At 39.5% G+C, this 207,853-nt stretch overlaps 2 protein-coding genes across 8 annotated transcripts; both read right to left on the minus strand.

The window, feature by feature from the left end:
• Window positions 1-58,510: 58,510 nt before the first annotated feature.
• Window positions 58,511-100,321, minus strand: CLCN4 (chloride voltage-gated channel 4). 4 transcript variants are annotated; one of them, XM_030476141.1, is made up of 12 exons: window positions 100,216-100,321; window positions 87,779-87,930; window positions 87,359-87,458; window positions 82,071-82,258; window positions 76,845-76,967; window positions 75,071-75,277; window positions 74,898-74,978; window positions 73,837-74,382; window positions 71,528-71,714; window positions 68,630-69,028; window positions 64,787-65,003; window positions 58,511-62,812 (listed from the first exon to the last, which is right to left on the minus strand). In XM_030476141.1, the coding sequence occupies exons 2-12, from the start codon at window positions 87,920-87,922 to the stop codon at window positions 62,722-62,724; spliced, it is 2,283 nt and encodes a 760-aa protein (XP_030332001.1). In that variant the 5' UTR covers window positions 87,923-87,930; window positions 100,216-100,321; the 3' UTR covers window positions 58,511-62,721. The 4 variants fall into 4 exon arrangements, with proteins under 4 accessions (XP_030332001.1, XP_030332003.1, XP_030332004.1 ...); XM_030476143.1 differs by lacking the exon at window positions 76,845-76,967; XM_030476144.1 differs by lacking the exons at window positions 87,359-87,458; window positions 87,779-87,930; window positions 100,216-100,321 and adding an exon at window positions 82,985-87,349.
• A 3,315-nt stretch (window positions 100,322-103,636) lies between these two features.
• WWC3 (WWC family member 3) lies at window positions 103,637-207,271 on the minus strand. Of its 4 annotated transcripts, none has more exons than XM_030476140.1 (23): window positions 206,492-207,271; window positions 168,018-168,127; window positions 163,023-163,226; window positions 159,894-159,970; window positions 157,520-157,599; window positions 151,323-151,452; window positions 145,377-145,526; window positions 143,223-143,296; window positions 134,043-134,285; window positions 130,600-130,689; window positions 128,905-129,479; window positions 123,030-123,078; window positions 122,116-122,190; window positions 121,026-121,112; window positions 118,590-118,782; window positions 114,594-114,761; window positions 113,762-113,913; window positions 112,861-113,020; window positions 111,196-111,360; window positions 109,787-109,879; window positions 108,519-108,749; window positions 107,644-107,771; window positions 103,637-106,189 (listed from the first exon to the last, which is right to left on the minus strand). In XM_030476140.1, exons 1-23 carry the CDS (start codon window positions 206,701-206,703, stop codon window positions 106,123-106,125), a joined length of 3,513 nt encoding a protein of 1,170 aa, XP_030332000.1. In that variant the 5' UTR covers window positions 206,704-207,271; the 3' UTR covers window positions 103,637-106,122. The 4 variants fall into 4 exon arrangements, with proteins under 4 accessions (XP_030332000.1, XP_030331999.1, XP_030331998.1 ...); XM_030476139.1 differs by having other exon boundaries at window positions 114,612-114,761; window positions 122,958-123,078; XM_030476138.1 differs by having other exon boundaries at window positions 108,519-108,746; window positions 122,958-123,078.
• Between the last annotated feature and the right edge of the window lie 582 nt (window positions 207,272-207,853).

Here is a 207,853-nt window from a genome sequence, read left to right on the forward strand (position 1 = left end):
GAGAAGTAAGACTCCAATGGTCAGCCAGCAATTGCAAGATGTGCTAAAACTGACACCTTGATAAAGTTTATTAATCACAAGAAGCACCAGCTGAGACGAGTTCCTTGGTAAGAGATCACTCTGCATGGAACCAAATATATGAGAGGACTTCTGCCTTTGTGCATTATCCTGTTTAGAAAAAAAGCATCCCCACTGGAAGCCAACATCATTTTAGTTGACATAGCAGTAGGAAACCTTTACAGATCTGACCAAAACCCGGAGTCAACAGGCATGGTTTTACCTGTCTCTGTGCAACTCTTTCAATGTATTAATTACTTTAATCCTTCCAATTATTATAAAATTATTTATGTTACACTTTTTTCATGTGAAGTATGACTTTAGGATGGCTGCCTAAACCTGAGAAAATTTCCCCTCAAAAAAGCATTTCTAAACAGATTATTGATCCATTCTTGTCATGCCCAGAACCCCCCACAAGACCGGGCAGCAACAAGATCTGAGATGCAGGGGGTGAGTTTGGTTATGCAGGGTAGCAGCCTAGAGAAAGCATTTCCAATGAGTGTCATATGTCTGGTATGCTAGGAGGATGTCTATATAATGGAAATCTTCCTGCAATTTTAAAGTTAGCTTTAGAATTTCCCACACAAATCTTTGGACTTATAATGAATGTAAAACTTTCCTTTTAAAATTAACTTAGCTGGTTAAACTCAGAACTACAATCAGTAAAGAATGAGCAAGTACTGACTGAAATTGCATATGTAAGGACGTGAGGCGGTTGACTGGGGCTAAGAGACAAAGATGGCATTCAAACCTTTAGAATGTTCCCAGGTAATTATCTTTTACCAATTTTAATGCATTTACTTCATGCAATGCCTTTGTTCTCATCAGCAAGACATCAGCTTTGCTACATTAAGCTTTTGCATACAAGCTAATAGATTTTGTAATACAAAGTGCGAATTGGTAGCAGTGGCTGAAGGAAATCCTGCCTCAGGCTCCAGCACAAGTCTTTGTGCAGCTGTTCTGAACCAAAAAAAACCAACACCCAAGCAAACCCTAAAGACCTGCCAGAAATTATACTAAACTGATTGGCTCCCTGATGGATTTCACAGTCTATCCATTCAAGAAAATGTGTAGGTGAATGTAGGAAAAGATCCTAATGGGAATACTTGTAGTCAGTATTGGTGCCAGCAACTTCATGTTGTGGAACCACAGGTCCTGCATGTTCCTGAGGGCAGAACTTCTAATTGACGTACCCTGGGTCGTTATGTTCCTTTCTGAAAGCTTTATGTCTTGTCCTCATACTTTGTTTGACATTCTCAGTGCTTTAGGAAATAATATTCAAGAATTAACCTCTTAGATTTTGTTTGTTACCAGTTATTCAGTTCATCAAATCAGACCCATTTCTTCATTGGCCTGGTATTTCCATAAGTGTTAATGCTCAAATACTGGTATTTTAAAGTATCTCTGAACTGCAGGGTATCAGAATGATGTAAGGAATTTTACATTTGTATTTTTCAAAACTTCAGGTTTGAAAAAAACAGGTTTTAAAAAAACCTGAAGTTTCATCTCCCCATAGAATATTAATCTCATGTCCAAAAGGTCATCTAGAAGTTTATCTCTCTTCTGTGCAGTCTATTGGTACTAAATATAGTCTTCCTTATTCAAGGGATTTCTCAAATGCATTGTTTTGCACACTGCTAATGCGGTAAAGACCAAACATTTGGATTGTATATATAAATGTGTTTCTATGGCCTATGTTAATAACTTGGATTTACTAGCATATTACTGGTATGGTCATCCAGAATCCATTTTGTGTTACTTATCCAGAAACATTGAGTGTAAATCCCCAAATATTCACATAAGTTTTGAGAAGCTTGCTTACATATTCAGCTTCGTCATTATGTCTTGTGTTCTCTCACCCGAATAAGGCATAAAGCCTCCTTTATTACTTCTTACCCTTTGCTGTGGAGAGATTTCATCAGAGGAAACCCAATATAGCCATTCCTGTCAATTTACAACAGAAATCCTTTTCTTCCTTCTTTCCTTCCCTCTGTTTGTTGCTTTTTTATGTAAACTGTTTAGAAAGGCTACTGAGATTAGGCTGCTCCTTGTATCAGCAGGCATTGCTTTCCCAGAGTGACAGGCTAATTTCCTCCTTGTCTCCTCCCAGCCTTGCACCCTATTAACACTGTCGTGGGAACTGAAGAGTTTGCTATTAGCATCCTGTAAAGGTTTACCTATGTCTTCATTTGTATGCGTTTGCAAGTGAAAAACAGAGGGATAAAACAAATGCATGGGGTATGGAGTGGGGCTTTACTGCTTCAAATGTTGGAAATCAAACCTTCAGGGACAAGAATGTAGCATTTGGGGCTTTAACACAGGTACAGGTATTTTGCAAAATGTAAAGAGTTACATAATGGCAATATTTCCAAAAGTATGAGTTTAAAACCAATTTAGAGGGTATTTTTATAATAGGACTGAAATCACCCTTTCTGGGAGAAAATCTGAGGTAGTACACAGCAGTCTGACAAACTGGCACACTGTGGCTCTTCCTCCCAACATCACACAATTTAGTTCGGTTTCTATATGTACATCAGAAGGTAAAACTGTGAGTTTTCAAAACTGACCTAATACAGAAACATCTAAGAAAGAGGAGGGGATATGAGTGCACTGCTACTGGTTTTGTCAACATTGGGTCATTAGATGCCCGTTATCAAGTCCTTGATCAGCTGTGAAATGTGCTGCAGGGAGGAATGGTATAACTGAGCTAAAAGGCGTCTCACCAGCCTCTTCTCAGGGTATGTTCTGCTCCTGTGAATCCTTCCATAGAGGATGGTCGCAGAGGGGTCTTGCCCTGTCCTGGTACGTGGTACAGCCTACAAGAACACTTTCTCTTGTTACTGGGTGATCACTGTAGGAAAGTAAGCAATAATGACGTTTTGATTTCAGCTGTTGCCTCACTCCAATGAAGTCAACTCACTGGAGTTGGTCATACTCAAAAGGGTCAAAAGGAGATTTATGGTCTCAAGTTTTAGCTGAATCATGAATCTGCTCTGAATCAAAATTAGGTATTTTCCTTTTCCTAAAAGCTAAAGCTGAGAAGTTTCAGCCAGATCCTATTGCTAACTCCTTTACATTTTATTCCCTCAAGCTCACTTTTAGCAAATCACAATTTTATTCTCATATTGATTATGCCCTCGGCATAAAACTCTGTTTCACTTTCACAGTAAGTTGTAGCGCTGATCTTACTAAACACCACTGAAAACCCTTTACCTTATGCATTGATGTCATACCCTTTTCTGATACACAGCATTAAAAAAGCATGTATGTGATATCAACCATGTGTGCTTCTTACATTGTATGGCCATAACAGGGTTAGAAATCTCTTGAAGAACTGCTGTTTTGATAACAGTTTTAGTCAAACGTTGTGAGATTTTTCTGACAGCAAAATACTTCACAATTGAGTCAGGATGAGTCTGGACTAGTACTAAAATATAGGTGACATTCAGTATTTTTACAGTAAAATTCATAGAAATCTTATCTGGAGCACAGAGGAAAATTAATTAGCACAGCAATTTGAATTAATTTAGTACAGCAGTACATGCTGATTTCTTTTATTTGCTTTCTGGCACTGAGACACTGTATATTTTAGGTAAGTAAAGACACACTACTCAGTCTAAACTGTCCAGCTACCCAAATACCAGACAGTTGGAATAATATTTTTTAAATCTATGTCTTAGGGAGAGAGGTGGGGATGGTATTTTCTGCAGCAAGCAGCTTTTTCCTTCTCTTTTTGTGTAAAACAACTTGAAACAAAGATGACCTTTTCGTTTTTCGGCTATGGTCCCTGCTTTTAAGGATTCAAAGTATGGTCCAGAAGCAGTCACAAAATTAGCTTGCATGTCTGTGTTTAAAAAGCCGAAAAACAAATAGCAACACCCTTCCCTCTTCCCAGTTTTCAGAAGGTGGAAAAACAATTCCTCTTCTGAAATTGCTTTAAAAGGTAGAACTATTGTTGCTTTAAAAAGAGATTATCATAGCTTGGCAACAGCGATAACCAGAGGTAGGATTCTGTCTCTAGACCTCTGGGCAGCTTTTGGAATGAGACGTGCCCATGCAGGAGAATTTGCATCTCCCTGCAGAGATTTTCTTAAAATGACAGTAAAAGACTGCAGAGGAACACAACTGGCTGATTCAATCTCTAGGTAGCCTGTATAAGAATATAAAAGCAAAAGGATTTGGTATCGAAATGGGGTTCTGTTACAATTGCCCAGAAATTTAATGTATTGCCAGTTCAAGCCCACCAAGTATTTAACTTGTAACAGGTGGACAATACAAGCAGAACAGCCTGGCATATTATTATAAGAAGTCCTTTTAAGTTCAGTGAGTTGAATCCTCTTTGGACCCACATTTGTTCTCATTAAAAGTTAAAGTTTTTCCTTTGAACTCAGAGGATCTTATCCAAACCAATACAAAGGGGAGAGGCTGATGTGCTAAAATAACAATATACAATACAGATGGCATTTTTCTCATCTCCCCTTTGTTGTTTTCCTCTAAGATTTTCATATAGGTTCCCCCTCTAATCAATGAAGAGTGGGTGAGGTTTGTCTGCAGGAAGGTTCATTCCACACTGAATAAACAGCTAAGGCAAAGGTTTCTGGAAGCATCTCTCTCTGCTCACTGTGGAGGGAGTCCAGGCAACCAGCTTAAACACATGGCTTAGCAAGAAATTCAGTTCCAGATTCGGACTCTTGTGTTCCTATTCAATTAATGAAAATTGTCAGATCCATTCAGTTGCCCCAACTTAACACCTAGATTCTTTTAAGATGCTGTAGATAAGATATTTTGGCTGCCTGCTGGCTGCCTGTCCATCATAACCTGGGTGTCCCATAAGGCCTGACCCATATTTGCCGTGCCTGAGTAGATCTTCCTGACATCTTGAGTCCTCTGAAACGGCCTTTTTTTAGGCCACCCTTATTTAGGCAACTGAATTGAGCCTCTAGTAACCACAGTAAACAAAATATTGAGTTACCTAAACTTTGATAGGTAGTGCCAAACGAGATGCCCAAGGTCATCCAAGGCTTTCGCTGCTTGGGATTGGCAGATCTAACCTACGACTTTCTGCAGCAGCAGCTGCAGCCATGCAGAATAAATGAAAATGTCTAAACAGAGAAAACATTTACCATCTCGAAAGGCCTGTTCAGACAACTGAACTTTACCCCTCCCGGGGTCTAAAGAGCTGTTCAGTTGGTGACAATTCTAGATACTGGCTTCAATTTGTTGTAACACTTAACATCCAGAAGGTAGGGTAGACACTTAAATACAGGTGCTTGAATATTTGGTTTGATCTGTAAATTCATTAATTTTATATGAAGCCCACTGCAGTTGCTTTATGTAGATGAAGTTATATATAAACCTTTGCTGATCTGGCAGTGATTGCTACGATTAGAATTTGCAAAGTATACATGTTTCTACTGCCAATTATAAAAAGAATGCCTCACAAAATGTGCACATTATTTAACACTATTTTACTTGCTAGCACTCTGATAGTTACGGTTTGTCAGCATTTCCCTTTACCTTTTATGAATCTGACTCTTCTCAGTGAGTTTTACAGCACTGGAATAATTTCTTTTCAAATTAAATTACACCCTGCTTTGCCTGTCATTGGCCTAAATACATTTTTAACCAAACATTATAAATCAGGGAAAACATTTTAACCTCAGGCAGGTTAGTTCTTCTAGACATATTGTTGGCATGCTATATATAACAGTTTGGGCTAGAAACAGAAATTTGGCATCACAGTTTTAGTTCTTCTTGAAGTCTGGATTAGGCTGAACAATCCTTTTAGAAGTTGTAATCAAGACTAAGCCAAAACTTTCTTTTCCCACTTAGGTATAAACTATTTGGGGGATAGATTGTTTTTTTTTTTTTCCAAAAGCCAGAGTTATTAGTTTGAAACTCTAAACATTCAAAGTATTATCTCTTATTAGAAACAGTTCTGTCAACTTGAGACCATTTTTTCATTTCATTTCATTAGCTAATTTCTGGTTCCACTTTTACTTCCTTACTTGATAATGCCTTGCATGTATATAGACATGCTTGTGTGGTACTAATCAATTGTTGGTTACCATGTTAGCAGTTCTGTGCGAAAGATTATTATTGATGTTGGAATGGGAAAACAAGAAAATTAAATTATGTGAAGTGCTTGTAGGTACAGAGAAAAGGTCTAGAATATAAGTACCAGTCACATACCACAGCCATAATAATGACTTTGCTTCCAGGGTTATAGAAACAAGCATCTCAGATCTCTTGTTCTTGGGTGAATTGAGTTAGGGTCCTGACTATCTTCCCTCATCAGGATGTATAGGAAATGTGACATGCTAACTTAATTGTTGCAGTGGACGCACAGAAGATGACATGGGGAAACCTGTTGTCTTTTTTCATTTTCGTATGTAATGTTCTGGCTGGACCAAAATAATTACCTCTAGAAATTGTACTCTGTCACTTTTTTAATTTCCTTTTCTAATTCTTACTGTGTGGCTCAGGGCAAGTGACCAACATGATACAACTTTACGTCTGATTAATAAAATAAAACTAATCCAGAAAGGACGTAATATCCACAGCTACATAATATTGTGTCTTTGCTTAGACAGACAAAACCATTCCCATGGAATCCTAAGACATTTCTGTTTCTGCAGTTGATTCAACAGTGGATGAGGAGAAAAGTCTCAGTGCTTACTGAAGTCCTAAAGGAAGTCCATAATGAGAATTGCTGATCTCCTTGGAAAGGATGTGACTGCAAGTTCTGGGAAGTGACTCTCTGCTTGTGGTTTCCAGTGGCTGTGGTCGCAGTTCCCCACGGCCAGATGCTCTCTCTCCGCATCGCCTCTTCGGAGCCCATCACCTCCCAGCATTCCCCTTGGCTGCCTTCTGCATCCAGCTCACTGCAGGAAGCTGCCAGCAACTTGCATTTTAGAGACACCGGGCTGCTACAGAACAGATAACTCTTTGTGAACTGAACTTTTTTTGTCCGGAAAGGATGATACTCTCAGCAGTAAAAATACACTTCGTATCTGCACAGGTAGTCATGTTCCCTAAATGGGATAAATGGTGTCTGGCCCATTTACTTAAGCATTGCTCTGATTCTTCACTGGTTGGAAGGGACAGAAACTTCGCAGAACCATCTTGTCTGATGAGTAGATTAGTAATTTTGCAGCTGAACCTATCCTTCTCCCCAGTATATGTATTTATTGTCTGTGATATGCAACTGTATCACCTCTTGCTGAAGATATTGAATAGTTCGCAAGAGTCTAGTTATTTCAGCTTAATGCATGTAAGACTGAGACACATAATTTTTCAATTACTACCTGCCATATTCTTGTTTGTATCATTTTTGTCTTCTAGAAAGGTGTTTTCATAATATGGAGGGAAAGGTATCCAACCAAAATCACTACAGTATTGCAGAAATTGCATTCTGCATCTAGTGAATCTAATGAGAATTACACCTTCTCTATCAAATTTGAAATTCCCATGAAAAGTTCATAGCAAGTATTAACCCTTATATTCTAGGCTACCTTAAAACAGCTATTACTTTCCTTCTGACTCCTGGGGAACTTTCATAAGCACTAGAAAACTCTCGGCTGGATCCTATTTCCTTATTCTGAGATTTAGTCTGGGTCTTACTGAAATTACCAGGAATGTTTCAACGAGTAAGGCAGGAAACATTTTATGCTATTCCCACAAACTATGCGATAGGGAAATTTGTCAGCCAGGCTTTCCAGGAATGATTGCATTGATTTAGCTTCAGCATGGTATGTCTCAACAAGATTTCTTCAAACACTTCATTCTTAAAGCTATTTCCCTTTAAGATACTCCTGACATCTGCAGCTTTTATAGCTTGAAGCGCTAGAAGGCTGCTCCTCAGATGGTCGTTACTTCACAAACAGTCGTGGTTTTGACAGTCATGGGCTACGTACTGCAAAATCCAAAATCTCTGCATCACAGACTGGAATTCTTCTTTTAGAGAATAATTCTCCTGACTTTCTCCAATGCTTTCTTGTTTTATTTTGCTTAGTTTCTTGTTATACTTTCTGGAGCCAAGAAGGGGCTCTTTATCCCTTCCCATGAACTCCCTTCATGTCAAGCTCGTGAGTGTGTTCTCTCTTCTGCCTGTCCTCCCAAAATCTTCTCTACCATGGCAGCTGGCTACGTTACAACTGGAGAAAAAAGAATAACAATATCCCCTGGGGCCCTTGACTCCAGGGTAAATCTGGTATGGCAGCGATAGTCACTGCTTGTCCAGGAGAGCTGCAGTGGGGCAGATAAGAAAGGTATGTGGACTATGGATAGAGCCTCTATGGGAGGCAGGAGGCTCCACAAAAGCAGAGCTGTAAGCACCAGGAGAGAAGCGCCTGGGGTATGTTCCATGCAGACCAACCAGAAAACAAGGAGGTATTCTCATTCCACTGCAAGTACAGCCTTTTTTTCCCATTAAAGACCTAATAGCTTGAAATTATTCCCGCTTTAATTATTCCATTTTAATTATTTAATTTAATTATTCCTGGAGCCTCCTCCGTTAAGACCACAGTGGCATTCATCCTGAGCTGTGAAGGGAGAAATTTTGAAAGCTCAGGCTTGGCAGCTTTGCATGGAAAAGCTTTGCTGCTGTCGCCATAATGCCCTGAGAGAATGACAGAGAAAATTTAGGCTGCTAAAAATTAAAAGGATGAATAATGTAAACAACCTGATTAAATCCTGTAACTTCTTCAACTTCATGGCTTTAGGGTGGCTTATGTCCTGTTAAAATGAATGGATTTTGCAAGTGGGAGAAGGAAATTAAAGTTGGCTAACAGAAAAAAAACCAAGCAGTGTGCAGTAATAGAAGACACAGATAGCTAATGAGAAATTGCTATTTTATTTTATGCATCTGGTTTACCCTTGTGGTGATCTGCCTCATTATTTCATGGGGAAGAATATGATAAATGCCTACAGACAAGGTTTTACAGAATGCCGCTTATTTTTTCTACCTAGTTATATGATCCTGTTTAAAGCAGGTTTGAAAGATACCATGCCCAGAGCACCTTCCAGGACAATTGTGTCCATCCTGATCTAGAATACATTAAGTTATAATACAACAAATTTCCTATTCTGTCCTATTTCAAAATTCCTGAGATACAAAGTGTCCTTAAATTAAAAGAGTATGAAAGATAAAACTTCTTGCCAGCCATTTCTTTATAGCACAGACTTATTTTCACAAAGATTAATGGGTATGACTGTATATAATAAGGTAGGACAGACAGATTAAATATAAACTATTGAACATGTCGCAGATTGTCATTTCTATGTGTGTGAACTTTGAAGAGGCATGGGACATTTTGTGTCTCTGTCATTTGCCAAAAGTTTTGTCAGGTTGAGAAGCTTAATCTTTCCTGGGATGTCCCAAAGTACCTACAATCCCATGAAGTTTCTTCCTACTTTGTCTGCAGCTGGACACACATATGCAGCTGAGCTGTCTTTGGCATTACCATGATCATTAACATACTTGATAAGCCCTGTGGAGGGCAATATAAGGAAAACACATGGTCACAGGTTCCCCTGGGATGCCTGAGGTTCAGAGGTGCTCTCCATTGCAAGAGAACGTGTGAGCCAGTAAGGGTGCATATGGGCAGCTGGCACTGCTGTTTCAAGTAAGAGGTGCACGTGATAGGGTGTCATAATCTGAGCATGCCAAAATGAAGTATATGTACCCATGGTAATGGAATAAGACCCAGAAAAATTCCCTTTTCCTCAGGAAGATGTGGGGAAAACCATCATGGAAAGAAATCTGTGGAAGTCTTGAGCTGGTAATGTCATTATCAGAGGAAGAGGTCAGGTAGAGTAGAAACGTACTGACAGATCTACACCTACCCAGTGAATACACTTGTAGAGGGACACACCAGTGCTGGAGAAGTGCACACTTAGCTGTGAAAAATAGTGATGAAGTTACCACTCTAGAGGTCTTGGGTCAGAGAAGAACAGAATGTAATGAACTGAAATGTGGTATGAAATTATCAGTCTTGTTTCTTCTCTCTCATACCATTAATACAGCTAGTGTCCCATACAAGGAATTCCAGCCAGGCAGAGAACAACTGAGACGGGTTGAAATACTCCAGTAAGAATCAAAGCAATAGAGGGACTTCAGTGACTTCAGTCCCCTGCCATTTCTGGCAGTCACATCATGTAACCCCATAGGTTTATAATTGATCAAGCTCTATTTTACAGCTAATTAGATTTTTTTCCTTAATGCCTCCAAGTAGAAAGCTATTCCAGATCTTCACTGTAATAATGTGTAGAAGTCTTCTAATTATCAGCATAAGCTTCTTTACAGCCAGGTTATATTACTTCCTTAACCTAAATAACACTTTCTCCACCATGGGATTTCCTTTGTTAATATATAGAGACTAACCATAGTCCCTTTCAGACATTAATGCGAACCTAAACAAACCAAGTTGGTTGCTTTCTTATTTTTTACACATGCTATCCTTGACAAGTGGAAGTGGGGTAGGGAGAGATGGGAATCTGGAGACACAATCTGCATTAAACTTGATATGAGTAAGACACATAAAACCTCTGCTCATCACACATAAGGGAAGCATCTCTGGGATTCTTCCATTTCTAAACTTCTAAGAGAGTTAAATAGCACAGACAAAACTCCAGTTGACCGAATTACACTAGATGCCTAAATATTGCTGTTCATATAAATTAAAAATGAGCCAGCTAATGTTACTATCATTATAAACTCATGGGAATGAGTTTTCATACATGTACTGTACTTTCTCTCATTGATTTCTTATTCTGGTTTGTTTGATCTTCATTTACCTGTAATAATAGAGGGAAGAGAAACCTGAACTGTTTTTCCTATTCAATGTTTAAAGTGTTTGTATAATTTCAAGCACATAAGAGATGATATCATATTGTTAATATGTGCTTTTATAAATTCTTTGAAAACCAACAGAAGTGGCACTTAGGCATTATTTACATAGAGACAACTTTTGACAAAACAAAATACAGTGAATGGAAGCTGAAATGAAATAAAATCAAATTAGAAGTACAATATAAAATTGAAATAGCCAAAATAAGTGAACTTTGGGACAGATTATTTAAAATAATAGGAGTTTCTACAGCAGCAGCTATTTTAAAATCAAGACTGCATGTTTTTCTACATGCATTGTTTTACAGAAGAGATTAGTGAAGTATTTAGGTTATGCTAGGTGTTCATAGTAATCCTGTCTGTCAATAAAAACAATTTGTTCAAAATTATTGGATGCACTGTAGGATTATTCAAACTGCTCTAAGCTAGAGATGTAAAAGATGAGGTAACTCCACTGCAGAAAAGTGAAGATGTTAGCTACCTACTCTAATAAGAAGTTGGAATGGCAGCAAACAAAAAAGCGTATGCACAAATAGAATATAATTATGCTTCATTTTAATGACCGATTCCTGTTATGATTAGCAATTTCTCCAGAATAATGAATACAACAGGTAAGGTATTCACTGTTATGGGTAGCTGGGGAAACCAATAAGACTTGCAAGGCCAGCTCCAATTTATGCTTAAAGGAGCAATTCCTGGAATTTAAAATCCTGGTGAAACCTCTCTGTAGGTGTCAAGGACACTGGGAGAAGCTGACTGTAAGCTTTACACTGCACAAATTTTGAACAAAATGCCAATGAAGTGACAGGTTTATATTGAGTACAAACATGCCCCAGTACACCAGACCTGCCCTTTGATGTTCAGCATGAACAAAGTATTGCCATATTGTAAGCAAGATTCATTCCAAGAAAATATATGGTGATATTGAGCAGATGCTGCCCTTCTGTCACCAAAACATACAGTTGTAGAAATGCTGTTTGGAGGAAGCCTCTGGAGTCATCTAGCTCAAAAAGCTGGGCTACTGCCAGTCCTCAGCCCTGACATTGTCTTGCCACATCTTGAAATCCTCTGGAGAGGGAGATCCCAAAATACCTTTGGGCACCTGCTCCAGCAGTGCACTGCCCTTCTACATTTTTTGTATGTCCTGGCTTCCAGAGTTTCCTAACATCCAGACTGAACTTCCACTCTGTGGGCATTGCCCTCTGCTTTACTTTAAATTGAGAGGGCTTAAGGCCACCATCTTTGTAGCAATCTATACTTTGCAAGATTACCCCTTTGGTGAGTTTTCACTTGGTTTACTCTTCACTTACGCTCATATAACTTTCTCTACCTCTTTACTGCCTCCCATTCACTAGTTGTATTTCTTGACACCCCTATATTTCAAATTCTATGGCCATTTTAGTATTCTTTAACGGGGAAAAGCATAGCATTTCCCCTTATGTTGTGATGTTTCTAATATGTAATTCTCAGTTCTACCTGACTTGTGAAGCATTTGAGGGACCCTCTCAAAGTTCACTGAAATCGTATGGGAAAGGTCTCTAAAACATTGATTTGATTTCAGCTTCAGGTGAGTAATTCTGGCCTTCTTGAATGTATTGACCATTCCAGAAGTAAAAGTGGAATAAGACTGAACAGCAATAAGGTTCCCCTCATATAGCATGAGGCTTAGCAACATAAACTAGTGCAAGGGTAATGATTTCACCCGTCTGTCCAAGTAGAAGTGAATTCCTTATTTCTCAAAAAAACAGGTTAAAGGGGGCAAAATATAAGGAATAAGGCAATGGAGTTTTTGACAATAAGTATTAACTAGTTTCATGTTTCTTTTCTGCAAGATGAGGCGAGAGGAGCATAAGACAAAATTTTTACAGAGTGCTACCCCATATACAAGGTACATTCTTTTGAAGTATCAATGCTCTTTTAGAGCATCTGCTCTTCAAAGATAAAAATGACAACTGGTTTGAATAGGAAGCCTTAAGCCCTAAGCGTAATAGATGAAGAATGTGAATGTCTTTTGATGCAACCAGAAGTCTTTGATGTATTTATAAAATCTTGCAACTCATCTTGTATTTTCAGCCAGTTGATATATGGATTAAAACAAGTAGTTATAACTAACACGTTTTACAATGTTTTAAAGCTGTTCTTCTAAATCTTCCCTTTTCTTCCTTCACTGCTGACATGCCTGTTACTTTTGAAAGCCATATCACTGGTTTCTATAGTCAAAGGCAGATGTGTTAATTCAGAAATGCTTAATGACCAAAATAAACCTTCTTTAATACAAATGGAAATTAAAAGCAGAGTGTGTGTTGGATGAGAGAAACCAGGCTATTGCTATGCGGCTGGTTTCACTTGTTTGTAAAGTTGACAGTTCCCTTGCTTAGCAGAGCAAGAGCCAAACTGTACTTTCATTTCATGACACAGTATTATAATCCACACTAGCTCCACTGAGGTCAGTGAATATATTCTAAATTTATCTCCTGGGGAGCAGTGTTTTGCCTTCTCTAGAACGGGATTTGATTTGCTGCCTTATAAGATAAACATGTTGGAGATATTTAAGAAAAATCTAAACTGAAGTTCTGTAGAGGTAGCAGTGTTATCAAAATAATCTTATTCCTTTTCAATGGCTGTCTTCTATGAAATAAAAAACCCCTTTCTCTGAGTCCGGGGAATTTTTTCTGACCAGCACTCTCTACTGCTGCTGTCCTGCAATCTGAGAATAACTGCATCCCTGAAGCCCTACTTTAATTCAGACCTGTCTGGTTCTTCCAGTTCATAGAAAAGATGTTGCCCTCAGAAAAAATCAAGAGCTCTTTTGGCTTTGTGGCCACTCATGACTGTATTTTTCACAACAAAAGCAGTTGGTTTTAAATCAGCAAAGTGTAATTGCAGGGAGCGTCCACATCTCCTCTGCTATAACGAATGCGTCCCAGGGCTATGGTATCTATCTACCCTTTCAAACTGGCTGCTTAATTTCCCCTGCAGCAGCCCAGCACCTGCTGCTCATTTCACCATGAGGACTTATCATGAATTTTCCTAATAATATTCATGCATCTGTCCTGCACATTTTCTTATGTGAACATCTCTATTACTTTCCTTCAATCAACCTACCTTTGTTTCTATGACCTTTCTTTTATGACGAACTAGGGACTTTGTGCTATGTGGCTTTATCACACAAGTGCCACCTGGTCTTCAAAGCTGTCCACATGCCTGAATGACAGATGTGATATACCAAACACAATAAATAGGTCAGAAAGCCTTTTGGTCTTCGGTTCATGTATTTTATACTTTCCAAGAAGGTTTTCCTTGTAAAACCACGTGGTTTAGGGATAATGTCAACAAAACGCTCTTTCTGCTTCATATATCTTCTGCTTTACTGTCCTCCCATCACTTCTTTTTTTGCAGGTCAGTGCAATTTCTCCAGTTGAATTATTGTCAATCATTACTGCAGTTACTAAGTAATGCTTCTGCACATTGCTTGATTTATTGCTTTGTTAGAACTCCACAGGTAATGTCACCATGTTTTTTTCCCAGCAATGTACTGGACAGTATGGGGGCAGGATTCAGCCTGGGATTAAGACATGTGAATTGAGGTGCCTATGTTGGAGCTACAGGAGAAAATCAGTTTCTAAACTCAGCCTGAAGGTAGGTGCCTAATGTCAACTGAGACATGCCAGGACATCCAGCATACCCATAAAGAACTGGCAGGCATGGCACAGAAGTTCTGTGTCAGGAGATGCATGTCCAAGCAGAAGGCCCTATAGCATCTAAAATGATGCCTAAACTTCTACCACCAGGCAACTGCAAGCCTGTTGCTAATGCCACCTTTTTTTCAGATGTCCAAATCTTGAACTGAATCCTGTTGTATGTTATACAAGAGGGGTTAATCCAGCATGCTTTATTCAGGCAAGAACTGCTCAGCTGGTGAATGGGCTTTTTCCTGAACAAGGCCAGTTGGTTTGGGTTTCTAAGCATGTGTGTGATAACTTTTAATTACACACTTGAAATATTCCATTTTGTCTTGAATATCCTCTGTTATAACTATGTTGGGTTTGGGGTTTTGTTTTGGTGAAATCTGTCAAATTTGAAAGTTTTTCTTTTCCATTCTTGTACAGTAACTTTCAAATTTTGCTTCCTAAGTCCAGCATATAGGTTTCTCATTATTTCCCTTTTAATTGCTCCCAGATACATAATAGGCCCCATCTGCGCTCTTGTTGAACAGTTGTCATGAGCAACAGATTTTGCTCAGCACTTTGTTTCGTCAGGCCTTATCTTCACACATTTTCTGTGGAAATTTTGCAACCTTATGGAGCAGATCTGGCTGTGATCATAGAACCAGCACAACTCATAACCAGTGTGAGAAGGGCAGTTTCCAAGATTTGAGTAGTGCATGATGATCCAGCTGATGCTTTTCAGACCTGACCTGGACCATATTCTTATTGCAGCTGGCCTGTTGCCTTTAGGCCACATTAGAAAAGGGGTTATTCTGGAACAGCCTCATTCAAACTGTTCAGATCCCTCGTCCTCTACCTCCTCAGCAAGAGCAGGAGTGTTGTGGATTGTCATAGGAGCTCCTGCTCTGGAGTTTCTGCTTGACTTCAAGGCACTCAGGGATAAGGTCCCTTCAGATTGTCTCTGGGAAAGTTTTGTTCACTTTTGACCCTACAAAGATGAATTAATCTTAGCCTTTGACTTCTGATTTTTACCAGAAATCCTCTCTCCTGGATTAAGAAAAAAAAAATCCCAGATGCTTGGTTTTAATAAAGGTGACTTATCTTCTCTTGGATTTTCTTTATGAATGTGACTCTCCTGGTTTTGAAAATTCCTCCTCAAATCTTCTGCTGGTGCCCTATGTACATACATCATGTGGATGTGTAGAAGACAGGAAGAAAAACTACAGTGCTTCACCAAAGCTGCATTATATTTCATCTCCTCCAGATACATACTGCCTTGAAAGAATGAGTAATCGGCGAACTAAAAGGAAAAGCTACTCAGTGGAATTGAGTGGATTAGTGAGAAATAGGCAAATACCAACACAAAGGAGAGGACTCTAAAGAGAATAAGGCATGGAAGCAAGAGAAGACAGTTCAGTGAAGCCCATCTGCACATTTAAACATAATCTTTTCCCTCTTTAAACAAAAATAAAAAGCTAGAATTGAAAATTCTGGAGGCCTCCTAAAAGAAGCTTCAAAAAGAAATTAATCAGATTACGGGAAATATGAAAGTTCAAATGAGGAGTAAAGGCTTGGAAAAGACTTCCTGGATTACTGAGTCTGATCTGCCATTTCAGACAATCCTTCTGGTGAACTGAACAATCACCCTTAAACTAGCTGAGCTTTCAGTCCATTCACTCCTAAAGGGAGGCCACTGCAGCGTTGCTGATTTCCTGTCTATATTTGTTCAGATTAGAGCAAACCAATGAATTCTTTTGTCAGCACTATTAATTGACTTCAATATCCTCTTATATTCACCCCGTATGAATTACTAATACATGCAAACTTTTTCTAAAAACAAGTAGTTTTAAATTGCTCCTTTATGAATATTTTATGATCATAAAATTTAAGTAGTAAGCATTTTCTTGCATGTAGTACATGCACCAAAGATTAAGATTATTATGATGTTCTAATAAGATTTTAGAGGAATGTTTAATAAGACTCCTGATACAGAAATCATGCCATAACCCACAAAGGGAAGAGATACAAACAAACAATGCATATTTCTGGAAACTGAAGAGCATGGATGATGCAGGCTAAGATGGGTGATACCGTTTCCAGTGCCCATATTAGCTTAAATTTCTCCTGTGGCCTTGGGATGTCATTTTGCCAGCCTGTCCTGTGCTGTCCCCGTATTCCCTAAAATGGGGATAGCAGCATGTCATAGAGTCACCATAAAAACAAAGTGTTTCAGATTCTGTGTTAGTCATATTTTAAATAGACTGGCAACAGGTGTTCATAGTGAAAGCGTTGGAGCCTTAATTCTTATATGACAGACATATGTTTCATATACATTACATAAAGTGTATGTTATATTTCATATAACAACATTGAAGACTACAGTATATTAAAGCTTCTTTCATATAACAAGTTACTCTATGATCTCATATAAATTCAATCTATGAAACATTTTCAATGAGTATAGTGTTTGTAGAAGTACTTGTACCATATGAACTGTAGTTCATACTATCCAGCAAAGAGCATGTAGCATCCCATTCACATCATGGCATGTAAACATGGTAATAAACAAAAAATTCTAGTAGTGGGAACCTAGAATTAATTTAATACTGGTTGTGAGAGCCTGAGCTGTTAAATAACGCAGAATATTTATATCATTGGCAAATTAGAATGGGCTGCTTGCTCACTCCTGCAAAATGCATTTAGCCAAATAAACATGTGAGTGGAAAAGGGGAAAACCTTTCATTTCCCTTAATTAAGGGAAAGTAAAAGAATTTAATTACCACAATTAATCATAGAAAATTTAAAATAAAAGTAAGGTGATCCAGGGCAAAATTTTCCTGTGTTCACGCAAAGGAACATCTGACTTGGCCAGGAGTTTCACGGATTGCAACAGTTGCTTTTGGTGTTTACACCTTTCACAGTCAAGGGAGAGAAACAGATCTTCTGGGCGTGACTCACAGCATTTTAGATGCCAGCTTTAGAGTGGAAAGAGTCCTGCCTAGTTCTGACCACTGGCTCTGAGGTGAGGTTAGACACCCAGATCGGAGGTAGATGTACGCTGCAGTATGTTGCCAGCATTTACAGCAGGATTCAGCTGCCTGGAGGTAGGCATGCAGCGTTGTTTCAGGCACTGTTGTGTGTCTCACCTATGTCCTGCTACTCCAGCCAGACGCAGGTTTCCTAGCTGGCCTGTGTCACACCTGCGGTTTCCATGCACATACCTTGGATAAACTATGTCATCCAACACAGAACTGTGTACTTGTATTTAGGCAATTAAATGGCCTTCAAAGGTCCATGGCATTACCATCCAAGGGGCATATAAAATGTGAATAAAAAGCATAGGAGAAAGTTTGGGGGGAAGGGAAGGAGAAGGGAGAAAATTAACAACTTCAAAAGTACCATATGCCCTAAGCGTTTGCAAAAGGATTTCCTGGATACCTAAACGCTGCAATGATTTAACATGTCCTACATCTGGAAGTCCAAATCTGTATGCTGATTAACCTAGACTACAGTTTTAGCTCTTTAAATGAAAAAGCAGGTGTTTATCCAAAAAGTGGGAAAATTCTTAAAGCCTAATTGTAAACTTTGCCCACTCACAGAAAGAATAAACTATTTTTAATGATGTTTTACAGAAAAAGGAAGGTAAATCTAGAATATTTTAAACTGAAACACATGGCAATATTATGCTTTGCCTAAAGTAGAGATTATTACAGAAAACAAATTGTTATGACTGCATTTTCCTACACTGGACATGAAAGTTCTTCTCTTCATGAACGGGTGTGATACGGTTATGTTTGAAATTGTCTTTGTATGGGAAAAAAGTCTGTGTATGTGTTTAGATTTGTATACCATGCACATGAATTTCTGGGGAGGTTGATTTTTGCAGGGGGAGGGAGGTTGCTTATTAAGCTGCATAATGAAAATACTAGCACATGCACTTAGTGAAACAAGATAAAGGCTATCTTCATATAACTTTACTATTAGAGAATTAGGCACTTGGTGAGTGAAGCAAAGAATTTAAAGGATTTTTTTTATCAAGGTCTTTTGATTGTTGCTTCTCCATTGTCCTGGTTTAACCCCAGCCAGCAACTATACCACACAGCCACTCGCTCACCCCCACCTTCCCCCGTGGGATAGGCAGAAGACTTGGACAAAAAGTAAAACCCATGGGTTGAGATAAGAACAGTTTAATAAGCAAAAAAAGGTTTAATATAACACTACTATTAATAATAATAATAATAATGAAAAAGAAAATAAAAAAACTCTCTCCAGTTTATATACTGCGCATGATGTGCTGTGGTATGGAATACCCCTTTGGCTAGTTTGGGTCAGGTGTCCTGTCTCTGCTTCTTCCCGGCTTCTTGTGCCCCTCCTCACTAGCAGAGCATGAAAGACTGAAAAGTCCTTGACCAGGATAAGCTCTGCTCAGCAACAACTAAAACAGTTATCATCATTGTTCGCAGACTAAAGCCAAAACACGGCACTGCACCAGCTACTAGGAAGAAAATTAACTCTATCCTAGCTGAAACCAGGATATCCATTCAGCCACGTGGGCATAGAGCATTAAAAGCACTGATCTTCTGTGGTAATGAAACTTGTCCCAGTGGCTTTGCACAGTTTACCTTCAGGCAGCTGAATAACCTTCAGAAGTTACCTGACTCCCTCCAGTGATTAAACAAGGATGTATGTTTCAATGTGAAGTACTCTGAATCATGTGTAAGGTAGACATCTAAAACCATCTTCTCACAAGTGTCCTGAAGCTTTATATACTTTCTTTCCATTTTGTCCTACCCTAGGTTCATGGTCACCAATGTCTTTTCCTTCATTAATTTATTCAGTTTGTTTGTAGTCATATTTGATTTTGGTTTCTACAACATCCTGTGGCGATAAGTCTCACTTTTCTTGTTAAGTATTGTGCTAAGTAAATAACTCTTTTGACCTGGGCAAAATCGAGGTGTATTAAAACTTGACTACAGCCCTCCTCATGTAATGGTAGCTCTATGCACTACAGTGTGCTTTTACCCTTACAGATAGGAATCCACGTCTTGCTTTCAAGACTTAAAAAAATAAATAGCATAATTTTTATGTTGCTTCTTGAGAACTCTTAAAGTGAGTAGTTAAAAACATGGTGATTTTTTTCTAAAATCTCTAAAAATTGTACAATATTGGAACCTCACAAGGCTGAAGTAACCTATTTTTCACTGTCTACAGCCAAACTGCATGAATAAGCCCGCTGAGTTGCAGACAGTCTTCTTATTACAAGGGTATACAGTGCCTACCACAAGGGAGACATAACTCCTGGCTCTTCCTCTGTAGCTTTTTTATTCTCCCTGAGCAAATATGTTCTTGTCAGCGCTGCAGCTATGGTTTGGCTGGGTGTGATAGCATGGCTTCTGTATTCTTTCACTGGTTGGCCATTTGTGTTGGAATTAGCATTTGTCTAGTCATCTGAGGCACGGTGTCAACATCTGGAAAATGCTAGTACATTAAGGACAATGGGTTTGTATTTTTCCTTATAACATTGCCTGTATCCCTTAACATGAACTATTTTAGTGCATTTTTGATATTAATTTGCAGAATGTGGAGTAGATTGATAATGATTCTATTTTAGATATCCATATGTACAGGAATATTTTAAAGAACATGTTTTCCAAGAGTTTATTTTATCTACTGTTTCAATTATGGCTATGAAATAATTCTCAAAATAGATAGTTATAAACATTGTGGGTTGTTGGCAGGAAGCTTTTTGTGGCTGACTGCAAGAATCAGGAAAGCTGCAATACTTTACTTGAAAAACATGCTCAGACCTAAGACACCTACTTGACAGAGAAGGTTTTCTGGATTGGATCTCTCTGATGCATCTCATGAGCATTTTCTACCAAGGTCCTAGGTGGAATTTTACATCATTAAGTATTTCAGGTTTTTACAGGTTGACTTAATAATTTATGTACAAATACTGTTTAATTTATTTTAATGGGTACTGGCCCCAGTTTCTTAGCCTTTTTTTAGGAGAATTTAAATATTAATTATTAAGATACCTTTAGCATAGATATGATCTTTCATGCTTAGAGCATTAGAAAGCTATTGGCAAATTTTATGTTTGTATAGCACATCATCTCAAATGAGTCAGTTACCATCTCTGTGCTGTAGTTGTCTCATCTATCGAACTAGGGACAACAATCCCTACTGATCTCACAGGGATAAGATCACTTACGTGATATAGTGTACAGGTCTTTAAATATATAAAATATAATGTGTCAGTCATTAGTATTAAAAATGCACTGTTTTAAAGTAGATCACTTTTCAGATCATATCTTTTCAAAATGTGAGTTTATAGATATTAAATACATACTTTTCTGTCTTTGAACTTTACTTCATTTAGCACTGAATTGTTATTAAAGAGAACTAAATTGTCTTAAACTATGAGGAAGTCTGGTTTTGCAAGTGAACAAGTGAATTTAATTAATGACCTGACATAGAAAAATAAAGGAGGCTGCAAACACTATGGTGCATTAGCCCTCTTTAAAATGCTTGAAAACCTCTTGTTTTCTCCAATCTTCAGAGAAATGTACCTAAGCCTTTCATAAAAAGCTCTGTATGCTCAGAGTAAACACCATCATCACATGCTAAAAATCCTTTTTCTTAAGAAAACAATACTTTTTTTTAAATCAAGCAGCTGAACAATAAAAGAAACAGTGCAAGAGTCCATAAACCCTTTTTTTTTTTTTTTTCCAGGGTTTTTTTTTTCCCCAGTTCATTCTAGCTCCAGGCCTTAAACAACAGAGTTTCAGTTGTTTGTAAGTGCCTATGATTCATAACACTTGTTTTTAATCAAGAGAATTTCTGCTTTCTCAAGAGAGAAGGTGATACTGAGTGTGTCTCTCTTGTCTGCTGAAAGCATTTGTGCAGGTAACAAATAAGCAAATGTGGACACAGAATACTGGAGAAAAACCTTGTGTGATATATGAGAACCCATCTGTCTAAGTAGGCATGGTGGGTTTGCGTTGGGCAGGGTGCCCATGACTCATTGGGTTGGCCTGTCTGCATACTATTTGTTAGGTAGTCCCATGAGAGGAAGTGGAGCAAATTCTTAGCAAAGCTGCTTTGGAGAGGTCTTTTTCCGAGCCCTTACAGCTTGTTGGAAGCTGCTTGAAATACGAAGTCTGCAATTTAATAGTGTGTCACTTTGTCAGAAAGTGGAGAAAAGAATTAAATCCAGATAGATATAAATGCATATATTTTTAAGGAAACAGATCAAATAACTACTATATTCCCACAGCAATCAGATAAAGGGAAGTACAGGGGGGAAGTACAAAGGGGAAGAAATAGGTGAGAAGAAAAGGAACTAATCTGGAAGGAAAACAAGGGTGAGAGAGAAAAATGGAAGACAATGACAATCATGTATGCATTGATTAACACTGCTTAAAGTCAGACTAGCAGTTTTTTGTTAGGCATGCGGGTAAGTTACTTTGGTATTCTGTTAGGTTTTTATCCAAAATGCTGATCATTTACATGTTGCCTGAAGTTGAAGAGAGCCACAGAGTGTAATGGGCTAAATAGACAGCCAGGCTTTTGGGACTTAAATAAATTCCTTGTCTTTCCTTGTAAACAGGTTAGTATCACTTTTATGATTTTTTTCTAAAGAAAGAAAAGGAAAATATTTCACTCCTTGAGTTTACGCTCCTAAGGCAGAAGGCATGACTTCATCAGGCATTCAACAAGTAAATATTAACTATTTGAAGAAATCATTACTAAGAGCTCTCTGTCTTAGCTGAATGAGCAGCTACCTTTAATGGCTAAAACCTGCCTGGAAAGTCTGCAGAGTGTATATGTGTTTAAGAGGGATATGAAGAGGTAAGGAGAAGTAGTCAGGAAAAAACATTCTGAATAAATACTCAACACCCATGGTCAGGCCAAAATGTTGACATACAAACAAATATTGCAAATATTTTCTAATGTAGAATGTTCAGTTTGAGTTCTGATCTAAAAAGTTTGAATTCTGTTTATAGCTGAGACTGCAATCCAGATAACTGCATCACCCTCAAAATCACCAACACCATAACGCAGAACTAAAATTCAGTGAGACACACAGTACAATTTAACTTGGTGCACTTTAAAATACAAAAATGAAAACAAAAAAAACCTAACCAACCAAACAACCCTCACCCAAACCTGGGCAAATTACTTCTAATATTATACACTGATTTTTTCCTAAGATATTGAAAGGCAGTAAGACTACATGATATTATAAATCAACACACACTGGTTTTATGCATTTTTTCCACTCCTAATCTTATTCTAAAATATCAGAGTGAATTATCCCAGGCTTCAGGAACATTAAATCCCCAGGACACTGGTGATTCCAAGAAGAGAGTAACAGTTGATCTTAAAAATCAATGCCAATAGTCTGGTTTTCATCTATTAACTACTAGCAGCAAAGTGTTGATTAGCATCCTCTCCTTTCCTCGTTTCTGCACCCACCCACATATTAGTTCAAAAAGAAGTAGCCAAACTGATGTTAAGATTTTAAACTGTTTTGTGCTTTATTTCTCCTTTTCCTGTATCCTAAGAAATCTCAGTCTCACATTGGAGCCTGTCAAAAACGAAACTAATTTTATTTTAGACAAATCCCTATTAACTTTAATTCTTGTTACCACTGCAGTCTCCCGTAGTGTCAGTGCAACTGATGCTAACAGCATCTCAGCTGTCTTGCCCTGGCCCTGAAAGGCACTGATGGGATGACTGTGGGACCCTGCTTCTCTCATTTTGTCAAAGCAAGTGTCTAGGAGCTGCAGTGCTGAAATTCTGGTGCTACCAGAAGGGAGCTTGTCACAAGCACCTCATGGCTCCTGCAGCTCTTTGAGCACACCCTGTCAAATCCAGATGTATTTTCTCCCACTGTCAGTTGTCCCAAGAGTCCTGTTGGTTACAAGACATATTTTTGCGGGGTTTTGCAGAATAAACATAGTAACTAGGCACAAGTTGTCTCACTGATTTTTTTCTGGCTCACGACCAGCTGAAGTGTATACTAGACATGTATATTTTGCATGCTCTTTGCTCTTATCATCCTGCTTTCTTTTTTGACTCTTCATGCCAGTGTCTCTTATTTACACCTGAGTAATGGCTTTACTGAATGAAGCAGCAAAAGGGACATAGGACATAGGTGCTGCTGCCATATGACTTGGTAGCCACTCAGAGTCCGTTGTCCCACCCACAGTGCAACAATACTCTCCACTTGCATACTCAATGACACCAGTCACCAGCGCTCTGCAGGCTTTCCTTCCCAAAGCAGCTAGGCTCAGACTCCAACAGCAGAGAACTCATGAGATGGCTGGAAAAAGACCCATTATGGAGAAAAAGACGACCTTCACTCCTCTTTCCCACCCCCAATGATGAGAGTATTTATTCCTGTCTTTTTGTTTCCTTGCTTAACTTTGAGAGGGAGAATGTGTGGGTGATGGGGAGATTATCTCACAATGTCTGAAGGAAGCAAAGTAAAGTACCTCAGATTTGGAGGAAAGAGAAGAGGAAATTTTACAAAACATAAAGCAAATTGCCTTTAGTCAGCACTTGCCCTCTATCTCTTCCATGCTTTGTCTCCCCAGAACACAGTCCTGTTTTCTCCAGGTGTAGGAGGCAAACTATCATTAGATGCTGAAAAGCATTGCCTGGGTTCTCCATGTTTATCTTTAGTTGTCCTGTTATCTTTCCTGATTGCAGAAACACGACTCTGCTTCTTTCTCGGCTGCTTGTAAAGAATTTCCCAGGCTGTTACGTCCTTCTTTCTGTAATTAAGGTTGAGCTTGGTTGCTCCAATTCGTTCCATGGATCATTAACAAATAGAGCTGCGAAATTTCTGATGTGACACTGTTGAGCCTTCATAAGTATTCAGTCTGAAGTACTGAAAGATATTTCGCTGGCAGTGGAGCTGCCTGTGTTATAGTTGTATGTGAAATTGCATGGTCACTGCATCCATCAGAATTGGGTAGTTTTCTTTATAGTTTGAAAAAATAATATCAAGCCTGATACAATATCTAAGGAAGTTTCTTTTTAAGACAATTTCAAAAAATACTGGTGTCTAAATATGCTCCAGTGTATTTTAAAATTGAAAGTAATCCCATAGTTGCTGCTTTTTTGTTCCCCCTTCTTTTTGTATGGCCTACGTACAAAACATAAAGGTAACCCAATCCACAGAGGATTTAAATATTGATGTCAGACCCTGAAAATAAGATACTGAGTCTGAAAAACCTGAACCAAACACTTTTGGTCATTGGATTAAAATAAATAAAAAAAAGAACTCTGCAATTATAGGTCATGTGCAATTACCTAGAAGGTCAAACAAAAAGGTATTGAGAGAAACTTGCAAGCAGAGTGGGTTGTTGCAGAAGGAATCTCCCTTAATGGAGTCCTGAGGCACAAATGTGTGAGGCTATTTGAGATAACCATGGAGTGTTTGATAAGAAATGTAAGATGCTTTTGCTCTGAGGTACTTCTCTAGCTCTTCACCAGTTTACCATGGAGTCAGTCTCCCTGCATGAAAGCTTTGACAGTTTTGCTATAAATTGCACCCTTTCAGATGTCCCCTGCAACCTACATGTCTGTTCCCTCAGGATTTGAAAGCCACATAGCGCAGAGGCCTGTGTCCCCTTTAAATGTATTCTTCCCATTAATCCTCTCTGAAATAGCCTTCCTGACCAGCTAAAGGATTAAAGCTGAAGAAAACCAGAGACTACCAGCTTTGTCACTGATGCTAACCAGAGGATTTCTCCAATCAGCAGCACTTACCATCAGCCAAGAAACATGAATTTCCAACATCCAATATGTTATGGGGTCTTACATACTAAGGGCTCAGAATTAGACCCCAGTAACATGTGAGGCATTTTCTACTAGTTACAGTGGAGTTAACCCAGCCTTCTTCCAAGAGTGAATGGGCTAGAGTCTTTAGCATAGTCCTGTGAAAATTACCTCTTTTGTCTCATGTGATACCTAGTGAGATGGAATACTGAGCCATGGAAGACATCTGAGAGGATAGTAAATCAGGGCTGTATGTGCATGGGATCTGTAGGCCATTCTGTAATGTTTCCAAATGGTTGCCAGAGATATGTGAGGACAGAGCTTCCCTTTTTTTGGGGGGAAGAGGAAGGGAGGGGAGAGAAAGACCTTTCAATTAAATACCTTTTGTAAAGCTTTAATTTAGAACACCACCTATGAGAATCTGAACCATTTTCATTCTAATTTTTGTTCTTTATCAGACTTCATTTCCATGATCCTTTATTTTCTTACTCCTCAGTAAAAAATGAATTTCTTGCTGGGGTGTTCTTAGAAGAAAAATGACCTTGACCAGTTGAGCAGAGGAGCATGAAGTGCTCAAATGTAATTTTGCAGAGACACCACTGCTATCTCAGATTTTTTACATTCTTCAGTACCAGATATACTATTTTTAATAAGAACTTTCAACACAAATAAAGAATTCTGCTTTTAAAAATATACAAATTAAAAATTATGTTAATCTTTATTTCTTCTGGAATAATATTTTTTTAAGGAAATTTCCACCTCCTATTGTAACATTTTCTTTTCATCTCACTATCCTACAAGTTGTTCCTTCAAATTGCCAGAATTATCTGGCCACAGCATTGCTGCATAATTCCTATATCATCCTTTGAGAGTAATAGGACTGGATTGCTCTGGGCAGTTGTGTACCCTGAGGAAGTGAGTGCGAGGTGGAATGAAGCAGAAGTGTCTATTTCTGTTGGTTCACGTGGGAAAATAAAATGAGTGCAAAGTTGACAAGACACCTGAGTGCATCTGATTTGTCAAGAGACTCTGCTTGCCATCAGGTAGCTTCCCCATCAGTTAGTCTTTCCTGCTCTTACAGGGTTGCCATCTCATTAATTTTAACAGGGTTGCTTGCTTGGCTGTAGGGGTCAACAATGATTAAAATTGTTTCAGACTGTTGCTGATAAACTGGAGCACAGCTGTAATCCTAATGAGAGGTCAAGAAAGGTCATGAATCAGATCCTACTAGTTTTGGGCAATTGGGCCAATAACAGACAGAAGAGGAGGGAGTGCACCCAATAAGCTCTTACAAGTGACCTAATAAAGAAGTCACAAGGAGGCAGCGGAAATACCGAGTTCTATATATAAAGATCATAATCAGAAGTATTAGTCATGAGGCCTGAAGTACCAGTACTGGCCTTTGTATCATGAAGCTTTATTCCAAGATGACACCTCTGTCCTTCTTTCTCTCTTTTTATGATACAAGCATAGCACTGGATTACACCTCAGGTAAACATCCCAGGCTCACTTTGCAGCCAACAGAGAGAAAGATATTGTTCTAAGTGCAATTCATCATTTTGTAAAATCTCAAATAAGCTCAATGAATCACACCCCAGAGATTTTCTCTGTTGACTGCAAACGAAGCTTAAGATGATTCAGTAATCTCACATGCAGATATCTTCATTGTTACTATCCAGAGGCAGGAGAGATGAATCTCACTGAAATGTACTGTACTTGTGAAAATGCCCTGCTTTTATTAATGGAAAGTACTAGACTCAAGAATGTACTCTTGTATTAAAGACATTAATTTCTAGCCAAACATGATGGTCTACATAAACACCACGTGAGGAAATATGTAAATGCAGGTCCTAATGTGGTTCCCCAGTCACAGGCCTCTGCTGGAAATAGGCCAAGACATTGGAAAAAAAACAGTTCTTCTGAACACCAACTCCTTGCACAAGCTCCACAGAAAAGAGCTTGTTGAATCAGGAAAGTCTTCCAGATACAAGCCTACAAGGTTTTGTTTCTGCCAACACACTTGCCTGCCCAAAAGCTAAGAAGCCATAGAAAAAGTAGAGGACAAAAATATCTTTCATTGTTCTTACTACCCAAATGGCTCTTTTTCAGAGCCCAACGTCTACACTGGGCTAAGATCTACACGGGTAACTAACAAATTTTTCTCTAAATTGGAGAGACATCAATTTGATAGATGGACCACTCGGTGGATAAAGAACTGGCTTGATGGCCTCACGCAGAGTTGTGGTAAACGGCTCGATGTCCAGTTGGAAAACAGTAATGAGTGGTGTCCCTCAGGGATCCCTGTTGGGACCGGTCCTGTTCAACATCTTTGTCGGCGACACGGACAGTGGGATTGAGTGCATCCTCAGCAAGTTTGCCAATGACACCAAGCTGTGTGGTTCAGTTGATACGCTGGAGGGAAGGGATGCCATCCAGAGGGACCTTGACACGCTTGTGAGGTGGGCCGATGCCAACCTTAGGAAGTTTAACCAAGCCAAGTGTAAGGTCCTACACCTGGGTTGGGGTAATCCCAGGCACAGCTATAGGTTGGGTGGAGAAGAGATTCAGAGCAGCCCTGCAGAGAAGGACTTGGGGTGTTGGTCAATGAGAAGCTTAACATGAGCCGGCTTCAGTGTGTGCTTGCAGCCCAGAAAGCCAACTGTATCCTGGGCTGCATCAAAAGAAGTGTGACCAGCAAGTCAAAGGAGGTGATCTTGCACCTCTACTCTGTTCTCGTGAGACCCCACTTGTAGTGCTCTGTACAGTTCTGGCGTCCTCAACACAAAAGGACATGGAGCTGTTGCAGCAAGTCCAGAGGAGGGCCACGAGGTTGATAAGGGGGGTGGAGCACCTCCCATATGAAGACAGGCTGAGAGAGTTGGGGCTGTTCAGCCTTGAGAAGAGAAGGCTGCATGGAGACCTCATAGCAGCCTTCCAGTATCTGAAGGAGGCCTACAAGGATGCTGGGGAGGGACTCTTCATTAGGGACTGTAGTGGTAGGACAAGGGGTAATGGCTTCAAACTTAAACAGGGGAAGTTTAGATTGGATATAAGGAAGAAGTTCTTTGCAGTGAGAGTGGTGAGGCACTGGAATGGGTTGCCCAAGGAAGTTGTGAATGCTCCACCCCTGTCGCTGTTCAAGGCCAGACTGGACAGAGCCTTGAGTGACATGGTTTAGTGCGAAGTGTCCCTGCCCATGGCAGGGGGGTTGGAACTAGATGATCTTAAGGTCCTTTCCAACCCTAACTATTCTATGATTCTATGATTCTATAAATCAAAATGCAAATATGACTATTTTAATGAGAAATTGTTAATTATTAGCAGAATCACAAAACAAGTACAAAAAACTTGTATTATTTCCTTTTTCTTAAGGCTAGGAGATGCAGAAGTGATGGATGGGTGGATGGATGGATGGATGGATGGATGATGGATGGATGGATGGATGGATGGATGAACTTCCAAGGGGCACAAGGTACAGTTTTGCTTGGATGTTTTTCATGATACTAATTTTGTCTTTTTTTGGCTGGAGAGTCCTTTTATGTATTTTCATGGGACAAACCTTCCTGTAAGATATCCTGACATTAGTTGTATCTGAATTTCATGTGAGAATGTTTTTTTCTTGTGAAATTTTGGTATTACTGTCTCTGATCTCAGCCCTCTCCTACCTATTGTAATCGACACAGCTGAGTGAAATCATTTTGCGATTTAAAAAAAACCAAACAACAAAACAACAACATTTTGAGACTTCTTACTGAATATGAATATTTCATTACTGAAATAGGGGCTTGGCTTCTTCAGGTGGCCAAACAGGTTGCCAAACCTCTGTGGTCTTTGCTGAAATATTTGATTCATGACTGTACTCAGCTCCCACTTGCTCAGGCTGGTGCAGATAGTACTGTATGTGAACAGACTTGCAAAGATAAATGCAAAGGCGACTAGTGACAGCTCAAAACAATTTAGATATGTGCATGCTCCTTATAACTGAAGTAAAGCTATATGCAAATTGATATAAGACAAGGGTGATACCAAACATCTGACTACTGGCCTACCTTTGCAGAAAATAGAGACAAGGTCAAATATTGAAATGAGCCAGGAGACTACTAGGCAGAAAAGCTTTATGATAACTGGTGATATAGCCCATACCGCTAGTACTGGCCAGAAACTGAAGAGCTCTTTCATGGAAAATTTTGTTTTTCCTAAACTTCCTGTAAAATAAACAATCCCAGCCTAATTAGTCATAGCAATACCATATGTGCAAAGAGGGTGCCTGGTCTGAACAATACACCTTTTGATGGTCAACCAGCTGGAAGTCCAGACCAAACTACTTCAGAAACCATATCTTGTATTTGTTTTCAAATACTCATCAAATCCGAAGACTTTCATACAAAGACTTTCAGACCTCAACATACCACATTTTTGAATGATTTTTTAATGGGAATTTTTCCAAATAGTTCAGCATAAAGAATATTTCTCAGCTCCAGAGAGCAGCTGGAAGCAACTGTTGAAAACTGTCCATGAGTGATGTAGCTGAGCATTTAAGGATGTCACATTTCACCCTATGTCAATTGAATAAGAAAATCCATGTTTGACTTTGTTTACTATGCTTATTCTATATTCCATTGCTGAGCTGTCAAAGTCTGTCTTCCTATCCCAAAGTTGTGCTACCTGTATTAAATATCCATTTTTGGAAGTGCTGAACTGTCCCTGGAAGTCTCTCTGTATATCAGTTTAGGTGAGATGAGTTAAAATGTAAAATGCCACATAGTAATAGTTTGAAAACTCGGAATGGTACATTCAATCAAATTAAATCTAGCAGTGTGCAATAATTTACCTAGCTTTGACTTCACCCTCCTTGTTTCAGTCACATTATTCTCTGTCTTCCAGTAGACACCAAGTTCCACAGAGAGGTTTGGAACAAGGAGGAATTTGGGCACCATAAATAGATAAAGTTCACAAGCAAAGATATTTTGACTCTGATATCAAGAACAGGAGCAAGTGATCAAAGACAGGAGAGTAGGGGAAATGGGAAAGTCATCCTGCAAAAACATAGTAAAATCATAGTAGCTATGCTTATATTCCTTCAGGTTGCCAATGTCTGATGTTCATCTGGGAAAGTGATATTTAACACGATGACTTGCAAGACAGCTGCAAAAATTAGTTTCTATCGCACTGATCTAAGCTGTGGCAATGCTGGAGGTACCAGGGAGCAGGATGAGGTATAGTGAATGGAGACAATTTCCTATATATGCAGATTCTCATGCTTTGCTGTGGTGGATCATGTCGGTTTTGTACATCTGGGTTGTTTGTCCATGTTTTTGTCCATTGCCAAAGAAGAAATATTTCAGAAATAAATCCTCATTCCCTAACATTTAACTCCAGTAGCCCACAATGACATTGGCAGCCTAGTAGAAACCCAGCACCAGACTTCCTCAGTTCATCTTTCACATCATTTCTTTTGACAGGCTTATAATTTCTAGCAATCACATATGCACACAGACCAAAGTCAACACAGCTGATAGGGCCTTATTCATGCCCTGTTCTAGACACCTTTTCAGCATGCCCACATTCTTGCTTTGGACTCCTTTCTCCTCTCAGCCAAAGAGAACTCCAGGTCACAATAAACACACACAAGATCTTGCTTCAAAGTTTTTCCCTAGAGCTGCTGTGCACCCACGTGAGATTGCTCATGGTTCTGATATCGAGTCTCCTGCTGCAGCATTTGGCTGCTGTTCAGCAGACAGCATTTATTCCAACTTTTTTTTTTCTTTTATTTCACATCAGAATTTGTATTTGAGAGAACTGCCTCCTAGCATATTGTAGTACAGTGGAAATCCTGATCAGAGCTTTAACAACTTCTGGTCAGGGTTGTTTCTTCTTGTTTTTTTTCCTTTCCTCTCTCAACATGATACTGAAAAAGAACATCCTAGACTTCCCTGTATGGTTTTGTGAAACATTTGCTGGCACTGAAAACATGTTATGGATTCCAGCCACTATTGCAATATCTTTGATCTGGAATTGGGACTACTCCAATAAACACATTCTCTGTGCATGATGAACTGTATTTCTTTTTTACCTGGTCTGTTTCATTTGAATGCTATTCTCTCTGTACATTGCTTTTAACTCTTTAATATTACCATTTTAAATGTTATGGTCTAACCAGTCCATATTGATTTTTCCTTGCTTCTTAACAGAGTCATATAAAGCAAGAAATAGTATGAAAAAAATTATTTGCAACACATGGACAAAACTCATTTGAGATGAGAAAAAAAAAAAAAAAGTAGCCTAAATCTCTTGGGACTTCATTTAGAAATATGAAAGGTACATGTACTTTTTAGTAATGAATGTTATATTCTAAAGCAGTGCATTGCTGTAGCAAGAAGTCTCAGTGCAAGACAGAAATGGTTCAGTAACAAGCGTGATGAAACAAAGTAAGGACATCGGGATTTGCTTCCAGTAGTTTCAGGGTAGGCACAGCAGCAAAACTGCATTCTAAATGTCAGAATAAATATTCCATGCTCAGAGACCATATCCAATGTATGCAACACCAACCTATCAGTTACACCAGCCATTTGTCTACAGCATTTGGATTATGGGTTTTAAAATGAGATGGTAATCACATATTACCATCAAGTTATCAAGGAACAAGTCAGGGACAAAACAAATCTGTAGGAGAATAGGTAGATTTTTTGAAAGAAAAATTGCATAAACAATTCAGGAGCACAAAATGCAATGATTTATTTCTTCTTGTCATGATCCATTTTCACTTCAACAACAGATTTCTTTCTAAAGGCTTCCAACAAAGGGTGACATGTTTACACATGTAATCAATATCAAGGATAAAATAAGACATTTGGGGAAATGTTGAAGTGCCTTGTGCCAGGAAAGAAGACTTGTTTCTAGCAACTGACAATCATAGAACCATAGAATCATAGAATCATAGAATAGTTAGGGTTGGAAAGGACCTCAAGATCATCTAGTTCCAACCCCCCTGCCATGGGCAGGGACACCTCGCACTAAACCATGTCGTCCAAGGCTCTGTCCAGTCTGGCCTTGAACAGTGCCAGGGGTGGAGCATTCACAACTTCCTTGGGCAACCCATTCCAGTGCCTCACCACCCTCCCTTGATTTTGTACTCCTAAATGAGGTAGGCATATTTTAAAATTCCAGTTACTTTCTAAACCCTTTGATCTTTTTGTAGACATCCATGCATTTTTTTTCCACATTACACTAGGAATTCAGGCAACAGGACTCTCAGATGTGATTTATCTGACCAGATGTAGATGTTTACATCTGAGTGGGTCATCTGGCTGTATTACCTAGCAAGGACTTAACTGGTGAAATTTGTCTGGAAATAGGTACCTCCCATTTCCTTCATAACATATATTTCCATGCCTGCTTCAAGAGCCAAATCCTGGGAGCACCTCTTTGTTTTCTCTGACTGTGAAAAGAGGTATGGGTGAGCAACCCAGTTGTGAGCGATTTTATGGTAGACATCTCAGGCAGGATGAATCCCAATTTGATATCTGTTCCAGAAAACACATTACCCATATCATACCTCTGAAGCACCACCAGTCTTCATTTCCTGCTAAGACTTTCATCCGTATGTCTTATCATCCTAAAGCAGTGGTGATGAGCCCATAACAGAGTGTACCCCAGCCAACAAATCTCATTCAAACAAAGCACACTGTTTCAGGGTGGAGAGTAAAAGCAGTGCTAATTTCAAAGGGCCAAAGGCAGGATAAACCAATACATTATAGTTACCTGCTATCAAACCTGCATTGAAAACTATGATCCTTATTTTCTCCCTTTCTGGAAAGAACTGCACACTTGACTGAAAAACTCAAACATAACAGGCCACCATTTTGTTCAGTTTTTGTTTGCCTTTTATATTAAAGACACAGTAATATCAAATAAATCCCAGTAGATAACGGATTTTTTTGCCTTCTGGGACATTGCTAATATTCCCAGCTTCCCCTTGGTTAAAAGGTGTTCAGCTGCACTCATTGGCATGTCTTCATCCTCTCTGTTAGTATTCTCAAAGGTGCTGCCTTTTAAGCTTTTTTCCCTATTTTACCACATTTGACAGCACTGTCTCCATTTCAGCCTCAGTACATTAGCAAGGTTGTCTTGTGCAACACAGTGAACTTCTCTCTGGTTTGAGGATATTTCCTGGTTAAAACATAAGATGATTTGTCATTCAGGCTGTGCTGCAAATTGGAAGCCTTATTATACCTGACAGCAGTTGAAGAGACCAGCTATGAGGAGGGAATTACTGCCTGGTGTCCCAGGCTGGCTGGGGCTGGAGGAAGTAATCAAGAGGCCGGCTATGTTGCTCCAGGGTTGTGGTGGTCCCATCACACAGGGCTCCTGTGCCTACTGCCCCTGTGCTCTTTAACTTCACATAGTGTAACACATTAAATTAGGATTCCCGTTTGAACAAGGCAGTGAGAAGCAGGAAGTACTCCAGGCTGTTTTCTTGTCAAAAAAGCACAGTTCTTTCAAAGTCGCTCAGTCCCAGATTTCCGTGGGTATGATTCACTTGCTAGATCCTTGTTTGAGGGTAATCATTTGTCCTTTTTCAAAGCAGGCATGAACAATGCAAGTACAAATTCTTAATTTTCCAGTATAGCAAAGTGGTTATAAATATAATGCCATTCCAAAAAGCAGCTCCAATTCTTTTCACTCAATGCTTTTTCTTCCCTCTCTGTACTAACTTATAGGAATGAAGTTCATAGTCTGAAAAATATGTTTACTGATATATATATTTGTGGGAAAATACAAGTATCTGTAGGTCCCTGAGTAATGTCTTTAGAATACACAGCGAAGCAACTGGGAAATTCCTATTACTCTTGCATGTCTCTTCTGGAATACATTTACTTCTTCATGCATGATTGCTTTTATACGTACTGCTTGTGATCTTGATTTTGTTCTAATTAATTTATTCACTGTTCAGAAAACATTTAGAGGTTATCACCTGGCTAAGTCTTAATTTAAATATGTAGAATAGAATAAAGCCAAACAGAACAAAATATGTGTAGAATAGAATGAACATGTCACTGTAATTAATACAGGATATTCTAGCATTTATTACATTTTAAAGTGCATAGTGCATTTCACTTGTGCTTATTTTAACTTTTTTCTGCAATCATAATGGCTATTTTCTCTTCTTTAAAAAAAGTCTTGCATATTGGCTGATTTCAAGACATTTATAAGTAGTGTGAATTATCATGAGATCTGTCAGAAATTGTAATAGTTGGTGTTGCTATTTAGAGAGCCAAGATTTGACTAATTTTTTGCTAATTTAATTGACTAATTTAAGAAATAAGTCTTCCTCAGCCGTCTTTGTCTATTTGGAGCAAGAAGAATAATTTATTTTCAATGATTTATACCAAACTTGCTGAAATATGTTTAGATAAAGATATTTCTTTGGGAGCAGTAGTCTTGATTCCCAAATCCTTTACCTGGAAGGCTGAGTGTGACGATGCTGGGTAATAGAGAGCTTTTGCAAACACTGAAGAAATAAAATTTTGGCCTTCTTGAGATGGGTGTCTATAAACTGGAATCTATGCTTGGCTGATTTTGTCTGATCAGGCTTTGTCTGTATGGTCTCTCTGCATTCAGTAGAGAGAAATAATCACCTCCAGGCATATCCTATCGTGTCAGCTGAAGTGCCCTCTCGGGGTGCCTACGTGTCTCCACAGAGGGTGCCTTGATGAATACTGAGAATAGATAGACAGCTTTTACAGAGGAAAAAGAATTAGATGAGATGAATATCTCCTAATTGATCATGAGGGGAAAGAGCCCTGCCCCCATCCTGAGCCAGTGAAACCTGCTACAATAACTCATCCAGGCTTTAAACAGTCAAAGTGCTGGCAATCCTGCATTCCTTGGTACATGATGTGGAGAGCTTCAAAGGGAGCTGTTCTTCACTCAGACTTCAGCAAAAATACCAGGTCAAAGGTTGAGGGTTTGTAAACTAATAACCCCCAGATGACAGGACAGGAGCCCTTACCAAAATTCTTTCCCTCTTTTTTTTTACCCTCATTTCTTTCCTTTATGGGAACTACATCTAAAAATGGTCAAAGGAACAGAATTTTTAATGCAAGCAGCAACGCTGTAAGGGTAAGGAGAGAAAGAATACACACACATTTTCACACATGCATTTTAAAAAGGAATATGCATGAGCATAGAAGAGGCTTATGGTACTACTCACTGAAGACCGTATTAGCATTTGCAGCAATGTCAATTTTTATTGTTTTCTATCTATCCTCTTTTAGTTGTCTTGGAGCCACTTGAATTGTGCAGTAAAGAGGAAAAACAGGAATTCAGTCGATATCCCCACCTTTTTTGGTTAATGAGCTACTAAAATATACACAAGACAAAATGTCAAGGGATACAAATTTCAGTACCCAGTCTGTACACAGGTCTGCTTTTCTAACACAAGACATAGAAGTTTCTTATGGGAGACTTTGTAGGCAGGGAATATGAGTGGAAAGTTTGCAACAACCTGAAGTGCTGAAATATTCTTTAGGAGAGCAATTTCCAGTCAAAGGCATCTGTTGTTTCTCAGCCAGCAATTCCAACCTGTGCAAAATCAGAAGTTTATCACCAGAAAGCTTTGTCCAGCTAAAGCTCCCACAGCACAAGTATGCCCATCTCTGAAAAAACATGGAACAAAGCATCTCACTTTTTGACCCATCTCTCCCTCATACTTGGTCTGTGAAATAATTTATTTACTGGGATTTCTATATGTGTATATAGCTACACTAACAGAAAGAAAGTGGAGCAAACTCTGTGAACAGCAATGGTTTACCAATGTACAACCTCTTCAACACATGCAAGGTGCTGCAGAGAAGAGCAGGAGAGGATGACAGCCACTCCAGCAACTACTGATATTGGGGAGGTATGAAATTTCCTAACTGCCCAGGGACAGAGGTTAAAGAGATTGGATTACACTAAGGCCTGAGAAAAAACATTGAATTTTCGACACAGTTGGTCTGTGACTCCCACCACGGTTTTTCTGGACCGTTATGGGCTTTGATGTGAGAGATATGGTAGATCTGATGACAGTCACTTTGCATATGCGACTCACCAAATCTGCTGCCAGGCTGTCTTGCAGCTAGAAATGTGGATGAAAAAATGGACATAACTATATCAGTTTAAAGGTTAGATGCCTTGTCTGAGCTGGTTATCCATGCTCTACTTATAACTACAGAGGTGAAGAAAAAGAAAGAGAATTTTGTTAGCAGCTCCTCTCATGCCATCTGGGAATTATTAATTTGCAAACCTTCATACTTTGACTGAATTTGTGCTAAAGTCTAAGTGGGAAATCGCTGCTTTGAAGCTCTTCTCAACCCCATGTGCTATGACAACTAGATCTCTATAACTCAGTCTGTCTGAAGCCCACATGAATTACTATAGCAGACTTTTCCAGTTCAGGACAGGTTATTTATACCCATACTGCTTGCACCAAGTGGGAACCATCTTCACTTGCCAAAAAGAAGGGCTGATTTAACCTTTCAGGCTTCACTCAAAGAAACGCTAGAAACATCAAAGGGCAACTCAGCTACCTCTCTTGGACACCTGCTTTAGGACCTGCTGAACCTTCTTGAGCTGCAGCTCTCCCTCTCTCCCTGTTGCACTGACTACCAGCGGCTCCCAGGAAGCCAGCCCAGAAGAGGCACCTTCTCCAAGGACTTCGATGAACTACTCAAAGAAAATGACAAAGAGGTGTGGAGGAGGAAGACAAGAAAGACAAGAACAGTGGGCATAAAGCTAAGCAGTAAAGGGGTTATGACATGTAGTGCTTCACAGATGGAAAAATATACTGTGCATCCATTCATTTAGTCACATACAACTGTTTCCTACACAGTGCTGCTGTTTTTTCTGCTGGGGACTTTGTTCTATCCTCCATCAAAAGAAAACCGCTTACGTTTCTCAGAGAAATAGCCTTGTCTGCATATTTTTTTTTTTTTTGTCTTTGTGAGTGATGATCAGCAAAATTTAAAGGTAAAGCCACAGAATGGTGGCCCATGTCCACATATTCTACCTCCAACGTAGCCAGCGTGCTTTTCCTTAGGAATACCAAATTTTTCATACAGCAAATACAATTCATGCTCTGTATGGCTTATCTTAGCCAAAAATACATGACAGAGACATGGCATGACAGAGAAAAGAAAGAAAATGCTTAATGTTACAAAATCAACAGAAGTCATGGGCAGAAAAATGTAAGCAATTTATTACTAGTCTAACTGGTACCATTCTACCAGTTAGAAAACCAACCATTCAACCAGTTAGTTTTAAGAAAGCAGGGGAGTTTAATTGTTGGGAAAAAAACAATCAATCTTTTACTGGAACCTAAAGGATCAAGGCAAAACATGGCATTGAGCCTGGCTTTAATAACCTTCAGTGACATATGAACCTCAATTTTCTTCAGTAGAAAGGTATTTATTCTTCAAGAACAATTTTTTTCTCTTGGAAAGATATTTGACTACTGTAGAACACGTAAGACACACAAGCTGCCTTCAATTCATTTTTCTATAGAGTATGTGGTGTCTGGATTAAGAATAAAATTTTTAGAACAGCTAGAAGACCCTGAATATACCTTTTTAAAATGTTTTTAAGGATTTTCCAACCCTTCTGTGGTAAAATTGATGAATTAATTAAAAAGCAATTTAAGTTGGTATAACTGGCTTCTATGGAAATAATGAAATTTGCAGCTCTCATGCTATAAAACTACATTGCCCTTTAATATAAGCATACCCAATGTTTGATAGATGTGACCTTTAACTCTTTTTTCCAGTGTATCCGTCCCAAATTTTCCTTGTCTATTTTTTTTTTTCTCACTGGCTTATCTGTGAGGAAAATCCCAGCTGCTGCTCAATCCAAGTATAGTTTTAAAAAACAGACCTTTGAATTTTCCCACAGCATTTGTGCTCCTGCATTTCCTAGATGATGGATGAGGATTGGTTTGAGTCCAGGAGTTTTCCTGTGCACTATGCCATGAAAAGGTGGGGGTGAAACAAAACAAGAGAAATCTGTTAGGTTTTGTTGGTTTTGACCTACACTTCCTTCTTGTACTCCCATTGTATTCACAGAAGTTTCGCTATTAAATTCTATTCTCACATGCAACTAGTGAGCCATACTGAAGTCAGCTGAAACTGAAATATCTCTATGAATACATGCAAACTTAAAATCAGTCTTTTAAGCATCTATAGGCAGAACCAATTCTTCCAAAAGAAGCTAATACACCCTTTATCACATGTATGATGCTGGGGAAGGTTAGAAAGAGCCCAGGAAATAAATGTTAGCCTTGCCATTAGCTCTCCCTTCTGTTGTTCCTAGAATCATCCTATATAGGGGCACTCTCATACAGTTAACTAATAACAAGATTTTTTATTTTTTTTTTGTGTCAGAAAACAGAGCTTCATCCAGCCTTGGGGCCCCTAGCACAAGAAAGACATGGGGTTGTTAGAGTGGGTCCAGAGATGGGCTGCAAAATTAGTCAGAGGGCTGGAGCACCTCTGCTATGAAGACAGGCTGAAAGAGTTTGGGTTATTCAGCCTGGAGAAGAGAAGGCTCCAAGGAGACCTTATTGTAGCCTTTCAATACTTAAAGAGGGCTTAAAGAAAGATGGAGACAAACTTTCAAGTAGGGCCAGTTATAATAGGACAAGGGTTAATGGTTTTAAACTAAAAGAGTGTAAATTTCGGTTGCACATTCTTTATTGTGAGGATTGATAAGGCACTGGAACAGGTCACCTAGAGAAGTTGTGGACGCCCCATTATTGGAACTGTTCAAGGTCAATTTGAATGGGGCTTTGAGCAACCTGATCTGGTGAAAGGTATCCCTGCCCATGTCAGAAGGGTTGGACTAGATCATCTTTAAAGGTCCCTTTCAACCCAAACCATTCTGTGATTCTGTGAAAACATCCCTTTCCTTTTTCCGTTTGTGCCAGTTTTGTGCCAGTCCTCTGATTTAATTTTATTTCCATTTTACTAATCTTCTTTCTTCCCCTTTTTTTAATTCTCCCTACCCAAACAAAAATTCTTTGAGCTACTGAACAATGGAACTATTAGAAAATATGATTCTCCAATTCCTTTTTGGATGGAAAACAAACCAAAACCTCACAAATGGTTAGAAGAGTGGGAAAGACTTTCCTTCTCAATTCTGTTGCTAAAGTTACATTTGACATAATGATGAAATCTTGATCCAGTGATGCCTGTACAAAAAAATTCAACTGATTTTAGCTGGAGCTGCTCTTACATCATGTCTTACATTTGCTGAATATCCAAAAATAGGATTCTCTACTGCCAAAAGATAAGAGAGACTACTCATCAGTATTAATCTAGATATCACTATTTCAACTTTTATCTGGAAGTCCTACCACAGGAAAAGAATCTCTTCTCTGTTCGGTATGTAATAGCTAGCTTAGCTAGCCTACTATAGCCAGGGATATTTCTTCCGAACTGCAGAACAAACCCAGTGTCCTTGATACTGCAAAACTGCAGAGCAACATGGGTTTGTATGCAGCTGAATGAATTTTATTGTACATTTAATAGATCTTGTTACATCTCTAATGCCAAAGAAGATACAAATACCAGTGTCTGCTTAAAGGCAGCAATCCTGGTACTCTACCTAACAGTGCCAGGCATACAATTAAATATATAGGTGCCTCAAGTGACTTGCAGTATTCTTAAGTGATCAGAGTGAAAACTTGTTGATTTTCAACCAGTTGGAAATGGCTGGTGGCTGGCCTGCTGCTTTAGTTGGATTCTAGTATAAAATCAGAAGGTATTTGAGTAAGTGTTTGAAGATTCCCAATGGCTAAAAATTGTAATATGTCAAAGGGAGTGTGAATGACTCACAGCTATTTTAGGAAGAACTTGATGCAATAAACTTAAAACCCTTATGGTGGATTTATAGCTGCATCTATTTTCAGTACTACCTTCTGCTATAAAAAGGTGCAGAAATTCTTTCATCTCTTTCTTGCTAGATGAAAGACCCACACAAACAGGGTAATTTTAAACTCCAGGAAAATAAAAGGCTGCACAAAGAAAGGGAAAAATATTTTCCAATCATAGTCTTTTCATGAATGACTTACAACAACTTATTTAAGCTGATAGTACCCTCATACAGTCCAAAGACATTAGCTGATTATATTGATCTCTATTCTGTTGTAGTAAACCACTACCAACTCCACAGAAAATGACCACATTTTGACCATCTCTGTGATGATACATTTTGAAACCAAATCTTTGGAAGCTACGTTTTAGTGCTGCTCATTACTGCCTTTAAAGTCAACTGAAAAAATGACATCATGCTCTCACATAGGCAATTATCAATGTTTGCTCTGGGGACCTTTGACTTTGCAGAGAACTAAATGATATGGTTGTTTGCATGCATAATATCCTAATATTTGCACAGGCTATATATATTTGCACAGGGCTGTGTTTATACAGGTTCCTGTCTGAAGTGGCTAGCTAAAAACAAACTCCCTTACAAAAGCTACACAATAATGTCAGCGTGGAAAGATGCTAAGTGAAGTACGTCAGGCAAAGGCTTTTTGGATCCAAGCTGGTTTCAGGTGGCCAGCTGCCTCAAAACAGGGGTGTCGGGCTTGCCGTGCTTCTCTGTGCAGATGCAGCCCAGGGCTGCAAAGAAACCTCTTTGGAGGCATCTCTGGACACAATCTTGAGCAATATGTTCTAGGTGACCCTGCTTGGGCAGGGAGGTTGGACTAGATGACCTTGACCATTTTGTAATTCTGTGTATCTCAGCTGTGTGTCAGGTTTTGTGTCTGCAGGCAGACAGACAGGCAGCAGTAGGAAGGGGCATAGGCTGGTGTGCGCTCCTGCGCCCCATTCCCATCTGGAACTGGGGTGCTGCCAGTTTAGAGGCAGCCTTTACATTTTTGCTGGAGGCTGAAATCCAGGCTTACATGTAAACACATTTGGGACTGTTCGGGGCCTTAGCAGCAGTGGTTCCAGAGTGGCTCTGGTGCATGCTGGTGGAGAGGGGCATGCAGGCATGAGGGATGCCCAAGCCCCCCACTCCATTTGCCCAGCCCAGCAGGTGCTCAGCTGGTGCTGAGCGAAGAAATGAGCACAGAGGACTTATCAGGAGGTGACTCCAGGGAGGTATATTGGGGCAGCATGATGGCATGCTGTGGTGGGGAGCTTTCTTCCTTTCCCCACACCATGCACACCAGCTGCCTGGCTGTGCTCCTCAGGAACAGAGATGCATCATCTTGAACTCATTAAAATTGTCCTTGTCTCTTACAGTTTTTTTTCTTTGCACAAACAAACTGTGTTTACCCTCCCTTCATCTACAAAATAAGGGTGGTATCCAGCAATCTGGTAACCCCTCAAGATATTTATTTTAATATACTGGCCTTTCATTTCTGAACATTAGAGAGTCCTCTGGGGGACAAGAAAACCTTAAGAGAGAAATTCAAAGGGACATGGAAATGTTTTGGTTTGGATTCATTAAATACTTTACATGTGTGAAAGACTTCTTCACTAGTTTTTCTAGTAAGGCCAACACAGCATGTCGTATTCTGGAACTTAGTTTGATCCAAGACATTTCTCCTGTTAAAAATGTCCGGCTGAGTCGTAGGCAGATGGATGACCTCTCTGCCCCAAGACTCGATACCTGGCAGGGAGCGCTCTTTGTTGTGTGAGGGAAGAAGGGAAAATGCTGTGAGACAGTAGACACATCAGGCTGTTCCTAATCTGTTCCATGGGCAATTCTGCAAATACCCCTCCTGGCTCCCCAGATGCAGGGAGCAGTGCTGGCTCCAGGGCAGGTGAGGGTCCAAGTGGCAAGTATTTCTGCACGGAGACCCTTGCAGCCATTGAGTAAATGTGCAAGCTCTGGAGGGTCTCCCTCAAAATGCTGGGATTGCTTCAGTGTTAAAAATTGCAGCCCTCAGAAATTAAAGCTGTAACTGTTCCTTCCCAGCCATGAAAGCTTCAGCTAATGGCTTTGGCAGGAGCAGTTGCCCAATTAGTCAAATGAAAGAGTGGCCACTCACCGCTGCATACAGCACAGCTACCTGGAGCAAGGATGAAGAAATCAGAGGGACTTGACACAGTTTGAAGAAGCAGTTTTGAAGAAATGTAAATACATCCATAAAATCTCCAGCAGATTCTCTTCTTCAGTGAAGAAATTAAGATGCCGCTTGCCCCCTGTTAAAGCTTTATACTGCTTCTCACTCAGAAAGGGTGCTGAGACGTTTCTTTTTAAAATGTGGCATTAAGAAATCAGAGTCAAAAGCACATTGGTGGCTTTTCTGTCTGGCTGCTAAATGGCTTATAAAGTATGCAGCTCTATTTTTAGGGAGGAAATGGTTTTATGGATTAAAACTCAAAAGATAAGGTAAACAATTTCACATAATTCTTTACTGCAAAAGATGATTTTTCCCTTCAGTGCAGGTTACTGCTTTCACAACAGGCGGATGAAAGAGCCCCTCACTGCCTTTTTTCCCCTGTATAGGCTTCACAGGGCCTCAGCTGAAGTAATAAAATACAGAAGAGCAGCGTGAGTGTATATAAAGGAGAGGGAAGAGCGAGGTAAAGCCAGCAAAGTTAGCTTCTGATAGTCAACTGTCCCAGCTGGAATTAGATTATGCCACTTGTGAATATGTAATAGTTACCAGTTGAAAGACATCTAATCAAGCAATTAAAGCCAATCAGTGGAAGACCTGAGTGTTTGGCTTCTCAGCTAGCTAAAAATGAGTTGTATTCACATTTTAGGGGGTAAAAAAAGAAAAACAAGATACTACTTCGTACCGGCAACAGGAAGGAAATGCAGGTACAATTTTGTCAGCAATCATGTGTTGGTGAGTGGTAATTCCCATCCCTGGTTAGGGGAATGACTCAGGGACTCCTGTCAAAGGTGATATGCTAGGGGAGGGTGGGTATGCATCTGTGGTGCTCTGGTCTGTGTGGGGGCATCAGGGAAAACCCCCTCTTCCCATCTGACTAAAGCATGTTGGAGAATGCTTGGCTAGATTAGAAGTCCTTCCCCTGAAACCCATCTCTAAGCTAAACTCTTACTGATATTAAAGGCAATAGTCTGAAGGAGGCAGCAGAAATGGAGCTTCATGCTGCAACCCAGCCTGTTTTTTCCCCCCTGCTTTTCTTTTGATGTGATGCTGGGGCAATGGAGCAGATTGCTTGCATTAAAGAGCAGAAGCAAAGTTGTTGTTGTTGTTGTTGTTGTTGTGCACAAGCACATCAGGAAAAACTAAACCCAATGCTCATTTTCTAGAACAGCATTAAGTTCTATGAAGAAATGAATTGTTCAGCTGGCCTCTTAATCTAGATGACAGTTTTATTACAATTAAAATATCACCTCTAGGAGGCCCTTTGTTTGCATTTGACAGATTTTATTGTGTTTATATAGGCTAATGAAGCAGAATGAAATTATGCAGCTTATATTAAATTTAAATGACTGATTTATTGTATTTAAAACCCAAAATTTATCATGCATGTTCTTTAATGCCACACAAACTGCATTAGTTCACTGCTGGTTTCTATTCTATTTTGGTGATTTGCCCAATTGAATAAGGTTTTGTGAGTGTACTAAAATAAGGTGAATTAATGTTTGAATAGTTAAAACAGAAAAGATTGTCTTTAAGCATTTTAGAAAGGGAAAAATGTTGTGATGTTAGGTCTAGCCTGTGCTTCAGATCAGTGGCTCTAATTTCATGGATTACTATTGTGATTTCACTGAAGGGTTTTAACTTGAGCCTTTGCCAAATGCACTCAATTTTCCACCAGCTCATTATTGTTGTTGAGCTTTCTTTCTATTTTTATTGATCTAGAAAACTCTGTTTATCCCAATTGAATATTCATCTCAAATAGTCCCTACTGCATACAGTATTCAATAGAAAGGAGCAACGACACAGGTTTCTATGTAAGGATTGAGCAGATCACTATAAATCTGAATGCAACCTGACTCATGTTCATCTTAATTTTTCCTGATGATGGAACTCTTTACTTTAGATTTCTGTCCCATAGAGGCTTGCAGCCCATCTGGCTACTCCATGTTTTCTTCCTTCATTAACAGAGAGAATTAGATATGTGGTGAGATTCACTGGATATGTATTTTAGATGTTGACTTTACGATGAGGCGAGTTGTGCTGTAATGCCTCTATTCTTTTCCGTATAGAGGAAGCCAAAGGTCATTAGTTCAGATGCAGAAAACCTCTGTTTTAGTCTGTTTAGTCAGATTAATCGCATGGCTAATATCTGAAATATTGCTAAGATATATTCCAAGCACAGTGAATACTGGTTCTTTTTATTGTCAATACAAGCATAAATGAAGGGCTTGGGAAAAAACATTTTGTAAATCAATCTCCAAAACAAATTACTGGAATCACTGCTATTAGTGAATTCCATTAATAGCATCAGACAATTCTAGGAAGGTTTAAGTAGACCAAGAAGTGCTATTTAAGAACAGCAATTTTACTGAAAACTTGACTTCCATGGAATAAATTAAGTTCATATAACCAGTTTGAATCTGATAACAAATTTTGGCTAAAGGAACTACATAAGAAGAATTTCAGATAATTTTTCTTTTTTAACTACAGTGTTTGGTGAGCTCATGACATCACTGATTTATTTTCCTTTGTTGTATCGCTGTATCTTCAGCTTGGCTTTCCACTTTGGCTATTAGCTCATTGGCATATATTGTTTCATACGTAATACTCTAGGGAAAGAAAGATATTGGGGCTGATTTTTTGCTAAGTTATTAAAAAGGTATGAACAAGTGAACAACTTAAATAATTTCTGTGATTAAATGTATTGTGTAACAATAGAGATATTTGTGGGTATGAGTAAGTTGGACCTAGAAGTCAGTTTTAGTTTCTGTGACTTTATGCAGGATGATGAATCTCACTGCCCTTGCCCTTCAGCTCCCAGCTGTCTGTACATAGCTTTGTGTAATTTCCAGGACTCAACTGTGCCGATACCAGTTGCTGTTCAGTTTAAGCAAAGATTCAGTAACTTGCATTCCTTTGTGGTGCCTATTTGAACTGTAGAAAAGTATGCCTAAGCAAGAAACAAGGTGAAAATAGGCTCCTGGCAGATCGTTCTGACTTCTTGCTAATTCCTTGTTCAGCCATGGAAAACATGTGGGCTCACAGACTTTTTAAGTACCTGTAGTGCACAGGGATTTGGCAACTGCCATGCATCCGAGGTAGGGAATCACAGTGAACAGGATCTTCTTGAAAATATTAAGACTCTGATTCTGAAATAGTTAGGTTTTATATCTGATATGAGGAACAGCTGTGTCTGGTCATACAAGTTCAGTATGAATTTTCCTCTTCGTGACTCACTTGAGGAAATAACACTTCTCCCCCATTGAATTTCCAGTGAGAAAAGTTAATGCACCATGTTAGCACACACAGAAACCAATATTGAAAAATCTGCTTTAATATACCATAGTTGTCCTCCCTAAAATCAAGGCGTCAGGTTATGGCCCATCCTGCAACAAAGAGCCTAGACCAAAGTCCTGTATGTTGCCCCTTTCATAGAATCATAGGGTGATTTGGGTTGGAAGGGACCCTAAAGACCATCTAGTTCTAACACCCCTGCTATGGGCAGGGACACCTTAGACTTTGCTTTCAAAGTTTCTAGACTGAGGATGGATTTGTGTCTCTAAGACAGATCCAGGGACCTGCCCATGATTGCATGAAGAGCCAGAATGCTTGGCAGTCCTGGAAAGCTCATTAGTGAAGAATATGAGTTGCCATGGGAGCCTCTCTCTCTCCTTTTTTTTTTTTTTTTTTTTAAGAAAAGGAATCAAAAAAGACTAATACGTTTTTTGAGTGGGGGAACAATATACTTCCTCACCAGAGCAGCATCACGTATTCCTTGCTGTCTGATTTGACTGGCTTCTGACCTTTTTGCTCTGCATAAATCATAGTGATGCAATGAGCCTTATAAGCAAAGCTGCTCCTGTGTGCTAATGATGTGCTTCCCCACTTCACACTGTTAAATAATGTCTGGGTAAACTGCTGTATTTTCCAGCAGATATTTTGTTGTAAAATAGGTATCAGTTCACAATGTAGAAATAGAAGAATTTGTGACAAAAAATGAAAAGGTTCTTTCTGTGAGCTTGTGTAAATATATACCAATGAAGGGTCTTGTTTCTGAGTATGGATCAGCTATAAGCTGGACACGATATCCTTAGAACCATTGAAGCTGGTCAGAGTTAGAGATATGAAGAAGTCTGTAGAGATGTTCGATGCTGTAAAAATTGCATTGCCACACTGAACTGGGATAGGATTTTGATGCTTTCTCTAATAATTTCCTAGTTTCTTAGGAAAAATTAAATTCTTATGCAAAATTAAAAAGGTAAATATGTGATCATCTGATACTTTCCCCCTCATTTTTGTGACATGATGAGTGATTCATTGCTTTTTCATCTGAAAAGTTTTGGGTGCAAGTTGGACAAGATAGCTTCAAGGAGGGCCTGAGGACCTAGAGGACTGTCTTTACTGCAAACGAACTGGACAAAGCCCTAAAGGTTTTAAATCTTTATTGACAGCTCATGCTGTTATTTTCATTCTTCAGTAAGTCATTTGAATTAGGAAAAGAAGATATTCTTTTCTGTGGTTTACAGGCAGAAATCTGTATATTGGCATATTTAATCAGCCTGTTACAACTGTTGAGGCTGTGCAGTCCAGGCTGTATATGGTAAGTCTATAATGGAGCAGAAATGAATATGCCAAAAACATAGTCAGCCCCGACAGTTGCCAGAAAAGGTGTTAATATTTTCCTGTGTTCTAGTAGAAGCTCATTGGGATATGCAAAACTTGTTCGTTAAGCAGCACTGCAGAGTGACAGATGCTGACATATATAATTTGACAGCTGCAAATACCGGGTACTAGAAAGTGTCATTTCCCATAAGTATAAAATAATGGGTCATTATTCCCTGACATATTAAAAACCAAGTACTATGAATAAATGAATCGGTAATCCTGCGTACTTTAAAAGAAAAGCAGAACATTCTTTTTCTTCTTCCAGAAATAAGGGTACTTTCCTTTGTTCTCCTCTCACCTGTGTGCATTGCCACCAACTGCCAACCCACTGAGGAGGTGGAGCAGAGGAGGGAGCTGCTCACACAATCTACTTGAGGCATTTAAGACCTTTATGTTTCCAGATGAGGAATGCTGGTTCCTAGATAGCCAGTGCAGAAATTGCACATACATCCAGCAGACAGTTCAGAGGAGAGGCTTACAGTCTCTTGGACTGCAAGAGGGTTCCAGGAGCGCAGGTGCCCAGGTTAGGTGCCTGACATGAAGGATGTGAATACTTGCCTCTCGAGGGTTATCTTTCTTGCTTTGTGCTGATGGATAGGACACATGATGTTACATGGCCCCATAGGAGGGCCTCGGCTGTGACTGCTTCTTGCCTTAATTCCGAGCCCATGTTCTACTGCTGGAGCACTGACCGCAGCAAGCCTCTTCAGGCAGAAAGCTAATGGCAGGGGACCCCTGAGATTTCAGAGGAACTGTTAGAGATATTTGTTTTCCTTGGAACAGTGGGGAAATCTGCTCACTGGCTGAAAGTGAAGTGCGGGAGGGGAGCAGGGACGGATCACACTCAACAGATCTGCTGTTAGAGTTGCTGCGCTTGCTGGGCTTGCATCTCTCTGGGGGCTGGAGTGATGCTCTGCCTAATGCAGCCTGAGTCCTAAAACAAGCCACAAGTTCCCAATATGAATACACGTATTGCATTTAACAGGAATCTAGTTGATAGCAAATTGGTTTCCAATGCTTGTCTGTGCTTACCAGCCTTGCACCTACAAGTATGGGTACCGTGCAATTAGCAGTTAAAACATGACTATGATCTATCTTCTTTCCTCCATTCTACCTGATTATCAAACCCTTCATCACTATAACATTATATTGCACTAGATGTTGCTGAGACCAAAGGCTGCTCTCCAGCTGAGACTGGGGATATTGTCCAATCACAGTAACTCCGTTGTTATCATGCAAAGGAGCATGACAAAAGCTATGGCAGTGCCTTTGAGTCATTGAAGAAGTCACTTAAAAAGAGGACATCCCCTGACATCCAGTTAAGCAGGCTCTGACCACCTTTCCCAGCAGCTCTGCAAGAGACAAGCAGTTGTTTGCTGCTTGAGAAAAGGGCTCTTTGGTGTCTTTTGGGACAATGTTTTGTTTTGTGCATCAGGTGCTTTCAAAAAGAAGCCTTATTTATTAATCTAGTTCATCTTCTTTAAATCTACATGCTTCAGATGTAACACAGGATAGGGCCATTACATCTGACAAGTTTGAGCTTTTGTATAATGGAGACCCCACAAAATTTCACTCTAATTCCTGCATTAGGGACTTGCTCTTTTCTTCATATAAGCACAATCACTCACATAAAAGACAAATTAAATAATACCTTCACCTATTACTTACTGAATCTGTGTTGGTAAGGTTTTTAATGGAATACTTACAGCTTTTTAATGAATTCTAAAATGTAACATTCATTATACTGCCAGAGCAGTATAGAGATTTAAATGTTTTGGCAAATCATGCCATGTTTAAGATCTGTTCTTTGTGTTGATTTTTAGTAAATTAGGCTTTCTACTGTCTTTTTGTGTAGCAGATTAAATTAGAAGCATGATAAAACCAACTGGGAAAACAACATTGATTTTAATGGGGGGATTTCCATAATTTTGGGGGTTCAAGACTTTTTTTTCACGCTTTCTACACTTAGCACAGTAGCCTTCTGGCCTGTGACTTGGCTCTTAGGAACTATAGTCATATAAGGAATAATTAGATGGAAGTTAAAAGCAGCACGACTGGACTGAACAAATATGCGTGATTACAAATGTGTTTGTATCAGTGGGAGTGAAAGAAAGTGAATATAAATCAAACGTTCTGATTTTAATACCTCATTACTCGGAGATCATAAATATTTATGTAAGGGATGGATTAAATGAAACTCTTCCCCTTCCCCCAATTCAGTTTTTTTCTTCTCCCACGTTTAACAATTGACAGCAGTTCAGAGAATTGCAGGATTTGTTGAGATTTCCCCATGTTTCATTTCTAGAAAATTTTATCTTCAGGCTGAACTGGCTAAAGCGAACATTTCTGGGTGCCTCACACCAGTATTTGTGCACACAGCCTCATGCTATCCATGGCGTAAGATGCTGTCTTCCAACACCAGTTTTGTTCAAAGACAGACACTTGGACTGTTGGCTGATGGTGGGGTATACTCTCTGCTTCAAGAACATACTTCTGAAGTCTTTGAAGACAAGAAGCATTTAAACAAGTTTGCAGATACGAGATTACAGACAAAGCTGTGTAGCCAGCATTGCAGAGATGAAATCCAGTCTCTTAAGCTTCACATTAATCAAGTCAAATATTAAAGAGCTGTTAATATTGTTATTGATGATTACTTAGGGAAGGCCCAAACTTCTATTCATTTATAGCATATGTGGGATACATGTAGTTATGGTAACAATGGTTAACTTTCAGAGAATACAGGTAACTTTTTTTTCTTTAATTCCTATATCATAAACAGTAGAGTTTAATGCATTTCACACCTTCAAGGGCCAAGATTTAAAAGGGGAAGAAGACAAAAAAGCATACCAAAAAGTAAATTTAAAAGCTTTTATTGAAGGACCTGGGATGCATGCCTACATATTGTCATTTTCTGCATTTAGTTCTAGGTGTTGATAACTGAAATTTCCCCTTGGTACAGCAGATGGCTGTAGTAACAAATGTCTGTCTCCTTAGTATTTATTGGCAGTCTAGTTTGCTTTTTTGTGTATAGAGTAGAAAGGAGCTTTAAGGCCAGTAGCTCAGGATGTGTGGAACATGGAGCGCTAGTAAAGTGGTTGAGACGCTGCTGGCAGCAGGAGTCTGCAAAGAAACCATCATATCAGAATGAAAACAGCTGTCTGCCAGCACCATAAACTTTAGGAAATGTTGTGGATGATTAGTTGCTGCTCCTAATGTGTGAAAGTTGGCCTGTCCGCATACAGGCAAAATAAACTCCCTTTTACTTCTTGCCACTCATACATAGAAATCACAGGACAGGATGGGATTGATTATACACCATAAAAGCCAGGAAGTTCAGGTTTAGAGTGAAAACTGTGGCAATGACAGTCTCTTTCTATTTGGATGTCATTGCTTGAAAAGCTAAGCTGAAATGAAAAGAAACAGGAAAGAAACCTCAGATGGGAATGGGACAAAAAAAAAGTAATGGGAAAAGCAACCCGATCAGGAAGGAACATTCAAGCTTATAATATAAGGCACCTGGTCTCTCTGAAACTTTTGGAGTTTTAAGCAAACTTAGTGGTCCGGCAACAATAGCATGAGAATGGTCCAGAAAACGCACATTCTGCTGAGTGCCACATAGTCTTTTTCCCCAGAGACAGACATCCTTCCCATTTCCATCATCCCTGCTAGCCAGAATATTCTGAATAAACACCACTTCAGCAATAGCAAAAAAGAATCTGGATTGATTGTAAAGAAGAAACTATAAAAGGCGGTTTTATTATGAAACCCTTCAGTTACATTTATTTGGGATAAATGGTTTTAAAGGTCATTTCAAAATTGAATCAACTGTGACTGTAAATCTGGGAATTTAACATGGATTAAAATTATCCTTGTTTTGTGCTGCAAGGCAGTTTGTTTTCTTTCTATGAGGTGTTTCTCTCACTGAATTGATTATGCAATAGATGTGAAAACCAAGGGCAAAGGTGGGACTACTTAAATTTTTTCTTTTATATACCTCTGAGCCTTCTGCTTTAAGCAATCATAACAAAGATAAACATTTATATAGCACCTGCCAGTCTATGGCTTAAAAGCACTTAACACACTCTAATATATACTATTGCACAGAAATATTAAGAAGTTCTAGGACTAAAGGTAATTCTAGCTGATAGTGATGCTGGAAAACAGAAAGTAAGCAGGGTTTACTTTCAACTAGTAACAATTCAAACTAGGAATTGACTAGAAGAGCAGAGCTCAGACTTCCACTGCTGCAAAATTTGTCAGCAGGGATTTCAAAGCCTGATTTTGCTTATCTTTCATAAGCAGGCTGTAAATCTTAGGGCCCGCAAAGTAAACAGATGGTTTAGTACTTACTCTAACAAAGGGCAAGATTTTATTCCCCCAATTTAGTAAGATACGGCCTTAGAAGAAATGGTAAAATCTGACTCTAAAGTGCCTGCAAGGGGTTAAGAGGGGCTGTAGAAATGACTGATGTTTTTGCCTAAGCAATAAAACTGAATTCTTGAGTAGCGGGAGACCGCAATATTTTTGAGTGCTTTTTCCTCACAAAAATGTCACAAAAAGATTTTTCTTTCATTCAGCATGATTCACTTCATTGTATTTGGAAGAAAAGTAAAGGAAATGAAGACTTTTACTCTCTGAAATGCCGTTTTTGCTTTTTAATGCTAGTCAGCAACCCAGTGATTTAGGAGTCATCGTCAGGAGAATACCAGGACTAGCAGATGATATCAGAGAGAACTTTATTTTTTTCTATCCTTACTGGTTAACATTGAATAAGTAATTACCAATTTACTAGAGAAAGCTAGGGAGCAGTAGAACCACAGCCCTTAGGTAAAAGTCCTAGAGGTTATTCCAGAAAGTCACTCTAATCCTGTGAAATGCATGTTTGGTATTTGTGGAAAGTAGCACATTTCCAAGAGGAAGGCATGAAAGAGCCCTGCCTCCAGATGCCCTGTCTCACAGGACAGATTTATTTCATAAACATAAGCAAACTGCTAACTTTTGCATGTGTTAATTATGACCTTAATTATAACGGAATTTAAGATTTTTTTTTTTTTCTTTTAAGCATATTAGAAGATTTTTCTGCTTACTGGGGAACCAATTTTAAGAATCAAATTAAATATCCTAAATGACTGTGCATATATAGTACAAATATGCTAAATTTAACCTTTGAAATAGCTCTTAGCTCTTTCAGTTCCAAAATGAAATCAACTGAAATCAAAATGAAATAAAATTGCTCTGGATTAAAGATGCATACTCTGTATTTCCCTCTTAGCAGAGTATCAGCCCATGGCTTTAAGAGTACCTGTTTTGTAATAAGCAGTTTTGGTCCCTACAACTTCAAATGAGGTTTTGCAAAATCTCAGGCTGGAAAACCCTGAGCCCTCATTTTCTGCTTCCTGCTCAATGCTTTAAGCACATGTAAGATGTGGGACACAGCATCAGGAGGATTTCCACAAGTTCTCAGACATTTTTCCTAAGAAAAATTAAGCAAGTTCTCTGAGTCTTTGCTCAGGTATATGGTCCTGAGGGACAGGAGGCTCCTGTGATCTCCAGTACAGGGAAGAAATGAGATTTCAAGGTCTTCTCTTGTCTTTTTCAGTAGCTAATGTCAGTTTTTGCCTGCTGTGTGTGGTAGCTACAGTGAAACCTGTTCCTTAGCACTTAATTCTTATTATACTTTTTAAAGGGTATTTTAGCACCTAACTTGGGGTTGTAAATTGCACAGAAGCCTAAAGGTTACATATGGTAATTCTGCCTACCAAGGAGTATATACTGCTTTCTAGATCTGACCAAATGCTTTACAGGGCAGGCCTTTTGCTCAATTCTGTAATGGTGTTTACATATGCATTAGAAATGCCATTACAAAGTAAGAGATTTCCATGCTCTAAGGGCTTCTGTGCATTCCCTACACAGATTTTGCTATGCTGGGGTAAATGCTTATGCAACAAGGAATGATGATAAAGAAAGTGGAGAAGAAAAAAATCAGAACAGAAGAACAAAACTGCATTTCTTCTAGCTCCATCATCTTGGCTATATTTTCTTCCTGACAGCCACTTTGAAATGGCAAAAGAATTCCTTCTTCCAACTCTTCTCGTGACCTAAATGCATAATTGATGAAAATGTATTGGTTACATGAAAGCCTCACAGAAACCACCAGGAAAGCATTGCAGATTATTTTTTCCTCTTTTTGCCACTATGTTTTCACAGATGTGATATGTGGTTTAGGAAGCTGAAGCAGACAGTCATGCTTTAGCCTGGCCAAATAGTCCAAACAAAGAAAAAGGTTTCTTTCTCTCCTCTCACTTTCCCTCCCAAGTATCAGTATATCAAACTGGAAAAAAAAAAAAAAAAAAAATTAAAAAAAGATTTAAATTTAAAAAATACCTTTTAATTGGCATATCTAAGAAAATTCATGAGGAAAAACTACGCATTTAGAGCAAACAATTAAACAGCTGTGATTCCTGCATGAATCAGAAGCCAGTGGACAGCATGGACACCACGATGGCTTCTGTCAGTCTCTGTGCATGGCTTGTGGCACCGATCCTGCTGCAGGCTGCCTAGCGGGCTTCCCAGCCTGAGCCCACAGGAGCCATTAAATTAAATCACTGCTCATTATCCTGATGCTGATTAACAAATATTGCTGAACACAGACCCTGGAGCAGTGGATCGCAAAATACGCCGAGCAGCCAATGCAGCGGCAGCGGCAGATGACGGAATGTTTGCTCCAGCGTGTTGCAGGGGTTCCTGAAACTTCATCTGCTGGTCCAAGGGCAGCACAGAGCACCCGTGCCCCACTGCTGTTTAGTTCTCCTCATGCACACAAGGACCTGGGCCTCTTTCACGTGTCCTCTGGTGCTTGAATACCCTTCCATTTGATAAGATCTTCTCTTCGAAGCTTATAGAAAATTCTACATGCAATGGCAATTGTGGGACGCTTTTGTTGCTGCAGACACCTCTGCCCCAGTGCAGATGGAGCTGTGGTAGATGTAATGATAGATTTGGTTTTCCATTGATCTGAGAAAGGCAGACTGTGTGCATCTGTAAGAAAATAAGCTAACTGCAATTCCTGGTATGGTTGTGTAATGTGATGCAGTTAGTTAGTCACTAAATATTCCTTCCCTGACAAGCGTGAGCTTAGTGGGAAGAAAATGACCAGCCAGACCTTCTGAGGGCCAGGTGAAAATTCAGTCCCAGTAGAGAGGATCCTCAGCCAAGTATCACAGTTCTTCACTTTTTTCCTCTTTTTTCATGCATTCCTATTCCCAGAGCCCTACAGCGCCAGGACAATGGAGATGGCAGGAGGTAGTGGCAGTGGCAGTCTCCAGCTGTACTGGGGCAGAGGTGTCTGTCCTGCAGTTCTAACTGCTCTTTGCACGTCACTCTAGGTACAGAAGAGTACCTGGTGTTTCTGAGCGTGGGATTTGGTGTGCTGGTGGTCTGAGGGAAAGGAGTGGTGCAGATTGGGCTTTGCTGGAGGGTCTTTGTGCTGGGAACCACAGTAATGAACACATTAATGTATTGCTGAGGAGTATACAGCATGAAGGCACTACCCTGACAGGGGCAGGAGTGGAAAGGGGCAACTGATTGATTACTTCTTGTCCCTTGCCTTGTGTCAATAGTGAGTTGCAATTCTCTGTTTAAGAAAGAGTGACCTTCTTTAAGGAGCTGGAAGAAAGGGCTCGCTCTTTTGCAGAGCCATATTATGTGATCCACAGAAAACTAGGTCCTGTACTAGTCTGTAAGGGGCTGGCCACCTTTGTTCTACCTCTAATTTAATTACCACTTGAGTTAGTTACTTGAGTAAATAAATAATATGATGAAACAGGTGCTTAAATGTAGGACAGATTAAAAATCCTTAATTACTAACATAATCCAAATGATGATTGATCTCAAGCAGTGACTGCATAGAAGAATAAATATTCTGGTCAATGACAAATGGATGTTAGATGTTCTGTCCTTCGGCTTATTTTGTTGGGTTTTTCAGCCATTTGAGCATTTGAATATTCTGTGCTAGTGAAATACCTTAAGGTATCAGAAACTGTGAACTAACTGTTTAGCAGTCTGGAAACCAGGATTTGCAAAAGAGAGGAATTTTACAGAGGCAAACTCAGACTTTGTCTATTCTGTTCTTGTAACTGTACTTACATGAAGCCAAGTCCTGTGTCCAGGCTAGAGTGAGGCCTAAAAATGTGATGAACACACACACGCCCCCAGTATGGTAATTATGAGAGTATAAGTAGGAGCCTAAATTCCCTATAAAAATCAAGATACAGAGTCTGCATCCCAACACTCAGAATAGCCAGCTGAGACATTTCTAAAGAGAAGTCTACAAATGCTTGTAGGACAACGCTCCTGGCTTGCCTGGAAGCCAAACACAGCAGCACTTAGTAAAGAAGGAGCTGCACTGGGGTAAGTGAGCTGCACTTAAATCAGGAGGTCAGGTGCCCACTCAACACCTCGAAGACCTGTATTAGGGGGATTAGGGCATTTACATAATGCTGTAACTGGATCCCACCCCTACCAGATCCCGACAACCTCTAACCATGAGGCTTCTGTTAAAAAGGGAAGGACTGGTGATGGTCTCTCTTCTGCTTTGGTTTTTTTTTCTTGGAATTCAGTGCAGACCAGAGCCATTTTGGAGCCTTTCGTAGAGTTTGTGTGCTCCCTTTCATCCCTGAATCGCAACAAAGTTTATGTGTCTCTCTTCCTAGGCCTGGGGACTTCAAGAGTCTGGTTTCCCCCTTTAGTTCATGTAGAAATTTCGGTGCTAATGGTAATCTAATCTGAGAGGTGAGTAAAATTTCTCTCCAGGCAAAACGTAACTTTGGTAATGATCTAAATATACTTTATAAATCATAAGGCTTCATAATAGGGAAATACCTTTTCACGTTACCTGGTGGAAGTAGACAGCTACATTTCATCTCACTTTTTAATTATTTTGAATGGTCCTTTCCCATGGCACAATTTTTGCAGCCACTGACTTCTGCATTTACCAAAGCTAGCATTTGATGCACTTGCCCTGCAGCACTCAAATTGTGTGCAGCACAGTCACAGACCAGTTCTCAGTAGAAACTGTTCAAAGAGCTTACTTTCAGAGGGGGAAAAGGTTGCCTTTTAGAATATATTAGGAAAAAAAACCCCAATAACATTGGTTGTACTTGATAGAAACAGATACGATTTTAGATTTGCTTTAGGCATTACTCTCTCCTAGTGATGAAACTAGTTAGCGAACACCTCATAGGGGATAGTTCTCTGGAGAGTTAGATGCCTCCGTGGATGTAACTTTGAGGAAACAAAGCAACTCTCCCTAGCTGATACAGTCAACTGTCTAGTTTCCTAAGCAATCTGCACATTTTTTCCGTGCCCTTCACTGAATCTTTGTGGATTAAAAAGAGCTGGTTAATCTGTAGGGTATGTGCTCTATAATCACAGCTGGCCCACACAGACATTGCTCTGAATGCTGTGCAAGCCAGGAATGGACCGCAGGGGCTTTGCAAATCCCCACAAAGAACCCTGCGCTGATTGTTCAAGCTGCAACATCATTTTGCAAATGAAACACAGCTGAAGTGCCAAATACCGACTCTCCCCAATCTGGCTGTTATATATGGTAGTGTCTTCCTAACCACTTAACTGCTGTGACTGGGGAAAGCACTGTATCTGTAGGAACACTCGGATTGTTTTGACCCTGAGTATACGAGATAATTCTGGGGATAGCAAGGGTTGAAATCATTAACTGTGTTCAAACTGTGCTTATAATGTGTTCAAACTGAGCATATTAATTATGCTCAGAATGCAAGAAAGCTTAAAGGGGGGATGCAGACATGACCAAAATGCTGCAGCTACAGATCAGCAATTCCTGTTTCATTCTGCTTAAGAGCTCATAACTGGTTCAGAGTACATTTCTCAGTCATGTCCCTGTTCCTGGTTGCCTTCCCTGTGAAGTCACTAGTTACTAGTTGAGATGGTGAACATATATAGATTGATCCGTGCAAACGTAGCAGCTATTTTTCTGAAAAGTCCATCTTTTTAGTATTACATTAAGATAGCAAGTCAAAAAACAATCCAAAAACAGTGTAGCATACAAGTGCTAGTAACACTGTGTTTGCTGTGTCCTCCAACAGCCAGCAATACAAAATCCCATATGCCACAAGAGGAGCCCATCTACCGCCTTTCTTGTGTGGGATACAGTGTCTGTAAGACTGTTTGTTGGGCATCCAGGCCACCACGGTAGGGAGGAGCTGGAAGCAAGATCGTGTTTGGAGTAAGAGGAGCAGGATAGCACAGGGGAGTAATGTTACTTGTAGGAATTATATGGGGAGGAAGGCCTTCCTAAAGGAGCAAAAAGGTACATGGATGGCAGTTGGCTGTTTGGTTTAGACGAAATGAGTACCTAGGCCAGGATACATGGTGCACAGCTGAATTCTCTGAACATTTTTGTTTCCATTTCCCAGCTGTGCTATCACAAGCAATAACAGGCAGGTCTAAGGCTCAGTCTCTCGTAACCAAAAACAAACTGCAGGAACTATTACTACTTACTTAAGTTTCTGCATGCCTGATGCCTCCTGGCTTTTCGGTGGGTGCATTGGGCAATGTTAGGGCCACAGCAATCCATGGAAGAAGCTGGAGGCCTGAGGATTCCAGTACCAGCTTTGAAATGAGTAATTTAACTTAAATTAGGGTATTGCTGATATACCAATTCTATCAAACTTGTTCTCTGTAGCATGTATTGAAACCTGTAATGCTTCTTTAGGATAAACCATTGATTAATGTCTCATTTGCACAAAGCTATAGTGTCTTTCTACTTGCTTGGTTAGTACATTAATCAGGATTAAGCCCATATTCTTTGCTAGTATCTAAAAGTTAGCCTCTGACAGAGATTTAAGAGATGTTTTATCCAATTAAAGGGACATAATTGAACTTGCCATTTTCAGTTTTTGAGCTTAGCTCTGAAGTGCAACTGAAAAATATATTCAAAAACTGAAATCGTCAGGGTGTTGCAACATCTAGCTTTAAAGAAGTTTCATTATTATTTTAAACAGAACAACCCAATAGGAGAAATCTTTTTTTTTTTTTTCCTTTTTCTTTAATGAAGGATTTATGATGCTGAAGAAAAAAAAAGGAGGGGGGGCAAAAAACCCCCAACATTTCTCTCTGAAAATAAAACAGCCAACTCTCCAGGCTGATTCTTTGAAGTCCACTGCATAAATTTTACTAACTCCCTACTTAGTATTGGCTAACCTATAACTGAATTAGATATCCTAAAACATTCATCAAGTTTGAGTTATCCCTATAGCTGGGAAAAGGAAGCATCAAATTCATACAGAGACATTAAGTAAATACTTCTCCAATTAATAAGATGTTCAAGAAACATTTCCAGTCCTGTAAGTCAGTTTTATTTAAAAAATAGAGTCCAAACATTGTTTTTTCAATAAGGTGCAACATATATACTGTTTCCTACAATAAAAAACAAAGAAGCCAACTGAAAACAGAGCAAAACTGTATTCATAATTATAGTGTCATTCCAACACTGAATCAGTGGGTCTCCTGTAATTCTTAAACTCTTTTTTTTTTTTCCTGCTTCATCAAAGCATAAGAGTTAATAACTAGTATTACTGTGACAGCCAAAGGGTCTGGCTCTGGCTAATAAATATTGTCCATATTCTGTACTTTTACAATAAAGTTTCTGGTACAGATTGCTTCAAGTACACATTAGAAGCTGAACGTAACAGAACACAGTTCATTCAAAACAAAGGTACAATACTGAACTTGCACCATTCAAAGATTTTTATTCTCATTTAGCCTGACATCTTTGAAGTCCAACTGCTTGAACATGAGGATTGAACTGAAGTTTCATAAAGTGAGCACTATATACTGAAGTACTTATGTAACTCTAAGATTGATCAGGCTACGTGACTATCTTGAGCTCTACAAATTCAAATAAATGCTTAAGGCTGAGATCTATGCCTCTTGGAGTCTAGTCAGTAACTTCTGAGATATATTTGGGAATACAGATGGAAAACAGTGACTGATAATGGGCTTGTTATGTGGAAATACGTTGAATCATTACATCATAACTGTATTTTTTGAGAAAAGCATGTTATTAATTTGTATTAGGAGTGTTCCCTATTCAGATACTCATAATATAAGCAGTGAAGACTGAAGCATAGAGGAAGCTTTCTAATTAGCAAAATGTGCCCAGTTTCCAAGCCCTCCAAAGTCATTCTAGCATCACCTCAGCCTTGATAATGCTGAGCAGCTGAAGTTAGCTATGACTATGCCATTTCTGGAAAGCTAAATATCAGTCCCTGCTCTAAGGGGGCCTAATATATTTCGAACAGACACTGGAACAAGGAGCAGCAGTACACAGGTACACATCCAAAGCTTTCTTCCTTGATCCCTTAGATAGTTAAACCATCCCATCTAAAGAGCAACACGATTGATAGAAAAGAGCTGTACATCCATTTACCTGCCTTCTGCTTGGGTGGTAGTCCCAGGGTCAAACTGCACCCACAGTAAACACATAAATCTCAGTTCCTTCTGTTATTTCTTACAAACCACTATGCTGGGTTTATGGATCCTGTTCTTATGCCCTGAGGGCTCCTCATATACAATCTAATGAGACAAGGCAACAGGTTATCACAGGGCTGACGGTTTTAGTGGATTGTGTGTCTGGGTGTTAATGGGAATTAGCCACACAAGTTTATGCCTACCCATAGCCACAGGCTGAGCTTAAGCTGATAACACAAGTCAATGCCCAAGTGAGTTTGTATTCAGGGCCCGTTTAACCTCCGTTAAGTGACTCCAGGTCTTTTTCTCTGGAAATGACAATGTTTTTCAGTGTTGATATAGCATCCTAGTTCCTGTTAGCAAACATTGCCCTCAGTACTGTGAATGCTCTTCAGAAGTAGCTCTGCTATGGACTACGTTATAATGCCACATGGGCTGAATTTTTCTTCGCTAACAAAGAAGGCTTTAGACCTCTCCTTTCTCCTGATATATATGAAGCCTTGAGTTTGACTTCAAATAGCAGATGAATTCACTTCCCAACTTACTTCTCTTGGCTTATGAGCAAAAGAGGTATTAGAAGTGTTCAAGTGGGGAGAGTACGCCCTCTTGTTTCCTATGTAAACATAAAGGAAGATGGAGAAGTGTTCATCAAACATGTATGTCTTGACATCAAAAGCTAGAAAAGCAAACAGTAGAACACAGTTTCCGTTTTAATTTCAGAACAAGATTGCTCTCAAAGACTGCTATTTATAGCAATCTAAAGATTGCTATTTATCTCAGCCCAAATCCCTTAGATTATAGTGGTTTTGGGTAGAAACTGACATTTGCACTAAGCCCTGCTTGGGTTTAGATGCGGAAATGAACTGATTTTATTTTATGATGGCATCTCTGTTCAAATGAGGAAATCCAATGTCTATGAGCTTGGTCGTTGACTTGGTTGGCTTCTTTACGAGTTTGGCTGATGACAGCTTCACAGAAAAATATAAGAAACAACAATATTTTGTTGTATTTCCTATTTTCAGAAGGAAAGGGTTGTTTAGCTCTATAGCTTACATAGTTTTAACAATATCCCTTTAATAATACATTGTACTGCAGATGTTCGGTTAACAAAAAGTATACACTGAAATATTTATGGGCTTTGGCCAGAGCTATATATATTTATGTCAGTCTGTTGCAAACACTATTGTTAAATGGAGTACTTACCAGATTAAAATTATCCCTTTACTTCTGTTTCTTTTACTTAAACAATTTGGGCTGTACTTTGTGTGAATGCAGTGGGACATGCCAGAAGGAAGCAGGGTTACTGGAGATAAGAGGCGGAATTTGTGACATGTATCTTCAGGCATCTAACTTAGTGTACACCTGGCTAGTTGTCTCAGTTCAGGCACACAATTATCATGTACATTGCCTACAAGGTAAATCAACAGTCTGGCTTTTGTCTGGAGTAAGAAACAGGCTCTTCTGGCATGAGAGGTCTTCACTCAACTCTTTCCATGAAGAATATCTGGATGCAATGGATGTGAGCTACCAGTATCTGTATGGATTTGAATAAAAATAACAGAAGTCTTAGATGCCTAAATGAAGGGACCAGACTCTCAGAGGGTCTGAAGGTGATTCAAGGCACCTAAGTTAAGATGCAAACTCTCTTCAAGCTTTAAGCTTATAGTTATAAAGCAAACACTGGGCAGTGTGGATTATGTGTTACTGAGAGTATTGGTATTCTGTTACTGATAGCAGTATTAACCAAAGTGCTAGTGTATTAACACAGACAATGCTGGTTCTGTGCATCTCACACAGAACCAGAACAAGAGTTTAGGAAAATTTCTCATTTTTACCTGAGTGACTTGGAGGTCCCTACCGGGGGCTGTTAAATCTTGTTCTTGATGCAAACAGATAAGTAGTTAAAGCTTTGCTATTGCCATTTGCATTTTCAGGCCCTTTGATCTTACCCAGCCTTAGTGTTGTGGGGAGGGCTTCCATAGTCCTGTGACTGGCAGATGCATAAAAAGTAGATCTGCTACAGAATAAATGTCTATGACTCTTAAATTAACTTCAGCAATCTCTTGATGGGTGCAGACAAATGCCAAGAAATAGTGGTGACAAAAAGAGAATAAATGGAGAATGAGGAATCAATGCAGAACTTCATTAGTTTGTGAGAAATGATAATGTACACAAGGGGAGACAGGTAGGAGATCTCATGTCTTGTCATTAACATTGATGAGAGATGGACACCAGTCTCCCTTTAGTGCCTTTGAAAGTTCCTCCATGGGTGTCGATGGTTTTTCCTGTTGCCACAGCAAACCACATAATACTAAATATTACAGTACCTGTATGCAAAATTGCATAGAGAAATAATAAATCCTTACAAATAAGTCACATTTCAACATAAATAAAGGGAAGTTGATTGACAGAAATGCTAAACTGTATAAAATTCAACAGACTAAAGCAGGGAGCAGGGGACACTACATTTTAAAGTGAATTGAAGTGTGCTCTTGCTCCTTTACCTCCAGTCTTAATTCACTTCTACAAAAATAAATGAAGATGACAAAATTTTTCATTTTAAAATATGACCATTTTTCCCTCATGAAAATGGTATAATTCAGTAGCATATAAATAGCCATGACTTCAGTAACAAAAACAACTGAGATTACTCATACACACTCTTTAGTTTGGAACACAGATCTTTATATCTCTTAATAGCTTATACATAGACAATGTCTTGCAAGTCTTCACACCTGCCTCAAGAGTTACTGTGAACACTGATGCATCCCACTGGTGCTCCTGGCTCTTTGTCTCTAAGCACCGCATCACTTACACCCACCAACGCTCCAATTGAGCTGTTGGGAATCTCATTAAGGAAACACAGCTTGATGTCTGCAGCTGTTCAGAGTTTCTAAACCGCCTTCCTCATTAAATAAGTGCCATCCTGCATCCACTCCCTCTGTCAGAGGCATATTGGACCATTCTTCATACACATTACATTTTCTTTTCAAACAATATAAAACACCAAATATAGCCTTTGTGTTAATCTAGAAGGGATTCCTTTGGGGTTACTTTCTTCTTCCTTTATCAGTCTAGTTAAACATGATAGATTCAGGGTCCTGGTTTGCCATTTGAGCCATATGTCTTAATACATCCTTTTTAGTTATGATACCCAGCAGCCTCCTAGAGGAGAAAAGGAAAGGAAAGGTCAACAATCATATCATATATCATCCTTTTTTTTTTTTTCATGTTCAACTGCAGGGACATTTTCTAAGTGCTTCCATATAGCACTGTCCATCTCATCCATTCCCCAGTGATTATCTTTTATGAAAAGCATTCTCACCTCATATATTTTTACACCAGTCATGATCATTACGTGAAATACTTCGGGTTGTTACCTTTTTCTTAGTGGGAACATGACTGAGTGAGGAGCTACAACTACTGACACTTTGTACAACAAAATAATGAGTTTCCTTAGGCACAGGCTGCAGAGGACTAACAGCACAAAACCAAGGCATCAGTGCCCTGAGCTAGGGCGTGGGGTTTAGTAACACATGAGCTAAGCTAAAGCACAGACTTACATTCCTAAACTCTCTCTGTCCAACAGCATAATTCCTTCAGAGTGATAATTTCTCATGTATGTGAACCTAAATGAATTTTATATATATACACATATCTGTCAAGAAAGATAGGGCCTGTGGGATGTCTAGCCCCAAGAGTCAAAAATTTCCTAAGGCTCAGCATTCAAGAGCTTTCATTTCCAGCCCTGGAAGGCCACAAGGCACTGAATTTTGAAGCTATGTAACATTTATAGTTTTTCCACCTTTCATTTAATGGAAGTGCTAGAACTCAAGATCAAAAATTCCAAATCCAGGCACCTGAAATCAGCACCAACCTGTGCCCCAATAATGGCATCTATCTTCTTTATACTGAGGACACTGCATCAACAGTAACAGCTGATATGCAGTATTCTTGAGTAAAAAAAAAAAAAAAAGGCTTTTTGCAGGAGACTGGATTTTAGTGTTCTGCATTTAAAAATTATGGCTCTGTTTTTGCTATCCTGTTGTAAAGTTTCTTCTTACTACTAGATCCTGGGTAATCCTAGCAATGATCCCAAAATAGCTCAAATCCTGTTGGAATTATAGGGTGTTACTTCTGGTGCTCATAGTGCAACTTTTTACTCTCCTAATTTCATGTTTGCCCTCACTTCCCCAGCTGGTTTTCGTGGACTTTTGGTTTATATGCCTTTCCGGTTTCCATTAACGAAAGCTGAACAGATTAATTTTCTTTCACTGACATCTGTATCACAGTCTTCACAGGCATCTAATCTAGAAATGAATGTTTAGAAACAGGCATATTCTTTGCAAACGATACTACTTCCCAGATCTGCCTCTGTTGAAAACTGAACGATAGTGGAAGCCAGAACAGTTTATTTTGTATTTATCTTTACCTTATCTAAATGACAAGACACTAAGGATTTCAGAGAAATAATCATAATGAAACATAAGACCCAGCAAGCGCCATTTTGCTTCTGAGTCTGATTTCTTTTGCTGCCCCGGAGAGACACCGGGTGGGCTTCCCTTATTCTTCTAGTCACAAAACAGACAAAATCAAAATAGTCACTTAACTCTCTCAAAAGTGCCGATTAATTAGCTACTGTCTATACTTGGCTTTAAACAGGAAAAACAGTGGATTTAGAATCATAGAATCAACTAGGTTGGAAAAGACCTTTAAGATCATCAAGTCCAACCTTTACCCCAGTATTGCCAAGTTCACCACTAAACCATGTCACGAAGGGCCTCATCTGCGCGTTTTTTGAACACTTCCAGGAACAGTGATTCCACCACTTCCCTGGGCAGCCTGTTCCAATACCTGATGACCTTTCGGTGAAGAAATTTTTCCTAATGTCCAATCTAAACCTCCCCTGGCACAGCTTGAGGCTGTTTCCTCTTGTCCTACCACTTGTAACTTGGGAGAAGAGATCAGCCCACTCCTCGCTCCATCCTTCTTTCAGGTAGTTGTAGAGAGCAATAAGGTCCCCCCGAGCCTTCTCTTCTCCAGACTAAAAAACCTCAATTGCCTCAGCTGTTTCTCATAAGACTTGTGCTGAAGAAAATCTCAGATTCTCTAAGCATGTTTGACTCAGCATCTACTCACCCACTGCGAGTGACAAGACACTGCCGGAGCCCGAGTTTCCGGAAAATGTCTACCACAGTCTCCATTGGTGTGTGGTCAGTGACAGTGAAAGGGCTCAGGTTGAGAATACGCCGCAGTTTCAGTGGATGAGGACTGTTGGGTGGCAGTTCAGGGGGTTCTTCAGTGAAGTACACAATGGAGTTGCTCACCACCCCATCCTGACGCTGTCTTGCATTCTCTGTCCAACAGAAAGTTCAAGGTAGAGAGTGAGTTAGGTTTGATAAAACAAAAAAATACCCTCCTTTGGAAAGCAAAGGTGATAGATGCTTTTTGTCTTTAATGTATCGAGACCCCAGAAGTTCAGGTTACTCAGCAAATTTGAATTTCCTTGAGACATTGTTCCGTTAAAGCAATTGTTAGTGATATTTTTACAAGCACATACTTTTGCTTGGTTAGGATAATATTTTTCTGAATAAATATGCAGCTCATTGCATTCACAAACATCACTAATTTAGTTTCTGTCAAACTCAGATGATTATATGTCATTTCCTCCATTGTGAGAATCACAACGGAAGCTTCTATTATATGCCTGAAGGAATGAAGTCAACAGCTGTGTATGGTCCCAGCTGGCTTGGAGCAGTATGTTTGCTCCCACGCATTCTCAGTGGAGTTGGGAAAATCTGGGCATGGTGAATGGATTTATGAACACAAAGCTAGGGAAAGACCAATTCAAGTCCCAGAGATGCAGGTTGGTGTGAATGTTGTTTTAGACCAGCAAATCTCTCTGGCATGCGGGGGGAATTTTATGGGTTTGCACTTAATTCCTGACATAGAGTTTGCATATCTAGATTTTAATAGGGCAGAAAAAAATAGCATCTTACTTGAAGGAAAATAGTAAAGGGAGGAACAATATATAGCAGTAAATAAGTCATACATTTTTTCCTCAGTGGTACACATTTGACCACTTTCAAAAGTTCGAAAGCTATCATTCATACTCTGATCAAGCTATGAAGTGAAATTCACACTACATCTGGATTTTACATGAACAATATAAGCCTATTACTTTAAAGTATGGTCAAAGAAGAATTCTTAGCATTGAAGGAGTTTATTTTAGTGTTTACCTGATCTCTACTCAACACTATAGGACACGAAAAATATATGAGATGGGTTTCCAAATGATAGACAACTTCTCTGTCCCCAGAATAAGCATATCTGGGGAATAAGCAAGTGTTTGGCTCTGAAGGTTTAACTCTGCCTTCTTCTTCCCTTTTTTTTTTTTTTCTTTTGTATAAATTCTTGGAAATGGTTAGAAGAATTATCTTTGATTAATATAGGTTGCTCCTGTTCTTGAGAGGTACAGCAAATCAGACATACTCAAACCCTGTGTATATATTCTCGGAGCTCATTGCCATCTATCAAAGTGCAGAAACCTGCTCCTGTGACTTGTAATGTGTAGACAGTAATGGTTTCCAACATGTTCCAGCTGCATTTTTTTCCCTTTAATGATCATTGTCCTGTAATATTTCTGGAACTGGAGCAGGTCTGGCTCAAACCTAATATCAGTACAGTAAATGATTTTCAACCTTCTCACCCCAGATATTACAAGGCCTCTTGCAATTTATAGGAATGATGCTAACTTTGTCTCATCTTGTTTTGATTCATACATCTAATTTCAAGTGTGAATATGCCTGCATAGCTCTTTGATATATGATCTGTGCTAAGAGGTAACATTAATCAAACTGAAGGTAACTCCCACTCTTTGATACAAAACCTTGACAGGCAGGTATTTCCTTTCCAAAGCTGCACCCAAAGCAATCGGCCCAAGCATTTCAGTTACCACATTGCTGTTCCCAAGGCAGCAATGACCCTGGACAACAGTGATTAGCCAAAGCCATGACTTCACTCTTCAAAGTCAAACATCTCTCTGGAGAAATTTGAATGATGTAGTACTATTGAGCAAATTCTGTGGCATCAGAAAAATGGCGGACTTACTTTGTATGCAGTGTCATAGGATGGGAGAGTTAGAGTAAAGGTAAAAGGGAAGAACAGATCATTTTTGCAGTCAGCAGGCAAGAAAAACAGACATAGCTTAACAGAAAAAGATAATGGATGATGATGTCTGTTTTTACAAAGTAATCTACGCAGAAGGCTTTTGTCATAGCTAGACAGTGAATTAGTTCTCTCAAATGCAAAATGGCCTCTCATATGCAGGAGTTCACAGTTCACAGCCTATATTAACTACATTGCTCTCTCAACTCCACATTGGGAAATGTACATTATACAGGCCACCTGGCTTGTGTCCAAGACTCTGCCTTTTGTACAATGTCTCTGAAGCTGGCCAAATTTAAGAGTTGCTTTACAGGGCCAAATACGCACCTCCGCAAAACTGTAAAGTAGGTGCCATCTAAAATGTAGATACCTATTCTCAGAGGGTGACTCTGCCCACCTGACCTGCATACCTGCTCAATAAGGACCGGTGGAAGGACACAGTCCTCCTGAAGGTGCTTCTGAGCAATTGGAAGTGGCATTGCCATTCACTTTACAGGGACCAGATGCATTTCTAGAGCATGCTCAGCTCTCCACCCAGTAAGAAAGAAATTACATAGGGGTAAATCATGAGGCAGAGCGGTATTTGATGTGGGACTCTATAGCTGTTGCCTTCATCCAAGAAGTCAGTTGTGTGAAGGAAGCAGAGTACTTCCGCAGAATATTCCCTGGGCCACCACACTGCCGATGCACAATGTACTGGGCCAGAGAAAGAAGCTGAGGCTTCTTGGTTGAAAGCACGTCTCCATGTAGTGCTATGTGTTGTCATACTAGTTCGAACTGAGGAGGCATTTTGCAGGGCATAATGCACTGAAAGAAGAGATACTGGTGTGGGCTTTTCAGACAATCTCATTCCCTGGCTACAGTGCTGCACAAGTGGGTCTTCTACTGTTCACAGACATCCCTCCAATATCTCTGGATGCTGTCAGGCTGACCAGGAGATAAGAACCTGAACAGGAGAATAAAAGATGCTTCACCACATGTGATGTTTACCTCTCAGTAAGTAATTTTATAGTTTATGAAGAGCTAGTGTATGGCTCCATGAACATAACTATGAAGCAAGTTGAGGGGAAGCTTTGCAACACAATAGCTACTCTGTGGTAATGAGCAGTGACGACTTCTGCAACAAATGCAAAGCAACTTTGGCCTTCAGTGAGAGAGGATTAGCAATCAGAAAGCTGCTAACATGGTACAAAACCAGTGTTTTGCCCTGCCCTGTACTGAAGCCATGTACTATGTCTTTTGGAAAAGTGAAACCAAATCCAGATTTTAAATCACAAAGACACAAACCATACTGGAAAGATTAACTGTTTATCACAGAGTCAGCACAGTATGACATCAGGAGCTGTCATAATCAACCAAAGAGAAAAAGGGTCACCAAAGGCCCCTGGCAGCTGGGGATTTTAGGAAAACTAATGTATGCAGAGAAGGTTTTGATTTTTAAATCTCAGTTCTGCCTTAGATCTTATGATTGTTCTTCATTAGAGCTGATCAGGAAACTACCTTTTCCTCTGGAAAATGTGGATGTCAAAGAAACAGTTTTCAAACACGAAAGCATTTTGATCTAAAATATTTGCTGAGTTTATTTTAAACTGATTTCTTTGTTATCAGTACATAGCTGGACATTTTCACACATCTCCTAGCAAGCCCATTCAGCCATGTTGCCATTTATGACCTGAATCAAAAGATTCAGTTGCTCAAACTTCTCTGACTTGTTTCAGACGGCACCTGATCTTTCTGCTTTTAAAGTGAGGGGCTCTGCATCTTCAGTCCATGCATTTTTCCCACCAACATACAGTACACTGATACTCTACTCACTTATTGCAAGAATCAGCTCTCGTCTCTGTGCAAATCCAATAAGTCTCTCTGAGTCTTTCGAAACCACTACTGGAAAGCCATTGTAGTCAGTCTCCTTGATTAGTGTCTCAACATCCTCTACTGTCATGCTGTCCTGTGTCAGAACAGAGAGAGGAGCTTCACCACGCCTTGGTCTCATGACATCAGTTGCCAGGGTTCGGTGGGTGAATTCATCCTTCACATCCAGAAATGGGTAGCCATTCAGATGAATGTGAGCTTCATAGATCCCTTCTTTCCCAAAGGCATCCGCCACCCACTTGCTTGTGACAGCTGCAGCCATAAGAGGTACGATGTACTCCAGGCCTCCAGTTAACTCAAACATAATCACCACCAGAGAGACTGTCATTCGAGTAACACCACCTGCCAACAAGGAAAGCAGTCAAGTTTCCCTCAGTGCTCTTGAAGTATACATACTAAGCAACTCATTTACATTTTTGAGTCTTACACTCACAAAGGCATGAGATTATTCATGCTGAGTACTTTGCCCTTACACTTAGTGAAGTATTTTTGGGCTTATCTCACTGAAGAAAGAGATTTTTAATCTACTGCAATTTTCATCAAAAAGATTGAGTGAACTTGCTCAAGCCAAAGATGATAACACTGAAAAGCAAATGATGAATGCTAAAAGACTGAGCTATCTAACTAGAAAGTGTGCTAAAAAAATCAGCTATATTGGATACTTGAGAAACTAAAACTGAATCCTGCCATTAGCCCTCTGAAATAACTCCAAGAATCAGCTGAGGACCATGAATGGGTCAGGTAGGAGCCTTGGGAGCTGGCCTTCATGTTGGTTAACCTATCACATTCATACTGGAAACAAAGCTAATCATTATCTTTGGGCATGACAGGGTTACAAAATCCTATGTAAGGATAGTTTAGGGCCACTGCAAGAGCTATGTTACAGCTTAAACCCTAGTTTTTGATACCAGTGTAACATACAGTTTGAACTGCATACAACTTGGTTTGAGGCCACCTAGGCATGCAGCTGTAGACAGACTTGTAGATGTATTTTTCAACCTAGTCTTTATGTATTAAGTTCATAAGCAAGCTCTTTACTCCTTCAGTTTACATTAAAGGATAAAAATAATCACAGAACTGCAGACAAGTATGTATATATCACTGAATTATTAGGTAACATTTCTTTGCCTCTGTTCAAAAGGTAAATGTAATAAATCTACTATTTTTAGGCCTCAAAATACAGCACCATTTTAGATGAGAGAAATCAGAAACAGGTCATTAAAAGATGCTTTTAATCTAGCAGCATACAGGAAAATTAAATTGTTGATTATTTAACGTGATGATCCGGATACGACTTTTGTCTGCGGAACGCCTTAAACTTCTGACTCTGAAAAGCTGAGAGCAGATACTAGAGAAAGGAGCATTTAACACTTACTCTGTATCTCTTACTTTAAGCGAGACGGGTCTTGAGCTTAAGAATGAGCAGTGATCATTCTGCTGCATGTCTCACCATACTATTAAAGTCACTGCACCTCGATTTGGAACTTTCAAAAGAGAAAGTGATTGCTAACTAGAAGATCAAATGTAATATCAGACCAAAATTTTTGTGCATCATTTGTTTTATGAACATTCAGGTCATTTATGGACAAGAGGAAGTGTTTTACTGGTTTTGACAGTAAGATTCATCCTAGCTATTTAATGTGCCTACACTGCTGTAGGTGTTCACATGGAAAGGGGTGATCCAGGTTGCCTTTATAATCTCTGGAGGAAAACAGGCATTTTTGAGGCCAAATTCATCTGCTGATTTTTTAGATGGTTTTAGATGTCTGTTGCCAGATAAGACTGATCTTTCCAGTATCTTATTTTTTTGTTTTGTCTGTAAAGGGTACCAACACATCTAGCTCAGATGCTGATGTCTACATTACAGACTTTAAATTTAGACAAGCAAATTCCACCTTTCCTTCCTTCCTCTATAACTGACCGCACAAGTGATCCTGCTTTTCCCATATGAGACTCCAAGACTGAAATTTTTCTAGCTTTTCCCTGAACATATCTTTCATTTCAAATCTACCCAATAACATTAATCACGTCTTATGCTTCCCCACTATTATTTCATCATCTAATGATGGTAAGAACAGCAACAACAGAGGAGGTAGAAGTACAGAAGGAGAAACGTATGATCAGGCAAAAACACGTTCAGATGATACGTTTGTAACATTCCTGTTGCATCTATGACTAGAAATTTGATATGTCAGGTATTATTCAATGATCTTGCTTTCATAGTTAACAGATTATTCCTGTTAAATTCAATAAATCCTATTGATTGGATGTAATCAGATATTGGCCTATGGTCAAAACTAAACCAGGATACAGCCCAGTTGGCCATATGTGACACACAGCCAAAATAAGACCCATAATTTTTACCTCTGTGTAGCTTATAATTTGGCCAGAACTGGGAAGTTTGTTCCTTGCACTGAGAGACAGCACAGCCTAAACAGGGAAGTAGCTTTAGTCCAGATACAGTGGATTTCATTACATCAAAAGGGGAAGAACACAAAAAAACCAAACCAAACCAAACAAAAAAGCAAAAACACTCCTTCTTGAAAACCTGTAGCCTAACTTCAATTTTTTTCTTTCTTTCTATGTGGTTTTTGGCAGGTTACAAGGAGTAGGCATTGGTGACTACAAGCCTCTCTGTTGTTAACTACCTGGCGGTCACTGGAGAGGCCATTAGAGGAAGTTGCCCATGCTTTAGCCAATCACATCTTGATTTCAACCCCTATTATGTGCAGAAATGCCAACTTAGCACCTAACGCAGACACAAAGCCCTCATAAACAATTTGTAGGTCCCCAAACATCAGTGCTATTCATGCACAAACCAATGATCAGCAGGTACTGTACCCAAGCAAGCTGCTGCTCCCACCATAGCATAAAGTCCTGGTGTGACGCAGTCTGCCCCAGGTCTGCACCAGTTCCTGAAGATGATCCAGTCATGATGGTGATATGCCAGCTGCTCTACTCCAATCCCAACCATCCTGCCAGCCATGGCTCCAACAGCCATGCTGGGAATGAAAAGGCCTGAAGGGATCTTGAACAAAATACAGACACATAAGCACCTTGATAAAAATGACTAATAATTAACTTCTTGATCAAATAATGAATTACTAGTGGTAAGAAAACCCCGTTTCCTCATTAAACATTAGCCTTATAGCAGCCTACAGTGATGTTCTCTGTGGTCCGAGACAGGTTTCTGCAGTGACTAAGTTTGTGTGGCTACATATGTATTAACAGCTTTATAAAATGCTAATGCTTTTTTTTTTTTTATGTAATTTTGAATCCTACCTGCTGCATCACACTGAATTTGATAGCTAAATGGTGTTTCTGAATAATAGTCTGCTTTTAAAGTCAAGATGCTCTTGGTTTTGCCTTTATTGCTTTCTCAGCAGGAAGTTGGGAGCTGCTGATGGTTCTGTCATAGGCTTGAGAATTAGCTTAACTGAAAATAACATCTTGATTTCACCCCCTCTACCACATGAAGTACTTTATAGTTTTATTACTACTCTTTCAGGCTAAATCAGACCAGATTTTAAATTAAATGTCAAATACAGAATAAAAATTCAGAGAAAGGATGCTGACTGCCCACAGACAGCTATTTCTTCATCTCAGCTTTTTATATATTTTCCAGGAAGCTCTATGAATCATTACCTTGCTGTGGCGAGGGCTTGCATGGAGTTTTTATTGTTTTTAGAGTTGAAAGGTGGTTATATCTTTTTAATTCTGAAAATACACCTTGAGGTTCCTGGAGAATTGAACTAATAACCTCAGCAAGGCCCAGAGGCCTTAGGGCTGATAACAGCAAGTGCTATCTCCCCCAACGTATAGTGTTAATTTTGCTGATACAGTTGGATTGAGTCTTCTAGATTTGGTAGGTAAAGATATTTAGTCTGTTCTTTTGCAGAATAATTGAAACTGTCAATGGCTTCTAATAAATTTTAAATATGTAGAGTAAATAAAGAACCACATATCAAATAAAGAACCAAACTCAGAAGTTTTTAAACAAATGAACAAGCAAAACAACTGACTGTCAGCCATAAATCAGTTTCTGCACTGAAGGGCATCTCATTCCAAGACCTCCTCCAGAAATATTACACCTGCAATATCCAAGTGCTCTTAAACTCCCACTTGTTCTCCCTGCTCAGGAAATCAGCAGGACTTAGTCACTGGTCCTGAGTGACCTTCTACCATCCAGTAGTTCTTGTCCTCAGATGGAACAAAACACAAAACAAAAGCAGAACTCCAACAACTTGCCACTATATTTCAAGTAAAACACCTTCTAAAAGATGGATGTTCAAGCACAATGTTTAAAAGAAAGATGAGATGCTTTAGCTTTGAGTGTGATATAAAAGATAGTGTACAACTTAGAAAAACTTCCCATTGTCTGCTGCAGTCAGATCAAGAACTAAATGCTCAGGTAATGGAAACCGTACAGAGACAGATATGTGTTTTATACAGGCTCTAGCAATCAGACGTATAAAACTCACCACTAACAGTTTTGTATATATCGAAAGCTTGGATAAATTGTTCTTGGATCTTTCATCACCCATTTATGGGGAGGAGGAGGAGAAGGAAAAGGTTGCAAACCCAGAATAATCAAATCACGCATCCATCAGTCCTCCCACTCATTCCCTCCTTTTTCCAAGCTACAGTGTTTAAAAAGATTAAAAAATAGAACTTTTCAGCTACTTCTGTATTTTCTGAGATTTTAAATGTGTAAATCAGTGAATTTAAAGCTTTCACTCCCCTGACCATAGCTACCTTAAGGCACATTAACACATTAATTCAACAAGACAAACAGCAATGTAAATAGTCCATACCCCCAAGAGAACTGAAAGACTACTGCAGTGGGAATCATCTTGAATTTGCTTATTGGCAACAACGGATTTAAATTCCCACCCAGGTTCTTTTTTTTTTCACTTAATAAAACTGCAGATGACTAGAAAGTGAAAAAGCATGGCTCATCCCTCTGCTGGGACATGGGCCCACAGAGCAAGGTACTGGCAGGCAGACGAACCAGCAGGCATCTCATTGACACCTGCATGGCTATGTGTAGGTCAGAGGCACACAAGCCCTGCCAGACAGACCACAACTGCTGAAGGCAACAAATCTGTGCCTTGTGCTCATGACAGCTTCTGCGCCTGTCCCCAGTTTACCTTCATGCCGAAAGTGAATATTGTGATGACGATTTTAAACACCAAAGCCAAGGCAAGCTGCCACATGGCAGTGTAAACTCCAGGGCCAGCAGGTCTGTCGGGAATGTCATCCACTGGCCGGGTCATGTTTGGGTCATTGATGTAGTCGCAGAGCTGAGAGGACTCCAGTGCACCGCAGTCATTGAAGAGCTCCGAGATCAGCTCGCTGGTGCTCCTCCGGGTGTAGGGGTTGGGATAGGCGATGATGGCGGTGATAGCTGTTATCACTATGACTTCCAGGACTGGGTATTTCCCAAGTCTGGTGGTCTTTCGCCTCCTGCACCAGGCAATGTTGCATCGGATAAAGAGGGTCCCCCAGAGGCCGCCAAAGACACCGAGCAAGATGAAGGGGAAGAGCTCAGCCATATACCAAGGGGTGTGGTACTCCACGTAGAACAAGACCAGCCGGCTGTTTCCAAAAGGATTGATGGATCTCAGTGTGAAGGCAGCCACAAGAGCAGCAAAAAACGATCTCCAAAGAGTTTTCAGAGGAAAGTAGTAACTGACCTAAAACCAAGCAGAGACCGTAAACACTTCATGAGTGTGACAGAGGATGTTTGCTTTAATTACCATCACCATGTGTTTCATCTGTGACTCTACATCTGACTTTACTGGGAGCACTAATCCTTACCACAGCCAGAACGTTTTCACAGAGGTATGAGAAAAGGCATTTTCAAATAGGGAGCAGCAACCAGTTAAAAACCGGTAAGTCCAAATCCAAAGTTGCTAGCTAGAGATGATAAGAAGGATGCTCGACAGCTCAGCCCATGTGGCAGCTGAAGAAACCTCAGCACAGGGATACATTTCCAAATTGATTCATTTCGTTTGTTTCCAGAAAGCCAGTGCTGCTGCTCTACTCACGTTAGGCTAAAATACCTGGTTATTTCTTATTACTACAAATCAAAGATTTTTGCTTCAGAAGAAAAATAAGCATGTAAGTACTTGAAAAATAAAGAGGAATCTTAGAAAAAGGTATCAAATGAAAATATATTTATTGAAGCAATCAAACTGCAAGGTCTCACCTCTTCCAGACTAAAAAGCACACCTCCAATTGGAGCACCAAAGGCAACAGAAACTCCTGCGGCAGCTGCAGCTGAAAGCACCTACAAGGCAAATATTTACATACAAAGCATGAGTCCTTTGAAACACCAAGTATCTGGAGAGGGAAACTAGAGATGATGGGAGCCAACCTCACCTCTCTTCTCTTTCCTTCATTCTTGCTGTACTTTGAGAAAAGGCTGCTGAAGAAGTTTCCACAACAACAGGCCACATGGACTAACGGCCCCTCTTTGCCAAGGCTGAGGCCTGAAGATACCACCAGAACCAAGGTGACTGTTTTGATTAAAAGTGTCCACTTTCCCAGGTAGCCCCTAATAATGAACCCACTCAAGATGGTTTTTATCTGGAAAGCAGGAAGAACATGTTGAAAGCTTAACAAACCTTTTCTACTCTGAACTTGCAAATGGAGTTAAAATTCCAGTGGAGTTTAAATAAAGAAATTGCAGACTGCTTGAAAAGAGACAGTGAGGGAGAGAAAGTAACCGTAGGTAGGGCAACTTTCCCACAGCGATATCTGAGCAGGGGTTAAGCAGACCACACTTTTACTCTTGTTACGGGTGGTCCCCCGCTTTGGTAAGGAGTCTCACAGAGATCAATAGAAATATGAAACTCTTACATATCTCCTTGGCTTACGGATCAGAGTTAAACTAGACTCAACTTTAACAAAGCAGAAAAAAAAGCAAATAAACAATCACAGACTTTTCGCAGTTAAAACAAGAGAGAAAAAAAAGTTCTCAGTATTTGGAATGGCCATTCCATAAAAGCATGCAAGTGTTATGAAATAAGAAAGTCCAAGAGATCTTATTTTTACACATTTCCTCTTAATTTTGCATGTGAGTGGATAGAATAGAGCACAGTGCACATGCATGACACACATGCTCCAGGTCAGGATTTGGGTTTGAACTGTAGCCCTGGGAACAGGCTGGAACTGAGCATCACCTCACATGAGATATTTATCACTCAGAAACTAGATTTACAGTAAACTATGAAAAGTTTTTAAAAACACAATATATCTAATGTGTAACAAACACACACATGCCTAATTTAAAACATGGATATTATTTAAATATTTCAAATTATTGGGGAGGGGGTGTCCTAATTGACTATGAAATATTTGGATGCTTCTCCTAGAGATGAAAAAAAAGTATGCCAAGATTTCTAAAATTTGGGCTGTTGATTCTGTCTGCCAGATTCCTAATAATCCCAGCAATCCTACTGCACTTTTAATAGAAGACTGCTCTGATTTAAAAAATCTTGAGTAGTTATGCTGCTTGAATTACAGCATTCCTCATTTTAACAGCTTAAACATGGGCTGACACTCAATATGTAAAATATTGAAAAGCAAGTAAGATTTTTGGCTGCCATAATGCTGGCATGACAGCATAACATTGTCTACAAGGACACAATTTGCAGAAGATGAAAGCCAGACACTTTTCAGGCATTCCAAATGATTGGCATCTTGCATCTTCAGCAGCTTAGGAAACTTTACCTTTGTAGCCTCCCTCTTCATTTTATTTTGGTTTTGTTTAAAGCCTAGCCTAGAAAATGACTGGGTTTGTAACTGGCCCAAGTAATTTAATCCAAGGAAAATTCTGTAGAATCTTACAGTGAGTATGTGTCTCAGCCACAAAAATTTGGAGTCCACAAACCGATTTTTAATTCAAGCTCTGGCAAGAAAGTATGATGTGCATTAACCTGCCACAGTGGCATCTGAACATTTTCTACTATGAAGAATTTTGATAAGCACCATAAAGGCATGTTAGAGGAATGAAGGCAGATGAGATATAGAAAGATAATCTTCTTGTTCCTATTCTATCTCACAGGACAGTTCGGGAATGGGAAAAGGTGGGAAATTATTATTTCTTTGTTTTGTTTGGTATTTGGATATCCACCCACAAAGAGAAACTCACCTCTGGGATTCCAGAGCCACAGGCATAGGGAGCAAACACTCTTACCAGGGAGACTGCCAGGAAAGCAAAACATAGAGCCCACATAATGTATAGAAAATAGTTTAGAATGTAAGCACTTGCACCCTAGAAAAATAACAGTAACAAACACTGTTAGACAAATGCAGGTTGGTAAAACTCACACTTGTACTAGGGATTATGATGGCATGGAACCTGGTCTCTTCATTTACATGATAGCTGCTGCTTTTCCTCAGGAAGGACAAACGACTTCATACAGTCCAACAATTTTATCGCTCATGGAAAGAGCAGCATTCTAACATATACCTTGCCCAGTCCATACAGTCTGTTTGTAAGGGACCCAAACACCTTAAACAGAATCTCTTTCAATGACTTAAAAACTAAGCCAACCACAAAAAGTTGCAAAATGTCAAACAAATCTGTCATGAGGGCAAAAATAATTGGTGATAAAAAAGCACCTAATGATGGAATCTGCTGTGTTCATCCCACGGTGGGTGGCAGGGATGAGACCCTGATACATCTTTTTGTGAGGGCTGATACTCAATGGTCAGCTCTCCATGAAGATGCTGATCTTTTAAAATGACACCCCTGTGTGTATCAGTAGCCAGTTTGGTTTACAAATGGGAAGGGTAAAACCATAAACAACTCCTTTCCTTCTACATGATGCTATCTATGATAAGGTTGAAAAACATTTAAAAACACAATAGGTTGGCAGATCCCATTCAGACACATCTCAGTCATTTTTGCCATGATATTTTAAAAGCATTCGCATCAATAATAAAACCTATCTTCAAACTGAATAGCTTTACTTCACTGACAGAATAGAAATGCCAATGATCATTAGCAACGGTTGGCCGTGCAGTGCCATAGTGAAGGCATAGTCAATTGTGACCTTCAAGCTTTCTACCTGTCTCCAGTGGTCAAGTCAAAACTGTTGTTAAAATCTGCCTTAGAACCCCTCCTTCTTCACAAGCGTAATTTTTTAGATTCGTTTCAAACACTCTACCTACAGAGACAAAATAGAATCTAGTCAGAGGCATCAAACTGATACACATTAAGCCTTTTTAAGGAGATTAGGTCTTCAAACAATCTCTTCTAGCAACATGACGCTACAGAATAAAAACCAAGATGAACTTCAGTGCATGAATTGGTATGAATCCTTCACCTTTAAGTGAACTCTTCCTACCGGATGCAATCCCAGCTGCTCAAGAACATGGGGGCCCCTGTCTTTGCTCTGCAGGACAGCAGCCTGGATATCAACATTATGATAAATCAAGCAGGAAAACAGGCATTAATCAGATGTATTGTGTCTCCAGTTAACAGAGCTGGCCAAACCCAGTTCCCAGTCATAAAAAATCTAGAGCTAAGAAGACTCCCTGTTTGCAAACCTGCAAGAAATCAACTTTTAACAGCACGGATGCTTGCTAGCCTCATTTTCCAGGTCTCTATCCAAGTGAAAAAACAGTAAGGGAACCACTTATCCTGATGGATTTATTTGGAAGAAGGGCAATTTGTTAAGGTCCTCTTGTGCTTGCTGAAGTTAGCAGCAGGCTTTGCTGATAACAGCAGAATAACAGCAGCAATACAATGCCACCCCCCAATGCCCTGAGAATGAGCAGTCATGGATCCCACACTTACAGTGATTGACGTCTGTCTGTAGCAACCATGGATCTTTGTTGCTACAGCTGAAGACAGTCTTGTCTTCATGAATGTCTTCTCCTTTCAATTACAAACAGCTATGACAATATTTACTCTTCTTCTAGAGAAAACTCTGGACATGTTGCCCCAGGGCAAAATTCTCTTGTCAGTGTGAACCTGGAGTAACTCCAAAGACGACCAACGCCATTACAACAATTTGGTCCTACAACGTTGAGTGAAAGCTGTAGTTTTGCTTCTAAATTCACTGGAGTCAAATTAATTTTGTTTCTTTTTACTACTTCTTCTTCTTTCACATCTGATGAAAACTGCATCAACGTATTACTGCAATCACACATACACCTAAAGCACTGTGGCAGGACCCCACAAGAGTCTATATGGTGAGTTCAGTCTTATCCATTGGGACAAATCTCATTGTTACATTTTCCAGATATCTGGCATTCTGCAGGTCCAACTGCAGCAGTTTATAATGATTAATAATAATTAAAAAAAAAAAAAAACACCTTTGGGAAGTGAAGTAGTAGTAGCAACTCAGTGCAGCAAACAGCTCATTTCTCATTCACTACATGCCATTCATTACTAAGGCCCTGAATCAGTAAAAGTCTTAGGCATGTACACTGGAATTGGAGACCAAAAAATCTCATCAGTAAAGATGATCCTGCCAAGACCTTTTCCACTACACTAGTGGCTGGAAGGACTCACCCTGGCAAAAACAGTAATAGAGCAAGTACAGGAACTGAGAAGAATGTTGTATTTTAGTTTGCAAGACCAAGCAGTATTTCAGATTTGGTGTCAGTCCAGTTTAGGTACAAACGGAACACAACTGAAAACTACCCTCACAAACTCAGAGTGCTGAAATAAACCACATCCCTCAGGATGCCACCTAACGTTTGTTTTCTCCAGAGGCCCAAAGCTCTACTGTAACTCGGCCGGGGAATCTCACAGTTTGCAGACTCCCTCCTGTGGACGTTACAGCAATGTGTCTCCTCAAGGCCAGTAAGACTGAGAGATTAAAGGCTGCAAAACTGGGAAGTGGGTCCCAGGTATAAAGGGGTTTCCTTGTCTTGCAAGTCTCAGCTTCATGACAGAAGATCCAGAAGCCCTGGGATGGGAATCCAGTCCATTGCTGGATCCAGCATCACGAAACATGGAGTCTTTTCCTTGGAGACTTGGAGTCTTTTCCTTTACCCTGGGTAGCTGTAAGGCACCAGAAATGTGGTTCTCAATTCTAGTGAAGCTGAGGCTGGGACCTAGCTGAATCTGCAGAACAGGGGAAGGTTCACTTTACCAGATACTTGCTAGAGATCTAGCTGAAGTGGGTGGCATTTCATGTACTTTAACACATTCACTCTTCCAGTGAATACGAAGGTTTGAAACTCTCTTGCATCAAAAAACCCCACTTACTTGCTGAAACTGAACTGAAAGCAGTTCAGGGCCAGACGGATGAAGTATATAATTCACCAATAAACAGTGACTGGGGGAGAAAACTTAGCCAGGTATGTGTCTGATGTGCTATTATGTTTTCCACAATAATTTACATCAAGACTGCTTTGGGCTCATTTTATAGGACTAGAATGAAAATGTTTTCCAAGAGGTGCCATAGCAAATGTCGCAATTCTCAGTCAGAACATATGTACATGGTTTATCACAGCCATAAGTCAGCAAAACCACAAGGAAGAACTGATCTAAATCTTACTCCTCAGAATGTCCATTTAGTTGGCTATGATAAGCCAAAGCCAGAGTCATGCATAAAAAAAGAAGACATTTCTGACCAAAGTACCTTTAGGGAAACTGTTCTAAAGAGCTTTTGTCTAAAATGTGCTCCAAATTAGTCCTTCTGTCCACTGCTGTTTTATAAGGGCTGTTATGCAAATGTCGGGCACAAAGTGAAGCAATATACACCAAAAAAAAACCAAACCACAAAAACCCACAAAACAAAAACAAAAAAGGGAAAATTACCCTGAAACTCAGTCAAATTCAGTGTATTTTGGTCCCTCCTTGAGTCCTCTACAGCTACAGGAATCGTGCGAAACTTTTCCAAATCGTAAGACTTTTGCTACTGAACAGTATTTTTACTTTCCATATTTACATTTTTTGGGCTTTGCCTGTGATTTCAATGTAACAGCAATAGCTGTCTTATTAATATTTATATCATTCATTGGGCCATGGCAGCCAGAAACACACAGATCTTAGAAGCCCATTTGTTTTGAGAAAGAGCCTAAAACTAAGCCAAGCTGAACAGATGAACCTTTTTTTTTCACTATGACTAGGGCATGAGAAGCGCAGTGTGAACATAGTAAAGTTTCACAGTGCCCTCCTAGGTGATACCTTCCCTATAGGCCACAGCATACAACAGTCATGACTGTTGATTTCGGGTAGCAGCCAAAAGCAATAAATTTTCTGAAAGATATGCTCCGTTTTTGTATTCCAGCCTTTCAGAGTAACAGTGTGTCAAACATATGCACAGGATTTCCAAATCCCATAACAATTTTAACAGTCTTTTCTTTTTCCCCTTCCCACATATTTTTGTCCTCTTAAATTACAACATCGTCCCCAGCCCTGCAACTTCAGACCAGGGTAATATTTCTTCACTGTTACAGACACAACCACCCAAACCATCTGTTGATGAAGACTAGCGTGAACCTAGCAAGCCTCTGGCAAAGGGAAGCTTGGTGGTGTGGACTGGCAGCTATGCAGAGAGATTTTTGCCTGTGATTAAATGGTGGGAATATTCAGGAAAAGTCGGCACCCCACTACTTTCACTATGGCTTTTCAGAACTATGGAAATTGGGCTATACATATTCACAGACACTGCTTGTACTGTAAACCTAAAGCAGCACTGAAGGAAATATGAATGACAAACTTGTATGGTGATGAAGGTGCCTCATTCTGCAGGACCAGACTACATCCACACTAGGGGAAGATCCGAGACAACCTCTGCAAGTCACCCATTTTTTAATTGCCTGGCTGGAGATTATTTATACCACAGAAGTACATATTTTCTTCTCCTATTATTGACCAAACTGCATTACCAGATATTTTTTTAAAAGCCACATTACATACCTAAGCCAGTTCTCTTCAAAGCCACATTCATCCCCCCTCCATGTCATATTCAATTTTTGTCATGCAGACCTTATGCAGCTCCCACTACTACTCACAGTATTTGAATATGTAAAAACCATCTGCAATCCCAAACATTTCCTCTTAAATATATTTGTCAGGGATCATCATTTTTGTCCCATAAAATAGTGTTTAAAAGACAAAAATTGGATAGCAGTTCGAGTCCCCTGGTGATTATGAGTGTTATGAAACACTTTTGGTTCAATCCTGATAAAAAAAGAGAGCGATCTTGCAGTTTTCCATCATACACGACACTGGAACAATACAACCTCTTCCAAGTTAAGCAGATAATGGTTGTGGAAATGTCTTTTTTTGCAGCATGCTCAGTTCATTACTTTCTCTTTCAGAGCAATTCTCTGGAGAGAACATGAGCAAGTAGGACAAAAAGGCATTGCCTGGTCTGCTGTGACCACAACCTAATCAGGTCTCCCATACCTCAGACTGGCTTACAAGAAGTTCAGACCACTTCTGCCACTGGGGACATTTGTCCCTGTCATCGAATGTAGTTTCATTAGACGTCCAGCAGCACTGCTCGTGGCTGTACCAGAAGGCAGACAGGCAGACACCCTCTTTCAGGTCTGTCATCCAATCCACAGCTAAATCTATCACTCCGGCTAATGTGCCTGGGAAAAGAAATGCAGAAACTGTGGCATTAAAAAATATCAAGTTGCAAGGAAAATAAATCTAATATTATAACAACAGCAAAAAACCCCATGATTTGGGGAAGCAGCTGCAAAGAAAGCATGAAGATACCAAAGAACGGAGGGCAATAACATGCATGCAAAAAACGAGCCAGTTTGTTGCCTGACCTTCAATACTCTCTCGTCAGCTTTTATTTTAAATGTTATCATTTTCATATTGACTGATTGCCAAGTAGAGAAGGCGTAAGTGGTGCAGGGCCTGATCATGCAGTCTATCCCAGGCAGGGGTACTGACTGAGATAAGGAGGACTTCATGCAGCATCTCTATATACATCCTGAGCTGCAGGTCTCAAACCACGTTCTATATTTCAGGGATAGGAGAGGAGGAGAATACATATCTTTTCCTATAGCCTTACTGCAACATTTTAGAAGGATGATTTCAGTACAGAAACAATATGGATGCCAAATTCTGACTTATGAACTTAATGGAATCGGGCTCCTGATGTGTACATTCATTAGCAATCCAAGAATGCAGAATAAAATTACCCTTTAAATCCTTTCGGTAGCTAACTAACCCTCCTTTCAGATTTTTCCCCGTATATACAGAGCTACAGTGACACCCGGTGGCCACTGGACACAGACACGGGAAAACTTGCTGGAGCCAGACAGACGAAAAGAAAATTCTATTTTTCTAGGGCATTTGCTCACCAGCGGCAATTCCCAGCCCCCGGGATCTGATGTGTCCTCCCGAACCCAGCACCAGCAGGAAGGGGGACGCTGGGAGCAGCCAGAACACAGAACGGCAGACCTGTGTTTAGTCCCCATGACCAGGGGTTCTGCAAAGCATTAAGCCACCGATTGAAGGTTTTCCAGACTCCTCTCATAAGACAGTGGAAAGTAGAAGTCATCATTATTTTTGCAAGCCATCTTTAATAAAATTTCAGGAAACCAGTAATGGATTTGAAAATAATTTTCTGGGGCGAAACCACTGAAAAACAATGCTTTGGCAAAAGCAAAATGGTTTAATGTTTCCAAAACTTTTAGCTTTGTGGCTCCTGCTAAGAATGCAATTACATGAAGCAGTGGTAGGGGTTGCTCCTCTTTTTCCTAGCAGCTGGGACACACAGGTGGGTTCAAGAGCCAGTTTATCTGACCTGGAACTAAAGTTTTCTGAGTTTCATTTCTGTGAAAGAGGAAAAGAAAACCATTTCAAATAATTCAGGCACAGGTAACCTGTCTTTTATTCCATAGAACAGAAAAAAGCCACCAGTGTTCACAGAGGCTTACATATAAGTAAATATTCTTACTCCCTTAAGAAAGATCCTTATCCCCACACTGACCAGCAATGTGACCAGGGTAACAGTGAAGTCTTTTTGTTGTATGGGAATAATCTGAAGAATTAAGATATACACTAGACGAGATCACCAAAAAAGCCTGCAGAAGGGAGTAATGATGTCTATGCTGATTTGCTTTCATGAAGACCTTGCTTTTCTCTTGCTTACTGTCTTTCATTTTCCCAGGTCTCTATGGAAACAAAGAACCACATTCTAAGATGATGATAAATCACTGTGTTGCCGGTAATGTCAGCATGCACAGCTTACTGAGCTTTGCAGTAAGCTCTACATTTTCCTCCAGTTTTCTGAAGGTTTCAGGAAACTGTACAATGAATCCTCATCCCTTGGATACGAGCACCAAATGCTGTGCCACTTGCATCTCTCAATGGACCTTTATCATCCTCTGTAGTTGACCCAATCTTCAAAGCTCACATCACACTTAGCCAAGCAACTGAGTATTAATGCTACATAGAGTGCAAATAAGGTGCAAAGGCAGGCAGGTTTTTGAATGTTTTTCTCCAATAAACTTAATATTTTCCCCAATAAAGTTAATAAAGAGAGTGGCGAACAAGAATTCAGTTCTCTAATATAACAAGTTCACATGCACTGCAGTACCTCTAGGAAAATGTGCTTAATTTTACAGCTGATCTAATCCCTTTTGCCAAATGCTTTGGGATCCACATAAGGAGGAAAACGCAACATGCAATTTACTACACATGCTTTACAGAGAAAAAAATATTGAGAGGGGAGGGCCAGCATTTACAAGATAATAGTGCAATAGTGAACCCTTCACAAGACACATGACCAGCACTAGAAGTTTTCAAAGTTCTGAATCATCGCAACTTTAAGCAAAATTAATGGGACTTGCAGACTGTTCAGCACCTCAAAAAGTCAAGCTTTCCTTGTGCTTACCGTGACTGTCTACACTGTAATAAAGCATAAGTTTGTCTCCCTACTTCTCCCATCAAAGAAACTGAACTGTTCTCCCTTCTATGTAACCTTCCTGGAATGAAAAACAACAAAGCACTCCAAAGCCAGGAAATGCTGAACTTCATTTTAGGTATAAGCCTTTTGCATCTCTCCTTTTCCTTTAGTTGATGATGGCCAATACTTATCCTTTACAATGCCCTGATAATGCTAAATCTTTGCTTTGAAAACATAGTTTTCCTGATGCACCTGTGCGAGAAAACAGCATCACCCAAACGGCACAGCACCGAATTGCAAAGGGGATTTTGGCACCCCCAGCTCCAGAGCATTTCAGCATTAGCATGATAGTACTTTATGTCACGTAATTTAGAAAACACAGACTATTTTGGTGATCCATAAATAGCAAATACCTTCAGTTGGCTAGTAATAATTGTTAGGTTGAGGGATGCCCACTAGTCTGCTGACAGGATGGCCACAGTAGAAACTCAGAATTCCTTACAGATGAGTGCTTAAAAATTTGGCACCCACACCTAAAATTTTTAGGTTCATTTCCCCATATGTTGCTCTGTATTTCTCCAGAAAGCGTGTAAACTTTCTGATAGACACAGGCCGAGGTAATGCCCAGCATCTTTTTCTGGCACATAGCAGGAGCAGCTTTCGTATGGTCTCCACACCAAACAGCATTTGTGAGCATTACTGCTCTTTCCCCCTTCCCGAAATGAGCAAGGTCTGGCTCCCAAAACCTCATTTCCAGAAGCTTCTTAGTGCCTTTCCAGCCACTTGACAGTGTCATACACCATCTTCTCCCTCCATGTAGCACCTGAGGGTTCGAGGCCCGGGGGGTACATGGCTCTGAAAGAGCCTGGGGGCTAGCTGTGTCAGACTGCAGCTGCAGCCAGGGGCTCCACTCAGGCTAATTTATGTGTGCACAATCATTCATGAAACTTTGGTCTGAGCCCACATGGCTGCTGCTACTTTTTTAATATACTTTGGTGTCACTAAAAACATACAGCTTCCCTTGGAGCAGCAGTAGCTTCTGCCTGTGCAGCAGGACAAGAGGGACCATGGAGGAGCCAGTCTGGTCCATGCAACCCCATGGAATCACATGTGGCAGGCCAGCTTCTCTGAGCAGGCAATATTTTAAGTAGACAAGGAAACAATATGAAGTGCCTCTTGACTGTGCCACCAACCTCATCTTGTCGCTCCTCAAACCTGGTTAAGAAACCTCATCCACACACCAGTAACCCCCCCCGCTCATCAAAGGTGTGTTGACCCCTTGCTGAGGCTGGGATGGGGACTCTCCATCTTTGCCCTGCCCCAGAAATGCTGAAAGCATAGAGCACATGTCATTTCAATGGTAAACAGAGAAAGTCTACAGGGCTCAGCCCAGATCTTGAGCATGCAGGTAATCTTTATTGTCTAGCTGACACACAAGTCCTTGTCCTAATCTAAAAACAGACTAAATAGGCCTGACCCTTTGAGGCAAACCACGTTGCTCTGCATCCTTGTCATTGAAAAGGTTGCAAAAGCTAACATATCTTAGCTGCAGTTTACCCTTGACCTCCATTCTCAAGCTGGACATATTTTAGGGCAGCATTAGGGCTTATCAGAGGTCAGCAACTCTGGCTTTCAACAACCTTGAGGATTTCAGCATGAGGTTTGGTTGCAAACTGGAACTGAAACAAACCTTCTGGGATATTTTTACTAAAATGAGAGTGTGTGAGTGTATACCAACTTCCCCGTACGAGTGAGGGGATTACTGACAAGCTTGCAAGAGGTGACTAGAGCCCTCAAGGGCTTGCTCTAACTTTATTTCAAGCATAATTCTCCATCCCAGCCAAGGCTAATCCTGGCCTTCAGGCAGGATTCAGCAGTCCTGGTAGTACACAGTCTATTAGATTCTCTTCCGATCTCAGCCTCCTATCAAAGCTTTTGTGGAAACAAATATATCTATCTCTACAAAATCACATGATTTGCCAAAAATGTCACTTCAGCAACGTTTTCTCAAGGACTTGCCCAGTACTTCTGAGGCTGCTGATCAACTGTAATAAACATATTAACTTGACAGTTGGTAAGCAGGAGATTCACACCACATGGAGATTCTGAAACTTCACATCATACTTTTACCAAGCAGCATGATACTGGAGCACTCTGACATCACTGAAAAAGCATAAGAAATGGCAGCTGTTTCAGCTTGGTAGGAGAAGTGCAGCTTTCCAAGTTGGAAGATGTGCTAAACTGAGCAGAAGACAGGAGAAATTTGGGAAATTAATGAATTTGCCATCTGAGTTTGAGCAGGCTGTTAAATATGTAATGTCTGTCTGGCCTGGAAGCAGATCTGAAACTGAGTCTGAAACTGTATTTTCCCTTCATTCATATATAAAGAAGATAACCCAGTGGATATCGCAATTTACAAAGCTCCCCTTAGAGTGTCTACAACCAACATTTTCCCCACATTATAATATCTACTTGCAGAATTAAAGTAAGTGAAGACAAGAAAAAAATCCTAACAATAAAATTGACTTTGGTGAATCTAAGATTCAGGAAGTCAAAATAGCCCATCGAGTGTAAAGCAATTAGATGCATGTTTCCAAAAGCAATAGAAAAATCCCTCTACTGGTGCATAACATTTTTTCTAGGTCAGCACTCCTCAGAAGACTTGGCAAGTGGGTACTTTTACTAAGGATTACAACTGCAAGGGTGCATAGCTGTCTTTTCAGCTTGAAACATCAGTGGAGAGACACTGAAGCAAAAAGAGAAGCAGATGGCAAACTTGGGTGAGATGGTTCTGGGCATAACTGCAATGGTAACACACACATACCTGCCAGAAGTCCTATGAGAAGCATTACAACCCATCCTGACCAAGCATCCAGCAAACTCTTGATGAACTCCCATATGGATTCCTTACTTTTGCTTGTAATCTGAAATTAAAATATAGACATAGATACAGGCTAACACAGCTTTAGTGTATAATGTTTAAAACAAAAAATATTCAACCTCCTTGAAGGTGCACACAATTACTCTCTACTCCATCATTTTTCAGAGATGTTCTGCTGATGAAGTTGCTAGAAGCCCTTTCCTATTTACAAACCAAAGACATGCCACATCCATACTTTTAGAAGTGCTCCTCGAGTCATACAACAAGGTAGGAAGCAGTAACTTTGGAGAACTGCTTGTTTTTCTTGCCACCAGGATGGCTGTAACCCAGGGGCTGTGATGTGTCAAGACCTGACACCTTTACCTTTCTGTGGCGGTCAGTGTCGCGTGATTTCTCCCGCAGCCAGTCAATGGTGTGGAAATCTTCGTAAGTTCCAACGTCGGGGAAAGGCTCATCCAGAAAATCCATCAGGTTGCCAGAACCATTCATGTCTCCTGCATTGATCATATTAGGGTCTGTACGTAGAGACAAAAACAAGTATGTCAATAAATTCATGCAGCTTTGCCAGACTTTCGGAACCAAGTTTTCCAAAATACCTCCACAAACCACAGAGTCAAGAGAGCCTGAGTCAGCAGTCCTGGTGGGCACTTACTGAAATCTATGCATTGCCACTAGAAAAAGTGTTTTGCTGAAGACCACTTCAATAGCTGAGCAAACCCTCAAAAGCACACACAAAAATCACAGGATCCAAGTGCAGGAATACCAGCTTTCCTGAAAACAGAGCCCCAAACCCCAGGGTAGTTCTGAGCTGTTTCTGCAATGATACATCCTCATCCCATGCTGAAGGAAGTGCCCTGCCTGCAGGGAGATCACCAAGTAGGCAAGCTCACTAGCTCAGAAAACAAATACAGTAGAATTTACCATTCGTCATGAACTGCAGATTTTACACAGCGGCATTAGTCATAACACTGTAGTGCTGTGTAGTTTTGCATGCTCAAAGCTCCCTGCGCTGATCCACTTTTCTTCGACTGCTCAGAAGGCAAAGCTCAATATATTAATAACACATACAATAAGATATTAAAACAGAGAAACATAGATGCCCATTGCTCTGCAGCCCTGGAAACTATACCTTGTTTATGCGGTCCACACAAGCAAAGCATGAAGAAGTTAACTCATAACTACCGTACCTTTCTTTCCCACTGTAAGCTCAGCAACATCTGGCTAGGTGCAAAAATTACTATCTCCTTTAAATGTCAGGTCCCAAAGTAGTCACTAGGATGACAAGCTCCAGAAATAGCTGACATCATTCCCAATGAGAAGACCCCTTAGTAGCATGACAAACTATTAAATGAAGTAGTTAAGGCAGACAGGGTTGGATTCATCTAACTTAACTTTGGCCATCGGAACATTTGGTATTTGGACTGTAAGAACTACCTAGGCTGTCTCTAGAGACAAAGACGTGTGTAAGGATGTGTGGCAGGAGAGCGCCTGCTCCTTCAAAGGTAAGGTCAAGGACTTTTTCAGTGTAGCAAGGGATAATAAGCAAATGAGGAAGCCTGAATAAGAACATACAGGGGGACAAATCTGACACAAATAATAAGGGAGGTGGAGATGTGAACCAAACCTGGTCAGTCACACTCACTGATGAGGGCACGTGGGAGTGTGAGAATGTCTGTTCCAGCAAAGTTGTCTGATTGTGAACCTTGTCAGTTGGGAAATTATGGGAAATATGGGAAAATATGGAAAAACAGGGGAAACTGGAAACAAAATACACAGAGATGCAGACCTGACAAAGCAAGCGTGGAGACCATGACAAGAAACAAACCTCACCGCTCACACCAATTGAAGAGCTATTAATAGTGCATCTGCCTCTGAGATACATGCTCAGGTTTGCTACTGGTTGAACCCGCACATAAGAAAGTGGCAGCTGTGCCCCCAGTGTGGGCAGAGACCCCAGGTCCATGGTGTGGATAGGCTCTGGACAGGGACAGTAGCTGGGCAGGAGGGTCCTGCGCTGGGGCAGCTGGAGGAGGCAGCTGTGTGCTTCTACATCACTTAACAAAGTGTTGCTCTAGAGAGCGATTAATACCATCCATTGTAAAATAGGTGGCTGGGAAACAGTCTTCCATAGAGTACCTAGGTTTGTAACCCGAAATGGCAAGCCAACAAAACCCCAGCTAACAGAGGATTACAAGGCAGGGGGGTGGGGTGGGGAGAACCAAAAAACAAAACACATAAAACATGTAAGAAAAAATGGGGACAGGTACAGATTTCAGGGGGTTTATCGAACTGACCCTGCAGAGTCAGTAGGGTCCTTTACAGACACAAGATAACTTTTGCAGGTCATTGATGAGGCTAGCATGGTACTAACGACTACTACAGGTATGGAAACAGCAATTTCATGAGTAAAGAATTTGGATCTTTGAATCCGGGAGGAAATTTCCCGATTCTGTAATTGGAACTGGCAAAACTGTGGCAGATAAGCTTTTAATCAACTGCCCATACACCCTGCTGTTCTGCTTGTCCCCCTTTATTTACTGCCATTTCCCCACCCCCCACCCCCCCGCTTCTATCCATTTTCAACTGCTTTACTTGAATCCTTTCCATTTAATTTTTTTCCCTGGTGGGGATTTTAGGGATATAACAAGCGTGAATACTCAGCTTTGTCAGTGCCTGCACTTTGCACTCCACTAGCTAGGACTTTTTGGAAAACACAGACAATGTGCTTGCATAAGCAGCTGAGAAAAGCATTATCTTACAGGCAACCAGCAGGTCACCATTATAATGCTGTAGAAGCCCTTTTAAGTGAGGAAATCAAGTAATCTCCAAGCTCCGTGCCGTGTTTGTCTCAAAGAAAGTCAAGCAAAGGAGTTGCAGCCTGGGGAAGGAAACCAAATGTAGAGCAGGTGTCCCACGCAGCACTGCTGAGCACAAATAAGCTGCCACAGGATTGAAGCGGTTTAAAAAGCAGCAGTTTAGAGGAATGACAATTGAGAATAGCAGCACTTGAGCAAACAGAGGAGAGCAGGCTCCTACATGTCGTAAGGGAAATGAAAGTCTGAAAGTGGGATGCTGTGGCTGACAGTAGGGAGCTGAAGTTGCAAGTGGACCTGGATTTCTGTGTCTTGTAAACCATGACTGGGGACTGGAATGGGAAGCTGAAATGAGGTGAAAGGATTAGACCATGCTATTATTTTGTAACGCTGTGACATTTTGCAGATCATTTCCTTCATCCCACTCTTCCCATGCAGCAAAGAAGGACCTGTAAAGAACACACAGTTCAGACTGCTTGCCTGCATGATGCAGTTCCCTTCACTACAGAAACAAACCTCTGGGAACTCTTGCGCTGAAAGCATTGGCAAATTTTCCTTAATAGTACAAGAAAATTACCGAACATGCAAGTTATATCACATAAAAAATAGCTTTTTAAGTATGTTGTCGATGCCCAGCACATGACTGTATTGTAATGGATAATACCAGGCCAGACCACAAGTATGTAGGGTAATTATAATCTCAGCCTGAATCTACCAAAAAAATACGTGCTACACAACATGTCCAGGGAGAGAAAAACGTGCTAGAGACCACAGGGCCATGGAAGATTAAGAAAACAAACACACTTTGAACTCTAGGTAGCACACCAATACATGGAAACTGCAGCTAGCTGGATGGTTATCAGCCTTAAAGTTCACTTCAGGTACTACACTTCTGAAAGCAGAGATGTGATATCAGATTATGCAAAAAACAATTTTAGTAAATAAAACCTAGCTACAGCACTTTTGAACTGAGTACTGCAGAGTTCCTACCTACATCCTAGCACTAAGCACCTCAAGTATCACTTTCTTTCTATTTTGCATTTATTTATCTCCCCTTACTTCGGCATCTGAAATATCTCCAGAGTTCACTTCAGGATAAACTGACTTGACCTCTTAGAGATGCTTGCAGAGATGTTTCCAGTTCTGTCAGCAGAACGGAAGCCTTTACACAAAAAACTCTGTTACAGATATTTTAATTTAACACACATAGGTTAAGGGCAAATTAATCTCATCCAAACAGGTGTACTTCAGCAATCCAGTCCAATGATGCCAAAAGTATGAGCATTTGTGGCACAAATTGTCTCATCTACTCTCAGAAATCTGACTCTGGACACTAAAATCTAGATTCCTTTCATAGCAGATGAGGGGAAATAAGCTTTCTTCAGATGGAATTTATCTGATGTATTTTAGATATTTACATTAGAATGAGAGGGTGTTTCCCCGCAAGTGCTAATTTCTGCTTACCGATTACAAAGAGATATCAGAGGTAGACATCCACATCTCATCAAATGAGTTCACTACCAGTTCGAAAGAAAACATTGCAATACCATTACATGCAGAACTGGTAACAAATGCAACTCATAGCCACTCCTAACACCTGAATATCTAAGAGATTTGGATACTGACAGACCTTATATACACAGAAAGGTGTTGAATCTTTCTGAGTAAGCATTTAACATACATATTTTGTCCCTTTGTTGCTCTGTGTCTTAGATGTCCTTGCTGCCCTTTCCGCTACTTTTCCAGATGCTGATGCAACACAATTTGTGCAAGGGCAAACGTTTCCTGCTTAGTCCCCTATTCTTTTTCTAATAATTCCTGGCATTCCATCAGCTTTTCCTTGGGCAGACATCCAACATTTCCACTGAGCAGTCTCCTGTGACTCCAGGCTATGCTCCGTAACAGGAAACAGCCAGTTTGGAGCCCATCACTCTGTGGTCTCTTAGGGACATTTCCCCCATTGCTTTAATGACTTTGAATTACATCTGCCGTTTTATTCCCTGCAATACAGTTGAGAGCCTTCCTCAGCTCTTAACAGTGAGATCTCATTTTTACTGACTAGCTTAGTATATCTACAACTGAACACTTTTGTCAACACTGTGCTTTAACAATTGTAAACAGGTTCTTGCTGGAAACTGAACGAGGAAACAGAGAAATCTGACTGAACTATTGTTATCTCCTCAATTCAGAGGGTTCTGGTTAGCAGATTTCCCTGGATTTAGACCTACACCAGACTACTCCAGACCTGTAGACGGAGCAAGGTCTTGGCCGAGATCAATTTACAAACTGAGAGAGGTCACAGCACCAGACTGGCAATTGTGCCTTTTGATAGAGACTCTCCTGGATGACACATAACTCTAGATATCATCCAGAAACCTTAGGTCAGGTCAACCCAATGTTCAGCCTCTGATCTCCCAGCTAGCCATGCTTGGTGCTCGGTGGAGGTGAGGGTCAAAAGAGTCGGTCTATAGTCCATGAAGCTTGATGAGTGTATAAAGCCAGATAATTTTAATTAAGTAATCACTGAAGCCTCCTATTTACAGAAAGTGAAGAAGAGGTTAGTGCAAACAACCTACAGAAACTAGGGTGTGAACACAGTGAGCTGCCCGGCAGGCTGGGACATGCCAGCAAGCACAGCAGGCACTGCATGGACTGCAAGTCTCTTCTGTTACATTTACTCACTTTGTGTTATTTTTTAAAGAACCAAGAGGTAGTAGTATTATCGTATTTAAAGTCATGTTTTTTCCTGAAAGTCTCACAGTGAGTAAACTCATCATGTGACTAGGACCAGCTGTATGATACACTGCAGCTTGGAGCGAGGTTTTATAGAAGAGCAATAAATTACATTTACAATGGAAACACTGAGAACCTCTCAGCTTTACAGCACTGTTACAGCATGTGCAAATGCAAAAGCCACAGCTCGAAGAGCTCTGCTGGTGAACTGACATTCTAGGTATTATGTTGACTGACTGATCGGATCTGAAATGTGTTTGACATGGCAAGCACAGACCAAAACATCCCCTGGTTCAAAGAAGCTGAAAAGTATACCGATGGGAAACAACTAGCTGAAAAGTCATCAAAGGAAAAGTTTTGGCCCTGGTCTATTGCTACTAGACATGCTAGTTCCATGCTACGCTGTCCTCATCCTGTTTTCTGTTTTAATTGGACACATTGCACCAAGGCAGGCAGTAGAGTTTTTAATGCAATTCCAGCAAGTTTCAAGTTTCTTTCAACAGATCACAGTTACTGAATTACCTCAACACTTCCAATGCTTCTAGCAGATGAACATTCACCTACATGCTTTCATGTGTATGCTGCTTTCCTTGAATACGGGGAGGGGGGGGAGGAGGGTTGCTCTGTGAAACATACGGTTGAAGGCAGCAAAGCATACCTCTCTGCACTGACCCTTCTGCTGTAGCATAAGAAGTAGTGAACCTGGCAAGAGGTTGGAGGACAAAAGCAGAAGCATAAAAGTCAGTTGCAATTCACATTTGTTTGGACTGACTTTTCCATGGCAGCCAAAGTATCATTTGTTCCATCTCTTCCACATGTGGTGTGAGGTAGCCAACACACAAAAGCAGAATACAGTGCATCTCAGGGCTTTTCTATGCTCTGGTACCAATATGCATACAATGATAAAACAGGGGAGATCCTAGTACAGACCAATGCTTTTGAAGTGATTCATGGTCATTTCAATCCTGACTGCATCAGAGTTGAGCATGGCACTGATCTGAACAGTTGGTCGGGTTAGCTGTGCTCATATGGCATGACATGACAGCAGGTACTGCATAAACTCAGGAGCATGGGGGCCGTACAAATCCCTGGGATTTATTTTCCATATAGCACCCATTAATGAACAATGCAATCTTACTGGTTTACGTTATAACTGATGATTATCACAAAACCCTGTCGTGCTGACAGATTGCCACTCTCTATGCCCTTATACTTGTATTGACCATTCCTAGTACTGTATTTTTAAAACAGCCAAGCATGGTGCCCCAGCCTCATGGCCATTAACTGCATAACGTGATCTGTTGAGCAAAGGCACCTTCTCTTGAAAGCTGGGTGCTCGGCCAGCATCCATCCACCCCCTATCCAAAGGGATTTAGACCTACCCAAGCCTCAAATCCAGCCAATTAGGAGGTCAGTGAGCTGAAGAAGTTGGTGTTCAGAAAAAGCCATAAGAGGGTAAGGCTGAGGGAGAAAGTTCTTAGAGCTGAGCATGGTCACGCCATGGGTCTTCAGTACCACCCAGCTGGAGAAAATGGGCCTCACAGATCAGGACGTCAGCAAGCAAGATTATTAATGGGGTGACCTTGAAAGACATGTTTGAAAATTACAGGGAGATGATTAGGGGTCTATGTCTTTTGATGAGAGGTTGGAGAACAAGGTCTGTTTAGCCCAAAGCCAGGAAGGCTAAGTTGGGTGGATGCAATTCCCCTTCCACCACCTGCCATGTAGGAGAAGATGATGTAGAAACAGTGATGTGACATTGTGCCCTACAGGATAGAGGAGGCAGTTAAATGGCTATGAAGCATTCTTCTAAACAAGAAGTAAGATGCTGTTGGGTGATACAAGGAAGATATCTTCAGCAAAAGCAAGCAGGTGGAATCACCAGCAAGTTAAATGCACAGTTTTCTGCAGGTTGAAAATCGTCTGTGGGCAATTTAAGACTATTCACCTTAGAAGCCTCAGTCTGAACAAGCAGATTGATTTATCGGCCTTCTGTCTTAATGATTGTGTTAAAAAAAAAAAAAAAAAGGAGTCAAAATGGTCTCGGTTCAGAACAAGGTTTAGAGCCCATAAAAATAAGAAAATGCTGAACCCAGTTACAGGCCTTTTTTGGAAACATATTAAGGCACATAAAAAAAAAACCTGAAAAATAATTAAATTGAGAAAACACAGGGGGAAGGCGGGATATTAAAATTGGCAACTGCCTTTCCTACAGTTCGGGGATGAATTGCACAACCTCCGTACACAAGGACATAGCACTGCAAACCCTCAGCCTCCCGCCACACAAGTGCAGGTATCGGAAACATTACTGTAAAATATTGCAGCATTTTACTGTATGGCCCCACACACACACATTGAGGAGTCCTCTGCTCTGATAGTGCAGGCAAGCTAAATACAGTCACATCTTTTATGTGCAGCCTTACCCTGAGTAACCTCTATGGAAAAAATTATGAAGCCGCAACAGAGCTCAAAAAACACAGGGCACCAGATCACAGGGCAGAGGGCCTGCGAGAGAGGGGGAAGGCGGGAGGAAACATTTAGGATAAATGGTGGAAAATGAGGCACAGAAGGCTCCTCCAGACCAAACCACAGCCTTCAACTGCCCCTCCTCAACCACCAGATATGCTCCTGGGGTGAGCACAGAGGAGATAACAGGGCTGCTCAGGAGCACAAGCAGGCATGGGCGATATGGGGTGCACCAGTGCACCTTGGGAGCTGATAACTTGCCATCAGGTCTTCCCACCCCTTTGGCTACAGCCTGACTCCCTCTTCTCCTTCTCTCCTGGGAAGCCCCTGCATCACCACACTTTTCCTCCAAGGCGATGAACCTCACGCTGGTATTCTGCTCCGTGCTCCTTCCCAGGGTGACTCTCTTTAGAAACCAATTTCTTTTGGTATGAAATATCATGTGTCTGATCTCTGCTCGAGTTTTCTTGGAAAGTCTGAGCAAAATTAGTTCAGCTGCTGACTTATGTCAGAAAGGGAAGGGAGAGAAAAATATCCCAGCTCCTTCCCCACAAGCTTCAAGTGGAATTTTTGCACTCACATAACTCGAAATTGGCTCCTTATAAAAAAATGTTAAACTCACATCTCTGTTTCCAGTGAGTCTTGAAGGTCCCTCCAATAAATTTAGTTGTTAGCATAGATGTTGGGGCTATGGAAAAAGCAGGAGGGAAGCATTGCTGGCTCTGGCACATTCATCTGTGTTTTTCCAACTGAACTGAAACATGTCTATTAAAGGATGCCCCTCCGCTAACAGCCCATCAGCTTGGGCAGATGAGCCCCCTGGGCCTGTGTCAACCCCACACACCCTTGCTTCTTGAAGGAAAAAAGATTTGATTAGATAAAATTCAGAAAGCCTTCAGCATCTGGAGTAAGAAACTAAACTTCAGAAGACAGGATAGACTGGAGATCATGGTACCGTGTAGCAGCATATAGAGTTTCTATTCTTGATTTCCCTCTAGTCCCCTTCCTCACAAAAAACTGAGGGAATATTTCTCCAGGAGCAGCTGGATTTACTGCCACAGAGGTTCAAGCCAGGGAGGAAGGGTCAGGGGTGCTGTACAGTTTTCCTCCTCATGCCACACACAGCTGAGCTTTGCAGAACCAGGTTTGGGTTTCCAGTGCTGCTCTTTGTCTCCTCACTCAGAAAATGATAGGGTTACGGAGCAGGAAAAACAGTTCTTGGACTGAAAAAAAGGGCGAATACCTCTAGAGAGAGCAGACTTGCACTGTCAGAAGAGAAATAGGCTGGTATACAGTTACCCCTAAAAAGTTCTCCCCTTAAATGAGGTGCTCAATGGCATTAAACACACCTCTTGCTGAAAACCTTTTTAAGCCTTCAGCTTGAAATCATGGTGACAAACCTGAAGCAGAAAAGCCATTAATCTGTCCTACCATCCATGTCACTTCTCATGATCTGAGTGGAGACAGTAAGCCATTTTCATACATGGAAATGTGTGAAATGATGGAGGGTGATGTTTTCCAGTTTGCAGGGCACTAGTTTTCACTGCTGCATTTGATGCCGGTGGGCTGTGCCGCTACAGATGAGTTACTTCATACCACTGAGAGGAAGCTCTCCCACCTGCAAGATGGGGAACCCTTTTCCTTGGGGTGATGTTTGCGAGCAACATGTTAAAAGTGGTTTAGGAATAGCAGCTCACCATAACCCTGACAGAGCTGCTCTTTCAGCATTAATGATTGTGTGTGGGGTTTTTTTGGTTCTGCTGGACTACAGATGAAGAAATCTGAGAAACCCCAATACCTGGTGTATATGTATGCACACACAAATTAGACTCCTGCTGCACAACCTGATCCCATTTGACCACATGGAAAAATAAACACACTCACACCCCTCTCTTGGGCACTCTGCAAGCTGCAGCCTGATGCCAAAACCAAACTGGAAAAGGACAGGTACCGATAGGCACTATGTGCTGTTTGAGGGTTGTGCTCCATGCTGAGCTCAAAGCAGACCTGAGGGAGACTCCTGCAAAGCAGCACTGACCACCAACACACATGAGATGGCCCTGATGGCCCCCTGCACAAGCACTGGGCTGTAGTCATGATCTCCCTCACCTTCCCTTCCAGCCCAGCCAACAATGGCTTCACAATGAAGCATCTCCCAGACCCAGGAGGTTACAGCACTCCAGAGAGCCCTATTTGCTCCAGGAAGACAGGAAGGACCCAACCCCAGGGCAAATGCTCTCCCTCAGCGCCATCCCCTTCTCTCTCCCAGCCCTCATTTAAAAGCCACCAGCTACTACCTTTGAAATGGTTCTACCATTACAAGGCAGACCCCAGACCCCACCCCAGTGTGGCCTGTGTGGCCACATGCTGGACCCAGGGCATGGCACCCCAGTGCTGCTGGGCAAAGAGGCCGCCAGCTAGGGATGTTTCCAGGTTCTAAATAATACTAAACATATAATTTATAAATAGTACTAAATATACTAAATAATGGTTAAAGGACATTAGTGCTTAATTTCTGATTGCCCTAGCATACATTTTGGGCTTGCACCGTGTCTTTTGTTGCATAAAGATGCCTGACTCCAATCAAGAGACCAGGAGAACCACCACCCAGCACTTATTTCCATAAGGCATTCAAATATGATCCGGGATTGGTGGAGGGGGGAGAAAGGGGGGAGCACACTGCAACTGTAGAACTCACGCGTGGCATGCCTGCTGTGTGCTTTGCATGGGCACAGAGCCAAGCCTCATGTGCCTGGTGAGCCAGAGGACGTCTCTACTCACACCCAGTGCTGGAGAGAATTGACCCAGCCTCGACTTCAGCGGGAGTCAGGAGAACACACCCTGGCATGGGCACCATCAGGATGCAACTCCCCTGACACCTCATACGTTTGTATTTCTACCACTTTTGAGGCCCAGTCTTGGCGGGGGGGGGGGGGGACAACGACAACCACCCAGAGGTTCTGTTGGAGAAAAATAAAATTGAAATTTATTTTTCTTTTCAGTTTTGAAGAACTGATGTCCTTTCTCACGTCATTTCGATAATTCATTATACTTTTTTTTTCTTCCACTCTTATGTTCTGACCCTACTGCATACCTGATCCCTAGAAATCAGAATTCATATCACAGAATCATAGAGTGGTTTGGGTTAAGAGAGGGACTTACAGATCATCCAGTTCCAACCCCCTGCCATGGGCAGGGACACCTTCCTCTAGACCAGGTTGCTCAAAGCCCTGTCCAATCTGGCCTTGAACACTGCCAGGGATGGGGCAGCCACAGCTTCTCTGTGCCAGTGCCTCAACACCCTCACAGTAAAGAGTTTCTTCCTAATATCTAATCTAAATCTCCCCACTGTCAGTTTAAAGCCATTCCCCTTTGTCCTATCACTACATGCCCTTGTAAAAAGTCCCTCTCCAGATTTCTTGTAGGCCTCTTTAGGTACTGGAAGGCTGCTATAAGGCCTCCCTGGAGCCTTCTCCTCTCCAGGCTGAACAAGCCCAACTCTCTCAGCCTGTCAATTCATCTCTCACTAGGATGTACAACCTACTTCAGCACAAGGAGATCCAAAATCTGCCCCCACAAGTGAATGGGTGAGCTCAATATGACCCTATAGACCTGCTGAATTTACAGATTTTTCCAAGAGTGGGAACAATTTATTTGAACAAAGAATGGGATTTTCAAGAATAAAAACAACTTCCTGTAAGCTAGGTGTGAAAAGTCGCCTGACGAAGCTGCGGCTGAGTCATCCTCTGTTCCATAGCAAAGGCACAGAATTATTTACCAGAATTCTTAAAAAGGAAGGGAAAAAAGGTACTGTTTTATTTTTCTGGCTAGTATAAGCTCAAAAATTGATTTGGCTTCTTGTATTCTGTCGTGGGTTAAACCACAACATATTCTAACATTTGGAATTAGAATAATTTAAAAGTAATAAAATACATTTAAAAAGCAATACAGAAAAAAAAAAACCGCAAAACAAAAACCCACCACAGAAGACTCACCATTTTTTTCTCCACAAATATATACATCTTCATATATGTGTACAGAGTACATAATTAAACACCCACACCAGGAAAAGAGACGAGACTCCAGCCTTTGCTTATATAAATACCAACATCTCAAAAAAAGCAGTTCAGCATGTCATTTTCAGCCTTTTGGCGACTGGCATTTTGTGTAAGAAGTAAAAATGTGCTTCTCATCTCGCATGTTCCTTTTGCAAAAGAATTTTTCATGCTTATATTGGACAACAAGCAAAACCTACCTTGCACTACAGCAAATTATGCAGGAAACCTGCCAGACTAGGTACTTTCAAATCGCGTCAGCAAAAATTAACAATGGAGGAAAAGCCTCTTTCCCCAAATACAAGTTAATCCTCATTCCTTTAAGAGCTTAGACACATCTATCTGCATAACAACTTCCTTCAGGCATCCAGGAAAAAGAAAAGGCAGGGAACGCAAGCAGAACAGTATTGCTGCGCTCTCTCTGCATGACTGGCAAATGATGGCTGCTCACATAGAGAATTCAGCAGACACCCGAAGGGGCCATAGCAAAGTAACAGGGACAAAGGGCCTTCTTCATCTTTAAAGCTCCATCTGGCAGCATTTCTGCTGGAGATGTCAGCTGGGAGCTCAGCACAGACCCAGCAGCAGCCTCTGCACCTGCAAGCCCTCTGCTTGCAGGGGAGCTGCTGTTTTCTTCTAGCACAAACCCTGCCAGACGGAGCTGGGGCTCAAGGATGGCAGCACGAGAAAAGCAACCGGCAAATCAGGCTTTCCGCAGCATTGTGTCGCTTACCTGCGATGCAACATCATTTACTCCAGTCCCCCAGATTCTAATAGCATCCTTTCTTGGGTGGTATGGCTGCAGAAGCGGTGATGTCATGGGGAGGAAGCAGTAACAATCATGTGACTGCATCCTCCCTCTATAGGGTATCTGATAGGAGACGCGGCCAGAGGCAGCCGGGGCAGTCTGTAATCCTGCAGGATTAAACTGCAAGCCTCTTTACCCTGCCCTCCCTATTCGGTCACCCTCTGAACACAGGCTGCTTTCCCCCGCCGCCCCTAACCTGATATTATTTTTAAAAGGGTTTGTGGGTTGTTCTGCTACAGCAACAACGATCACATTTTTCACAAGGAAGAAGCACAGTAAGTATGCTGTGTGCAATCCACGAATGATCCTGTTGACTCTGCAGCAACACCCAGGCGTCAGATTTTCTTTCATCTCTCTGAAATATGTAATCACAGCAGCTTGGAAACAAGACAAACCATGACTTCACCATCCCTTGCATTTTTCCTTCTCCCAGTGCTTCATTTCAAGTTTATCCAAACTGACTTCTCTCTTGTATGTCATAGTCAAGCTTACCTCAAAGGTTTCATCCCTGTTACCTTCACTTCTTTCACTCCACCATCGATCCCTCACTCCACTTGCAGCCTTCTGCCTTTTCTTCAACACAGCTGTCACTGCTTAAAAGATCCTCTCCTGTATGCCAGCCTACTTTTCCTTTTCAAAACTTCTGCTTAAGTTTTCCCATCGAATATCTAAAAACTACAACATCCAAAAATGTTTTAAAATAAAAATAATTTAAAAAGGGAATTAGCTTGACTTTCCCATTTTGGTTAACTGAATATTACATCTCAGAACCATATTTTTTGAGGATTTTGTGGGTTTTTAGTTTTGTTAAGAATTTTTTTATACTCTACAACATATTTGAGTTCTACAAGAAACTAACAATTTCTAAACTTTTGATGTACAAATTTTGTACAAGCCACTAGGATAGTGTTCCACAAGGATAGTGTTCTGCAAGGCAGATGGTGTAACTATTCTTTGTGAAGATCATGTACATGTTCGTACCTGTGCAATGTGTTTTATTTCAGGACATTCACCTTCCCACTCATTTTCCCATATTTGAATATTGTGCGGTCTGGTTTTACCCTTAAGGGCATCCAGGGATGTGCTTTGTATTACCAAGGAGATGCAATAGCTAGGCAGCGGGAGACCTTGCACAAGCACCCATGAAGATATCCCCGGGTGACTGAAGGTGCATACATGACTTCCACTCACTTCAGAGGCTGATGAATGCAGTTCTGAAGACCTTTTTGCCCCAGTGTGTCTGAGCAGGTATTTATGGATGCGCTAAGGCGGCAGCCTGGCCCAGCAAAGCAAACCAGTTGGTTCAGGGTGTCCAGAACCCTTTTTCAGAAGGGCTACACAGCTCGCCCAAATCTTGTCTATAAGCTGAAGACTCCCTGTACAGAAGCAACACATTGGATTTTACAGTGACATTTGAACACTTAGCTTGCTTCACCTGAGTTCCCACACCTTTCTAGAGTGAGGAACATGCCTTCAGAGAAAAAGTTTGATCTGGAGATGACAGTTCCTCACCACTCATAGACCTCCAACAGCCCCAAGCCTATCATAATAACCATGAAGTGTGGAAAAGTGATAGAAGTCCTAACTTCCTGCCAGTGACTGTTCTTCATACCCATTAAAATCAGTATTAATAGGCGAACTGAATTCTGGGACAGAAGCTAAACAACCACTGAGCACTTAGTTTTTATTTTCTTGATAATGTATCTGCAATTTTCCTTAATCAGTTTATGAGAGGGAAATACAGAAAACAGCAAGCAGCACTTAGTTGGTCAGACATGAACATCCGAACCTGGAACTTCTGTGCCACAAGACACACAATCTAACACAGACACCATGCCCTAGGCACAGAATAGCTATTTTGTGTGCTAAACAAATGAGTGCAAGGGCCTCAATCCTCCATTTTTCTCCTGGACAGAATTTCCTATAATTCATTTCCTAATTTTTTCTCGTCTATTACCTGGGCTGACCTCATTGAGTCTCCTGCTGAATGTGTATTTTTACTTGAACTGTCTAACTGCAAACAAGCTGAAGGGACAGAATACCTAATTCTCTATAGAAAATGTGATTCTATAACCTAGATATGTATGTTAAAGTCTAAGACATTCTTACAAATCATAAGAAACCAGAAACAGCTCCTAAGAAGTTTTTAACTCCAAGAATACTGAGATTTTCCAAAGTGCAAGCAAATCACTTAACTGACATTGAGAAGTTCCAAAACCAAATCAACTTTACTGTTTGGTATTTTCTTCCGATGATGCTCAGTCAGCTGCACAGTCTCAGGACAAAGAGAATACTCTCCACATGATCTTTTGGAAAAGATTGTTCTTGCTTTTGCTAGCCTGTAGTTTCTCAAGTCTCTTTGTAAATACATTTTTCCTCCTTTCAAAGATGTATGACTATAATTAAAAAGGAGACTGGAGTCAAAATGAGCTGTGAAGAGCCCTCTTCCCTAAAAACTCCAACTTCAGTTTTGCATCCAGTGAAAACAAAACACATAGTTCATCTAATTAAAAAAGAAAAAAAAAATACTTTTATGCAGCACTTACCTTTAAGTCTTGCAAAGTGCTTACAAGAACTGCAGGAAGAAATATATGTAAGGCTTCATTCTTATAACAGAAACCCCCCACCGACATACCCATTATAGCTTTTGTTGTTGATCCCGATGGTAGCGAGACAGGGACGGTTGGTATTCCAAACGACTATTTCTAGCTGACCGTTTAAAAATAACCTTAACTCTCATACCCTTAACACCATGCAAACACTGGGCAGAGGCAGGAGTCACATGTCAGTACCGCAATTTTGCCTGTGCTCCTGCAGCTTACGATCACACAGAGAAACCGAGAAATGGCCTTTCTGTAATTACACAAGTTTAACGTTTCCAGCTGCAGTAAAGTTCAGCCTAAAAAAGTTAACCAGTATTCTTTTGAGTGGATTCCGCTTTGCAATTAGTCATAGGTAAGATACTACAGAACAACATCATCCACTTACTTCCAATACAAACCTACAAACTTCAGGTAGGTAAAAAAGGCAGTTCAACGTGTTGTAAGTGGAGCTACCCATGAATTCCAGGAATATTCAACTCTGAGCCTCTGATACAGCTGTCAGCTTATCGCGAGCGGTAAGCACGCGGGAGAACATACCTGCCATTTCTTACTCTCTGCGTTCCTTTCAGGTCTTCAGTGTAACCTCTCTAGGTTCTCTGATTTCACATATTTCCTCTCTTTTATTTGAAAATTCATTACATTAACCTAAATGACAGCATTATTCAAAATACAAAATTTCTTTACAAAAGCAAGTATCAACCATTCAAAAAATGTCTTATACTTGGACATATAACAAAAATCTATTTCCGTTTATGGCAAATTGTTTTATTTTGTAGAAGAAATACTTTCAAATAATACAAAAATGACACAATCATACAGAACTGTGACAAAAACAAGAGAGATGAATACTGAATATGATAACTCATTACCACATCAAGACAGAACTCATTACAGCAGTCAGAATCACAGACCCACAAGATACACCAATGACATCTCACAGTGGCCACTATTTAAACACACCTGCTGAAATCCCTGCCAGAGAGGCCACCAGATGTTGCCCCTCAGTTATACAGGTACAGACTAATTTAGGGAGGAAGAGAGAACCCTACCCTAACCCCTGCTCAAAGTGGGCCTAATGTGACCAGGATACTCCAGGATATGTGTTCAGTGAAGTCCTCAACCCCTCCGTGGACAGAGAGCTCCACCTCCCTTAGCAACCTCTTCCAGTATCTGACCACCCCCAAGGGACACATGGTGTCTGTTCTCAGTATACAGCAAGTACTTCTGCAAGTGTCCCGGCATGGTAACTTTTGATAAAAACTACTATGTAAGGGCCTCCACCGAAAATGAGATGTGAAATTCTGACAAACTATTCTTTTCAAGTAATGAGCACTGAAAAGGTTGCTGTCCCTAGACTTTTACCCAAACACTATAAATTTCTTACATGATTTGGTTTTTATCTGCATAGTTTCTGAATATGCCTAGTTGTGCCCAAGGAACCCAATATACACCCACTGAAGCTTACTGGCAAAAAACCAGACTTCAGGATGGTTAGCCTGAAAAATGCTAAATATACTCTAATTTTACGTATATTGCTATACGATCTAATCACTTGATGCCTGTAGTGACTATAGGCCATATTAGGAAACAGGGAATACTACCTTAAAGGTCTGTGTTAATCATCCTTGATTAATGATTTAGGTTTACAATCTTTTTTCCCCATTACTTTTTGCCTCACCTTAAACAAGTAAAAGCAGTTCAGTTTCACTTTCAGGTTTTCCTGATCTTTGACAAGGTACAGGGTATAAGTTCTTGAATCTCACAAAGAACACTTACTTACAAAATACTTGAAAATATTCTGGTTGGTTCTGATAAGTCCATTTAAGTTTTGGCTGCTGCTGCTTTGATTTCCTGACATACAAAAATCTGGCACCAGTTCGACCTTTACTTTAATGAAGAGACAGTGGGATCTTCCTTCTAGGGGATTCCAGCAAGTTGCAGAATCAGTCTTGTGTTGGGCACCTCTCTTTGTAGGTAACGTATAATTAGAAAAATATGAGAAACTCTATTATAGTAGCTTAGTAAGGAAGTATTTTTACATACTTGCAGGATGCAAGGACACAAAACTGGCATTCTCGGGAATTTAGGGTGACAGTCTTTCAGTAAAATGATCATAAGTAAAAATATTTCTTACTGGATCTTAGCTGGTCCAACTAGCAATCAAGTGAGCTGTACCTTCTAGAATTACACACCTTCCTCTCGGAAAGTGTCACTGTTCAACAGAACTTGCATGCAGTAAGCCCAAAATACATCCTTCAGGATGAACACGTGTTTAAGCACCCTTCCTTAAAGCAGCTGCTTTCTGGAATCAACACATATGTATTTCCTGAATCAGCTCATATCTTTAAAATTGAGAAATTACAATCATATGCCTTTGGTGGCCTTTCCACACAGCTAGCTCACATTGCTCTTTTAACTCGCTTTACATTAAACAGCAAAACAAAGACCTGTCACCCTTTTCCTTCCTCCGTTTAAATTGAGAATCTAGTTAAGAATATAAAGATACTTTAGACACAACTGAAATGAAAACAATCTATTAGTGCACAGTAAGAACATGCAAATGAATTCTGCAACGTTTAACATCACTTCTAATCAATGTTAAAGACATTGCAGGTGATAATATTTTGCTATAACACAGACAGTGCTAAAGGATACAATGTACATAATAAGCTATAGATAATAAAGCTGAAAAAAGTGACAATTTTAGAACATAGTATTTTCATTTCAGGTATCAGAAACAAAACCAGCTCAATGGTTCCATTCTACTGTATGACAAATACTGAAGAACAAAATTTCAGTCTTAAAATACATCTTAAAGTAGGTATTTTCCTTCAAGGAAAAAAGGCACTATAAATAAATTACACTACAGTGAATTTGCCTGAACTCACTTTGTTTCTGTCTTCCAGCCTTTAAGTCAAATAAAACAGCATAAAAACTGTACACGCTCTTAACAGGATAGTCGATCTTTTATAAAATAAGTTGTCTTCAGAGATGTCAGTTTCACAACAAGGAAAAACCAAGCCTTGTTGCAGTCGCTATTATAAAATATATATGTATATATATTTATATATATGGTTTTGTTTACTTTTACTTTTTTTACCTTTTTTATTTTTTACAAAATGTGTATATTAGCTTTTGCACAAATTTTTTTTTTTTTAAGAAAGTTGGCTAATCTAGTAACTTCATTAAAATAAAAGCGATAAATACTTCATGTTTACAATGCAACATGTCATACATCATCAGCTGGCAGAGGAGGTATGTTAATCCTTGGTCTTGTAAAAAAAGCTATCTTCTCTCTGTGATCAAAATGAGATAAAAAGGTAGTAAGTCAAATATATGCCTACATTTTTCTCCCCCCAAGAACACGGTTTCTTTACTCTAGTTAATGGTTAGTATTTGTTCCTTACATAATGAACTGATGGGTTATTTGAGCACAAGAAACATACAAGAACTACTGAACCTCACTATACGTCTGGCAACATTCTGTTGAACACAATTACTACTTTTGAAAATTAGGTGGAAGCTTTATACAACTCATAAAACATCAGTCCTAGCTGACTGTAAAAAGGTTTCACAGGACCAGCCCTGAATACGCCCCTTCTGCAATGCAAAGTTCACCCTTGTACATTTTGCAATAATGCCTACAAAAAAGGCAGGGGGGAAAAAAAAAAAAAGATGCAGTCATCTTTTTGCTTCTTTATTGAGCAAACAGTACATGCTGTAAAGTAAGTGTCCTAAGAAATGGATGTGTGAATAAAAAGGGCAATAATTTAAGCAAGAAATACAGCTCTTGCTTCATTATCTACATTTCATTTTATTCAATTCCACATAGCTTTTTATATCTCAGTAGACAAAGCATCAAACATACCAGAAACATAGAGATGTAAAAGCAACCCTAAAATTTCTACTCCTCTTTACTTCCTTCCCCACATTTATGAGATAGACGATCAAATAATTCAAGAAAAAAAAAAAAAATTACATTAAAGAACAGATAGCATTTTCTTTTCACTTAAGCATTCCCTGGAGAAAAAAATAAACCAAACAACCCTAAAAATCTAAACAGTGGATGAACTCATATAACGTAACATAGTAGCTGAACTGTCTTCCACATCTCTGCTGCACTAAGATTTTCTTACTCTTACTCTCCCAATAAATATTACAAAAATATTAATGCTTAAGTAAGAAAGTCGTCCTATGAAATGGACATTGTTCATCGATGCCACTTCTACACACAATAAACTGTCATGAAAAAAAAAAGGTAAGATAAAGCTAAGAGAAAACACACACCATGTGAACACACATGAAATAGGAAAATAGTCCAAAGAAAAGGCTTCTTGAAAGAAAGCTGGAATATTACTCATTTTTAGGGAGAAAGTGTTACTAGTTATATATATATATGCATCATATTAGAAAAACTATGCCCACACGTTTGCACTGAAGAACTGGCACATCATGTGAACTTTATAGTGACTAGGCTAAGATGAAAGAATCACCTAAGCTACGGTTGCACTTGAAGACTTTATTGTATTTTTTTTAATTTCATGTGTTTTAGAATCATAACATTGCAATTTTACCTTAGCTTTGGCTCTTCACACTACAAATAATCCAAAGGAAACTCATGTGTCCAAATCAATATACAGGTAAAAATTACTGGCTATATAGAAGACACTCAGAATTTAAGCTTAATGCTTCAGAGATCTTTAACCTCTTCTAACAAACTGTTGCTTTGTCAGTACACATTACCACTTACCTAAAAGTCTGCACCTGAATAGGCTCCTTCTGATTTTGCCCACGCAACTGGTATATTTCCTTTGATGCCTTCTTCAGCATCTTTTCAGCTGCTTGCTCTTGGTGATGTTCAAATTTGGTCTGTCTGGTCTGAAAATAGGAATATATGCTTAAAATGATCATGTGAATAAATAAAATGCAAGAATTAATATCCAGGTTAAAAGAATGGATTTTTTGCCCACTCACCATAGTAAAGCCACACAAACACATTGTCTGAAATAGCTGATGTATAAATTCAGAAGGTTGACAGTGTTGTTTCATTTCCTAATGCTCTTCACACATATATGTATTAAATTTCTGAAATTTACTGCACATAGATCTGTCAAACAAGACCTCAAAATAAATTTAGGCTCACTCTTCATCTCTGATAATCCTATGACAAATTTTGTTTGTTGTGCAGTTTTTGTCACTTTTTGCCTATAACGTCTTTCTCCAAGAACAGGAAAAAAAAAATCACATACGTAGGGAACATTTCAAATACTTATAAAAAATGAAATATCTAATCAGCATATCTAATTTCTTTCAAAGATCAGAAGGAAATTATTGAAGTTCCAATAAATACCTAAAACAAAAAACCCCAAACCAAAGCAAAAAAACCCATACTGAAACAAAAAGTGCCATTGGCAAATAGTGTCATTCTCCAGTAATCATCCTCAAATAAATACACAGTTTGGTAATAATTGATGCAGTTGTTACTAGCATTGTGCTAACTTCAAGAATATATAAGCAACACTCATTGTGTGAAGTTCTGTAAAAACAGCTCTTTAGACATGTTGTCACCATTAAGCGATTTTGAAGTTTCTGAATACGTTGAGTGCTCATCTCATGTTACCATACCTGCCTTTCTGCTTCCTTCAACAAGTTCCGGAATCGCTCATCCCGAAGGACCCAGTGGGGTAGATCTGTCTGCCCTCTGAGTTGGGCATCTTCCAGACGCTGTCTCAACTCTCTTAAAACACATATCTCCTCGTTCAGCTGTCTCTGTCTAGTTCTGGATGCCTGGAGATCCAGCTCCAGGTCTAAGGATGTCCTTGCCATAAGCTCAGCCAAAGATGATCTGCAGGACTGCTGAGTTATTAGGATCCAAATAAAATGCACAATATATTATTCTCAACATGGTGTACTGGTCTATCTTTAGCTATATAGAGCATACATTTTCTGTATTCTTCACATACGAAGACTTTCTTGACACAAAGTTTTGAAGAGATTATTTATATCCCACAGTGAAATTCAGCTAACCAGCTGTAGGGGTTTTCTGTACCATATATAAATTTTTTCAACTAATGTTTCCTACTACCTCCTTTTACAGTCTCCTTTTGGCTTCTAACTATTTAACTGATTTAAGATTACGAACTAACTTTTCATGTTATGGTAACACTAAAAGGGATACAATATGAAAAACTTAGAGTCATGACATCAGAAAATACTGTACTGAGCAAGATTCCCCTTATAAAAGGCTTTATTCAATACTGTTTTTAAGGTACATTCTGAATCAAAACTGGAGGCATGGCTGTCTACTTGCCTACACCAGCAAGAAATTAACTTCTGGTGACCAGGCTAAACTGTATATGGTTTATATACATGGCATTAATGCCTTACCTGCCCTTCTCTGCCCTCTTGTTCTGCAGCATGCAGGGTGGCATGGAGGCAAGAGGAGAGCTTAACCTATTCATTCCTGAATACTTGGTCCTCAAATACTATAGCTTGCTAGGCTGCGTGGAAGGGGAGCTGGATGTTTTGCATCACATTCACACACAGTTCTCTCAGCCTGCACGCTGCATCATAAAACTAGATTTTAAGGTAACAAACTTTACACCTAAATCAATACAAATTCCATCCCCATTAAACTGATTTTTGTCTGCCACACCGCTTTTTCCTCTCCTCAGTAATTGTTCACAACTATATTTCACTTCTCTATCTCTGTGTTTTAGCTTAAAAAACCCAAACCAAACCCAAAAAGGTACCCCTCCCCCTATTACACTACGGAAGCCTTATACATTTCCGAAAAACTTCAGAATGTACCTGCAGACATCTAAAGCTCAGGTATAGAAGTACCACTGCTCTAGCAACTTTGTGAAAAGTAAAAACCAGTTTCCAAAGTATACCTGCTTATACCGTAGAGTACGCCTCTCCAATGTATTCCGGACAAAAGGGGACTTCCTTGGTAGAGTTGAACTGTCACTGTCACTGCGATACAGCTGATTAGAAAAGATATTGAAAACACAGGTTGCTTACAAGGTTGTCTACATTAAGAAATCTGGATTTTTTTTCTTTTGCTTTTGAGATTCATTTTTTTAAATTCACTGAAACTGTCTTGTTTTAAGAAACTGATTTTTTTCTGCTTTCTGCTTTATTTATTAAAGATTTATATATAATAGTGCTCATGCTGTATAGGTACAATAATTTAAGAAAGCTTAAAAACCATTAATGTTTTACAGCTAAGTTTCATCAAACATTCTATTAAATATTCAGGACAATGTGACCTAAAAAAAAGAGGGGAGGGGGGAGTTAATGGCATTTCCTAAAGCATTTACTGTCATGGGCACAAACAACATAGTCTTCCACTCTTCCCCTCCCCCATCTCAGATTTTAAGTAAATTCAGATTAAGTGAGGGTGTTTAACAATCTTTCCCTTCTTGCATTGCCTTTATCGTGGTGTGTGAGGGTGTTTTACTCAGATTCCCTATATTAAACAGATATAGAATCCAGCAATCAAACTGAAGAATTTGAAGAGTGCATGCAATGCAATTTGCATGCAATGCAAATAGGAGAGCAAAAACCAGAAGATCCTTGGTTTAGGAAAATTAAAAAAAGTTAAAAATCATTATTGCATCTTCAAACTCAAGCTCTCAAAAGCTTATGAAGGAGTACAATTAAAGCTATATTTATTCCACCAATATTGCAAATTTGTATTGATCTGCAGTACTGTGAGCCAACTGCTTATAAGCCTTTTGTCACTGAACATAGCAATCAACTAACATAAGCTTAAAAACTCTTGTGCTGGTCCTCAATTACTTGCACCAGTGCACCTGGGAATCCAAGGTCCCACTGTAACAGGCACCCTATGACTGACATTCATGTCAGCAACTAGAGTCATAACAATATTTATGCAATAATCCTAAGATTATGCATTCAGTCCCCTTTCCCAAAATTTTAGGTACCTGAAAGTTAAACACAGCTTCTAAGCCAACTGTTTATACATTAGACAGCATTGTACAGCATTGTACCTCTGTAAAATCAATCGCTCTAGCCTAACACCTAAGGTTGTCAGGGAAAAGAGCTTAGTATCTGATTTGCCACAGATTCTTAAAGTTTAAATGAATTCAGGTTTAAACTCTAAAACAGAACCAGGGGACCTCTTCCCCACTGCAATATTTAAATGCAATGAAAGATTATTCATTAGCATTAAAAAGTAGCATATGTTTCTTATAAGTGTAAGATAAGACATTATCAAAAATGTACAAAATACTTGTGTGGAGGCCCTTCCCTCCCCTTCTTTTTAAGTCTTACTCACCCTGCAAACATATTGACTTCGTGCTCCAGGCGAGAAGGTCTGGGAACGAACAATAGTGCTGCTGCGAACAAAAGCAGAACCCCGTGGCCTGCGGCTAGTTCTCTCTTTTGGAAGAATAGCAGCTTCTTCAGGAAACAGATCCTCAGTGTTAGTTTCCTTATCCACCTAAAATTTCAATGAAGATTTTTATTTTTTCCTTATTTTCTCTCTCTCACCAAAAACAATCGGGCATTTCAACAATACCAAAAGTAAACAATTTGCCCTGCTAGGTTCAAGCTTTAATGAGCACTGAGAACTGAGGATGAATCACCTCATTTTTTTTTAAAAAGTTTTAAAACTAGGTTATTCAAAAGTGTAAGAATACCTTTCAGAAGCCTGTGCTGGAACAGTAACAATTATGAGATGCAGTTATAACATGAATCATAGCTGCACAGTATAAGGACTGCATTCAGAATTAGCAACTGGGCATTAACCAAGCCACCACCGGCTCTCCAGCCTCAATAGAAGAAAACTGAGCCACCTTTCAATAAGCAAGGTGACTCTGAAGGAAACAATCACCTTAAAACTGGAGGAAGTCAAACCACAGAATCATAGAATGGTTTGGGTCAGAAGGGACTTAAAGATCATCTAGTTCCAACCCCCCGTGACACAGGCAGGGACACCTCCCATGAGACCAGGTTGCTCAAAGCCATGTCCAGCCTGGCCTTGAACTCTTCCAGGGATGGGGCAGCCACAGCTCCTCTGGGCAACCTGTGCCAGTGCCTCACCACCCTCACAGTGAAGAATTTCTACCTAGCATCCAGTCTAAACCTACCCTCTTTCAGTTTAAAGCCATTCCCCCTTGTACTATCACTACGTGCCCTCATAAAAAGTCCTTCTCCAGCTTTCTTGTAGGCCTCTTTAGGTACTGGAAGGATAAGGAAAAGAAACTCAACAAAAGGGAACCGAAAGACTGTTGAAACAAAGATAAAAGAACTCTAAAATATTCAGAAATACAGACAACATATGCTACTCTAGCAAAGCTTCCAAACTTTAAGATAACTAATTCCTTGACACGAGGTGTAATCTTCCCTAAAGGCAATACAAACTGCTTATGTTCCTCTACTTCAATGGAAATATGCTGATTTCAGCTTGTTCAGGATTATTTTCAATGTCTCATATCTTGAATACAAAAGATTTTAAATACATCACTTTCAGCACAATTCTTCTGAAAATTTCAGCTGTATTTGCTGTAACACTGAAATAGCAACACAAGTCATAAAACAGTAAGCTTCTTTCTTCACAATTCCTTCAAATATTCTTATTTTTAAGAGCACTGGAACTCAATCATGATCATTTCTGTTACAATTTCATATCAACAGAGACATTGACACAAGTGTGTATTTACAGATTAGATAAAGGCCACAGTAAAACTAGCTTGCTTTTGATATAAAAAACTAATTCTGCCAGAAATAATTAGAAAGCAAATAAAAAAACCCCAGCCCTAAAGAGGGTATTTTTAACAACTTTAAAGGCACACCACTGTGATGAAGGCAGTGCTCATACAATGTTGTTAATGTCATTTCTGATCTTTTTCTCTCCTGATCAATTCAGACTCAAACTCAAGGAGCAGCAGTAACACACTCTGTGTGCGCCAGGCAGCAAAGCAGTATCTTCTCTCATTACCTTTAGTGGTGGAGGCTGCATTTTTCCAGAACTGTACTGGCCTGCTTGAGCTGCAAACATGTGTCCAGCTAACGAATCCCCGCAAAATGGCTCTGGATAAGGAGGACTAGTCTGGGTGCAATTACTGCATCCACTGTCAACGGATTCTGCTTGCCAACTCCTAAAGTCAGAACATAACAAGAGTTTTGTAGGTATTAAAAAAACCCATGCAGTTATGCATCATGTTTATATATTTCATTATCCAGGACAGTTTATCATTTTAGAGTATTATTTCTCCAATGAAAATACAGAATTTTCAAAGGGAGAACGTATCCCACTTGCATTTCTGTAGATGTAGACAAGCAAACACATTTCATGCCAAAAAAACCCCCAAAAAACCAAAAATCACCTTCCCTAATTTTCTTAGGGAATATGTTCTGATCTTCATAAAAATACGAAGAAAACAATAACAAAAAGAACAACACAACTCATGTAACAAACTAGCAGCATTATTAAATGATGAAACGGCATTGTAACAAACCCTGAAATAGCAGAGCTGTGCTGCATGTTCACTCCATAGGCACTGCAATGCATATATTTGACATTTTCCCATGTCCACACAAAATTTTATTTTTTTTTAGTACAGTGCTCTTAGAAAACCACTACAGTTGCCTCCGTAGCAAAGTTTGATATCATGTCTTCCCACTCCGCAAATTCCAAGTCCTCTAAACTCAGCCAGATACTCAAAGATGGTTTTCTCCTGTTTGCACATGACCATGTAGTAACAGAATTTTATACTCTTAACACCAGCCAAGAGCAGATCTCAGAACAAGGACCTGCGGTTTCTCCTGCTGTATTTCAGACTATACCCACAGCCTAAATATAATTCGGATGTTTGATGAGGTATTTAAGCTATTTTTACCTTTCTGATATGGCTTCTGCTTGATCTTCCTTTCTTTCCATCTCCAGGATTTCCTCCTCTGTGTATTCCAGTTTCACTCTCTCTTCTGCCAACTCTCTCTCAACTGCTTCCAGCTGGGCAGTGGTCCTGGCTAACAGGGCTGTCACTGCATCCTGAAAAGTAAACCAGACTTCAAATAAAACTGTTTGAACAAAGTAATGTATTTAATGTAAATCATTGAGAGAAACCAAAATAAAACCATAGCTACTGTATGTTTCTTAAATAAAAAATAAATAAAAAAAATAATTAAAAAAAAAAAAAAAAAAAAGGGTAAACAAAATCTGTCCTGAATATTGATGATCAAAATGTATGTGGTGTTCCATGAATGCAACTTCTCAGAGAAACCAGGCAGACTTTATCTCTCTCTGCATCATCCAGCAAGCTAGGTCAGAAGACACCTCTGGAGATCACCTAGTCTGATGTCCTGCCCAAAGCAGGGACAGCTTCATAGCTACATCAGGTTGCCCAGGGCCCAGGCAAGGGCTGAAAAATCTCCAAGGATGGAAACTGTACAGCCTTTCTTGACAACCTCTTGACATGCAGTGGCAGAAATTTTTAATACATTTTAGTTAGTTGGACTGGAAGTGTGCACACAAACATACACAGAATACAATTTTCAGTCACCTGTCCAGACATGATCTAGCTTTTAATTATTAAAATCCAGCTCTTGCCACAAGAGCTAAATTAAGGTATCACCTTCTGTGTACCTCAAAAACAAACTGCACCTGAGATCAGATCACAACCACCCACCAAGCAGGTCAAAGTAAACAAAACTCTTTTTTCAGATCCATACTGTTTTAACTGTAGTTACATTTCCAGAAGACCGGGGAATACTTTCTTCGCACTGGTTTTTGTTCTTTGCTCTCTGGGGGTCTGAACCAGTGAAGATCTGAACAGTATACCAGTGAAGCTGCATCTCACCAGAACTCTCTGCATCAGTCAGGTTTATCTGAGCAATGCCCTGTAAACAACAAGAATCATTGACCACAATAAGATAAACATACACTGCAAGATAGACACCTTCTCATTTAAAGAGTATTTTAATATAGTGTAAAACCTCCACTTTATCAGATATTACTAGCATTTCTTAAAAAGAGACAGTTTTTTCTGTTGTGTTATGGTATCTAAGACACTGAAGTTCTTGCCTCTTGCCTACTGCCAGGAAGGATCAGAGCAGATACTCAATTTTTTTAAGTTGAAAAATAACATTTCCATGACTGATGTAGATATGATTGTTAATATTTTATTAAATAACTTTCTTAATTACATATCTGATTTCTAAATCTGCTTAAATTAATATTACTTTAACAGCATTACTTCAATCTGTTTTCTTTTGAGAGAACTATATCCCCAGATACCCTTCCATTCTCTGGTCCTCGGAGTCATCTTCCAGAGGGGAAAAAAGAAAACATGTTTTTCTGCCTATTTGTACAATAAAGTAGTCAAATAGGCCATAGAGACATTTTTCTACCTTCCAAGCTATGCTTACATCTCCCTTACATCCTTACATTCAGGTGAAAACAGGTTCAATGGAGGCTTCCAACTAAAAGTATTCCCAACTTTAAAGTAGCCCTACTCCATCCAACAACACTCATGTAAGAAATTTCTGTGTGGTGACCTAAATGAAACACAACTGTGAGCAAATCCATGCTTTTTTTTTTTTTTTTTTTTTTTAATCCATTTACTAGCTGGACCAAAACAAATAGCTGGATGCAGTGATTCTAATTGTAAAGGCAGTAGGAAATGTAAGCAGAAAACTGTGTTCAACTTTAAGCAGGTAAAGAAACAGTTACTTAGAAAATAATAATAATAAAAATCCTTGTATTGTTTTTCCAAGATTAATGTTCCCTGGGGCTCTGTTTAAACAGGTGTATAAAGGACAACAGAGAAAAATTTCTGAAAGTAACAAAATAATGTCATATCAGGATACAACATGTTACTAAGATACTGGAGGTTACAGAGATGCCTTTTCTTTTATATATACAACAGAGGTGTCTTCTAATTATCTACTCGCTCTGACACATGTGCCAAATAAGTTACACTTTTGCATCAGAGCTGGAAAAGACATGCTGGGTTTGGTTTCAGAGGAAGAAGGTAAAGCTGTTTTCCTGTTATCAATACTGGAAAAACCATATATTGACTCTTAGGATATCTGACACTGCCCTACAGATTGCATTTATTAAGCAGTTAAGAAGGCATGCCAAAGAAGCTGCTACTACAAAGTAAATGACTAAATGGGGAGAAAATCATCACCAAACCCTATTAATAATTATCAGTACTGAGCAGACGAATGTATATTTCACCTCCACCTCAAGATTTGGAGCTTGCTCAGAAGGATGAAGACATCAAAGCACCAAAGTGGGTCTGCTAGGTGTCTGTCACGTGCCTGCTCTAATGTATTTGTTAACAACTTGGATGGCGGAATAGTAAAAGCATTTTTGAATCTCTCAGTGATGTCAAACAGAAGGATTGTGAAATTTATGAGAAAAGGATCAGAATTTAAAATTATGTTAAAAAATGGAATGGATGCTCTGAAATAAAAAACAAAATGAAAAAAGGTATGTTACACTCAAGAAGAATTCAAATAAATTAAGACATGGGGAGTAATTGGTTGGTCAGGGCTGTAAAAGATCAGAAACTGGGAGTGAAACAACAATGCCATGTGATTGCAAGAAAGGCAATCACGTTTCTTTGATGTTTTCACATGAGCCATATATGCTAATCACGGAAAATAACAACTCCCTTATCTCAACATTGATGAGGCCACCAGGAAAGAAATAAGCCAACTTAATGAAGCACAGTTTCAGAAAGCTGTAGGAAAACAGAAAAAGATCTTTCAGCAAGGCAGGGCATATGAAGAAAAGTTTGAGGGAATGGAAAGACCATCCCACAAGTTGAGTAGATTTAGTTCTCTACATAAGTGAAGTTTAGAACTATTTTTTTTTTCCATTCCCTGTTATGTACAAATATTTCTATAACTTGGGATAAAGTCCAACCTGGCTTCTGCATTTAGGAAATCATTAAACTGGCACAATCTAATTGAAAAGAAAGCAGTCATCGAAAACTTCAGAGATGTATGGATGATTAAATAGATGGAAAAAAATGTCATCTCAGTGGAAGAGACTTTGAAAGACAGAGGCCATTACAGCAGTTCCAGAGAGAGGTAGCAAATGATTTTGCAACTTGAGAAAGTGCTTATTTACATCATTTACGTAATAAATTTATAGCAAGAGGGCAACAACCTATTGTTTAAATATGTACTTCAATGCACCTACCTTAAGAACCATGGCATTGTTTCTCTAAGTAGCACTGTTAGCTTACTCCTAAAGTATGTTACCACCTACTGTGGACAAAGACATTTCTGACAAAAGTACACTAAGACTAAGAAAGAGAAAAAAATCCTAACACCACAACCTGAAGACGTATACTTTTTTTGCTAATTCAGTAGAAGCAGTTAAAATAAAAGCACCCTCGACTTAGATGCACCTGTGTCAATATAAGGATGCTTTACAGTGAAATAGCTATTTTGCTTCCCAGAGGAAGAGGATATACCAGTGTAAAGCATTTTACACCAATATATCCAGCTTGTTCTTGAGCTGCTTTCTCTATCATTATGTCATAGTGCAAAAATGACAAAACTTCTTACTGCAGACAAGACCTTAAGTCCACTTCTGTCAATGTTAAGACCACTGTTTATATAAGACACTCCCTAGTTTTAAACGTGGACTAACAAACATGCATTCTTGACCAGATTTGCTCAAATAAACACCTATTCTCCACAGTCCAGCATGACAGTGGTATGTCAGATACCTGTACCTCTTAACTACTTTGATAGGCTTAAGAAAAAAACAAAACAAAAAAGCATTTCACTAACCCGTTCAAACACCTCACTGAAATGGCAGCCACAAGACAGATTTATTTAAGCATATTTATATTTGCAATAGCTAAATGAAGCTAACACCACATCTAAAGTTAACACAGTTAATACGTGTAACCTATTTAAACAAATGCCACATTTATTCGAATGTATCTACATTAGATATCTCAATCAGTTTAAAGTGAAAGGTTGGTCTAACAGAAACCTGCTTGGATCGCTATTATCCAGCAACAAAGTTACCATTGATATAATAGCAGTCTTCTTTGCCTACTCTTACAGTTATATATAGCAACAAGGGGTTTGTATTTGTTACCTTTTTATTAGGAAAATTTTTAATAATACTGATTCATCATGTGTTACAGTGCCATGCAGATATGGAAGTCTTGAGCACAATGTAGTCTAAAAGCCGCCAGATGAAGTCTTTCTGGAAAAGTTTCATTTTTTACATAATGCTTTCCTTCTTGCACCAAATTTAGCAATGGCAGACTTTTCAACTTTCCCCAAAGCCGACATTTGTAAAAAACCGCATTAAATAAAAAGTTTACTCCTTATTTACTATATGCCATAGCAATGAATGTAAACCTTATATCCATTTTCAACATGCCTCTGCAATGTATGACATTTAAGCAGTGTTAAAAATGCTACAATACTCAACCTCTTCTAATTCTGCCAATCATTTCCAAGACTTTATGTAACCTAAATGCACATATATCAACTTTCTAAAAATCCCACCTTTTTTATTAACAGAACTGTACTTACATATATGAACAAACGGACACATTAACATGTATGTGTACCAGCAATCCTTACAAAAAAATAAAGTCTTCACTTTCTCTTTTTAGTATTAAAATTATTCTTCAAGTAACTTTAATTTTCCATACCAAACGGTTTTTAAGAAAAAGGACCACTTACCAATAGTTCTTCTTGCTGCTGATGGTCAACTGAACAGATATACAGCTGCAGTGATTTTAATTTCAAAACACTTGAATGCACAGGGATTTGGAAAACTTCATTAAATATTAACGGAGTTTGGAATTCCAGAGCTCTGGAGCAGTAAGTGGTTGGTGTGCCTGACTCAAGTGGTGGCAAATAAACTCTCACATGACTGGGAACAGCAAAATAGACAAATAGCACAATTCAGACAAAGAAAGCTATTTTGCATTTCTCAAAATCAAGATAAACAAAAACATCAATGAAACTTCTACTTTAAGAACCAGCTCTGGGATCTCCTCATTACGGGCATTTACTTTGTATTCTTAATACGGAAGATCTGCAAAGCTGATTTGGAAATGCTATCTTTTCCTTTTTTTTTTTTTTTTAATTTATTTGGTGCTTAAGAAGAGGCACCAAGTGGCAGCACTTGAGATGCCTTGAGGTATCCAAGACATCTACATTGGGCTAGCAAATACGACACAGGATCTATGGGAGAGCTACAGCCTTCCCCTGAGCAGCAGCAGCTGGAGGCCAGGTGCCATGCTTATGATATTTCAAATGGAAACGCATGCCTTCACTTAGGCTATTGAATTGCTCCATAAGTGTCACTGATCCATTTCTTCCTTCCACCCACTAAGCATACCTTCCTCTCCCTCCCCTTAAGAAACTCAGCACAAAAGGATGGCAAAAGAAATCTGCAATCACTGCATCCATCTGCCATCCTAAAAAAACCCCAAATTTAAATACCTGGTCCCATCTCATTTGAGACTCCAAAACAAAAAAAATCAAACCAAACCAAACAAACAAAATCCACAACCATTTTAATCTGACAGAAGGCAGCAGAGCTACTTAAGAGAAGTGTTCTTATGTTCTCCCTCTCCTGATTGCTTGTCCAGCACCTACAATAACCTGTTTTTTACCATAGCTTCCCTTGTGCCAGCAAACAGCTTCCTGCAACTGTGTTGTGAACTAGATTAGAAAACTTGTCTGGGCTACCAAAAAAAACCCCAAAACCTCAACATTAAAAAAATCAAACCCAATCCATCTCAGAGGCTCACTCAAGTTGTCTACATGGCTGCATGAACTCTTACGGCAGCAGAGAGAGCTTGACGCCGACATCCAAATAAATGGTTAGAGGACAACTGGAAGAGCTCACTATGATGGAGCTGCAGCACTGGAGTGTGGAGCTAAAGTCAGCTAAAGAAGCTTCACATGCTGTAAAAAGGGAATGATCCAACTCCTCTGCTGCATGTAACCTCCCCCCCTGCTGCCTCCAGCAACTGATTCAATGAACATACAGTTGCGTGGAGGAGTTCATTAAACTGGCTAAAAGCTTTTTCTTGTTTTGTAAGATAAACTTTTTGACCGCTCAAAGCAACTGATCTACTCTACAGCCATACAGTTTTTTTGATTCCAGCCCAGGTAGTCAACTAAGAAGGATGGGCAACTGAACTGCCTTTTTGAGAGTCATTTAGATGCCCAATTGCTTGACGACAAGTTCCAACAAACCCTCTAGAGCGATTGTTTTTCTTTGGTGACTCTGCTTTTTTCAGATGATGCTTATTTCTTTTCCTAATCACAACGCAACATGGCTGAGTATAACTCAATGCTTTTTTCCCCTATCACATGCCCTTGCTCTCACACTGAAAACAAGGCAAAAGACCAACACTAATGCACTGACCTATAGGAAGAATTTCCACTGGAGGTTTTCAGGGTTAGAAAGATCAAGCGTTCTCAAAGATCAGCTCATTCAGTGAGATGTATGTCAATCTAACAACTCCCACAGAATGACTTACTTTACAATACAACGTTATCATATTTCCATTTTCCACAGTTTATAAACAACCTCTCACAGAGATAAAGATCAACAATTTTCACGTGTTGAATTTCTTTAAAATATGTTAAGGTACATATCACTAGATAAAATGGTTTTATGGCAACATTGCCACTGTTTAGAAACATTTATTAAAGTAAGCAATGTTCTACGTAATGTGATATGGAATTAGAAAAAAAAAATAGCACAGGCTGCTACAGGCTAAAAAAAAGAAAAAAACAATTGTTTGTCCTGATTCTCAGCTAGTATTTGTGTTAAAATTATCTTCAGAGGGTGTTTCACCCTCTGATAATTCAAGGAGAGCTGTAATGGCCACAGATGTCTGCAAACTTTAAGGTGCACAATAAACATGTAAGAACATAGGTCATTAGAGACTAAGCTTGTCACCTGACCATTATGAAAGAGGTTCTATAAAAGGGACACTTTGTGTCCATAAAATTCACCTTTCCCTCATGTAAACTATGACATACCATCTTCTCCAGAAATGGCTTAATTTTGCATGAAAGCAAACAAACCTATAGTATTTACGATCGTAGCACAAAACGAGCAATGATCAGACTTTAGGTGAAATTTAAACTTACATTTTGCAGTTTTCTTTAACAACTAGACTAGTAAAGTTCTTCAGCTGTAATACATGGACTAACAGACATTCACTTCCACTGTCATGCCTGGAAAATAAATTTCCTGTGTTAGTCACCAAGCATCAATATTTTGCTTAAAAGCTAGAGATGATAAAGATTTTAAGAATGTAAAAGCACCTTTTGCTGTTAAGTCTCTTACACAAATCAGTTTAAATCAAAAGCAATTACACGTATCACACTCTGATAACAGAACATTATTTTTAGCTACACTAAGAAGCTTATCAGAACTCAGAGAATTCAACATTATTCAATTTGAAAAGAATAACATTCCTTACTGTGACTCTTGATAGTGAACATGTTTTATAAAATACATTCCTTGGTTTAAACAGTAAAACCATACGTATATACTTGTGTGTACACAAAATGTGTAACAGCATATCAATTACATTAGACAAATCAGTCTGCATTATTTTTATTTAGTTTCAGTAACCCATGAAACACTCGTTCACATGAATTTTGAAACGGAACTAACAAACCCGGCTGAGATCTGAAAACTGCCAAGCTTGGGAATTAATTTTCCAACAGTTAGAGATTCTGGAGGGATGTCGAAGATACAACATCCTGCCTTGCACTGCTATGGTCTGTCCTTCCCCGCGTTACTCCTACTACCAACAACAGTACACCTTAAGCACAGGATTTCAAAGCTGTATTTGGGAACTGTATTTGTATCTGTGTGTCTTCACCTGTGACTTTTGTAAGGTAATCCTCCTTTACCTGGCACAAAGAGATCTTGCTCAGAGAGACATATCCCTATATCCATGCTCACATTAATGGCCCAGAGAATGAAAAGAAATGCTACCGAAAGAAGTAATGAAGGCCTTTTTATCAGCATTGAAAGGAAACTGAATGAACTGTAGTTAAGTCACCAGCATTGAAGGGGTATGTGACTGACTAATCTGTACATCCACTAAACTTGGCTGTCAGTTCAGAAACTTTTTAAAACTATCAATAGCAGTTTAGTTTATTAAAAAGTTAAAAACGAAACCCAAGAATCCTGAGTTGTCAGGGAGATAGAGGAGTAACTACTCACAGAAATCCAACATGTATTTGTGGTTCTTCATTACTGGCAGCATCACCATAAACAGGCTCTTCCAGATCTTCATTCCTGCAGGAACAGAAAGTACTGTAAACTACATACTGACCTAAGCCATTAAAACGTAATGAAACAAACAATTATTTTGTGATTTGTGGATATAAGCAATTGTTTAGCAATATAGGAGGGACTGGTAATAGAGAAAGAATTGAAATATCTATTTACAAAAAACACACATAAGTAATAATTCACAATGTAAAAAAATTAGGGTTTAGAATACCTCTTTCAAGATATTTAGGTTACTTTAATATTTATCCTGTGTTCCATTTCTCTTTAGCATCCTCAAAACCTTTTCTTCTCCGTTATTGTTTATTATGTTTGAACAATTTTATAAAGTAACATGTCTTTATCCATCCTTCAATCATTTTGTCAACCTGCACATTTTCAGATTTTTAGCAGTTCATGTGTTTCTTTCTTGCAGTTACACTTTTATCACATACTACCACAAATTGTAAGTCACACTCTGTATAATCTATTTTGTTATAAATGGTTGAAAGAAAATTACCGATTCATGACTAAGAAGCTGAGAAAACTATCTTTCAAGGGAGACGAGCATGGTGTTAAAATGTTAGAGGCAACAAAGCAAAAGGCACTTGGCACTTGTGAAGATGACAGTGGAACTGCATGTAAAAAGCTTCTTTAAAATATGCAATCTAATATTTTTAAGTTACTAAGAACAAGCAATTTTGAAAACTTATTCAGAAATTCACAACAAATTCTTTTGGACCATGTGGAAGAATAGGAATATTTCCAGATTACTACACATTTATACACCTGACCTTTTGCTTAAAGCTTCAAACACGCCACTGTCACTAGCCAGTGAATGATCTGAGAGACATGCTGAAACTCGCCTGGCTCTCCTCTCCGATCTTCTACCACTGTCTCCTCGCAGAGTTACAGCTGTCATGGAGAAAAGACAACATCAACTCAAGGAAACCTCTTAAAAATTAAACAAGAAACATTTATTATATCAAAACTAGTGGCAAAATGGCACAAATGCAGTTCATTGTTTTTTTCATCCAACTTTAAGTTAAAAACCTAGAATACAATTGACCGGAGATGTTATGTGGGAGAATGAAGGAAGGAAGTTTGTGGCTAATTCCTCTCTGACAAGACTAAGTATAAACCAATTGCATTGTTACTAAATGCTTTTCTGGTAGAATAATCCCTCCTGAAGGAAGACTTACATTAATTCAACATATGTACACATGATATCCTAAACTCTTAACATTTACCTACTGAATGTACAATAGGCTGAAAACAAACACAGAGACTAATTCTTTTAAGAAGTTATCAGATAACACAATGTGAGGTTTTGTTCTCATTTGTTTCCTAATACAAAGTCTCAAAGCATACTGTTTATACCATCGCATAATAGCAGCTTTTATTTACAGTCTGAGAAGCATTATCAAAAAGAACCAGTGCTTTCCAACTCACTCAGACCACTGTTCTTTCAAATTCTTGGTGAATGACTTTGAAAACTGACTGAGGGAGGAGGAAGCAATATTCAACCCCCTCTTCCACCCTTCCCTGAATCACCACCACTACCATAAATAGCTAACTCAGCAATCATTTTCATGTTTTAAGTGTAGCAACAAAATGTTGCTACACATTTATACATCAGGTTTTGCACAGGCAAGTAGGTATAGCAGCTACCAATCCTTTAAAGTACATGTACAAATGGTAATGATCAAGAATTGCATAGATAGGGTTTTGACCCTTCAATGATAGCTCCTAACTTGAGACTGTTTTCCTTCAAATCCTAGAGAGAACCATTAAACGGACTTGTGGAATTGCAGTTTCTTCACTGTGCAGTGAAGAGCTTTTACCAACTTTCCCTTATTTTGCTTAAGGCTCAATGATTATCCTCAAAGCAGAAAAGCAGTGGCAGAGATGCCAATTTAAAAGAGGAGAAAGCATCTTACTTGCTTCTACTCATGCTCAGAAACTTACACAGCACAGAAGCATTCACAGTTTCAGCAGACAGCATTTGGAGTGACAGTAGCACAGTGCGCATCACACAGGAGACAAGCACCAGCTGACATTTACAGCTTACTGCTCCCAACTAAGAATGAGACACGTCTTACTCAAAGTAAAAACTTGTTAAGCACCTCTGTTACACATTAGCTTAAGGCACCAAAAATCAGATGCTGGTACCTAACCAGTAAGTTTCCTTCAGCAGAAGGCCAGTCCGTGACCTGAGGTCCACCGCAGAGCCTAGCTGAGGTATGGACAGTGAGCAACCCCCCTGAACTGGACCCATCTCACCTCCCACCTAAGCACCACCAGGACAGGACATCAGGGCTTGAAGCCTGATATAAATCCCGCAAATTAACACAACCATGCCACTGCTGTCAACAGAAGTGTCTGGATAGGTTAGATTTAACCCACCACGGGACTGGCAGACAGGATGCACTGAGCCCGGCAGTCCTATGCCAGCCTGAGGTACATTTCCTGTTATCAGGCCACAAACAGCTCAGAATCCCAAAAATCACAGGGTCCTGTTTGGAGCTAAAACTCCTGCGTATCAATGGAGCCAGTTCTCTGTACTTGTGGATCCTTGAGTAGCCCTATGGACCTCCCCTCCAAATTCAATGAAGGATTTAGTCAGCTTCAGCTATGCAAGAAATTAATCTGCTGACCAGGAACAGCCCAATCTGCATTTGTTTCTGTGCCTGGAGAAAGAACCACCCTCCCCACTCCTCCAATTACAGCATCCCATCCTTACTGCACACCACACATCACGCAGTGCTGCTTGTGTCATCCTCACCACAGAGGAGAGCCAAGTTCAAGCTAGCTCACAGAAAGCAAAGAAACTGTATTTGGTGAGCCCACTTCTGAGTTCTGTCACTGGTATTTGTGCAGAATAAAAAGTAGGACTCTTAGAGACATCTCTTAATATGGAAGTTTCCCAATAACTTTACATCACTGGAAAGTGGCTGAACTTCACGAAAGTAAGTATTGTATGAAAGTGCTTCTATAATTTCTGTACTAATTTCAACAAGTTACACTAGGATGATTTCTTTTTTGTAAATAGACCTTTGACTCACCCCTCTCTTTGAACACTTTGTATAAATATAGGGGATGAAAGACCTCCAGGGCTCTCTCCTTTGGAGGTTCATGTTCTCAATTTTTCTGGAAGTAAAAATTGGTCTGAAGCACCAATATAATCTCATGAAAAACTGACATGTTACAACAATTTTGTAACTTGACAATGATTTGCTCACTGCCTGGAGGCCACGGAAGCATTTGATAACATCTGGACAATCCCAGTGAATTTGGGAGAGATGCAAACACCAAAACATGCCTTTGACATAAAAACAAAAAAAAAAGTAAGCAGGAAAAATTGGTCAAGAAGAAAGAAATATGAGATCTTATTTTAAACAGAACAAGGTACAGCACAGGTTACAGACCTTCCAATGCCAGAAGCTGAAAAATCATCTAAAAATAAAGTTTCTACTATAGACAACTACCTGTCATTTTCTTATTTAAGTAACAAAATCAGTGAACAATATATATGAATTTCCAGAACTACTGGGCGCCAAATGTCGATAAATATCAGACAGCTCCAATTAAAAGACTGTTCTCAGGTATCATTAGTTGAAAAAGTGAACTTGAAAGGAAATGCTGATGTCCAAGATTTCATTAGCTAAATAATACAGAAGCATGTTTCACAAGCTTAGAAGATTACAAATACCACACATCAGGTCCAAATCCACTTCTAAAAGAGTCAAACGCTCATAAAAACTGAATCAGAGACACAAGCAGACCTTACCTACTGTGATGCTGTCAGACATTACTATAACATAACAAAGTTGAAGGTTGTAGAACACTTTTTCCAGAAATTTAACTACAGCCATGAATATATTGTTTAGTTGTCATAGCAAAAAATTAAGTATGCCATAATGATTAAACAGATACAGCTGTTTAGATACACAATATCAAACAAAACCAAATGTAGCAAAATCTCCTGCTTCTTCACATGCAACTCAAAAAAACCCCACCAAAACCCCCAAAATCAACCAACACTTCACACAGAAAAACACACTAGAATTACAGGCAAAAACAGCACAATAAGTAATTCAGGTTCACTTACAGTGAATTTTTCTCTTGTGCCGCATGAGAAACAAGACAAAATGAAAAGCACACAATGATAAATCAACTTTTAGATTTATGACAATATTTTGCAAACAAGAGATTATTTAGGCATTAAAGGAAACTTAGCACTTGAAAGATTATTTTAGGATAGAAAGCAAGAGACAGTGAAGATATTAAGCCCAGTATTTTAGTAACGTTTCCTCCCACTCCCAGTTTAATAAATATGATGGATTTAATCTCTCAGGCATATTCTTTCCATTCACACGTTAAAATCTTTCACAGTACGTCCCAGATACATGGAGAATAATAAATCAGAAGATCAGCAACAGAACATCAAAACTGTGATTCCTGAAGAACTCCTTGAACTTGCTGAAGTGCTGCTTCAGTGCAAAGTATGTGCAGTTTATTCAGTGTTAACCCTCTGGGCACCCAGAATTTGCAACTATTACCTCATTTTTTTTCTAGTGAAGGAACTGGCAAAAGATTTGTCAGAGTTGAGACTTACTGTTTTCCAGCATCGCATTATGCTAGCAGGCCATTGGGTGGCAGCAGCAAAGCACACTGCATTGTACCTTAGTGAAAACCAGAACCCCTCAACACCTGGGGGTTCCCAAACTGGGATATACAAGCTTGATGCTCTATCAAATTCGTCAAGAAAAGAGATCAAACCCAAAATTATTTCGAAATTTCCAACTGCTACTTGCACACAACTACATTACAATTGCAAACCCACCAGTTAATGTGTGGAGCTCGAAGTAGTCATGACTTCAGCCAAAAATCCGAAAGGTTAAACAAATTTTTCTTCAGAAATTGTTTTCAAATTCAAATTAAAAAAAAAAAAAAAAAGCAAAAAAAACCAAAAAAACCACCAACAACAACAAAACAAAACAAAGAAAAAACCCAACAGAACACAAAAACACACACACCCCCCAAAAAAAACAATCAAAAAACCAAAAAAACCCAAAACCCCCAAAACAAAAAAAAAAAAAAAAAAAACACCACAAAAAACAACCAAACCCCAAACCTGACAGCCTGGCTACTTTTAACCATACATTCTTCCTCAAAAAGGAACACAAAGCTCTCTGTTGTACACAGAGAAAAGTCTAACCTGGACTAGGAGCTGGACACCACAGCAGTGACAGCAGGTAGCACAGGCATGTTCTGCCAGAGGCCTTCAGAGAAATGTGAAATGTGTAGAAATGTGACAGAGAAGGGAGAAAAGGAAAAACCAAAGCAGGAACTTGACCCTCATCTTTTTGCTGCCTAGGCCCTCAAGACCAGGCCTTCACTTCTAGGAAGCACGTATGAGCTATAAATGCTACTACATATTTTCACTTACCACAACGGGTGAAGACATGCTGTGGTCTGATCTGAGGTTTAAAGAAAGCCTCAGGAAGCCTCTCCGTGGCACTAATTTAAGCACAGGCTTACACGCTGGTCTCTGGAATTCTGTTTATTTTGGTCTGAAAGCTGCAATATGGGCACTAGAAATGTTTACATCTAGCAAATGTAAATTCTGCAGCAGTATCTTCTGGCAACGCCAGCTGCGTTAAGGAAAGCAGGTGAGTATAGACTCTAATGCTGTTTGAGCAATACAGGCTTTTTAGCACATTGGTGATGTTTTCTTTTTAAAAATACAAAGCTGAAAGCTGTCACTGTTCCTTCTCATTATCACCTGACAAATAAGATTTTGGTAGGATAATATGATACATTTTCTGGTTATATTTCACATTACTCCTGATGTCGTAAGTCCTGAATGCAACATTCTATGCAACTGTGAACACAGAATTCTGGATACAGAAATGGGATGGGAATTATAATCAATATTAAAAATATACACGTAAAAGCCCTTCTCTACTAGTATGGTTTTAGTAGAAATATGAGTAAGCTAACACAAAAAACACGGTCATTAAGGAATACTCTTTTTCGTTTTAACAGCAATTCTTCATTTGATCAATTAAAATAGGAAAAGAAATGTCATGTGCCTGTATGCTCACATTTTTTAATTTGTTTCTTAAAAAGGTCTGTTTCCTGTTTTGATCCCTCAAATTTACATTTCTCAACTGTAGTGCCTCAGAAGCTTACACCAATACAAACCAAAGCAAGTCTATCAACTTCACAGCCAAACAGGAGAAGAAAACTCAGCAGTGTATGTGCTGTGGTAACTGCACACATTGCTCCTCTGCGATCATACAGGTTCACTAAGGCAACCACTCAAGCAGATGTTGAGTTTCTCACCCCTATAAAGGATGTTCCTTGGCTGACAAAGAACTCTATTCAGAAGCACAGCGCACCATGCACTCATGACCACCATGCCACCACCTTCTGCTCCATCGCAGAACTTCGACATGTGAACCTGGTCTGCGGTGTGTACAAATTCAGCATGGAGTCAGCCAGCCTTCAAGCACTGTCAGCAGCATCACCTCATGCCTGGTCTTGTGTTTGGTTTTTTGGGGGGAAGGAAGGGGTTGGTAGTTGTTGGTAAACAACAAGTTGTTGGTTTTGAGTGATTAGTGGCTGGTAGTAAAGTAAGCCAAACTGAGAAACAATCTCTACTATGCTAACATGCTTAGGTCTGTGTGACATTTCCTACGATGATGTGACAAAATAGTATGTCCAGAAACTCACCTCCACCAGTTTGGACAGCAGTCAGCTGTGGTCCCATTTCTCGCAACACTTCATTGTCCACAGGGTAAGTGGACGTCTGAGATGAGCTTGTTCCTTGTGTTTCATCATCGCCCAATGCTGTGGTCTGAGCCCTGAGCATTTCCAGGGCTCCTATGCTTGCCATCTCCTCAAAACCTTCTGACATCTGAGCCAAGGGAGAATCTCGAGATGCCGAGAGAAACGGGGTATCCAGAGGCGAGCTTGGAGGGGACAACGATGACAAGGAGGACCGCGATGACAGGGATGCCAAGGACTGCGGGGTATCCAGAGACCTCCGCTGCTTATTGAAATTTGAGTGTCCAATGGGATCAGCATATGGCACATCCTTTGTGAGAGACTCGAAGGGAATTATGTCAAAGCGCAAATGCTGCCCGTAGTCTGTAACGCTGTCTGATTTGTCATACTGCGGAAGGCCATAGATGTCCGTGAAGCTGACTGAGCTGAGAGAGCCTCTGCTGGAGGCCAAGGATCCTCGACTGGAGGCCAGGGATCCCCTGCTGCTACCAGAGGACATTGTGAGGGTGCTAGCTGACAGACTACGGCAGGCAAAGAAAGAGAAAACAAAAAAGACCCTTTCAAATATAATCACATACACCAGCTCAGACATGAAAATGCCAATCCAGATTACACAAGCAATTTTACATGTATTCAGTACAGCGACACAAAAAGATGATTTGGTATTTTAAAGTCTAGCTCGCGTCTCTTGCCCTGGTCTCAAGCACAATCATAACTGGAACACTGCAAGTGACAAGCACATTAGGACCAAGTGCCTGAAGACGAATGTTTCAACAGGACAAGCGTACTCTTTCTTCCAGCACGTAAGAAGCCATAATTTGGCAGAAGAGAGGCCAGAGCAGGATCTAGATTGGTAGACTCAATGTAAAGAGAGAAAGAGTAGATTACCATGATCCAGCTTGAATTTATATTAATGATGGTTCATAAACATATCAGGGAGAAGTGTGAAGGGATTTGGAAAGTCCTAACAAACTGCTGCGTAAGCCTCACCCTCACAGGTTTTTCCAGTGCAAAATAAAAAAGATTTTATGATAAATCCTATTTCAGTTCCTCTTACCACTCTCCGACAGTTACGGAGAGAGGAATACAAGTGACAGTGAGAGATGAAGTGAGACACAGCAGGAACTGAGCTTTTGATGTTGGCATGGTGTTGAGCTGAGGAATCCCCCAGAGCTGCATCTAAAAAGGCAGCTGCGAGCGTGAATATGCAAAGTATTCTGGGCTTCTGTGTGGGTCTTAGCACATTCTTGTATTTAAATGGCAAAATTTTGTCAACTCACCAGGGATCAAAAACCCCTCCTTTGGACAATATTAAAACCTCACAGAACTTAAAAGAACGTTATCTTCATATTAGGAAAATTGCGACAATAATATGATGGGATTTAAGTATGTATGTTTTCAGAAAAATAAGGTAACATAAAATTCCCACATAATAATGTAGCACAAATAGCCATCCCTATTACTAGTTATAAAACTCCATCCAAGTCATCACATTCCATAGACTAAACTGTATAAATTTAGTAAAAAGTTAATTTACTTGGCATACATACATAAAAGTATTAAAAGGTAAACTTTACAGATTATTAATATTCTTCTCTGATGCAGTTAAACTTCAAAACCTGCTGGTTTTACATAACTCACCTTTTTAACTGGGAGTGTAAATATGAGGTTAAACGTGTAGCTTCTTCTAGCTGCATAAGCAAACAATTTCTCTTTTCCTGTAGCAGTATCCTGTAATTCAACAGATACATATTACTATTTTTCTTCAATACAGCAGGGCTCAAGAAGTGCTAGGAGCTTTCCAAGTACAGAAAAATATCACTGCATTGCAGTTTGGAATATAAAAGTAAGTCTCACTGTTTAACGAAAAGTTTTCATTTATGCAGCTAGATGCAGCGATGGTAATTCCAGCAAGAACGCAAGAACTAAGACTCCAGCAAAATTCTCAGACAAGAAAAGTAATTGAGGCACAGTGTAAGAGTCATGATGTTAAAAAGACATTACAGCAATTAGCAAAATCATAAAAAGCCCTAGGTTAAAAAAACCCATCATTCTCCAACAGATTTTTTCCGTTGCATCAACCTGATTGTGCCAGTAAAATACAGAGAACTACTATGCCTTTCATTGCCTTGGCAGGAAAGAAATATTCCAAATAGCCCTAATATCCAAGCTAATTAAGTGTCAAATTTCAAAGATAAAATGGAAAATTTTTAGAGGACTTCTGCTAAGCAGTAGCCATAAAACTCAACTTGAAGCTCTAATTCTAGGTGTTTCAAGTACATTTTTATATAATTATGTTTAAGTTGGTGATACAGCATTTTGAATACTAAGCTATGGCAAAAATCTCTCTCTGTGACTTATTTTTTGCCCATCTAATAACAAGCATCTGAATTACTCAGTACCACTGCCACAACACAAATGGAATGTACCTTTAATGCTGTCAGTCTCAGACACCTATAAGATACCTTAAATTCTGTATTTTGAGAATCTTTAAACTTCACAGATTTTATCTATTGCTATCACATTTATTAATTTCTTGAATCCAGAATTACAGGTATTCATGGCGCTTTGTTTTTCCAAGCCAAATCACTGAACTTCAAAATAAAATCAGGGTGGTAACCTGTTCTGTGATATACATCATTTGTATGTCCAGGAAAGTTACTCCTCCAGCCCTGCTTTCATAAAATGGCTGGAAATTGGGATTCTGATAGATAGTTTGGAGAAAGCAGATAAAACTTATTTGAATGCTTCAGACCTTCCCCAACTGCAAAGACACCTGTTAGAATTCAACATCTTATTGGGCAGGATTTAAAAAATAAAAATAAATCAACAAAAAAGGAGTCTTTCTGGATAAAACCAGCAGCATTCTTTTCAATAAACTTTGGATGGTTAAGCTGTGAAAAAAATACGTTTCTGCTAGCAGTAAAAACATAAATCTCTCAACTTCTTTGGCCTCCAACTTCAACAATTCATATGCTGGCAAGGGGCTGTAGTGCTACACTCCAGCAATCCCACCACTCTCTGGGGAGCTCCCTTCATTGCAACCACACAGCAGAAGCTGCATACCTGACAGCGTGCAACACTGAAACTTTTCTCCTGCTTCTGTGGGCCCCAGACCAGGTTCACCAAGTGGTGCAAGGAAGGCTGTAGCTCAACTATGTAAACTTACATGATAAAGGCACTGCATGCAGGAACCAAAACAAAATGACAAATGGATGCAAGAAATTTAACTGATTCAAAATCTCACAGGGGAAAGAATGGGTATCCACACCATCTACTTTAAAAAACAAACTTAGGAACCTACACTCCACAGTCATCAGTGCTGTAAGGTAGGTACCAGTGCTAAAAGGGCAAGAGATGCCTCCAACTAAGGCTGCCAAAATCTTAAACAAAAAAAACCAAAAAAATGAAGAAAGAAAAAAAAAAAACCACCAACACAAAAACACACAACCAACCAAAAACCAAAACACAAACAAACACACACCCACACCCAACAAAAAAACCACAACAAACAAACCAAAAAAACCCAAAACCAAAACAAAATAAAAAACCAAAAAAACAAAACCAAAACACCCCTAACCTCTGTCATACAGGTTTTAAGTTAGTTCTGATCTGCACGTAACTCAGTGCCTGTAAAACTCAGAAACACAACAGACCCAGTAATTATTTAAAGAGGAAGCTTCTTTTTATTCCACGATTTGGAGAAAGTGGAAACAGAAAAGCAGAACTAGGAATGGTTTTGGTTATTCCTGAACCTAAGACAAACAAATAAATAAATTAGGGCTACTAATAGTCAAGCTTTCCTCCAATTTGTTACACAAAAACAGAATGCCCTTCAATATTATTCTAACTTCTGTTCAACTTATTGCTAGCATTTGAAATATCAAGTATCACACTGGAACGCTGGTTTCCACAGCATGAACTACATGGAAAAATAGCTTGGTCTTCTTGCCAACATAGCATGCACTTCCTAACATGAGAGCCCAAAACCAACAAATGAAACTTACTACACTGCAGTGTAAAGTGAACTCCCTTTTCTGTCAGTTTAAGCTGGAAAGCCAGTGTAACGATATTGCAAAAACTGCAAAATATAGAACACTGAACTGTAGGTTGGCTGTGAATTTTCTATTTATTGCCTGAATTTACTACCTGAAGTAAGCCTTTTCAAAGGAACTGAAGTTCTCAAAATTTGTATACGCAAGGCACTTCCAAACACTGTAAAAGCGTCTTAATTATGTAAATATTAACCTTTACAAAAATCACATTAAAGCTGGTTCATGTAGTTTTCCTCAACTGTCAAACTGGGGTTTTACCACTGTTCAAGAGAAGCAAGCCTAGGAAACAAGAACAAGCTTTCACTGGAAGTGGTTTATAGTAACAAGAAGAGGTTAAGAGGTTTTGTCCATTTCTCTGGCTACAGGAAAAACTGGGCAACTTTGAAATAAAGAGTGTTTCCATTAATAAGTTTGGGGGGTTGTTTTTACACGTAACTTGACATTTAATTTAAGTTTTCAAGAATGACTCTGTTCACTGTGCTCTCTAAATGTCAGAGTTGGGATGTGCTCCCACTGCTGAGATTGCAAATTAAAAGGAAAAATTGTATACAAAAGGTAGTAAAATTGTAATTGAACTTTCCTGTTATAAGGCACAAATAAAATATAGGAAAAGGATCTTTGTTCTGATGCTTTTGGAGATGAATATTACTCCACTGCAAAACAAGAGAAAAAGTGTTCCACTCTACAGTTACTGTTATTCATGTCTCTATTATCAGACAACATCACTCAGACTTTCTCCAAGCATCTTTTGTGACTCTATTCTCATCTCTTCTTTCTATTCAGAAGAAAAATGAAAGGAATGAAAGGAAAACTAACTAGTCAATACCAGTCTAACTCTCCTTCAGAAACCTTCAAGACAGAATTAAATAATACCAGTCAGAAGCAGCCTCTTCCTTTCTTGAAAGCAAGTTACTCCAGAAACATTTTGTTGTTGTTGTTTCTTAAACACAGTGAAATTCCCCACTCTTCCTTTTGAAACTACTTATATGGATCTTAAAATAGGTAAGAAAACAATTCAAGTTCCCAAACCTTTCTGTGGCCCCATGAGCAGACGTTGCTCGAGCCCGCTGAATTTCATCCTCCAAGCGTCTTTTTTCTTCCTCCAAACGTGCAATGTCTTCTGGGGATCGCCTCTGCTGGCTGATGAGCTGCAACTCCTGAAGAAGAGCCTCCTTCTCTTTGATGAGCTGAAGACGGTCCCTGTCCGCTTCAGCCATTCCTGGCCAAGATTCATTATCTAGCAAGGCCAGCTGCTGTTGTATATTCGAAACTCTAAAAGAGGATAAATGTATTTCAAAAACCAGAAGAAACAAAGATGAAGACAATTAACAGGAAAAATACCAGAAGGTGAAGCCTGCTGACTTCTGTGACTTTTCTTCTTCTAAATTTCAAATGAAGAAAATTTAGAGGGGTTTGGAAGGATTCTTTCTTTCTGCATTTTGGGGTGAGTTTTGTTTTGGGCATTTTTTAAACACTGAGGAACTGCAAGTTTGCTGCCTGTACAGCTGATGAAGTTGACCATCCTTTCCTTTCTCATTCTTCCACTATCAGATCTTAACTTGGGATTTCAACAATGCAGGGGATGAAGGGGAGATGCTTATCTAGTGACAATAGGTCTGTATATTCATGTCCCGCCTAACAGAGGAATGGTTCAAGGGGCTGAAAATATTAGGCAGTCCTGACCAACAGCAGAATGTTAAGAATAAATAAGCTGCTAGTAAACAAAAATGTAAGTGCGGAAGAAAGGATCTACTGGTTGCAAAATATAAGTGGCTTTAGATAGATCCGTCATCAAATCAAGCAATTAAATAAGCTAACTTTATTTTGTAGTAGGCTTTATAGTAGAAAGTAGTCTCCTAAGTCCTGTATCTCAGTAAGATGAACCCCCACACAAAACAACGGTTGCAAGAATAAGACATTTTAAGAAAACGTTCTGCTACAGGCAAATTTTGAACTCTTATAAATATTACAAAGAAGACTAAAGCTAGAAATTTCACAGATGTTTCTTTTGGCAAATTCAAAACGTATATAAGCATTAAGAGGGAGAACACTTTTACTGCTAGGTATTTATGCTTGTCTTGCAATGGGAATTCAGACACTTTAGAATGTTACAGTTGAAATTAACAGTAAATAAGAGAAAATCTAGCTGTCTGATTTTTGAATATTTGAAACTAAAGAACTGTATGGTTATGCAGTTGTACACCTCAGTTTCATTTTCACTTTAAAATGGTAGCATTCAAAGTTCAGTGCACCATAATAGATTATCACCCGATAGATAGATAGATACATAGATAGATAGATAGATAGACAGAAGCACATTCAAAGCCAAAAAAGTGGAATATGCATTCATTCCTTTGGTAAATTAATCTTTTTGGTTTTCCAAAATATCTGGTAAGAAAGAAAATAACAAAGTAAGGCAAAAGCACATAACAAGCAGAACAGATCTGCAGAAGACCCACAGTGTGATAACGTGTTTAAGAATAAAAGAAGTAACATAATCATGACAAAGGCAAGGTTTTCGCCATCTAAAAACAAAACCTCATGCAATGTTTATTTCATACTGACATCTGGAAAGTATTTGGCCATCTTATTATCAGGGGAAGGGAAATAAAGTATCAATATAAATCATTTCGCAATGAGTGCATTCATATATGAATAGGAATTTCACTGCAAATTTTGTCCAAGGGGTTCCCCCCCCCCCCCCCGGCTTAGATTCATTTACAGCAACTAAAGAACTTGGGTATTACATTACATTTTTGTCTAAAGCAGAATACTTTGTCAAGCCCTTCAATACCATTTCCTCCTCCTTGCATTAATAACCAACTTCCTGCCAATAGCTGCTGAAAGCACCATTGTGAATCGATACATATAGTCTACATATTTCATGCCTCAGCTATTGTGCATGAATTCCAGATGCAGCTTCCTGAAAAACACCTCGCTTCATCGACCAGACGTCAGGGCCAGGAAAAGTGAGCAGTCAGGACCCATCCTCTCCCTTACCAGCCTGCTACGCTGTTAAAAATTCACTAAACACTCCTAAAGGCACATACAACTTGATTTTCAAGTGTTCAGTGCCAAATGAAAGAAATGGGGACTCAAAGTTCTTTCAACAGAATTACAGAATTCAGGTACAACTGAGTTATTATAGCTTGGCAGGCAAGTGTGAATCAGATGACCCCGGCAATATAATTTGAGTGACCATGTTCGTAAGCTCTTTACACAGCTTGCGGATGAAAGAAGATGAGATGTATCTGGTGAAGTCACTGGGTTGTTTTATAAGACAGCTGAAGGAGTGACCCTCTCCATTTTAACACTCACGATTGTTTTGCTGGCTATTTTTCTAACACAGGGTGAGCTGGTTAAGAAGCTGACCATAGAAGCAAATAAATGCTACTGCAGGCAACAAGGAAGAGAAAAGTACCAGCAGGCAAGAGGGGAAGGTGGGATTCCCTCTGTCAGTGCTATTTAACCACTGAATCCTCTCAGTGTGGAGTAAAACATCACCCTTAATACAAGAGGTTTTAATTTAGACTCCTGAGCTTGCTGGGAACAAGTTACTCCCCTTTTGTATTACATTCCAGTTTAAAGTTTGTTTTTTTCCCTCTCAATTTCTGTTATGATGATGCTTTGAAAGTAGGAAGTTGTCGTACAGTAACTTAGTTATACTTCATTAAAGGGAGAAGTACTGCTGTGGATTCCCCTGACACTCAGCATTTCAGTTAGCTCTTCTTCTCTATGTTTTCCCTTTAAGCAAAGAAAAAGCAATTGCAAACCACCACATAATACAGGAATCTGCTGGGAAGGGAACTTCAGCACCAATAAGCCAAGTTTTCTGCAACCTGTATTTCCTGCAAATGAAACTAAGTTTTTGGGGAATTTTGTTGCTTGCTTTCCACTGAGGACTCCCTCTATATGGTAAACTGTTCCCAAAAGCTACCAGTGATAAACATTTTAAATTTTATCTCCATGGCTAGAAAACATTCCTAACACTTTTATGGTCTCACTCACTCAAACCTAAGAAATATAACTGAGGAGTTATATTCAGTTCTGCTAAAAACATAATAAACCCTCTTAAGCATATTCCATAATTGCATTTGTCTTCTCCGAACACAAGCTTTTCTTCCCAATTACAATAAATGCATTTAAAAAAAAAAACAATTTCACTGTGCTTACCCATGCCAGATTTTATACCTAAACCACACCAGACATTCTCACCGCTAGTATATTATAAAAAAGTATTTGTTTTGTGTTTTCAGACTCAGTGCATATATTCACCTACCTTAAACACTCAAATAAATCAATGATTTGGCACTGATTGCCACTTAAAGGAAAAAAAAATATTTAAGATGCTTTATCAAGCCCCTGATTTTAAAGCACACTTTTTCTTCCTTTCAGGTATTTTTTAAGATAGTACTTTTTAAGTGTAGTCAATGTAAAAGAGTAATTTTATCTGGCCTAATGCCAGATCCTGAGGTCCCTAGTGATACAGCAATTTAACATATTCTTGGGGAAAAAACAGTTAATTTTGAACCATCAACATTCCAGGCATTTTGCCCATTCCCATCCTTGCATAATAAGTGCTGAGGAGCTTGCATTCCATGCTCGAGTAGGTGGTATCAAATGACTGGTTTCCTAGGTAGGCAGACCAACTTGCTGCTTATTTCAGTTTTTAAAAATTTCAAATGGAGATGAATATAACAGGCCCTGTTAAGCAGAAAAGCAGGAGGGGCACAAATGGGATAACAAAGGTTTAACCTGGTGATCTTAAGTAAACATGGATTCGAAACGGCAAATGTGCTCTTAAATGCCCATACTAATGTAGCTAGAATGATGCCTAGACCGGGATAATGTAGACATAGCATGATGGTAGAGATCAGTACAGCCAGTAGTTTACTATGGGAACTACACCATGGGGGTAAAAAAGGCATGTATTTGCAGAATTTACAGCATATCTAAATTGTTACGTATCTACACGGACGCCACTCCCCCCCAACCTCCTCCTCCCCCACCCTCCCCACCCCCCCCGACAAAGTAGGGCAACCCTTCTGTCATTGGAAATATCTGGGGAACCTAAAAGATTTTATTAGTGTCTAGAACCTCATTTTCCAGACTGCTATCTGAACCTAATGCTAACAAAATTACACTGCCGAGCTCAAAAACACTTCAGTTTTGAAGAGGTTATTTATTAAAATACAGCATGAGAAGCAAGATTAAAGCAAAAATCACTTTTGTGAGATGGAAAAGTTTGATTTACAATTAACCCTATGTTTAGACCATTACTCAGACTATGAACAAGACAGGTGTCTTGAGGAGGAAAATACTCTGAAGCAATACTAAGGTCCTAACTCATGCTCATAAAAGGGACAAATTACGAGTATCCTACAGCAGGCACTTCCTCACCTACAAACTCTGGTCTTTCTAGCTTTAACAAGTTCTTCCAACTTACCTAGTTTGAATTTTCCAAGGAAAAAAACCCAACACAATACCTCCCTGCATGTAAATGCCTAGATTTTTGGGTGGCATATAAGACCACTCTACAGCTGAGACCTTTGTTACGTGAAACAAATGGGAAGACTGGTGAGGATAAGAACAGTGGCCAAGATCACACAAATATGCAGAGATGGTCAACATAAATCAGCCCAGCTTACTCTTTTCCTAAGACTTATAATGGGCTTATAACTGGAGCAAGTTCTCTGCCACTTCAGGTACCAGGGAACTTATCCCATGTGCAATACCCAGAGAAGGTGGCTGTGGGACTAAAGACACATAATGAAGGGTGCAAGAACTCAGTAGTTTCTGGTATTTGTGGACCCTCTTGAAAGTGGATTATGATTTATACCCAAAGAGGGGAAGACTACAGAAAGGGGAAGAAATGGAAAGAACAAGAAGCTGGGGAACTCGGCCAAATGCTCACAAAATCTCTCCACTGTGTCTACTTTGGCTGTGCCTGCATGTATGTGCCACTGCGGCTTTGGCAGACAACACGGGTATGCTCTGTAGAATATCCAGCCTTCCTGGCAGCCCCGTTCAGTAACAAGGAGGTCTCAAATTGGCTTAAGACACTCACAAAACCCTTACAGTCCACTGGCATTTTGCAGATAAAATTCAGTATTCACATTCGGTATTCACCTTTAGGAAAATCGCAAAGCCTGCTAAAACCAATGGAGCAGAGGAATTAGTATTTTCCCCAATTCCCAGGTAAACTGGTATAACGAAAACTTTGAAGACAGTTCAAGAGCATGGCTCAGCTCCCTTTATAGCCCAAAGAAAAAGGTTTTTATGCTTAAACTGACACTGGGAGATTTAGGTTTAGCTGACATCCCTGAGCCAGATATTTATGTGATATCAAATTACCTCATCCCTAAATCAGATTTTCAAATTAGTTGAGTAGAATAAAGGACTAGAAATTAGGCAATTACACCTTGAAACCTGCCTACACAAAATAAACTCTAACAGGAAAATACTTGACTATGTTATTGTATCAGTACCAAATGTTGCTATCAATACCCAACCAAGGTGTATTCACTACAAGCACAAATTGCATTCACACACTTCTGCTTGCCCTACTGCTTTTAAAAGCCCAACTGAAAATTAATTTTGGCAATGAGACAGCAAGTTTGCAACAAAGAAATTATTCAGCAACTATACCAAAAAGAAAGAAGTAACATTCTTAAACGGGATGTAGAAGCATTAAGCACAGCTGGGGAGGAGGCTTTTCCAAGGCTAAAATAAATCTGTTGACAGCCACTATATGATTTCAATAATTGAACTGAAAAAAAAATAATCTTTGAATTGAGATTTACAGAAGGCATATACAAATTACTGCTTTTGCACCCAAATTAGATAAGCTGGTTGAAGATGTATGGATATATTAGTTCACTGAAGTTTCAGTGAACTACCATCAGACTGGCAAATAAAATAATAATAAAAAAAATCAGTTAAAAAATTTGGTGCTTCTTATTGGAGGGATCATTTTTCATCTACTGATTAATACACTTCATAGGATATGAGGCACCACAGCAATGACATTTCATGATCATTTGCTAATATACTTCATGTAGTCATTATGTTGCACTGTACAACTTAAGCATTATCAAGGAAAAACAATTTGCTTTTGACTTTTCTTTCTATGAAACAGTCTATTCAGAAAAGTGCTTGAGGGGTACAGTTTCCAGCGTGCAAATGCTTTCATGAGAGGTGGTCTCACTGAAATAGCAACTGAAACTAAAAACGGTATTTATCCAGGCAGCTTGGGGCTGTCTGTTCAAAAAGACCGTCCTCCCTCCCTCCTGCTTCTCTGGAGGGCCACACTGACAGATCTGAGAGGAGAAATTTCATGGAAATAAGGTACAGTTTATTTAAAAATAATGGGGCAGGAGGAGGGGAGGGGAAGAGAAGAGTAAAGAACAGAAGAAAAGTGATTGAGCCTCTTTGCAGCATGATTGGTAAGTTCAATAGTAGAATTGACATGCCTCGTCCCACAGCCTGGATCAGACACAGAAGAAAGGACATCATCTTCCCCAGCATGCTGAAGATGTCAGAACCCACAGTTCACAACATCTGAAATACCCACGGGAAAAATTAAATTGCAAATTATCCAACTTCCTTCCAGTGGGAAACTGAAGGGAAAAAAAAAAGCCATGTGAACATCTCAATTTATGCAAAGGCCAAACCACTCAGCAGTTAGAGATTTTTGAAGAAGGATTAAAATCAAATTATCTTTTATGAGGGAGGAGAGAGATTTTGGGATCGTAAGACAACTTCTCTACTATCACTGGGTCTCATCTCCTGCATTCCTCAAGATCATTCAAAAATCCCAACACTGCATTTTCTTGCTCACACGCCATATACAGAGAACATATTTTTGTTTCTAAGAACTTCTTTATGACATACGGCAAATATTCTGCTCATATCTAGAGCTGTATGATAGTTTGGCTAGATGCACAAGAGTGACTAAAATACAACATACTGCCCTTTAGTTTGTGGGGCTTTTTTCCTGCTTCCCTCTAAGGGAAAAGACATACTTATCTCCTACAATGTATTTTAAAAGTCTCCTATTAAAACTTAGAAATAAGACAGTTTGTCTGTTGTAGTTATTTGCTATATGCTTTCATACCCCATTTGACAAGCAAGCAGTCCTAATATACAGCTTTACAGTTGTGACTTAGTGTAGCATTTTAATTTTCTACTGTGTAGATTTTAATCCATCACAGCACATTCTGTCACCCACACTGTGCAGTAACAGTAGATATTTCACCAGCCAAGGGAGAATGAACACAAAGATATTTAGTAGAGACAAAAGCCCTACAGAAATGCCAGCAAGCTAAGGGGAAGGAATGCATGATAAATGAAGAATGCAACCACAGAGATAACTGGTAGGGGCAATGAGCTTTGTGCAGTTCCACTCAAAAGCTGAAAGCTGATTACTTCCGTACAATATACTGGGCAGAATAAGGCTACTATTTTAAAGCAACTAACATGCTTTTGCTAAATGACAGACTATTGTCAGAGCTGTTACCCTGGGACAGCAGAACTACCCTTACCGCAATTACTATTCTCTACCTGGAAGGTTAGTTACCCAAATTTTCTATACTTACTTAACATCAAACCCCAGCTCACTTCTGATGTTCAGAAATACTGCATACCATGCAGAAACAAATGTTCAGTATTTCCAGTTGAGAAATGCTGCTATTAGAAACCCACCCCCCAAAAAATAATCCACACCCCCCCCAAAATCCCTACTACTCCATCTTTTCCCTGCAGTAACACACGAGGAGAATTGCTTTGAACAACACATAGAAACGGTATGTCAGAAAACCAAATTAAAAACATTTAATACAATCTACACAGCACCAGTGGCTCTGTTAAACCAAACAGTACAAAACTAAATTCTATCCTTCTTCCTTCAGCAACTGTCATGAACCCCTGAATTATCACTGGACTGTGAAAGTGCTAAGTGTTACGCCTGTGACCAAACAGGACAATGACGGATTTTTGTTTTTCCCTTTTTTTGCCCAATTATTTAACCTTTACTTAACCTTTAGTAAAGGTTAAATTTATTACTTGTGAATAAATAAAGGTATTCACATGCAGTATTTTATAACACACACTTTCATTCCAGTTACAAATCCTGAAGATTTAGCTGGGTATCTCTAACATGCTTGCACCAATTTAAATTTTTATTTTTTATTTTAAGCCTGTATTGCATCCAAATGTGGGTACATTTCCCAGGAACAACAAAATAGAGAATTGCCTATAAAGCTTCTAATCCCTGCCAACACATATGACAACATCATTATTTCCCCCAAACAAAAAAGTCACCATAACATGAAAAAAAAGAGGCAAAATTTTGAACTTTTTTTTAACCCTTCTTATGTGATGTAAAAAGTCAGCAAAATAGATAAAGTTGAAAAGGAAAAAAAAAACCAAAAACCAAAAAAAGGTTTTCAAAGTTGAGTATACATAAAGTTTTACATGTCAGTCAATTTTAGTAAGAGAATGTTCTACCAGCACAAATTAAAATAATCCTAAATGCACAGAATTACTGTGTTCAAGTCATCAGCTATACCTACACTACTAAATAAGAACAGATTACTTCTACAAAGCCATTAAAAAGTACTGCAAGACTGACATCAACAAAAGAAATACTTCGCATAAGCAATTAGATTCAAGTGAGGAATTAATCTAATTCAAGTAATTTTTTTTCATCAAATTCTTTTCATTCTCATAATTTATTTTTTTGTGTATCCTTCTGATCAGCTCTGCACATCTTTATTTATCTCACAAGAAGTTCTGCATTCTTTCTTCACACTGAGTTCACAGTTTCAGTACACTGAACCTAGAACACAGGTATGCAAAGCTTCAAACGTACTGACAGACTGGGCTGACACGTGTAAATTTAAAAACTGTTTACATTGAGGTTTGAGAAGAAGGGGAGGAAAATGTAAAACAGTGCAATTAAACTACTGCAATTTTGTTTATACAAGTGTAGAATGGGGCTGACATTTAGCTTTATCTTTGCAAACAAATTTAATAATCTTATGATAAAGTCTTATGTTTACCTAAGCTTTTATTATCTGTGAACCACTCAATAGGAAGCAAATTACTCTTCTTAAAGACATTTCAGCTAGGAGGCTGGCTCCAGTTCTACTTTGAAACTTTTAAATCACAAGAGTAAAAATAAAAACCAACAAATTTATCTTTAATTACCTTTTCTTGGCCTCTTCATACTGCCAGTTCAGTCTTACTCTGTCTACAAGTCTTGTTTTGTCATCAAACCCAAACTTTTGCAATTTGAAGAGCAAGGAGAGAGGGGAAAAAGAGGAAGAAATAAGAATTTAAAAACACTTTCACAATAAAGAAAGGTATAAATTAGTATCACTTACTGGACTCACTAAAAAAACCTCAATGTTTTAAGTAATAACATAATAAAAATCAATTTTATGCTTTAGAAATACAAAACTATTTTATTTCTAAACATACATAAGATAAATGAGCCCTTTCAATAAATTATGATCCTAGAAATCAAGGGTTAGCAAATTGAATCATTGATGAATGGTCCAAGCTTTTCAACTTTATCTGAGCCTAAAAGAAAGAGTATTTGAAATATTTTCTACTTGATACAACTATTTTATGGACTTTAATTAGAAGTAATTCAGATTACTCTTCCTGTACTGTGATGTGCCACCCAGCACTTAGATCATTAGTGCGTTTTAAACACTATTACAAAAACATCACCTGGTCCTTGAACCGGTCATAGAATGTGCATTTATGCTAAAACTCCCACTGTATTCAGTCCAGTTTCTACAGCAATTTCTCTCCTTCTTAGAGCATCAGCAGTTCCCCTCTTCAGAAGTCTGTGTATGGTCCAATAGGTAAATCCCAAGTCCCTACTTAAGTGCATTGCTGAACCTCTGGCTTTCTCATCGAACTGCTGCTTTTGTTGTCTTCATCATTACATTTGAAAAAAATCCACCTCTTTTTTTACTCACATTCCACTACTGATAATTCAGGGAAACCATTAACATAATTACTTCATGTTATTTTGCTAACAAAAAAACTATGATAAACACAATTTTCAGACTATACTTGACTTGTCTTGGATGGCATTCGTGTGTACTGTGAATGGGAAAACGCTGCTATGCTCCTTTTGGTTTCTGAATTCAATAATCACATCCACCATCAGTCGAAAAATGACATCCCAAAGGTACCATCTACCTAACACACTGAAAGATGGCCTAGTGTTAGCTAAATTTTCTTAGATGCTTTAGGAGTACATATTCTTAAAAACAGATTTCCTTTTTGCAGAGGCCCTCTGGAGATATCCAACTTGGCAACTAGTCAGCAAGTGAAAGAAGAGGAGAAATGGGAAGATAAAAAGCCTACAATTAAAAAGTTACATAGTTCAATAAAAATTTCGAACCAAATGTGGAGTAACATCCAAGCTATAGTATCAACAAACTACAAACAGGTTGTCTGTCTTCTTGCTTTGTTTTTAATCTCATCTACAAAAGCAAAAAATTTATTGATGAAGAACAGCTAGGCTGCCATAGTACTAGCGCAAGCCAAATTTTTATTATCTGAAATACATAATTTTGTTCACACAGAACTATTTCCAGGGAATGCTAATATGCTCTTCTCAAATACTATATTTAATGACATATTTGAGCATATAGGTATGACAGATGAGAATTTCTGTTAGTTTTTAAGAAAAATACTTTGAGACACTAACCAATACTTCTTTTGTCTCAGAGAAAATGAGCAGAGGTCTACCCTACATCTCTGATGTATATGAACAATGATAACAAGCATGATAAAAACAAGATTTTAAAAAGCAAATGAAGAGCACCAAAAAACATCCATCACAACTACCAGAATACTAACATCTCATACTGTTGCACAACCAGGTCTCAACTTCAAGCTGGCTAAAGTGCTTTCTTCCTCCCTGCATCATTACAAGTATCAGTAAGTCAGAGTTGGTGACATGAAGGGAAGAGGTCTGTGGACACCTCAGCAAGAGCTGCTACTTCAAGATGAACCTGCGGCCACCAAAGTGATGACATGAGAAGTGCTCTGTCGGGCTGGTTAGGTCTGGAAGCTGATTCTACCTGTCACTGACCTGCGAGCACATCACTGTCCCCCGGTGCCATGCTCAAGTAGCAGAACCACAAAGCCCACCACCACTCGGGGTGTCACTCATATGCTCCGGAAACAATAAGCAAACACAACTCCCTCACCACTAATACTGCTCTAGATTTTTTGTTCTGGTACAGCCAACACCTCTTAGATTAAAACATGAAGTATCACTATACTACAAAAGCAGCTTCTTTTCTACAGCAAATGTCTCGCCATAGGAACGCATACCTCTCCAGTGATGTCAGTCTGAGAACAAGCATCGCAGTGTTGTTGAGGTAAACAGGAGTCACTGAGAGAACTAGAATTGTGCTGGAGATCCTGCAGGGAATCTGTAATACAACAGCTATTCCTGAATCCATCTGTTAACTTGGCCAGGCTCTACGGGAGAAGAGATTTTAAAAAAAAAAAAAAAAAAAAAATTAGACAAACTGATTTTTATAATTCTTTTATTAACAGGGAAAAAGCCCCCAAACCAAACAACCTATTTTAGAAATATGACAGGTAGCTTGCCTATCAGAGCTATTTACAGGAAGTAAAACTTACTGTACTGTTACTAACATGCAGAAGCTTTGCTTTGAAATAAGCCTCTCATTTTAAAAGATGCATCTAACAGTAACCAGATTTTAAGTTATTTGTTTTAGGTTTATGAACATTTCAGCTTTTGTATGTTTTTTTTATGTTCTTTAAATCTGGCAGCTGTCAACTTTCAGGTTAGCTGATTAGGAAGATAAATGTGATCCACCTGCCCTTTTGCCATCTTGTGCACAGGTTACATTCCTTAGCCACTACTGCTATCATACCCAACTTGATGAATATCTTGTATTGATTGTATTTTTATGACAGCTGATTTCACCCTTGTGCTCTCTCACCCAAGGTTCACGTAGTTAAGAGATACTCTACACTTTGGGTTATGCAAGGGACATCTCCGAGACGTCTAGACAATGACGCAAACTGTGAGGATAGAAACCTCAAGCAGTCTTTAAGGGGGAAGGGGAGTAAGACAGTGTCACACGAAATAACAACTTGTTTGACGATACAAGCTTGGTTGACAGGCTGTTAATATTCCTTTAAAAAAGCATAAAATTGTTAATATCACTTTTATTTTCTGATTGTGTATTCTTCTCTTTTTCAAAACTTACAGATAGTAACAATAACAAAACCACTGTACAGGCTGCTGTTTATGATGGAGATCCTAAGCGTTCTGCTTCAAAATAACTTCTTTTGGTTTGTTTTGGTTTTTTTTAATTTAAAAAATTTAATTCTAGCCTCTCACCAGCATATAAAGGACAATAAATTATGTGAACTTGTGTTTCAATTTATAAATCATAACATAAACTACTTGGTTCTAAAAATACATGTAAAAACTCTCAAAACTGCTTACTCCAGTGTCTAAACAATAGAATCTGAGACAAATCTGAAGCACTGCACTGGAAAAAGGCTGGCCCTCAGGAATCTCAGTGGCTCTGACAACTGGTGATTTGCAACAAGCCCCAGTTATTGCCCATTTCCAATTACCAGGAGATATCTCAGTCTTCGAAGTAGAGTTCAAAAAAGATGACATCACTGCTGTCTTTTCTTACAATAAATCAAACTAATGGAGTCAAAAAGACAACTTTGTGTAATAACAACTGTTTGTGGCTCACAGGAACAGCATGGCCATCTTGAAGACAGAGGCATCTGGTTTTGGAGCCTAAGCAGCATCCCTAGGAATTGCAGCAGGCCTGAAACTAGTCAGAAAATGCAGCTTTTTCTGGTGGCCTCCATTTCTGTCCTACACAGTCCATCCCTTTCTTATCATCATATACCAGTCACTCCTTCAGGCCTGCCTCCACTAATGATGCAAAAGAGGGAGAACACCCAGCCTAGTGCAGGATGAACAAAGGAGAAAGGCAGAGAGAGATGTAGGTACAATGCCACATGCCAGACAGCACGTGCTGCTCCCTCCTCATACTCTGTATGATAGCACTACAAGGTCTGTGCGGGGCTGGGATGTTGTGCTCAGCACTAGCAGTGACAGAGGACATGCCAGACATGCCAGCAGTGGGAAGAGGCTACCACTACTTGCCTCCAGAACCAAAACTTGTCTTGGGTCCCCCAAAAAAGCCAATTATTCTGCCACCTCCCAACTGAACTGTAACATCTTAGTATGAAGGACAAACAAAACAGTTTCTTCTCAGCCCTGAGACAGCAAAATTCTATTTCAAATTACAGTGCCAAGAACTCTCTAGCTAGTGCCCCTTTATCCTCCAAGACTTGCTGGAAAAAAAACTGCTCCATGACATGGCAAGAAGAAAACCAGAGTGTCTAATCCACATTATGAAAATTAAAAACTGCAGACTCCTGCTCAACTCCCTTCTTCAAAACTCACTGAAGAAATTTTTTATGATGGTGGTGAGACACTGGCACAGGTTGCCCAGAGAAGCTGTGGCTGCCCCATCCCTGGAAGTGTTCAAGGCCAGGTTGGATGGGCCTTTGAGCAACCTGGTGTAGTGGAATGTGTCCCTGCCCATGGCAGGGGTGTGGGAACTAAATGATCTTTAAGGTCCCCTCCAAGCCAAGCTATTCTATGATTCTATGAAGATGAATTGCTAACAGGTTTATAACATGGAAATAATAGTTTCAAATCATAGCTACAAAAATATCAAACATCTAACATGTCCTCTTCCCAGTAAAGCAGAGCCAGTCACATGAACAAAAACTGAGAATTCAGAAAGAAAAGTTTCTCCCAAATAGGTTATGTCCTATCTGTCACCTTTGGCTAACACATATTATGTTACAGGCATATGAAACACCAAAGGTCCTGATGCCAGAACTTCAACCTAAACTTTTGCCTGTATTTCAGTTACTTCACGCACTCCTGGTGTGCTCCTGACACTCTTCAGAATCTCCCTGGCAGGTAATGAAGGGCTGCTTGGCTGCTGGCCAGGCTTCCTATCTGGACACAGTTGCTGAACCCTGGATTTAATACTTTAAAATTACATAGCATTTAACAGGTGGCAATCACCAAGTAGCATCACCTTTACTTACAACTATGTGCATAGGTGACTATGCTCTCGGGTAAGTACATAACGCTTTGAGTCCTTCTACTTGGATGAGTGGAAGCACAGCCTCCAGCAATCTTAACATGGAAAATTACAACCTGAGTTCGCATACTTTTAGACAGAAACAATATACCATTACTGCTAGGAGTAATATCTTCCCCAGTTATATGTTATAAAGAGGGATCCATCTTTCATCTGGGATTTATGGATTGTTTATGGCAATCTCACAGAAACTGCCAAACCAGCCTATTGTACGGATGTGAAGTTCTAGGCACGCCAGCCCAGACCTACTCAGAAAGAGAGAAATGATGTCATTTCATCATTGTCTGTTACTATTTGATTTGGGAGCTCTCTGCCACATACAATTTCAGTGCAGTTCCTGCATTATCTATTTAGCCTGTTAAACTAGTAAAGAAGAAGTTTTTTTAAAAAACAAACAAACAAAACCACAAAAAACCTCCAGCGCTTCCTAAGGATAAAGGACACCATTTTAAAAGCATATGCACACATTGGAACAGAAACAAAAGTATGAAAGGGATTTGGGGGGGCGGGGAGCACAGGAGGGAAGGAGGAGAAGACACACACATACACACTGCTTTCAGGAACCTGACCATGCACCTTGATTATTCAACCTTATATAAAAAGTTTGCCCACTTTTTTTGAGCAGTGATACTGCCACTTGGCTTTATTTGTAACGACAGCACTCAGTTTGAATCTGACCACCCTCTCCTTCAATCGTCAGTCCTGTCTCCCACACAACTTCATCCAATTATCATATTTCTCTGACAGCTACAATTTTCCAAGCACCTATACAAGACTGAGTCACTTTTACGATGTTTAGATCTGTTGCTTACACTGGCCAGATTTAAATTAAGAAATAGTGAGAAATTGTCTATTTCCTTTCTCTGAAATAAATCCCCATCTGTTTACACAATACTTCTAACTCCTCTATAAACAGCTTTCAAAAGGTTTTCATAAGAAAGCTTGTCTTACCAACAATAAAGTGTAGCATTTTTGAGGACAAAACAATTTCAAAATTGATAGGAAATTAAAAATCAAATTCTGATCTTACTAGGAAGATACTTAAAATAGACTTGCACTTATTGACAAAGCTAAATAAATCAGTAACAATAATCTTCAATTAATTATAAAAAGGGAAAGCCCAGAAAAGTTTGGTGACAACAAAAATAACTTTTTTTTTGTCAAAAATTTAAAAAAATATCAGGCAGAAAACTGGCTATTTTTCCATAGTACAGTAAGTTGGCAGAAATACACAATTTTTACAACTGTGAAGCTTGTGAACTATGGCATTTAATCCCTTATTACAATTGCAACAAAACATGCAGAACTGTTTTGCATGCTAGGCCCGTGTGGAACAACTATTTTCTAGATTCTCCTGGACTGCATGTTTATTACTGGATGCTGCCACAACTGAGCGTCACCAATTACAAAAACGATACCTCCTAGACTGATATTTCCTCTATGTCACATAGACCCATGAGGAACAATGGCAACACCTTTCATTTTCGCTTCTGTCTCTTGCAACCTCTACATTCTGGTGCTGCCAGCATTGCCCAATCCTCGATGCTAAGTTTGGTCCTACACTTCTAAGTCCTTCAATACTGTAGTTAAAGAAACTGCAGGTGCACTTAGTGTTGGTTTAACAGATACACCTTCAAGGCATCTCAAAGTTTACAGTTTACAGCCACCGAGGAATTTAAATGTAAGGAAAAGGGGGGAAATCTACTAGGAGAGTCAAAACAAGGCCAGTAGTTAAGCTACTCCAAGATCACACACTCGTTTTCAAATTACCAGTTAGTTTGCTAGAATGTGTGTTACTGCATCCATGAAGAATTGCCTTGCTAAATCAGTTCTTGTTAGCCAGGCATGTGGAAGACTGAGAATCACTTTAAAACTTGGCCAACACAAAATAACAAATACCTTAAAAGATGCCACTGCAGAAACTTTTCATAGTGACTTTAGTATTCTGTCTACTTGAACAAGGATTTGTTGTCCATCAGCTGACCTTTGGGTAATGCTCTGGAGACTGAATAATTGTGTAACTATGGAAAATCATTACATGTAAATTACATATTGCCCATATCATTTAACAATAATAATAAAGAACCCAACACCAAAACACTACTGTGGAGAAAAATTAAGGAAAATATTTGAATGGCAATATTAATTTCGTACGGTACCTAAAATTTAGGTAACAAAGATGCCTTTTACCATATAGCACTTTGAAGAGTGGGTGAAGAGAATTGTTCTTGTCACACCTCTATCTGCAACATATTTGGGTAAGTCTATACTGAAGCCCCTGAAGTGGCAGAGGATCATGGCTCTTTGATCAAGCTCCCATCACATTAATAACACAGACAAAGCAACTGAAAGCTTGAAGCAGGATGCAGAACCCATTCAAAAGTTAGATCACTTCTCAGGCATGTATCTCCCCTTGATCCTCGTGCTCCAATTCATGAAATAATTCAAAGCTTGCATTTATGGTTTCTGTATATGTTGTGTTTAATCATACCCTTTGAGGGTTTTGTAAGAACATTTGAAATCAACGTATGTCTTGATATGGGTACTTAAGAGGAATGTTCAGGGCAAAAGCAGGAGAACTGCCAAACTGTGGCATGGTGACAGAGATTTAATTTTGTGAAATGCTTATAGAAGTTAAAATGTGGTAGACAAACTGGTAAACATTTTAGCACATGAATTCTTAGGCTTACTTTATTATAGGTAATACAAACAGACATTGAACAAAATGAAAAATAAATACTGTAAAACTAAAAGATGTTTTTTTTTTTAATGCAGCATAATTACTCCATAGCGGTCTTTGATGCAGAAATGGAAAGCTGTATTTAATAAAGACAGTGATCTAAATATAAGGATAGTACATTACCTGACACAAGAAAACGAAACTGCATATGAAGTCTTGTGTTCACAGTATAGACAATGACTACTGACCTCTTTCGAGCTGCCTGCTATTGGTAATTATCAAGCAGAAAAATCAGCTTAGGCCACTCCACTTCCTTATTTAAACTTGGTAACCCCAATGCAATCACAAACAAGAAAACAGAGGTAGATTATTATTTTTCAGCGGCTATTTGTTCAGTAACATAGTTCGTACCTGCATAAGGTCCTGCCTTTCTTTTTCACCTGTGCATATAGCTTTCTTTATGGTTCGAAGCTCACTCATTATAGCTTGTGCTTCATCCAGTCTATAATTTGTATGAGCACTTGACATCTTACGATCAATCCTGTTGAACAGATTAAGACAAAATCAGGAATTTTCATGTATTTAGGAAGCATGCAGATATTTTACAACCTCTTGTTTATTCATGTACCACTTTATTTCCAGGAATAGAATGATACCCTGCTTGGAATTAACACAGCACTTTGTGCCAAGTACACTCTAAAGACAAAGCAATGCAATTATCTACCCAGGTTCTGCAGAACCAACAAATTTTCTGGTTTTAATGTCCTAATACACAGTTTACAGGCAATGTCTGTAGACCATTTCATGCAACAAAAGTAAAATCAACCTAAAACTAACCTACATGGTAATAACTTGAAAGAGAAAGATATTAGCAGTCTAGCTGTTGTATTTTCCATGCACCAGTACACACTGCAACCTCTCTTCCAGGACTTCTATCTGATCTTACCTTAGAAGTTTCTAAAAAAGGCATTTCATTTTCTTGGGAAGAAATTTTTAAATTCCTAAACTTTTATTGCACATGCTTTCCTGCCATTATGGGCATCTTTGAGTATCTTTTCTAAAAGGCATCTTTGTCCCACACTAAGGAAGCACACCAGTGTGTCCCACACATGGTGCCATCCCAGAAGATTTCAAATATAAACTCAGCAAGGAGCAAGAGTGCTGCACTACTACATCAGGCTGAAGTACTATTCACGTTTCCAATTTCCATCTTGACATAACAATCTCTCATCTTAAGTGAGATATCCACCAAGTTTTCAACTTTTTTCCTCCAACAGTTCACAATAATAAAGGACAACAGATTGGGACGCAGAAGCCCAGTCCAATGTATCATCTCAATAATTTGCTTTGATTTTTAGATAAAGAACAAGACCTCTAGAGAACTTACTAGAAGAAGCATTTGGTCATGGATTTATAACAAACGGCTATGGGATTTTAACTATCTACCAAGAGCAATTAGAGAAAATTCTGTTGAATTCCTGTTAAAATGAGAAAACCTCCATTTTCCTCGAAAGCGTGCATATAGAAAAAAAGGTGGTATGTATAATGGTCCCTAAGCCAACACTGAGAACTGTATAATGGTCCCAAAGCCAATGCTAAGAACTAACATCTCCAGGAAAAAGGGTCTCTGGTTAACAGAATAAGACATAAAACGTATAGCAGTCCTTACACAGGACATCGGTTTATAAAAAGATGTAGAAAAGGGTATGCTATACATAAATGACAAGAATACTCAAACTCTATTTAAAATATTGAGAATAACTAAAAGTTTCAAGGTAGATATTATGTTAAGCTATAAGTGTCAACCACACTCACTCAGCATGTTCTGCCAGTTAAACAAAATCAGTGGAATTCCACTTGCAGCAAATTATTTGCTTTGAAATTAAAATATTAAGATGAAAAATCAAAAGGCTTGAATAGAAACCTGTGGTTTAATTGTACAGCTCATAATATTTAGGAAAAAAAGTGGGTTGAGTTTCTACGGTTTTGGTTGGTTTGTTTTTTTCTGTCTCCTGCTTTTGGAGACAACACAAAGTAAGTCTGAACAGCAAGCTTTTTACTGAAACACAATTTTCCCCACATTGCATAAGAAAAATATATAAGCCTTTACAGTTTTTGATTCAAAAACAAGAAAGGACTTAAGCGTCACGTGGATGAAAGTTGGGGTTTTGTTTGATTGGTTTTGGTTTTAAGATGTTTACTTAAGTCTTCACTAATTTTTAGTTAAAATCCTGAAAAGATTAGATAAAACCATGATAAAACAACTAATCCAATTCACTAAAAGTTACATGAAAAAGATAACATGGTTTTATCTGAAGGTTACCTTAATGCTAAAAACATAGATTCCACCCAAACATTAGACCCAAAAAAGCCTCCTACACAACTGCTTATTATACTGCTTGCCAGGTCCAAGGTGGCATTTCAGGAAAAGGAAATTATTTAATTTCAACCATATTTTTGTCCAGTTACCCACAGACTCATGTTCCTGGACGTCATGAATTGATATTTGTTTGAGGAAAGAATCAGAAAAATTTCTACTGCTAGAAGTATTTGAGCTTAAATCAGTATTGCTGTCAACCCAAAGTGACTTAAGTATCTTAGAAAATTACTTGCTATTTATTGTTTGTTAATTTTATTTCCTCCTTTCACAAAGCTCTAGTTTTGAAAGCCACAAAGTTAACGAGAATTTTCCATTTTATTAATAGAAAAGAACAGGATACAAATACAGATTAGGCCTTTGTATGAACAGAAAGAACACTCAGCTAATACACAAAACTATGAATAAGGTATACATTTTCTGAAGGAAAACTATTAATACAGTTGCAATAGTTTCAGTCCTGTAGGGCAGTTTCCATGTTCCTCTATTTTCCTCCACATGCTTTCAACAGCGCAAGACTCCCCCCATCCCCACCAAAGCACAGGTCTGTAGTTGAGTTAGTATTTAATTTTAAAGCTTTTGTCGGGTCTCATATCCTCTAAACTAGTCTGTAGCTACAAATTGTTTAGTCAGTCCTAATTCCCTGTCTCTCCCAACTTCCCACAGCGTTCACTCCGCTCCCGTGGCCAACTGGCCGAGTTTTCATTTCCTTTGTTGCTAAAAGCCGCCTTCCTCCAAAATTCCTGCCGGTGCGCAGAAGGGTCATTGAAAACACAAGGGAGGAGGCACTGCTCCTCCTTCTCAGTCCCTGGCGCCAGGTCAGAGGAAGGAGCTTGTTCCAGGGAAGGCTCATCTTTAACCCTGTAACTGGACTGCAACAGGATCAGCCGCACCTTGGGGCAAAGGCGCCTGTGGGAGCCAAGAAACACCGTCACATGGCGTGGAATCTTTGCAGGCTTTAAACGATGAGCTCTAGAAAGTCTCCAGTGGGCAACGGCAGACTGTGATGTCCGAAGGCTTATCACAACATTGCCAAATTTGGATGAAACTGTAGAAAACACAGTCCTAATAAAAAGCTGCAGCACTACGAAGTTTGAAATTCTGACTGTACGGGAGTTTTAGAGGTATTTAAAAAAACCTCAACCCTCTCACCCCTTGCAAACCCCCACTTTTCTCTAGTTCTTTTGTGATTTTGTTTTGGTTTGTTTTTTAATTCTCCTCAAAGATGGCTTAAGCCATTTGACGAAAATTAAAAAGAAGAGAAAACGAAATGCAGTCCAAGGCAGACAATGTACGCAGAAAATGTCAATGCAAGTGAATTACATTTTACGAAGGCATCTGAATCAGACCGTGACATAAAATGATGGAAATACTGAGCAACCTAACCACCCTTCACATAAAATTTGTCTCTTCTCTGAGAGCTAGAGCCAGCAGAGGTTGCACATGGAGTCATGTGGCAGCAGGTTCTGACACCTGTTCATAACCCATGCTAGTCAGACTTTAGAAGCAAGCATTCAGCCAAACGTAAAGCCCAAGGTGTGACAGCTCCTAATACTGTTCTTGGCTTATACTTGAAATAAAAGCGAAGAAAGTGGCTTTAAAAAAAAAGCTGAATAGGATGCATACCATTCTCAGTCTGGCAGTAACTGAAGATTTGACCTAGCACAAGAAGGAAGAAAAATAATGCTGACCAAAAATTTAGAAAAGGTAACAAAAGGGGGAAATGTCTCAGATACAAGAAACTTGGAAAAGAAAAAAACATGTGGGTTGGGGTGGATATCAGCATTTTTGCTTTAAAGCAGGAGCAATTAGGCTTTTAGCCCAATTTGTCTCCTGAGTACACAAAAGGCTAGAAAAACTTCGCTCTTCATTTGTTAGTGCGACTACTCTGCAAAGTGGCAAATTGCTCCAAAGAAATCATGGATCTCACCAGAAAGGCTATTAAAAAATCACTTGAAAACACAAAATGCAAACAAACCCACCAGTCTCTGGTTCACAAGTGAAGTCGCTACACTGACTTTGAAGGCACAAACACTGACAGAAATTCACTGCAATACCAGGCAGCACACCTGGAAAATGTTCTCCCCAACTTCAGCCAGCAACAACAAATGCCACCTAGTGCACCAATAGGACAGAGTGACCACAGCAACAGCAGCAATGAGCAGCACCAAAGCTCTGAGTTGTCATGCTGGAACTTTTAAACTAAATGATTAGAGTGACCACTGACTAATCAGATATGCTTTAAAATAATTCCTCTCTTGAATGTCTCTCCTATACGCCCATCCTGGAGTAGGGGCAACTTCACTTGGGCTAAAATCCAACACTAACATTTGTATTCTTAATCATTTGCAGACTTTACTTTTCAAAAAGTTGCACTACTTTGTTGGACTGTCTTAAATGAATTAGATTAATTAAAACAATCTTGAGTTTCAAATAGCCTTCAAATACTTTAAAAATCCTGTGCAAGTGGTTAGTCCTTTTATAAAAACAACTGAACCTATACCCTTAAAATAACCCAATAAACTAGAAGAAGGAAAACAAATACAGAACACAGAAAAGGGAAGACAATTCTTACTCACTTAAAGAAAATATGATTAAGAATCTTAAGACAAAAATGCTTTTGTTCTGTTACTGCTTACATATCCAGGCCTCCATCCTAAAACATTGACTACACTCAGAATATTATTTAAAATAGTTATCGATAAAATATACTGAGTGCTTTGTTTTACTAATTTTCAGTTAATATCATACATTAACAACTCCACCAACTAGCTGTAAAGGCTTCATGAAGTCAATAAAAATATACTTATGCCTGAAAATGATTACATTATATCCACCAATATATGAAGGATTTTGGCTGAACAATTTTACTTCTCTGAATCTTTTAAAATCCATTATAAACCAGAACAACCTTGTAAGCTTAAAAAAAACCCCAAACGAACAAACAAAACCAACAAAGGATATGAAGTGCATGCACTATTCACCCTCCTTTAAAAGCAAAATCTGAGTGTCTCCCTTTATATCAATTTGTTAACATGATACCAAACAAAATCAAAGTTGGAAAATAAATAACCTAATTTCTCCAGGATCCCTGGAACTTTGCCAGAATTACTGAAGCAAAAGCACGCGCCCATGCTTTGTAGCACCAACGCAATAAATCCAAACCTTCAGAATTTTTCCATGGATACTGTACTTACGCTGCAAAATGCATTAGACATGCAACAGTTCCAACGTTTTCAGGGATTGCCTGCGTTAAGCAGTTCACTCGCATGCTGGAAAAAAGGCCAAGATTTCTAAATGCATGGCCACATGTCCAAAGCAAATCCAGGAGCTGTTCAACACATGGTCTAGCCCCTAGCCTTGTTGAACAGATCTGGAAGTCACAACAACCTGTGTTTACCTGCCATCTTTTCCATGCCCTGGCAACCTCTCTCCCTATCCCACTGGGCATCCCGCGTACTTGCTACGTGTGTAGGTGACTAAGCAGCGCACAGATGGAAGTCACTCAGTTCCCATCTGATGGCCTGCAGGAAAAGTGGCAGGGAGAGGGTCACCACAAGAGTTCACAACCTTTGCCACCACTGAGCACAGAGGAAACAGGGCATAGGCTGCCTAATAGCCCTGGGAGGAGTGGCAAACTGCCCAGAGCTACCTTCATCACAGGGAAGAGATAAGGACTCACATTTACATGCAGTCATGCAACAAAAATCAAAGGTCTCACACACCATCAGATTTACAGTATCACACAAATCAGCTACATTGTGCAGAAATGAGACAACCTGACCATCAGATAAAAGGAAGATGCAGTGTTGTGGTGCACAGCCTACCCCCAGGAATATTTGTGCCCAGCCAGAAAGCCTTGGTACTGTTCACAGGATAACTACTCTACTGAATGGTGCTTCAGGCTGTGATCCAGGCAGTACATATCTCCAAAAAACATTTGGAAAATATTTTTTAAACCTAATTCCACCTCAACATCTTCAGGAATAGTGAAACAAGAGGGCCTACAAAAACTGGTTTTGCATGTGGTTCTATGAACCATTCCAACTACTTCTGTCCAACCCTCCTCCCATCATTTCCCCCTGCATCATTTATCACAGCAAAAACTCTGAATCAAAGCAACTAAGAGGTTTCAACTTTTTTTTTTTTTTTGGCAATACTTTTCTAAGAAATTATTCCAAGGCGAATGAAGTAAAGAAAAAAAAGGTCCTCCCACAAGCTCTTAACTTACTCTTGCAGAGTTTCCACTCCTTTTTCCTTATATTGCAGCTCCTGCTTCATCTGTGCCAATTCTCGTTTTAGCCTAGAAAGCTGAATATAACAAAGTAATAAAATGTAACAGAAACCTTCATAATAAAAATAATTATTTTTCAAATACAAAATCTTAAGTTACTTTAAAAAATTGGAAGTGATAATCTAAGTTCTCTTTTTCTTTTTTGCTTTAAAATTTGCATTAAAATAACAGAAGACTTTCTGAAATATCATAAGACCCAATCAAACAGCGGTCACAACATTCAGTTTGCAAAGTTTCAATTTCCTCATCTATTTTATTGGTTTTCTTCCTCCAAACCTATGCTAACAACTAGCAAGTTTCCATCCATATGATTTTTCTTCTCCCCTTGCAGCAGACAGGCAACTCTCAACTGTCTTCAACTCTTTAATCAACTTAAAAAAACCCTGAACATTCAATGCTGTTAATTTTTCTATCTGGGAAAACAAAAATCACTGACAACAGAACTGGCCTCTCTCCCAGAAATGGCAGCCTGATTTTCTACATTATTTTCATATTGTCCTGCCCACTCAATCCCCCTGCCAATTACCTTACTCCAACTAGAGAGCATAAATCAAAAGTGACAAAGCAGAGATGTCTCCAAAACATATTTTTGTGGTTTTATGAAAACAGTTGCCTAAGTAGGTTGGACAGACTTAGAAGACTGTTATCAGCACTAAGAATGATCTGCAAAGAAATAGCTTTTTGCAATCCAAAACTGATAGATAACTGAGAGCAACAGGGGAGAAGAGGATGAAAGGGACTACAAACAAATGGGAGGCATGGAGGTGTTTCCAGTGTGTGCCAGTGAGGCATAAGACTGAACTGAGAGCCCAAAGAAGGGCAGGCATGGAAGGTAAAAAAGCTCTCTCTTCTCAAACTATCAAACTTGGTACCTTTCCTAAAATTAATCCAGAGTGCTCTTGATTTTCACATGTATGTCAATAAAGGACAAAACCATTACTAAAAAAAGGAGTAAAGAAAAAAAATAATTCCCTCCATATCCAGGCATAAATCTATTTTGTCAGCTCTATTCCAAGAGTGAGGGGCATGGCACCAGCCCCCAAAATGCTTCTAAAACCTCACCGGCTCTTTCAACACTCACCAAAAGTAAAATGAAAAATACATCACTAATATCACGTCCACAAACACTTTACAGTGCCTATTTTATTCTATTACCTGAAGCAACTCAATGCCTATGCACACATTCAGTTGAACAAGTTATCCTATGCACACAGGAGATCGTTTTGTTTTAAAATGTAGGAACAGAGAAATAGCCATTTAAGTGAAGACCTTGTTTATTTTCTTTAAATACTGTTCAAATAAATAAGGCTTGTTTTCTTGTTCAGAGTATGCTGGCATTTAGAGTATGTAAAACAAGCAAACACTAGTCAGCATGTAGTAAACATACGCAGATAGAATAAATGCCTTTGAAGGGTGGTGAACGGGATTTATTTTCAGAGGCACTCATGTGAAAAGTGGTCACTACAACAAAAATGGAACACTACCCTGCAAAGATAAGTGTTTTTTATTTATTTTGTGAGCCAAGTGCCTGGCATGCTAAATCCCATTTTATCCTTTAATAAAAAGAAACATACCATTTGGAAATAGGTTCTAGAGTTTAGTATTATAAACTGCTTTTTAGAACTGCTCTATCAATTTACTTGAAACTAATGTGCAGACTTCTTTGCTAAAGCAGCATGGGAGAAATTCAAGAAAACTATTCAGCCAAGACAGTACCAAAAGCATGATGCTAGGGGGTTTTTAAAAAGGAACATTTTTATTACAGAACTGCCTACCACTACTGCCTGTCACTGTCAGAATGCTTGCACTCCCCTCATAGAGGAGCTGCGGCCAAATCCCTAAAAAGTTCTATTTGGCCAACATGTCTACCAAATTGTGAGCAGCTTTCCAAATAAATGGCTAAATCCAGAATTCAGTGACATCCACTGAACCCCACTGAAAAAGGGGAAACGGGAAAATATGAAGCCAGTGGGCTTGAAATGCACTTAATCAAGGAAGAATTTGGCTACAAAGCGTTTACTAGCTATGTCAGTTCTGAAAGCCTGGCTGACTTTGCCTTTGACATCAGTGACAAAAATCTTTATGCTCTTAACATGGAAAAAGCATTACTTTGCAAGTTACTGAAATGTAGTAAATATAGATTTGTTTTAACAGAACAGCAGGGCAGAGTAGAAAAGCAGTTTTATAGTATTCTACTTCTAAACATGTATGCAACACCCAGTGCAAATGCTAAGGTAAAAGAAAAACACATAGACCCCTTCCTTCCCCATACCCAATTCATATTTTTACAAAATGAAAAAAGATTACTCACTCTGTCACGACGACTGGCTATTTCTGCTTTGATCTGATATGGGTCATACTTGGTATTAGTTGAAAATCCAGAGAATGCTAAACAGATGGAAAACAGCATTTTACATTAACTTTTTTCACTTCTTTCATACAATTGTTAAGATGTGGCACTATTTAATAGACCATTGCATTAATTCTTTGTGTCACAAGTCACTAGGTTTTAAAACAATCCTCTGTGCTTAAAGTACAACTGAAGAATTATGTTTGGCCTGCCTGAATTTTTTTTTTGTTGTTCTGAAAAACAAAAATCTTATACAGCAGCACTGTATATTGCCTAAAAGCAACTAGCTTCCATGACAGGATGGTGGCATTTACTGATGCAAGCAATTTGTGTAATGTTAACAATTGCTAATTGTTTTCTAGGTATGTTGAATTAACAGTATGATAGGGACTGAAGTAAAAAAAGAAAACACAAAACCTATTGTCAGAACAAAATTCAATCAGCTACAGAGAGAAGTTGCCTCCTAAAGCAATGATATAGGGAACTGACAATAAAGATCAACCTCTAGCAAGTGAGCTCTTAACACAGTGTATCTAGAGTCAGGCAATGATTTCAAGCTGTGGCATTACAAGCTAAAGCCTAGACAGACGAAGTAAAGGTCCTACAGGATAAACTGGGCAAGAACAACCATGATTTATCGAGTGAGCCATTCACAGCTGCACTGGCCCACTGAAAAATGCCTGGTATGTGAACGGATGGGGTTGTGCTGTTAGACCTACCATCCCTTTGCAGAGCTGAAGGCTGCTGCTTTGAAACCCTTAACTGCGTTGCACTGAGCCTTTTGACTCTCCGAAGAATACTGCAATGCCAAGGTCGTGTCAAGCGTGCAGGAACTTGCCAAAATGAGTAGTCATGCCTGGACTAATTCTCTAAATCCAGGATTTTCTATGGATTTTTTAAACAGTGCTGATCACAACTGAGTCACAAAACTGCTGCCTGGGCACCTCCCTGCCAACCCACGACCGCTGAGCTCACTCCACCTCCCACTCATAAGCACACGACACTGACTCAATGGCAGCAGCCACAAGCAAAGAAGAGGAAAATTGTGAAGTTTTAGTTCTTTTCACACAACAAACTGAAACAAGTAGTGGGGGAGGCAGGAATATTGGCAGTATGAACACCTAATTTTGGCCATCTAATTGCACTTGAATTAGGAGCCTGAGATTTCTGTACAATAAATGGAGAAGCAAGCATTCCAGAGTGAAGTCGAATTAAGAAAAACAAGTGGAGAAGCCTTGGGGAATCTTGAGTTGACAGCATGATTAATCCCCAAAGGGATTTTTTATTTTTTTTTTAATAGCTCATCTGACTAATCAGCCCATCCCATTTTCTCACAAGAGATGCATATGACCTTAAACCAATATAAAATGTATTAACACATCTGTAGAAAATCAAAGTATTTTTTTCACCTCAAAACAAGTGAAAGGTTTTAAGTCATTTTACAGTATCTCATTATCAATTCCACAGCTACACCTAAAAAAATCAGAAGATTGGGAAACCTAAAAGTCAACTGACACGGCATTTGCATTCATGCCACAGATAACCTCCAATTTTGTCATTTTCACTCATATTTTGTTGCTGTTTCAAGTGACTTGTTTTTCTAAGAGTTTAAAAAGATGAAAAACAGGTTATGTTTTTTTAGTACATTATCATCAACAGTTTCTTTCTGTATATTCACGTGAAGTAATCTAACAAAACATCCCACAGAACTATTACAAATTTTGAAAATACAAAAAGCCCAAGCTCCTAGGAAAGCATCCTAATAAACGCGTATTTAAATTTTATAATCAAGGAAAAAAAAAAATTAAACTATCTTTTATCCTATTTCAAGTCCTTAAACAGTAAACTGCCTCTTTAAACAAGATTTTTTTAAAATTTCTTTCTTAGTAAGGAAAAAACAAATCTTTCTTAATAATTCTTAAGAAACTTGAACATAACAGGGAGAAATAAGACTAGTCACAACCGTTCAGTTATGTCAAACAATTCTTGTATTTAAAACTAACCAAAAAGATGAGATAATCTCAGTTCATGAGTAAAAGAACACTTGGTCTAGACCATCTGGGACACCTCAGCCACAGAAAACATCTTTTATTCAGAATTTTGGCATATGTATGAATTATCTTGGATTCATAAATACCAGTGGATCAGTAACTGAACACTTCTATCTAGATGCCTGCTTTAATCCCCCTCCCCATGGTCAGGTTTCTTAAACATTTTCAGAAAGGGCTGAACGGAGCTTCCCGTATTTATCAAGTACTTGGCATTTACCAGCAAAGCCTTCAGTCAAACAACTGCTGTACACACGGTGGCCACTGAAAAGCCACCAGAGCAGTGAAACACCACTACATTTCCACGTGGCTGATAGGTATATCGATTTGATACACTTTGAACTAGATTGTTTTGACTTTTCAGCAGACACCTTTTCCTCTTGCACCACCCAACGGCCATGACAGCAGTGCAACAACTTCGGATTTTAGCAAAAGTCAATCATCTATTTTCAAGCTACCAGAGACATCTGAAGAATGAAAAGGGCAAGAAATCAAGGCTCTACAGCCTACACCACCAGCACTAGAATCACAGGCTGAGAGTCAAGAATGAGGTGCATTAATAAAACACTGCTTCCTAATTCGTGGTCAGAGGTACTCTTGACCACAACACCTTGTCCCTAACTCTTTATAAAGTCAATAAATCAACCACGGATCCACGGAAGGCTTCCCCTAAACTGATGGTGCCCCCTCTTGTCAAGAGTGGAATAATCTATGAATTTAGGAGCGCAAGTACGTGACTGACCAGCAACAACCAGTCTTGTCTTTGCTGCCTTACATGAATCATTATTACACCTGGCTCTGCGATGGCTAGAGATGATAGCTAGGATATATCCCTGTTTAATGTTGATAAAAAGGCATATTCTAATAGACCTAACAGGAAATGGAAGTCCCTGAATAACAGAGTCAAAGGATAGCGCCTCACTTCTGTAGTCAGGATCTTCATTCAGAGGAGAACCAAGTGATAGTAACACTTCACACGCTTTCTTACACCACATGTTGTATGAGACAGGTGGGCAAATCAAGAAAAGGCTAGTAAACTCACAGCTGGCATAAGAACGGCTGTCATCCTCACACATTTTGTGTAATTGTTGATACTCTTCTTGGGCAAGCTCAAAACGCTGCTGCTTGATTTGGTAAATCTCCTTCTTGGCATTGAGTGCCTCCTGGGCAACTACTAAGTATTCCTTTAGCATGCGTTCCTGCTCCCTCCTCCATTGCTCCCTTGGGTCCTCAATTTGTGTGAGCTCTAAGGAGAAAAACATTAAAAAACAAAACAAACAAACAAAAAAAAAAGTAAGACACTTCATACCACAAAGTATAAATTATTTTGTTAAAGCCTGTTCTCAACTAGCATACCCAACACTACGGTGCTCAAAATCACTCCAGCCTGGACAAGAAAAAGGAAGGATGCAGAGTGGGAGAACAGGAAAATCCCTTTCAAATATAAAACACATTTAAATTTGATTCTTTTCCTTACAAACTAATGCAAACCCAACAAAAACAGTGTTTTGACTCTTACTGTCCCTCGCAGCCAACTTGAAAATTCTAAGAACAACCCAAAAACACAGAACCATGTAGGAGAGTGAAAGGTATCTCAATGCTTCACTCGTAACTCTACAAATGGTTGTAACAACCTTAAGATACTACATACAACTTCACAAGTGTAACATCCTGAAAGGTCAGTGGCTACACCTGCATAATTAAGAATAACGTAATTCAACAGAAACTAGTATTTTAATCTCAAATCCATAAAAACGTTTCAACTGCTTCTTTTTTGTCTTAAGAAACAGCACTCTCATGCTCTCTTTCCAGGATTTAGAACAGTCTGCATTCACACACAAATCAAAAACAGGTTTCCAGTACAAAATCTTTCCCATATATACAGATTTTCAAAGTTATAACCATACAGCAATCTCCTTGCAGTTGCAATGACATTTAAGGAGGACATATTTATTAATATTCTAAAAAAAAAAAAAAAAAACCAGTTCATTTTTGTGGTGCTGCTCAAGCTAGCAAATATTTTACATGAGGATGTCCATGTAAAGTTTCACATTCAAGTGAATGCTAATTTCTGTTAATTGAGGCTCTATTGTAAGAAGTTGCTGCAGATGCAATGTCAATGTTCAATGTAGTGGCAGAACCTACAGCACAGTCAGGAGGTAAGTCATTTTTCCAATCTTTGTTTCTCACAAGAGATGAAAGCTAGTTATATTTTGTATCAATCTTGTGCACATAACTCAGTATATTGGCATCAGTAAAAGACTGAGCGCAACACATTAAGAACTCTAATGTCAAGATCATGCTAACAGCTCTACCATTTGACAGCCATATGAAACGTACATAAACAAAAATGAAGTTCATCTGAGAACGGTACTTCCAGATTTGTCTATTAGGTTCCTCATAACCTTGTCTCTCAACAGCTGTAACTTTTATCTCCCCACAACTTCTCACATTTTAATGGTATAAAGATCGTGCCCACAGTTCTGCAACTTCTCCCCATATCCCAGGGACCCTTGATTCCCAGCAGCACCTTCTGGCTCCAATGCCCCCAACCCACCTCTGCAGCCTGGGACAAGATGTGCTGTGGCTTGTTCCAATCTCTTAAATCCTTCTCTGCATGCAGAGCAAGCAGAAGAAAGTAAGAATTCACACTGCAGCCTGTCCTTTACTGAGGGCATGATAATTTGCAATGCTATCTCATCTGTCCATAAGCCTTCCTGAAATTTGTGTAAATTTAATATTCCTAAAACTGGTAATCCCCTATAGAAACTATGTAGAGATTAATAAATATTTACGAGTCAGAAGAGATGAAACCCAGGAAGTGTCTTTTTTTGAATAGGAAATTAATAGTTCTAATCTCAGCAGACACCAAGGCTGAAATGTTACGTTGTATCACACATTAAGCTTGTAAGGTCCTATACTACAGGGCACAGTATCTCTTACAAAATTACTTCAGAAGCCTTCTCAAGAGCTAGCAGCATTCTTGTAAGGCAGAAAACTTCTTCAGTACAGTAGTGACGTTCTTTTCTGATTTATAAAGTACAGAGGCTTCACTTTGCCCTTGATTTCCACACAAGTTTGCCGTGCAACAACAAAACTAAAGCTATGTTGTATTACAAAATACACTTCATTTCTTTATAACTAATTAAAAAATCAAAAATAAAAACAGTAATTCAAGAACAGCCCCAGACAAATGCAGAGAATATATTATTCCCTCACTAGGGAATGCCCAACTGGTTAAAGGAGACTTCAAAGGCTCCCAAGATTCTGAGGAGGAGGGAAAGGAATTCTGCGGCTGGCAGTCACCAAGGTTTTTAAGCAATGGCTGGACAAGAGCCAAGAGCAGCTTAGTAAGGGTGTCAACAAAGTACTGAATTTACAGAACAAGATGGAGATCAGGGCTGGAAGCACCACTGAGATTTACAGAAGATTTGTCTGTTCCTGGGGGTTTTCAATATAAATGGAAAGTTATTGCCTAGAAATCTTTTTACTACTTTCTGGGTAAACAAACATAGCAAGAGGCTTGGAAAAATCAGATATATTACTGTTTTCTTTTAAAAGGTGTAAGGGCAAAAAGCTTGAGATGGTACACAAAACATGAGAGGTCCCTGGTAAGCCTAACTTCAGAAAGACGCTATTTGAATTATCCCTTGCATTTTTCCACAGTATTTCTTGAAAGAAAGCACTTCTAACTGTTTTGTCAGTTAACACAGAACTCTGATGCTGTATGAAGCATTTAATCTGGTCAGCCACAAAAGGCAGTCTGAATGTTTTCACATGGAAGTTGCCATTCCACGTATTGTACAAATAGTTCAGGCTATAGTTCAGACAGAACAGTTCAGACAAAGGACTCATTTCAGAAAAACTTTTTTTTGTTTTTAGTCCCTACACCATACCTGCCACTTGCCTGACACCATCTCATGATGCATATGGTTGCCTACTCATTAGTTCTCACTTCTACAAAGGAGGTTAATGCAGTCTTGGTTGGTACCTTTGTTGTCCACAGTTTAAAATTGGACCAAGTACCCTACTAATTTTTGAATAATGATTACCCAGCTATAATATCAACTCTGTCCTCCCTCTGAATATAAATCTTACTTGTATATGCAAGCACTATATTACCCTAAGGGTGACAAACCCATTTTGCTGTGACGGCTGAATCACCATTTAGGATAATATCTGTGGGCTGCAAGTAACTAGTTATCATGAAAGAGACAAATTTTGCAACCTTGTTAATTGCAGAATGATTCCTTTTACTCAGTTCAGCACTGGTCCTATGAAGTTTCTATCCCTCTGTTCATATATTACTTTTATTTAATTCCTAATACAATTAGCTTTCGCAGACCCATTTATATTAATCTTCTGGGTTTGTGCCTTCCCAATTTGGGAATTCAATTCTCCCTGCAAAAGACACTCTTCTACAGTTTCTGCTCTCAATCACATAGAAAAAAAATACCAGCCAGATCTGACATGCCTAAAACGATTAATATCCTTTCTGTAAGTTCTAACTTGATGTCTGTGGTAAAGCAGCTAATAACAAAGTCTGAAAAGCAAAAGGGAGTGAATTCATTTGCACATGATGCTGATTGCCATTCCCATCCAAGATGCCTATCAGGTAGGATGCTTCAGTAGTTTTTTCAGTTACAGCATTGCAATGGGAGTTCATGTTCTGCTCACTATCTATAGGGACTCCTACCGCCTTTTTCGAAGTTCAAGAATTGCCAATATCCTCATTTAGGTTTTTGTGTTTGGGGGTTGTTGGGGTTTCTTTTTAATATGTACATTCACGCACGTGCACATATGTTGGTACAAGTGCACTCCATTACTGTACTCTGATATAAACTTCACTTTTTATTAAACTTCAACATTAACTAAAGTTACCATGACAGTTTAAACAGCAATCATTAAGCTACTGCTTCTTTTAAACAGAGTTATTGTAAGAATTACCTAACAGTCTGTATTTATTGGCTTTCAATTGTCTCGACTATCTATCCTTGTGATCAGTGCGTTAACAGCTCTTTAAAGTTTATTATTTAATTTGTGATCTTTGTTAGTTTCACAACAAATAAAGTACCTGTGTGGGTCAAACAATATCATGGGAACATTTGTTATTCTGTCGAGGGTTTTTTAAAATAAGTAATTGTGAAACCACAATACACAAGTAATTCCAATGATGGCAGGAAGCCAAAAGCTATTTCTACACTTTTATTTTTTAATTGACTAGATTTCAAGTAGATAGTATTGAGGTTGTTTCTGCAGATTATACTATTTACCACTGCTGTAGTAGCCCATATAACTACTTTCTTCTTTTCTCCTTCCCCGCCATCTGCCAATTCCCACAATATTGAAAGCATTCACTCATTGATGATAAGGAACTTAATGATAGCAGCACAACAGTAACAGCAGCAGTTGTACAAAGCTGTAAAGATAAGGCATTTTTTTAAAAGTGGAACTGGCAAATGTGCCAGACAGTGGCGATACAAAGCTCAGCAATAGTCCAAAAGGGAAATTTCTCCCTCTTAGTTTCCAAAAGGGACATCTGTTGTTTCAATAGCACTTTGTACTGTATTGAAGCATAAAACATATATTGCTTAAGAGAGTATGAGATTATTGTATTTGATGGTGCTCCTAATTAAAAATCAGTGCTTTTCTCTCAGAATCTATTTTGGTTTTCAACATTGAAGAGTGAACTATGGATGAGTGGAAAAATAGGAAATACAGGAGTATAGCATGAAAATCTTCTTGACAGATGACAGAAAGCAACAACAAAATTACTGGTATTCCACAGTATGATAAAGCAAAACAAAATAGTTTTATACACTATAACAATCATAGGTTGTAAAATTCTTTACAAACGGAAGGATTATGCCCCCATTTTAAAGACGAGAAAACGGATACTGCAAGGAATTACTTGCATACATTTTCTTACTGTAGCATGAGGTGCATAAATGGTACTGGTGCCATTTATGCACCAGTTAGTGCCATCAGTAAAGATCGGCTTGCTAGGATTCCTCAAAATAATCATACATCCACTTACGATTTATGTGGTCCATATAATAAACTCCAATCTGTTGATCGTAAACAGTTTCCCATCCTAAAGGAAGCTCATCACCGACACAGTCAGCAAATGTCAACGGCTTTGTAATCCTGTAAAAATAAAAATAACACAAATAAATACAAAAGGTACAGAGTTTATAGTGTAACGAATGTTATTACATGTTTTGAAGATACCTCCATCATTTGATCACAAACTAGTTATGCTGCTAAGGAATGTGGTAATAATTACAAGCATACAGTTTCAAAATAAAATTTCATTTAAATATGCTGACAGATACTCCCCAAACAGGTAAGACAAGCTTCTCCCTTCAAGTTTCTATGTTTAACAGTTTAATTACAATGGCATGCAGTCCTGCCAGTTTTTCTCCCATATTGCAAAGAACACAAACATGAAGCTAGAGTTCACCACTGCTAAAAAATACTAGAAACTTTAAGGTGTCAAAGCAGTATAATTGTTTGTCCTAAAAAAAAAAAAAAAAAAATTTAAAAAAGAAAAAAAAAGAAAATTCATGAAAACGCAATAGAACAGATATCTTCCCTTTTCAAGTATACGTTTCTCACTATTAATGATATTCTCTTGGTCCAGATGCATCCAAATTACTTCCTCTAAACAAACATCTCTAAAGAATTCTGAAGCCATTAGAGCAGAAATAGTAACTAATAAGTAACAGCATTACTCTCTAGCAGCTTAAAATATCACACACCTTGCTAGGCAAACACTTGATAGGCCAGTGGGTAACAGAAAACCAAAACAGCAATTTCAATATTGACAGGAATATTGAAAGTACTGGGTTATAAATTCTACAGAAAGACTCTAAACCAACACTGTTCTAGAATATCAAGGTTTATGGAAAACTATGAAGAACAAATGATACAAATAAGAAAAATCTTTAATATTCAGTTGAATCACATTTATTTCCCAACACACTATTTCAATCATTACTTAACCCCTAAGATAATGTTTTCCTCTAAAAGCTGCCATAAAATTCCTTTCCAGAAAAGCTATTAATACAGTAATTTCACATGGGATATAGATCAAACACCTTCAACATTTATTTGTTGAAGCATTTCTAATACCTAGAATGATGACAACTTTGCAAAGATTACATACATGCATTAATATAGAGATTGACAAGTTCTGCATAACCTATGGCATAATACTGTTTGCCGTAAAATGGAAATTCCGTTCATATAATACCCAGTAAAGGTTGACACCCGACACCAGATTTGACTGTGCTTACAAATACACTGCGGAATAGAGAGATCACTGGGACTGAAAATTGCACTTCAACTGATAACACCTGTATACAGTAACAAATTGGTCTGGACTGAAACATGTCTGTCTTTGAACTAGAAGTTCTTCCCCACCCCAAAACAAAACCAGCCAGAAGAATCCAACGGTAAAGACTTCAAATGATGGAAATACTACTATGGTTACATTCTAGCTATTTCAATGGGCGGTAATCACATCATTCAACCACTAACAAAAAGCACATGACTTCACACACAGCAAAGAGAAAAACTGAATTTAATCTCCCTCCTATAACTACTTTAGCATTCTCAAGATCAGTGTTTGAAATTAACTGTAGTAGAATAAAAACATTTATCCTTACTCACTTAAATGTAGCGTTTGAACAGCTCTATACAACAGTACAAAGATCAAGTTACTTAGGTCAAATAATAGAGTTATGGATTCTCAAACATTTATAAACAGTTTAATAAGATGAAGATGCACCAGTATTTAACATAAAAATTTTCCATTACTGGCAAATACTTAGTTTACATCACGTAATCATGCAAATCCAAAGCTGCTGTATATTCAAGAAAGAAAATGTTACTATGGACTGGCACTCACCTAGCGGTCAAGGAGACCAAATATTGCCAAAATACTTCTGATCTCCCTGGAATTCAGTCAAATATTAAAAATACACTGTGCAGCACTTTTTCTTAAACTCTTACGGGTTTGTTCTGAAGACATCATGTTTACAATTTCTCAAAGTAGTCTAGACATCGGCTCCTAAATTAACACGCTATAGACAAGATTTTCTTTGGAATGAGTTATAAGACATGCTTGCCTCTTATGCAAACACACCCTCACCCTTTATTCATAAATAAAACCTGCACATGATACTCTAACCTTTCACACTACAAGAACTTTAATTCAATGCTCTCTGTGATCCCACCAGAGCTCAGACTTCCAGGACAAGGACAACGCTCACTTTCTGGAAGACTGAAGAAAGCCAATGCATCTGGTCTAACCGGTTTCGTTCCAATCTTATAAAGCATGCATGAAGAGTTTAATTAATGGTTTTGAAGAAAGCTTGTAAGAAAAAGAACACATAAAAAGCTGTCTTCCAGATATTCAGACCATTATGAACTCGATGTTGCTCATTTTAAACTATACTCAAAGTTGCTCCAAACTGGATTCCCTTCAGACAAAGCATTACGTTACATTGATTCTCAAGTCACTCACAGTTACATCTGTTTAGCTTGAACCTTCTTCATTCAGTTCACCTAGGTCAAAACGTGCAAAGCTTAAACTAGAACTGGAAGTTTCTCCCTGTGTTTTGCACTGTTTTAACTAAGTCATCTGAAAAAATACATTTCTGGTTTAACGAGCACAACTCGAAGGAGAAGTTTTTTTTAATTTTTATTTTCCAGTTAAGGAAAATTAATGGTGTCCAGAATACAAAGACAAAATGGAACAGATGCAGATATGGATATTGGAGGTCAGCCAGAAATTACAGCAGCAGACTGCTGAAATTACGTATCTCCTGGAAATACTGCTTTACCCTCTGTTTTGTTTTGTTGGGGTTTTAATTAGCTTAAGCACTATAAAACAGGACAGGTCTTTTCTGCTTCTATATAAAGAACTGTACAAAGTACAGGCACATCTGTTAAAACATTTCAAAGTATTAAATAAAGAAAAACAACTTTTTGAAGCATTATAACGACAAAGACGGAATAAAAATGCTGCCATCTTTAATTAAATAAAAACCAGGACTGCCCTGAACTATGTTATTTACAGTATAAAGAGTAACTAAAGCATTTTATCTGTCACCAGTGATCACCTCTTGTCCCCACAACAACTGGTAGACTCTAATAAGAAGGTTCTGAACTTCCAGCTGAAGACAGTATTCCTCTGGGACCAGTTTACAACATCAACCGCCTGTGGCCACTGGATCTACAGCCCAGGCACAAGCCTGCAAGGGCCAATTTTGCATGCATCTGAAGAGCCAACCCTAACTTTACATTAACTGACTTGCTGATTCTTCATTATCTTCAAGTCTTTATCCTCTCCAAAATTAATGATGCTGGTCAGTCATCAGGCATCCAACCTTTTGTGACTCTGAAACCCTTCAAAAGCAAATAAAAAAAACATACGAAAGCTTCCATAACCCAAATCCTGAACACAAAACGGAGAAAAAATACCTTTGAGCATTCTCATGTGCCTTGGATCTATCACCTCTAGCTCTGCTCAAATTAAATGTTTTTGTTAAGAAGATATGGAAGTGAGGTATTTGCATGCAGTAAAACAGACATACCTGAAAAACCAAGTTTTATTAATATTTTCTCTACATCAATTATCAAGCTAAACAGTTGGAATACAGAAATCAAACTACGAAATAAAACCGAAGACTTGAATAAACTAAGAGGTGTTTCTCCTCCTCCTTGCGTACTTATTTCATATCTTTATCCATTACCCATACACAGAAGGATGCCAGAATACATTACTACAGCTTTCTGAACATGCAGCACCAACAGATACTTCTTGAATGCATCAGTTCATGGCAGGGTCTAGGTGGGAAGGAAAGACAGCAAAAGGCAATGGCTAGATACCACTTTAGATATATAACTGCACAACTGCTCTCAGCTTTAGTATGTTTTGTTATCAGAATCCAATTTCACACACCCCACCCCCCCAAAATGCTCAGCCTTAAAATAGTAAAGGAATGCTACTGGATTCAAACAAAAGGCATATTTCAACTCTCCAAAACACAGCTTGACCTACAGCATGGAGCAGCAATTTCATTGTCATGGATTTTCAAGAACAGAACCAGATCACTAAAAACACAAGGCATAGAAAATATTAGATCCTCAGTCTTCCCACATGCCTAATGCCACATCATAGGGCCCTGACTGCTTGAAACCTCTAGGTCTAATTGAACAAAACTTCCCCTGGGAGGAAATAAATTAAGACAAACAGAGCCTGTTTTTATAAGATCTTGACCAGGAAATCAAAAAGGTGTTTCCAAAGTAGAAACACCACTGCAAACTAGCTGCTGTCTCTCAGACAATGTCTGGATGCCTAAAATACATCCAGGGTCACCTTATCTTCCAAAATGGGCCTGGATTAAGAGGAAAGCACTAACCACAAAGGCTAATTGTGGAAATAAAACCCACAAACCCTCAAGTATTGAAGAAAAGCCACCATGTGCAGGGGAGACAGAGGGAAGGATGCAAGAACAGCAACTGCCAATGGTGCTTTTATTTTTGTTCCTGATTTTAGCCAGGTCCAACAGCAAAGGCAGAAAATGTCTAATAAAATTTGATAGTCCTCAGCAGACAACAAAGAGAAACACTCTCCTAAATCTGATCATAGTCTGAATAGCCATCTAATGGGGATAGATGGTTTTGCCTCAGAAATGCAAGTTACAAGTTAGGAAACTGTATTAATTCTGAAAAATACCAGGCAATTAAAAATCAGTAACAGTACAACTAGAAAAGAACTAAGCATTCTGATAAATCTAGCAATAGGTTATCCAAAGTCAAGTATTATGCTGAGTATATTACTGAAGTGTCACAAGGCAAGAAAAAGAGAAGGCAAAATGAGAAATCATGCACACATTCAAAAGCTCTCAGGCAAACATTTTTTCCTTACCTCCTTTCAAACATGAATTTAAGTTACAGCCATTGTTATAAAATTCAAGTAATCCTCGTGTCTTGTATCATGGCTTGTATCATTCCCTCCAACCACACACAAAAAAAAAAAGAAATTGAGCCAAAATGGGATCATTTTTTGTTGTTTCACAGACAAGAAGAGCTGTTTTTCAAAGCCACACTACTGTCTTGGGAGTCACTTCAGGGACATCCTCCACCACTATAGCTCAGGCATGGGCAGAAGCATGCTCCAGGTATCCTGGGCTGCATTAGGAAAAGCATTGCCAGCAGGTCAAGGGAGGTGATCCTCCCTCTCTACTCAGCCCTGGTGAGGCCTCACCTGGAGTGCTGTGTCCAGTTCTGGGCTCCCCAGTACAAGAGAGACATGGAGCTCCCAGAGCTAGTCCAGCAAAGGGCTACTAGAACGATTAAGGGTCTGGAGCATCTCTCATGTAAGGAAAGGCTGAGGGAGATGGGCCTGTTCAGCCTAAGAGAAGAGAAGGGTCAGGAGGGATCGGATCAATGTGTATAAGTATGTGAAGGGAGGGTGTCAAGAGGATGGGGCCAGACTCTTCTTGGTGGTGCCAGGTAATAGGACCAGAGGCAACGGTCATGAACTAAATGCAGGCAGTTCCACCTGAACACAAGGAAGAACTTTACTGTGAGGGTGACTGAGCATTGGAATAGGTTGCCCAGAGAGGCTGCGGAGTCTCCTTCCCCAAGACATTCAAGAGCTGCCTGGACACAATCCTGAGCAATGTGCTCTCGGTGACCCTGCTTGATCAGGGCGGTTGGACTAGGTGAACTCCAGTGGTCTCTTCCAGCCTCAACGATTCTGTGATTCTGACCTCTATGAGACACAGAGAGGGTCTGTGATCACCCAGCTGTGCTGCGACTCCCCAGAAGCCCCAATCTCCCCAGCTGCTCCAGCAGGCTGCCCCGAAGACAGCACCCTCATCCTTGGCAGCCACTGCCTCCCACCCCACGAAGCAGGGCAGGGACACTGCAGGCACATGCTGCCCATCTGTCAAAGCATGGATCTTCCTCCATGGCTCAGAAACGGCCACACACCAACTAGACCCACAGAGCCTCATCCTGTGGCAGCACACACCAGCCAGGCATGGGCTGATTGCAGCTAATGCCACGAAGAACTCCTGATCCCCTGTAACAACACTGTGGAGTACACCACTGTTTTCTTCACTGCCCATCCTCTTTCATGGACTCAGCTCTCCTCAAGTAGCCAAGTCACAAAAACAAACTGGATTTTGAAATAAGGTTTAGCAAGTTACATACTGACTGCTCAGTGAAAAGTACAACAAAGTTCACCAAACTATATGCATCTTTTCCAGATAAAAATACCTTATAACTTTTTTCTTAATCTAAATGATATATCTTTGTTTTACTGCATAATTTAACCTTGAGTTGTGAATAAAATAACTGACTGAAAATCTACTCAATCCTTCATTAAAATAAACCCACAATACAGATGGGCGGAGAGAAACTTGCACAAATAAGATTCTGTGCTCAAGACAAAGCCTTAAAGAAGGTAACTTGTATTCAGAGTTATTGCTGGGATACATTTCCCTTAGAAATAAAACGCTACCCTAAAGCAAGGAAATAACAGTACCAGCTCTTCTAAAGGTCACTTGAAATTCAGTCTTTTTAAGACCACACTGTATTTTGCAGTAATTTTCATTTTTTTTTTTTTTAACAACTGCAAATAAGCACATGAGAGCATACTAATTGTGTCAAATCGGTGCAATTTTTTTTACAGTAACATAAGCCAACAGAACATAAACCAATGTGCAAAACAGAAGGCACAGGATGGCATTAGCTCACTATAGTAATCGACATCTTTACTGTGAGGGTGACTGAGTGGAGTCAAAAACGTGTGTTCATTATTAGATTTTTATTATTGTCTTAATGGAAACTGCCTTTAACACATGGTATTACAAACCTGGACAGGCTGCGCTGAGACAGCTAACAAGCATGTCACTCCCACAAATATTTATTTGTCGATCACCACCTCCTGAGCCATGGTTTGCCACTGTTTACAGTATGGCAAACAAGGTGGTGGCAGTTCCTTTTAACCCCACTCTATAAGCTACAGTTCTTCAGGAGCTGGTTAAAAAACAGCTCTAATATCTGTGCAACAGGGCAGCATAGACAGTAACCTCATCATCCATCCTATTCCTCAGTCCATAACTGCCCTTGTTTTATAGCCACCTGAGCTTACATGGGTCGACAAACGTAAGTGGTATCAGCTATCTACCTCTGTGTTACCTCGTGCTCAGGAAAAACATTCTGGAAAAGGGGAAATAACATTATAAAACTCAGCAGTTTGACCAGAATGCACAAGGGCTCTATTTGGGCACTCAAAACCTGAATGGAATGTTTTTGTTTCCTACAGCATTTCAGATCATCACATCCTGTGTAGTGCACTACACTTAATCAACTGGCCCCAAAACAAGAACAATTCACTTTTTCATGCTAGGCAGTCCCTTTATATTTTTTAAAATCTCATTAACACTTTTCTGATGGACAGGGTATCATACATGCATTATATGAAAACTGTTTATCATATACAACATATTCACTGCTACATGTAATGCTAATAGGGTAGGTAGCCATGAAAAAACCCTGGCAATTAGATTTTGTGATGCAGAATGTATGTGAAGCTACATGTATAAGTAAGACATAACCTATATGATCTGTTGACTTAGAAGTAACAGAAGTTTATATTGCCTACAAGAAATGGACCTATGGGCACCATCTAGTCTCCTTTTACTATTCTAGAAACAATAATAATTTTCTAACAAGCAACAACAGAGAAACAATATACTTCTGTTTTGATCCTTTATCATACTCCCCAAAACCAAAAAGGCCCAGAAATATTGGCTTAGTATGTTGAAACATAAAATGGTATGTCCAATTGCAGCCCTCGCATAACTTGTCTGGCTGCTCAGGAACTGCTGAAACAATTCCACACAAGCAGCCAAGTCTTCCAAGCAGCTATCCATTTCTTAACAGTGGCTATGATCCATATCCAAATTCAGAACACAAATATTATGGGAAATTCTTGCTGAAAATATATCCACATTTCATCAACACAACTGAAATTTCTCCTTCGAAAAATCACAGTTGGGTTAAAAGTCAGTGCTTTTAAGAAAACTGCTTTTTTCTATCTATTATGTTTTTTACAAAGGATAAACAATTAAAAAAAATGAGGCAGAGGGGTTAAGTAAGACTGTCCATGGGCGGTTTAAAACATGTTTTGTTTGTTTGTGTACACACAGCCCAAAGTTACAGGCAACTGTACAAAGGCACCAGCCAGAGCCTACGATCAGCGGCAGAGCAGAGGCAATGGCTGGAGGGGCTGCTGAAGGCAGGCAGTCTGGACAGCAGGTGACATGACATCTAGACCAGAAAACAGGCAGTAAACATATGGCAGCTGAGAGTAAGCCATAAAAAGAGGACAGCAGAAATATGCAGCAGAGAAAACATATAAGGGGAGGAGGAACTAGGAGACTGCATTTCTACTAAACTGATGTCAAATTGGACCTTTGTACTGAGTATGTTCTTAACTAGAAACAGTAACAAGCAAGATATTTATGACTTTTCTTTTGCCAATCCTAATAAAGCTGTCTCTGTTACTCAAAATGTCTAAATATTTACAAGATCTTCTCAAGGACTTGCATATTGGGAAGAGGCTTTAAAAAAAAAAAATAAATAAATAAAAATCAAAAGCCTAAACCAAAAGATAAGGAAAATCTAATGGGGAACTTCAGAACCCGAGAAGCAAGCTGAATTCTTCCACCTGTGAAAGAAGCCTAATTACACTTGTCCAGACACCGCACAGCTTTGGCTGGGTGAGTAAAGCAGTGTTCTAACTTCAATGTTTCTAACTGCTTCAGTAATTTCTGTCATAACAGTGTTTTCTAACTACATGCTATTGATAATTAAGGTCCCAGTTAGTAAAGACCAGCCCTGCAGTTGTTTATTTCTTCCATCCTGCAAACCACAATTCTGCAACCTTCTGCAGAAGAGCAAGTCACACAGCTGTCAGATTTCTACATCCTCAGTACATATTAAAGCCTATTTATATATTCTGTTCACTCTAACAAACTGCTTGGCAGTTGTATCCTTAGTTTTGCAATAAGTCTTCTGGTTTGAGAACTAAGATTTCTGACTAGCTTGGCCACAATTGTTCCTACCAGTTAACTAAACCATTGTGGAAGAGTCACAGGAAAGGGGATGAATTGCTACACCCTTACACAGAGGACTACGTATGTGCTTGTCTATAAGCGTATGCATACGCACAAAATTATTCTCCTCTGACTGTTGGTCACAACTTCTGTATGCAAACACCAGTTAAGGAGGAAACACATGTACTTTCCTAATGGAAGTCATCTGAGCAAGGCTAAAAAGGTACATCTGCGAGACCTTACCAGCAAGTTCTTAGTCATAAGCACATGAACAAGAATAACGGGAGGAATTCAAAGCAGGAAGAAAACGAAGCAGACAGGAAAAGGGAGGTCCCCAACAGAGAATGAGGAACAAAAATGGGATATAAAAGTCCAAAGTCCATGAAGTTCCACATGATAGAAGAAAAGGAGGCATCAAAAGAAGCTTTACATCTCAATCACAAGTAAATAAAATGGTCTTAAACACTGCAGGACGCTACCATGCTGTGGAATATTTCTTGCAGACTCTTGCAAGATGACTTCAGGCTTATATGAAAAAAGATAAGACCCCCCTCTAAATTTATCATTATCTTCTTTACCAACTAGCCGTAGTGGAAATAACTAGCAATATATATGTGTGTATGTATGTGTGTGCATGTGTGTATATACGTATGTACACACATACACATGTGCACAAATTATTTCTCCAAATACTATTTAAAGTCTCAAATGACAGAGGCTGAACTTAAACATTCTTCAATGAAGCGAGCACTGTAAAACACTTTTGTGAACACTTTAAATCACTTTAGACAAGTCTTAGTCAGCAAAACTGAGTATCTTACATTAAATGGCAATCTCTGGGCCAACTAGAAGACAAATGGTTGAAGACGCACAGAAGTTAACAGCAGAAACTTGAGTTATATACACAGTTATATCCTGATGTGGTCTACAACTGCTCATTAACCAAAGAAAACCCTTCTCATACACTGAGAAGGCCCATCATGCCAGAACGCATGCCAACTAACATAATGCTAAAGGGATTTTATACTTCTGTAGTCTGGGAGACACAGTGTTTTAGAATACGCTGTAGCCAAACTATACTTAACTACTAGTGTTCCCTTCAAGGTAAAGTGAAGTTTAATGAGATTAGGAACAAACACATCTGTCATGTCTATGAGCACAAGCAAGCTCAGCACTGTTATCTGTGAAAATCTAAGTAATTTGATGTTTTAAAATATTTTAAGCCCAAATCCTCCAAAAGCTTACTATACTTGGAGTACATTCAATTAAATTTTACTGGAATTTATTTCATTAAACTATTTCCACCAATAAGTATTACTCAATGATACTAATAAAGGAGAAAACACACTAAAAGTTACCAGACACCATTTCTAGAAAAATAAAGCAGAAAGTGACAAACAATGGGAGAAAAAAGTAAATGCAATGGGACTGAGTATAAAACAATGGTTGGAAAAACATATATTCAAGAGACCATTCTTTTCAAGTCTTGGAACAAAGTGATGTGTAGATAAGTGCCAGAAGAATATGCATACCATGACTTCACATACATCCTATTAAAAACAAATTGTCAGGTAAGAAAGTAAACAAATGCCTCACACTCAGAAAAGTCTACACTGCCAGCTAATATTAGAAATTCAAGACAACAGTTTCTTATTTAACCTTTCAGAACAGCTTTTTTCCCTCCTTTTCTTCCAGTCCACTTGAAAAGTGTTACACTCGTCCTGTATATTTCCTAAAAGTACCACATGTGACATTTCTGAAAAGTGTTCAATTACAACATTCCTGAAAGTTTTATGGACTTTTGTGCCATTTTCTGTGTAACGTCTTCTAGCATGCCACTGCTCTGCCTGTACAGCAGAGAAATTTTGCCTTGGAAAAGGCCACAGCCCTGAGCTCAAATCCCCTTCAGTGGAGTGGGTGCCCACAGGCACAGAGGGAAACCTGCAACCAGAAAGGGCATTGCATTGCGCTCCAGCAGACCCCTGCCCAAACTTACACCACAGTTCCATAAGGCCAGCTTTCCAGACTGCTTCTCAAGTTTCTGAACTACATTAATAAAGCAATACTTTATGTGGGAATGAAGGAGCACAACTAATGTGACATACACAGTCCAAGGGCACTGTTTCAATCACTTGCCTGAAGAGTTACTAAGCTCAACTTAGCTCTAAGCAACTGAAGTGGAAACATGCTGACAGGATCTTTGATGCTTTTGGTTTCAGAGTCCATTTCTTGCAAGCGGTGATCTATAGCAGTCACCTCATTATTTAAGATTTTTCCGCTCTTCCAGGACTTAAGAGACCCTTAGACAAGCACATAAGGGTACATGCTTCAGCTGCCTAGAAGTGGTGATGGACAAGTCATTAGTGATTACTGTATACATTACATTAGTATTCACATACAGATATCTTCAATCTACCTACTTATTTAAAAGCTCCCTATTTAAACTGGTATTACAAAACCAATTAATGCTTACCTTTATGGTATTAAAAGTGGTCTAAAAATAAAACCATTAAAGAAAACTGTGCTTTACATGTGTCCTTTGTTTTCCAAACATTATCAGGAGATCTAACAAAAGGAATTGTATCTCCCTAAAATCTTTGCTTCTTTTATACCACTGGAGCAACAACCCCCTGCTAAGTAAAATAATTTCTTTAAAGGCCAGTAACCACCTAATGAAAAAAACTACGGTTCTGCAATGATTTGCAGCTTCGCTACATTTTCTTCTCCATAGCTCACTCTTTGCCTTTACTGTAAAATTACAGATATAGCTGCCAAATTATTTACATTTTTTTGCACGCTAGTTTATGTAATTTCTAAGCTTTTGATTCTCAACATTCTCAGCCTATCAGACACAAATAAAAATTCATGTAAGCTACAAATATACAGTGTTAACAAAAATACTGGGTTGAAAATTCTCTAAAATACATACTCTTAGAACTATTTCCACACTCTGGGTTAACACTGTTGCCAGCCAGTAATTTTCAAGTTTTTGAGGAAACTTAGCCCTTCTTTTCCCAATACCTAATTATCCCAGTATTATTGCCGTTCCCCAAATACATTTGCCTCCTGCATCCCTCCTTAATGCTGACCTTGCAAACTAATACAGTGTATTACCCAATGAATATTATTAATTTAGTAATATATCCTAGAGAAAAAAAGGCAGTTTTACAGATTTATGTTCATCTGAAATTAAGAAGTTGAAGTTATGAAGTTTGATGCTATTACTTCTATGGTTGCCAGCAGTTGTGCAATATATTATATTTAAGCTTCAAGCTAGACCAATAAAGTACTTCCAAGTAAGTAATAGAAGGAATTACTCATAATTCATTGTCATGGCTTTGCCAAAATACAGGAATAGAAAATATTTTGTGAAAAATCCAGAGAAATCCAGCCAGATAATATACTTTTTATGAATAGTATTAGTGCAATAAAAACAAATAAATCTTAAGACAACCTGCTCAAACCCACTATTAAAAAAATACTTAGAACTAATACAAAAATTCATTTTCAGTATAAGAAACCGAACCAAGGAGTAAGACAACATAAGTAATGGGTTTTTTCAGTATAAAAATTATAGATCTACAAAAAAAAAGGGGGGGGGGGGGGGAGTAAAAAACAATCAATAGGAGATAAAACACAACCACAGCAGACACACCATGCCATCAAACCTACACTGATCTTAACTTGAACATAACCAAACACCCACAAGTAACAAGTACCTCTTCACTAAAACAACAGTGGAAAATAAATTTATAACAACATACTAAAGAGACTGCAGCAGTATACGGCCTCCTCTTCTTCCTCCTCATCTCCCATGACAGAGAAGGTTAAAAATAGAGGCTTCCGTTTCCTTAGATTATTTCGCTTTAAACTTTTCTAGAGCACTGAAATTAGCTACTTTGCCGGCTTCCTACATTTGTGTTGGAAAAGGAGTGTTAAAAACACACTTCCATTTACAGCAACTCAGGAAACTGACTTCTGTGGCTTGCATTATTATTATCATTTGTAAATGACAAATCCCTCTGGAAGTTGTAGGTGTCTCTTCCAAAGATTCCCTTTGGACACTGCTTACCCAAAGGCCCCTTGCACCACACAGTAACATATTTTCGGGGTAATCTTGCATATTTTGCTATATTTATGCATTCCTTACAGTCAGCAAATACAGATATTTTCAGTGCACAGCGTTCAATCCCCCATATCTAAGAGCAGCTCCAGCACTAGGAAAGAGTGCTTAAGAGCCACAAAATGCCAGCTTCAGCTGCCTCCCTCTCTGCCCTGAGCCTTCGAGGAAGTCTGGGCTGCAGGAAGCCTCTAACTTCCACCATGGCAGCACAGATGGGCCCTAGCTGTCCAGGTCCGTATTTTAAGGTCAGAAGGAACAATTGCAATCATCTAATTGACCTCCTGCACAATACGCACCACAAAACTTTAGCTGGTAATTCTTGCATCTAGCCTAACATCTCGTGGTTGACCTAGAGCATATTTTCCATAGTACTCAGAGCAGTGTTTGTTTATACTGACAAAGATGTACACTGCACAGTTAAGTATCTGAACTCTTTATCTGGAAGTACTGCATATCAACAAACAAAAAGTAGCAGGTATCAAAACATTGTTGTTGTATGAAGTTGTATTATCTACACATCACTATAATGCATCGCCACCCGTTCATTAGGAAGTCTGGTATGCTTTGTTAGGCATTGCCTCATGAGGAAATTTTTTGATTGCTTCTACTTCTGCTAGACTTAAGTCGTTCTGGCTGAAGTTCTCCCTCCTGAAGGCGTGCCTCATTCTCATCTCTTGTGAGAACTTTCAATTAAACCAGCTCCGACATTTGAAACAATGAAGCAGAGGAAAAAATGCTGTCCCTCCCCACCCCATGCTAGAATTCCTACAGCAGGCTCCCAGATAATCTCAGCATTACTAACACAGGGCCCTGATTTTATTTTTAAATTTTTTTTTAGGGTTTTTTTTTTGTTTGGTTTTTTTTTTTAGTTTTTCTACTATCCCCATGGAAAAACATTCAAGTTTAGTGAAGGCACAGGGGAGTGGAAGGGGGGAATACTGTTGCACATGCTCAGCATAACGCTGTGAAGTACAGAAGCCCAGTTCTTTGCAAATTTAATCTCTACTGAACATGCGCCAGCTTCTCAGGACCTCTCCTGGCTACACACCCACCCAACCCCAGTGTGCCAGGACATCGTGAGGCTCCATCCAGCTATACAGAGCAGCTCCAGAAAAACAACTGCAGCACAACCCTGCTCCTTGTATTCCAGGAAAAGACTAGGAAGCCAGCTTCTCCTTCCAGTCTCAACGCAATCCCTGGTAGCACCTGAACAACATGGAGGAAAAAGAAGGAAGCAGGCACACCGTGATGCAGAAGGATGAGGAGCATGGGAACCAGATGCTGGACAAAGAGGATGCGGCAATCAGAAGACAATAAATGATGCAGGAAGGCAGACAGAGGAGGAGGACAAGCACAAGGAGAAGAACTAACGGCAGAGTTGGAGCAGAAGGGACTTGCTGGGAGCAGTGTGAAGAGGCCACAGCCTAACCAGCAGGAGGGGGAAAGACGGAATGTGACTATACAATGATGTTGCCCTCTGCATCTCTCAGCTCCGAGACTCTGAACATGGCTCTGTTCTCCCTGCACACTCCACTCCAACCACACCATAAACTCCACCTGCAGTTTTGGATGAAAGCTGCATTAACAGCTTGGTACTCTCAAACTGGAGAGATCCCTGTTGTCCTCAAATGTGTCCCCCTCTGCTGCCCTAAACTGCACAATCCCATCATTCAATAGCACTACTACTTCTGACACTCATCTGATCATACAGTAAGCTAGTAGTCGGCATGCTTCAACTCATCAGGACTGCAGGAAAAAAAAAAAGTAATGGGGAAGCAGAGAAGTAGTAATTTAGGGGGTTTCCCCCACTTACGTAATGTAAGTTACTGAAGTTTACTTTGGTGGCAGATGAGCAAAAAAGGCAACTTGAAGGAGGTGGGAGGTGAGCAACATCTACTATTTGTAAAAAGCTATTAATCCAACTTGCAGTGTACTATGGGTACACTAAGCCTTACTCGTGGTGGCAGGGGGACACTGAAAAAAACCACCCAAACAAAACCAGAATGCATCCACATAAAGATGATTTCACAATAATGACAATGCAATGAATTCTAAACCTTCATTCTGGCGGTTTAGAATGTGTCTACGTTTGGCTATGCAACTTTAATAAACATGAAAAAACTCTTGCATATGCATCACAAATGTATCTCAGTTAGGAAGAGTACATTTAGGCACCAGAATCCATATTTTAAAGACCCTTCTAAATATTGGGGGACGAACAAAGCCTAGTTAAAAAGTCTAATACTTTTCTGAGAAAGTCAAGTATACAGCAAATGAAAACCCAAAACCTCAAAAGCACCTCTGAATATCCACTGCTAGGCAATGGCACTGTTGCCCCCACAGTAATCCCCTATATGAACACTTCCTTCATTGCTCATGAAAAGACCTAACAACATAGGAACCTCACATGGATAAGATATTTAGAAACCACTTAATTACCCATCTACCTGTTAAGATTGGTTAAAAATAAACACCACACATGAGGAGCTACTCAGGAAATAATTAGATATTCCTGAAGGAAATGAACTACTGAAACACATGTAATGATTGATTAACCAAACCACCATTAAAACAAAGGTGTGCAAAGGGAGCCAGCTACTCTGTTTTGAGACATACCCTCAAAAATATGCTCACAAAAACCTACTTTTTCATAGTAACTGCATTAAAATCTCCACCCAGCTTCTGTTTTCTCAAATAAGATCAAGCTGATCTGTAATGCAGAGAGCACTCGCATGCAACAACAGAAAAACCACAAAGACATCAGAAATGCAGATTAAATGAAGTGCAGGAGGAAAAGTGGAGGAGGAAGGAGAACATCTGCATTTCCACGAGGCCTGTCTGGTGCCGAGCAACAAGCAGGTAGGACAGATGCACTCGGAAAAGAATTGGGGCTTTAAGTCTGACACGTTAGAAATCTAAACTCTTCTCAGTTCTAGCAGAAGCGACGTATTTCCTTTACTTAAAATACAGAAAATTACCTGCCCACAGAAATGATAGGAAGCCTTGGAGTAACTGTTCCTTGCATTTCAGAGCCCACTGTGTTACTACCAGAGGAAGCACCTAAACTTCTAGTTTAACTCTAATTTACCTACTTCGATCAAAGTTATTTATGGGTGAGACCTTAACATCAATGGGAACCTCTCAGTCTTTGAAGTGAGAATGGTAGGTAGAACTGTCTCCTGAACTTAGGAGTTGATCAGCAAAATTTGAGACAGGTGGCAACCTTTTCCCAGCTACTTCCAGTTACTGGAAGATCTACCAATTCAATCTCTGAGTACTTGAAAGAGAAAAAAACCCCCACAGTTCAGAAGTGTTGTAAGCCTGCTTGCTTAGTTGGGTTGATGAGCAATGCTTCAGGAGATCCAGTAAAAGGAGGACATGAAGCAGACTGAACCACGATTACTATTCCAGACAACAGATGCCTAATGTGTGCTGAATACTCTGACTAAACTCTGTTTAAGAGACCAGGACTTCAAAATCTTACCACCAGCTTCTCAAAGGCTATTAGGAAACCTGAGTGACCTGAAAGGGAAACTATGGCGTACAGAAATGCAGCAGAGCATACAAGCATGACAGGAAATTCCCAGAAAAATGTGGTAACAGCTCTTACGCACTCACCCTGCTCCACACATTTTCATGTCGTATCGTTTTCTAAAAACATTTTACCATTACCCATTAAGCAAGAAGACAGCCTCCCATAAGACAGCTGTGGAAAAAGAAACCGGAAAAGTACCCCCTCTTTCCTCCCCCATCTTGTTCTTAGGCCACAACTGAATAACTGATCTGAAGAAGAGATATTCTCACTGTTTCCGAGACCGCCACGGCAGCCAGGAAAGCCTGTCTTCTGCCATCATCCTTCGTCTAGCTTCCTTTTGCAGGTTTTACTTCCCCATAAGTGAACCCAGATGTTTACACAGATTGCCACTCTCACCTCTTCCCAGTGTTAAGTCCACAAGATTCTTATTCACAGGATTCGGATTTTCTTATTTCATCTTGCCGCAGCACCACAACAAGGAATTACTGAAGTTATCAGGAGAGCAAAGGTCTTCAGTCCATCCCTTCCCTACTCACCATCATAGTTGAAAGTCTTATCCTAAATTTTTAACATCTTCACGAACTTCCTTGACAATTCTGCCCTCAAATTCTAATTAGAATACAATAAAGATACCACAGGTTAAATAAATTGTTATCATATTGCATTAAATCTATTCCCCCCCCAAATTAAAAAGATCAAAATCACCACTTAGCAGCACAGCTTTTCAGCCTATCTGATCATTCTCAATCTCTTTCCAGAACTGCCTTTTGATGTAAGGAGCCTCAATGCACACCCAGTTAAACACTGTTGCTGTGCTACATTTTAATAGAAGCCTAAGTTTTAACTGATACAACTGGTCTAGACCCCGTCCTTCCCTCTAGCCATATACTGAGCAATGCATCTTACTCAGAATGAGTTAATGCTTCTAATTCCTGCAAAAGTTACTTTCATGGAGATGAATAATTTTCCCTAACTCCTCTTAACAAAGAAGCAGTAATAAATACCAGTCAAGTGTCAAGTGGAATGCTGATGTGGGGAAGAACACCGATCCCACCCCACCTCCACCCCCCCCAAAAAAAACCCCATAAAAAACAAACCCCAAACTCTCTAAACCAGGAAGCACCATGTGAGACAGCATATCAACTATCCAAGACATCTCTTAAACCACACTGCTTTCTGAGGTGGCACTACAGCAGTGCTAAGGGCGTACGTCCATGGACACAAGCACATTTCTACTGATTGAATAATCTGTACTTCTCAAAATTCCATCAAACACATAGAAGGGGCACTATTCAGCATTTACTTTTTCCCAGAAAATGAATGCTGACAGAAGCAAAGAAGAGGATGGCATCATTGTTGCCATAATATAAATCCAGAACACTTAAAAGGATAACACACAATTTATTGACAACTGAGCCAAAATGATTTCACAATGTAACATTTTATGCGATCCAAGAACAGTATAAAAGTAAACAACAAAAAATGTTTAAAGAGCTCTTGTATATGGACTGTAATTGCTTTTAAAAGGAAAACAAATTACACAAATGCTATTTTCAATAGGCGCTTGTCTAACACATGGTTTAATTTAGCAGGTATTAAAGACATTGAAAGCATGGACAAGCTCTTCTGGCAACTTTTGCCATCCATCAAACTTTAATGTTGAGAAAAAAAAAAAGAAAATCACTGTCTTCAGAGATTCAAGATCAATTTTCATTTCTTGCTTCCTTCAAAAGTAGCTATGAAAATGAACTCACCTTGTCCTCAGCAAACAGCTCATCCTCATGTATTTTGTACAAGCCCAGCACATTCTTCCACTGTTTTGAACCTACAGCGCTTTGATCTCCAATATCCAAAACAAGTGAACTACAAAAGCATTCTCAAACACACCTTCCAGATCAGACATGTGCTTCCCCATACACACACATATATTAATGGCAAAAATTACTCTGATCCCTTTACATTACTGTCTATCACAAGCTTTTATAAGTGTGAATTTTGACTGCACAAAATATATAGCTATCTGGACAATGACAAAAATACTTGCTTAGTACTGTCTCCGTCTTTCTTTCCTGGAAGCACACAGATGCCTTCTTGCAGCCCTCCAGAGCTGGGGCAGCTGGTTCCCATGCACGGAGGGCCAGCTCCAGCAGCATCTCTGCGAGCACCACACCAGCATCATCGCACTGCCTCGTGGCACCTGCTCCTTGAGTGTGTTTCAGTGCTTGGGAGTGGGATGCAGCTCCCGCGCCGGGAGCTGGCACAGGAGCAGCACATGCTGACAGCTTCATGATGCAGCGTCGTGGAGGAGAAACTGCAGGGTTACTTAACACTCATTTATAAATACAGTTTTTCCTATCACAGGCTCTTCACACAAACAACAGTCACACACATCTTATTAATTTCCAAAGTATTCTGATGACCTTATTCCCCAAACAAAACCGCTATAGGCTAAGCTGCCAACCATGCTGTACTGTGGCAGACACCTATTACTCACCCCCATCAACCTAATACAAAGATTTTTAACTCAAGCCACATAGCTAAAAGACACCACTGAACATGAGAGAAAGTACACTTGCTGAAAATCAGAAACATTTACATTTATCACATTGTGCTTGGCAAGCACAATGGCAAGATGACTATGAAAATAATAAACCCCAACAATTTTAATGCTAAGAACATTATACCTACTGCCTTTGATAGCAAGGTACAAAGGGGAAGGAGGAAAGTGTGAGAGACCGCACCATTCCACCTTCAAATCTAGCTTTCTCACTGCTACACTTTTTCCTCATATCATCAGTAGATCTTTATTTCAAATATCTATGCAAAGGAATACAAGACTCATTAACTGAGGTCTTCTGCCTTTGGAAGGCTGTACCTGGAAGTGCCAAAGTATTATCAATTTTAGGAAGTGCTTTACAAAGGAAAAACATAAACGTTAGCAAACAAAGCCAAAACCAAGGGAATTGAATCTTTACATTACTCTTGGCTTATCTGTAGTCATACAATCACATTATTCATTTAGGATCAGACCACCACCATAAAGTTAAGAAATACCATAATTAGTACCCACTTGAACACCAGATATAAGGAGTTTAAAAGTAACAGCACACAAAAAAAAAAACCCATGTGGCAGAGCTGAATCCCCATCTCCCAGATTTCCACTGAACAACACTCTCTTCCTTTGGAAAGGCATGATTAAAATAGGGAAACAACATCTTAGGACTGGCATTTCACAACAATTGAAAGAAGAGGTCAGAAAAGACACGGCAGTAATGCAGCTGCGAGACAGGGCAACAAATGTAAAACAGGATTTTAGAAAACTGGGAAGAAAAACTTAAAGGCACTTTTCTGTTTCTCTCAAGTATTTGAACAGAGTAATTTAATTGTCTACTTTGAAGACTGAGCTTATCCTTCCAAGTAACTATTGTGTTTGGATTATATTAGAAATCTTCCTGAAGTCATGGCTTTATTTCAAAGATCTTTGCTTAAGATAACTTTATGATATATAAAATGCTATACTACTGCAAATCGACAGGTAAGAAACGTTATGAATCCATTTAGCTAACACTACTGATACACCTTATGATAATACACATTTTATGTATGCTTTATAAATACAACCCTACAAGAAATAACTAATGCCTATAACTTGCACAAAATTAACTGATCTCTGAAGAGAGCAACATTACAGTAAAAGGTACTGTAAATTCATACAGTAAATTAATTACTCCACACAAACATTTCTAGAGTTTGTCTACACAGGATGCTTCAGCAGAACCAAAGCAGCTCTGCCCTGGGTCTCATGCATACACCTTCCAGCTACTTCAGTGCAGCAAGGAGCTCCATCTAATATAATCTAGCCTGCACAGGGCTTGTTAGCTCAGGTTCAGTGATGAATTAACCACAGCCACCTGGCTCCCGACCAGCTCAAAGCACGAGCCGAATTTGCAACATAGCATTTAGACACAACTGAGAGCATCTCATAATGAAATTGCTTACTCACCTTATTCACCTCACTTACTTCATCTAGTGGAATAAACTACTCACCCGGATTGCTACATGAAAAGCATTCACATGGAAGATCAAGGGCCCTGTTTATTCACACCCAAGCTTACTGAACTCCAGCTTTTCCAGGTAGAAAAATCTGTGTTTAATAAGGTCAAAACCAAAGTGAACAATCTTTGCTGACAGCAAAGCCAATGGCACCCACTACCCTTGACAGTATTTCACACAATAAACCTCCAATCCTTACAAACAAAAGACGCTTGCTAACAGTTCCAGGAGGTACATTAATAGCAAGTATCTCACTGATAAATCTTCTGGATCCCTACTTAGGATTGCACTGTTCGCTCATGCATGCTGGAAACGAAACCTAAAAGCCAGGCAGCATACAAAGGCAACGCAGCCCAACAGCTAAGCTGGAAACTTAGATCTTGTCTAATGCTTTGCTTCACGTGTAGGACAATAGTGCATCCATTGCACACACACCACAGAACCACCATAGTCCAAGCCTGTACCACGAAATCTGGCACAGTCATCTCAAAATATATTTTTATTATTTACTATGTAAAAAAAAAAAACAACACCTGTTTTTTTGGAATTGGCTACTAGAAAGTAAGAAACAAGAGTGGCACTGAAAAAAAAAAAATCGAAGGCTTGTAGTGCCACCTCCTATAAAAATATGGAGATGTCATTTTATTAATTACAACATTAACTAATACTTGGTTTTTGTGCTATTGATGAGTTTCAAGTTTTAGGGAAACCCCTGAGATAATTCAAACACCTTTAAAAGTTTATGAAAGCAGGAGCGAGAAGCCCATGTTTACACCTAATCAGGTATCAGAAAATTTGCTCAGGAGCAAGCGGATGCAAATACCCCAAATGCAAGGCAAAGAGCATCCGGCAGAACTTTCACCTTCCCAGACACCAAAGTCAATCAGCCGTAAGACACAAACCCACAGGAAATCAGACTTCATCAGTTTCGGTACTCATGGAAATACCTGATTTCTATAAATGGTAACATTTTCCACATAACATCTCCTGCAAGCTTCTTTAGCACATGAAGCTTGGTACCCTGCAAGGCATCTCCCTGCCCTACCCTAGACATTCACGTGCAAGCTACTCAAATATTTTCCCTTCCAAATGTTATTTTCTTTAAAAATACATTAAATATTTCCTCTAAAAATCCACAGCTAGTCCTATTTATGTGACTACTTGCTGGGTGGAACAAAGTTAGATGCTAAGCTGGAAATACCATAACAGCTGAGTATTTTAACTGGCAACACCCTTGTAATGACATGCCTGTGTGTCATATCAGCTCCACAACCTTACAAATCTGACATCTCTCAGCTTGAAAAATTGATTTAGCAGGTTTCTCAGAATTTCACATGCACATGCTCACAGACATTCTTGCATTAAAAACACCCAAGAGTATTGTATGAAGTGTATATTCACGAGCTTGATGCTTGTCAGTAATAATCTCAGCAGCCAACTCAGGCAGCTTAAGACATCATCCCTCCAAAACTAGATAAAACTTTCATGCCACACCATAATTTCTATTACAGTAATTCTCCTGTAAAATAAAAACCCAAAGTGGAAGTCATATATTGTTTTTAACACTGGAATTTTATCTCTTTCCAGATAAAAATCAATAGCTTTATTACCTGTGCTGTTCATTGATACAGGTGTGCATTATTTATAGATTAACAGTGTTATACAAGGAACTTATCCTAAATCAACATAAACTGTGTAATAAAGATGCTTCAAATCCTTGTGCACCTAACACTGCTAGTCTTGGGAGATTTTTTCTCCACAAATTTGAAAGCAAATATATGGCAATACATATAAAGCCTTATGCTACTTTTTCCTTACCACAGGCACAGGTACTGACAAAAGGTAGGTTCATTTCCAATTTGAGTATTTCCTGGTAGTTGTTTCCACATTTTGTATCTTGAATTTCGCTGAGGTTTATTTTGTTGCATTTTATAAATGTAACAAGGGAGTGGGACGAGGGGAGAACTGAGGTAACGCTGAATTCAATAATACAGTAGATATCAGAGTCTTGATTAAAAATATTTCTCCCAATTAAAAGCGACCCACCCATGAGAATCAAAGAAATAGAAGTTTGGAGATGTGCCAGTTCATACAATAACTATGTTTATTTGTCTTAATAAATATTTAAGAAACATGGCTTGTGGTATTTGATATAACTGAGCCCACGGTTAAAAGGCCTCTCTCCATGACATAAGCAGATACAGTCTATGCTCTTTATTTGTCTGACTTCTCTTCAACATTCAAGGCTAATCTAGTTTTAGGTCAGGAAAAAGACTGTGGTCTATCATTTTAAACAAACCATTGTAGTAAAACGTGAACAGGAAATTCCTAACTACAGTGTTCAAAGAACAATGATTAGAAAAACAACGCTAGCTCACGAAGTACAAGGAGCCTACGAACTGCCACAGCAGTCTGCATGGAAAATTGAAAAATATAAAAACACACACGGTCACCATGCTCATTTTTATTTCCCCACTCCTCCCACCCCACCCCAACTCGGTCCTCCCCACCAGAGCCAGGGTCCTTTGGACCTTGCCAAGGGAGAAACCTTCTGATCTGAAGGGGGAAGAGTGCAGTATATACAGCTCTGTCTGATACCTTGGAAATATCCGGCCTGCGGGAGTTAGCGCAGGCATGCCATTCATTCCACAACATATAAATGCCCTCTTTAGAGCCTCATCTGAGCAGCAGTTTCATTTGGATTTTGAGGCACAGGTCTGCCTTGTTTTTCAACAAGCTGCAAGCTATTTTTACCACTAAGAAAAAAAAAAACCCAACCAGCCCAACATTTTAAAAGCGTGCCTGCTAGCATACACAGAGTATATGAGTAAAATGTGGACTCGAGGAAAATCTCCTACACTAGCATTCTACTCATAGCAGATTTCCCACTCCTAAAAAAACAAACAAACCACCAAAAACTAAACCCCCAAAACCCCACTAAAACTCATGTATTTTAAATTCTATCAGATGTAGTATCTTAAAATAAAATGTTCAGAAATTCTTTAACCAAAGTGCTTTGACAACTATTTGGAAATTATTCTTGTAAAAGTCTAGACATCTGAGCATCTTCGCTGACGAGGAGGAAAAACCCCAATGTATTCCTAATTTGAGACAGAAATCACAGTAAAGGGGAACTATTTCACTTTAAAAGCAATGTACTAACATTATTTTTCTTTACAGAAGACATATCCTCAGCATATCTGGATACATGGATTAGTATTAAAATCTTCGTTCACTTTGAAAAATAAGCTTCAGAGCACATACATAAAAGGCCACAGAAAGAAAAATGAACATATAATCTCGAAAGACTTGCATTTTAAAGAACACTATTCATGGACTGGAGGGTGGGGAAAAAACTTCCACAGCCAGGACATTATCCATAGTTTTGGGATGTTCCTAATGGAATCAGAGTTTTGGACACCAGTTAATTTATTTTTTAAAGAGGACAGAAAAGTCCTTTATAAATGTTCCATAGACTCTAAATTTAAAGAAAATAGAAGAAACTTATGGTTATGACTAAGGTAAAAAATAAGCATGATTTTCTTTATCAACTGACTTCAGAAAGAATAAATATGTGAAGAACAGTGTGGGCAAACGGTCAGTCATATGTGCAAAACCTCAAAACCCCAGATGTTCACATACTGTACATAATTACACAATTTATTACTGTAAGTTTTAATGATAAAATGATGCAGCTGCATTTTAAAACAACAAAACATTTTAAAAATTCTGAACCCCTGACATGTAAGGTGTTAGAAGAAAACAAACAAACAAACAACAAAAAACAACAAAACGAACCAAACCAACCAACCACTATCAACGTCCTCTTTCAGATACTATGCCCAAAGAATCAGGTAATTGCCAAAAAGCTTCATACAAGTCAGAAACGAGGAAAAGAACAAAAATCTTGAATTCAAGGATCCAAATCAAGTCCTGGTCAACAGTAACGAAAACGTATTACCACTTTAGAGTTGTTTGGCAGATATTGTGAAACAGAACAGAGGACACAGCTCACTCTTAGCAGGCAGACACCCAGAGAACAAGATCAGCTACATCATCACTGTTACTGAGCAGAAGCCCTGCACAGGCATGGACAGATCTACAAGATTACTCCCAGAAGTAATTTACCTAACATGATATTACAGCAGACTCTGGTACAAAAGAGTTCACTCTGTACCTGGAACAAGCTCTGCATACAAGGAACTTGATACTACTTCAGTGGATGGGAGTTTACAAGAATGGACTGTTTTCCATAACCACTGTAGCTTTACCTAGTCTGTCAGATTTCCAGAATATTGTGACAAATTTGATAAACTCTTGTTAAAAAAACAAAAAACCAAACAAACAAAAAAAAAAAACCCACCACAACACAAACCAAACAAAAACCACATCTATCTTCATCAATATTGACCATCTAGTGTTTTGCCTTTTATTAAGTCATAGAAGGACATTCTATAACCTGGCTGAGCATGAAAACCAATTTACATCTAAGCTCAATGAAATGTTCAAGTTTCTTTTTAAATGCCCTTCTGGAAAAATTTAAGAGTTCTTTTTCTAAGCACATGACACACTCCTAGAAAATAAAAAGTTGGGACATCAAACTTTGTGCCAAAATTCCCACAAGCTGTTTCTGAAAATGTATTAAAAATTAAAGTAGTTGATAATTCGCTAAGATGCCCTTGAATCCTAGACACCCTAACAACAGATTCAGTACAAAGAATTCTGAGTGACATTCAGAACTAATGATAGGAAATGCTACAGTGCTACTATACAAAAAATTGATTATGGATCAGCACACTTTCCACAGATCATTTCCCACAAACATTTCTCACCTCCAATTTTCCAGACTGTACTGTCAGAATAATGTTTACCTATAGAAGCATTGAGTCTATAGCTGTAAGAAATGTTGCAGACTGTAAGTCGCTTGAAATTTCAGATGGTTAAATGACATTTTACAAAACATTAATGTGCTCTTTACTACACGTTTGTGTTTGTGTTTCATGGTCTAAAAGGGCTTTTGCTCTGAAAGCCACCTATCGCATTTAATTGAAGAAATTTATAATACTTCTCCAAAACTTTATATAAGCACATACAGAAAACTACTAAAAAAGACAACCAGCAATTTGCAAAGTGGCTTATTTTACAATAAGAAAATCATTTCTGGAACTGGAAATACAGTATCTTCATCCTATGGTCAATCAATCAGAATCCAAGTGTCAGCCTGACCATAAATATCTTGACATTTACTCCAAAAAACAGGCTAAAGGGAAAGATTTGTTTGAAAGCAAGAATTAAGGGGTTTATTTCACAATTTCTTGGGAAAAAATCTGTAGCTATACCCTATTAAAAACCAAAAACAACCCTTACAAAACAAACAAAAAAAATCCCAACCTACCACTTTAACACTGCTTAAGACAAGTATGCAGAGTTCAGCAGTTAATTTTTTCCCTCAACACTATCATCTTCTTCCTGAATAGAAAGCACTTAACTAACACACTTCAAGAACTGTAATCATGCTTCACAATGCAGAACAATTCAAAGGGACTTAGCTGAAATGAGCTGTTCACTGAGATCAAAGAAAATGCTTCTTAAATTCAGTGCATTACATGGTGTTATGAGAAATCAAGAAGCTTAGCTGCATCAGTACACAAAACTCTCAAAGCGTAGAGAACTATTAAAACACAAACAACGCAAAAGGAAGGATCAGGCCAAGCCCTCTGATCTCTTGCTCTGTCTCTGTGCATGCTCGTCTTTGACTAAGGCAAAAGGCTTAAGATAGCAGTTATTTCTTGGACTCTTAAATAAGTATGCTGTAGCTACCTTTGATTGATACAGGTAACTGAAGAGTATCTTCTTTCTGAAGTCCTAGCTGTAAATGAGTATATTAAGATCCTGGACCACGTGTGTATTAAGCTGCAGTTTCCAAAGGTTGTGAGAACTGTGTGAAATCAAAAAGTTTTCACAACAGATCTTCCGCTCGATGACATGAGATTTCCTCCCAAAGTTCCCCTAGAGCCAACACAAATTTATGGCTAACCAGTCCAGATGCAAAATACAGCTGATGCAAAAATACCTGACCATTTTTAATTAAAAAACTTTTATTTTTCTTTTGGGGAAAGTAATTTTTTAAAACCTCTGTGAAAAAATGAAGAGTTAGTCAGAACAATGTCCTTTGCCATACAGACAAGATAGAAGCATCAAAATCAAATTGTGATTAAGGAGGCTACAATGGATTATCAAAGTACTTCTAAAAGAAGAATCCATTGTATGAAGCATTATCAAATGAAGAAACTGGAAGCTCACATATGTAGGTATAATTATGGAAGAATTTGATTTGATTACTCAAGAGGAATCTCAAGACATGGGAGAAATTAAACCACCATTTCAAAGGAGAGCATTTTTAACCATCTTTCTGCAAGCTGGTACTAGCAAACGTTTTTCTAAACAAGTAATTCTATAATTTAATGGGCTCAGCTGAGCAGCTACATTAAACACAGAAGTAGAATTCAAATACCTGTGCAGAGTCTTGAGCACATGGTGCCTCTTTATCACAAATCTCAGTACACCCTTAACCACAAGAGCACCACTAGGTTTTCCCTTGAATAAACTATGAGCTGGCAAAAAAGCAAAGACAAGACAACTCAAACCAACACAAAGTAATATACACTTTTTCTTCTTAAATGTCATTGCTCAGTACACAAATACAGTTGGAAACAGGCATATGAACATGCAATATGAATATACATGTTCTGTAACTGAATTTTGACAAATTATTGCATTTCCAGTCTTTACATGCATTTCCAATTATTTTATTATTATTATTATGTAAATGAGAGGTCAGTTATAACTTCTCTAGCCCATAATGGATAATCATAAGGTTAATGAGTTAGTCTCTAACACTACAATTGGTGACTATTTAGATACTACTAAAATTGATCTATGATCCAACAGCCATGATGGTCATTAAATCCATTTTAATTGGGTTCTGTGGTTAACTTTTTCTGAAGTTTGGGTTTCAGGGATTTTTATCTATGTGCCATATCACACCTTTAATACTGTGAGTCTTAGTCTTATCCAAAAGATGTCATCTGGAAAAAACAGAAGACACTCAAGTGTTTATACAGTAACTTCCAAACACATGCAATACTTTCTCCAACTACTAATTATCCTTATATTGCCAAAAAAAAAAACAAAAAAAAAAAAACCACACAAACTACCAACTCCCAAATACCACCATGGTAGTTTTACTTTTTATTCTGAAATTCTTTTAAGCATGCATGGAATTGCTGTCAAGTCAAATAACTTTGGACTGTATCCTCCGAGAAGTGTGTCACAATTTGTTTATGCTATAGAATTAGATAATTATGCAGTACTTCAGCTGCCTTTCCAAACATGGATAAGCCACTTTCTAAGAACATGCTGCGTATTAAGGTTTTTTGAAAGTCTTATTTTTAGCTGTTTAAACTGTAATCCAAGATTAAATAAATAAATTTTGAAATACTATGCATTTTCAGCTTTGACACCAAACTTTGCATTTTGCCATAAAGAATCCTAATCACTGTGTGTGTAAAAGAGCTTCAGCCTAAGTACAGTATAAATCAAAATAGTTTCAACAAGATTCTCCATAGATATTTCATCTTGAAAATAACTCTCTCAGAAAGCTATGAAAGATAGCCTTTGATTCTCCATTGCTGGTTCAAGGATGTTGATATCACTGTACTTTATTTTTGTCCCATTGCCAGTTAGATACACTGAAATAGAAAAGTCTTTGAAAACAACAATAAAAAACCTAGTTGCTTCAGTTTCGATATTCACTAATTCAGCCCGTGATGGCAATCAGCTCCTTCAGCCAAAAGAGCTAACACTACAGCACAGAACTGCGTCCGTCCTGCAAACCACAGGGAGACCACCAAGCTCATCACTGGATGCAAGAGCCTTTCTTACTCCAGCAAACACGCACAAAAAGGCAGAGAAACAAACTGAGAAATACTCCAGCTTGTTTGATCATGCAACATATACCTAGAGCGAGCCTTACCAGGGGGCTGGCTGTATTAAATGGCTGACTCAAACGACTGAATGGGCCATTAGAAGTGACAGATCAAGTCTAGGCATGCTTTTAGCACACCCTAATTGTACCAAGTGCAAATTAATTTTCCTATCTGAAATAGAATCAAGAAATGATCAAGACCCTTCTAGCATGGCAGAACAAAGCTTATATCCCCATGCCCCCACCATTAATAAATAGTTAAGAACTGAGGGATTTATCTCCATGAAATAGGCTTGGGATTGGTAACAAGGCAAAAAATACATCGGAAACCCTGCTCCTCTCCATAAGCAGAGACAAAAATCTTGATCACCCAATTCAAACATTACAGCCTCCTCCTCTACAACCTGGCAATTTCAACCTTGATTCATTCAGATCTCTAAGACTTCACAGTCCCACTGCCACAATCTTTTAATAAGTTGTAGCTCCAAACACTGGTGACAAAGCCACCTTCAAAGTCCCCCCAGTAGCTCCTTTGTGGTTTTTGCTATTACCTTGACATGTCTTTTCATGCTCCATCTTTCCCCAGTTACACCCTATGCTTCTACACCCAACTGACATCCTGCTGGGAAGTGCTCCACTGTCAAGATCCTCCCCACATCTGTCTGATCTTATACTTAGTTCCCTCTCACACACACACCACCAAGGTCCCACAATGCTGATATTCTCCCCAGCCTGGTCCTACATCTAATTCCCTCATGCACCAACTTCGTTCCCTGCCAGTGATGGCAATGCTCACTACTGACTTCACCAAATCTCTCATGAGTGTTTCCAAGCTGCTGCTGATGCCCCAAACTCAGTCCCCAAATCAGTTCTGCTGCTTGTAGCCCTCTCACTTCTTAATAGCAACTTCAGTGCTGCTACTCAACTGAAAAACTGACACCTATTTAATTGACTTCTGTTGATCATCTGGTGTCTGAAAAGTGAATCCTTCCTTTTTAAACATAACTTGAAGATTGTTTAGAGATGTGTTTTACTATGGGGGTATTTTAAAAATCAGAAGTCAGGACTGCCATTCGCAAAAGAGGATTTACTCAGAGAAGTTTCTAAACTGACTCACCACTTTTGCCTAATCCAATTCCTTACTGAATTAAACTTAATTGACATAAGCCACTTAAATACCCATCTGCCCTGAAGGTTTAAGTCAGCTTAGGGAACTAAACTGGCTGACAACTACCCTCCTCAAAAAGAGACAAATAAAATACTGTATAGAAGTTATTTTGCCAATTTGTCTTACCGTAAGATCGAGTAAACACTGGTACCAGTGCAAAAGAGGGATGAGACCATGCAGCTGGTGGGGAGGACACTGCTACTTTTGGCAGCAACTAACCAGTAGCTCAAGGGTGCTATATTGTGAAACCTTGCTGAGTGTGCAGGCTGCTCTGCCACAGCAGGCAGAGAGGTAGGAAAAGCACCTAGAGCATGTTTTCTTTAGCTAGCTTCTTTCAACCAGAAACAAGCTGAAAATTACTTAAAAGCTGCAATACTGGCTGGCTTTCCTGGTGAATGTGAACTGTCACATCTGCAGCAGATAAGATATTCAGGAAGTTCTATTTTTAACTGTAGGCAGAAAAAGTATTAGTTTTACTTTGTTTCACCAAAAGATCAACTAAATACTTCTGTTTGGCCTCACATACAACTTTACAAAGCTCTACCTTCAAGCAAAAAACACAAAATAATAAATGAACATTACATTTAACAGGCACTTCTGTGAAGCTTGTTAACAGCACTTTGCTACAGATAAGTTTCTAATTTTTTTTTATTGCCTACAAGTCATTTGTTCTTATGTTTGCACAGTGCTGTCACTATATTTACATTCACTAAAAACACTAAGTTGTTATCTCTCAAACTAAACTTATCACTCCAAGCCTAAATAGGAGTTTTTTCTCCAGATAATAGAACTTAAAACCCAGCCCTAGTCTTGTGACGTTTCAAATCTTGCATTCTCACATGTGCAGATTATAGATCCTGAAAAGCAGACACTTCCCACACACACACCCTTTAGAAGACAGATTAATACAAATACCCAATTTTCCTTTAACAATACTTGGTGCTGCTTAATGACAATAAATACAACCATTATGCCTATACTGACTCAGATATAAGCTGATTTATGCATACAAGAAATAGGAAAGTACCTTCTCCGACAGTTTTGAGCGCTGACAACATATAGATCAGTTTCTCAGTTTATAAGACCCAACTCATACATGAGGCAGCCAAGGGAATCCTTCAAGAAAAAGCCCTCAGAACATCTGCCACCGCATTGCAGTAACACACTGCAGACACAAGTGCTAATTTAGACCTTTCTAGCATGCACACAAATACAATAAGGCAGGTGTCTGCATTCCTTATCTAATTGCTGAAAATACTTCCATTTAGAGGTAAAAACTACACACAAAAACCGCCTTCACCTTTAACAAAACAGTAAGCAGCTTAACAGCTGCTTATCTCATTTTTTGGTAATGAGGTTACTGTGGCTCAATAGCTGTGTTGATGCTTTAGCACACATGCGTTAGGTCTTGCAGTTTTATGCTACCTAAGCTAGATTTTCAAAGCATATGTATTTTATATACAAAGATCAATTAAATAAACCATAATTCACTACTATTGTACTATAAGGAAAACCTTTCACCTTTAGGAAGAAAGAGTGGATGTCTCTCACCTCTACCTTCTGAGACACTGAAAAACTACTAGAAACATTTTTAATCCTCAATGACTAAGTATGTAGCACTCATTTTTAACAATGTTTAACACCAAGAAAACATGAATGCTTGCTTCATACAGGCATTGCTTTTTCCCAAGCTACATATATCTTACTAGGAATTAAAAGCTACCTTTTAAAAAACATTTCAATCAGAGAGTTGGCATTATTTACCATGAAGCAGCTGATTAACATTCACTTGTAATCAGAATCTATCAATCAAATGAAACACTAAGCTTGAAAAACATGCTCAATACCATCTAACATTAATTCTAGGAAGTTTGCACCTACATTCATTTTTAATCATAAACATTTTCATGGGATTTGCTCACAATATAAAGTTAATATCTGCCTGTTCAAAGATACTAGCCAGGATCTTCAAACAAAAAAAACAGGAATGTATCTCTCTCCTGAAAGGCAGAGAAGTAAATTTATCATGACATACATACATGTGAAACTTTCAAAACAAACGTCAGCTACAGCATGCCTTTAAAAATATTACTGAATTATTCTGATCAAGAACTAAAGTACAAATATGTGCAGACTGCCCAGGGAGGCTTAGGGCACCACAGCCCTTTCTCAACACCATGTGCTGCAGCAAGTATTCCCAGTCACATGCCAGGAGAGCAGTCGCACAGCTGTGTAGCTTTCCCATCCACACTGCGGCTGCAGCCAGGCTTGACATTTGCACAGAAAATTCAAAACACCTGGATTTCCAGTACTACTTTATGTGCAATACTTTTAATATAAAGTTTATCAAGTCCACTGTATTCACTGCTACGTTGAGGTAATCAAATGATGCAACTCTAGGACTCAGATGCCTCAAGTGACAGGAGAGAATGTGGATTTTTTTCCTTGCTGTGTTAAGAGAAACAACCAGAGAGAAAAGCCCTCCACTTTCTAGGGAAAGGATGGCTGCTCTGCCAATCCTTGTGAGATATATTTAGCTATATATATTATATATAGGTCAAGTGATACATCATGCAATAGAGGCAGTAAAAATAGATGGTCATAGGCAACAAGACTTCAAGCAATAGCTGACTTGTATCAGGCAGAAAATTTGAATTACATAATTTCACCTAGAGAACTAAAGGAGTGGAAAAACTACTCTGACATTTAATATCTCTTACTATTAAAAACATATCATATTTCTGGTTTCAACTTCTGACTATCAGATACTATTATAAATCTACTAAACAAAGAGCTCTGAAGTCTCCAGTATCATCTCTTTTTATGATCAGTACTCAAACCACTTCCAAAACACCTCTTCAACTAAATGAATTCAACTCTTTTGATCTCATGGGAGAGCATATTTTCCACATCCATACTCATTCAATTATTTTTTTTCTTCACATTCATCTCCTGTAAGCTTGGCACTGACAGCCTAGAGAACCAATCTATAAAATCATGACCAAATTAGTGGAGTTCTGCTCCCCTTTAAACATTTTCAAAGCATCACTTCCAAAAATAGATTTCTGTGCCCTATAGGTTACATTTTATGCCTTATATTAACAGTCTGCACCACAGTCAAATAAAGCACACAATGTAAATCTATTCAGTCATCGTAATGTTTTCAGAGGGAATATTAAAAGAACAATCAACAATCACTTTGTTTTCTTCCCATTCCACAAACAGCATTAGTTCAAAACAAAATTATGAGTTGACACAGTTGATAATCAAAATACGGCAAAAAGGAAGTAGACGTGAAATGTCTGAAAACACGAACTTGAAGCAAACTTTCAAAAATGGCAGGGGTACTAACTATTCTGTTGCCTTCATCTTTCTCATGCTTTGGAATAGAAGTATTTAAATTCTAATACCAAATGACACTAATTGCAACTCTCAGTGCAGGGGTTTAAGCCAGGCCCGGAAAAATGCTACTTGTGAAAAACCTTCATTTAAATGTTTCTTCTGACTGTCTTTGGGTTGCTGAGTAATGTCAACTGGACAGATACATTCCTATACTCTAGGGAGATATTTTCTGGCATGGACAAAGTGGCCACTGCCTTTCTAACCATATCATGCACTGGTGTGCCAAAAGATCCTTTGCCTCACTAGAGAGAGGCACATCTTCCAATTTGGGAAAAAAAAGTTAAAAGTGATTCTCATCACTTCATAGCCCTCTGATTTGGCCTCAGAGTTGCTCCTCTCCACATATCAAATAAGGCAAGAAAATATATGAAAAACTAGTTTGTGGCTAAAAAAGTAGTTAATTGATTAAGTCTGGAATTTTCTAGCTTTGAATATCTGACGTGAATATTCTCTTGATTTAAGTTTCTTACTTGCAACCTCCTATTCCTTTATAAAACCAAACTGAACAAATAGAAATCGCATTGTGCAGCATCACACACACTGGCACTTGGGTTTGAACACCTCCCTTTGCCCCATGCCATAACAGAGGAAACAACAGTAGTAATAGTCAGCCTTTGTCCTACCCGACAGAGAGAAGAGGCAAACTGGGTAATACAGACATTTGCCAAAAGCAAATAAATGATGAGAGTAAGGGGTCCTGATATCGTTCAGCAAGAAGCAGACAGCACTTTTGGGCCTTTCTGCCCATTACTCACTTGAGCATTTCTATTCTGCATCCTAATAACATAGATACCTGTCTCATGACTTTCCCAAGCTGACTCCTTGTTTCAAGCCCATTAGCCTTTCCTGCTTATTTCCATTCTCTACAATTCTGGGGGTTTTTTCATCAATCTCCTTGTCCAGCACATCTTACACTTCCTGACCCCCATCCTCACATTTCACATGTAGTTCTTCTATTCCACCTTCCACACATCTTCCCTTCTTCACCCAGACTTTGCATGCTGCCCGACATGCGTATTTTCCAACTCTGAAGATTCCTCACCCAAACTCAGTGCTCCTTCTCTTCCCCCAGGGTTCCCTGTACAGCCAAGAAAAGAGCTGACACCCTCACACCCTGAACCCTCACCAGACCAGTTTCTTCTTACCTGTTTTTCCCTGCCCTACTGGTTTTCAGTCCAGTTCCCCTACTTTTTTCTTCCCAGGCTTCAGGTACCATCCTCCTTTTCTCTACCCCCAACTCCTGATTGCTTTGCTTTCCATAACCTAACAAAATTACCACACAGCCCCTTACCCCATGCTGAATTCCAAGGCCAACCCCACTTGTTTCCTTACTGCTTGTTCCAACCCACCTCCTCTACAAGGCCAGAGTTTTTTTCCTGTGCTCAAATTAAGCAGCTTTTAGGTCTCAGAATTAAGATGCTGATGAGGACACAGGACAGAAAACCTCTCAGATTACAATTAATGTACCAGCAGTCCAGTTTGCAGGAAGTTCCTGCAAATGCAGATGCTAAAATTTAAGTCTTTACCTAGCCCATACCAATTTCTCATATCCTCCCAAACTGGCCCAAATGGATGATATCTCCATGCAGAAACACTCCTACACTTTAAAAGTTTAAAATCTTCATTCCAAAGCAAGAAGATTTAAATCTTCAAACAAGGCAACCCACATTAGGAAGCTGAAGGAAACACTCCCTCTCCCCTAGAGTTGTTCCAAGAAACCAACACTGTATTTTAGCCGAAGTTTCCACCTACAACAAATCTAACAAGACTCACCAGTTTAGAAAGCTTTTGCCAAATTCCAACAGTTTTGGCTAGGCTCTAATCACTTGAAAACACAGTCTTGTAACAAACAGCCACAGTAATAAAATCCTTGGTGCCACAAGGATCATCAATATCAGCCACAAACATCATCAGTCTTCTATAAGACCATTTACAATCCCCAGTTATTGACCAGAATCTCAATATAGCAAGCACTGTGCAAACACAGTAAAGATAAAAAACACAGTTTGCTGCCTTAAGAACTTACAATCTATTAAGATAAAAGACAACTTCTAAGAGATGAAAACATGCAGTGAATGGCTTCATTCTGAGGTTTACAAGATCTGCTAGACAATCATCTGCAACCTATTCATTACATGCAATCCACACAGATCAACACAGTATCTTCTCCAACCTAACCACTGATTTGATACCAAAGATGCTTCTCATATCTGCCCATTTTATCACATATCTGCTATTCTCCCTCTTTTTTCTTCGTTTATTCCACTTTTTTATACCAAAACTCATAAAAGATGTACTTCTGAGTCCTTTAGCCCTTCTCACTGTGTATGATTTTGACTTACCTTCACTGCCCTCATCACCTTTTCTTTCCCAAACTCCAAAATCCTTTACAGAGCAGATTTCTGCTTTCTCAACTTCTCCAATTAGTATTTCCTTCTCTTCTTGGCTTCAATTGCAAAAACGCGGGGGGTGGGTGGCGGGATGGATGGGAGACTTTTGTTTTGTTTTTTAATCAAATAACTGCTTCAAATTAAATTCACTAACCAAACTATACAAAAGGCTGCAAAATCTCAGGGGAGAATGCTGCAAAGAAAAACAAACTACTAAGTGCCAGCTACAGGGCAAGAGGAGCCTGTGGGGATGCTTATGAGACTACTGCCCATAGGAAAGCTTGGAGGTGCTGATTCTCAGAGCCCTGATCAAGTGCAGCATGGCCTAAGGTCCCATAGTTTTGTCCAGTTCCTCCTGGATAGAAACAAAACCAGATAAACACACAAATGGGGGGACTGATCTCTGCCATCCTACACCAAACTCAAAATGCTGCACTACACATGATACAAGTAGGTTATTCTGCCCTCCACTTTTTCAACTTCTTTTTTGGGAAAAAAAAAAAAAACACACAAAAGAAAAAACTTCAGTATCATTTCCCTGATGTTCTGACCTTCCTTTCCCAAACTTCAGCAGAACACAACTAACCTGATCCTTTCCTACTTTGCTGCTGCCCCTGGGAATGCAAATAGCTGGAATGAAAGCCAAAAAGGCTGGTCACTTTCCAGTATGCAGAAAAACACAGACATCCTTGACCTTTTACAAGGCCAGGCTGGACAGGGCTTCGAGCAACCTGGTCTAGCGGAAGGTGCCCCTGCCCATGGCAGGGTGGTTGGGTCCCTTCCAACTCTAACCATTTTATGATTCTATCTCATTAAAGTAACACCACCAGTCTGTTCTCAACCAGAGATTAACTCTGCAATCACATAACTGGCTCCCGCTACTTGAATTCTGCAGAAACTACTGATAGTTCTCAGGAAAACACCATTTTCTATCTGCCCCAATGTAAACATCTCAATCTCTGCTCTACAGCCTGTTCTTACCCAATGTGAAAAATAAATCTAAGTTTAAACATTGGTGTGAAATATTTAAACAAATTTTCAAGGGTTGTGGGGCATTTCAATTATTTCTTCAAAGCATGAAGTCATAATTTTAGCAATACTATTGAAGTCAAATGGGAACGAGATTTAAATACTGTAGTAAATGACTGTCTTTTTCATTATCGTCTGTATGCAAGATATTCCAGAAGACAAAACTGCATAACCTCTGAAATTTAATGGAAAGGATGACATGGAGAAGCCACAGACACGTTGTTATGTCATTGGTTACCTTTAAAACAGCACAAGTAAACTAACAACATTTCTATGCATTTTAATGTAGAAAAATGTGCTATCTAAAGCACATTAACAGATATTTAATGCCTCAGCAAAAGAATATGTGCATGCATAAGTATGTCTAAATAATGACATAAAAGATCTTGATCTGGTAGGTAAATATTTAGACCATTTAAACAGTTATGTATCATTGTGCAAGATGACAGGAATCTCTCAAATTACTAGTCTTTAACCCAGACTGTGCTTAAATGTTTCTGTGGCCTGCTTAACATTCCAGGCATACTTCTGGCAAGGTAGCTCCGGCTGAGGTTCAAACTGTCCTTGTCCAACTCTCACTTACTATAAAAACATTGTTTAATATAGAAAAGCATACACAGAGACATATGTTTCTTATTTTGCAGACACCTAACTAACCGTGTTCACTAACTCCGCGTGGAAATTTTTAGGTGAACGCTTCCAAGCGAGGTTGTATTTACCAGGCAGCACCCGCTACAGACAGCCCATGCTTCCACCAGGTTTTAAGCTAGGACGTTTAAATATTGGTTATAATTCAATTCTATTGAAAAACGTAAAACTTGCCCAAATTTATTCACACTAATTGAAATGAAAAGGCCTAACTCGAGCTCATCACGCACCGCCAGGCCGGAGAGATGTGAAAATGCCATCCCGAAACAGCACAGCAGACGGGTAATTTGCAGCAGACCACGTATTTGTCAAACAAACTGCAGGAATTTACCAGCTTGCTTACCTCCACGCAGCGTTATCTTTTATGAGGAGGTAATCTACCAAATTACTTCAGCATGCCTCCAGCCTGCTGCTGCCAATTAGTTCAGCCCAGCTAATAAATCAGGATGGCCAAGCCACCAGGTTACAGTGGGGCTAGTCCAGTATTCGAAGGCTATAAACAGAGGCAGTATGGTCCTGCCTCCCCATCTCCCCTCACACAGAAACAGCGCTTGCTCGGAGCACCCACCACGGGCAGAAAGTGCCGTAATTCCTCTATTTTCTTGATCGGATCTAACATTAACACTGGAGGCAAACCCGCGCGCCACTGGGGCAGGGGTGCTGCCCCTCACGTCTCCACACGCCCCGGCCGGGGCGGGCCGGTGTGACAGGGTCCCGGCCCGGCTTCCCGCTCCGGACGCGGGGAGGCGACGGGAGGCGAGGCGGAGCGCCCCGCCGCCACCGGCACCGGCGGCCCCGCCGCCCACACCCTCCCCGCGGCCACGGACGGGGGACGGAAAACGTCGCCGATGGGCCCGACCCCGTCGCCCAAGGGGAGAGGGCGCGGAGAGAAGGGGTCGAGGAGGCCTCGGAAAGGCCTCTCCCCGCGCCTTCTCCCTCTCACCGGCGCGGCCGGCGCCCGGCGGCATGAACCGGGCTCGGGCCCTCCTTCCCCCGCGATCTCCCACGTCCACCGGCGGCTCCCGCCCCTTACCTGTCCCGGGGGTCGATCCACGAGGTCTGCCGGGTGTTATGGTCAATATAAAAGACTCGCCCGTCGAAGTCCCTCGCCTCCTCCCAGCCAGCGGGCAGCGGTAACTCCGAGCTCTCCCGGCCCCGCTGCCCGCCCGCCGGCGGCCCACCGCCCTGTCCCGCCGCCACTTGCTGCTGCTGTCGCCGCCGCCGCCCGCCGCTTAACCACGGCATGGCCGCTCCGCCGCCCGGCCGCCACCGCCGCCGCCCAGCTCCGGCCGAAACCCGCTCCCCGCCCGCCGCCGCCGGGGCAGCTCCCGTCCCGCCCGGGCCGCGGCCGCCCGCCGCCGCCTCCTCCTCTTCTTCCTCCTCCAGCACTAACAGGCGGCCCCGCAGGGAGCGGGACTCGGGCGGCTCCGGCTGCTCCGCGCCGAGCTCATCCTTCCCCGCTCCAGCCCCGCTCCGCGCCGGGACCAGCCCCGCCGCGCTTCCTAACCCCGCCCGGGACCTGCCCCGCGCCGCCGCGGCTCCCAGCCCCCGAGCTCGGCCCGCCGGCCCGAGCGCCCCCGCCCCGCCGCTCAGCAGCGCCCCGCCGTCGCCTCCCGCCCGGCGCCGGCCCCGGCCATCTTCCCTCCCTCCCTTCGCCAGGGCCGGCCCCCACCTCCGCCCCGCCCGGCTGTTCCCACGCCGCGGAGGGCCGGGCTGGGCCGGACCGGGGGAAGGGGCCGAGGAGGGAGAACCCTCCCGGCCTGGCCTGCGCTGGCCCGCGGGGCAGGAGGGAAGCGGCGGGGCCCGGCGAGGCGGCCGCACCCCGCGCCGCGGAAGCCGAGCCCAGACCAAGACACGTCAGCTACGGAGAGAGGGCGGTAGCCCTGGGCAGGGGCCGGGGGAAGGCGGCTGAGGCCCCACCGGGGTCCGTCCCGTCCCGCTCCGAGACCTGTGCTCTGCCACAGCCCGTTGGGGACTGGGAAGGGGAGCCATGGCCGGCCCTCGCTGGGTCAGGCATCCCGCAGTGCCCACCCGAAAAGCCTCCGGAGTGCTGAGCAGTCTGGATGGGTACAGGGATGTGGGGAGGGGACGGGAGTCTGCTGCAGAGCCATTAATGATGATGGAGGAGAGGTGTTGGAGACCACATTAGTCACACCAGTCATGGTGTTTCGATGCTTGGGTAATGGATGCTGGAAAAGTACACATCCGACTCACTGGACATCTCAACCTTATCTTGTACAGCAGAAAGCAGCTGTGTCTGATTTGACCTGAGCTTGCTGGAGACCCCAAAGCAGAGTTCCAACTACCATCCACAATTAAATTCCCCAAAACTTCACTAGAACAGCATTAAAGTTGGCCTGTGGTACTCTGTGCCTTTCCAGGACACTGACTTCAG

This window comes from Strigops habroptila, chromosome 2, assembly GCF_004027225.2.
Source record: "Strigops habroptila isolate Jane chromosome 2, bStrHab1.2.pri, whole genome shotgun sequence".
Taxonomy (NCBI): Eukaryota; Metazoa; Chordata; class Aves; order Psittaciformes; family Psittacidae; genus Strigops; species Strigops habroptila.

Coding starts and splice junctions, on each gene's coding strand:
- CLCN4 (XM_030476141.1), bottom strand. CDS start 87,922: ATGATCAATGCAGGAGACATGAATGGTTCTGGCAACCTGATGGATTTT. Junction 71,715..73,836: donor TATTCACTTTCGGCATGAAG/GTAAACTGGGGA, acceptor ATTTTGTTCAAG/ATCCCTTCAGGCCTTTTCAT. Junction 69,029..71,527: donor GGGAGCAGCAGCTTGCTTGG/GTACAGTACCTG, acceptor CCTTGTTGGCAG/GTGGTGTTACTCGAATGACA.
- WWC3 (XM_030476137.1), bottom strand. CDS start 206,703: ATGCCGTGGTTAAGCGGCGGGCGGCGGCGGCGACAGCAGCAGCAAGTG. Junction 118,783..121,025: donor GTTAAAGAAAACTGCAAAAT/GTAAGTTTAAAT, acceptor TGCTGTTCCCAG/TCATGTGAGAGTTTATTTGC. Junction 109,880..111,195: donor GAAGTCAATATGTTTGCAGG/GTGAGTAAGACT, acceptor TTTTCTAATCAG/CTGTATCGCAGTGACAGTGA.